The sequence below is a fragment of the Microcebus murinus genome, chromosome 15 (genome assembly GCF_040939455.1).
Source record: "Microcebus murinus isolate Inina chromosome 15, M.murinus_Inina_mat1.0, whole genome shotgun sequence".
Taxonomy (NCBI): domain Eukaryota; kingdom Metazoa; phylum Chordata; class Mammalia; order Primates; family Cheirogaleidae; genus Microcebus; species Microcebus murinus.
The window spans coordinates 56,739,022-57,027,379 of record NC_134118.1 but is presented as its reverse complement, the minus strand read 5'-3'; the positions used below and the strand labels follow the sequence as shown (position 1 = coordinate 57,027,379).

The following is a 288,358-nucleotide window of genomic DNA, read 5'->3' as shown; positions in this document are numbered from 1 at the left end:
AAATTTATAAAATCTCAGAAGTTGGCTAAGTGTCTACTAAAAATATCCCTGAGTTTTGCTTTGGCAGAGTATTTGCACACCATGTGGAACATTTCCTTTCCAGCTCCTTTTACTGAAAACTCAGGGATCCATTTTCTGCCTCTAAAAAATTCACTTGGCTCTGCATTGGGGTAGAGAGAAAAGGAGTTTCAGGCAGAGTGGCTGAGCAAACAGCAGCTGCTCCCTTCCACTGGCCCCATCTCTGAGTGTCACATGTCAAGATCTTAAAAAAATAATGCACCATTGTCCACAGTTGCAAAATTGAGCATCTAGCCCTATGAAGTAGCCAGGCATTACAGCCTAAGGAATTGTGCTCACACATACCAGCACCCTCTTAAATGCCTCACTGATGAGATTCAGGGTAGGGAAGGTGAAAGCAGGTCAAACAAGCCCCATATGAAGAGCCACTTGAGTTTATTTTGTTAGTTTATTATTTGATATAGTAATGACAATACTTCTGTATCATAGAAGGTAGTTAATAACCATCTTTGTTTAATTGAATTAAGCAATTAGCAATTTTTCTGATATTTATAGAGTAATTTAACAAGCACAAACTTTAAAAGTGATCCAAACTAACTTCTTTCTTTCTTCATTATCCTCTTCCATATAGCTCAGTGTTTCACCTACCATCACCACCAAATTGATAGCTGCAAGATTGTGGCTCCTATACTTTTAAGAGTGGAATGTTAGCTGTTGACAATATTGCAAACAGACCTTATCAATTTGACCTAAAAGTATCTGACAGGAACTCCTGCTGACTGACTATATGGTTTTAGAAGCAAGTGCTACAATTATTTCTTTTGTTTTCAGAAGCTCATGCAAAATTTGATATTCACAGCTGCTAGGCATCAATTTGATTGAAAAGCAATCTTACCACAAAAAAAACAAAAGTAACTGATTCCAGATTATTGCCAGATAATGCATTGTAGTGCTGGAGAGGATTCAAGCTTAAGTGCTACAAAAGTAGCCATGGCCCAGGTGGGCTATAAGATTTCAGTAAGCCCGGCCAGACTCCTGTCTGCTGATACAGCCTGATAGCATCTAGGAATTCCTACTAGTAGAGAAAGTATGGTAGCCGCAGATTTTTCCCCCCTTAGTATGACTATCCTGAAACAGACAACTGATAAAGAAATTATAAGATTGAAACTAATGCTAATACATGTTTGCTTGCTGAGAAACTCAATCAAAATTCCTATTTACAGTGTAAATAAAGACTGTGCATTGCAACATGAAACATATATATATATAATATTTATAACCATGGTTTTTACAAACTTAAAAAACCATATATAGAGAGAAGCCCTATGTAGAGAACATGGACTATACATAAAACCATGGGAAGCTATATGCATGCAGAGCCTGGAAGAACCTGGATACAAAGCAAGAACATTATTTAGAAAGTAATTTTTTTGTTATTTTAATTGCATCTCTTTAAATATTGCTCTTTGAGTATTAGTTAAAATTATGAGAGAGGAACAATTACATGAGAAAATCATTTTAGCCACATAAAAAGATGGAAAGTCACAATGACAACAAAAAGAGGAAAAATTACTGTATTCTTTTGTGTTACAATAAGAATTCTTGTCAATATCTCTTAAAGAATTAGGCAAGTCTTGGGAATTATTCATCTCTGTCCAACTGTATGTGTGGTATATTTGTTCTACAAAAGATTTATTGCTATAAATAGACTAAACATGCTTAAAGAAATCAATATAATTCAAAACATCACGTTTTTAAACTTTAAATTTAAATGCAAGCATTACTGGAAATATTTCTACATACACATTGTTTTGCTTTTGTTCAATATGTGTTCTATGCTCTTAGAAGAGATATACCTATTCATTATTTTCTGTTCTTTTATTGTTACACAGAGATTTCCATGCCCTATCATCACCATTTCCACACATCTATAGACACTATTTATATGTGCTTCTCGTGTATTCACTCCGATATAATTCTAGACAAGTATGATGATAGTTACATTTCAGCATTAGCTTATACCTGTGTGCTTTTAACACTGCCAAGGAAGTTTACTGTTTTAGCAAAATGAGCATTTTCTAATTCTCTATATAATTTCTGTTCAGCTTCCTACCTCCTACATATAAGCATGGTAACACTTTTCAGAGTAAAACCCATTTAAACCTCAGAGGGTTTAGACTCCCATGCTCTGCTGTGCTGTGAGCTGGTTGTTTTGAAAACAGTAATAATAATTTAAAAAGAGTACTCAGACTTGAAAAACAGGGAATCAGGAGACTGAGTCATGTTTTATGAGCAAGTCAGTTTCCTTATTGTGGATCTTATATGACTCTTATATAAACTGAGGAAGAGGAAGAGATGGTCTCTAAAACCTCTTCCAAATCTAAAGTGTTGGGTATCATTAATTTAACAAATATCTGTATGCACAGAGCACTTTTTTATTTTAATGAATTTATGGGATGCAAGTGCAATTTTGTTACATGCATAGATTGTGTAGTGGTCAAGTCAGGGCTTTGGGTTATCAATTATCCAAATAATGTACATTGTAATTATTAAGTAATTTCTCATCATCCAGCCCCTTCCCATTCCCTCACCACTTCTAGGTGTCCATTGTCTATCATTCCACTCTTTCCATCACTGTGTAAACATTGTTTAAGTCCTACTTAGGAGAATATGTAATATTTGACTTTTTGTGCTTGGCTTGTTTCACTTCAGATAATGATCTTTAGTTCTATCTGTGTTGCTGCAAAACACATGATTCATCTTTTTAATGGCTGAATAGTAGTCCAATGTGTACATATACTACATTTTCTTTACACATTCATGCATTGATGGACACATAGGTTTTGTTCCTGTCATATTGTTAATTACTTTTTAGATGTTTTATGAATTCTTTGTTTCTATCATTTTCTCTGTCTTTGTGGCTTGGTAGAATTCTGTAGTGGTCATGTGATTCTTTCCCCTTCTTCCTTTGTGTGATTGCTTTACCAGTGAGATTTATAATTTTATGTATTTTCATGATGGTGAATATCATCTGTTTCCTTCATTTCTCCTTCATTTATGAAGCTTAATCTTACTTGATATAGAATTCTTAATTGGCAGTTTCTTTTCTCTTTTAGCAATTTGAATATGTTATCCTATTCTCTTCTGGCCTGTAAGGTTTCTGCTGAGAAGTCTGTTGTTGTTAGTGTTGTGGAATTGTTTTGTTTTGTTTTGTTGTCTTTTCTTTTCTTTGATAGATGACTGTACATTTATCCTTTGCTGATTTTACAATTCATTCTTTCACTTTGACTTTAGGCCATTTGATTATAACATGGTGTGATAAAGTCTTTTTGTATTGTGTTTCCCTAGGGATCTCTGAACCTTCTGTATCTAGATGTCTAGATACTTTTAGGCTTGGAAAGTTTTCATCTATTATTTTCTTAAATAGATTCTCTAAGCCTTTTAATCTCTCTTCACCATCATGAATACTGATAATTTGTGAGTTTAGCCTCTTTATGTAGTCCCAAATGTCTTAAAGCATTTGTTCATTCTTTTTTATTCTTTTTTCTTTATTTTTGTTTGACTGGGTTATTTCAAAGTACCTGTCTTCAAGTTCTAAAATCCTTTCTTCTGTTTAGTCTAGTCTATTTTTGAAGCCTTTGAATGGATTTTATATTTCCTTCAATGAATTTTTCAGTTCCAAAATTTCTACTTTTTTTTTTAAGATATCTACCTACTTAGTATATTTCTCATTTTTATCTTGAATTGATTTTTTGAGTTCTTTGTATTGGTTTTCAGACTTCTCTTACATCTCATTGAACTTATTTAAAATCAATATTTTCAATTCTTTATCTGGAATTTTGAGGATTTATTTTTGGTTAGTATCTGTTGCTGGAGAATTATTATGTTCCTTTGAGAGTATTCTTTGCATTTTTTAAATGTTTCCTGTGTCTTTTAATTCTCTTTCCATTAATTTCTGCATATCTGATGTAACAGTTGCTTCTTATTTTTCAATTTACTTTCCATGGGTTGGCAATTTTTTCTTGAAGATGTATTTGTACACAACATTACTATCATTATTATTATGAGTTATGGAGTTAAAATATGAACAAGCTATTTTCCCATCTGTCTTCTACCTATAGATAGATAGATAGATAATAGATATAGATGATATAGACACAGATATAGATACATAGATTTTTATTCTTTTTTTCTACAAATTTTCTAGAATATCCATTCTCTTTTTTACTTTATTAACAGACATATTATTGTACTCAGTTTTGGTATGTGAATTGTCAAATGTATTTTGTCAAACACTCTTAATTCCCAAAGCTTCTTTGCTTCACCAAATGGATTTTCTTGAAAGAAAAAATTTTTCATGTTAAAATGTGGCAGGAGCAGCTGGAAAATCCCACCATTTGGAATCCACTTTTAGTCTGGGATATGAAATTGATGTTTGGAGATAAAGCAGCCATCTTGAAGACATGAATAAGGTGTTAGATGGAGTCTGTATCTCAATGACTAATGATTTCACTGTGTGGCTTTCACAGCCCTGAGCTACTTACATTGAGACTTCTTATTATGTATGAAATATAAACTTACATGTGGTTAAGGCAGGATAGTTTCTATTTCTGTTATTTTCAGCATAAGCAATCCTATCATATATTTACCCTTATATTTATTAAGCAGAAGTAGTTTATGTTCTATGTATGAAAACTGTATTAGATATTAGTAGATTCTTTAGAAAACTTAAAATCTAAATATAGATACATAACATTTTATTGAGATAACTTTTTATCTCTCTAGTGTTTATTTCTGTCTTTGTTCTATAGTTTCTCTTATTTTATTTCTTATATTCTTTTGTATTCATTTTAGAATTTCTAATTATCTTACCAAAAACTTCAGTTAGAGAGTTGGTATTTTATTTACATATTTATCATATGCTGTATCTTTTTCTCAAGGAACAGTTGACATCATAATCTATTGTATTTTCCATTGTCATTCCCTTTCTTATTGCATTGATTTAGCATTACATCCCTCTCAAATCCATTGATTTTGTTTAGCATCTCAATTTACTCTTCATCCTGTCAAGAAATTATTCATGTATTTTGAGTTTTATTTCCCTGTACTTTATTTTCAACATTTATAATCTTTGGCTTTTATTTTTTGCATATTGCTATTTATTCCTTCTGTAATTGTTATCTGCATCCTCATTGCCCTTTAAAATGATCTCTGTATGACTGACTTTCTGCATATATGATTCATTTTTTAATTTGACATTTGATACTATCATTATCATATGTGTTGTGTTTTAAGACAGTAGATGAGCAGAATGTACATAAATATTCTCCATGGTTTATGCACTAGGGAGAGTGCTCTTCTTCATTAAAATCCTTTGATGGGTAACACAAATGCTAAAAAAAAAATTGTGGTTTTTATCTATTTTAAAAATAGTCCTACAAAGTGTAAGAAAGAATGATCTAAATTATATGCCACTAATATCTTAGAAATGATCTCAAATATTGGGGCAATTTTTCTGCTGAGAACTACAATAAAATTCACTTAAATATCTTAGTATACATCTAAAGTATAATTATGGATACAAATTGAATATGAAACAATAATTTGTAAAATTATTAGAAATTATTTTATACCCTATACATGATAACTTTTTAATTAAACAAACTTCATTAACAAATTTTAGTGTGTTTAGTAACAAAATTTAGTAACTCTCAGGTGTTACATAAAACTGAAGAACAAAGGGTAAGCAAGACAAATGAGGTCTTAGTCCTCATGGCAATTTTAGGTGTCATGCATAAGTTAATATATTACAACTAGTCTAGTTCAAGAGTTGGCAGACTATAGTTGACATGCTAACTCCCACATACCAGCTGTTATTTTGTAAATAAGTTTAAATGAAACACAGCCATGCCTATTAATTTATATACTATCCATGACTGCTTTGATGCCATAATGGCAGAGTTGACTACTTGGGACAGATACTTTATGACCTATAAAGCCAAAAGGTTTACCATCTGGTCTTTTACAGAAAAAGTTTGCTGACCTCTGGTCTAATTGATCATATCAATAATTAAATAACAATAACAGCAACTCTGACTATTTTATTCAGCTGTTTAAAATATGATCTACATGTGTGAATGCAATGGGAATTGACAGGTTTAGTTAACCAAAAGTCATACTAGTTTGTATGAGAGCCTTTGTTTGATGCAACTATTGCTGCATTAACTTGCTCATGACTATCTTTCATGATGTATACAATGTCATCAAGCCAAGAATCAATAATTTATCTTCATTAATTTTATGGTTTCAGTTGGGCGCGGTGGCTCGTGCCTGTAATCCTAGCACTCTGGGAGGCCCAGGAGGGCGGATTGCTTGAGGTCAAGAGTTCGAAACCAGCCTCAGCAAGAGCGAGTCCCCATCTCTACTAGAAATAGAAAGAAATTAATTGGCTAACTAATATATATAGAAAGAAAACTAGCCAGTCATGCTGGCACATGCCTGTAGTCCCAGCTACTTGGGAGGCTGAGGCAGTAGGATCACTTGAGCCCAGGAGTATGAGGTTGCTGTGAGCTAGGCTGATGCCACGGCACTCACTCTAGCTTGGGCAACAAAGTGAGACTCTGTCTCAAAAAAAAAAAAAATTTATGGTCTTCCCATTTAGGTACAGATGCAATGCTATAACTAATAGGATAACTTATACTTATTATATTAAGTATTTAGGAGAAATATCTAAGAAGGTTAGTGCATCAGTACAGCACCTTAGAAGAATTCATTTTTCTTAAAAGCCACATGGCTTTGAAGTATCTTACCTATAAATTTAGATAATATTTAAGGATCTATTCAAATATTTTTGGTTGAGAACATCTGCTGATGTTTATGGGAGCTTACAGATTGTAGTTGTAAACTATGATTAACAAGAAATTGTCCTACCAAAGAATGGACTTTAAATTTCATCACATTTGCAGCAAGTTTGTAGTCTAAATCACCTGCTTGCTTTGCATAGTAATTAGCAATGTTAATAGCACTGATAAATCATCACAAGTATTTAGTCAACTCCTTATTTAATTTTAGGGCATAATTTTTTGATAAAAATCATACGAAGAAAAATCAATCATTTCCTGTAATAAATTTATTATAGATATCTGTATGCCTGTTGTATAAAAAATAAATTTGGGGGCGGAGCAAGGTGGCGGACGAATAACACCGCCAGACAGAGCGTCTCTGTAGAAAAGACAGATTCTAGCAGAAATTAGAGGAAAGAAGCAAGAAGACGAGCATACAGCGGACAAGGGCTGGAAAGAGGGGTACCTGAGACCCCGGGAGCCTCCATGGGAGGAGGCTGCAGAGGAGAACTGGAGGCTGAGACCACCGGAGCAGCCCGGAGACCAGCGGCAAGGGAAAGAAACAACAACTGATCGACATGGGAAGAAATCAGTGAAAGAACTCAGGAAATATGAAGAACCAAACGGAAAACACACCCCCAAAGAGGAGCACCAGCCCCCTAGAAATGGACACCAACCAAAATCAGGCAACCAATATGACAGAAGAGGAATTTCGTATGTGGATCATAAGAACACTCACCCAGCTGCAACAACAACTCAATAACCAACACCAAGAAACCACAAAAAGTCTCCAGGATATGGGAAAAGAAATAGACACAATGAAGAAAAGTGTAACCGAACTCCTGGAAATGAAGAATCAATTCAAGGAACTACAAAATACAGTGGAAAGTCGCAAGAACAGGGTAGATGAAACAGAAGAAAGAATCTCAGAGCTTGAAGATAACACCCTCCAATTAAATAAATCAGTCACAGAAATAGAGCAGAGAAACAAGAGAAAAGAGCAAAGCCTACAAGAGCTGTGGGATTATGTGAAGAAACCTAATGTGAGGGTCATAGGGTTACAAGAAGGGGAAGAAGACAACACTCAAGGGTTGGACAAGCTGTTTGAAGATATAATAGAGGAAAATGCCCCAGGCCTTGCTCAAAATCTTGATATACAAGTTCAAGAAGCTCAGAGGACCCCTGGGAGATTCAATGAAAACAGGAAGACGTCACGACATGCAGTCATCAGACTGACCAAAGTATCAACTAAAGAGGCCCTTCTAAGAGCTGTAAGACAAAAGAAGTAAGTAACATACAAGGGAAAGCCAATTCGAATAACATCAGATTTCTCTAATGAGACTTTACAAGCAAGGAGAGACTGGGGCCCCATTCTCAATCTTTTGAAACAAAACAATGCCCAGCCTAGAATATTATTCCCTGCAAAACTAAGCTTCGTATATGAAGGAGAAATAAAAACATTCTCAGACAAGCAAAGGCTCAGAGAATTCACCAAGACAAGACCAGCCCTACAAGAAGTACTTAAAACAGTGTTATGCACGGAACATCATAATAATAATCCACGAATATAAAAACAACCAAAACCCAAAGATATTAAAGGCCAGATATTACAATGGCTCAAGACAGAAATCATAGCAACAACATCCAACCCAACAGAATGATCAGTAATCTACCTTACCTATCAGTTCTCTCAATAAATGTGAATGGCTTAAACTCTCCACTCAAGAGACATAGGCTGGCTGAATGGATAAGAAAATACAGGCCAAGTATATGCTGTCTTCAGGAAACACATCTAACCTGCAAGGATGCATATAGACTAAAAATAAAAGGGTAGAATCAGTATTCCAAGCAAATAGAAGCCAAAGGAAGGCTGGTGTGGCAGTTCTAATTTCAGACGATTTAGTTTTTAAACCAACAAAAGTAGTAAAAGACAAAGAGGGTCATTATATAATGGTGAAGGGCACAGTCCAACAAGAAGAGATAACAATTTTAAATATATATGCACCCAACTTAGGTGCACCCAGATTCATAAAGCAAACCTTACTGGAGCTAAGCAAATGGATTAATGGCAGCTCCATAATCGCCGGAGATTTCAACACCCCACTGATGGCACGAGACAGATCATCCAAACAGAAAATTAATAAAGAAATAATGGACTTAAACAAAACTCTAGAACAATTGGGTCCGACAGACATCTACAGAACATTCTACCCAAAATCCACTGAATATACGTTCTTCTCATCAGCTCACGGGACATTCTCTAAGATTGACCATATCCTAGGACACAAAGAAAATCTCAAGAAATTTAAAAAAATAGAAATCATACCATGTACCTTCTCAGATCACAGTGGAATAAAACTAGAAATCAACCCTAACAGAAACTCACATTTCTACACAAAAACGTGGAAATTAAACAACCTCCTACTAAATGATTACTTCGTAAATGAAGAAATCAAGACGGAAATAAAAAAGTTCTATGAAGAAAACGACAATGGAGAGACAAGTTATCAACTCCTCTGGGACACAGCTAAAGCAGTTCTGAGGGGAAAGTTTATCTCCATAAATGCCTATAACCAAAAGACAAGAAGATCACAAATAGACAATCTAATGAAATGACTCAAAGAGCTGGAAAAAGAAGAACAGACCAACCCCAAACCCAGCAGAAGAAGTGAAATCAACAAGATCAAATCAGAACTAAACGAAATTGAAAACAGGGAAGCTATTCAGGAGATTAATAAAAGAAAAAGTTGGTTCTTTGAAAAAATAAACAAAATTGACACACCATTGGCTAAGCTAACGAAAAGCAGAAAAGAGAAATCTCTAATAAGCTCCATCAGGAATAAAAAAGGAGATATCACAACTGATCCCAAAGAGATACAAGATACAATTTATGAATACTACAAAAATCTTTATGCACACAAACTAGAAAATGTGGAGGAAATGGACAAATTTCTAGAAACACACAGCCTCCCTAGGCTCAACCAGGAAGAAATAGATTCCCTGAACAGACCAATCTCAACAGCTGAAATAGAAACAGCAATTAAAAATCTCCCTAAAAAGAAAAGTCCCGGTCCAGATGGCTTCACACCTGAATTTTACCATACTTACAAAGAAGAACTAGTACCTATCTTGCAGAAACTATTCCACAACATCAAGAGGAACGGAAACCTCCCCGACACCTTTTATGAAGCGAATATTACTCTGCTACCAAAACCAGGAAAGGATGCAACAAAAAAAGAAAACTACAGACCAATATCCCTAATGAACATAGATGCAAAAATTTTCAACAAAATCTTAGCTAACCGAATCCAGACACTTATCAAAAAAATAATCCACCACGACCAAGTGGGCTTCATCCCAGGGATGCAGGGATGGTTCAACATACATAAATCTATCAATGCAATTCACCACATAAACAGAAGCAAAAACAAAGACCACATGATTCTTTCAATAGATGCAGAAAAAGCTTTTGACAAAATTCAACACCCTTTCATGATACGAACACTTAAGAAAATAGGCATAGAAGGGACATACCTAAAAATGATACAAGCCATATATGACAGACTCATAGCCAACATCATACTGAATGGGGAAAAATTGAAATCATTCCCACTTAGAACTGGAACCAGACAAGGCTGCCCACTATCTCCACTTCTGTTCAACATAGTGCTGGAAGTCTTGGCTACAGCAATCAGACAGGAAAATGGAATCAAAGGTAACCAAATAGGGGCAGAAGAGATCAAACTTTCACTGTTTGCTGATGATATGATATTGTATCTAGAAAACCCCAAGGATTCAACCAAGAAACTCCTGGAACTGATCAATGAATTTAGTAAAGTCTCAGGATACAAAATCAATTCACAGAAATCAGAGGCATTCATATACGCCAACAACAATCTAATTGAGAACCAAATCAAAGACTCAATTCCCTTCACAATAGCAACAAAGAAATTAAAGTACCTAGGAATATATTTAACCAAAGAGGTAAAAGACCTCTACAGGGAGAACTATGAAACATTGAGGAAGGAAATAGCAGAGGATGTAAACAGATGGAAATCCATACCATGCTCGTGGATCGGCAGACTCAATATCATCAAAATGTCTATACTACCCAAACTGATCTACAGATTCAATGCAATACGTATTAAAATCCCATCAGCATTCTTCACAGATATAGAAAAAATAATTTTATGCTTCGTATGGAACCAAAGAAGACCCCGAATATCAAGAGCAATTCTAGGCAACAAAAACAAAATGGGAGGCATTAATATGCCAGATATAAAACTATACTACAAAGCTGTAGTAATTAAAACAATATGGTATTGGCACAAAAACAGGAATATTGACCAGTGGAACAGATGTGAAAATCCTGATATAAAACCATCCTCATATAGCCATCTCATCTTTGACAAAGCAGACAAAAACATACGCTGGGGAAAAGAATCTCTCTTCAATAAATGGTGCTGGGAAAACTGGATAGCCACCTGTAGAAGGCTAAAACAGGACCCACACCTTTCACCTCTCACAAAAACCAACTCACGCTGGATAACAGACTTAAACCTAAGATATGAAACTATTAGAACTCTAGAGGAAAAAGTTGGAAACACTCTCCTAGACATCGGCCTGGGCAAAGAGTTTATGAAGAAGTCCCCAAAGGCAATCACAGCAGCAACAAAAATAAATAAATGGGACATGATCAAACTACAAAGCTTCTGCACAGCCAAAGAAATAGTCATGAAAGTAAACAGACAACCTACAGAATGGGAGAAAATTTTTGCATCCTATGCATCCGATAAGGGACTGATAACTAGAATATACTTAGAACTCACGAAAATTAGGAAGAAAAAATCAAATAACCCCATTAAAAAGTGGGCAAAGGACTTGAACAGAAATTTTTCTAAAGAAGACAGAAGAATGGCCAACAAACAAATGAAGAAATGCTCAACATCTCTAATCATCAGGGAAATGCAAATCAAAACCACAATGAGATATCACTTAACCCCAGTGAGAATGGCCTTTATCAAAAAATCTCCAAACAATAAATGCTGGCGTGGTTGCAGAGAGAGAGGAACACTCCTACACTGCTGGTGGGACTGCAAACTAGTTCAACCTCTGTGGAAAGCAATATGGAGATACCTTAAAGCGATACAAGTGAATCTACCATTTGATCCAGCAATCCCATTGCTGGGCATCTACCCAAATGATCCAGTGACACTCTACAAAAAAGACACCTGCACTCGAATGTTTATAGCAGCACAATTCATAATTGCAAGGCTGTGGAAACAGCCCAAGTGCCCATCAATCCAAGAATGGATTAATAAAATGTGGTATATGTATACCATGGAGTACTATTCAGCTCTAAGAAACAATGGTGATATAGCACATCTTATATTTTCCTGGTTAGAGCTGGAACCCATACTACTAAGTGAAGTATCCCAAGAATGGAAAAACGAGCACCAGATATATTCTCCAGCAAACTGGTATTAACTGAGTAGCACCTAAGTGGACACATAGGTGCTACAGGAATAGGGTATTGGGGAGGTGGGAGGGGGTAGGGAGGTGGGTATATACATACATAATGAGTGAGATGTGCACCATCTGGGGGATGGTCATGATGGAGACTCAGACTTTTGGGGGGAGGGGGGGAAATGGGCATTTATTGAAACCTTAAAATCTGTACCCCTATAATATGCCAAAATAAAAAAAAATGAAACAAAAACCTCTTTACATTAAAATCAAATGATAAGTGTTTATAGAGGCACTCTGCCATAGAGCCTAAACATCCCTGCCTATTCTTGCTGGGTATTCCAACAATACAAAGCTCTGACTGATCTTCACCTTAGCCATTTTTCAAGGTTGTGATTGTGGTGAGCAACCTTAAGATGAGGTAGCATCTGCCCCTTGGCAGAAGGCGGCCCTGTTCCAACTTGCTGTAAAAGCAGTAAATCCCACAACCTCAGTGTTTCTCTGTTGTAATGCAATTCACTGCATGTGTAGACACCCATGGGACTTGGAGAACAGAGAGAACCAGTACCAATATGAAGCTCTGGTTACCACTTTTGCTGTGAGTAATAAAGTCCTTTGTCTCTGACATAGGAGTTTTGTGATTTTTGTCAGTATATATGAAACAATAATAGTCTAATTACTGGCTTACACATAGGATAAAAATCTAAGACACTGTAGCTCTTTTATAATGACATCACTACCAATATTTGTGTGTGTATGTATATAATTCTTTATATATAATTCCATATATATAAATACAAATACATATATATCTCATATCTACTATTATTTTTTAGTTCTTGTAACAAATTGCTTAATGGTATGAAATCTTGTATCATTTTTTAAGTTCTCTGTGCCCTTGTTTCCTCAACTATACATTGAAAATACTATTGGTAGATAACTCATAGGGTTGTTATATGCATTAAGTGGTATAATGAGTGTAGCATTCTTAGAACAATGTTTGGCACTCAATAATTTTAACCATTCAACTTTATCTTTGATTTCTATTAGTATGTTTTATAATCCATCATTTTGCTAAGATATTTCATTGAAAGTAGGCCTATGATACTACTGTAACTATTAAAGAATATAGACTTTGAGTAAAATAAATGCCATTTTATAGAATAATATCTACAATTGCATATAATGACAATTTTAAAAGGAAAATTTCACATTTTTCTTTAAAGTCACTTAATCATTTTTAAATGAAATCATTTTTTAAAATTTCAAATAGGCAGATTATACAAAAGACAATACATTCCTTCCTCTAAAATTGATCACTTTTGAGGTTATTCAGACATAATATTTAAAGATGCTGATAATGATGAAATATATTTAAAAGACAACAGTGGCCTCTAGTGATGCAAAGTCTAAAATAACAGGATGGAGATCTCTAAGCCAGTCAAAGAAAAATAAACAAATTATTTACTGACATTTTTAAATTCCATTGAGGAAAGATTAATGTAATCTTTTATCAATGAAGAAAATGTCAATAGAGAAAGCACCTTCTTTTCAAAAGTGACTTTGTATACACTGTTTAATGTGCATACTGTTTAAGTCAAATAGGAACTGACATCTTCACTTCAACAATTTATAAGGGACTATAGATACTTAAATAGCCAAATCATAAATAATTATAAGAATACTATGTGCATTTTGATTTCCAACCATTTAATCCAATTGTTTGTAAACTGTGATCTTAATTATAAAAATTTTGTAGCAAGATAGGAATCTATTGCAGTCTGATAATTTAAAAAAATACCTTCAAAACCAAAAAAAAGGCTCAATTCACTTCTGAAAAAGCAGAAATAATTCTTACAAAAGAAAGAAATGGGACTAAACATTTCAAGAAAACTACTAATACAGTAGTAAAAACTAAAATTTGTTTCCATCAATAATATTCAAGTAACCATCACAGAATGTCATCATGAGAATTAATATGAATTACTAGACAAATGATTTTAGGCACTTTCATTTGAAGAATGTAAAATCTGAAAAACAATTCTGAAAATTATCAGCATGTAAGTAAATATCAGTTAACATATATACTAAACAAGCAAAAATTTACATTGTGCTCCGAAGACCATTTGGTGGGAAAGTTAGTAAATAGGAACTCTGTATAGACTTCAGGGTAAAGTTGAAGGATATTGCCATATCTGAATCATTAAAGAAATTTTCATGGAACAGACAGGATTTCTATAGAGATGTTTAAAAAATAATCATCACATAGCTTTTTTTTAAAAAAAAGTAATACATACAAAATGGTTAGTAGTAGTTGGAAGATGAAATTCAGAACCCAGATTGCTTGATTTTTTTATGTGTTTGTGTGAGAGCATAAGATTTTATTTCTCTTGAATAAATACTTAGGAGTAAAATCCTGGGATGTGTGGAAAGCATATGCTTAAATTTATTAGAAACTGCCAAACTCTTTTTCTAAAGTGGCTATACCATATTGCTTTATCATTATGAGGGCAATGAAAAAGAGATTGCCTTTTTTTACTTTTATTTAGCTCATTGAGAAATGTGGTTTATTTTGTCACTTGCTTTGCTTTTTCTCCCTATTTTCTCCCTCCCCCCCAGCTTTATTGAGGTTTAATCGATATACAAAAAAACTAGATCTAATTAATGTACAATTTGATGAGTTTGGATATATGTATACACTAGTGTTGCCATCACCACAATCAAGGTAACAATAGTTACAATGTTCCATTCATGCAAGATGAGTAAGTTCCAGGTTGAATTATTTTGACCCCTTGCTCTGCCATCTGGTAAGTTTAGCATTTTACCTCTATTTCCTTAAATTATTTATCTGTAAAGTAAGGATAGAAATAATGTGATTTTAGTGAGGATTAAATTAGTTCATAAATGAATGAGTCTCCTTAGATATTACCCATAATTGTGATCATAGTTGAGAAGATTAATTAGAAAAAAAGCAAAGGAGTTACATCAAACTAAAAAGCTTCTGCAAAGCAAAAGAAGCAATCAACAGTAAAGAGATAACCTATCAGAAGGGGAGAGAATATTTCCAAACCATTCATCTGATAAGGAGATATTAGCCAAAATATATAAGAAACTCAAGCAACTCCACAGCAGGAAAACAAATAACCCAATTTAAAAAGGGGCACAGGAGTAGGAACTTCTCAAAAGAAGACATACAAATGGCCAACACGTATATGAAAAAGTGTTCAACATCACTAATCATCAGGGCAATGCAAATTCAAACCACAGTGAGATTTCACCTCACACCTGTTAGGATATCCATTAACAAAAAGACAAGTGGTTACAGTGTTGGTGAACTTCTCACACATTTTAGTTGCTTTGTTTGCAAAGTTAATTAATTTAGTTATTACATTTTTGCACCCAAATGTTAATCACACCTTGGTAAACTGCTTACTTCACCAAAGAATTTGAAGCAATACCCTATACTTGGCTTCCAACTATTTACAAGTAGCCATATTGCTGTTAAGCAAAGCATGTGAAGTCAGAGTTTATGATACACCCAATAATTCCTGCTTTACTTTTTAACATTTCTAGTATATCATTTTGTTTAAACATTATATTACATAGCAGTTTTCTATGCATACACATTCCTATACTTTTCTCCATGCTTATAACAAAACAAAAATATACATACTCAGGTAATTTTTTTACATAAATAGGATACGACTCATGCTTCTCTAAAAATTATTTTTTCATTACACAATTTATGACAGTCATTTTTCCAGGTCAGTACCTATAAGTCTACATTAATATTTTAAATAGAAGCATAACATTATCTATGGCATGCATCCAGATTTCTTAGTTGTTTTTATAAGTTTTTTTAAATTATAGGTCCATAGAAACCTTATTTACAATTCTAAAATTAAAATTTTTCTTGATTCATTTGATGGGAAACCTGACCTGAAGCAATATGGGGCTATTTATAATCTTTATTTAACCTAGTATGAATATTTAAAAATTTCTATGAAGAAATATTAATGTGTTTGATTATAAGGTGCTGCCCCAGACAACCTGGTGGCATTAATAATATATGAAATATGTTTCATATTATTGTTATAAAATCCTAAAACATCAGAATTCTTAAACATTATCTGGCCCTAAGGGTTTTAGTAAATGGTTTGTAGACTTGTATAAGGATTGCTGCAGTGAAAGTCCTTGTGCCTGTACCCAAAAAGACTGGGACATTCACTTTTATAAATTGAATTTCGTGAAAGTGAAATTGCTAGGTCATAGACTATGTACTTTTTCAATTTCTTAAATACCTTAAATTGCTTTTCTGAAATGTTGTAATTCATTGTTCCATCAAAAATGTATTAATATGTGTCTATTTCTTATGTTTTCACCACCAAAGTATTTTTACAAACTTTTAATATAGGATAATAACTTTTATACATGGACTACCTTAATTTTTATGCTGATGTTTCCCACAATGAATGTGCCATTCAAGGATTACTATGCACAAGATTTGATAAATAATTCTGAAACCCAATAGACAATGTAAAATGGGTAACTCAGGATAAGTAATACACAAAAGTTTATCTTTTTTACTATTTTTACTGATACATAATAATTGTACATATTTATGAGGTACATGTGGTATTTTGATACATGTATACAATGTATAATGATCGAATTGGGATTTAGGATATCCATCACTTCAAACATTTATGATTTTTTTGTGTTGGGAATATTTCAACTCTTCTCTTCTAGCTATTTTGAAATATATATTAAATTATTATTAACTATAGTCATGCTACTATGCTATTAAATATTAGAATCTATTCCTTCTATCTAATTGTACATTTGTACCCATTAACCAACATCTTTTCATTTCCTCCCACTCATCTTCCCCAACCTCTGGTGACTATCATTCCACTCCCTACCTCCATGAGATCAACTTTTATAAATCCCACATATGAATGAGAACATGTGAAATTTGTCTTTCTGTGCCTGGCTTAATTCACTTATCATAATGACCTCCAGTTCCATCCATGTTACTGCAAATAACAGAAGTTCATTCTTTTATGGCTAAATATTATTCTATGGTGTGTATATACCACATTTTCTTTATTCATGCATTGGACACTTATGCTGATTCCATACCTTGGCTATTGTGAATAGTGCTGCAATAAACAGGAGGGTGCAGGTATCCCTTTGATATACTGATTTCCTTTCCTTTGGATTAATACTGCGGAGATATCGAGTAGTGGGAATTCTAGATTATATGATAGTTCTACTTGTAGTTTTTTGAGAAACCTCCACACTGTTTTTCATAATGGCTATATTAATTTACATTCCTATCATAGTGTATGAGAGTTCCCTTTTCTCCACATACTCACTAGCATTGGTTACTTTTTGTCTCTTTAATAGTAGCCATTCTTACTGGGATAGATGATACCACAGTGTGATTTCATTTGCATTTCCCTGATGATTAGTGATGTTAAGCATTTTTCATACACCTTTTGACCATTTGTATGTCTTCTTTTAATGAATCTGTATTTAGATCCTTTGCCCACTTATTACTGGAATTATTTGGTGATATTTGGGGGGAGCTATTATTTCAGTTTCTTGCATATTCTGGATATTTTTGGATGAATAGTTTACAAATGTTTTCTTCTATTCTACAGGCTGTCTTTTCACTCTGTACATTGTTTCCTTTTTTGTGCAGAAGCTTTTTAGTTTAGTATAGTCCTGTTTGCATATTTTTGGATTTGTTGCCTGTGCCTTTGACATCTCAGCCATAAAATCTTTGCCCAGACGATTGTCATAAAGCATTTCTCTTTGTTTTTTTGTAGTAGTTTTATAGCTTTGGGTCTTATGGTTAAGTCTTTAATCCATTTTTAGTTGATTTTGTGTATAGTGAGAGGTGGGGACTAGTGTCATTCTTTTGCTTATGGATATCCATTCTTTGCAGTGCCATTTATTGAAGATATCTTTTCCCCAATGTATGTTCTTGGCATCTTTGTTGAAAATCAGTTGGCTGTAAATATGCAGATGTATCATTTTTGAGTTTTCTATTCTGTTCCATTGGTCTATGTGTCAGAGTAATGTTGCCCTTGAAGAATAAGTCAGGAAGAATTCCTTCCTCTTCAATGTTTTGAAATAGTTTGAGAAAAACTGGTGTTAATTATTCATTATATGTTATTCATTATTATGTTCAGTAGAAAAACCATGCAGTCTTGGACTTTTCTTTGTTGGGAGACATTTTATAAGTGATTCAATCTCATTGCTTATTATTCTGTTCAGGTTTTGGATTTTTTTCTAGTTCAATCTTGGTAGGTTGTATGTCCAAGAATTTATTTATTTCCTGTGGATTTTCCAATTATTTAACATTAGTTATTCATAGTACTCTCTAATGATCCTTTGTATGCCTGTGGTATTAGTTGTAATGTTTATTTTTTCTGATTTTATTTATTTGGATCTTTTATCTTTTTTTCTTGGTTCTTCTAGCTAGTGGTTTGTTGATTTTATTTTTCTCTTCAAAGACCCATTTTTATTGTTTTATTGATCCTTTTTATAGTGCTTGAGTCACTAATTCATTTAGTTTTGCTCTGATCTTTATTATGTTTTTCCTTCTATTATAATAATTTTGGGTTTGGTTTATTCTTGCTTTTTTAGTTTCTTTAGGTGCATTATTAGGTTGTTTATTTGAAATCTTTCTACTTTTTTGATGTAAGCATTTATTTCTATAAAATTCCCTTTAGCACTGCTTTTTCTGTAGCCCATATGCTTTGGTATGTTGTATTTCTAGTTTCCTGCATTTCAAGACAGTTTTTGATTTCTTTATTAATTTCTTCATTGACCCATTGGTAGTTCAGGAGTATGTTATTTAATTTCCTTGTATTGGTAGAGTTTCCAAAGATCCTTTTGCTATTGATTTCTGGTTTTATTCCATTGTGATCTGAGAAGACTCTTACTATGATATTGACTTATTTTTAATTTGTTAAGACTTGCTGTCTAACATATGGTCTATCCTGGAGAATGTTCAATGTTCTGATGAGAAGAATGTGTATTCTGTAGGTATTAGATGAAATATTCTAGAAATGTCTATTAGGTTCATTTGGTTAAAGTGCAATTTAAATCTATTTTTTGTTGCTGTTCATTTTCTGTCAAGATGATCTGTCTAATGCTGAGAGTAGGGTGTTGAAGTCTCCAAGAATTATTGTATTGTGGTCTATCTCTCTTTACATCTAATAATATTTGCTTTATATATCTTCATATATGCTTTATCTGTTTTACTATCTTTATATATACACCCAACCCTGGGTGCTCTGGGGTTGAGTACATATATATTTAGGATTATTATATTCTCTTGATGAATTGATCATTTTATCATTATATAATGACTTTTTCCCTCTTTTTATAGTTTTTGACTTTAAGTTTGTTTTACCTAAGATAGTATAGCTACTCTGGTTTGCTTTTAGCTTCTGTTTGCATAGAATACCTCTTTCCATCCCTTCACTTTCAGTCTATATGTATAAAGACAGGTCAAATAAGTTTCCTATAGATAGCATATAGTTGGGTCTGATTTTTATCCATTTAGACAATATAGATCTTTTAAGTGAATAATTTAATTCACTTACATTCAATATTATTATTGCTAGGGGAGGAGTTATTCCTGTCATTTAGTTAATTGTTTTCTGATTGTTTTCTATATTCTTTGTACCTTTCTTCCTCTCTTATTGTTTATCACTGTCATTTGGTGGTTTTCTGTAGTGGTAAAACTTGACTCCTTTCTCTTTTTCATTTGTGTATTTACTTTACCACTGAGTTTTATATTTCTGTTTATTTTTATTATAGTAGATATCCTCCCTTCACTTTGAGATGTAGGACTCCTTTAAACATTTCTTGTAGGGCCAGTCTAGTAGTCATAAATATCTAGTTTTTGCTGGTTTGAGAGAAAGACTTTATTCCTTTTTTTTTTTTTTTTTCTTTGAGGAATAGTATTTTTGACTGAGAGGTTTTATTTTGTTTTTTTCTTTCAGCACTTTGAATATATCATCCTATTCACTCCTGGCCTGTAATATTATTGCTGAGAAGTCCACTGTTAGTATGAGGGGAATTCCCTTGTATGTGACTTGAAACTGTCCTTGCTGTTTTTAGAATTCTTTCATTGTGTTTCACTTTTGACAGTGTGACTAATGTGCCTTGGAAAATACCTTATTGGGTTGAAACTATTTGGGGATCTGTGTACTTCTTATATCTAGATTTCTATATTTCTTTCAAGACATATAAATTGTTTAGCTATTATTTCACTAAATAGATTTCTTTATGCCTTTGCCTATCACTTCTCCCTCTAAAACTGCCAAAATTTAAGTATTTAATTGCTTTATGTTGTTCCATATGTCATATAGGATTTCTTCATTCTTCATTTTCTAATTCTTTTTTCAGTCTGACAGGGTTATTTCAAAACACCCATCTTCTAGTTCAAAAACTTTTTCTTCTCTTTGATGTAGTCTACTATTGATGCTCTTGTTTGTGTTTTTTATTTTATTCACTAAATTATTCAGTTCCAGGATTTCTGTTTGGTTCTTTTCTTATGATATGTATCTCTTTACCAAATTTCTCATTTAGATCATAAATTGTTTTCCTGATTTCTCTGTATTATTTTTCTGTGTGGTCTTCTATGTCACTAATTTCCTTTAAAATCATTATTTTGAATTGTTTTTCAGGTATTTCATAACTTTTATTTTGGATCTATTACCAGAGAAGTATTGTGTTCCTTTGGAAATGTCATGTTTCCTTACTTTTTCACATTTCTTATGTCCTTATGCTGATATCTATGTATCCAGTGTAACAGTCATTTCTTCCAATTTTCTTGATTGGTTTTTGTAGGGAAAGATTTTTTTCCTCAATGTGTCTATAGTGTTGGTTGGAGTACATTGACTGTGATTCTGAATGGGTACCATGATGTGATCTCTGTATGAATTCTGTGGCTGTAATCAATGTCAATGGTGTCTGTGAGATCCTTAGTGGCTTAGACTACAGTTGTTATGTAAGGTTGTGGTGAGACTTTGCCAGGGACAGGGATGCCAGACAAGCTGGTCCTCGGGCACCTGTGGTGGTGGCAGCAACCAGGGAAATCCTATTCTCAAGCACCTAAATGGTACATGCATGTACCAGCAGTGGTGGGCAGAGCAGGTCAATTCCCAGACCTCTAAAGGACACACTCAGGTGCTAGCATCAGTGGTGGTGGGTGGAGTAGGCCTGTTCTCAGGTCCCTGGATGGTGTACATGGGTCCTGGTGGTGGCAGGCAAGGTGGATTAATCCCCAAGCCCCCAGATGACATTCATTCACAGGTGTTGGCAGTGGCAATGGCAGGTAAGGTGGGCTTTTCCTCAGTCACTCAGATGGTATGTACAGACACTGGTGGTGGTGTGAGCTAGTGACCAAGCTCTGGACTCTGTTTATAGGCACCAGCAGCAAGCAGGGCAGGCCTGTTCTCCACAGGATTATATTTTTTAGTAATTATGTTACAAAGAGATTTTTTCAAATCATTTCCATAAATTATTTGTTAACTCCATTCATTTATTTTATAACCTTTATTGCCATCTTTTTGACATAGCTGCCTTTTAACTAAAATTTAGTAACAACCCCTATTAGTCTGTTTTTCTCTTATTCCCTCCTACTTTTTCCCTCTTTCATTACAGTATCATTTGAAAATTACTTTTCTTCCAAGTGTATCTGAACTTTAAGTGTTTATGGTGTTGAGTTAATAAACCCACACTTATTTCTTTAGACTATTCTCCTGTTTCACATGCACTTGGCTACAAATTGTGCAGTATAGTATGTGCACTGTATATCAACTAGAATATCCCATAGGCATTTTATAATCTTGTCTCTTACCATCTGCTTTCTTAAAATGCCCATTTTATATCTTATGTATCCCAGGAGCTAGCAATGCCTGGCATTTAATGGACTCACAAAATGTTTGATAAATGCATGTATAAAAAATAATAGTGCTTTATATTTCTTTAAAATATTTTCATAATAATTACCCAATATTAAAACATAACAGTAATTCTTTGAACAATTGGATAGTTTCAAAGAAATGAAGCAGATTTAAAAATTCTATAATACTCAAATGTGGCAGAATCGGGAATAAAATCAAGTTTCCTGGTTTCAAATCTGTATTTTTAACTATTTTATTAGATGAATTTTAACACATAAGTCCTTCATTTATTTACTTTTACAAAGTACATCTCAATTTGTTGTTGTTCATTAGCTTAAATACATCATAAAAATGTAAAATTATATTGGAATACTAAACAGACTAGTTAACAGCATGGGCAAAAAATGTGAAACATTCTTTTAAAATTATTACATATAATAGATAAACTCATAATTGCATATATATACCTGAGAATACACTTTAAATTCCATTTTTCTTGACTTACAGCCATTTTATAGGTAATCAAAGGCAACAAATGATAGATACCCCTGAGCCAGAAGTTGATGCCTTTGATTTTAGTCTACATTGCTTTGGTTTAGTGTATCTAATGATATTGCAGACATAGATAGATGCATTTGATTTTTCAAAGTGAAGATATTTCATTTTATTTAGTATGAGATTGCAAAGAAATACTTTTTCAGGACTAGTACATATGAATCATAATCAGTGTTTTTAAATTCCTTCAGAGAGGTTGAAACCCATCCAAGGATGCAAACTTTCCTTATTTCACAATATTCTTGAAAGACATGTGACCAGCAGACACCACTGTGCCTGTTTGTACGTGTGGGAACACTGCAGCACATCCATCAGCCAATCATTTCTTCTCACTATTTCCCTATATTGGCAAAACAGAATATTCCCACGCTGGTCTTCTTCAGATGACTCAGTAAATCTTTCAGCTTATCTGTAAAGCTCTCTCCACACCACCCACCTCCCAGAGTGCACAAAATGCTCACCTGTGGTGCATACATGTTAGGATTTGACCAAAGGCTGAACGTGGCTCTGTGCCTAGTTTGCATCTTACAGTCACAAAAGAGATTGGGCAAAACCATCATGTTGTAGACCGTGTACTTGCCTAGAGTGTCATGACACTCCTGGGCTCCAGATAACTCTCTGGCCTTTTGAACTGACTTCCTCCCTGCTTCATTCAAACCAACATTTTTCAGTGCATTTTTTAAACATAAAGTATTCATTGACAAACTTTGAAAAAGTCAGGGAATTAGAAAGATCTATAATCTCTTCTGCAAATCTAAAGTGAATTTATTTGGAGATGAAACCTAACCTGACCAGACATAAGGCTATTCACAATCCCTATTTGCTCTATTTAATGTGACTATTCATTCAAATCCCTGTGGAAGAATGTGTTTGATTAGAGGGGTGCTACCCAAGACATAATTGGAAATACTACAATAATATACACTATGTGGATCATATTACCTTTAGAAAATTCTGAATTTCAAAATGTATCTACTCTGAAGAGTTTCAGGTAAGGGAGTATGGACCTAGAAATATATACTGAGTTATATCTCTTAATATAAGTATTAACTGGGAAAAATTATTATAGTATATTAAGTTTTAAAAGTTTTTTAAAATATGGCATAATTCCATTAAAACAAATACATATATATGTTTTTGTGTATAGAGTATGTGTTTACATATAAGAATGAACACAGCAATAACTAGAAATATATGCTATTTTCTTATATATTCTATTTTATATCATCTTATAGAAATCAGCAACTTCATATTAAGGTCATAAACTTTTCCTGAGAATTTGTACTAGTTAGAAAGGGCACATGAGGAAGGAGGCAGTTATATAATATTCTTTTATTATGGATGTAATTATTTCTAATTCTGCTGCTGTTACCAAATATTTATTAAGCACTTACTATAAGGCACACATTGGAATAAGCATTTGCATTGATTATTTTATTTAATATTTAACACAATTCCTTGAAATTTAATTTAATAGACTTTTTACTCTCTAAATTTTTAAAGGTGATCAAAACACATAGGACCTAACACATGGCAGAAATTTCCATTTTAACTGCATAAAATTATAAAATTACTTAATTATTTTAAACTACAATAGAAAAGTTTCAATTTTATTTATTTATTTATTTTTTTAATACAGATTTGACCTAGAGAGAAAAGTTTCAATTTTTAAATGCAATGCACTTCCATTAGTATATTTAGCACAAAAATGCATAAATAAGTAATAAGTAGTAATGTTTACCAACCAGCTTCTGTGGTATAAGAGGAGCCCTAGTTTGTCACATAGGTACATTAGTATGGTATAAATAGTCCTATCATGGCTGATTTAAAGGTACCAGTATGACACCTGAACACAGAGTTGCAATGAGATGTGCACAATTGCACTAGGGAGCCAGTGCAAACTGGCTCTTGTGCTCCTAAGAGGGAAACTCAATAACTCCAAATATAACAAAAGTTAATTTTAAATAAATATAAATGCCAGTGCTAAAATGTTCTAGATACATTCATTAAACATGGAAGAAAAATACAAGTAAATCAAAATAAAGCAAACAAGCACAAGCAAGGTTATTCCAATTAAGTTCATTATATATTTAACAAAAACTAAAATTTACAGACAAGAAATTTTATAAACAAATAAATAGTAATATTTATGGAATATCATTGCATTTTTCTGAAAAGTCAGGACAATTAAGAATGTTCAGGAATTTTAAGAAGTGGGTTCCTTTGAGTAGCCCAATACACTGGAGGTCATAGGATTCAGGGAATAAGCACATAGGCAACATGTCACTTCAACAGCATTTTGAAAAGCTGTGATTCTTTAGGGTGTTACTCATAAAGCTCCAAAGAATGTCATCTGCATTCTCCATAATGTATATGAGGGGGCTTCTTATGATAGAGTCCATGAGAAGTCTAACTAAGAAAAGAAATGCTGACTGCCACTTTAAGGAAAGGTACAGTTAGCTGGGCGAAGTGGTTCAGTTCAGGAGTTCAAGACCAGCCTGAACAAGAATGAGATCCCATCTCTACTAAAAATAGAAAAAATTAGCCAGATATCATTGTGTGTACCTGTAGTCCCAGCTACTCAGGAGGCTGAGGCAGGAGGACTACTTGAGCCCAGGAGTTTGAGGTTGCAGTGAGCTGCTATAATGCCACTGTATTCTACCCAGGGTGACAGAACAGACTCTGCTTCAACACACACACACACACACACACACACACAAACAAACCAGGGTTATTAGGGTTAGGGTTAGGGTTAGACCTGTGATAAATGTGGAATATTTGAAGCATCAATTCGACATCAATGCAATAGGACCAAGTTGAGGAGTGACAGCATGGTTGCAGAGGAAAAATGGAATGAAGATATTTTGGAAACTACCATTTGTTAAATGCACTTAATGAGATAGACACTATGTTAAGTACTTTTATAGATTATCTCATGTAATTCTATACAATAAACTTATGAGGCAATTTTTTGTTATTTCTTCTTAAAGAAGAGGAAGATGAGGCTCAAAAAAGTGAAGTAACTTGCCCAAGGCCACACAGCTAACAGTGGTCCCACCATTGTAGAGCAGTGGTCCCCAACCTTTCTGGCACCAGGTCCCGGTTTCATGGAAGACAATTTTTCCATGGACTGGGGAGCAGGGGCATGGTTTTGGAATGATTCAAGCACATTACATTTATTGTGCACGTTATTATTGTTGTTATTACATTGTATTATATAATGAAGTAATTATACAACTCACTCTAATGCAGAATCAGTGGGAACTGTGGGCTTGTTTTCCTGCTACTAGAAGGTCCCATCTGGGTGTAATGGGAGACAGTGACTGATCTGCCAGGAGGCAGAGCTCAGGTGGTGACATGTAGGGAGTGGCTGTACATAAAGATGAAGCTTCACTTGCTGGCCTGCCACCACTCAGCTCCTGCTGTAAGGCCTGGTTCCCAGGGGTTGGGGACTGCAGTTATAGGGGATCAGCTAACAATGATCCGCTAATAATAGTCCCATCCTAAATTAAAACCTAGACCCACTACAAAGTTTATATTTGAACTACTACATCAGTGATCTAAACTTTGTTTTATTACACATGACTTTCAGTTTGATAAAATATAAATATCTATGGCATAAAGTTTAAATATGACATTTCCATTGTATTAGAATTTCACTATAGCCCCAAATGCTGAGATCAAAGTGATTAAATGTCAAAACCTTCTTACTGGAAAGTGAGACATTATACCACCTACTCAGAACACTGTGAATCTGTTTCTGTCAGTATTAGCAAATTACCCACATCAAGCCTACAGAAGAGGAGAAGACAAAATGTGAATCTAAAGTTGAATTATGAAAAGCCCTATTATGTCATGCCCTACTCACTCCTTAGAGGCCAAGCAAGAGAGAGAGCTTGATGTATGTGCTCTGAAATTTGAGTAAGAAAGAGACAAATCTAGAAAGACTGAAATAAAGAAGTTGCTTCTAGAGTGAGTGTTTCAGGAGAGCCCACTCTAGAAGTGAGCTGCACTTCCAGCTACAGAGAACTGTGGGGGGCAAAAGCTCTCGGCCTCCTAAGGTTCACTGAAAAATCACTGACCTGAGGCAGATACAAATTTATTTTTTACTTAGCATATATACATGGGAACCCTCAGAATGAAGAATCAATTCCTCAATGAGGAACAGATGTTTTTAAAGAATGGGGGCTTGAAAACAGAAAAACAAGTTTTGGGAGGGAGAGAGGAAGAGGCTTGAGTAGCTAATAAAGGTAGTCTTGTTATATAAATGAAACCTGAGAGGTAGCAGCCCTCAGAGAGAATAGAGGGTTAATGTTTCTTTAAAGGTGTCAGACCCTCAGTTAATCTTTTCTAGATTGGGAAAGGATAGACTTGGCTGTATTAATGCAGATTCTCTGCAAATATAAATTCTCCAGCCTCCCCCCCCACCCAACACACACAAAAGACAGCTTTGCAGTGTCACTTTTGTCTGTGGCAGTCATCCCAAGATATATAATAGAAATATATTTTGGGATAAAATATTTCTAATTTCTGTAAGAGCCAAACGTATGTTCTCAACTCCATGGGTCCTCTGTGGTCACCTGGATGAAAGCAAGCATTTTTGAATAGGATGACTTAAAAATGTTTTCCTGACACAAGCGAGGTGACCTCAGCAGAGGGAGCATGAAGGTGAATGTTGAGTGTGAACTGGGGTGGGGATTAAAAGTGCACAGCTGGAAAAGGACTTCAGCTGGAGACCCCTATATAGCACAGCGTCTCTGAGGAACCTGCAGTGTGAGGCAGCTATGGATATTTGTCACCTTTGATTACATTTGGGCCCAAGAGAAGACTTTTTCTGTCCTTCACTGCTTGTCCTCCCTGCTCTACAAACTTGGAGGAGATGGAGTAGCACAAATAGGAAATAGATATTGTCAAATACACCCCATTCTCCACACTGCCAGTGTGCACATTTGAAGCAAGCCCAAGGTTCAACAAGAAGAAATGTTTTTAATTCTAAGAGCATCTGAAGTTTTTGTATTAGCCTGGAGTAGATTTGACAAGACCCGAACCTTTGCAATTCACCAAGATTTTATCCAAATGATTAGAGAGAGAGTAGCCTGTGAATGGAGTCATGGAATGAGCATGTTACTGAAAGCTTGGCACTTGTCTTCGAGGCTGCCTCAGAAAAATGAGGACCAGTGGTTTGAGGAGAAGGAAAGAGTGGTTTATTAATTTGTCAGCAAATGAGGAGGATGGAGACTCCTGTCTAAAATGCCATTATCCTCCTACTACACATAAATACAGAGCTTTTAAAGGGAAGCCATTCAGCTTTAGGCAATTGCTGTTCAACTACAGCTACAGTTGACGATTCTGATAGTCCCATCTCTGTCCCATCTCTGCTGAAGACAATCCTATGACCTCCGCCCAGTACCTCCACCTGGACAGTTCCATTTGAGCCATCATCTATGCCACAAAGCACAAAGGGTGCTCCCCTACCCCTCCCAACCACTGGGGTGGGGCAGGGATACAGGTTTTTGTCCTCCAAAAGGAGTAGGGGAAGTTTTAATGAGACAAGTTTCAATGTCATTTTTGTCAGGCCATTCCCTCTGTAACAAGCAGATGGGGAAAAGAATGCATTTGCTTTCAGCTCGCACCCCTTAGAAACTGTAACTGGCTTTATGAACAAATTTCAATGGCCCTTATGTTTTTTTAATAATGTCCTTCCTTAACTAGCTATTTGTGCTGTTTAAATTGTTTCCTAGAAATGGTAACATTTTTAGAAGATAAAGCAGTTTATATTCCAAAGTTCCTTGAGCAAGATTCTTGAAGCCAAGACTCACCATCCCCAGTGACCTACCCCAATACACATTACCTATGCCAATGCGTGTGGCCCCTCCTTAGAAAGCCCATGATCTCTGTTGGTTAGGGACATGGATTTGAGACTGTTTCTCCCATTCTCCCAACATATGTCTTTTGCATTTTAATTCCTTTCCTACTTGGCAATCCTCATTGTCTCAATAATCAGATCTTTGTGCAGCAAGTGAGTAACTGGATCTAGGTTGAAACTCTCTTGTAGTTTTCATAACAAAACAACTGATTTTATATAATTGCTAATATGTTTATTTACTTATGTTATAGTTGCTTCTCTAGTGATTTTAATACCTACAAACATACTATAAAAATACAAATCATGTATATCTTCAGAGGATAATTATGCTCCCCCTTTGAAAGTTAATCTATTGTAATAATCCCCACATAAGACAATGAGTCCATATTGAGAGGGTGTGCAATGAGAGTGACGTGGCTCTATACATATGTAAGGAATAATTGACAGCTGGTTAGGGAAAATTATTTTGATGCAATAAATGGCAAAATCTAGACAGGTAATGGACTACCATAACATTGTGAGATCCAGTCATATGTAATTTGGCTGTTTTAATTAAAACAAAACTATTTTTTCAAAAATACATGAATAAATTTTTAATAAAACATGTTAAAGGAAAGGCAAATATGTAGTCTAGAGTATTTTTTAAATCAATTTTCAGTGATCATTCATCAAATGTTGGGACCATAAAGTGCTATATATAATCTTTACATATGCAGCTTAATTTATTTGTGCCACACAATCAGTTTTCAGTTTTTCAATAATAGGCATTGTTTTTATATTATTATTTTATACAATTGTTTTCAATTACAGAAATTGCTATATTTTATGAATAACATATATGAATGTGTTCAATTAACTTCCACTTTATCTCCTGTTTTCAATTTTCTCATATTTTCCAGTAACTTTCCTATTACTAAACCATAATTGTCATATTTGTTTAAACTAAACACATAGACACCCACTCACAGCATCTCCTAGTTTCTAAGATATAATACAGTTTCACAAATGTTTTTGTAGAAATAAATGGATGTGAATAAATGAATGAAGGATGGAATAAATAAATAAATATATTTAACTCTTTCCATTATTAGTTAATAGACATTTGAATTTGAATTCTTAGACTTTTGTTAATGTCCTTTTCTAATTAGATAAGAAAAGTTGAAGAAAATATATGATTTTAACTGGTAGTCTCTGTTCCTCAGTGTTCATCCTTTTTGTGACTCTTGCCCCCATAACTTTTGACCCCCACAACTATCCTCTTTTACCACATACACTGATTTTGAGAAAACTGTAAAACAAGAGTCTCATGTGCAAATATCCTTCTGCATTTCTCCCTTTGCCCAGGTAGCTCTGCGTGGAAGTTGAGAATAGTGAGGATTTCACACAGTGATATTTTTTTCACTCTTATTTATATCATGGACACACAATTCATTATCTTTATGCTACAACTATCTTTGTTTTTAGAATTTTCACCATGCCATGCTCATACATCATTAAAAATGATGCTATAAAATACAAATCATGTATATCTTCAGAGGATAATTATGCTCCCACTTTGAAAGCACATCATGGCACATGTGGTACATCATTGTTTCTAGATGGAGTGCTACCTTTATTACTCCTTCCTCTGCTGCTGCTCTGTGTGTGTGTGTGTGTGTGTGTGTGTGTGTGTGTGTGTGTGTGTGTGTGTGTGTGTTATGGAGGATTTCAATGGAGAAGGAGTATGAACAAGGAAGAGAGGATGGAAGGATCCTTGGGAAGGAAAAAGGAATGTGTGCTGGTTTAAGGTTTCCAAGTGTACTTCACTATCTAAAAATTCTGCAAATCAAATTTACTCTGTAATGATATTTTCCCAACTTTCAGATACAGGTAATAAGCCTACTAGCCCTTCAGTTTTTACTTTCCTTTTGTGAATGATAATGAATAATAACAACACTCTGTAGTACACGTTTCTTACATGCAAGTTCTCTTCTAAGTACTCTGCATGTATATTTAATTCTTACAAGAAACTTCTGAGGCAAATGCTTCTATTATTCCCATTTTACAGACAAAGTTGAGGTAAGGAACATTAAAATATTTCCCAAGGTCATCCATGAAAGTAACTAGGAAAGTCAGAATAGAATCTACAAATATGTACCCTTATGATCCCAACATTCATGTTCTTAAATTTTTATTATATCATTGGTTTTTTCCTATTAGGTTGATCCTTTCTTTACCTGATGATAAAGAATACGTTCAGAAGAGAAAAACTATCCCGTAGAAAGAAAGTGTTTTTTTTCCATCCTACATAGCTCCTTTGGAGCTTAAAAAAGTTCTCCATATGATGTCAAAATAGAACTCTGTTTAGTTCAAGAAATTCTATTTCTATGCCTTAAACTTAAATTCTATTTCTATGTTTTGAGATGATAAAAATAAGTAAGATATAATACCTATTTTGTATTTAACTTTGTAAATTTTTGGATTTTACAAATCATTTAAAGAAAGATAAAACGACAAAGGGTTTTTAAGAAACAGCCTTTGTTTGGTTAAAGTCTGCCACCATGTGGCTACTCTGAAAAATAACATTTTCAGAAGTGCTTTTTCTTAAGCGTTTATGTATATAACACACAATGTGAAATTCCATCATTGGTAAACTGATTTAATCAATAGTAACAGCTCATTTGTGATTATGGTATTTTTATACAAAGAATTTCACATAAATTACTTATTTCTCACTGCCAGCCTTTGAGGTGGATGTACAAGACCTCTCTTTGGTCTGCAAGTACTGTTAATATTTCCCTCACCCTTCATGGAGTATTGACAAAGCCCTGGACAGGAATGCTTAGATAATAGATCGAACTTTAATGTCAACTAGCTGTATCTGTGTAGCATCACATGATGATGACATGGTAGGGTTGGATTTTAAGCCCAATTTCGTCTGACACTGAAACTAGATATATTAGGACGTAAACATTTTTTCCATGCCTTGGAGTTTCTAAATATTTTAGTATATTAATTATATTTGTCAAATAACTGAAATATCTAAGTTTTTATTTTGTGCTAAGTTGACATGAAATTAATAGTACAACTAGTATTCGTATAGTTTTATTGTGAGAAGACAAATATTCTTGTGATGGTTAATTTTAGGTGTCAACTTGGTTAGATTAAGGAATTCCAAGAGTGGGAATGTTTCCAGAAGGATTAGAGCCTGAGTCTGAATGAACTAAGTGGGGAGGGCACTACCTAATCAGCTGAGAGCTCAAATAGAACAAAAACAGAGAAAAGGCTAATTGGTTTTTCTCTCAGGGATCTGGGATACACACTTCTTCTCCAGTGTTGGACATCAGAATTTCAGATTCTCCAACCATAGGACTTCATGACTTAGACCAGTGGCCTTCCAGGTGCTGAGGCTCTTGGCCTCAAAGTGAGAGTTATACCATTAGCTTCCCTGGTTCTTAGGCCTTGAGTCTTGCACTGAGCCAGGTTATGGCATCTCAGTGTCTCCAGCTTGCAAACAGTGTGTCGTGGGACTTTTCAACCTCCATAATTATGTGAGCCAATTCCCTAATAAGCTCCCTTTCTTCTATCTATCTATCTATCTGTCAGTCATCTATCTGTCAATCAATCAATCAATCTATCCATCCATCCATCCTATCGATTCTGCCTCTTTGGAGAAGACTAATATAATTATTATCTTATTAAGAATTGGTACCTAAGGTTTTCAAAGCTGTTCTTTTCACACGACGTCAAACAAACCACAACAAAACAAACATAAAAATAACACCTGCTATAGTATGAATAAATATATACTGTGCTTGTTTTATGAGTTTTCTACTGTAATGAGATGAGAAATTACCATCACTATGTGAAGAATTATCACGAATTTTATATAAAAGCATTTTATAGCAATATACTTTGATTAAGCTAAAATTTATGTTTTTAGACCTAGCAATAAGTTTTATAAGGTTAAGGTTTCATATTTCTTACCCTTAGAATTATCCATATCCTCTATCGCAATGTTTTCTTTCCTTTCGTAGAATCACAGGATCAAAAGAACCTATTTCCTTAAGAACTGATCTTATATGCCTTACTTTTTATTGTGAAATTATCTCAATTGTCAGATAATTTAGCTAAAGGATCAGTTAGGGAAACAATAATTCTCTATTCCACATATTTTTCTTTGTTCTTCTTCATAATGTTGGATAAGAAAGAGTGATTGAACAACAACCACTTTTTACTTCCCTCTAAAATTATAGGTAGAGGAAAGTACAAAAATTTTAAAATAAGAGTCTAGAGGCTGTTTGTTAACCACTTTTCTAAAAAATTGCTGGCAAGGACTGTGGACTAGATCAGGAAAAATTTTGAATACATTTTTTACAAGTCACAGCAAAAAAATTGCTAAATTTGAGCCTTATTGTCCTGAGTTAATCTTTCTCCAACTTTTTTTTTAAACCTAAGATACCTAGATCCCCCCTTTCCACAGTTTCAGTTAGCCATGGTCAACCATGGTCCAAAAATATTAAATAGAAAATTCTAGAAATAAACAATTCATAAGCTTTAAATTACACACTGCTCTGGGTAGTGTGATCAAATCTCACACTTTCCTGCTTTGCCCTGCTCCATCCTGCACAGGTCCTGAATTGTCCCTTTGTCCAGCATATCTATGCTGAATACTCTACTCATCCATTAGTCACTTAGTAACAGACTTGGTTATTAGATCAAAAAAGCACAGTGTATATATGGTTCAATACTCTCTGAGGTTTCACGTGTCCGATGTGGGTCTTGGAACTTAGCCCCCACAGATGAGGGAATACTGTACCCTCAAAAGCTTAAGGTATAACACTACATTTGCTATACTCATGATTTAAATTGATTTAGCACCAGAGAGACCTGTTAACCTTCACTTTTTTTTAATTAAAAGAAAATCCATTGATGTTGCACCTCTGCTATGCAGTGTATATTGCAATATTCCATAACTGCCTGAGGCCATCGTAGGAAACACATCTGGACAGCTGCTTACATTGCAGGTGAAGGAATCTTCAGACAATTCAGGTGGACAGGGTGTAACTAGTAATGGTATACCTTGTATCTATTCATTTGATATACATCTGCTGAATATTTATTGTCTGGTAAGTTTTGTTCTAAGCAGTGGGGATAGAACTTCAATAAGTCAAGGCTCTTCCCCACATGAAGCTTACATTCTAGTGGAACAGACAGTTTATCAACAAGTAAATAAATAGCATAACTTTGGATAGTGACTGCTGCCTTGAAGAAAATTAAGCAAAATACTCATAGTGAGCAACTGTTGGGAGGCAACTTTAAATATGGAAATTGGATGAGAAGTTTCTGAGAAAGGGACATCTAGCTGTAGGGTTAAATGATAAATTGGGTATCGAGCAGGGGGGAGGGGGGAGGAGGGCGGGTATATACATACATAATGAGTGAGATGTGCACCATCAGGAAGATGGTCACACTGGAAGCTCAGACTTGTGGGGGGAGGGAGGGAGGGGCACTTTTTGAAACCTTAAAATTTGTACCCCCATAATATGCCGAAATAAAAAAAGAAAAAAGAAAAAAAAAAGAAAGAGAGAACCATATGGATATCTTAGAGAAGAGCATTGAGCCAGAAAGAATTAGAAAGTGAAAAGGCCTTAGGGGAAATCAAATTTGGGAAAACATAAAAAATAAAAGCAGGGTCATTGGATCAAAGAAGTGAGAAGAACAAAAGTTGGTTCAATATAAAATATTTTTGTTTGATTTAATAACAATATGAAATGTTTTTGTTTTTGTTTACTTTTCACTTGGTCAACTGTTTTTAAGAAATTTGGTGTTGAAAAACTGGACTATCACTTTAAAAAATGTTTTAATGTTTTATTTTATTTTTTTAATTGACAAAATTATATATACTATATTTATTAAATACAACATGATGTTTTAAAATATATATATTGTGATGTGGCTAAATCAAGCTAATTTACATATGTAATACCTCACATAGTTATCATTTTCTCATTTTTGTGGTGAGAACACTTAAAGCCTACTTTTTAAATATTTTTCAAAAATACAATATATTGTTATTAACTATAGTTACCATGTTATACAGTAGGCCTCTTGAACTTTTTCCTCCTATCTAACTTAAGTTTTGTATCCTTTGACTAACATCTCCCCAAACCTCCCCACCAGCACCCAGCCCCTGGTAACCACCATTCTACTCTCCACTTCCATGAGTTTGACTTTTTTGAGATTCCCCACAGAAGTGAGATCATGTGGTATTTGTCTTTCTGTGCCTGACTTATCAATTAACACTTATTAAGGATGATGTAGATCTAACAAATAACTATTTAAAATAATAAAAGTAATAATGTATTTAATTTATATAAGCTTGTATACATATACATATATATGTATGTATATGTAAAATATACAAATAAATGAATGATAGCAATGGTATACCTTAAATGAATGATAGCAATGGTATACCTTAACAAATTTAAGAGAATAGAAATAATATGCCATATTCATTCAGACTGCCATAAAATTAAACTAGCAGTTAAAAATAGAAAGGTAGCTGAAAAATCCCAAAAGATGAGATTTAACATAACACTTATAAATAACATATGGGTCAAAGAAAAAATTTGAAGATAAATGTAAAAATATTTTGAACTAACTAAAAATGAAAACATAACTAACAAAATTTGTGGAATGCAATAATAGCAGTAATTAGAGGGAAATTTGTAGCATTTAATGTATATATTACATAAGAATTGAAATCTAAAATCAACAACCTAAGGTTCACCTTAGGAAACTAGAAAAAGAAGAACAAATTAAATCCAGAGTAAGCATAAGAAAAGAAGTAATAAAATTCAGAGCAAAAATCAATGAAATTATGAGAAATCAATACAGATAATCACCAAAACCAAAGCCTTGTTCTTTAAAAAGACCCACAGAATAATAATCCTTTTTTCAGGTTATTGATAAGAAGAAAAGAGAGATGACAGAAATTAATATTAGAAATGAAAGTGGGGACATCACTACAGATCTCATAGATATTAAAATGATAATAAAGGAGTACTATAAACAACTCTATGCCCACAAATTTGATAACCTTGATGAAATGGACCAATTCCTTGAAAGACACAATCTACCAAAACTCACATTGGAAGATATAAATAATCATAATCTGTAACTATACAGATTGTATCTATAACCTATATCTTTCAAAGAAATTGAATCAATTATTAATAAGAACCTTTCAAATTGAAGAGCACCAGGCCTATTTGGGTTCACTGGTCAATTCTAGCAAACATTTAAGGAAGAAATTATACCAATTCTCTAAAATATCTTTCTGAAGATAGAAGGAAAGGGAACACTTTCTAACTCATTTTATAAGGCCAGCATTATCCTAATACAAAAGCAAGGCAAAGCTATTACAAGGAAACTACAGACCAATGTCTTTCTTGAGCATAAATGCAAAAATCTTCAATAAAATATGAATAAATTTAATCATGTGTGGAAATAATTATATGCCATGACCACGTGAAATTTATCTCAAGTATGCAAAGTTGATTCAACATTCAAAGACAAATGAATGTAATCCATCACATCATCAGACTAAGGAAGAAGAATTACAATATTATATCAGTAAACACAGAAAATGCATTTGACAAAATCAAATACCCATTTGTGATAAAATTAAGAGTAAGGAACTTCCTCAAGTTGATAAAGAATATTTACAAAGACACCAGAGATTAGCATTATACTTAATGGTGAGAAACTAGAAGCCTCCTCGCTAAGATAAGAAACAATGTAACCATGTTCCCTCATCACACATATTTTTGATTTATTAAATATTTTATTATAAACAATTTCAAACAAAAGTATAGAAAATAGTGTAATTGAACCCTTTATGACACATGACTCAGTATAATAACAGTTAAAGTTTTGGCAATCTCGTTTCACCTATATGCCTCTCTTCCCTGTTTATTTGCTGGTATTTTAAAACAAATCACAGACAGCACATAATTTCATCTGTACACTTCAGGATGTACCCTTAAGAAATGAGAATTTAAAAACAACAATACCATCATCATCCCTAAAAAAACTGACATTAATTTATTGACATTATCTAATAACTAACCCATATTCAGATTTCCTTGATTGACCTAAAATTATTCTTTTCAGTTGATATTTTTCAAATCAGAATCCAAATAATGTCAACATATTACATTTTTGTCACTGTTTTTCTTAATCAACGGCAGCTCTTTACCTTTTTAGTTGTTGTCTTTTGATACCTTATTATAAGCTACATTGAATTTAGCTGGTAATTCTTCCCCTCTTCACCTCCTCTCCCCAAATACCTGATTTGAAATAATACTCCTTAATCATAAGTTAATAACTAATAAGCAATAGGCAAACATTTTATTTTTCATATCCTCTCTCCATTACCCCTATGTTTTATTTATTGTTTTATATATCTATATTATCAAAGCATTTGTCTATTAAATAGTATATTATCACCTTGCAACCATTATTTAGTGTTAGTTCTATAGGAAAGTATATGCTTTCTTTTTTTTAAAATTTTTTAAAATTTCGGCACATTATGGGGGTACAAATGTTTAGGTTCCATATATTGCTTGCCTTTGCTCCACCCAAGTCAGAGCTTCAGGTGTGTCCATGCCCCAGAAAATATGTACCATACAAATTAGGTGTGTATATACCCATCCCCTCCTCCCCTCTGCCAACTGCTCAACACCCAATGAATGTTATTACTATATGTACACTTAAGTGTTGATCAGTTAATACCAATTTTACTGTGAGTACATGTGGTGCATGTTTTTCCATTCTCATGATACTCCACTTTGAAGGATGGGCTCCAGCTCTATCCAGGATAATACAAGAGGTGCTAGATCACCATTGTTTTTTGTGGCTGAGTATAACTCAATGGTATACATATATCACATTTTATTAATCCACTTATGTATTGATGAGAACCTGAGTTGTTTCCAAATCTTTGCAATTGTGAATTATGCTGCTGTAAACATTTGAGTGCACATATTTTTATTATAGAATGTCTTTTTTTCCTTTGATAGATACCTAGGAGTAGGATTGCTAGATCAAATGATATTTCTATGTTTAGTTCTTTGAGATATCTCCAAATTACTTTCCACAGAGGTTGTGCTAATTTGCAGTCCCACCACCAGTGTAAGAGTGTTCCTATCTCTCTGCATCCACACCAGCATTTGTTGTTTTGGGACATTTGGTAAAAGCCATTCTCACTGGAGTTAAGTGCTATCTCATTGTGGTTTTGATTTGCACCTCCCTAATGATTAGAGATGTTGACCAAATTTTTATGTTTGCTAGCCATTATTCTATCTTCTTTTACAAAGTTTCTGTTCATGTCCTTTGCTCACTTTTTAATGGGGTTGTTTGATTGTTTCTTGTTAATTTTCTTAAGTTCTATATAGATACTAGTTATCAGCCCTTTATTGGATGTGTAGCATGCAAATATTTTCTCCCATTGTGTAGGATGTCTATTCACTCTAATGATAGTTTTCTTGGCTGTGCAGAAGCTGTTTAATTTGATCATGTCCCATTTATTTATTTTTGTTCCTGCTGTGATTGTTTTCAGGGTATTCTTCATAAATTCTTTGCCTAAGCTTATGTCTATAAGACTTTTCTCACCATTTATTCTAGAATTCTTAAGGTTTTATGTCTTAGGTTTAAATTTGTTATCCATTGTGAGTTGATTTTTGTGAGGTGAGAGCTGTGGATCCAGTTTCAATTTTCTGCATGTGGCTATCCAATATTCCCAGCAACATTTATTGAATAGAGATTTTTTTTCCCAGTGTACATTTTTGTATGCTTTGTCAAAGATTAGATGACAATATGAGGATGGTTTTATATCTGGGTACTCAGTTCTGTTCCAAAGATCTATATCCCTGTTCTTGTGCCAGTACAATACTGTTTTGGTTACTATAGCCTTGTAATATAGCTTGAAGCCTAGTAGACTGATGTCTCCCAATTTGTTCTTTTTGCTTAAAATTGCTTTGGCTATACATGGTCTTCTCTGGTTTCACATGAAGTATAGAATTATTTTTTCTAGATCTATGATAAATGATGATGGTATTCTGATAGGTATTGCATTGATTCTGTAGATCACTTTAGGTAGTACAGTCATTTTAACAATATTGATTCTGCCAATTATTGAGCATGGTAGAGTTTTCCTTCTGTTTACATCATCTATAATTTCTTTTCTCAGTGTTTCTTAGTTCTCCCTATATAGGTCTCTCACCTCCTTAGCTGAATATATTCCTAAATATTTAGTTTTCTTTGATGCTAATGTGAAAGGTGTTGTGTCTTTGATTTGATTTTCAGCTTGACTGTTATTAGCATATATTAAAGCCATTGATTTGTGTGCATTGATTTTGTATCCTGAGATTTTACTGAATTCATTTATCAATTCCAGGAATCTCTTGGTTGAACTTTTGGGGTTTTCTAGATATATCATACATTCAATTTTGTTAATAGCATCAACTTAGTTTCTTGAGTTATATAATTATATGACAAATGCAATCATAAAGAAAGGATAACGAGTAAAACCAGAGATTTACCATTTGCAAGTCAGAGTCTTCTATGAGGCATTGACCATAAAACATCCCCCAAGAGGCCAAGATGAAACACAAATTACCAAAGCCAAAGTGATTATTTCAAATCATATTGTTATTTTACAGAAAGTCCTTAAAAAAGAAAAAAAATAAATAAAGTATAGACCCACCGAGGATCAGAGCTGGAGTTTGGACTATTCTCTTAATATGCATGCTATAAGCTTGTTACTACCAATCTCCTAACTCAAAAGCAACAAAAATATTTTTATAAAAAGTTAAATTCAAGTTTGATTTATAGATTTCCAAAGGACCTGGTTATAAAATTATAGGGTAGTATTTTGATTACTACCTATAGTGATATTCATTGGCATATTTGCTTTTACTGAAAGTGTTAACACAACATTAGAATTTCCTCAAATGTATTTTTTATTTGGAGGCAATAAAACTTTAAGTTTTTCTGAAATTTTGTGTATATGTTACTATTTCTCTATACACAAGCTTCTGTTCAACTTTATATGGTTTTGCTGTTTTCTTAGCAATAAATTTTATTAATATATTGCCCTGTTTGAATCTATTCCATTGCTATTTATTTAAATTAAATTTAAAATAAATATACTATATTTCCCATATTATGGAATTTAGTTTTATTTACTCATAAATATATCAATATATTTATTTTCTATTATTTTTATTGTTTTCATCCAAGATTTATAGAAAATTACTACTACATATCCCAAAATTTCATATATATATATATATATAAAACTCTGCACTATGTGCTGTTTTTAAATGGATAAAATTATGCTTACCTTCCATAAAAATTGGAATTATATGTTTAAACTTTTCCTCAATGTCTGTATAACTAACAATATTTAACTTTTATCTAGAATTTTTCTAATTAAACTGAGATGCATCTCATGCACTGGATGGTTATAATCAACTCACAGTTACCACATGAGCTGATTTCTCTCATTTAATAAATGAAGAAAAATATATTACAAATTCAATCATGGAATGTTGAAATTACACATGACCCTACAGAGAATAGAAAATAGAGTCAGGATTAGGTGCAAATATTTTCAGATTCCAAAACTGACCTTTATTTAAAAGCATAAAATACAAGTCAATAATATCCTATCTGTGATTGCCTATAGCATTTTAGCTTAACATTGTCTTATGACTATTAAACTGTCACTTTTTATTTGCCTTTTTCTCCAGAAATATCTCTTTAGTGTAACTGCACAAATATTTGAATTGAAAAATGTTGCATTTTTATATGCTTTGTTTATTTTGTGTTTGCTGTTTCCTTGTGAACTTCTTGTGAGTTCATAAGCAGAGTGGAAAGGAAGGGGTTAATATGTTCTGCCACTCAGAAATTACTACCCACAACCAAAATCATAGCTTAGTTGCTTCTCAAAACACATGTTTGCCATTTTTAATCACAGACTCAGTGATTAAGAATGGAATGAAAAAGAGACATGACTAAGGAGCAATTCAAACAAACAAAGAATTAAGATGTTGTGATGTGTTTATAAAGACTAGCAACATCCGGAATATTCCAACTAAGTAGTACAGATAATGCACTCTTTCTTTTAATATGGTCTTTGAGCATCATAAAATATAAAAAAAATGCTTAAGTATTACTGATATCCTCTGTTACTTTTCCTTTGTCTTCTGGCATGTGCCAAGATGTGAGTTTTTTCTTTATTTCAACGTGTTGTGTTCACTACCTCTGACTCATGTTAGATATTAATCTTCTTTATTAAAGAGATTCTGTCTTGTGTTAAAACAGTACCATCACATCTTGATGAATTATATTCGTCATACAGGACTACTCACTTAGATAACTCTCTATTCAAAAGGAAAATATGCAATGTTATAGAGGAGGTAAAACATTTTGATACCAACCACAAAATCTGTCCTTTACTTGAAAGAGAAATGAAAATGGAATAATTTTCATAACCTATGATTTTTTAGTCAAGGTTCAGTTGCTGGAACTATAAGGCAGTCCAGCTGTTTCAAAAAGGACATTTACTATTGAGAATTAGGTGATTTCAAAATTACTGGGAAGGCTATAGAAATATAAATGCCCCATAAGGGCATTGGTGGCATCTGCCACAATCAGCAAGGTGGAAAAATTGAAAGCCACCACTGGAATAATTTAATTCATCAATATAACTGTGATCCAGGGATCGGATATTTGTTGCAATTGCAAATGGCATGACTGTTGCTTCTCAACACACATAGACCGGCCGCTGGCATACTAGTGTGGACATGCATCCAGGGCTCTGCTGGCTGGCAGAGAAACAGCTAATGCAAAAGGAAGAATTACCAAAGCTATCCATGTAACAAAAACATTTGTACCCCCTTAATATTTTGAAATTTAAAAAAAGGAAGACAGCTTCCACCGTATGTTTGCTCACAGATTCCATGCAGATGCATCTAAACAGAGGAACATTGCATGAGGAGTGTCTGCATGAAATCTCTAGAAATGCACACTAGAAATAGGATGGGGAGGTTTTAATGGAAGATGAAGGTCAAGCCACAATACCCAACACAGTGTTTTTAATTTTCAAAAAATGGTCTCACTTATTGTACCATTCAAAATCCTCTTCTAAATCCCCGGCATCATCTGTGAGTGCCAACACCATTACATTTCAGAAAACATTGTTTTAGACTGTGGAGTTCAAACCATCTATGAATGCTTTCTTTATGATTTATTTTTTTAAATTTTAAGCACCCTGTGAGGTATTCATTTGAATAGGCATGCATTCAAACCTATCTGAAAGCCAAGCAATGTGTCAGATGCAGAGAAAACAAAATTAAATATTTATTTTCCCTGCTCCTGTGGCGTGAGACCAATTGATACAACATAATTAAGAAAAAAAGAGAAGGAAGAGCAGAAAGAGAGGATTAGAATTAAAGTTTTATGAATACTTATTTCATTTCTGGGTAAAGGAAAGAATTACAAATTTAAAAGAAATGTAGGTGTTCACAAAGTAAACCGAATAGATTTAACAGCAATAGCAGCAATGACCGCAAAATAATCGCTGAGACCTCAGTTGATTAAATTGGCAAAGAGCATGAATAATTTCTGGGAAAAAAAGACATACAAATAACAAATATATGAAAAACATATTAGAAATCCATGTTAAATGAAGACATTCTGTTATTCCCTTAAATGGGTCAGGACTTAAAACATGCCACACTCAAACATGCTTGTTTCTTTGTTTCGCTGATAGGAGAATTCTGATATATTTCAATTTGATTATAAATTTGTACATTATTTCTGGAAAGCAACTTAACAATAAGCAATAACAGGCATTAAACATTTATACTCCTTTTCAAATTTCTATAATTTGACTAAACATGGCAGAAGTGTGTCCATTTTATTCCCCACTGTATCCTCTTTAGCATTGAAAGGATCTGACATATAGTTGCTTTTCAATAAATTTTGTTGAATAAATGAATGATGCTTATCAAAGCATTATTCATAATAGCAAAATAACTCAGAAACATCCTGAATGTCAACATTCAAGGAAAACAATAATTTTTGAACTATATACATGACAAAATGTTATTCAGCCAAGAAAACAATATTTATGTCATTAAATGACAGTCTAAAATAAAGTAGTATTATACTATTTTATATTCATTATCTCAAATAAATTTAAAATAGGATATCAGAAAAGATGACAAAATATTAGCTGTGAGTAAAGGTTATTTGTGTTCTTAGAATCAACTCTTCTGGTAGGTGTCTTCTAGTTTCCCACTCTCCTGTTGATGAAAGTTACAGTAGAAATTGTTCTTGTATATTCAAAATGTTTTATATGTTGAAAGTTTAGTAAACCTAGACTTTCATTCTCCTTAACACTTCTCTAGCATGACAAATATACGTATTTCATATAAATTAAAGGTATCTATTTTTCTTTGTTTTCTAGCATGAAGTACAATACCAGGTTTATTTTAACATTTTTGATAGGAAACATACAGTCTTTGATCATGACCTATATTAATATTTTTTTAGTTTGATATAAGTAGGATACATATTATATATATAATAAAGATTTAAATATGACCAGTTCAACATATTGTATATTTCAACAAAATGGTAGCTTGTCACAAACAGTTGTTGGACTGAGAAGTTTCTCCCAATTATGGTAGGTAATCACTAGTTTGTGGCAAATGCCACAACATTCAGAAACCTAGTCTCACATTTAGTATAAGCAATTTCCATTCCAGTGGGTTTGCTCACATACTCACATGTACTATATTATGAAGGATTTTAAAGCAAACCCTTCATTTTGCTTCTCCCATAAGTGTGATGTTAAAAAATATGATTCTAGTTTCCATCATGTAGTTTCAGACTTATTTACATACAATGATGGTTCTACATAATCTTTGGAAATTAAACACTTGCCAGAAAAAAATTATATACACATATAAAAGTTTTACATATATATTATAAGGATATAAAATAAGGAGATATGGATAATGAAAGAAGATAGCTAAGCACCAAATAAAGACAGAAAGCCTATGCAAAGGCAAGAAAGGATGACTATTCAGAAAAAAAATTGTTTTTGCCACTACTATATGTTGCCTTGAAGCAATTATTGCCTACTCTGTAGAAAGCAGCAGCAGCATCATCAGTGTCCTCATGAAATAGGTACAAACTGGCCAGTTGCCCTTAGGCATTAAGCATCCCAACCCTATACTCTAAAGATCCCCAGGGCTGAGCATTACAATTTAGAGAGTCTGTCTCTTACCAATCATGCTCCACTTCACAGTTTAAAATTCAAGATTACGAATGGGAATGATTAACATCATTCCCATCTGGTGAAGTTCTCTGTTGTAGGGCTTATCTCCTGTGCTCTAAAATAGGGGTCAGCAAATGATAACGGGGGGCCAAGTTGGTCTTGCTTCCTGTTTTTGTAAACACAGTTTTCCTGGAACGCAGCCATACCCCAGGTATGGCTGGTCATTTCTGTAGTATCTAAAGCTGCCGCCCTACTACAAGAGTAGGGTTAAACAGAATGACAGAGATTGCCTGGCTCTCAAACCCAAGATATTCACTATCTTGTGTTTTACAGAAAAAATTTGCCAAACTGTGCTCTAAACTCACAGACTAAAGCCTAGGTTTTGATTCCTCCTCAACACACATTACCAGTGCAGTCGACACACAGCACAACAAAAAGCACATGAGTCAAAATAACTGAACACGTAAAGAAATGAATATGTCAGAGAAATTCAAACTGGATAATACAGGCCACAGGAAGCAAAAAATTTTAACAGATGAACAAGAATCTAAAATGAATATCTCCTAAAGATAGGCGATTGATTGATTGACAGGTAGGTAGATATGTATTGTCAATACAAAACAGGAATTAAAATGTATTTAAGAACAAAGTAGAAATATTAGGTGTAAAAAGATACGAGTTGAAATAAAGAGAACAAAATTATTGGCCAGCGGTAGATGGATATACTATACCTAAAGAATGAATTAGTAAGTTGAAGCACCAAATTTAGGAATTTTCCCAAAAGGTAGCAAGAAAAGCTAAAGAGATGTGGGTGATGGATAAGAACCAAATAATAAGATTTCCCAAAGGAGAAAAGAAAATTGGAATGAGAAAAATATTTGAAGAAATAATGTAAATATCCTTCCTATTCTGGTAATTTGCTGGGCTATTATTTCACCAATAAATACAAGTAAAATCACTGAATTGTAAAATACTGTCTTAAAAGATTGGCCAGGCTTGGTGGCTCAAGCCTGTAATCACAGCACTTTGAGGTACTGAGGCGAGAGGATCACTTGAGGTCAGGAGTCTGAGACTAGCCTGAGCAAGAGTGAGACCCCGTCTGTACAAAGAAGTAGCTGGACATGGCTGTAAGTGCCTGTAGTCCCAGTCTTGAGGCAGGAGGATCCCTTGAGCCCAGGAGTTAGAGGCTGCAGTGGGACACCACTGCACTCTAGCCTGGGCTACGGAGGTAGACCCTGCCTCAGGAAAAAAAAAAAAATCAAAGAGCTGATATGATAGTTAGAAAGTACCATATAAAGTCTAGGCAAAACTGAAGATCCTAAGAGGTAAACTCAACAATGAAGTAGCTTTTACCCTGAGAGCATTTCTCAAACTTTGCAAATCTGAGTTTTGACTTTTAAGCTGTGGAAGAGTATGAAGGCTAAGAGGAAAAGCCCAGGCTTTTCTAAAGGTATGGGGTCTAATAGGAAATTTCTCCTATTAAAGCTGGAGCCCCCAAATACTAAGTCCTCAGCTAAGAGTTTATATATGTGTGTGTATGTGTATGTATATGTGTGTGTGTGTGTGTGTGTGTGTGTGTGTGTATGTACACAGTTACCTTGCCTTCTCCAAAAGACTGAAAATGGAGTTGTCTTGGCACTGATTAGACCAGGAGGGTGGGGGGATCAATTCCTGAGAAGTTAAAGCCACAAGGCAGCTCTCAAAACCACATAATGGGGGAAATACAAGAAAAAAAAGAAACCCTCAAGCTGGCAATTTACCACTTGTCATTGTTTTAAGATTAACTTTTTTGGAGGGTCCTATTTTAATATTTCCTAAAATAACATTTGACAAGTATGTGTATTGCATTAGGGCCAAAAGCCCAAAGCATCTGTAATTTAGTTACTATTGATTGTGCATAAGGATCAAATAGTATGTTAGAGGAAAAACCTCACAGGTAATAATATAGCACTTTTTCAATTAATAATATAGCACTTTTTCACACAACAAAATGATTTACTATGAGCAAAAGCTAACAATAACAAGCAAAGCAGAAACAGACCATTAAATATTTCTGATATTGGAATTGTCAGATTTAAAACAACAGGAAAACTATATTTAACATTCTTGAAGAAGTAGAAAATAAGTTTGAAAATATCTTGAAGGGACAGTTATCTATGAACCAACATAGCAGAATGTTTAGGTATAAGAATTCAGTAATTAAATAAAAATTCAAATCAAGAAATTTAGAAACAGATTAGAAACAGCAGAAGATAGAATTTGTGAACTGAAGACAAGTCAGAAGAAATGATTCCGAATTAAGCATAGAGAAAAAAAAGAAAGAATTATTGAGGCATGGAAAATATGAGAAGTTCTGACAAATGTCAGACTGCTTCTAAAAAGAAATATTAGATTGACAGCAAAATTAAAGCCAAACTTCCGTATAAAAAAACTTTGCTAATAAATATGGTAGTGATTGATGATTCTGAGCCAAAAAAATTCACATGAATCAAATTATCAGTATGTAGTATTAAAATATCCCAATTTATTTCCTTTTCATTTTATGCATATTTGCACAAGAATGGCATATGATAAAAAAATCTGTCTAAATGAGTCTAAAATCATTTTGAATTTAGAATTGTATTATTTGAGGAAAAAAAAAATTTTAAGAACAAGGGTACAATAAAGTGTTTCTACCAGCAGATGACATTCTAAAAGAAATTCAGAAGGATGTATTTCAGGCAGAGTACAAGTATTCTAAGATAGAATGCTTGGGATAGAAAAAACACTGAAAAGAAAAAAAATGTGGAAAATACATTATTCTTTTTCAAAAAGAAATAATGAATAATTCTATGCAGGGCTAAGATAAAATGAAAAGTTAAAGAGCTACACAAAATTAGAATGTTAGAATGTTTGCCTCTGTGGGTGCAGTACAATGAGAGTGAAGAATGATAAGGAAATAAAGCAGAATAAGATAAAGTGAACAAAGTGAAGTGTAAAGTATAGTGTAAGGAGGAACCTGAGGGAAGAGAAGAGGAAGGGAGGGGAGAGAGGGCAGAGAGCCTAGAAGAGGGAAGGGAAGGGCAGGAAGGGGAAGAGATTAGAGGGAAAGGGAAAAGAGAGGAGAGAAGAGGAGGGGAGGAAAGGGGGAAGTAGGGAAGCGAATAACTTTTTCTGGAACATTGTTGCTAATGTGTTAGGAATTGAAGAGTGTGATTAACTTAACTTTCCTCAGCTGAAATCTATAACATGAAAAAAAAAAGTCACACATTTAATGAAATAATGGTGGCAAATGTGTATGGATTATAACCACTTGTTATAAAACTATATGTTTTAATATATGTTCTAAAATTCAGATGGGCTGTATTCTCTGGTTTCTTTTATGTCTGGATATAAAAATATGTTCCCAACAGTCTATGAATATCTTCTCCTTTAGAAGCATGCAACTTCATCTTTATGAAAAGCTTTGACTAAGCAACACTTTTCATAAAATTATTAAGCTTTTGGTGGAAATGCAAGAATAAATGAAACTTGTTTTTTTGAAAGGCAATTAATTAAAAAAATGAGAAATCCTTAAAATTTCTATCTATTAATGTATTATACTATAATATCTATCTATTAATGTATTCATGGTTTTTGCATATTTTATGCATACAGTGGTCTCTATGTATGGTCTCTTTACTTTCTTTCATTGTACTGTTTTTGATGTACATCCATATTTTTAATCATGTATTAATATCATATTACCATAATTTTTGAAACCCAAGAGATAAATATAAAAATAAAATATAATAAAAGTTCATTCCTCAACTTTTACTAAAACTATTCTTTGTATCTTACCTTAAATTATGTATCTATCTAAACATAGATTGTAATTTTATGTGTACAGTTTTTCTATAAATAAATGTATTACTTTAAAGTAGTCATCATCAGCTGGGTGCAGTGGCTCATGCCTGTAATCCTAGTACTCTGGGAGGCTGAGGCAGGAGGATAGTTTGAGCTCAGGAGTTCAAGAATAGTCTGAGCAAAAGGGAGATACCATCTCTACTAAAAAAGGAAAAAATTAGCCATGCATGGTGGCACATGCCTGCAGTCCCAGCTATTCAGGAGCCTGGGGCAGGAGGATTGCTTGGGCCCAGGAGTTTGAGGTTGCTGTGAGCTAGGCTGATGCCACAGCACTCACCTGGGTAACAGAGTGAGACTCTGTCTGGAATAAATGAATAAATAAAACAAAATAAATAAGTAGTCATCATGACAAGCTTGTACTTATTCAAATATCCCTACCATTGCCTAAATCATTTTTGATAATCCTCTTTTGAAATTGTCCAAAAGTTATTTTAATAATATAGACTGAATATGTATACATTTTCTGTATTACTTTATTTTGCCATATCTTATTTTTTAAATTAGAAATATATTCATGTTACACAGATCGAACACTCCCCATTTCACAGAATGAATGATTTTCACCTGTTTCCCCAAATCAAATTCACTCATAAATAATGCAAACATAATATTATTGAGACTAAATCTGAAGATTGTCCCACGAGCTTTCTAAACAAATAAGCAAACCAACAAAAGTCCATGATCTCCTACAAGTATATGAATGATTTCCTTCTATTTCTTCCCATCTGAATGACACAATTATGGTGGATTAGCACCAGTCCCCAATCCCTGTCTGCAAAGCTCTGCCCTGCTCCCCAACTCCCCGACAGCCCCCCAGCCTATCCATGGAAAAATTGTCTTCCATGAAATAGGTCCCTGGTGCCAAAAATGTTGGGGACGCTGCATTACCAAACAAAAGAAAGCAAAACAAAACTGTAACATTCTCTTAAAGTCACACATCATTGCCATGATTTGTAAAAATTTTGGCTCCACTTTAATCTACAAATCTTTCTTTGCTAAATTACACCAAAACTAATGGTATTAAGATTGTAACTTGTTGGCAGAGATATCATTTTTTAAAAGGCTTTAAAATGTCTCGTTCAAAAAAGACTGGAGTCTAATGCTTTCAATAGTATTCAAGTCTTAAAAATTCAGAAATGGTTAAATTTGACTTTTTTGTCTGGTTCCAATTCACTCGTTATATTATAGTAGAGTAATATGCAAAAGTGAATGTTCTAAAGGAATTGGTGGTGGTTTTAGAATTCAGGTTTCCACATACAAGTTTTGGGTTACAGGCTGTCTGCATCAGCAAGATTTGCTCTATTACTCTTGATTCTCTTTTACCCTAAATAAAGAAAGGCACGAGGAGATTCTTAAAGATCTTTTTCTTTGCCACTATCCCTAGGCAAGGAGGAGGAATTAGCCTTGTAACCGTATCCTTTTAGTCTCTGCATTTAATTTTAAGCAAGAAACCGAGCAACTAAAGATGTAAGACTGATATGGAACAGCAGAGGGCAGTATTTACTCATGCCTGAATCCTCCCTGGGCATAGAAAGTTTTAAGTTTGGAGGCGTCCCTGTGGCAGAAATGTATGACATATGCCCTATATTTGCATTGTTTGGCTTCAATTCATATTATCTAAGTTGGTTCCCTTAAAGGGAAAAAATACTGACCTGATTCCTAGTCACTTTTTTCTTCTTTAAAGAAGCGATGCATGCCACCACAAAAATTAGCCAGAGTGAATACTAGGAGAGTTAATATGAGTGCAGAACGTCACATATTGGCATTTTTTTTCCTAAAAAATAAAAATTGTTTAAATCCGTCTTATTTATTTCTATTTTGTCATATCTATTCTTCCCCCGGACCAAAAACCAAAAAAAAAACAAAAAACAACAACAACAAAAACTTTATTAGGATTCCTTTGGCTACAAGATATGGGGAGGGAAATACTTCACCAGGGAACAAAATTCCAAACTAACTTCCCAACAGGAAAAGATCTCCCTCTTTTCAAAGGGCTGCCATTGTTATTGTTGTTGAAACCCTAAGGTTTGGGCTACTGACACCTGGAATCCTGTTGGGAAGGAAAACAAAGTATAACAAACACTGAGTTCCCCTGGCTTTTCCTATCGGAAGTCCAAAGTGCGGTTGGTACCCAGGCCTCCGTGGCCCTGGTCACCTGGAAGGTGGGGGAGGGGGCCAGGAGGGTGCAGTTTAGGGCTTAGGTTGCGCTAGACTGCAGGGAGCCCGCTGTGTAGACAGAGGAGGGAAGGGGGAGATTCGGTGGTTCGGATTCTGTGGGATCACATTGTACAGCAGATCTCTCCCTCGCACAGCAAGAGAAGGGGCAGGAAACGGTTAAAGTAAATCTACGCTGTGCATTCCCAGACAGGCTTTGCTTAATCCTTCCTCCCCGCTTTAACAGACCCTCGCCCCCCGCCTTTCTTTTATTCCTCTCGACCCCCTTACCCCTGAGTTATTACTAGCATAACAACCTAACGGTCTTCCCCCAGACTCCGCCACTAAGGTTATTTATCTGCAAACCTGACCCCACCCCCATCGCTTCTGCGGCCGCCTTTTGCTGTTATGGCTCTAACGCGGGCCAAGATTTGACCAAAAAGGAAAAAAAAAAAAAAATCACCCCCCTTCTTAGCGCCTCCGCCTCGCCGGGCTCCCACACCAGACCGCCTACAGCCCTCCGGGAGGCCGGGGTGACGAGCGTCCCGAGGAGCCAGTCGGAGGCCGGGAAAGGCGGGGGGCGCTCGCGGTAGGCGCGCCAGGCGGGGCCGCGTCCGCGCCGGCCCAATGGGGCAGGCCGAGGGAGGGGCCGTAGGTGACAGGACCGGGAGCGAGGGGGAGTCCGGGCGAACTAAAGTGTGGGGATCAATGAGTGGCGAGCAAAGTTTCTGAGTCCGGCTCCAGCTCGCGGTCTTCCCTCCCCCCGCGTGTTCCGACGACGCGCTGTGCGTGTGTGCGCGCGTGTGTGTGCGAGTGTGTGCCGCGGCTGAGGGGCGGGGAGAGCGCGAGCGACCCGGCGGGGGTGCAGAGGGGCTCGCCGCGCTCGAGCCGCACAGCCGCGCAGCCGTCGGCCCGGCGGGCGGCGAGGAGAGCGCTGACAGGCGCCGTCCGGAGCTGCGGAGCGCGCCCCGGCCGCCCAGCGCCGACTTCCCTGCCTCCGCCGCGGCCCGCGGTGGAGCAGAAAGAGGGACCGGGCACCCCCGGCCCGCCCCAGACAAAAAGCCTTGCGGATTACAAAGTGGAACTGACACGGGACAATAAAAGCAGAGATAACCAGGGCAGGGGCGAGGCGCGCGAGAGTGGGCTTCTGACCGCGGCCGCCAGAGAACGACCCCCTTGGCATGGTGAGGGGAGGGGACTCGGGGACCGCGCGCCGCCGCTGCCCGAGCCCTGCGAGGCCGAGGAGGAAGCGGGACCTGAGCTCGATTTGGATGTACAAATAATGGGTCGGCAGGCGCCCTGGCAGAGGTGAAAGATGCCGAGGAGCGTCGGCGGCTGCCTGTGCCGGACCACGGGCGTGGAGCCGCAGCTGGGGCGGCGGCGGCGGCGGCGGCGGCTGGAGGGGAAGGGACAGAGCTGAGCGCTCCCGGGAGCCCGAGCCGGAGCGCGAGCCGGCGCGCTCGGAACGCAGTCCCCGGGCTGCCCGCGCGCGGACGCCGCCGCCTGGGCCTCAGCGGCCACTGCCGGAGCCCTGCTGGAGGGGCGTTGCAGCCTCGTTTCTGAGGAGTGGGGACTCGAGGAAATCCCTCGTCTCCGGCGACTGGGGAAGGAATTCTATCCTCCCGGTTCCCCACCGCCCCCTCTGCAGTGCGCAGTTGTGCCTTCCGTCGCCACGGACGTTTGTTCTTCCCTCTTCGGTTTCTCTGCTGTGGGTAAGTTCTAAAGTTTCCGAAGACAATTATTTGCAATGATTCCTCACATACCTTAAATACAGGCCACCTCTTCCAACTCTCGCCCACCCGGGCGAGAACGCCCTGACTCTCTGGATTCAAAAACAAAGTAAAAGGGGGGGAAATTATAAGAGGTTTGAGAAACTTTTCTGGGAACTCAACTCACAAGTGTCCCGCGGAATGCCCTGCCGCTTTTCTCCACGGCATCTCTCTTGCACTACGCGGCCAGCTGGCTACCTGAAGCCTTTTGCTGATGCAACTTGCTTTTGCTAGACTGGAGGTTTTTTGAAATAGCAGAGGTCTCAGACCGAGCCGTCGGCTGCATCCTTGTTGGCGCTACTTGATCCCTGTAAATATCGTTCCCTTTGCTTCGCCCCCTCCTTCTCCTCACACCGTTCCAGGGAGCCAGGACCATGGACTTAGCAGCAGACAGTGCTCCTGGCCGCCCGTGGCTCCCGCTGCACACTCGATCTGCATCTCAGCTCCTTCGAGTGTTTTGGCTGCTGTCGTTGCTCCCGGGGCCGGCCTCGGTCCGCGGAGCCGAGCAGCGCCAGGTGTTCCAAGTGCTGGAAGAGCAACCTCCGGGCACTCTGGTAGGCACCATCCAGACGCGCCCTGGCTTCACCTACCGGCTCAGCGAAAGCCACGCCTTGTTTGCCATAAACAGTAGCACCGGAGCCCTGTACACCACCGCCACCATCGACCGCGAGAGCCTGCCCAGCGACGTGATCAACCTGGTGGTCCTTTCCAGCGCGCCCACCTACCCCACCGAAGTGCGAGTGCTGGTGCGGGACCTCAATGACAACGCCCCGGTTTTCCCAGACCCCTCCATCGTGGTCACTTTCAAGGAGGACAGTAGCAGTGGGCGCCAAGTCATCTTGGACACGGCCACCGACTCGGACATCGGCTCGAACGGCGTTGACCACCGCTCCTACCGCATCATCCGGGGCAACGAGGCGGGCCGCTTCCGCCTGGACGTCACCCTGAACCCGAGCGGAGAGGGCGCGTTCCTGCACCTGGTGTCCAAGGGCGGACTGGACCGCGAGGCCACGCCGCAGTACCAGCTCCTGGTTGAGGTGGAGGACAAGGGGGAGCCGAAGCGGCGGGGCTACCTCCAGGTAAATGTGACTGTGCAAGACATTAATGACAACCCCCCGGTTTTTGGCAGTTCCCACTACCAGGCGGGGGTGCCTGAGGACGCCGTTGTGGGCTCCAGCGTCCTCCAGGTGGCGGCGGCGGACGCAGACGAGGGCACCAACGCGGACATCCGCTATCGGCTGCAGGACGAAGGGACCCCCTTCCAGATGGACCCGGAAACGGGGCTTATCACGGTGCGGGAGCCCCTGGACTTCGAAGCACGGCGCCAGTACTCGCTTACGGTGCAGGCCATGGACCGCGGCGTGCCTTCGCTCACCGGGCGCGCAGAGGCGCTGATTCAGCTGCTGGACGTGAACGACAATGACCCAGTGGTGAAGTTCCGCTACTTCCCTGCCACCTCGCGCTACGCCTCGGTAGACGAGAACGCGCAAGTGGGCACTGTGGTGGCTCTGCTCACCGTCACAGACGCAGATTCCCCCTCGGCCAATGGGAACATCTCGGTGCAGATTCTAGGGGGCAATGAGCAGCGCCACTTTGAAGTGCAAAGCAGCAAAGTGCCGAACCTGAGCCTCATCAAGGTGGCCAGCGCCTTGGATCGCGAGCGCATCCCTTCCTACAACCTCACCGTTTCCGTCTCTGATAACTACGGGGCGCCCCCTGCCGCAGCGGCCCAGGCGCGCTCTTCTGTAGCAAGCCTGGTCATTTTCGTCAATGACATCAATGACCACCCCCCTGTCTTTGCACAGCAAGTGTACAGAGTGAACCTGAGCGAGGAGGCGCCTCCGGGAAGCTATGTGAGTGGGGTATCTGCCACTGATGGCGACTCTGGTCTCAATGCTAATCTGCGTTACAGCATCGTCTCTGGCAATGGACTAGGATGGTTCCATATCAGCGAACATAGCGGCCTGGTGACCACTGGGGCTGCTGGGGGCTTGAACCGTGAACTGGCTTCCCAGATTGTACTGAATATAAGTGCCCGCGACCAGGGAGTGCATCCAAAGGTTTCCTATGCCCAGCTGGTAGTAACTCTCCTAGATGTGAATGATGAGAAGCCAGTATTTAGCCAACCAGAAGGATATGATGTGTCTGTGGTTGAGAATGCCCCAACAGGGACAGAACTACTGATACTCAGGGCAACTGATGGGGACCTGGGTGACAATGGAACAGTACGCTTCTCCCTACAAGAGGCTGAGACTGACCAGAGGTCCTTCCGTCTGGATCCTGTGTCCGGGAGGTTGAGTACTATTTCCTCCTTGGACAGAGAGGAGCAAGCCTTCTACTCCCTGTTAGTTCTAGCCACAGATCTGGGCTCCCCTCCTCAGTCATCCATGGCTCGCATAAATGTGAGTCTTCTGGATATCAATGACAACAGCCCTGTGTTCTACCCAGTCCAATATTTTGCTCATATTCAGGAGAATGAGCCTGGAGGTAGCTATATCACCACAGTGTCTGCCAGTGACCCAGACTTGGGTCCCAATGGAACTATCAAATATAGTATATCAGCTGGGGACAGGTCTCGGTTTCAGGTCAATGCTCAGAGTGGGGTTATTTCTACAAGAATGGCTCTAGATAGAGAAGAAAAAACAGCTTACCAGCTGCAAATAGTGGCTACTGATGGTGGCAATTTACAATCTCCCAACCAGGCAATAGTAACCATCACTGTACTGGACACTCAAGACAACCCACCTGTATTCAGCCAGGCTGCCTACAGCTTCGTGGTTTTTGAGAATGTGGCTCTGGGATATCATGTGGGTAGTGTGTCTGCATCCACCATGGATCTCAATTCCAACATCAGTTATCTCATTACTACAGGGGATCAGAAAGGTATGTTTGCTATCAACCAGGTCACTGGGCAGCTTACCACAGCAAGTGTGATTGACAGAGAAGAGCAATCCTTTTATCAGCTGAAAGTGGTGGCCAGTGGGGGCACAGTGACTGGAGATACTGTGGTTAATATAACGGTTAAGGATTTGAATGACAACTCTCCCCATTTCCTTCAAGCAGTAGAGAGTGTAAATGTAGTAGAGAATTGGCAGGCAGGTCATAGCATTTTCCAAGCCAAAGCAGTGGACCCTGATGAGGGTGTCAATGGCATGGTACTCTATAGTCTGAAGCAAAATCCCAAGAACTTGTTTGCTATCAATGAAAAGAATGGTAACATTAGTCTGTTAGGACCGTTGGATGTTCATGCTGGCTCCTATCAAATAGAGATCTTGGCATCTGATATGGGTGTTCCACAGCTCTCCTCTAGTGTTGTCTTAACAGTTTATGTCCATGATGTAAATGACAATTCACCAGTGTTTGACCAACTTTCTTATGAGGTCACCATTTCTGAGTCAGAACCTGTGAATTCTCGATTCTTTAAAGTACAAGCTTCTGATAAAGATTCAGGAGCAAATGGTGAAATTGCATACACCATTGCTGAAGGAAATACAGGGGATGCTTTTGGCATATTCCCAGATGGTCAATTGTATATAAAAAGTGAACTGGACCGTGAACTTCAAGACAGATATGTTTTATTGGTTGTTGCTTTTGACAGAGCAGTGGAACCCCTTAGTGCTACTGTGAATGTTACTGTAATTTTAGAAGATGTAAATGATAACAGACCTCTTTTTAACAGTACCAATTACACATTTTACTTTGAAGAGGAGCAGAAAGCTGGGTCATTTGTGGGCAAAGTAAGTGCTGTAGATAAAGACTTTGGGCCAAATGGAGAAGTAAGGTATTCTTTTGAAATGGTGCAGCCAGATTTTGAGTTGCATGCTATCAGTGGGGAAATTACAAATACTCATCAGTTTGACAGGGAGTCTCTTATGAGGCGGAGAGGAACTGCAGTGTTTAGCTTTACAGTCATAGCAACAGATCAGGGGCTACCTCAGCCTCTCAAGGATCAGGCCACTGTACATGTTTACATGAAGGATATAAATGATAATGCTCCCAGATTTTTAAAAGACTTTTACCAAGCTACAATATCAGAATCAGCAGCCAACCTGACACAAGTGTTAAGAGTATCTGCCTCAGATGTCGATGAAGGTAATAATGGACTTATTCATTATTCTATAACAAAAGGAAATGAAGAAAGACAGTTTGCTATAGACAGTTCCTCTGGTCAGGTAGCACTAATTGGCAAATTAGACTATGAAGCAACACCTGCCTATTCCCTTGTAATCCAAGCAGTGGATTCAGGGACAATTTCCCTCAATTCAACTTGTACCTTAAATATTGACATTTTAGATGAAAATGACAATACCCCTTCTTTCCCGAAATCAACACTCTTTGTTGATGTTTTGGAAAACATGAGAATTGGTGAACTTGTGTCCTCTGTTACTGCAACTGATTCTGATTCAGGCGACAATGCTGATTTACATTACAGTATTACTGGGACTAACAACCATGGGACTTTTAGCATTAGCCCAAACACTGGGAGTATTTTTCTTGCCAAAAAATTGGACTTTGAAACGCAGTCTTTGTATAAATTAAATATAACAGCAAAAGACCAAGGAAGACCTCCTCGTTCATCTACAATGTCAGTGGTTATTCACGTGAGGGACTTTAATGACAATCCTCCTAGCTTTCCTCCTGGAGATATTTTCAAGTCTATCGTTGAGAACATTCCCATTGGTACATCTGTCATTTCGGTGACTGCACATGACCCCGATGCAGATATTAATGGGCAACTGACCTATGCGATCATTCAACAGATGCCAAGAGGCAACCACTTTGGCATCGATGAAGTCAAAGGGACTATATATACTAATGCTGAAATAGATCGGGAATTTGCTAATCTCTTTGAGTTAACTGTAAAAGCCAATGATCAAGCTGTGCCCATAGAAACTAGACGGTATGCTTTGAAAAACGTGACCATTTTGGTTACAGACCTCAATGACAATGTCCCAATGTTTATATCACAAAACGCTCTTGCTGCAGACCCTTCAGCTGTGATTGGTTCTGTTCTGACAACAATTATGGCTGCTGACCCAGATGAAGGTGCTAATGGAGAAGTGGAGTATGCGATCATCAATGGGGACACAGACACCTTCATTGTGGATCGTTACAGTGGAGACTTGAGAGTAGCTTCAGCACTGGTGCCTTCACAGTTGATCTACAACCTTATAGTTTCAGCCACAGACCTCGGCCCTGAAAGGAGGAAATCGACCACTGAATTGACAGTCATTCTTCAGGGCCTTGATGGACCTGTTTTTACTCAACCCAAGTACATAACTATTTTGAAGGAAGGGGAACCCATTGGCACCAATGTAATATCAATAGAAGCAGCTAGCCCCAGAGGGTCTGAAGCCCCAGTGGAGTATTACATTGTTTCAGTTCGGTGTGAAGAAAAAACTGTTGGCCGCCTCTTTACCATTGGACGACACACTGGCACGATTCAGACTGCAGCCATTCTGGACCGGGAGCAAGGAGCATGTCTTTACCTGGTGGATGTTTATGCCATAGAAAAATCAACTGCTTTTCCCAGAACACAGAAAGCAGAGGTAATGGTTTTGTAGTCATTTATTATCTGTTGATGCTTCTTAGAAAGATCTTTCTCTTTATAGTCACTTTCTATAATCATTAGTACTTACCTTTATTGTTTATTATTAATTTCACAAACAGGAAGATATAAAAATGTTCTGTAACAAAGACTAACAAAGGATGATATAAATTTTGTTTGAATCATGGTTGAAGCTAAATAATTAATAAACTTTTTTTTTTCACTTTACATTTTACCTCATAGCAATCAATTGTATAAGGTTAAGAAATAACCTTTAGCCATTCCAGAGTGGGAAAAAAAAATCCATTTATCTAAGCTAAATCACTAAACTAACTTAAACACCCCTCCTCCAGGTAAAGAAGTCTACTGGAAGATGGGCACTTTTAGAATTAGAAATCCTTATTCCAAAATGAAGAGCTTTGGAAGAAATCAGCATTATACCATAGCTTTTTAGGGGGAGTGGCGATGGAGGCCAGGCTGACAGTTTGCACCAGGGCAGTATTAACTTTCACATCCTCAGCAGTCTTGGCAGTTTCTTTATAGACAGTGACTAATTTTATTGTGCTCAGCCAAGTTTGGGGAGATTCCTGATTTCACTTGCCTTCACATTTTAGACACTATCTTCTGATTTAGGGTAATCCTTTCTTTTCCCTCCTACACTAAAGAATGCAATGTGCTGTGAGTGATCAGACAAAATGAACTGTTTCTTCTGACACAACTGGGTTGTTCAATGCCATGGTAAAGGTGGTACATATTGTTCTGTCTGCTAGTGGGCAAAAAAAATTAGTGTTTAATAGCAGAAGTCAAAAGAGTTCCAAGTTTAGCCTTCCCTGGGGTGTATTTCAGGCTGCTACCTCCATGTATCATTGATTTGTTTTTAATTGAATTACGTCCAATGTTGTTTTGATAATCAACTAGAAATGATATAGCTCTACTGTGGAAAAGTCTTGTTTGCTGTTTTCTAGGTTCATTCTTTCCCTCCCCACTTCCCTCAAAGACATTCTAGTGTCAATCAGCCAAAAACACAAAATATCAAATGTGGTTTGTGATGCTTGGCAGTGACCCAGATACAACATGCTAGTGAAATTGAGGCTTTTGTGTTTGTTTTCTTGCTTTCTTTTCTTTTTTGGTGAGGTGGAGATTTTCTTCATTTAAAATACTATTTATTATTAATATCCTTTTGTATTCTTTGTGGTTATTTTTTTCATAATAACTGGCTATGTCCATTGTATGGATGAAGCAGCATATTCATGGCTTAGAGGATATTAGAGATATAATTAGAGATAAATTCTTAGAGATATAATTCTAAGTGGAATTCAGTTTTATCTTACATACATGGCCCTGAAAGAATTTCTAGGTCAAATATCCTATTTTGACTACTATTTTTAAAAAATATTTTCATATAGGTCTTATATGTTGAGCTATTTGATTTAACTCAGGCCATGATTTCTATGTAATTTTATTTTGATTTGGAGTTATCCCTCTTGTAAACCCACCCACCGTCTCTACCTGTCTTCTTTGGAATTATTTCTTAGATGAAGAGATTTTATTAGTTTGAGAATTACAATATTTATTGAAGGTAGGCAATTAAGTCACTCCAGACTGTAGATGAATTTGGTAAACCTTAAAACAAATTTTGTTATTAGATGTTGCTCTTTGCTTTAGTGCTCTAGACTTTAGTGGAATACAGTGGAGGATGAGAATATATGTTCATTGTTATTACTAGAAGATTTATTATGTCTTATTTACTCATTAGATATGCAAAGATTGGCTTAGCATATACAGTGCTACTTCTGCAGTAGGCATGAGAATTAAAAAATAATAATTAGAAATAACTTTGTTAGTAATGCAGGTGATATGCCCATTACCTTTTTATAACTCAGTAGCACCAATATGAAAAGTTATCCTTCATATTTATTGTACTCTGTTTATTTAAAAATCCAGGGAGAATTCAATATGATGATTTTTTTAATTAAAAAAAATGTTTGTCAGGATATCTTCTGTGAACTTAGTGCTGAAATTGTAAACCAAGTTTGAGTTCCCAAGCTCCAACCACTCCTAAAATTAAAAGCAAATGTGTTTCTCCAAAGAATATTGAAAGCAGTAGTTGAGAGCTAGAATTTCATATTATTATTGGTTGTATCTTTCAAGTATATACAATAAAGTCCTCTTTTCCTTCTGTTCAAACAATCAATTTACTGCAGTTCTGCAAAAAGAAGTTGTAAGTTTCCTCTGGTTATCAGAGGTGATTTTTTAATTGTTTCCAAGTGAAGACTTTGTCCAATGCATTTTAAAAAATTTATTCATGTACAGTGATAAGCATCTGTGTTGCTTACTCAGGTTTCTGGCCAGAGTCATGGCTGATCACATTCCATGGCCAAGCAGAAGGTCAGCGGGTAAAGGAGAAACAATTTCATCTGCATTCTTTTTCTAGTTCTGACACTTGGGGTGGTGAGTTGAGGTCTGTGACCCTGATAGTACTCATTCCAGAGATTGTCCAGTTGTACACCTTCATTCATATCTATTGATTTGGCATGAATAGGAATGTCTTTGAAGGATGGCTTTTGAGTTACGGCCATAAGATTTACTGTCCTTTTAATCTACTTTGTCTATATTCTCAGAAGGGTTCACACAGTCTTGTACAGCTCATATAAAGTTTGTACCATTATTCTAGGTTCAACAAAAAAACAGAGATGTAGTATTTCAATAGGCATTTCTCTTTGAATATGTGTTATATATACAAACATGCAACTTAAGGACTTGATTGGACCTCATCATGATCACGGGCTTTGTTTTATTGATCTTTGTCATTTCAGAGCCTGGTATATTACCTGATATAAAATAGGTTCTCTGTGCATGTTTGCTGAAGGAGATGGTAGAAGAGCTAAGATCAGAATATATGGTTTTGTGCCTCAGGAATAAATTAACAGAGAAAACCTGGGGAAATGGAAGGAGTTGGTAAATCTGGTCCTGCTCATTAATTGAACTAAGGATGCAACATACTAATTACCTCTGCTCTACAAATGAGCTGAGGATTGTCAGAAAACTTAAAAAGGAAAGAAGATCTTAGGTGGGTGGTCTGGTATGGATGGACTTCAGGGTTCAAATATAAGGAAGTGATGTGTATGCCTCCAGGTTGTCACCAGGCCACAGTTCTCAAACTTGCTGGTACTGGAACTCCTTTGTGCTCCTAAAAATTGTCAAGGACCCCCAGTAACTTTAGTGTAGCTGTGTCTTAAAATCGAAAAGAGTGACATTATTTGACATTTTTACAAATCTCTTTAATGTCTGGCTTAACAGAATGTAGCTGGATTCTCAAATATTTTTTAGTATATTGTAATGCTTTTTGTTTTTGTTGTTGTTAATGTTTTTGTTGTTGTTAAAATAGCTGAAAAGAATCTATCCTCACACAGATATATTGAGTTGAATAATGGAGAAGTACCCCCATTTGATATCCTTTTTAGATGATTGTTGACATTTTTTTTTTTTGGTACTACACCAGAAGTCCACAAGTGGCAGTTTCTTAAAACTTACTTGCAATATAGAATACGAAACCTCAATAGTGAACTTTTCATACACTGTTACATAAAAATGCATTCATCTATCTTGCATTCTGAATGCATCTTTTACCTGTTCATAAATTGGAAATATCAGACATTGATCATTTGGAAAATATTAGTATAACAGATGAGGAACTCATTAGAAAAGTCATTAAATATATTGACTCTGAACCTCATGATGATGACATTTTCTAAATTTGATTTTTTTTCTGGAAAGCTCAAATTTTATCATTAATAACATATTGTTAGTTGTTTTCCATGAAGTATCATTCTTCACTTATTCATTACCCCCCTCCAATAAAAGGTTTCTGCATACTCAAATCCAAAAAAACCCAGTTTGTGTTAGTTGCTCTTTCAAGTAAAAATTATACTCCACAAATAAAGTGGCTAGTTCAGCTTGCCACTCAGTCACATAAATGCATTTCTTTTATATAATCAAAATACTTAGGTAACAGAGTAATGGTTCCTTGTACACATTTTACTCTTTGTCACTCAGAATATTGAAAAGTCAAAATTTAAGTCTAGACTTAATAAAATTAATAATTTTGCTGTTTCCTCAAAGAAATTCCTTTACATTTTTAGTGAACCTGACATTTTATTTTTACTGTGACTACCTGGTGGTGAAGAGTACAATTGCTACTCAAATACTTCAGAGCTACTTGCTTTGATTTGTACTAAAGCACCAGCAGTTTTACTTACCACTCTTTTGCACTTCTAGTGTGATTGTCAACACAGTGAACAAAGGCAAATAATATTTTTCATCATTATGAAAATAGTTTTGATTTCGCAGGGCTCATTAAATAGGTCTCTGGTTTGCTCAGAGGTCCATGAGTGGTCCACAGTAAGAGAACCATTGGTAGAGGTACTGAGATTTTGGCAATTCAGTAAACAAACAAATCAAAAGGAACCACTAGGAATAATATATTAAAAGTATGTTTGGACTATTAGGTGATTGGACTATGATTTGTTAAAAATTAAAAATGAATTTTAGCAATTGGATAATAAATTAATTTATTTGCACAATGAAACCATTAAGATTTCCAAGAGAAATGATGGATGATGGAGACATCTGTAAGGTCAATTCTTGACACAAAGTTTAGAAATCATTTTATTTTAGAGGACTTAAAATCAGAGTAGTACACCTAGACTAAATGTCTGTATAGCTTGTGTATTATTCACAGGCAGATTATTGGCAACAGAGCTGGGAATACAAAAATAATAATTATTATTATTACAAAATTTATTAAGTATTGCTATCTTGGGTCATTGGGCTAAGTGATAATCTATTTATAGGGATTTCCATCATTTGAGCCTTACAACACCACTAATAATATCATTACCATTTTATAGCAGTGGAAACACTATCAGATAAGTTGAATAACTTGGTTAAGTTCACATAGATAGAAAATGACATCCAGACTTCAGAATTTATATTCATAATTACTATTCTATCAAGCTAGGGTAACCTGTGGTTTTAGTTCAGAAAAGGGCTCTTTGTTCTCTAGATAGGAGCATATATGTATGCTTTCTGGTAACTTTTTTTTTCACTTTCTTATTTGTTGTTGAAACAGTCTTTTAAGAAGTATGATTATGTGCTGTGTGAACTAAGGGAAACAATTTTCGCCTCCTTCAGTCAAGGCCATCAGCATGTCAGTTACATTCCTAGGGGTCAGATCATGGTGGCAGCAATGATCTGGATCCTGAATTGAATTAGGAAAATGTGGAAGTATTTCTGGAGCAGGGAAGGAAGTGAGAATGTAAGAGAGGGGAGATGCAGACAAATGAAGAGTACAGGTGGATGAAGCGCCCCTCCTAATCCACAACACTATTCAATTTAGAAGTAGTCAGCACAGTTTAAGGAGGTGAAGAATCTATTTTTGGATTTTCAAATGATTAAATCTTCCTCTCCTAGGAAGATTAGGTTGGAGTGGATGAATATGAAAATTATATTAAAGAGAGGAAAACATTTTACTGCTTCCTCTGCTTTTGATTTTCAGAGTGTTTCTTTAAAAATCAACCTGTCATGATTTTTTGATTTTGTTTTTCCCTAATGGTATATTTTAAAATTTATTTAACAAAATACTGTGAATTAAAGGACTTTATAAAGTTTTAAGACACATACAAATTGGTATCACAAACATGATTATTGATGGTCAATTATGTTCATGTTGTATATTTTATATATGTGTCTTCAGAATGCTTCATTTGGTCTCACTGTTTTTGTGATAGATTTCCATAGAAGTAATTCATCTTCTGATGAATTTACTATATATTTCTTTTTTTGCCTTCATTAAAACCCTAATCATTTTAATCCTTTATTATTTTATTAGATTTTGAGGCAACTACTCTTGGAATAGTTTTGAAAAATACTTAGAATTTTGTGGAATCAATTTTTCATTGCATTGTCTGTAGCTTGCACTTTGTCACCATTAGAATGAAAAACTGCCTAAGAACCTCATTAGCTGTGAGGAATTGCTGCATTAGTGACTATAAAGAACTACATGGGCCTGGAGGTGAGTTCTCTATTTCACAAATTAATAAATCTAAGGCTTGGCTCTTTATAATACTCATAAAAGTAGGCAGTATTCTGAATTGTTAGCTTGTGAGTGGAAAATAGAAAAACTAACTGGCAAATAGTATGGGTTGAGATGAATATAAAGTGTTCCAATAGAGAATATGGTACCTTCTGTGTGTCTGTTGAGTATATCTTTTTATTTATTTGTTTCTTTTTTATTTAAGTAAAATATACATTTATAATTTGTCATCTTTGCCATTTTGAAGTGTATAGTTCAGTGATAATAAATATATTTATATTCTTTTTTCCCCTTCATCCCTCTCTCCCCTCTCCCAGCATCCTGGCCTCTGGTAACCACCAGTCTATTCTCTATCTTCATTATTTTCACTTTTTTAGCTCCCACATAAAAGTGAGAGCGTACAATATTTTTTTACTTAACATAATGGCTTCCAGTTCTATCCATGTTGCTGCAAATGACAGGATTTCATTCCTTTTATGGCTAAATAATATTCCATCGTGTATATATATATCGTATTTTCCTTATCCTTTCATTTGTTGATGGACACTTAGGTGATTCAATATTTTCACTATTGTGAATACTGCTTTAATGAACATGAGAATGCAGGTATCTCTTTGATATATTGATTTCCTTTCTTTTGGATATATACCTCCTAGTGGGATTGCTGAATCACATGGCAGTTCTATTTTTAGTTTTTTGAGGAACCTCCATGCTGTTCTCCATAGTGGCTGTACTAATTTATATTCCCACTAACTTCATATAGGGGTTCTCCTTTTTGCATATCCTTATCAGCATCTGCTATTGGCTGTCTTTTTGATATAAACCATTTTAAATAGGGTGAGATAATATCTCATTGTGGTCTTGATTTGCATTTCTCTGATGATTAATGATGTTGGTCCTTTTTTCATATATCTGTTGGCCATTCATATGTCTTCTTTGGAGAAATGTCCATTCAGATCTTTTGCCTGTTTTTTAATCAGATTTTATTTTTTGCTATTCAGTTGTTTGAGCTCCTAATATATTTTGATTATTAATCCCTTGTCAGATGGATAGTTTGCAAATATTTTCTCCCATTCTGTGGGTTGTCTCTTTACTTGGTTGATTGTTTTCTTTGCTGTATAGAAGCTTTTTAGCTTGATGTAATCTCAGTTATCTATTTTTGCTTTGGTTACCTATGCTTTTGAGGGCTCACACAAAAAATCTTTGCCCAGACCAATGTCCCAGAGCATTTTTCCAATGTTTTCATCTAGTAATTTTATAGTTTCATGTCTTAGATTTAAATCATTAATCTATTTTGATTTGATTTTTGTGCATGGTGAAAGAGAGGGATCTAGTTTCATTCTTCTGTATATAATTATCAAGTTTTCCCAGCACTATTTATTGAAAAGACTGTCCTTTCCCCATTGTATGTTCTTGGTGCCTTTGTCAAAGATGAGTTGGTTTTAAATGCATGGATGTATATTTTCTATTCTGTTCCGTTGTTCTATGTGTTTGCTTTTATGCCAGTGAAATGCTGTTTTGGTTACTATAGCCTTGTAGTAAATTTTGATGTCAGGTAATGTGATGCCTCCTTTTTGCTCAGGATTGCTTTGGCTATTCATGATCTTTTATGATTCCATATAAATTTTAGGATTTTTTCTATTTTGTAAATAATATCATTGAAATTTAGATAAGGATTATATTGAATTTAATAATTGCTTTGAGTAGTATTGTCATTTTAACAATATTAATTCTTCCAATTTGTGAACATGGATTATATTTCCATTTTTTCGTGTCTTCTTCTATTTCTTTCATCAGAATTTTATAGATTTTTATATAGATCTTTCACTTCTTTGGTTAGATTGATTTTTGGGTGTCTTAAATTTTTCATAGAAGATGGTAATCATTTTCCAATGCTTTCAGACTTTAGTCTGTGACATGAGTAGCCAATTTTAATAATATATTAAAAAGAAGGAGAGATTATAGGGAATACAGACAAGTGTGAAATAAAAAACTCCATTAGATAAATGTTATGGATAAAATACATGTATGTAATTATATATTACCACATACATAGCCATTATACAAAGAGTGTTAGCTTTTCCCTGATGTTAATATCCAGAGACAAATTTGGACATTAAAGTCATGAAGATGAAATATAATCTAACTGCAACACAATCTTCTTCAATTTCCAGACATATATGCATACTTAAGAAATAATCAGTGAGTAATTTTAAGGTTTTGAGGAAATGTTGAAAGACATTTACAAACATGCTTCACTACTGGCATTACAGACATTTTAAGGCTTTGAGGAAATGTTGAAAGATGTTTACAAACATGCTTCACTGCTGGCAGTTGGGAGTAAATGGCATTGTTGATGGTTATTTATAACAGATTGTTTGAAACTTTTCTACAGCTTTTTATCATTCATAGATTCTAACATATATAAAGTACTTACAATATTGTTAGACACTGGCAAGCACTAGGCATTGTCTTGCCTTTGTGAAAGTTCTGGAGGCAGGTATGACATATCATTTGACAAATGAGCATACTAAGACTTATGGAGGTTTTTATGTAGCTGGTTTATGGTAGAAACAGGATGTAAACTTAGCAGTCTGACTCCAGAGTCTGTTTAGTCTTAACACAGCTTATTATAAGAATGATTAATAGTTTCTGTACTCTTGTAGGTATAGTAGTTTTATTATGTAAAGTGTTGTTCTCATATTTTGATATTTTTGCCTACTGGTTTTCAAAGAAATGTAGGGTAAAGTGAAATTTGGGTAATGGCCCTGTAGTTAGATTACTTTAGGTTCCTATCGGTCTTTATTTAGGTTAGACTTGGAATCTGTCCTTTCTTCGTTTTGATTTCTTAAACCAGAGGCAGGAATATATTTCGATTATTTCAGTTACTGGTCCATTTATTCTCTTCCCTTTTCAGCAAAATTTCTTGAAAGAGCTGCCTATACTTGCTTTATTTCTTCTCATTAGCTCTTAAATCCACTCCCATCAGGGTTGGCTCCTGCCACTTCTGTAAAATTCCTCCTACCAAGGTTACCATGATAGGAATATTGTGAGATACAATGGTCATTTCTTAGTATCCATTGTATTTAACCTATAAAGAACACTTGAGCAAGTTGATCTCACTTGTATTAAATGCTTTATTTACTTGGCTTCCAGGTCATCATACTCCTTGACTTTTTCTCTCTCTCTCACTCTCTCTCTCTACCTCTCTCTCACTCTCTTTATTTTTTATTTCTTGGACCAAATTCCTTCTCAGCCTCTTTTACCAGTATTTTGCCATCTCCTCAAACTCTAAAGGTTGAAATATCCTTAGAATCAGATCTAAGAATCAAGGTAATTCTTCTCTTTTCAATTTATATTCGTTCCCTTGAGCATCTCATAACATTAAATTGCATAACATTAAATAACATATATACACTGATGACTTGAAACTTTTGTCTCCAGCCCATATATCTCTCCCAAATGCTATATTCAGACACCTAACCCTTATTATTTTCTTGACTTCTTAATCAATATTTTAAATTGACATTTCCAAATATGAGCTTCTGATATCTTCCCCAATAAAAACTATTTCATCTTCAACCATCTTCTCAGTTGATGGCAATTCCAACTTTCTGATTGTTTAGGTAAAAAATGTAGGAGTATTCTTTGATTCCTCACTTTCTTTCTCTATGTACAATCTGTCAATTAATCTTGCTGGCTCTCTCTTCAAAATATATTCAGGAACTGATCAACTCTCATCATGTCCACTGTTACTACTTTGCTCTAAGACACCGTCATCCTTCCCTTGGATGACTGAAGACATCTTAGTGATCTCTGACATCTGTTCCTGTTTTTTTCCTCCTTTTGTTCACTCTGCTTTTGCTACACTGGCTTCTTGCTATTCTCACAACTTGCTAGACACACATAGGCCTTAGGGCTTTTGCTCTTGGCTCTTCCTTCTGCATAGAACTTTCTTTCCTCCAGACATCAGTTTGGAAAATTGCCTTTCATACTTCAAGTATTTGCTGCTATCTCACATTCTAAACGAGGCTTAACGTTTCTTTACTAACTTATTATTGCTGTAACCCGCCCCCCGCATGATGTTTGATCTCCATTTCCTTGCAGCAATTTTTCATGTTCCTCCCCCTTAAGATTTACCAGCCTATTTCACCAGCTTCTACTTATCTTCCATGTTTTAAATGTTAGAATGCCCCTGGAATCAGCTCTTGAAATTCTTTTCTTTTTAATCTACTTTATTTTATGGAAAAGTTCAACCAGTCTCATTACTTAAATATACTATACACACTATGTATGTATGGATGCAAATGTGAGTGATATAATTTACTAGTCTGTCTTCCTCCCACTAGAATGAATTTCCACAAGGGCAGGTATATTTATCTGCTGTGCTCACCAATGTACATCAAGAGCCTAGAACATGGAACATACTAGGCACAAAATAAGTTTTTATTGAATAACTGAATGAATGAATGAACTGCCATCTCTGCTTCTGTCATTGCTCCCTTCAATTTAGTGTAGTAGCTGGATGGAATGAGAGTGATCTTTTAGATCATTTCATTTGCTCAAAAGCTTCCCATTTCACTCATAGTAGAAGTCAAATCTTAGAGTTCCCAGAAGGCCCTAGGTGACTGTTCTTGTTGGTTACTGTTTGGACCTAATTTTCCTGGCTCCACCTCACTGAGCTTCCTCAGCAGCAGTCTGAGAGCCCCAGACCCTTGCCTCAGGAGCTCCTCCTCAGGGTCTTTGTGCCAGCTCTGGCCTGGACTGCTCCCTTCCTCATTTCCCTCACATCTTTCCTCCAAATCTCTTTGCAAAGTCCTCCTTCCCTTCTATCTTCCTTGGTCTCTTTCCTTCTTTTTGTTTCTTCTTTGTCCTTATCATCACCTGACACGACACATATGCTACTTCTTTACTTTGTTTATGGTGTGGCTTTGCTATAGAATAGATGTCCCATGAGAAGAAAGGTTTTCATCTGTTCCTACTGTCTGCACAGCACCTGTGATGGGACTGACTCAGTGCAGATGCTCAGTAAATCATTGATGAACCAAGGAATTACTGTTGATAATGCTGCAAATGTGCAGCTTAATCTCCAGAAGCTCAATCAGCGATGCATACTGAAGTAAATTCATTTTTCATCTCTCAAGCCAAGTCTATGGAGCCTCTTCTGAAATTAGTGAAGCTAGCTAATTGGCAAGGACTGATATTCCTGAAAAAAGGGAGAGTGGTTGCATGACTTTACTGGCTAAGAGCCTTGCAACCCAATCTTCAGAAATCTTTTTAGTGTCTGTGAAGTAGGGTGGGACCACTAATGCTTATTTTATAAATATTTTGGCAAAGTAGAACATCTTAAAATATATGCATCACAATGTATGCTACACTATTACCATGTCTTCTCATTTCCTTTGAATTTATTTAATTTTGCTTTAAAGACCAAATCTTAACTTATTGTAAACCAGTTTGTTCCTCAGCAAAAAGATGAGTACCTAGAAACTTTCAAAATATTACTACTTTTAATATTGATAAGTTTAAGTAGTGTCATTCTTTTTTTCAGATTTACCATCCTTGTTCAACATTTAACATCAATAATATTGATAAAGATTATTGATAAAGATCTTATCAATAAACTTGATAAAGAAAATCCAGCAAAGAAAATATTGCTTAACAATCCATCTTGACTGAGGTTTAGTATACAGAATGCTTGCTTTTGATTTGGAAGAAGCTTATTGTCCCAGCTACTCTCAGAATCTTATTTTCCTAAGTTTAGAATGATAATGCTAATACCTCATTCCTGAGGCACTAAATAAAGTTTGTTAGTGCCCTTTCCGTTTTCTAAAATATAGAACCATTAACCTCAAAAAAACACTTCCTATTTCTAAAGTATCTTAGAGTGCTATTTTTTTAATCTTGATTTCCTCAACAAGTCTGTAGATAGGTAGGTCATGCATTTTTATCTTCATTTTAAGGAAAAGATGTGTCTGTATCTGTATATCTGTGTGACCACAAATATAAACTAACATCCAAGTTTTTCTGACTTGGGTCAACATGCTTGACACTAAAGCATGCTGCCCAGTCTGTGGTTAACTTAGTGTTATTTATCTATCATTTTATTGTTGCTGGCATAATTTAGTAATAGTTATGGCTCCTCAAGATAAATTATTTATGAATTCTGAAACTTTGTTGAGAGGCTTAGTTGCTCAGGAAAATAACAAATTAGAATATTTGAATATTTAGTGTTGTTTCATTTCGAAGCTTTATCTCTGATTTAGATGAGGGATGTTCATCTCTCAATTTTCAATGACAGTAGTAAAATATTGACTACCATGAAATTGTGTGTGTTTGTGAACCTTTCTTGAAATTTTTTTTGTTAATGATTTAATTCACTTTACCTAAGTAAAGTCAAATTGGTTTTTTTCCAATCAAATTAAGCCAAAGCTATGTTTCTTTTAAAACTGCTTTGCTTTTTACAAAGCATATAAATTCTAGTAATTTCTTAATTGAGGGTTTTCTAATTAATAATTAAAACATTTACCTTAAAAGAAAAATGTCTTATTACTTTATGAAATTTTTAAAATAAGCAAATACACAAAGAAGATGGGCTTCCCTCATGCTTGATATAGTGTTATATAGTATATAACTCTTTGTTCTTTAGTCAAAAGAATTACTAGTTATAAATTCACTTATATTTCTACTTCATTTTACAATGGATTTGTAGCAGGCTACAAAAAAGTATATATACAACAAAAACTAGTTAGTTAATCTCTAGGAAGTAAAAATAAGTACTAAAAATATCCTGGACTATATAAGATTAGCATACAGAAACATGTGATTTAAGTAACCTGCTGAGTTTATGTTTAGCTTTCGAAAGGCCAACTCAAACAGAAAAAGAAGATCAGATATATAAGTCCTGGTATTCTAAGAGTAACCAAACACATCCATAGATAGAAAGTAAACAAAAGAAATACAGATTTTCTAAACCCAGGGACAGAAGCAGAATTTGATACACAGATGATCAAAAACAGATCTATTTTAAAGTGATGATTTCTCTTAATGGCATCTTCACTAGTTCAGTAACAGATTTTCAACATCTCTTTGTTGTGATGTCTTTTAATGTGGGTTTGCGGCAAATGCTAAAAGTGCAATTCTGGCAAATAATTTATTTATGGATCAAAAGAGATTCCCCATTGGTAAAATGCTTTTATTTAGCTTTATTTCATGCCGTGGATTAATATTTTATATTACAGGAAGAATATTCCTATAGGAGTTTTTCATACTAACGTATCTGTAGCATCTCACAAGGAACCTTACTATAGAGATTTTCAGTAAAACTTTAGTGTAATCCATGAGGAGACTTGACTTTTTTAAAGCTATACTTCAATTGGTTAAAATAACTTGGCACAAATTTCTAGCAATCTGTGTCTTAGACTGTTTCTACTTTTCAAGAAATGGAAACAATTATCCTGTTAGATAACAAAATTTACTATTGAAAATATTGATGCTATTTTAAATATTTAATATTTAAATTTAATATTTTCAGATATTAAAAATATAAAACAGTTGTCACATAGACTCTTATTTTTCCTCTGCTGGACTCATTAATATCCTAAGGCTAGCAAGGTGATGAATCAGTACTGAGTAAAGGACAGATCACTAGAATGAGAATGGGAGTCTCAGGTTTTTAATTCTAGAACAGTCATTTGCCACCCCAATTTCAAATGACAAACTGAAACAACAGTGTTTAAATAACCTACTCATATGACATGCTTGGTTGGCAGAGGAGTCACAAAATAGAATGCCTTATATTCACATCTATACTCAGTGTTGACTCCAGTCCTTAAATGAGGAAGGAGATAAGGAGGCTACACCTTCCTGATGATCTTCATGTCTCCATTGGTGTCCCCGCGAAGACACCCCAAACAAATATGGAATTTAAATTAAAACAGGGATTTTTTCACTATGCAACTGTAGCATCAATAAGAAGCCTTTGGACCCCTGCTTCTTGCTCTTTCCCACATACCTTCTCGCCCCTCTGCATGCAACTGTCCATAAAAAGAAAACAAAGTATTGAATCTTATTGTCACAATAATTTCAATTTTATAACAATTTTAGATCTTTGACAGCCTCAGAAATATTACTTAAAACAAGACATGTTTTTTTGTTTTTTTTTTTTAATTTATAGATTACCTTCATTAACTGGATAAAAATAATCACCAACTCAACAGTGAGTCATAACAGCAATTCAGAAAAAAAAAACCCTACAGCTTAGCACTGGTTTAATACCAATATCGATTATGATTTGGTCTAACTATGTAATGGCAAATTGGAAACATAATTCAGAGTTACTAAATGTTACTTGAATTGATTATATTGTTTTATTGAAGCATTTTTCCTCACCAGTAGCTTTATGACAGTCCTTTAATTGCTACAAGAAGTTGACCCAAAGTCTATTTTTTAAGATAGTACATTAAATTCTCCACTAAAAAGATTAAAATACTAATGCATGTGTAGTATGGCTATGGGACAGGACAGCCTGTGTTGCAACGCCAGCTTAATATTTTATTACTTTGCATAATAAAATAGGGAAATTATTTATGCATTGAGGTTGTAATTAGTTACAAGTAATGAATTTTTAGTGTTCCAAGTCCAGAGCCTGGCAGATTTAGAATACCATTTGACCCCTGACTTGCTGAAAAATGAAGAAAGTAGGAGTGAACATTTTCTTTGTAGGACAAAATAGTTTGGGATGGGAGGGACAATATAAGCTTGCCAAAAACGTGGGTCAAACTGAACACAGATGGCTGTAGCTGATAGAGGTGTCTATTACTATATTTTCTTCTCAGCATTTTTCTTTGTGTGTGTGTGTCAGCATATTTATACCTACATGAAAAATTTTGTTGCTCAGCAACCAAGAGAAAATACACTAAATGAATCCATTTTTATTAAATGGCAGTAGATTTTGGATAGTGGGATTGGGGCAGGGTTACTATTAAGCAATAGTGACATGTGAGCAGAGGTGATTTTCCAGGAGAGCTGTTTGTTATGTGTGTCTAAAATTAAACAGATCATATCATACATTTTACTTCTTAGCTTAGCTCTATCTTCTGCCTCAAATACTATTTGAAAAAGATGGCCAAAGTAAATGCATTCTATTAGTGAAATAATATAATTTAGAATGCACTGGGCAAACATTGGAAGAAGTAAGATTATAAGTTAAATTTTATTTTCGTAATTTCAATATTTCCTAAACTCAATCTTTTTAATAAACTTCATTAAAGGATTTATTGTATACTTCTCTTTCTGAAGGAATTCTATGTTATTCTTAACATTGAGTACAGCTGTGTTCTGCATGGTGACATAGTAAAATAAATATAAATTTGAAAGTCAGAATAGTTTTGTTCAAATTCTGGTTATGCCCTTTCATGCTGTGTGACCTTGAGGCAGAAACCAACTTCTCTGAGACACAGTGCCTTCATCTGTTAAAGAGGCAGAATTCCACCCCCTTAATAAATGTTGTGAGGAAAATGTGCAATACACATAGCATTGCAGATTTTCCTAAAAGACTGTTTGGTTTACTTTTGTTGATGCTACATTCACTTACTTACTCCTTGTGTGGTCCAGAAGGCAATGATTAAAAAAAAATGTAAACAACTACTGGTCATGTAAATAGCTACTGTTCATGCAAGAATTGTGATGACATTTCTAATGATACCACATAACATGGGAATCAAAACCAAATTTACAAATTCTATTTCTTGGCTTTAAGGAACTTATTAAGGAAATGCATTATAAATTTGGTAATTTTTCTTCTATAGTAAATTTCTTCATTACACTATATCAGGTAGAAAAATAATTATAATTGAGAGTCACTAGTGAGTTGAAACCCATAGCTAAGAAATGAAAGGTTATTAGCTGTGAAAGGGAAAGGGGTGTAGTTTTTAAAATACTGATGTTGTATATATTTATTTTAAGTAAGTTGAGAATTCTTTTTTAATTTTAATATAATGCAAAGCTAGATCAATATTATCCAATTTATAAACTGTGTTTTGATATGAATGTCAAATACTTACAACATTTTTAAAGTATAGGTAGTGTACCTGGGAAAACAATAAAAAAAACAAAACCTTTATTGAAAGGTAGGTTGAGTGAGTTGTTAACAAATATGCCAGAAATGAGAACAGATTTAGAATATAGTTAGTCTCTAAAAGACCTTTCTTTCAATTTAATAGCATATTTGAAACATTTAGTAAAGATAGACCTTTAAATATCCAATGTTTAATCATTATAAGCATTGCAATTTTATGAGTTTTATTTCTAAGAAAATTTATTTTGAAAAGTTTTCATTTCATTTGTGCTTTTCTGAGTAAGGGGCTTTCTTTGTGTTTTGACAGGGAAAATGAAACAAGGTACTGCTCTTTTAATGTGTATATTCTGATATCAAGGCAATTGTATTAGAAACATTTAAAATGTACTATTATTGTGAAGATAAATACATTTAGGCAGAACTAGAATGAGAGGAGGGAACTAGTTTTCATTGATTTTCAACTTAAATATGCACTATATTAGAAATACCATGTCATTTAATTCTCTCAACAATTATATAAGGTAAATAATGGTATCTCCATTTCACAGATGGAGTATCAGGGACTCATGACACTTTTAGTATATTGTTTTGTGGTAGAGCTAGACTTGAGTTCATTTGATTCTAAGGCTTTTTCTTTCCATCACACTCCACTGTGCTTTAATTATTATAAAGCATTGCCTGTTAATGTAATAGAAAGGAGATTACAAGAAAAACTCATAAAAGAAAGCATTTGTTCAAGGGTTGACCCATATTATAACCAGTTCGTACTTTTTTTTTTTTTTGGAGTATAATGAAAATGCACATTTCTATAACTAGAAAATCTAATCAAATAATATTTTTTGAAAGAGTTAATAGCCTTGCTTCAGAGAACATCAGTGAATCATATTAAATTAAACATTAATTCATCCCATGATAAGAAATGACATGCTTAGAAAACATAGAAAAGTTTATATTATGTAAGGGTCACATTTATAATTAACTGAATTCAATTAGGTGTTTAACTAACTTTGAAAGGGACATCTCTATCACCAATATAACTAAACATGTCTTCTAATTAAATACTTAAAAATCAATGAATTGATTTTTACTTTTAATAATGATGTCGAGGGAAGGAAATACTTGACTTCAAATTAATAATTGATAATTAGCATAGATTTAGTAATGGAAGAAGGGAGTATGGAGCCTACACTAAAAACTACATTTATATGTTAAAACACCTATATATACATGCAACTGGGTGTATTTATATGGAGGTTGGTTTGAGGATTAGTGTTACTGTATGTACAGTTTTCCTTACAAGAGCAGATCAACAGAAAAAGATTGTTGAATTAAAATCTAGGGAACCTGTGATGAGAAATAAAACTTGTACAGAGGTTGTATAATATAATGGGAAGAGCAAGGACATTTTATTTTTTAAAGACAGGTTTCTGTCACCCAGGCTGTAGTTAGTGTCACCATCACAGCTCCCTGCAGCTTCAAACTCCTGAACTCAAGTGATCTTCCTGCCTCGCCCTTTCAAGTAGCTGGGAATACAGATGCGCTACAATGCCTGGATAATTTTTTAATTTTTTTTGTAGGGACAGGGGTCTTGCTATCTTGCCCAGGTTAATCTCAAACTCTTAGGCTCAAGTGGTCCTCCTGCCTCATCCTTCCAAAGGGCTGGATTCCAGACATGAACCACTGCATCTGGTCAGAGCAAGGATATTTGATTCTGACATACTTGAGTACAGTCATGACCTTGGGAAAGTTGTCTAATGTCAGAGTATTGGTTGCTTCTTTTGTAAAATCTATCTCACAGAGTTGCTTTGAGAAATAAAATTTTAAAATGCATGCATGCTATTCATCAAAAATAAATGTCCATTCACTTCTCTCTCACATTTTTTATTTACACAGGTCTTAGTTTTATCATTGATCAGACAAGATAGCAGAGACACAATATTGAGAACTATGTAAATGAAATGTCATCTTTTCATTGCTACCCTTAGAACAGAACAGGTTTGGGAGTTTTCTGAGAGTATTTTGGTAGAGGACTACACCTACTTAGGATTGATGGTTTTCTTCTGAGATGGAAGGTGGACACGGAAATAGAAGGGATGCTAACCTTTTCCCCAGCCATTTACCTGGATGTATATGTTTGCCTCACCAAAATCTTGATTCTGTGCATTGTCATTTAGACAATAACCAAGACCTTCAAAATTAGAAGGGATAAGTACTAGGATCTGGTTCTTATTTTTTATTGTGAATAATTTATTTACCTTTGTATTTTATATTACCTTCCCATCCTCAGCTTTCATTTCAGTATTCAATATGCCAGATGTAGTGTTTAGTACTGGGAATTCAAATACGAATAGTTCAGATCTGTGCCCTCAAGGGACAGTCTAATAGGAAGACAAAACTTACATAAACCATCATCAGAAAATTCAGAAGATTGCTATGATGAAAAGAAGTTTCACCAATTGATTATAGTAACTGGTTTCACACAATTGACATTATTTATCCTACTTGAGCTTTTGGATTTTGTACTTAAGGATTTTTCTGCATATTTTAAACTATTTGAAATGAACCATTTCTTGGTCATCATATAGCTGAGAAAACATCTGGAACAAGCTACCTGTCTTTATTCTTTTCCTGTTTTTAAAATATTTGCTATGAAATATTACTATATAATTAAATTGAGTTTGAGTTAAAGCATGCTCACTTTGGGCCTCGTCCAAGGGATATTCTAGTGTACCTTGGTCTAGGCCCCTATGTGCTTTCTCTTTCCTTCCTGTCTGAACACAGGCTCATTCTGGGCTGCTGTCATCTCCCCCCTGAGGAGTTTCCTTTGCCCTAAGATGCCCTGATGCACATCTATATTTGATGACATATTTGTACACTCTGGTCAGGAAAGGTATTTATTCATCTGTCTACAACATTATTTCTATGTATGGCAATAGTTATTAAATAAATAAGAATTCTTGAACAATAATAATCACTATATCTAAAACAACAAAACCCAACATTTATTAAGAACAAATGGCTATTTGTGCTATTTAATCCAAACCTCAAAATAATGGTATGAAAGAGATATTGTTATTAACATTTTACAGATGAAAAAAATGGAGACTTAAGGTAGATAAATTAACTACTTTCAAATCATACAATTAGAAAAGTCCAAGCCAGGACTGTAGCCTAAGCAATACTCATGCTTAGCAATAGTATATCCTGACCGTGGTTTCTGATAAAGATATCAGTTTGGGATATTTTTAAAGTAATTAATATTCTCATTATATATCTGTAGTCCCCAATCACCAGGCCCCGGACCTGTATCAGTCTGTGGCCTATTAAGAAATGGGCTGCACAGCAGGAGGTGAGCATCAGGCAAGTGAGGGAGAGAAGCTTCATCTGTATTTACAGCTGCTCCCCATTGCTCGCATCATTGTAGAATCTCCACCTGTCAGATCAGTGGTGACATTAGTTTCTATGAACCCTACTGTAATTGCACATGCAGGAATCTAGATTGTGTGCTCCTTATGAGACTCTAATGCCTGATGGTCTGAGGTGGAGCTGAGGAGGTGATGCTAGCTTTGGGAAGTGGCTGCAAATACAGATTATCATTAGCAGGGAGGTTTGATTGCACAATAAATGTCATGCACTGGAATCATCCCAAAACCATTACCCTAACCGCCATCCATGGAAAAATTGTCTTCCATGAAACCCATCCCTGGTGCCAAAAAGTTTGGGTACTGTTGCTATACATGATGTATAGTGGTATAATTGTGTATGTGTATATAGCATAGACAGTTTTAAAATATCATTTTAACTCCTTTTTGGAACAAATAAAAAATAGTTTGAATGTAGAAGCAAGATTTTAATCAAATAAACGTGGACAATATTCTTTAAAATCACCAGCATACAAAATATGGGTATTTCAGAAAATAAAATTTTCTTCACATATTTTTTCCAAGGGCTTTCATTGTTTCTATTTTGTAGATATACATTTAAAGCAAAATTTAAACTTTTGATGAATATTATGAAATATTCAATTTTCATATGGTGAAATATTTTTGTTTGATTAGTTCTCAATGTACCTAAGAATCTCCCATGTGGATATTTATTTAAAATGTAGATTTTTCAGAAGAATTAATGAAAGTCTGTGGAACATATAATCTTAATGAGTCTCTCTACTGATTCTATGCAAATGACCCAAGAGCACTTTGTAAGAAACAACTCTTTAATAAGATAGAACTCTGAAGTAGCAGTAGTAGCAGCAGCATAGTAGCATTAGTAGTAACAGTAGTAGTAGCAGTATAATAAGTAGCATTAGTAGTAACAGTAGTGATAGTAGCAGCATAGCAGCAGTAGTATAATAGTAGAATTAACACATGAAGCACCAATGGATAATTACTCTTTTAATGTGATAGGTACTCAAAAATACTATATTTTTGATGTTAGTTGAAAAATTATTACAAGTATCTCTAGGAACCAGTAAAATAATAAACTATAACTTTTGTACACTGTCCTAGTTATTAACTGAATTTTGTGTAAATGTGTATATATAGCTATGTAGCTTTCAGAATACATCATTGGCTTTTCAGAAATTACATTTAACATGACAGCTTTTATTTATTTATTTTTAAAAAGAAGATGACACCATTGGTTTTTTATTAGTATAAGCAAACATTAACTGATTAAAGCTTCTTATGAAAAGCAGGAGAAGCGTGGGAATTGCAAAAGAGCTATGTAGTGTTTCAAGAGCAAGGAATGGCTCTGTGTGCCATCCCCAGCAAAGTATATTTAAAATGAACCAAAATAAGGATTTTTTTGCCTCAAACAGAATATGTGCAATGGTTTAAAAAGTACATGAGGTGGCCTGAGGCAGTGGGCATATGGGAATTTATACTAATATTAGAGATTTAGTAAATAGTAAATGATACTGAATTATTTGCATAAGGCCTCTTGGTTTTCATATTATTGTTCCATAATTGTGGAGTTACAATTAATATAGAGTTCCAACGTGTTTCTTATTTCTGAAGTCTTCCTAATAGTGGAATCGTAAGAAGTATAATAAGGTCCATTTATGGTAAAAATGATTAATGATGAATAGAACTTTTTAGTTTTTAACTTTTAAGATCTATCATATGCTCAATATCTTTTTGCAATTTTGGTATACTGTGCAGTATTATAATTCTTGTATATTCTTCCTTATCTAAAAACCATTTATATTTACAAATAAGAATATTTTTACCTGCACCAGTCAATATACAAATATACAATCAGTGGCCATAAATGTAACATTCTATATGTAAAAAAAGTAAGAGAACACTTGAAAAAAAAATGTAATTTAGCTTAATTGAGACATGTGCCCAGCCATCTGGAGCACTTCTGCATAATATAAAGACATTTGGCATCTTAAATAAAGGATTTTGAATTAAATGAGAATTCTTTTGTGTCTTCCAAAGACGTTGATTTATTGAGACTGTGTGTGGCTTTTCATGATATACAAAAGATTAATGATTTCCTAAATGTCCTTTCATTTCTTCATTTTATAAAATGTGTACATATGATTAAGTAAAGTGAAATCTTTGAGAATCTGTGAACAAAAGTGCCAGGAAATAGTCCAAAGTATTTTGTTTCAAGAATTCATCAAATGATCTATAATATAGATTTTCACAAAGTGAAAAGGGAGACTGGCATTATTGAATGTTGGATAATGTTGAATAAGTAAATTTATAATTATCTCAATATTATTAATATATATGTGATTTTTATGAACACATTAAACAGTGCTGTAAAATAATTCTAACTTTTGATCTATAAACTTCTAAAACTTCAGCATGGTGATTGGTGTTGATAAACTTAAAGAAAACATAAACCAAATCTGGTCTTATACATTAAATAAATGTATTTTTGAGAGTAAAATTTTTATTAAATCCAAATAATCCTAAATCTCATGGTTCAAATGATCAGAATATAGCTTTTATGTTATGAAGTGTGAAATTATTATTGGTCCAATTATACTAGATATTGGTACTTTAATTTTTTTAATATTATTTTAAATTTTTATCAAGATTATATAACTGAAATTATAAACATATTATTTATAGTCAAAATGAAAACCTGAACCACTCCTTCAGTGCCCTATTTTAATGTAAAATTTTCATGTGGAGTGGTCAAAAGAAAAATAGATTTTTGTCATTCTTGTCCAGGACACATGTGAACCTTTATATTCAAATAAATGAGATGATTTTATATAACTACATATACATAGGTTGGGCAACAGTTACACCAACAAAAAGAACAACAAAAAAATGTAGACCAGGAAAAAAACCCTGAAAACCCACTGGGAAGTGACTGAATTTAAGCAATTATCTCTTTATTGGCTGATCAGAGAGAGGTCCTTTTCACTGACTGGCATTCATATATTCTGAATAAAAAATAAAACCACATATTAAAAATACCATGTTGTGTGTGCATAAAGCCTGTCTTATGGTACTTAAAATTATTAATAGGCCATTTATCCTATGAAAGGCATTCATTAAATTCACCAGTAATTATAGTTAGATTTAATAGTGATTTGGTTTATCATTCTAACACAAAAGATATAAGAATTGCTGAGTTCCTTCTTTGATGATGTTTGCATGAGAAACACATGGATTTCCTGGAAAAATAAGTAAATAAAATTATTTTTGAAAATAAATAATTAAAATATACTCATATTTTATTGGCGCTCACCTAAAACAAATGCATTCTAAGAGTAAGCTTTTAATAAAAATCATATTTTGGGGGAAATTTATTCATTTTTACATGATATATTTTGGTTAAATTTGTAATGTTAGGATCCTAATATAAATATATCTAAATTTAAATTGTATTTTTAACATAGAGATCATGAGATATGTTGTATATATTTAGAAGAGTATATTAAGTTTAATATAGTATACTACTTTTTACTTAATTTACAAAAGGTTTCTCTTATTTTTTTTATATTAAAGCATTTAGGTTCCTGCTTTTTTACTTTTAAAGGCTCCTTTTATTTTTCAGATTGCTAAATTTCATCTCTCTCAATCTGATTTTTAAAATGTCCTTATTATTACTGAATGATAGACATATCTTCTTTTGGTTTTGTGCTTCCTGTATCAGACAGTACATTTTGATCTGTATTATAAATCATCTCATAAGACTTGCATATATTTCTTTTCCTAAGAAGTGTTATAAATAACACTCCTAGGACAGGCTAGGACAAGTAGCAAGGGCAGCATTAGGATTTGTTTGTCAAATTGTTCCAAAACTGCTATATATATAGTATATAGTAGTTATATATACACACATTCATATACCTGCACACACACATAATATATCTACTAATTTAAAAACTCTCATGAGTTCTTTTTTGATAGTTTATATTTTAAACTAAAGAATCATGTTTTGCATTGCACTTTTTTTTTGCTTAGGCTCCAGAGTTAGAAAGATTACTTTTTAAAAAGACTTTTTCACTATTTCTTACTACTAATATACATTTAAATATTAAAAATTCAAAAATTGTATATTTGTCACACTTTAATGTGATCGTGGCAGACACTTAAAAATGTTGTAGCTGTCATCAAAAACATTTGAATTTTATTCTTTGTTATAACAACAATTGGTGGAAGAACGAAACAAAAATTTAAATTACTCCATAGTTAAGAATATCAAAATGAGATATAAAAAGCCATTGTATGAAGCTGGCATTGGTTCATTCGTTTTCACTGCTATTTTTATCCCTAAGTTATTACATTAAATCAGGGTTCAGAGGGGAATAGTCCATCTATGTATAATTCTTTGGAATAAATATTCTAAGGCAAATAAATCAATGCTATATAATTTTGAAATTATAAATTGGGTTATAATTAACTATACTGACCAATGTCAGTTGTGTACATATTTTAATGTAGAGGAAAAGTTCTTTCCTTTTTGATGTAATTTTATGTAGATGCTACATGAGCTTTAAGTAATCATTTTGCACTTTCAAATCATACCCAGTAGGTTCTTTGAAAAGAAACCTGTGGTTTTTATGAGGGCTCAGTTTATTTCCCATGAAGACTGTGACATGTCTTTGAAGTCTCTGAGCTTGTTCGTGTGCATTATGATAGCTGACTTTTCTTCATTCAGGGCAGATGATATTTTCAGAAGATCAGAATCTCAGTCTGTGTTTTAGCCCAGTTGTGTTAAAACCTATCTCTAATGATTTGAAACACAGATGATACTGATGAGTGCAGCTGCAGTTCCTGGGGCTGCGTCCAGGGCCAGAATTCACAGCACTGGGGCCACAGGCTCCTCCCACTTCACCTCCTGTACATGTTCCCAGCCCCGCACTATTCTAACTATTCTATTTTGGCTCCTAATTAAGTTAGGAATTTCCATGTGATTTACAATTTCATTTGGTAAAATGAAAAAAAAAATTGAAGGAACTTAATTTCTTAATGTGGTATTAATAGCATTTCTTAGTAATTTTATTTATGTTAGACTTTTGAACATATTTTTTAAGATCTGAGCTGGAGTAATGTCTACCTATTATATAAAGAACTTTGCTGCTCAAGACTATAAGTTAAAAATCAATATTGACCCTGCTATGAGAGAAAATTTGAAGAGACACACTATAGAACAAAAAGTCGTGTAGTAAGAATTGCAGAAGAGTCATACAAAGTAAATTAGTTAACCATATTATTAGGTGGGTTAATTTGAAAGAGCTGCCTGAAAATAAGTTCGATTTTGGATTTACATCAAGTGCTAAATATAAGTGGAAAGAGTGGAAAGCATGAGACATTTTCAAAAGCAATTTCAACCCAGGCCTTTGCAAAATGAGGATGAAGAATAGTAACTTAGTTGGTCTCAGGACCATGTCATGTTATAGTAGATAAATTAATAAAAATTTGGTTTGTGATGTGAGGTAGAAGAAGTGGGCAAGAGAAATGTATTAGAAAAGAGATATTTTCTTGCTAAGTTAAGCAATTTACATTTTATAGTTGTAGAAACCTCTCCTAGCTCAACTACTATAATGCAAAATGTTCCTTATAAACATTCAACAGTGCTGTTAATTTTGCCAGAGCATACCCAAGAGGCATTGGATGTGGATTTTGAAAAAGATTATCTGCTTTATAAATGTATTATTATAATATATTGTATTTTTGATTCCCTTTTCCTGTGGTGAATAGATTTTCCAACTACCTTGAAAAATTGAGAAGCAAATTTATTAGTTAAATTATCCCCCTTTTGTAGTAATCAAACAAACAGCATGAACATAGTGAGACTAGGAAACCTGGTGCCATTTTAATTTACTTTTCCTTGTGAGCTTACTGATGTGGAGATTATCCATTAGAGCCAAAGTTTTCATCAACCAGAAAATGCTAGAGCATATCTCAGACCTCAGTCCTCTGTATTGGAATACTCGATTGCCACTCTTGCTACTTTGGGTCCTCACGCTGATGGACATTATTCACCTTTCCGGTGTGGGAAATTCCTTCTCATCACTCAATGTTTAGGTCAAGAGCAACCCTATGGAAAAAAAAAAATCTTTAGTTGCCTTCCACGTAGAATTAATTCATCTCTTCTAAATTCTGTAACATGTCATTCATGCCCCAAATGTAATGCTTACTACATTGAAGTATAGTTACTTGCATTTCTAACTGTCTCCCCTGCCTGGTTATACCCTCTTTGTGCCTAGTCTGTTTCTCATCTTTCTCTGGGTCTTTCATGTCTACAGTGGTGCCTGGCACATACAATAATCCATAAATACTGAGAGAATGAATACATTGAAGTGAATTGTACAAATTAATGAGTTTTGCTTGTTTTGATGCTGTTGTAGTTGTTACTTTTAGACTTCCCTTTTTGCCTTTAGAAGGTTCATGTGTCATTTGGTCATAGTGTGAATTGCTAGTAGAAAGAAAGATCATCTTTTATTTACATTCCTATAGTAGCTAATATTTTCATTTACACAGTATGGGTGGTTAGCAATTGTTTGAAATAGATGAGCTGGATGAATGTCTAGGTACCTTCTGGAGGAAACAGTGAATGCAGGAGATCATCCACCTGCTTAATCTCCACAATGTAATTTTTTAAAATGGAGTAGACTTATGAAAAAATTCATTGAAAATGAAAACTATAGGGGAATTAATATGTCAAGTTTGCCTTTTCTGTGTTTTTGATTTGGGGACTCTGTTTGAAATGATACTAGTGCACTTAGGTTTCTTCCCCTGTTAACTTCTGCTTTAGACCAAAGTGGACTGTCTAAGGGCTTCCTAAGAACCATTGAAAAATCAAGAGAAAAGTAGCAATAATAAGGCATATTATTTTTTTTAGGAAATTATTCTTCTTTAATTTTTTTCTAGGATTCTGTTAATGTATTACAATTTAAATATAGCTAGTATTAATGATTACTTTTAGTAGCACTTCATGATTGGTTTTCCTCCTAAATGCCATTCTGGCATGCATTATTTATATACTTTGATTTGCATTTGCCTGTTGAAATTTGGGTTGGGGTCTAATTCAGTTAGAATGTACTTAAGAGTTTTGAGGTGTTCCAGTTTATATAACTTACTTTATTAGCTAAAACTGGAATTAAAGATTTGTTATTAAAATGATTTATTCATCTATATTTTAAGCAAATCTATACATACAGTGCTATAGATGATAGCCAGGGAGATTTTTCCCAGCTGCACAGCCAGAGAGCACTGTATTCAGTGTCACAGTTCAGTTGAGTTGTTGTCTGTTTATCAATCTTTTGGAGAGATTTCTTATTTAATTTGCTTTCAACAAGTATCCCCCCCTTTAAAAAAAAATTAAGTAGTGCTCTTAGTAGGTCATTAGACTTTGAGAGTTATTCACTTTGTTAGCCCAAACACTAAAACTCTGTGTCTTTTAACTCTGATTAGTGACACTTTAATAAAGTCATTTGAAGTTCAGTGGACTGAATTTTCCAACTTTTCTGATGTTTCTATGGTCACAGTACAGCAACCTGTATTGAAACTTGTACACAATCTTTTAAATGCAAATCTTGGGAAGCTGTGTGTAATTTTGTATATCTGACTTCAACTCTGACTGCAAAATGTGAGGGATTTTAAAATAAAAGCGGTAGCCGTGTTTTCCTTCTTTTTTTGTTTTTCAAGTTGGGGTACAGTGAGGGCTGGGAATTGGAGAAGTTGTCACTTGACTAAACTTGAGTCTTTGTGACTAAAAAGGTTGCAGATAAAAACTTTTATGGCCATACTTTTTTTTCCTGGACAAACCAATGAGGACAAAACCTCATTTCTTCCACATGATTAGATAATAAGGAATGCAAACTATTGAATGAAAAATTTCTTAGAGATAGATCCTTGAATTTATTTTTTGAGAAAGTAAAGGGAAAGTATGTCCAATTGGCTGTAATTAAATCATGCACGGTGAAGTCACTTCGGAGGAATTAATGCATTTTGTATTGCATTGCAACTTGAGTGAACATTTACAACACGTGAGAATGGAAAGGATGAAAAATTATGGTTGTCTTTTGGTTCACAAGAAGCGAAGGAGGCAGGTCATTGACTTAATTTTCATGGGAAGACTGACTCTAGCCTGCTCGCATATTCAGGGGCCAAACAACCTGGTATTGACAGCCGTAGTTTGGGAGTGGAACATGCAGCAGTATTGTGCCATGGTTTGTTGAGGAAAAACAAGGGAAGATTTAAAACAAAGCTGTGAATAGGAACAGTAGTCCTTGTGTCTTGAAGCTGACTTTTCCTCTTTAGTGCTTCATGAAAGTGTTCCCCTTTTCTCTAAATAAGGGCTATCTTGTGGTAAGAGAAATATTTAAGATATAATTCAGTGACTCTAGAGTGGGAGCATTTATACTTCTTGAAAGAAATAAGGTGGAAACAACTAACTGCAAATGACATGAGAAAGTATGAGCCTGAGCTGGCAAGTGTTAGTCAAGGCATGTATAAGAATACTGATACTAATGGATTCATTTTTCCAAACCAATGCATTAATAGCTTTACATAATTTTTTGATTTTCTAAACCTTAATGTCAATAAATTTGGATAATTTTATTATATATTCAATCACATATGAAAATATGGCTTTAAATTTATTAATAGTTATTGCCTTAGTGAATTTTAGAAGGCATCTTTTCTTTTATAGCAATTTTGTTAATTCATAGATATTTTATATGGATTGATTATATGAAAACTCATCAGGAAGGTTGGCAGGATCCAATACGAACAATATCAATATATTCACTAGGGATTTAATAAATGTTTGTGCCTAACAAGTGAGAACATCAATAAATTTTGATGAGGTGATGAAAACACTAATACCTGACATTGAATAGAGCTTTGTTGCATTTTAAATGAGTAATAAAGTATATCATGCAATGATGAAAATGAATATTTATTTTTAATGAAGTAGTCTTCTAAAAACTGATAAAAGAACAAAAATGTTCTTTGAATTCTTTATTATTAAGTTTTTCTTACAATATACATAATAGATAGCATATGTTCTTTCTGTGTATGTATTTCAATCATATAACCTACTTATTTTATGTATTTTATGTGGAGATATAGACATATAAGCTAGAAATGCCAGTCTATTAATGGTGCTAATTAAAAATGATATAACAAAAGGTAAAAGAACAATAAGCAAAATCAGTATAGTAACATTGATAGATATTCTTTGAAGTAAAAGTAAATGTCGGTATTACTTATAGTGGAAAAATAGCTTTTTAAAACTGCCTTTCCCTTTCCTATAACTCTTCAGTTTGTTGACATTTAAAGAAATGGCTACTAACACTTAACCAAAAATGTTTATTTTGTAAAATAAAAATTAATGTGTAAGGTTGAATATATAGCTGAAATAGAACTTGAATATTATATTAAATATATAGCATAAATATAAATCATAAATATGTACTACAAATAAATTACAATTTGTAAGAATGCTCACTTTGTTATATTACCATTGGGAGTTGAATCCATTTTTCATCAGATTAAAATAAAAATTACATTTTTTTAAAAAATCAATATAGATTACTTTAAATGCTGAGATGATTTTAGTACATAATTTCTAAAATTTTGAAAAGTCCCAGAACTTTTTAACTGGAACTTTAGGTTGTATATGACTGAAAATTAATTGACTTTTAGATTTGGATATATAATCAATTCACTTAGTGAATTGATTTTAATTGGTCTATCAGTTGTTATGAGTTAGTAATTTTATCATAATAATCATACTGATGCTTAAAAACATCTGCATCTACTATTTTGGATGTCTATAGCTGAGAAAAATTATAATACACTGTTAAATGAGCCAGAAAAATCATGAGTTTTAGAGTCAGAGAGCCCAGGGTTCAAATTTCATATCACTCAGTTTCTGAACTAGCTCTGACATTGAGAAAGTTGCTAAATATTTCTGAACCTCAGTTTATCCATTCATAAAATAATGATGGTAATACCTATTTTAGTTACTATGTGTCCTAATTAATTAATATACCAATATACCTAATATAGTAGTTTCTGTACTATAAGCCCCATGCCTAAGGAAATAATTGTTTATCACATAAATTGGAGCATAACCTTTTATATGCAAAATAGCCCAATTAATATACAACTTCAGAGTCCAGAGAACATTACCACAAAATAGCAAGGTACCCACATCTGCAATATGAAAAAGAATGAAGTTCTTTACTGACAGTATACACTTCAGGAAGGTGAAGGATCCTTCTTTCTCTTTTCATTTGCCCCAGTACTGGTCCCTGTGCCTGGTAACTAGAGAATGATCAATAATGCTTTATTGAGGAAGTGAATCAACACCACAGTATTAGAGTGGAGAAAACTAATTAATGCAAACATTATATTCTTAACCAATTTTGTAACTAGAAGGGCTGTTTTTTCATAGTATGCATACATAAAGTAATAATCCTGGAGAACATGTACAGAAAATCTAAGAAATATTCATATTTGGAGCTATTTAATGCTGTCTACATGGATAAGCTCCACCCAAATGATATTTAATGCTGTCTACATGGATAAGCTCCACCCAAATGATATAGTGCTATAATTTACTTATGATTGAAGCATTTTTTTCCTAAAAGGATAGGCTGAATTTATTATGTAATTAAGTTTAGAATTATTTATATTAAAGTTATCAGATTTAAGAGAAAACCTGCAGGCATATTTTATGATCCTAAGGGACATGAAGGAGTCTAGGGGTTCTATATAGACAACAGGAGTTATTTTCCAGAAGTCCGACAAAATCAGCAAGATTAGAAACTAAAAGAAAGTACTATATAAGAAATAATGAATCTATTTTTTGGGAATATTTGATATAGTTTTGGTTACTACAGTTAAGAAGGATTCTGAAAAGGAAACATAAATTATCCAGAGAAAATTTAGAACAATATACTGAAAAAATTGGGACTCAAGTCTATGGAAGAAAGTATAAAAGGTATTTATTTTTATTGATGTTTATTAAGTGATATAAAGTATTACTGAAACAACATTGTTGAGAATTTCCCAATATATTAAAAATAATGCATAATAACACTTGTTATTGAGAGAGATGTATTTTGGGAAAGTAATATAATATATAGTATACCATTATATATACTATATTAACACATATGTTATGGATTGAAATGACACCAATATCTCAAGAGAAGAAATGGATTGAAAGTATAAGTTTGAAAGAGTTTTAAATGAGTTTGTGAATGACTTTCATATCCTTGTACAAGAGGCTCTGTGCTTCCACCATCAGAGAACCTAATGCAACATGAATCTAAAGTTCTTACATTCTAGTGTTAAAGTTCATACCACGAAAGATTTATGGTGATTTAAGCAGGTAAATAACACAAGTGGAATTTTATATGTAGTATATGCCATGCATGATTTAATATATGCTCCTACTTTTAAATGCACCAGAAGTACATTTTGGAATATAATAATGAATTCATTTTGAATATTGTCATTTTCCTTGACATTCATATCATCACATAAACTAGATTTATATTATATAAAGATGCATGAAGTCTCATTTCAGAAATAGAAACTAATAACTCATTAATTTTTATAAAGGTGAAGGACAATAGAAACTGATTAAATCTTGCTTAAGATTAATACAATTCAAAGTGCTTTCACTGGAGCCTCAACTCCATGTGAAATTTCAGGCACACATATTAAATTTGCAATTACTGACTACATTAAATTTATTTTGTAGTTATGGTCAGTTTTCCATGTGTACATCTATTAATTTCAAATAAATTTGGATTCAGTAAATTTCTATCTACTGGAGCCTGATTATTTAGTACTTCATAAAACATACATTTGAAATAATGAATGATTAACTTATATTAATTTCTCTTGGGTAGTACCGTTTCTAATAGGAATGTAAAAGAATAGTAAATTTTGGTTCCACTAATTCACATTCTTTAGAGCCAGTTGAAATGCCAAAGTAGCTCCGTTGTTTTTATGTGTGGTTCACAGTCGGTGTTTTCTTTCTTTCTCCCAACAAGATGAGAGATTTGAAGGTTTTATCTACTTGGGCCAAGCCAATACAAAGAAAATGAGAAAACTATAGATTTGCGTTTGGCCTTACATTAGCTGTCATTTTATCTTTCCAAGTATACAAATCAAAACTTGTTCCTGCTTCATTTAGATGATCTTTTCAAAATGTGTTCCTTAATGCTGATTAAAAAAAAAAAAAAAAAAAAAGATCGGTTTCAATGACTTAGTTTCTTGTGTACAGCAGAAAGAATCCAGTTTGGTCTTTGTAAAGAAAGAGTGAAAGACTAGGAAGGAAGTATGTGTTGTATAGCCAGTGTTTCGAAGTTGGTAGTTTTTGCTTTTGTTTACTGTGTTTCTCATTCAGACCAAATGTTCCTATCTATAACAAGCTTTGGAGAAGCACCTTTGTCCCCAGAGCTGGCCTCCAGGAAGGCTTGGATACTTACAAGTTTGGAGAAATGGGTACTGGCTGCCATCCACAGGAAAACAGAGCAAGTTTACAGAGCTCCTGCTGATTTCCTTGAAAGTACTCCCTCCTTATGCACTGCAGTAAGCCATTGAATGTTACTAGGGGCAAGCACTAAGCAGAAAGATTTTGAGATATCTATTCATCTTGCCCAGTCAGACAGTCCTTTACATTTGAAGAGGAATGCCTGACACTTAAGACAGGGTAGTTTATCATATTTCTCGCTATGACAATTTGGAATGAAAGGACTCTTAAATTATTATTATTATTGGCTTAGAGGAATGGAGATTGCAACTGAAGTTTCTCAGTAGAAAATTCCTGACTCCAACCCTCACATCACTCAGGAGTCAACCAGAACTTGTACTGAGTGGTCATATGATGTGGTTGATTGGTAGAATTAGAAGAAAGTTCATGTTTCTTGTTGTTTGTTTTTTAAATTCTGTTTTACTTCATTTTTATTCACGAACTTACATTCAAAGGTAATGATCCTAAGAAGTTCTAATTTTAGGATTAAAATATATGTGAACATATGTTTGATGCCACCAATTTGGAATTAAATGTACAGATGATACACTAGACCATCACTGATACAGTGACTACTTTTAAATGTGTCATAAATCTGATTTTCATGTAAATTTTGGTCAATGTGCTTTTTTTTTTTTTATTTCGGCATATTATGGGGGTACAGATTTTAAAGTTTCAATAAATGCCCATTCCCCCCCCCAAAAGTCTGAGTCTCCATCATGACCATCCCCTAGATGGTGCACATTCAATGTGCTTTTTAACATTTAGTTTTACAGCTTTAGTTCCAGAAATATTAGTCATAAATCAATTAGCAGAACAGAATTTCACAGTTTTGAGAAACCATGATGCATTTTCTTTTGTTATCCTGCTGTCTTGTTAAGAAATTATTTTTTCCTAGTCATATATTGGTATCAGCCTGTCTGCATTACTATGAATCTTCACATTTCTTTCTTTTATTAGAATAAATTCAATTTCACTGTATGTGTAATAATTCTTGTTTACACCATAAACTTTTGAGCTGTTTCAGAAGATAACTTGGTTCATCCTGAGAAGGATAAATTTTTCAGAATTCCTCCCACTTGTTACAAAATTCTTGACTTTCCCATCTCAGGATAAACCTGATTTCGAGGAATAGCCCACTCAGGGACAAAATTTAATGCACCGATTCAAATCATTTCAGAAAGGTAGATACTCCCGATTGACGCATTTTGTAGCGGGATTTCTAGAAACAGTAGATATACTAGACTTTTAGCTTTATTGTTGTATAACTTATTTTCTCTAACAAATATTTTTATATAAAGGGATTATATTACTTTAATTTTCATGATTTTTGTTTAACCTATAGAATAGTGATTATGAAGACTACCATACATTGAAATTCTGTGCTTAAATAGAGTATAACTCTAAGTTTTATAGGAAGGGTAATTAAAATATCCAGGAGGCATTTTTGGTTACATAGTGTAGTGATTTCCAAACTAGAGTTGAAGAAACCTGGAGGGCCAAGGGCGGGGAAACTTTGTCACCAGTACTTATCGCCCTCTTTAGCATTTCAACCAAATTAGCTCCAAGTTTAACAGTTTTAAATGATTCCTTCCACCTAACATTTATTTTTAATGTAACAATTCATTGTTCGTGAAAAAAATGGAATGGAATAGGCAACCACTAAATGTTTTGTTTGAAAATGTACCAGCAAGCAGGTCGCCAACAAATTTTGGAAATACATATCCTGTGCTTGACTGTTCCCCTTTTCAATAAAGAATTCTTTTTCCATTGTTACTTTTTAAGCCTATCAGTCAGTATTTTCAACACTCTGTTTATATTTTCAATAGGGAATGGGGGTTTCCAGTTTCAAAGACCAATTATTCAGATCGCTTCCCCATAGTGCAACTAATGGTGGGGGCACTTTCCTCTCTGAGTGCTGCCAGTCATCTTTGTATGGCCAACACATATATGTTGCTCCTTTCTGAAATAAAACTGGAGCTTTCTTATGCTTCTTTAACACACTGTAGCCCTTGACATTAAAAACTTGGTATCCACTGTGTAAGCCGTAGGACTGCATGTGATTCTATTGGATGCAGTGGAAGTATTAGACAAATGATTCATTTCCGCATTGCCCTGTCTCCAGCAGAGTGCCTTGCACGTAATAGGCCCTTGATGAATGTGTTTTTAATTCCCCACTAGCCCTCTTCTGTGTGGTAATGCTAAAATATGATTTCACTCTAATTGGAAGATGTTTTAAAACCTCTCTGAAATTGAAGAAGGTTGCAAATTGTAGAAGGATGCAGAGGGTACCTTCTTAATAACTAATAAAGATTTTAAATGACCCAAACTAGATCTTATTTTTTCAAGAAATATTTCGTTGTATAGAAAGTTTGGCATTCAGTCAGAATGACTTCTTCATCCAAGCAGTTTTTATAATAATTTGAAAATGAAAACCAGCCAGCATTTAGTGATGATAGTTTACAGAAGTTTAACCAAAATGTTACTTCATCACAAACAAAGAAACTATTCATTGCCTGTTAGGCACCATCTCAACATCTGTCCACTATTGACTTGTCCATTTTTATATTGTTTTAGGATATGATATAAATAAAATTTTCATTACTTTCCCCTTACTTTAAGATTGTCCTGTGTCCCAAGTTGGAATTGGCCCAGAAATGAGAGATGTTTTAAAGTAAACCGTTTTATCATATGTTTGCTATCATTTGTCAGTCTGTTGGTTTAAAGCTTGATATTATCTTTCAAACCAGAAATTAATATTTTTCCTTAGCGTAAAACAGTGCTGTAGCAGAGATCATTATATAAATTGTACCTATATTTTCCTATATATGTATTATATGTATAATCACTCAATAGAAAATCTCAGTACTTGCATTGTGTGATAAAGGAAGTCTGTTATTTCTATAATGTAACTAAGGCACATATGCACATCTTTACTTTATTAAAATGAACATTTGTTATATTTTGATCTTTAGAGTACAATATTTAGTGACTATAAAATTCCACATGAAGTCTAAGTAAAATATGCTTTGGTCGAATTGTAAAGTTTGAGAATTTGCAAAGCCATAATTATAGAGTCAACCCAAAGATCTCATAAATTTTATGTAATCAATCATCCTTTCCTTAGCCTGAATTGTATTTTAATTATCATGGGCAGATAGATATCTATGCTGTTATTAACAAATCTTTCAAAAGTGAGTGGAATTCCTAAAACAAAATAAATATGTGATTAAATCACAATAAACCACAAAGTAAATATGTGATTTGAAGGAAAGAATATTACAGACTTGGTTTGAGTCTCAGCTCTTTTTTCAGCTTTATGCTCTTGATAAAGTTCCTTAATTTTTGTGAACTTCTACTTTCATGTCTACTTCTTACTTTCATGTCTGTGATTGGGGAAAACACCTACATTTAGGGCTTTGAAAGATTAAGGAATGTAATTTATGAATTACCTGTACACCTGCTATGATACAGGTCAAATATTATACATCTTTATTTCTTTTATTTGTGGTGAAGTAGAGATGGTAGTTCAATTTTTTCTTTCTCCACTAACTGATGGACTTGAGGCAGAGGGTGCTTTGTGGCAATGATGATGATGATGAAGGTGATTTCCAGAATTTTATTTTAACAGATCATCTTGCTACAGGGCCATTGAACTTTTGCCTAACACTGATACATAGAAGCCATATAGTTTCTTCCTCTCCCCAAATATTTTTGTGTTAGGGGATGTTTTCTATCACAGCTGCACCCCTTGATTGACACAATAATATCCTGTGAGTAGCAGCCCCGCTGTTTGGATCATGTTTTGTTTTCTGTCAGCAGTATATCACAAGTATTTTCCTCAGTGGGGTAAACAGACCCCGAGTGGGAGGCTGATAAAAGCAGCCTCGTCTGCGTGCATCACTTTGAATGATTTCAAAGAGAAAAGAAGCAGCTGCGACAGTGTTCACACGAGCCACTCAGGGTGGTCTCATCTTTGTAGTCTAACAATAACAGTGTACCCTGGCTGCATTCCTCCACTCAAGAAGAGCAAAGTCGCATAAGAGCCGTACATTTTTATTCCTTGACATGTCTTAAAATTGGACCTGCGATAAAAGAAATGACATCTTTACCACCCTGGGTAATTTGTCTTCAAAGTGAATGTAGAGAAGTGCTCTTTATGGATTTATTGCATGTCTGAATCAATATTTATTTTATAAAGATACTTGAACTAATATGCACCAGATCAGTATTTACATGAGCAATCTGAAGGGATTTTACTTGATTAAATAAGGAAACATAGAAACATTTTCTACATATGCAGCAGATAATTATAGCAATATTCTGCTCTAAATTTGTATATCTGGCATTTTATTTTTGCCATTTGTAGGTCACCAGCCAGGTTTACATATTTCAAAGTGTCCTATGTAAGAGTTACTTCAAAAAGTGACTGTGTAACACAGGTGACAAGACCAAGTAATGTAAGTAGAATATAATTGAGTTAGAGAATATTTTATATAATTTTTGTCTTTATGTGCATTTCCTATGAACATAATTTAGACAGATATGAATAGCAATAGATATAAATCCATATATATCATAAATATATAATACATATAGAATAATATGCTATTATAACATAATATGCCCTTATAATAGATAGCTATATATCAATAGATATAGAATATAAATAGAAATATAAATAGATAGATGGTGGGTTATTACATATTGCATTACATTTGCAGTATCCTCTGTTGAACACTCATGAATGTAAAAATGTAAAAATTGAGCTCCCTGAGGGTGTGACTGTGTCTTTACATTTCTTCTATTTTATAATCTCACCGTAACTCCCCCTATGCCTCTCATTACCTCCTATCATACAAAGCATGTGGTAATGATGAGGAATGAATAAAATAAAAAGTAAACATACTATATTATGCATTACATAAAATACAATATAAAATGATATTCACATGAATGAAATTAATCATCGGTGTGTTCAATCACAAAAGTCTATATTTCTGAGTACCTGTAAACAAAAAGAAACTTTAAAACATTTTAGGGGTCACAAAAAATCATAGAGTAAAATACTAATTTCATTTTTAGTGAATAAATATGTCTGAATAAGTTATTTCAACTTTTATTATGAATTTAGGCAGATGTACAACCTCTTTAATAAAAATTATCATTTACTAATTTAAATTGATACAAACTCCTACAGAGCAAAAAAATCTATGAAATAAGCTCTGGGAGAGATTTATATCTTAACTTAGATACTACATAGATGATTTTGGTTCTTTAATAATAAAACAATGGAATCAATGGAATTTTAATAGAAATCATTTTACTAATATGCTCCTTAGCATTAACTAAATGAGTTGTATTTACCATTTCTCCTGTATTTGGTAACATTAGATTCTCACACAGGGACAGAGGAGATGTTCTTTTAATTACTCATAACTACCCATTCTTACAGATTTTACTTCTTTTAGTAAAGAGAAACAAAATATTTTATCTCCTCTTTGCAGCTCAGATGTGGAACGTTAACGACTAAGGCATAAATTGTTGAACACTGCTGGCATGTGCCCTGTAGATATGTTTGAATCAAGGGCTTGTACAAAGGGCTCAGACCTTCTCCTAGGGGGTTGTCATTTACTATGGATGCTCTTGTTCCTTGTGGCGAACAGCCTCAGAAGATGTCTTGACGGTTGTTTGTCAACTTCAACAGATTAATGAAGTAATGGGGCCATATATCCGTTCCCCTTCACTTATGAAAGGAAACGCTAACTAATTCATAGAGCTCTAAGATTATTTCTTTTTGCCCTTTGGCATTAGTTTCTTTTGTAGTCTTTTAATCTTTAAATGCATAAAGCCAACTAGAGTTCTTTTAAGTATGCCAGCGTGAAGGAAAAAACCCTGTATTACTATGAGTGGGCATTTAGGAAAAAAAGAAATAAAATTTTAATTGACTGATATTTAGCCTTTTTTTTCCTTTAGAAAAATTATGTTTAAAGTTTCTATTTTCTAAATAATTGGAACTTTTTACTATGGATGAATTGACTGCTGTGTTGTGAGGAATATGAATTTCTATTACCATCTACATCCACATTTTTTATCTTTTGTGGAATTTGGTGTGGGTTTATGGGCATGAGGAGCTAAAATTGGGCATACCTGTAGTGCAACTCAAGCATAACAAAAGCGATCCGTGTAACCAAAAACATTTGTACCCCCTTAATATTTTGAAATTAAAAATTTTTTAAAAATTGTATCTGGTAGAAAAAAGCAACGAGAAGTGGAAAGTAAATCCATTCATATTGTACTTTCTCTAGAATTTACATTCTAGTTATTGTAAATCATACCAATGTGTTGGCTGTACAAAACATGTTTGAGTATTTTACCATTGTTTTACTTAGAAAACATTTGATTGTGCAATAGTAATGATCAACATTATTGATTTGCCCATTACATTTATGATCAGACTTCGTGGCCAAATGTTCAACAAATAATTGAAGCAGCAGCACAGACATCTGTTTAGCATTGATCAGGTTCTGCTCCAGCACATTGACACATAAGTAGCACATTTAATGCTGCCAACAGTCCTGTGAGATAGGTAGTGCTACTCTCCCTGTTTTCCTGATGAGAAAAGAGAATCATAGACAGGTGGAGATAATCCACCCAAGGTCATTAAAGCCAAGTACAAAAAAATCTTCTACTCTAGAATTAGGTTACTTCTTAAATATCTTTGATTTTAATGGATATTATTGTTTTCCTAATAAGTGAGTTATCTAAATTAGAATGCTATGCTGGTAATACATACTATCGGCCAATTTAACTGGGTTCGTACATCTTTGTTAAATGGGGTATTTTTAGGCAATATATTGCTTATATATTCAAATGCAAATCTAATTCACTGTGACTTTTCATACTAACACTCAATAAATCAATTAATGAGTATCGGTTTTAAAAACAGTTATTTATGAGATTATTATTTATAATTATATTATTGTTTAACTTTCCTTTTAAATCAAAAACATGTACCTTCCTGTTATATGAATATAGTAATGCAAAAGAAAATAGAAGCTTCAAAGAGAAAACTGAAATAGTGTAGCATAACTTTCAGAAGAAAATTATACTTTCATATCAATTCACATTGAAACATAACTGTGATACGAGCAGTCAGGGAACAAATGCCTTAAGTTTTGGCCTGTTTGTGGGTGGTTTTTTATTGTTGTTGTATTTTCTTGACTGTTTACCTTTCTTTTACTCATAGGCTCCAGCCTGGATCTCTGGGCATATGTCTCCCCAAAGTTTACATTCCTCAATCTTACTCAGAAAACACTATTAATACTTATTAACTCTCCACTGGATTCCACTCACCCAAATTCCCTATGTGGGTTTTCCCTTGGACACAAAAACCTAAATTCAACTCTCCTAAAGTCCTCTTATTTTCTCCCTCTTGCCATGGCTGTTTCCTCAGTTTCTCTTATTTAATGCAGTTAACTTTTATTCTTTTCTGTTAATCAAGTCTCTAACATTCCAAAAGCTCTCATGCTCCTTCACGATATTTCTCCTTTATGCATTGCCAGCACCAGCACTTCCACTCCTTCCAAAATTATTTCCTGCTTCCGTCTTTCCTAAATGGCTAAGAGATCTGGAGTCATCATATCTGGGTTCATATCCTACTTTCCCAATTTATTGGCTTCCTGACCTTAGCAAGTCAATCGACTTCATTAAGCTTTTGTTTCTTCATTTCCAAAACATGCATAACAGTGTTTCCCTCATAGGCTTGTAAGGAGGATACAACTATGTAATGAATATAAGTTCTTAGCAGGGAGCTTGGCACATAGATCACAGATTACCTATTCTTATTAATGCTCCCTCAATAAAACGCCACTGTGAAGCCATTATTTCTCACACAACCAACTAATTCAGGAACTATTTAATCAAAACTATGATGTTGAAGGACCTGAGTAAACAGTTACTGTCCTCAGGGAGCTCACTCTCTGGTTGGGGAGGCTGATGAGCTAAAGGATGACTATAATGCACCTATACTGTTTGTATCGAACAATAATAATACATATGCACTTAATCATAGTCACTCCCCTGCCTATACTCAAAAACTTAACGTGAGTTTAGGAGAGGAAGATGAATTGCAGATATAATAATGAACGGCATAGCCATCTTTACTTCATTAAATTTTTAATTTACTAAAGATTGTAAATGTGTAAAATATGGTTTAGCTTAATTTCACAAATTCGGAGATAAATATTTGGGGACATGAGTACACTAATGTGTGTTGTTTCAAATATTTTTCATTAAATTCAGTGTCAGATTCGTAACTACTGTATGGCTAAATATTGTATTTTTTTCCCTATGGGGCGAAGTTCAAATCCAATTAGCTGTAATGAATATGTATTAGATCTCAACTCTCTCAGAGAGGTACAGTGATAAGTGTTGGAGGGAATTCAAAGATAATAAAAAAAAGTGTCTCTGGTCTTGGTGATTTCAATCTATTATTAATGAAACATATGGAGCAGTTACACATATGAACCAGTTCAGTAGGACTTGACAATGAAGACAATAAGAAGATACAGGGGGAATAAAAGGAATGAGATCCATCAAGTTATGTTAATCTGGAAGGCATTGTGAGTGAGATGGCACTTGACAGAGTTATCAGTTAGTTATGGACTAAGGACCCACATGCCCCTGAGAGCTTTGAGAAAGAGAAGGTCATTGTCTTTGTTCTAAAAGAGGATGTGTTGGGCCTGTACCGTGGCTCATGCCTACAATCCTAGCACTCTGGGAGTCGGAGGCGGGTGGATCATTTAAGCTCAGGAGTTCGAGACCAGCCTGAGCAAGAGCGAAACCCTGTCTCTACTAGAAAATAGAAAGAAATTAGCAGGACAACTAAAAATATAAAAAAAATTAGCTGGGCATGGTGGTGCATGCCTATAGTCCCAGCTACTTGGGAGGCTGACACAGAAGGATTGCTTGAGCCCAGGTGTTTGAGGTTGCTGTGAGCTAGGCTGATGCCATGGCACTCTAGCTCAGGCAACAGAGTGAGACTCTGTCTCAAAAATAATAATAATAATAATAATAATTTAAAAGAGGATGTGCAAGTGGTAATGCTTACAGGTGATCTGCTAATTGTTTCTTCAAAACCTACAACCTTGTTAAAAAGATTGTGCTAGATGATATGAAAAGACATAAACTGTGCCCTAACAAGGAAAACAGGCAACCAAACAATTAATTTTAAAATTATGATGTTTGTGAACCAGGGGTTATTATATGAGACAAAAGCCACACAGAGAAAGGGTTACTCTGTTGGTAGCACAGGATCTGACAAGGGTAGTACTGATTCTCTCTCTCTCTCTCTCTCTCTCTCTCTCTCTGTCTCTCTGTCTCTCTGTCTCTCTCTGTCTACGGATATGTGTGTATGTGTGTGTGTATTTGTTTCAGGAAATATAATAGCGGAGATATTGTAGGGAGGCCATATTGTTCACATAAAAAGGTAATAGTTTTACCACCTTCAGTCATTCTGATTTTCTGTCGTTCAACATCCTCCTACTTCAGTTATGAGCTCTGTTCACTTGTCCTCAAGTGCAAATCTCAGACACACTGGATGAACTTCAGTCACTGATGAAGCACAGAGACTCCCACAGCAGTGGGGACAAAGCACTGTTGGACTCCAATGAGACTTACACTGCATGGGTAGACTATTGCTCTGTTTATTTTGAGTTTTATTTTCTATTATTTTCCTGACAAACCATGGGTATACTTTGGACCAGATCTTCTTATTCAGGGACATTTGCAGTTTTCTTATACTAATTGCTGTGCGAGTCCTCTCTCCCACTAGATGCTCTCAGTAGTTGTACACTCCCCAGATCCATGACCCGCTGATAATATCATATAAGTTTTTTTGCCATTGTTATTTCATTATATTGACTCTTCTATTACCATAGTTATTGATTAACAGCATGTGTGTGTTTACACAGTCACATTTTTCCCCTTTCTCAACCCTTAGGGAAATGCAGACTATATATGTCTTTTCAAAAAGACAAGAGTTTGTAAACTGCTTAAAGGCAAGCATCATTGGCTGTCAAGCATCATATTCTGAGAACCTGGCCAGACATCAAGTATACATTGAAAGATATTGGTTGAAAAAATAGATAGAGATACCATTATGACAATAGTAATTTTAAGATGTTTGGTGGTATGACTTAGAAAAGAAATGATTCCTCTCTTTTGATAACAGGGATAAAAAGGATAAAGTTTCCTGGAATATACAAATGAATAATTGCTTAGACAAATCCTTCAGTTTAGAAATGGGTCTGGAGATATACAGATTTACTGTTGATCTTTATTGCATGATTAAATACAATATAAATTTAAATTATTAGTAAAATATCAGTAAAAGGTCCAAAATTGCTATTGATAAGGAAAATTCATTGAGCTGTATATTCTCATTTGAATAAAGAACTTGATCAAGAAAAAGAGAAATAGATACAAGAGAATTTCTATGAAACACATGTGAGGGGATCCAAATACTATGATCATGTCAAAGAAATCTTTTTCTAGCTTGACATTATTTGGATAGTTTATATAAAGGTTGTAAACCTTTTAGAGCTTATTAGAAAAAAAATTCTCCAATTGAGCAAAAAGAAATTTTTCCTATAGTTAAAAATACAAAGAAATAAGACTGAAATAATCAAATCAGATTTTACAGTAATGGAAGTGCTATAAGGCAAACTATATGCATATTTTTGTTTGTCCTTAGACAGAAATAAATGCCTAATTTCAAAGAAAGTCAGCTATAATAAAGAAATATATTTATAAAATTGATTTATTGTGTATATCTATATATACTTTCTTAGTTTGAGAGAAGAAAATAGAAGTATATCTGTAAGTACATTTTGATACTCATATTCACCTATAATTCTTATTTTGCCCCTTCTTTTAGAGTGATACATTGGGAGTGGAGTCCTAAAATTAAAATTTAGTTTTAGACTAAGTCATATCACTTTACCTGTTTAATAATTTTCTTTTTTATTTCTTTAAAATTCTATAGCAATACACTTTACTTTTTTTCAAAAAAAACTAAAGTTTTTAGAATTGCAAAGATTGTGGATTATTATATTCATTACTTATGTCATCATCACTATTTAGTTAACAGAAAGGCTTACTTAGTGTTTCATTTATGTTTCCCTATTGATATTTCCTAGAAAACTTTTAACACTGGTCATTCATTTGACAAATATTTAATTAGAATATACTGTGTGTTAAGCATCATTGTAGATATTAGGGATACAAAAATGAGCAGAAACAGTTGTCAGTTGTCAGTGGTCCTTCTTGAAACTCATTTTGTCTTTTGTTACTGTTCTCATTCTCTCTTTCCTTCTCTCTCTCTCTCTCTCTCTGTCTCTCTCTCTCTTCCTTTCTCCTCCTCCTCCTCCTCCTTCTGCTTCTTCTTTTCTCCCTCTCTCTCTCTTTCTCTCTCTCTTTCTCTTCTCTCCCCCTCCCCCAATCTTTCTCCTGATACAAATTAAATATAGGTTTTTTTCAAAGACCTTTTCTTGGACTTCTCTTTCTCTGCATTGTCTCCTTAGCAATCTTATGGCATCATCTGTCACATTTATGTTGATCACTATCTCTGTCTCTGCATTTCTTCAGCATCATAGTCTGGTTATAGGCTGGAAATTCCCACCTGGAAATTTAGCCCCCAGTGCACTTCATGTTCAGCCTGTCTCTTAAGAAAGCCAGATATTAACAAAGCATTTCAATAAAGTACGATGATTATATAATAAGGAGGAAAAAAACAGAGGACCTTCAGAATATATGGGAAGGGAACCTAAATTAGGCTGTGGGTCACTAAAGCAGTCTCTGTGGAAGTGATATTTAAACTGCGACTTGAAGGATCACTGGAAATTAATTAGGCAAAGTTCAATGGTCAGGAGGCGGAGTTCCAAACAGAAAAGAATAGCATGCATAAATGCCCTGAGGTGGGAGAGCACAAAACGCTGCCGAGTAACTGAAGAAGGAGACATTTACTGAACTGACAAATGAGGTGCTGAAAGGAAAGAAGTAAGAGAGGACCCGGGAGAGTCGGCCTGGGTATGAGTGAGAAAAGCTCCCAGAGTAAGGTTAAAAGTTTGATATTTCTCATAACAAAAGGAGAATTCAGACTTTTGAGACTTTTCATCAAATTATTGGTTGTGTCATATTTATGTTTCATTAAAAACCTTCTAGTTAAATGGAACCAAGAGTGAATGCAAAGAAACCAGGTAGAGGTTGGGCATTGTGGTCTTAGCAGTTCATCATTGAGAATATGGGGCCCTGAACTAACAGTTGGTAGTGAAGTTGGAGGTACATGCATTGATTTGAGATGTGTTGAAGAGATACTACTGGTATTTTCTGGTGATGAACTGGAAGATGATGGAAGTGGCAAAGGCAATGACTCAGTTTCTGCCTTGAACAGCTAAGTGGATGGGGAATTCCGGAGCATTGAAGTGGGGAACATGACAAGAAGAGAGTAAATTAGTTTGGGTTCTGTTAAATGTGTGGTCACTTTGAGACACCCAGTGGAAATATCCAGCAGGCAGATTGATATGTGATCCCCAGATCACATATCAACACACAACAGAGTAGTTTAGTTAAAAATTTAGATTCAGAGTTTGGTATTCATGAAAGTAGCCATAATCTTAGATGTGTTACCCAAAAGAGAATGGACTCACTTTGCATATTGAACATCATCATTCAAGCTCAAAACCTCAACTTAATAAAGTAGACTTTTCTTCTTTTTTCTTTCTTGCTCCCTATATGTAAATCAATTGCCAAGTCTTATCAGTTTTACTATTATATTTCTTATTCATGCCATCATATCTATTCCTAATAGTCTCAATAGAGTCTTGTTATTTCTGACCAGAGCTATTATATATTTAAGGGTAGCAAGATTGGTTGCCAGGATTAATAGACTGTTGCAGTAAGCTAGGAGAGTTATGACTATCGTTTGAACATAGTTATTAGTTGTAGGGAAAGAAGAAAGTGAGTAGATTTAAAAAATAAAGGATATGAGAAAGGAAAATGGAAAATAAATATTTGTCTAGAGTTAGTAGGGGAAACATTAGAAATGCCTTAACATATAAGTAGACTAGAACATTTTCCTCTTTATTTTTAACATAGCAAGTATGTATCAAATGACATCTAATCTTTTTACCATACTACTCTACAAAGCATCATCTACCAATAACAATTCTTTCAGATAATATTGATTTGAACCAATTTTTGGAAGAGCTAGGAATTAAGTATTTGCCAGACACTTTCCTAAACACTTCATATATAGTAAATCGTTTTATGTTTATAAAAATTCTGTGAAACACATTACATTTTACAGATGAGGAAATGAAGACATAAAAGTTCTGGAGGGTCTTTCCAAAGGTCACACAATTTGCAAGTGTCAGAAGTAGACTTGAACCCAGGTGTTCTGGTTCCAGAGTCTGTACTTTAATCGGGGAAAGTAAAGGATTGTGTATGTTTTAAGCACCTACTAATGTGCTAAGAACTATGGAATGTATGAAAATATGCATGAGTCTATATTTAAATAAACATAGTTTATTTTTATTTATTTTATATAAATTTAAGGGGAACAAGTGCAATTTTGCTATGAGCATATATTGTGTAGTGGTGAAGGCTATGCTTTTAGTGTATCCATGACACAGTTAGTGTACACTGTACCCATTAAGCAATTTCTCATTATCCACGCCCCCTCACCTTCCCACTCTTCTGAATCTCCAGGGTCTATCATTTCACACTCTATATCCATGTGTACACATGTTTTAGCTTTCACTTATAAGTGAGAACATGTGGTATTTGAATTTCTGTTTCAGAGTTGTTTCACTTGAGATAATGACCTCCAGTTCCATCCATGTTACCGCAAATAATATGATTTCATTCTTTTTTATGGCTGAATAGTATTTCATTGTATGTTATACCACATTTCCTTTATCCAGTCATTCATTGATGGACACTTAGGTTGATTCTATATCTTTACTATTGTCAATAGTGCTGTGATTATCATACAAGGACAGGTATCTTTTTGATGTAATGATTTCTTTTCCTTTGGTGGATGCCCAGTAGTGGAATTGCTGGATCAAATGGTAGTTATATTTTTAGTTCTTTGAGAAATCACCAACTGTTTCCTATAGAGGTTTTATACATAGTTTAAATATCAGGTTGGGGGAAAAGAATACATTCTGTAACTAATTTTTAAACCATATATCATAGAAAGTTAAGTTATTTTGTTGTTCAGAGTCAGTTGAGTTCAATGAGAGATTGCTGAAATGAAAAAGATTCTAGTTTCTTATAGGGGAAACTCAAGGGTGACCATTGCCATTTATAATCAGACATTTATAACATTCACCTTTCCTTAAGTAGCACGTAAGAAACTGCTGCAAAGCAGCATATAGAAAAATTGGGTTTGGTGACTTTTGCCAACAAATGTGCCAGTGTTTTCAATCAGGGGAAATGTGTGGAAGCTCTACTCAGTCTCAGGTAGGTAGATATGAATAGAAAGGGAAAAGGCAATTTCCTACCTGATGGTGTGGAACTCTTTAAATCTGCCAGTCTAGTTTTTTACCCCTTCTGTTTTAGTTTTTATAAGACTTTCTAAATAGGCAATTTAGTATTTGTTACTAGTTTCAAAATTATTTTTCTGGAGCCAGTATGAAGTGCTAAGTATTTATAGACAGAAACTTTGGCAAAGAATACAGAAGATCTTGAAATGGTCTTTCACTGTAGTAGAAGAGCTTGAATAGACTGAAGTGCAAATCCAGATTTGTAGGGAGCAGTGTGGGTTTGTGGAAATAAGATACATGATTGAGAAAGTCATTTTTTCCAGCACGGCTACATGATTATTCAATAACTCTGTTTTTTATTTGACTCACTTGGAGGGAAGCTCCATAGCATTAGTAGTAAACAATTTATGTGGTTAAAATATGAAAAAGACAAAGAAAAGCAAACTAAAAAGATGTTTTAGAGTAGAATCGGAATTGAGCCAATGAGCCTGACTGGTAGAGTCTTTGGAAGGAAGCCAGGTAGTCTGTGATATTTTTCTAGTTAGGATGTGTGTGTGTGTGTGTGTGTGTGTGCGCGTGCATGCACGTATGATAAAAAAGCATTAACTCTTTCCATTGAATTTGGGACATTTCTGATTCTAAAACTCAAAACTGAATGCAAATTAAGATTTTTTAAAAGTATGATTAAAAAAATACCACATGCACACATGACATTTGGCAATGCCTTACATCTCTCTAAAATGTCAAGATAGGAAAATATCCAAAACCTCTTTTTTTTTTTTTAGAAAAAGAGAAAGTTGGATTCTAGCCCAATGCATGCTGGGGAGTTCTTATGAGACTTTCTGGAAACTGTACTTTTTAAGGCAATCATGTTTTCCATACTTTCATGGCCCCAAACGTTACTTGAGTGAATTTAAAGTTTCATCTATTTATGCCTTGTTGTACATCCTTTCTGACCTCAATGGTCAAGTTTCACTTTGGCGAGGTGACAAAAGGAAAATATTGTGTTTGGCACTATGCAATCTTAGAATACTTTAAGAATGAATATGCCAAGGGAGAGTCATAGTATGTAGCTTGAATTATATTTTTCATGCATGATATGTACATCTCCCTATGTTAGACAAATATATGTCAGCCTTTGCTTTTTCATTAAAATAAATACCCATCAGATACTTGATATAAATATGCTATGGTCAGAGGGCATAAGTGAGATGTGATTTCAGGTAAATAACACAAAATCAGCAGACCTCTAACAGGAACTTAATGTTTTAAATCTTATCAACATATTTTTTTTTTAAAAAGAAGAGAGAATAACTGTCTATATTCAGAAATGACCAAGAAGAAAAATGACTAGGTTTCCTGCAACAATTTGGGAGATTACTATCACCTGTATTAATTAATTCCTTCTGTTTAATATAAATGGCAAAAGTGTTGCCATGGCATTGAGTTTTTTAAAATTCTGATAAAATATACATAACAAAATTTGCCATTTAAATCATTTTAAATGTATAAGTCTGTGGTATTAAGTACATTCACACTGCTATATAACCATCACCACCATCTACCTTTAGACTGTTTACATCTTCTCAAACTGAAACTCTGTACCCCTTAAACACTACCTTTCCACCCTGTTCCCAGCCCCTGCCAACCACCATACCGCTTTCTGTTTCTATGAATGTCACTATTTTATGTAACTTACATAAATAGAATCATACAGTATTTTTCCTTTTTGTTCCTTCTCATCTGGAGAAGCTGTTGCTTTTTATTTTGAACTTACTTTGATTTAGATTGGATGTTTTTATATTTTTAAGTTTTTTAAATTTTTCCTCCTTGAGGGTGTGACTGTAATTTGTGTTGTGTCTGGTTGGCTGTCTTCAATTTTGGGAGGTTCCAGGAGGCAACAACTCTGTATGAGATAGATAGCTTTTGTGTAGTGGCTTTCTCAAATGCTGATTGTAATCGAGATCTACTGGGTAGAAGAGCAGGCTCACTACCTTCTACAAGACTGGGATTGTGGTTGTCTCAGGAAGCTTATTTGGTGCTCCTGCACTGTTTCCTTCTGACTAAAGGTTTTATATTGTGTTATGCAGTTCAACCTCCAAGCCAGTAGGTGGCACCTATAGGTAAGAGCTGGGTGCAGTAGAAGCTGACGGGTATATTATGTTTGGTATTTGTTTATTGGGAGGCGGTCTTGTAGTCTCAGGTGATGAACTGGGCTGGGGAATGCCCAATGACCTAAATGTCCTGCTCTGTGGAGCACATAGCTGGGAGGGGCTGGACTACCAATCTCACCCACGGATACCACAGTGATGAGTGCGGGCTCTAGCCCTGATGGGCGTGATGGGAGACACACTTGATAAATTGCACCTTGTAAATTGGTAAATTGTCTCCACCAGGGGCAGCCGGGAGAGGAATGTACCAGCTCCATGTCTTAGGCTGGCAGGAATACAATCCACTTCCCTGTCATGCCCCTGTCCCAGGACTTAATGATCTTCAGTTCATTTAGACACTATCATCTACCTTCAGGCCACAGCGTCACAGAGAATTGCAGAAAAAGCCTGTCCCACAGCTCTCTGCCTAAACGGTTTGAAAGCAGAACCTCTTCCCTCAGTCCACAGCAGACAGCTTTGCCGCTCTCCTCTCCTCCCCAGGGAATGCTGCTGCTCTGTGTAGACAGGGAGAGGGGCCCCGCCTTTCAGCATGTGTGAGCTGGTACTAGCGATGGAGTTGCTGGCAATTTGGGTCAGCCTCACCGTAGCTCCCTGGGAGAGTATTCAGGTGCCAGCGGTGGTGAACTAGTTTAGATAATCCCCAATCCCTAGGCCCCTGGACGGCATGTTCAATTCCTAATAGGACCAGCCCGGAACCAGGCTGGGGAACATTTCCCCAGCTATCCTGTGAACTAATAAAGAGAGAACTCACTCGTTATTGAGGGGAGGGCACTAAGCCATTCATGAAGGATCCACCTGTATGACCCAAACACTTCCCACCAGGCCCCACATTCAATATTGGGGATCAAATTTCAGCATGAAATTTTGGGGGGAGGGCAAACATCCAAACCATATCAACAGATCCCTCTCAGTGGAGGTGAGCAGCTGTGAGGTGCATGGTCTGCTAGCACCCCCATCCCTCAGCAGCAGGTGGAGGTCTCTGTCCTTGGGGCACATAGAAGCATCTGGCTTCCCTCCTTGGCCTGGCAGCAGCAGCAGCAGTGGCAGTGGTAGTGGTTGCAATGACTCAATCCTTTGGAGACTGGGCTCCCACAACGGTGCTGAGCTACAGTTGAAATGCTCTGGTGGGACAGGGTGGTTGGGCCATGGGCCTATCACCAGGGAGTACAGGTCCCCATCTTTCCCGTTCATTGGAGGCAGGCAGCTGAAGGGCTTGTGGTCTGCTTACACTCTCATCCCTCAGCAGCAGTGGCATTCTTTGTCCTTAGGGCAGGCAAGCTTCTCTTCTTTCTCCCTGGCCTGCTGTGTTCTTAATCTAGGATCTAGACATAAGAATCTATGTTCTCATGGATTTTTTATGTAGTCAAATATTTTTTTAAAATTCTAAACCTGAAAGCTTTGATATTTCAAATATTTAAAATAAACATAGCTTTGCTATTTTTCTTTTTATAAAAGGTTAGCTTTTTATTCTGTAAATTTTAGAAACTACACAAAAGAACAAATCAGGAATGACCACCAGTAATAATTTGATATGAGTAATTGAAATCCTTTTTTCCTATAAAAGTTGAAGCATGTTTGTGTAAAAGTTAGAGAGTGATTTTTATTTAAATCTGTTGTTTAAATTTATATTTAGTGAAATAATAATAATTCAATGAATTGTTCAAATCAGAATTGCCATGATGTATGTAGCTTTACATATATAAAGGAAGTCAACATCTTTATTTTTATCTTAATTATTCTAACAGAGACAAATTTTATCCAAAAGGAGAAATCAGAATATGGATTCGATTTCTAAAAGAAGTTTGATATTTATTACTGTGTGCCCAAAATGCTCCTACTTTAAATGAAGCTTTATTTCTAAAATTGTAATCTGTGTTTATATGTGTGTATATGTTTATTGAGTATTTGTGTTCTGTTGGTAACAAATGAAACTTTAGCAGTGTACTATTAAATAATACTAATGCTACCATCAGCTCTCTTTTAATGAACACTATGTATCAGACACTATTCTATGAGCCTCATACTTCATCTAATTTAAACAATCTGACAACCATATGAGGGAAGTAATTTCATTATCTTAAAATTACCGATGAAGAAATGGGGGCACAGACAGTTTAAGAAATTTCCGGAGTCACACAGGCAAAAATGACACAGGCAGGATTTAAGCTAATTAATAGGACCATAGCATCCATACCTTTCTTTAGAAATTAATTGAGGGCAAGAAACAACCCTTCTTTAATATATAATTTCAAACAGCATCTACATAAAGACAATAAATGTATTAGAAAATAATGAGAACTGTATACATTTGATTTTAAACTATTTCCTCTTTAAATAAATTAGGATAATTGGCATATTTGTTGCAAGGTGAATGCTGGGAAAAATCTCAGTTCTAATCACAGACCTCTACTAACCCTGAAATTAGGGATACCAATCCCCAATGTTAACTCTTTGGCCTGAGACTTGCTATTCAAAGGTATCAGATGAAATGATCTCAACAGCTTTTGCCAATTTTAAAATCCTTTTCTCACGTTCTATGTTATCCCTCCTCTGTGAGTCTTAGAGAACAAGTGATGGCTTCAGTCTTCTGCAAATGTTTTTCTTACATTCTTAGTTGTAAAGTGAAACTGAGTTTAATGAAATAATGTAAATCTATAGTCACATTTGAATGTCTTTGAAGTTACAGCATTACAGATTTGCTGACAAGCAAATGCCCTATTTTCAAAGTGATGAAGCATCAGAGTATATCAGTGAAAATCAGAGAGCTTGACAATTTTCCATAAGAGATTACTAAAAATATTCTTTGGAAAAATCAGAAAAGGAGGTGCTATCTATAAGGAACCAGTTTGGCTTCCAAATGAATAAGTTATATGAAATAAGATTCACTTTCTTATTCTATAGACATTAATTGCAAAAGGCTTCTTACCTATCTTTTAAGAGCTTTTGCAGGATACAATTCACATGCCATAAAGTTCATTCCTTTGAAGGGTATAATTTTAGCATATTGACAGGGCAGTTCAGATTGACCCTTATTTTCTCTTTTTGCTTGTTCAAGAGTATATTGCCCAGTAAAGTATGCAATATTGACATTCTATCTTGCTGAATAGACCATTTAATAAATATAAGGGTATAGCAGAAGGGGCCAGATAATCCTAGCTAAACTCAGATGAAATAGCTTGTAAGAATAGAAGGAATAATTAAATATTCAGATATAAATTCTAGAAAAATATGAATAAATGATTTAAAAACATATTTATTTGTAATATTAGCTGTAATATTAGCACCTAAAAAATAATGTAGGCTTTTTATCATCAGGTAAGTGGTCAAATAAAACATTTATTCCTTATATATCTTGAATAACTTTGTGTATGGCTTAAATTCATAGGCATCTTCAGAGCAAAATGAATTAACATTCCCGAGTTCTTTTTTTTTTCTTATTAATGGATTATCACTCGAGAAAAGGCTGCATCATAACATTTAATGACAAAGTGTGAAATTTTCCTATAGGCGTTAGTGATTTAGCAGCTCATAAAACCAAAGAAAGGAGAGTTTAATCATTATTTTAGATTCCCTCTTGGTGACTCTAAATTCTTAAGTACAGGAAGAACATTTTCACTGGCAACTTTCTTTGTCTTAAAATTTAATAGCACAACACATTTAGAAAAGCAGCTAAATTATTTCTCATGTATATGTTTGGCTAGGGCAGTTATTGCAACATAAAAGACAAAGAAAGCATGAATTTTTAATTTTCTATCCTGTTTCCCCTGTGCCTCCAATGAGCATTGGCTGGAGTGTTCATCTTCATGACACTGAATGGCCATTCTTTATGTACTTGCCCAGGCCTTGGCAACCAACTCGGTGCCCTGGTGAGTGGGGTTCTCTGGGGATTTGGCCTGGAAATGTGTACTTTGAAAATTCTATCCAATAATTCTAATTTGTAAGCCTAGTTAGAAACATTGCACTGAGAATAAACTCTTTCAGTTCTCTGCCCTGGATTCAGTCGTTTTCATTAACCAAAGATGTCTTTTGTAACTTGGCTCAAAAGACTTTCATGATTTTTTGAGGCCATCCATAAATGCATTTTAAGGAATTAATTTCTGTTTTTAACCAATTACAAGATTTTATTAACAAACTGTTTAATGTGTAACAATTACCAGTAAGCTTTATATTTTAGTAAGTACTTAGATTTGTAGTCATCTGCACTACATCTAAACAAAACTTCTGATTACCGTATATTTACCTACCATTATGTAAAACTGCATTCTTTTTGTATTTGGGAACACCATTTATACATGAAGAAGTTGAGACTTAGAAAAGTTTTCAAATAACTGGTAAATGGCATTAAGTCTAGAACCCAGGTAGTATAGGCATCTGTACCAAGTTCCACGCTGTTAATGGATAAGAACTTAATTTCAGCAAAATACTTGTCATACCTATTACTATTAATTCAAATTCTTTTGAGTATGCACTTAATTTGCAAATTTGTACTGGTTTTTCATTTGTATAAGAACTATACATCTCCACAGGGTTTACCAAGTTTATATTTTTAAATATTTAAAGTAGTGTTTTAGAACAAATAGTTTCACTTTAGCCATGCAAAATTATATTTTTTTAAAAGAAGTATGTTTACAATAGTTAAATTTGAAACAAATAGCTATTACTGGAATAATTAGGGATAAGGTCCCAGTTGATGCTGTTTGAGAAAGCCATTAACTGAAACTTTGGGGATACTCATCTTCATTTACAGTTTCCACTCCAGATTATAGCACTGCTCCTCCCTATCCTTATGCTTTATTTGCCTTACAGGCAATATCTTTCTGAAACTAGACCCCTAACAAGTTAATTCTGGTTTTGCTAAGATTTGCTTAAATGTAAGCCTTTAAACACTTAGAATTTAGAAAATTTGATAGACAACAGCATAGCTATTGCCAGATTAAAAACTATGCCAACTCTGCCCCACACTGCGTCTCTTGATGCATTATTGGTTGCATATATGGTACTGAATCGGACATTTGGACCAATGGATTTAGGAATATTTAGTCTTTTAAAATCTAAGCTGTTTGCTCTTAGGGAATTTATTTGGGTGAAGATGGTACCGTACTAAAAATATGTAAATTGAAAGAAGTAAACTTTGGCTGTTGAGAACACTATTAATACAATTAAGTAGCAATATTAACCAGCAAAGATCAAGTCATTTTGGGCACAATGAATAGTGTATGTTGAGGTTCTTTAAAGAGGGATCCGTACAGTATGATGTACAGATATCTTTGACAGTTTAAGGGAATTTTGATGTGAAAATTTGCATGATAATGTTACATATATAATAGAACATTAAAAATTACCATTAATAAAAACATGTTGACAATGCCTAACTTCTCTTTAGTATTAGTTTAAAAAGGTAATAAGGACTATTGAAAGTATACTTTATTCTCTTATTAAAAACTATTTCCTGATTTGCTGAAAAAAAAACAATCATAGTCTCTGAATATCTAAATACAACCAGTAGAGGAAAGCAATAGAGTTCCTATAAAATTTATTAATATAAGCACATTGTGAGAATTCTATTAATGTAGACAGGAGAAGTGTAATGTTTCTTTTGTCTTGCTTATTCATTTTGACAGATTTGAAGTGCTTGCAATTCTGCACGAACAGGTTTGCATAAATCCCCTACATTGGTGTAGTGTAATTTTTGTATATTTCCTGGGTGTTTAAAAATGCAGTAATTTCTTAAATTTCACGATGGAAAAACCTAACTAGTAGAAGATTACATTAAATGTTTGCTTTCTTTTGTATAAACATGGCTATATGTTACCTTATTTAGATATCATGAATTCGTCTTTGAACTACTTGTAATTACTCTTTACAGAAACATTTCAATGTCAAAAAACTAATGTTAGTAGTCAAATAGTTTTTCTAAGCAACTAAAATAAATGTGCAAATTATAGGCTAATGCATTCTTAGTATTAATTATAGTCATATTAGGCCATCCATAACATGATATTAAGAGAAAACCAAGAAACTTCCCCATTAAGTCAATCTCTTGGTATATTTAGAAGGGACAAAAAGCCTAATGATACAGTTGACATATATTATTGACCTGCTTATGCCCTTCTGTACTTCTCAAAGCTTATAGACTATGGTTATATTGCTATGGTCACTTTGAGTAACTACTTGAATTTTTGAACTTTAAATAAAGGCACACCTTGGAAACATTATGGATCTGATTTCAGACCACTGCAATAACCTGAATATCACAATAAAGTGAGTCTCATATTTTTTTGGTTTTGAAGTGCATATAAAGTTATTTTATACTATACTGTAGTCTATTAAGTATGCAGTAGCATTATGTCTAAAAAAGTACATGCCTTAATTAAAAATACTTTATTGCTAAAAATTGCTAATGGCCACTTGAGCCTTCAGCAAGTTGTAATCTTTTTTCTGGTGGAGGATCTTGCCTCAATATTGATAGCCACTGAGTGATCAGGGTGGTGGTTGCTAAAGGCTGGGCAATTTCTTACAATTAGACAACAGTGAAGTTTGCTGCATAGAGTGACACTTTCATGAAAGATTTCTCTGAAGCATGCAATGCTGTTTGATAGCATGTTATTCACAGTAGAACTTCTTTCAAAATTAGAGTCCTCTCAAACCCTGTTTTATCAACTAAGTGGATGTAATATTCTAAATGTTTTCTTGTCATTTCAATAATGTTCACAGCATCTTCACCAGGAATAGATTCCACCTCAAGAAACCACTTTCTTTGTTTACCCTTACGAAGCAACTCCTCATCATGTTCAATTTGATCATGAGATTACAGAAACTCGGTCCCATCTTCAGGCCTCACTTCTAATTCTAATTCTTTTGCTGTTTTCACCATCTGTGCAGTTACTTCCTCCACTGAAGTCTTGAACCCAATAAAGTACAGGCAGAGTAGGATTAGCATACTTCTTCCATGCCTTAGGATTTTCAGAATGGTGAATGAGCGTTGGCTTCAACTTAAAGTCACCAGCTGCATTAGCCCTAACAAGAGAAGCAGCCAGTATTTTGAAGCTGTGAAGCCAAGCATTGACATCTCCTCTCTAGCCATGAAAGTCCTAGATTATATCTTCTTCCTATATAGAGCTGTTTTGTCTATGTTGAAAATCTATTGTTTAGTGTCTCCACCTTTATCAATGCCTTTAGCTAGATCTTCTGGATAACTTCCTGCTGCTTCTCTGTCAATATTTGCTGCTTCACCTTTTACTTTTATATTATGGAGATGGTTTCTTTCCTTAAACCTCATGAACCAACCAACCTTTGCTAACTTCCAACTTTTCACCTGCATCTTCTTCACCTCTCTCAGGCTTCATGGAATTGAAGAGAGTTAGAGCCTTGCTCTGCGTTAGGTTTTGGCTTAAGGGAACATTCTGGCTGGTTTGATCTTCTAATCAGACCACTCAAACTTTCTCCATATCAGCAATAAGCTGTTTCACTTTCTTAAGTGTTCACTGGAGTAGCACTTTGAATTTGCTTTAAGAACTTTTCCTTTGCATTCACACCTGGGCTAACTGGTACAAGTATTCCAGCTCACCTTGGCTTTTAATATAGCTTACTTTTTAAGCTTAATTGTTTTTGCCTTTTGATTTAAAGTGAGAGATGTGTGACTCTTCTTTCACTTAAACACTTACAGGCCATTATAGCGTTATTACCTGGTCTAATTTCAATATTGTTGTGTCTCAGGGAATAGGGAGGCCCCAGGAGAGGGAGAGAGAGATGGGAGAACAGCTGATCAGTGGGCCAGTCAGAACACACACAATACTTACTGATTAAGTTCACCATCTTATTATATAGGTGCAGTTCATGGTGCCCCAAAACAATTATAATAGTTACCTTAAAGATCACTCACTGTGCACAGATCACAATAACAGATATAGTAATATTAAAATAGTTTGAAATATTGTAAGAATGACCAAATGTGATACAGAGTCAGGATGTGAGAACATGCTGTCAGGTAAACGATGCCAATAAACTTGCTGGACTCAATGATTCCACAAACCTTCAATTTATAAAAATTGCAATATCTTTGAAGTACAATAAAGTGAAGTGCAGTCAAATCAAGTTTTTCTGTACTGTGATATTAAACCATATCATGAAATTCTAGACTCTAAGATTTGGAAGAAGCTAAAAGCTCAATCAATTCAACTTCTCCACTTATCCATTCTTAAAAATCGGCAATTTAAATTTAAAAAGCCCATTTTTATTTTAAAAATGTCTATTGAAATCCGTTTAAATAAGTATAATGTAATAAAATTATTTGAATGACCAGTAGCAAAGAGTCTAGACTTGTTACTGTCCAAACAGACTGACATCTCATTGGGCAGAAAAGGAATACTTTTAACACTGCTAATATGACTTCATTTCTTTTTATTACTGAATACTATTCAAATGTAAAGATATACCACATTTTATTTATCCATACATCAGTTGATGTACATTTGGATTGTTTTTACCTTTTGTATATTTCTAATAATGCTTCTTCGAACGTGTGTGTAGAAGTGTTTATGTGCATATATGTTTCATTTCTCTTGGGTAGAATTGCTAGGAATGAAATTATAGTCACGTAGTAACTGTGTTTAACATTTTGAGGAATTACCAAACTCTTTTACAAAGTGTTTGGTGCCATCTTATATTCCCACATATGAGGATTTCACTTTCTCCAAATTTTCACCAATTTTGTTATCATCTTTCTTTTTGATTATAATCATTTTTATGGGTGTGAAATAATATTTTACTGTGGTTTGGATTTTCATATTCCAATTGACTAGTGATTTGTACATCTTTTCATGTGTCTATTATTAACCATTCCTGTATCTTCTCTGGAGAAATGTCTATTCAAATTATTTGCCCATTTTTAGTTGGCTGTTTACTTTTTATTATGGAATTATATGAGTTCTTTGTATATTCTGGATATAAGTTCTTGTGAGATATATAATTGTAAATATTTTCTCCCATTCTGTGGGGTTTCTTTCATTTAATGATGTCCTTCAAAGCAAGAAAGTTTTAAATTTTGAGGAAGTCTAAATTACTAGTCTTTTATCACTTGTGCTTTTCCTATTGAATCTTCATATGTTTTTTAATTACTGTAACATGTACTGCAATTTTGGTTTAAGTGACTACACTCCTCCCAGACACTAAATGTGAATGCTTGGGGCTAGTCTGATTTAGTTTTGTATCCTAAGCAGCAAGCAAAGGGCCTGAGGTATAGTAGGAAATCAATTTCCTGTTTGTTTAATAGATTAATGGATTATTTGATGCTCTTTTTTCAATAAGCAAATTTGACACTATGTAGTAACAACATAATCCTTAATAAAGAATAATTTTCCTATTTAAATAATTAATTTCAGAAAATTCTTGCTCATCCTCACAGAGATGAGCAGACTCCTTCAGATACAGACTCCTTCTTAAATTAACATCCAGTGTGTATATTTAAAGTATATTTCAGCTGTAACCATCAGGTAGTCAATTGTCCAATTTTATCTTGGAAAGAGCAGGATGAGTGATGAGGAAACATTGTTTTTTTGTTCTTTGTTTTTTCTGGTTTGTTTCCAGAGAACATACCTTTGTTTCAAAACTAAAATCAAGTATCCATTGATAACATCCTACTCACAGTTATATGGCCATAAACTGAGAAAGAATGAGAGTGTATTGGAAAAAATAATCAAACCACATTATTTTGTGGGGATGGTTAGTTGTACTCAGTATTTATAACTGGCATAGCCTTTTCCAGTACTCTGGAGACTAACTTCAAATCTTGCATCAGTGTACAGATGCTTTATTTTGCACATTTTTATCTTTCTATTGGGAGAGTACATTTTTGTAGCAGTTCAAATATCTTGAAAATGAAATATTAAAAGTATATTTTAAGGTTTTTGTCATACTATTATTCCACTAAAAACTTTCATACTTTGGCTTTGACAATGAGAAATAGAAAAGAAATAACCTTCCATGCCAAACCACTTTTTGAAAGAAAATTTATTTTGTCATTTTTTAATTTTTGACATTTAAAAAATTTGCTTCCTGTTCATTAGTTTTCATCCTGATAATCATCATGGGATCATTCTTAGGACTTTCATTACCCCATCTAATTATAAGAGTTGGTGGTTCACCAGCTCTTCATTTTGTACATAAAACACCATTCTCTTCATTTGTCTTTGCATAACAGTGAAATATACTGGTACAGTGGACAAACTGGCTTTTACATCATTGACTAAACATACATTAAGTGCCTACTCTATATTAGGTATTATGCTAGAAACTAATCTAAATGTTTTGTTGTTTGAAGCTCAGCAGAGAAGCAAGCTTTCTGAGATCATCGAAACAGGATTTCTAAATATAATTAAAGCACAGTTCAGTTTTAAAAAAATATTTTGAAAAGTGAGCTCAAGACATTTAGAAGACTTATATTTTACATTTTAGATCATATAAAAATTTTATTTACTATTGTTTATTGATAAGCTAATGCTGTTTCATATAAATTGAATTGGTTATAGTTTTGAAGTAAAAAAGAACACAAAACTCTAAAATGGGACTTTAGTTTTAAAGTTTGAGATAGTTGTTTAAAAGATATAAGGAAATATAAGCATTATAGACTAATAACCAAATGAAATAACATAGCATAGCTATAAGTGAAAATTTTGTCCTTCTTTATCAAGTCATAGAAATTTCTCCAAAGATGAATACTGTTATGCAAAGGTGAAATGAGGCAGAAGGATTATTTTGACATTGCAGTAATTCCATGAAAACAACCATAGCCAGGCCTCATGTTGGGCGCTGGGAAGACACTAAAGATGAAGTCTGTGCTCTCATAGGGACCGCATTCTCTTATTGTACTTGTGCAATTATTGTTCTCTTGTAGTGTTTCCCCTGGTTTTAAAAAATTATTATTATTTTCTAATTTTAAAAAAGATAATCTGATTGATTCAGCCCCAGCTTATGATTCATTCCTCTTGGGTCATGTATTCCAACTCCTCCCCTAATCTTTGGATTGTAGGGGGGCAGCGGGAAGGAGCTTGATACATTTTATTTTGAGTCATTCCTTTTAACAGATAGTATTATAGTTTGTTAAGTGAGATTGGGAGGTTATATAGGGTAGGGCAATTTACTAAATAGGCTCAGAGCAACAAAATTTACCTCACAGTACAAGACATACCACAGATCAATATACATTGTCTTTTTTCTCTTCTTTGTGCCTCTTATTTTAGACAGAACAGTAATTCATTATTTCAAACATGAAAACAAAGTAAAATATTTAGTTAATGAATCTGTTGTTTTGGCTTGTGTATCTATTAGTTATTGTCACAATAATGTTGCACAATAAAGAGCCACAAAATCTCAAAGGCCCATGAAAATACACATTTATTCTCATACATTGGTGAGTAACTGTGATTAGGCTGCTCTAAGCTAGGCTCAACTGGAAAGCTTGCTTCAGTCTACAAACCTTTCTACTGGGATTCCTCTACTCAGTATCTGTTGTCCTTCTTTTGGTACTAGTGGGCTAGCAAGGACAGATGGCTCCAGTCACTCTAGCAGAGTTACAAGAGAACAAGCACATTTCAAGCTTTTATTTGTGTCATATTTATAAATATCCCATTGTCCAAAGCAAGTATCATGAATGAGCCCAAAGTCAAGAGGTAGGGAGAGAAATTCCACCGTTAGTGGAAGGGACTACAAAGTTACTTACAGGGAGAGATGAAGAATTAGGAATTAGTAATTCGGTGTACCACAGCTTGTACCTTTAGTACAAATCAAATAATTTTTCTGTTTTCCAACAGTCTTAATAGAGAAGCCTTCTCTATTTCAGAGTATCCAGTAGTTATTATGCAAAAAAAGTGAAGGAAAAATTAGTGGCATGCTTTTGTTTGTTTGTTTTATACTGAATTTTCCCTTTGATATCTGTCTACCACATTCAGACTAACATCTATTAAAAATAATACTACAGAAAGCTTTTGCAGGGTGTTTGTTTTGAAGAATAGTATAAAAATTTCCATAAGCTTCATATGCAACCACACATATTTTAACATGATCTTTTATTCTGCATTTACTTTTGGGCAATCCTTAAGAATCTGTTAAAATGCAGAAATTATGCAGTATTGATTTCAGGAAAAGTTGAAGTGGTTACACATGGTTGCCTTTGCCTTAAAAGAAATCCTTATTTGGTTCTAATTTGAACAATATTGAAAGCACAACAAAACTAGCTTTTTATTAAGTCACCACACATTTAGTGAGTTATGGAAAGCATTTTGTTTCAAGAATGGAGTTAACTATGTCTTATCCATTCTTCTAGCCATTCTTGTCATTTCTGGCTACTCTCCAAGCCTGCCTGTTACTCGTACATATTTCTTCCTAGTAAGAAATGCATCAAAATCCCAGGAACATATGCTGCTGACTGTTAGAAGAGTTTTAGTGGTAGGAGATTAATGTAACTGCTTTTGTTTGAGAAATATAATTGGTCACAGTTATATACATCTTGCTTATGTGAGAAATACATTGTTTTAAAACTCACTGTGTTTAATTTTACTTTGCTTTTAAAAATGAAACTAAAAAGCATCTAAAATATATATGCTTCCTTCATTCCTAATATTTCAGAATACTTGGACTAGAACAGTACATTTTTGTATAAAGTAAATGAACATATTTCTAAATATATATAATTTAATTTAAATTTATGATATAAAATTTTAAATGACAAAATGCTTATTAGCTTAAAGTTCCAAAAAGAAGAATATTCTAATTCCCTAATTAAATGTTACTTCATCAGATATTATCATTGTATCATATTTCTTTTACTAAAGTATTTTCTATAAAACAGTTTAGTAAAATGGTATTTAGTATATATGATTTAAATTCTCATCTTCTAATAAAATGTAATGCTTATTCAATTTTTTCTTTGAATTCTAAAGAAACAAATATATACCTAAGTGCATAACCTACTTTTTGATGATTCCCGAAACTTCAGTAGAATTTGAGCCCACAACAGACTTACATTTTCAAGATTTTGTGGTAGCAACCCTCTTGTTTTTCCCCTAATAGGTCACATCTAGTCCCTGCCAGTCTTTCATAGAGTGGAATCATGGGTCTTTTCTCCAAAAGTTTGATTTCTCCCATTTTCTTTAAGATTTTAGTTTCAAAATTTCAGTAATACCATCAAGATGAGACAGCACACTATTATTTCAGCCACCACAGACTCTTTTGAATTAAGTTGGTTATACATAATAAATAAATAAATACCTAAACATGTCGTTCATAGACTAAGAACAGACCTTGCATACCTACATAGTCCAAACATTACATTCCTGACATTTAGGGCATTAAATGTAAACTGTTCTTTGTTAGGGCCTTCTCATAACTAAAATATGAGTCACTTGCAAACCATAATAGATTTTGGCTCTGCTACATGATGAAGTGTTCTGGATGTAGTGAAACATTTCACCCAGACTCATGGCAGTAGAATTCCCCGTGGTCACCCAAAATAGGGAAAGAAATGAAGAACAAAATTAAAGGAAATATGCAGACTCTGGCACCATCCCTTCATGGCAATATGGCTCTTTATTGTTGTTAAGAAATGGAAGTACTTACAGCATAAACCCATAAAAGATAATATAAGAAGGTGTTAAATTTTTTTTTCCTAATGACTGAATTTAACTGTATACTTGATTCCCTCATTTAAGGTCAAGTGGCAGAGTATTCCTTTGCACACACTGATGCACCGAGCCTGTCACTGCATTGTGGGTAAACTCATACTCCACACTCTAAACTGAACTTGGGCAGGAAAGGTGGAGTTTTCCTTTTCAGAGCCAAAGGAAGTGACAGCTCAGGCGTAATGATTGTACTGATTCTGGTGTGGGTTTCAGTTTGGTTCATTTGCTTTCAATGTCAACTCCTCACTTGCAACTCCATATAGAACATTAAATTGTAGCTTTCCAGAATCCTGTTTCACGCTGGCCAAGTGAAATTGTTCAGAGTGTAAGATTATATATTTTTCCTCACTGAATTTCAGTAGTACCTACACAACATAAACTAGGGCATCATCTAGCAAAGGGTTATTGGAATGACATCGTAATGGCCTATTAAGGGTAATGCACATTTGAATGAGCTCAGTTATTCTTTCAGGTTTAGTCATGCTTCTCATACTATTTAGTGTAGCAGCTTCTGAAGTAGGGACAGGGATTGCTTAAGACCTTTTATTACAACCTTCTAAATGAGAGATTTTCTAAACAAAGCATATAGAAGATGTTTTTCTGAAGCTCTTTTAATTTTTCAGTCATCATTATGCATATGAAGTTATTGCATTTTTGTAAAATCAATAGCTCATTTAATTTCATAATATAACCATTATATATGATGGCATAAGGGGTACATATGGCAATCAATATGATAAAATTGGTTCAAAATATCATTGTGATAGAGAACAACTTTGATTAATACTCTTTATAGACCAATAAAATATCTACTTTATTATTACATTTGCTGAACATGTAACTCTAGTACAAATGTAAAAATAACCCAAATTTACTATAACAATGGAAATATCTCTAAAGGAAAAGTTACGTGCTAGGTATAGATAAGTTGTCAGAATGAGCAGGACAAATTTTTGCTGTCAAAATCTCAGAATCTGGAAGTCTCTAAACTTCTAGACCATGTCTAGAGTAGAACAATGATCTTCAGTAACAGGATGAGATTTGCAATTGCCAATTTACGTAATATATCAATGTAATAAATAAACGAGTGCTACGAAACACTATTTTTGAAATAAATCTTTTTTGACAGTACTACTGATTACAAGGTATATTTAAATGCAATCTTGATGTCATTAATTGAATATATTTAGAGATAACATTTATGAATTCTAAACTATACTTTTGGTGCGAAGCTTGTCACAATTTTTGTTGTCTAGGTCTGGGGTTCCCGACCCCTGGGCCGTGAGGCCATACTGGTCTGTGGCCTGTTAGAAACCAGGGCATGTGTCACTGCCTGAGCTCCACCACCACTCCCCACAACAAAAACTGTGACAGGCTTTGCACTAAAAATATAGTTTAGAATTTACAAATATTATCTCTAAATATATTCAGTTAATGACATCAAGACTGCATTTAAATATACCTTGTAATCAGGAGTTCTGTCAAAAAAGATTTCTTTCAAAAATTGTCTTCCAGGAAACCGGTCTCTGGTGCCAAAATAGTTGGGGACCACTGGTCTAGCTGATAGTATTATGTAAGGAATTTGGTTTGGCAGTGTCAGTTTCACATAATAAAAAGTCAATAATGTAAATAATTATTATTGCCACTAAACAAAGCAAATAAACAAGCACTATTTGCCATGATGCATCAGATCTTACTGCTTTATAGTTCCTGTACTTTCTATCTATTCTGCCAAGTATTTAAATGTCAGTCATTTCTGAAAATGAATATTTACTGGTTGCATCTTTTAAGAAAGAAACAGCTTTTTGTAGACATTTTAAAAGCAGTCACTTTCACTGGTGTCTACAGAGAATTTAACTAAATTATCTTTATTTGTAATATAAACCCATGACCTTCCTGCTGAATGATGAATAGTCTTCCAGTGACATTGATAAGGCAAACACATTATTTTCTTTTAATGTAATGTAAAATAACCTAAAAGGGACAAGAATGTGCATAAAATAGTGTTTGTAAAGCTGTCCATCAAATATTAATTTGTCACAATTTTTGTTGGTCTGGCTCCCCCTACAAGTCCCTGGAAAAATCAATGGGCTTGAGTTAGGAGATCTAAATTTTTTTTATTAGACAAATCACTTGACACTTCAATGTCTTGGTTTTGATTCTCTATAACATAAGAGAGATGGACTTAATGATATTTAAGATTCTTTCAAAAATATTAATACTTCTAATTGCAAATGAATGGATTTCTGAACTATTAGTGTACTGTATAAATCCTGCAGTCTCCCAAATTAAAAGAAAATACATTATTTTTCATTCTCATTTGAGAACCATTCTATATAGGTTGGCGGAAGGATGTGAATTAAAATGCTTTAGAGTTTTTTTCATCTACTTCAATAAGAACCATTTTATTTAACTTGCACAGAGGTTATGCATTTAAGAATATGTTTTTAATTGTGGTTGAGGTGGTGACCACAGGGTAATTATCAGTTTATTAACTGAGGAATGTACTCATCATGGAATTTGCTATTTTAGTCAATTCCTTAAACTTGCATATAATATTTACTTCCATAATATTAATTTAAGTCATATTAAATTGAAGTGACATATAATTAAAGTGACATATCATGTTTTATAGTTAGATCTAGTTTTATAGTTAGAATAATGGTTTGATAATTGTTATTGTTAAATAATGTTCATGTTATATGCTGATGTATTCACTTTAAAAATTAAAAAAAAATCTCCAAGATATAATATCATTCTTGAGGCAGTGCAAAATAAAATGATAGACTGCATATTACAGAAAAAAATTAAAAGAGAAAAGCATTGTAAATTTTATAGCACTATTCTCATAGTTTTAACATTACCTTTATTAAAACTACCAAAAGAGACCATTTTTGAACTAATTGATCATTAGCTCCCTCAATCTCTGTCATATTTTTATTCTGAAATAAAATTATTTTATTTACCAGGTTTCCCTGTCTAGGAAGCAGGCATCCTGGTCCAGAAAGTTATTATTCTAAAGGTCCCCAAATGTTAACAATAGTCCTGGAAGTAGACAAAACCTGTGGTTCAACCATTAGCTTCAGCTGATGTATTTCTTAAGAATAAGTCAAACACAAATCTACCAAATCCATCTTGTAACTGTAGCAGGTGAAGCCACATATGTTCCTTAAGGGCCAAATATCAAAGCACAACAGTCAACATTTGATAGGCATGCATAAAATATGAGAGTGCCTTATCTTAGCGGGGTAATGTTTCTTTCATCTTTGAAGGGCATTTTCCATAAACTTTTAGAGTTGATACCTTAAAGTTGTCCCCAACTTAAGTTATAAAAGCTGTTGGCAGTATGTGCTTTGTTTTTATTTAAAATAGAGCAACCTCATGAAGAAAAGCTTCAGAGTTTGAAATGTGATTTGCTTTTTGCAAAATGAATGTTCAAATGATATTATTTTACTTCTGGTCTAAACAAATGTGAAGATAAATGTAAAACACCAAATGGGCAATGCTAGCACTAAAAGCTTAGCTATGCAATAGTGTTTGGTTTGTCTTTTAAAAGAATAGAATGTATTTTGCGACATATACATGCTTTAGTTTTAGAATAATGTTTTAGATTATTTTAAGATCTCAGAATTTTAAAGTAAACTGCTAATAGCCATTGTCCGTATTCTTTAAAATGACCCAATTTGTATAGAAAGAAAGGGGTCTATAACACATTATAATGTCTTAATTATTGTTTCCAGATATCTTCTCTAAACTTTTAATGTTTGATTACTGTTTCGTATGATAACATTTTAAAACAAATCATACCAAATCTTAGTCCAAAGAGGGCATAGTAATCGTTGGTGTCAGATCCAAGAGAGTGAGCCAAGGACTTGTTATGATCTGGAATCATCAGGAAAAATGATAACAGCCAAGAGCAATAGGTAAAGCATCTCAAAAAATTATCCATCTTGGAATAAAGATGTCAACAATATATTTTCCCATGGATAAATGCAAATGCTCTTATTTAAAAACATTCTATTAACATATTTCACCTATTTTCTGCAATGGATGGGTGACTTGTCTTATTTTCTTTCATATTTTAGTGACTAACACATACCTGTTATGTGATAGATTCTAAAATATTGAATGAATAAATGTTAGATCAGTTGACCACAACATAGGCACTTGGGTCCACAATCTTGCCATTCTTTGTAAATAGAAAGATCTACACTAGGGATTAGGGTATATGAAGGGATTGCAGGACAACACTTACCTATGCTAAGATCAGATTCCAGAATCACTTATTCTTAAATCAGCAGTTTTCAACTTTTTCAGTCTTTGGAAATACATATATATATAAGCTCTTCCTACACAAGCGCTTAGTGCTCATTCAATATGTACCAGAGATGAACAACAGATTATATTGATTGAATCTGGTTATGGGACTAGAATTCTTATTGATTGAATACTTTTTCTCATAGCCCCCCTCTCTCGTTCTAACGAACCTCCTAGGCCTGCCCGAACAGCTTAAAATCCAAGACCTTGACACCTCTCTGTGCCAGGAACTGCACCAAGCACTTTCTTAACCTATATCAACAAAGTTGAGTCTTCATAAAATACTTTAAGACACATACTATTATCCTGATTTAAGATGAAGGACTGAGGCTACCAGAAACTAAGTGCCCAAGTTCATCCAGCTAGTAAGTGGCAGATCAAAATTTGAACTCTGGTGTCTCCAATTCTAAAACCCATGAAAGTTGGAAATGATTCTAATAGAATGCAGTTGTGGCTATTGTGGTTTTTTTTTGTTTGTTTGTTTGTTTTTTTAACTCTGTTAGGCCTCTTTTTGTGGGTCTTTTCTTAAAGGAAGTGGTGTAGATAATGATTGTTGCTAGCTAAAATCAGAAGTAGCATATTTCCAACTTCTGAGACTCCCTGTCTTAACCATTCCCTGGAGTCATTTGAACCATTTACTCTATAATCCTAACTCTCCCACTAAAAGGTGGAACTAGAGGTGTAACAATTTTGTGTATTATTTTCTGGGTTTTCTCTTTTTATCAATTTCTCATTCATTTGTTTGTCTAGCTCCCCTACATTTCCCATTCATTCCTTGTCAAAGAATAATGACAATCCCACATATTGCCTCTCCCTCTCCCCTCAACCTCTTCCCCCTAACCCCTAAAAGGAGAAAACCCGCAATTCTTTTGCTCTCCCACTCTCTTCGTATTCACCCTCATCACTCTTGGATCTGATGGGGACTTTTGCAGCATAACTCTAAAAGATGACATTCTATCTGATGAGAAAAAAATGCCCTGGTTATATCCTAGCTAAATAGTTGGGTGGGTTTTTCTCCATGACTTAATTTTGTGACCCATCTGGGGAAGCTTTCAGTTTTACTGGCAGCTGTCTTCTTTTTTCTAATCAGAACATCATCTTTTAGCACCTAGCTCAAAAGACAAAACGCAGGGTTTGAAGTTATTATTTAGATTTCACAAATCCTTTAAACAGTTTTTCATAGGTGGGGAAACAAACAAGTAAGCCTGGCTAGGATCTTTCAAACAAAACTGTTAATATTTGCAACCTATATTTGCAACACGACAACTGCGATCATTTGGTTTCAGTCACAGATAAAAAGTGCTAATAGGAGTGGAAATAAAAAGAGAAGATGTGTGTGTTTTTTCTTCCCTGAAAGGTTGAGGGTTGACTTTATAGGGAGAAATTCTGAGTGTTTCTTAAAACAACATGATAACTTCTTTATTTCCCCCAGACATTAGTTGCCAATATGTAAACATTTCTGGAAGAAATTTTACACCACTTCATCTACATGTCAGATGGCATTTAATGATTGAATGACAGATGGTTTCAATCCTTGGCAGTTCCTCACTGATGTGCATATCTAGGGATTAAAATGACAGGTGATCAGTGACTTTTCTTGTATAAACTATATGGCAGTTATTTAAAATCAATTACTATCAAAAAGTCAAACAATCTTAGCTTCTATTTTGTTTTCCCATAAAGATTTCACAACTTTCCCTGGGAGTAGTTTCTGTTGTTTGGATGTTATATGCAAAGGTTCAGATTCATTTTGGTAGTCTTAGTTGCATGGGCTCTTGGTATGCATTTTAATTAGTATCTTGCAGACACATGGTGGTATTCATGCATTGTTTGTTTCTCTCTTTGTAGGTAGAAATAACACTTCAGGATATCAATGACAATCCACCTGTATTTCCAACGGATATGCTGGATCTCACTGTAGAGGAGAACATTGGAGATGGCTCTAAGATTATGCAACTGACAGCCATGGATGCTGATGAGGTAACATGTTTCTGAATTTTTAAAACCAAGTATTGCAGTGATTTATCAAATGTTTAGATATGTTGACAACTGTAATTACCCAATAATCAAGGTTAAACATTGTGTGCTCCATTCCAAAGAATATTGATTCTTGAAATGTGATTTAAGAATGTTAAGATAGAGGCTATCAATAGGTAATTTTCCTTTTGTTAGGAATCTGCAACTCAGTTAATTGCTGATTACATTTTAGATTTCTTACCCAAATTATTTTTTTCTCAAATAATAAAATATCTAAAGATATATTTCTTTTTATACCTTTATTATACCAATTTGCTATCTTATAACAGCTAGGGATTGATTTATATTTGTAAATCTAACAAGCAAATAATTTAAAATTACAGAATTTTAAGGTTAACTTATAATTTTTCATTTAATTTGCATATATGTATATATACACACATATATCTTTAAAAAACAAAATAGATAGTTCAATAATATCCTCATATATTTTTAGGATATTATTTTGGCAAGCTAATGCTTTTTCAGTTCCTTTAATACAGAAATTTCATGCATAGTGGTGAGTGTGATATTTGGGGGCCGTTTCTGACTTATTTCACTTAAGATAATGACCTCCAGTTCCATTTATGTTGCTGCAAAGGACATGATTTCATTCTTTTTTAGCTGAATAGTATTTTATTGTGTATATATACCACATTTTCTTTATCCAGTCATACATTGGTGGACACTTAGGTTGATTCCCTCTTTGCTATTGTGAATTGTGCTGTGATAAATGTAAGGGTGCAGGTATCTTTTTAATATAATGATTTCTTTTCCTTTGGGTAGATACCCCAGTAGTAGGATTGTTGGATCAAATGGTAGGTCTACATTTACTTCTTTGAGGAATCCCTATACTGTTTTCCATAAAGGTTGTACTAATTTACATTCTCACCAACAGTGCCTAAGTGTTCCCTTTTCTCCATATTTTCGCCAACCTCTGTTATTCTTTGCATTTTTATTAATAGCCATTCTTACTGGTATAAGATAATATTTTATTGAAGTTTTAATTTGCATTTCCCTGATGATTAGTGATATTGAGCATTTTTTATATGCCAGTGGCCATTTGTAGATCTTTTATTGAAAAATGGCTATTTATGTCTTTTGCCCATTTTTAATGAGATTATTTGGTTTTATTTTGTTTTTTGATTTTGTTTTTGAGTTGTTTGAGTTCCTTGTAAATTCTGGATATTAATTCTCTGTCAAATATATAGTTTTCAAATATTTTCTCCCATTTTGCAGGTTGTCTATTCACTCTGATGATTACTTCTTTTGCTGGGCAGAAGCATTTTAGGGGGCATAATTTAGATCAGTATTTTCTATATTCATATTTTAAGTTGAGCTATGTAATCACCATGCTCCAAATGGTATGGAAATTTATATAATTGTCATTTACATTTTTTCCCATGGAAAAAAATCCACAGCTCGTTTTGCCTTCTTACCGGGTAAAGAGTTTAATTAAGTTTAATTAATGCTCTGATGTTGAGGAAAGAAGAATAACCTTCCCAGACACCAGGATCTCTTTACCTTTTGTCCCATAAGCCAAGGCCAACACAGAGAAGGGAATTGAATTTCCTAACACTCTTGCAAACTCTAGAAATATCTGAAAATTTGATTTTTGGTCTATAAACTCATAAATTTATTTCTTTAACTTTACAAAAGTGAATAAGTAAGACTAATTTTAACAGCAAATACAGAAATGTAAAGACTCAGTCATTTACTATAATTTAATTACAGTAAATGATTAATGTAACAATTAATGTAACTGGTAGAAGGGAACAGAATAAAGTATAGACATTTAGATAATTATAGTTTCCTGTTAGAAAAGATTTGGTATCTTATTTTCAGTACCTTCTACTCAATTATATAGAGAAAAGTTCACACTTATTCCAAATTTAGCTATTGTTAAAAGATTTATGTGACTGAACACTTCTATTATTATAGATATGTTTTATCATTTAGTAAATATTTATAAATATTAAACATAAATATTGCTATAATTTAATAAATATTTAATTTTCTTAATGTTTATCATATATTTGGATATATCAATTCATAAAATTTCATTAACTCTTACTTGAAAATAGCAATAACAACCAAAAAAAACCCCACATGTAATTGACATAAGACAATTCACATCAAACAGTTGAAATTATAATGGCTATTTTATTGGCTATACTCTCTGTAGGAATAGAGCAAATAAAACTCATTTGTTTGAAATGATTTATTCTAATCATGTCAAAAGAATGAAGCAATAATCATGTTAATTATAATATATATATTCTAATGGGATGGCTGTTTACTCAATGGAATATTATAATTAGAGTGGGATTATTCAGTGCAAATTACAGTGAGTCACAAATAAAATTGTATTTGGAAATTTAGTTGTTTTAATCATCATACTTCTCTCTTAAGAACTGATTTGATTATGTCAAAGAGATGCCAACATTCAAAGCTTTTAACATTATGCTCTTGATACTGTTATAATTTTATATCTCTCCCTATATTTTCCTTTAAGGAATATTACAAATAAGTGTTAATATAAATGCAGTGGTGCCTGCATGTTTATTTTTCTCTGACTTCTCTTGTGTGTGTGTGTGTGTGTGTGTGTACATGTATATATCTGCTCACACTTCCATTGCCTTCAAGTTCATCTTTTAAGCTATGCTTACATTTACAGTGAGATTTGAGGAAGGTTGGGAATGTCTTTATGTCTCTAGGTATTTATACTAACACTTATTTTAATGAATATTGATTTATTTCTATTGAGCTTTGCTTTCTTAAGTTTAAAAAATACTTAATGAACAATGCAGGTTTTATCACTTAGACATTTAGTTTAAAACATACTGCATGTAAAATGATGATATCTAGGATTTACAAGAACTGCATGCGGGATGAGACAGGGTGGGCTAATACCAGGCAGAAAGTGTAAAGCTATAAAGTAGGAACAGACAAGGGAAATGGATGGAGGGTTGTTAAAATTCCAGGGGAGAGAGGAATGCTGACAATATGTGCAAGGTGTGACTTTATGCCTGAAGGCATAAAGATCACCACATTCTTTGTAATGGGATCTGTGCATGTGTGTGTGTGTGTGTGTGTGTGTGTGTGTGTGTGTGTGTGTGTGTGTAGAAAGGCAGCAGAGGGTGATGAAAGGGAGTAAGTAGGTGCACCTACAACTTTAAAGGCAAGGGAGACATTTTTGTAATAATGCTTTAGGACCTTACTTTTTAAAGTTGAAGCTCATGAGGTTTTTCTTCTTAAATACGTTTTCTCTTAAAAATTTTTAGTAGTATTTTAAAAACTACCAACTGTAACTCTCGTTGTAAGGAACCCACATTTCTTTGATGCCAAGCAAAATGGCTTCTATGGCATTTGGAATTTTTGGCTGTTTCCCTTTTTGAGTTGCTTCAAATAAATTAATATTAATGCTTTTAATAGTGTATAAACCTTTATTCTGTTTTCTCCTTTATTCTCAGCTCCTTACCTTTTAGTTGAACTTGGAGAAAAAAAATACTTGAAATGTTTTCCTTCTTACCAAACCATGGGCTCTGTTTTCTTTTTTCATCTAGTTTGAATAGGACTCAAGATTATGTAGGTCATCAGCAAATTGTGTTGATTTTTTTTTTTTGAGACAGAGTCTCACTTTGTTGCCCAGGCTAGAGTGAGTGCTGTGGCATCAGCCTAGCTCACAGCAACCTCAAACTCCTGGGCTCAAGCGATCCTTCTGCCTCAGCCTCCCGAGTAGCTGGGACTACAGGCATGCACCACCACGCCCGGCTAATTTTTTTGTATATATATTAGTTGGCCAATTAATTTGTTTCTATTTATAGTAGAGACGGGGTCTCGCTCTTGCTCAGGTTGGTTTCGAACTCCTGAACTCAAAGGATCCGCCCGCCTCGGCCTCCCAGAGAGCTAGGATTACAGGTGTAAGCCACCGCGCCCGGCCTGTGTTGATTTTTTAATTATTATTTATACACTTTCCTTAATTACTTAAGCTAACATATAAGTATCAGTGTGTTAGAGAGAGAAAGGGCTCTGGAGAATAAAGCCTGGGTAATAGAATTACAATTTTAGAAAGCAACATGTACATGTTCAACTTAATTTAAATATCACTTGAAACATGTTTTGGATCAAGATACACATCTTTTAAAAGCACGTGACTCTGTCAGTCTGTTGTTCCCTTTTACACACAGAATTATTATTCTAGTAATGAGCCAGGATACTTACACTTTGCTTCATGATACCATACTTGTTTTTGAAAATACTATTTAAGTTTGTAAAATACATTTGCAATTTATAGCTATTTATTTTTAGAATTCCTTCCATGTGCTTTTGTCTCTGTGGTTCGGGAGAGTAGAATATTTTAACCAGGATTATTTCCACTGCACTGCAGCTGAAACACAATATTTGTTTCTTGATGTTTTGCTGATATGGCACATTTTGGATATTAAATAAATAGACTTTTCAAAAAAACCTAATTAAATCATTACTCTTGGCTAGGCATTTGCAGACATTCACTAGTATTATTAATTCACCACATCAGCTGATTTTGAATAAGAAAATATATTGTTTTATCAACACAGTCTGCTGTGTCTTTGCTTCTTTTTAGAAGAATTATCACAACTTTAAGAATATCATTATTACAGTAATTTTGTAGACAGGGCATTTGTAAATATCAAACAATTTTTATAATAGCTTTAAATAGGTTTTTGTTTCTTTGGTTTCCCTTAATTTCCAAATACTTACCATTTTAATAGCTCAGAATTGAATGTAGTTGTTTTCGTATCTGGGCTAATTTACTAAAATGTTGGAATTCCTAGTAAAATGGAACAAATAGTACATAACATGGTCAGATTAGAAATCTAAAATTCTTATTGAATGTTTTTGTTAAACCATAAAATTATAATAAATATGTTAGGTACTCCATGTACACCTAAATATACAAGATCAATATGGATAATGTGTCAGACTCAGCTGTGCCATTATTAAATTAAAGTGTGCTTTGAGGCATTCATTTTACTAAATTTTAAGATTGGCTTGGGGAATGCAATACAAAAAGATAGCAAATACCACTACACATAAATTTTGAAAGAGGGAATATTTTTGCCTTAGACTGTTAGAAATCATTCCCTTAAATGTGTGAACATGAAGAAAAAAACATATGTAAGCAATGAGGGAAAAGCTGTATGGAAATAGTGGATGTTATAATCTTCCAGTATGTCAGCTTTAAATTCCTACAAACTCAAAACTTAAGTTTTTCCTAATATTCTTCTTGAGATTTCTTAGTACGAATATTTTAATAAGCAAATTTTTAAAGGTTAATAACATTAAAAGGAACATTTGTTTGTATGAGTATATCTAAAAGTAATTTTTGAAGTCAACAATTCCAACCATACTTACACCTCAGTGTCAAGATCAATAATTACATTATAATAGGAAGTCAGAAATCATATTTTCCCTAGAATATACAGCAACTCTAATAATATTTTGACTTAAATTGTTCTTTTGGAGAGGTCTAAGTCATCAAATACATTTAACCCATCGCGTTTCTCTTATAAGGAAATAGTAAAAATAAGAATAAAATAATAGCTAGCATTCTCCTATACTTAATATTTCTCAAGTGTTTTTCTAGATTTTTTAACATGTACTAGCTAATTTAATCTTCACAACAACCCTATTTGGGGGTAATATCATCATTCCAGCTAAGGAAACATAGGCTCAAAGAGGTTAAGTATGTGGCCCAATGCCACACAGCTAATCAGTAGTGGAGCAGAGCTTCAACCTCGAAAGTATAGCCGCAGAATGTTATGTCTCGATCAAAACAGTGTATGTTTAACTTAGACTTCTGATTATGATATACATAATTAAGAAATATCTCTCTTCATTCTTCCCACTGCCAATCCCTTCCTCTGCTGCTTCTTCTCACTCCTTAAACATCCTTGTTCAGTCCTTATGCTGCTGCTGTTCCTTTCTTCATCTTTTCTGATTTAAATTCTGAACAACTTCTGTGGCTTCAAGATACCTCATACCATGACCCTCAGAATTTTTCTCAAACCTCATTCCCAAATCTCTGATTGCCAGATCACTATTTCTACAAAGCTTGCCTTCAGTCACTGAACACACCACAAGTGAAATTTCACCTCATAATATTTTCTACACCAAACCAGAGCCTATTTCTGAAATGTCTTCAGTAATTCTCAGCCAAAGTAATTTGAAATTTAAAAAGTTTTTTTTTCTTTTCTTTCACTTTTACTCATCACAAATGATTGTTAAAAGAAGTGAGAACATATATGGAAATGTTGAACAAATGAGAGACATTATTAACATTATTTCTACATCCAATAATCTGTCGAATCATACTAATTCGACTTGTATATTTTGCTTCGTACATTGTGATGTGACTCAGAGTCTAAGAGTTGAGGCAAAGATGGCCAGGATTTCAGTCCCTTTGTCTCAGTCTCTTTATATTTAAAATGAGGATTATAATTGTACTTACCTCAATAGTTTGCCTTTAAGAATTAAATCAATTAGTGCCCTTGAAGTGATGTGCTCAAAGCAGTGCTTACTTAGCACCTAGTAAGCATTTAATGGATGTTCTATTTTTCCCAACTTTGTCTTTCCCTTTGCCAGCTTTCTAGTTCAGAGTTCACAGTTTTGAGTTCAGAGACCTGAGAGAACACATGAAATCATCCATGATTTCATTTTACAGGACAGGGACTTGGGACTTGTTTCGCTAGCTTTGGGGAAATGAGGCCCATCTTTTGGGCTCAAACTCTACTTGGTGTTTCCTTTCTCTGGCCTTTTCTCACCCTAGCCCACAAGACTATATCAATAACCTTAAAAGGGTGCTTCCAATTTAAACAAGAAATGGGTTTCTTGGCCATAGAATTCAAGAAGTTGTGTTACATTTGAGATTCTGCAAAATATACTCTTAACCTAACATTTTAGCTTGACTTTTTTTTGTTCTAGATTAAAACTCTCCACTCTAACAAACTGTTCAACAGTGAAGTAAGCCAAGCATATTATTTTCCCTCCCTCTGCACTTTTGCTTACACTCAAACATTTTTGTTAGTCTTTACTTTTTTAAAAAAGATTTCATTCTACAAAACTCAGTTCAGCCCTGTAGTCTCCATTGTATCTTTCCTAAATAAAGCAACTCCAAATAATCCCTCTCTCTTATCTTGGTTCTTAAGTGCTATTGCAAGCCTCCTCTATTTAGCACTTGCCTTGTCATTTAATTACCTTTTCATGATATATCAGAAGGAACACAGCTCAGAGTCAGGCAGACTCAAGTTTGAAATCCACACCAACACTTACAGTGTGCCTGTGTGTGAGTTAACTCGCATCAGGACCCAGGGGCTTCATTTCTGAAAGTGCACTTCATGGAGTAATGAATTACAGTGAGATAATGCATGCATAGTGCTGCCACAGTGCCTGGTGCTGAGCAAGCCTTTAGCAAACCTTCTGGTTAATGTGGTTACAAGTAATAGTACTATTGGTATTTTCCACAGTGACTATTTTACTCCTTTCCATGTGTATTTTTTATGAGTTAACAAAATAAAGCTAATATTGAAGGCTTAAATTTGTTTTGTTATTTAGTGGAGTGAATGGTGAAAAACTGTAAAATGCTCATGCTAACTTTCTTATTTTTTATTTTATTGTGATAAGAACATTTAAAATGAAATCTACCCTCTTAACAGATTTTTAAGAGTACAATACAGTACTGTTAACTATAGGCACAATGTTATAGAGAAAATCTCTAGAAATTATTTACCTTGCATAACTAAAGATTTATTTATATATCACATATATAGTTTGAAAGCCTTTTCTTCTATTTCATAGTTTGCTTTTTCATTTTGTTGATGTTTTCCTTTGCTATACAGAAGATTTTTTGTTGTTGCAGTGTTGTCTGTTTTTGGTTTTGTTTCCTTGCTTTTGGGGTTATATCCATGAAACCGTTGCCAAGACCATCTTTTAGGAGCTTCCTTCTAGGAGTTTTGCAGTTTCAGGTCTTATGTAACTTTGTAATACATTTCATCCTGATTTTTGTGTATGGTGTAAGAAAAATGGCTAATTTCATTCTTTTGCATGTGAATATCCAGTTTTCCCAGCACCATTTTTAGAAGAGACTATCCTTTCAGCATTGTATATCCTTGGTACCCTTATTGATGATCAGTTGACCATTATGTGTGAATTTATTTCTGGGCTTTCTACTTTGTTCCATTGGTGTATATATCTTGTTTTTATGCCAGTACCATACTTTTGAAATTTACGATGACTTTGTAATATATTTTAAAATCAGGAAGCATTATGCCTCCAGCTTGGTTCCCCTTCCTCAAGATTGTTTTGGCTATTCGGGGTCCTTTGTGATTCCATATATAAGTTTTAGAATTATTTTTCTATTTATGTAAAAAAAATGCCACTAGAATTTTGATATAGATTGTGTTGCATTTGCAGATTGCATAGATATTAGAAATTTCAACAATATTAAGTCTTCTGATGCAGGGATATAGGATGTCTTTCCATCTGTTTGTTTCTTTCATCAATGTTTTATAAATTTCAGTATTAATCCTTCACCTCCTTAGTTAAGTTTATCTCCCGTTACCTTTGGAAATCCTATAATATCATACGAACTTAAAGCCAAAAAGCCTCTCTTTGTCAAATACGTGTTCAATAGAAAATATAAGGAGCAATGCTCTTGCTTCGTTGTTTACTTCCAATAACTCAGCTCCTTGGTCTCTTTTTTTAGGGTGCAAATGCTCTTGTGACATACACCATCATTAGTGGAGCTGATGATAGTTTCCGCATTGACCCTGAATCTGGAGATTTGATAGCAACCAGGCGGTTGGACAGGGAACGCCGTTCCAAATACTCATTGCTGGTTCGTGCCGATGATGGTCTTCAGTCCTCGGACATGAGAATTAATATCACTGTTAGTGATGTGAATGACCACACACCCAAGTTCTCCAGACCTGTGTACTCTTTTGACATCCCAGAAGACACAATCCCTGGTAGGTGACATGCCCTTAAGTGTGTTTTGCAAGGATCACCTGTGACTAAAATTACAGACTATATTTTGGCTGCTCTCAATTAATGACTAATTTTTACCATATGCTACTAGTTATAAAAATATATATGCTGGAATTTTGAGTCTTTTAATTAACCATCTTTGCTACAATTCCCAAGAAAATTGCTTTATTTTTGAGACTGAATAAGGCTAGCCATTTATTTGATTACTAATTATAGGTATTTTTATGTCTGAAAGTATTGTGACATGGGTTGTTAATTTTTCTGGCAACTACGGTTTTGATACTCTTTTTTCCACTTTAAAAATGTCTAATGAGTTTATGCTGCTGTGTATAAATAGAACAAAAAAAGGACATGGAAAACTGTGAATACTGGTTCTAAACACTTACTAACTGTGTCACCAAGGGTAAATTAATTCATTTCTCTTAGCTTGAATTTTTTCTCCTATAAAATAGAAACTAAATTCTGTTAGAGTTAGGGTAAAGGTTAATTTAGAAAATTTTTGTGAGTTTGCATTATGAGACTTAGATATTAGCAGCTGCCCAGTAAGTATTACTAAAATCTGAATCTTGATTTATAAACTAGCCTCTTTGAACGTATTATATTGGGATTGTTGAGTCTGAGCACTCAATATCCATATGTCTGGAATTTGTGTATGCTTCATTCCCATTATTGGAAATTTTTATCTGAAATTGAAATTTTATTCTGAATTACATTTGGAATGAGTGTGCATCATAAGGCATATGGTCTAGAAACGCCATTTGGCAAAGAAATAAACATTTATAGGGGACTACTTCTTTCTACAATTTTATTGCCCAAGATGTGTTGCATGTATCCTTCATGAAATTCCTATCATAGAAATTCCTTGCCTTAATTATAGCAATGACCATATGAGCTATAGAGTGATCTCCTCAGGGGATAAATCTATATTATTTCTTGGAATCCTCAGTTCCTGACACTAGCATTGGGCTACAATACATGTTCACTCAATTCATCAATATGTTTATGAATTGGTACTGCTAGGAGGAAAATTAATGTCAGAGTAGGATTAATCAACCAGGACATTTGCACTGCAACCTGAGATGCACTGGTTATCTAATGTGTTATATGTTTTATTGATACATGGGAATGTTGGTATCAGTGTTAATGTAGAAATCTGTAGAATGTTGTGTTCACTATGTTTTCATAGTGGTTGTGTAGCTAAGATATTTTACTGTACAAATACATTTCTGGTGACTTTGTATTTATTGTCTCAGTAATACCCCTTGTTTCACTAATTTTAGACTATTAATTTATTCTTTTTGATAGGTTCATTGGTAGCAGCTATTTTAGCTACGGATGATGACTCTGGTGTGAATGGAGAAATTACATATATTGTGAATGAAGATGATGAAGATGGCATTTTTTTCTTAAATCCAGTTACTGGAGTCTTTAATTTGACTCGAGTATTAGATTTTGAAGCTCAGCAATATTATATCCTCACTGTTCGAGCTGAAGACGGTGGAGGACAATTTACTACCATCAGAGTTTATTTCAATATTCTAGATGTAAATGATAATCCACCTATTTTCAGCTTGAATTCATATAGCACATCTTTAATGGAGAATCTACCTCTAGGATCTACTGTTCTTGTGTTTAATGTTACTGACGCAGATGATGGTATGTACTTTGTTTAATACGCTTTTAAAAACTTCATTAAAATGTCACTAAAAAAATGTCATTTACATTATAGTTATTTAATGTGTTCAGCTGTTACAAATTTTCATTTTGTGACTATTGGTCCAAAGTCAAGGAATAGAATTATAATTTAACTACAGAAGATTTTAAAAATTAAATATTTTATCTATTAAGTTCTTATTTATAATAACATAACATGCCTTTTATCATTTTATAAAATCTATAAACTATCCTCTTTTGTTCTAGTAAAAGTTTAGTAATGTAGAAGTAAGTCATAAGAATTTTTTGGTAGATTTTCATTAGATAAATAAAAATATTTATGTGTATATATATTATTTGAACTTAAAAATGATAAAATTTAGAAGCTAAAGGGAACTAAAGCCTTAAAAAATAATACTTAGAAGTGTATAACTAAGTTCTATATTTTTGACTCAAAAATTGCTAACAATATTGTAGCAAGCTTTCCTGCTTTGACTCAAAGGACAGTCTCAGATCTGTTTAAGTTATATACTCAAGTTGAGATTTTGCACTAACTCTGTACTTTACAAATGTTTGATTTCTATTTATTGCAAAAGCATTTGGCATGCTTTCTTTTAAAAGCTTACACCGTGGCCTTTCTTCCAAGATTTGTTTTATAAGTATGAATATCAGATAAGATAGCATTGTAAAGATCACCAGTCTTTAGCCAAGTTGTTTAGAAAATTAATATATTGTTTTCCCTTCCACTGGATGCAACTAAATGTCCTATCAGTATACAAAACAAGGGAAGAGGAAATAGGTCTCCAACCTAAGGAATGCCAAGTACCATAGGCATTTCTACCTCAATTTAGAATTTTCTGGTTCTTATGACTTTGATGATTCATGTAATCTCAGAATACCATTCTATTTTAACATTCTATTCTATACTTAGTTTCCTTTCAGTAGTGTCTAGAAATGGCACTTGGAAAGATATGAGAAGCAAAAAGCACAGTATTTTATATATGTTTCAATAAATGAATTTGGAAATACTTTCTTTAGAATTTATTGAGTAAGTGCTTTTTAAAGTTTCCTCCTCTTATTTGAGTACAGTTAAAATTGGATACGTGAATATGTCTACCATACATGCAACTGTAATCTAGTACTACTACTGTTACTCCTGCTATTGCCAATAATGCTACTACCCATCATAGCAATATTAATAATAATATCAATAACTGACATCTGTCAAATATTTAGTATGTACCCAGTCCTGGCCTAAGTATGTGGAACATGTTATTTCACATACCTCATCCCAAATCTATGGATGGGCTCCAATTAGTTATCTATATACATAACTGAGGTTAATTGCTACTTTGGAAATTGATTTGTTTGTTATCATAACTTTTAGTTAGTTTACCTGTTTCCTGAATATGAATATTTTCAATGCTACTCATACATTTTTAACTTCTCTGTAGCTTTCGGTAGTGAAGAATTTTCCACCATTTTTCTTTTTGATTTGTTTTGCATCAAAGAGAGCCCATTGGCCGGGCGCGGTGGCTCAAGCCTGTAATCCTAGCACTCTGGGAGGCCGAGGCGGGTGGATTGCTCAAGGTCAGGAGTTCAAAACCAGCCTGAGCAAGAGCAAGACCCTGTCTCTACTATAAATAGAAAGAAATTAATTGGCCAACTAATATATATATGTAAAATTAGCCGGGCATGGTGGTGCATGCCTGTAGTCCCAGCTACTCGGGAGGCTGAGGCAGAAGGATTGCTTGAGCCCAGGAGTTTGAGGTTGCTGTGAGCTAGGCTGACGCCACGGCACTCACTCTAGCCTGGGCAACAAGCGAGACTCTGTCTCAAAAAAAAAAAAAAAAAAAAAGAGAGCCCATTGTTTCATAGAATTGTGTGCTCCTCTACAATAAATTTCAGTTATCTTCATAGCTTAAAGTGTAGGGAAACTGGGAAAATAGCATAAAGTAAGCTTTCTTTGTCAATACCTGATTGAATATTCCATGCACACGTAAGCAAAGAAATACATTAATCATTGACTCCAGGTCACTTTATATGGATTTTTTTTCTGTAATTGTGTAGAGTAAAAGTTTCAAGTTACATTTATTCATTGTTTTAGTTTTGAATACTTTTATCAGTGTAATTTCCTGTACCTTGGCCTTAAATATAGGACAGAGTTCCTGTTCTTGCTGAATTTCAAGGACAATGATAAGGCTGTGTGAGGGTAACCTTGCATGTAAAATTTGCTAATTCAGTTACACTAAAGATTCTCAAAGTTTTTCTCAAGCACTATTATTCAGATGTTTTTAAATTAACTATTCTTAATTTCTGATCAGAAAGTTCTTGAGAAGGTAATATTGTCATCTTCTTAAGTGAAGTAGTTTTATATGAAAATAAATTTAACATTTTTTGTTATCTGCATATAGATTCTCTCAGGGTTTAAAATTTAGATCACATGACATTTCATAAGAATAAAACAAATCTTTTACTGTTTTCACAAGGTAAGTAATAACTGTATTAATCATGAGGCTTCTATCCATACAGTTAAAAATATTATATTTAGGAAAATTATTATAAATTGGAGCATCATAAAAATATCCTGGCTTTGGCTGGGCACGGTGGCTCACGCCTATAATCCTAGCACTCTGGGAGGCCGAGGCGGGCGGATCGCTCAAGGTCAGGAATTTCAAACCAGCCTGAGCAAGAGTGAGACCTGTCTCTACTACAAATAGAAAGAAATTAATTGGCCAACTAAAAATATATATACAAAAAATTCGCTGGGCATGGTGGCGCATGCCTGTAGTCCCAGCTACTCCGGAGGCTGAGGCAGTAGGATCACTTGAGCCGAGGAAATTGAGGTTGCTGTGAGCTAGGCTGACACCATGGCATTCACTCTAGCCTGGGCAACAAAATGAGACTCTGTCTCAAAAAAAAAAAAAAATCTTGGCTTTAATAATCATTTTATTATTATAGAAATAATAAATGTCTAGAACAATACATGTGAAAATATTGGAGAATCATATAAGAATGCTTTACTAATAAAGCAATGGTAATTTTTGCTAAATAAATATACCCATGTATTCTTAGTGCACAGTGAAGACCATTTGACTAGTCAATGAATTTCATATTCTAGTGATTTTTTGACCTGGTTGAAACTGCTTCATAAAAATGAATGTTATCCAGAATACTTATATGTGTTGCAGCTATCTGAAAAGTTGACAAATATTAGTTCTTTATAGAAATATAAGATAATATTTATAGATTATGAATAAATATATATTTTTAATCATGGAACTATATACCTATAATTTTTTAAAACATTTTATTATTTATATATATTTAAATATGTATATTTTTATATATTTTATAGGCTCTGCTTCCTGGAGATAAATTATTCATGAGGATGAAATCCAATCTATACCTATCTATAACACAACCATACATACAACAATAAAACTGCTAGGAAGAATCATGTAACTAAATGACTTTCAGAACATTGAACATAAAGGGTTTGAAATGTGGGCTGTTTTAAGTTAGAATGGGCTTTTATAGCCCACTAAATTCAAGTTCCAACAGTTATGGATAAAGCATAGAATTTAAAAATAATATATTTACTGTTTCATGATTCAGATATTTGCTACAAAGAGGAGAGAGAGAAAAATGGTCCATGCTTAGTATTTTTCAGGATACTACAAATGTGCAGGGAGGATTTTGAGTTTTAATATGTCCACATGTATTTTTAGATGTTGAGTATATGCCCAGAGTTACTTATTAGACTTGTCAGGAATGAAAAGTCCTTTTCTTTACAGTAAAGTAGACGGCTTCCGTTGCCTATAATTGCATCAGTTGGGTTTCGGTTTCTGAGATGAGAGCTATTTCCTAGTGTTGTAATATTTTGTGCAAAAGTTGTTAAATTTATATTTTTTATCAAAGATAATAATTATTATCTTCAGTTCCTTTTTAATATTGCCACCTAATATATTTGTCATTATGGATTACAATATAAGATCAATTCTTTATTTGTAATTCTAGTTAGTTTAAAATTTATTACTTCCTCTGCCCACCCATTTACCAAACTTTTCCCTTTTATGAAAGAGGTTGTCCTGCAGTTTATAGCACGGCCATAAAAATCTCGGTATCATGTTCTCTTTTTGCCTCTGCAATTTAGCTGTTTACCCAAGGATGCGGCAGACTTGGTGGACTAAGGATCTTCAGATCCTTGCTTTAATTGCTCCTATTCCCGTTGATTTATGTGGAAATGTTAGGCCATCACTTCATAGCCATGTGAAATTTTGTCAGTGTGCTTAACATTCTTTGATCATGGATAGGAAAGATTTTATATGCTTTTGTAGATATAAATTTTATACCTCTGTTGGTATTATTTTTTATTCAGGTGTTTTCCTAACTGTTTCTAATAATAATGTTTGAGTGTGGGCATCAAAAAAATAGAAACTAAATATTTGCTGGTAGACTTTGTTATAGGAAATGCGGAAAATTTCCTTAAAAAGTAATAAAAGTTAATTAGATTATATATAACATATATGAATATATATATACATACACATAATCAAAAATAAAAAGTTCCACCAATTGATGTGTGTGTATGTATATGTATGAAATTGGTAGAACATTTTATCCTCCAAAACCTTTGGAATTTTGTTATAAGAAGTTGAAGTAGGCTGTTGGCTTTATTTCTATCCAGATCTTTAAATTCTCTTTCTCTCCTGCTGGTGAATTGACCGGTAACCTGTGTTAGCTTTATTTATTCATCTTTTTCCTGATCCTCAGGCTCCTAAGTATTCCACACTGTATAACCTCTGCTTTGTTCACTTGTGAATAGTCTTAAATAAACTGTAAAGATTAAAAGCCAGGACTTATAATGAGGGGGGAAACCCTACCTTTTCAAAGATTAACTCAACCATTGTTTACCCTAGAAATTTTTGTCAATAAGCCAGTGCCTGAAAGTTATCTTTATAAATATTTTTCCTATGCATCAAGTTAGGCAAAGGACATTATTTAAAGGCCATAAAATCACAGGAAAAAAGTAAGTGTGACATTTTAAAAAATAACAAGCCCTACATGGTAGAAAAAAAAAACCTCATTACTCAGGTAAAGTTTGCCTTTGTTAAAAAAACTTGATGAAGTTCGAGAAAAGGCAAAAGCTAACTGAAGCAGTCATAGAATACTAAAAAGAACATTTAAAATAAATAAAGAGCAAAAAGGTGATTAAATTGTTCTAGAAGACTCTTAGGAAAGAGTAGACATCATCTCTGATAGGTGGACTTCAGAAACCTGGATAGTTAATTAACTTTAGAAATATAGGGGCTATTTATAAGCAATTCATGTTACTCAATAGATATTCCCTAGTCTAAAAGTATAAAATCTCTGCTAAAGATGGATTATCTGGGTGCATGATATGTTTCTTATCACAATATCCTCTAATATTCCCAACATCTTTAGGATAAACTATACAAATACACATGGCATTATGGCCAGTGAAGAAAACACCGTTCTGAGACAGAAAAATCTGACTTTTTCTTTCTGTTGTCAATGCTTATGTTACCTTCCAATTATTTACTAAAACAGTAGGCTGATCTATTCTCCATCTTATCTTTGTTATAGGATTCTCTGCAATTATTTTCTGAATTAAGGATTTAGATATATTTTTAACTTAAAAAATGACACATGTTCCTAGGAAAAAATAGACATTATCTAAATATAACCCAATGATAGTATGAGCATTTTTATTTGGAGACTTTTATGTATAGTTTCACTGCTAATGATTCCTTTGAAGAAATTTTTTTAAAAACTTTAAATATATATAATAAAGTTTGAGAAAGAGCTACTTACTTGAAGACTATTACTTAGCTATATGCTTAATAGGAATTAATAAGTATTTATTGGTTCTGACAAGAAATGTAAAAGTAGACTTACAGCATTCATGAGTAATGCCATACCATACATCAGAACATTTTATTACCCTTCTCTGAAAATTGGTGTTGGCTTCAATAAATTACTGAAGTTATAAATGTTTGGCTAATAGTATGGAGTGTGGCACTGTTAGTATTGGACCATTGGGAATTATGTGATAGAAATAAGGAAAAGTATAGAAAAATATGCACGCTATGGAATACTTTCACTTTTGTAATTTAACATTTCAACACCCTAGTAAATAACAAGCAGTATATAGATCATTTGTTTATCAGATTATAAACATCTTTTCAGATCAAAAGTTAGCAGGAAAAGACTTATATGTATGCATTATTTACTAAATAAATTAACTGCAGCTAAATGATTCATAAAGTGTGTCTGAGAGTATGATATATCAAGCAGGCCAGAAGATTTGGTGCAGCTTAGTTAGCTATCAGCATACATTTAAGAAAGTTTTATTTTTTTCCCTCAATTTCAGGCATCAACTCTCAATTGGCTTATAGCATTGCTTCAGGTGATAGCCTGGGACAGTTCACAGTTGACAAGAATGGTGTACTTAAAGTTCTAAAAGCCCTGGACCGGGAAAGTCAGTCCTTCTACAACTTGGTTGTTCAGGTGCATGACCTACCACAGCTTGCGGCCTCCAGATTCACGAGCACTGCTCAAGTCTCCATTATTTTGTTGGATGTCAATGATAACCCACCAGCATTTCTTTCCCCTAAGTTGACATACATTCCAGAAAACACACCTATTGATACTGTTGTTTTCAAAGCCCAAGCAACTGACCCAGATAGTGGGCCAAACAGCTACATTGAGTACACCCTGCTGAACCCTTTGGGAAACAAGTTCAGTATCGGAACCATTGATGGTGAAGTGAGGCTCACTGGAGAACTGGACAGAGAAGAGGTTTCTAATTATACCCTGACAGTGGTGGCTACAGACAAAGGCCAACCGTCTCTCTCTTCATCTACAGAAGTTGTGGTTATGGTACTGGACATCAATGATAACAACCCCATTTTTGCACAAGCTTTGTATAAAGTGGAGATAAATGAAAACACACTCACTGGAACAGATATAATACAAGTATTTGCGGCAGATGGAGATGAAGGTACAAATGGACAGGTGCGCTATGGCATTGTGGATGGTAATGCCAATCAAGAATTTCGAATTGACTCTGTCACAGGTGCCATCACTGTGGCTAAGCCTTTGGATAGAGAGAAAATACCTACTTACCTTTTAACTGTTCAGGCAACAGATCGGGGCAGCACCCCACGAACTGATACCTCTACTGTGAGCATTGTTCTACTGGATATTAACGATTTTGTTCCTATATTTGAGCTATCTCCATATTCTGTAAATGTCCCTGAGAATTTAGAGACACTACCCAGAACAATTCTTCAGGTCAGTATATTTAAATAAAAGAATATGTGTTCACTATAAGACATCTAACTGAAAATTCCCCCCTCTTCTACAATGTTCATTCTTCCCCATCCTCTCCCCATTCTTATCCATAAATGCTCAATTACAGATATAGCAAATCTTGAAAAGATTTATAAACATCAAACTTAAGAACTTATTAATTTCCTCTTAGATGAAAATATTGCATTTCAATTACATTCTTTTGCGTATATTCATGTTGCACACATTTATGTATTTATGTTTTTGAATTTGTTTCACTATGAGAGTAATGTCTGCACATAGTAAGAAAATAAAATGAGGTTTGAAAAATCTGTTACAAATATTGTTTTACCTTCTCTCTTTGTGAATTCAATTACTCAGGTGAAACTGCTGTTAAAAATTTTTGTGAAGCCTTCCAAAAATGCTTTGCATTAGTTCTATGCATTAGTTTTATTCATATCTTTACATAAATAGATTTATGCAATATAAACTATGCTGCGCTTTTTAATTTTTTACTTGAAAAATTAATTACAACTTAGGAATCTTTGAGTGTGGTTCTACCTTGTTATTTTTATCAAATACATTGAATTCTATGGAATGCATTGTCTTTATTTTGCTCAAATCCATGGTGTGTACTATTCTCTCCTACAGGTGGTGGCAAGAGATGATGATCAAGGATCTAACAGCAAACTCTCATATGTTCTTTTTGGTGGTAATGAAGACAGTGCTTTCACTCTCTCAGCCAGTGGAGAACTTAAAGTAACACAGAGTCTGGACAGGGAAACTAAGGAGCACTTTGTCTTAATGATTACAGCTACAGATTCGGGTAAGTCCATTGCAACCTTGTTCAACTGTGAATAATTTCTTCATAATAAGAGTAAAAGAAAGTATGTTTTATATACCAGCAAATTAAATATTTGTTGAAATTTACTAATTCTTGAAATTCTGGATTATAGATATGCAATTTATGACACATAAATCACTTTATAAAATCTCTATGTAAGTGGTAAGGGCTTAAGAACATCGCAAGCAAAGCTCTTCCTGTAAAACAAAATGCATCCTTGACCTGTAAGCCACTGAGTACCTCCCAGTGTGACCTACACTCTTGAGCGAGGAGGAGGCATTTACAGTACTTGAGCTTTGAAAACATTCAGATGGTTCTAGCCCTCTATTCTCCTATGATAGATGTGGGTGGGTCAGCCTGTTAGGAGGAACTTTCACAAGAAACAAGTTCAGTAAAGCATTTATCTAAATGCACAGACTGCACAAGAACCAAGTCCTGGTACCAAGGAGCCAAACTGGGAAATCTGGGGGGAAGCCAGGGACTTAGAATTCTTAATATAAGGACAAATGGCAGAAATGTAACTAATTTCAACGAAGGACTGTCACTATTAAATGAGAAATGTGAAGACCAATGTGTGAAAATTTTGCCCAATATTGAGATAGAGGGGTTATGAGTTATGGAGAGTCCTGAGTTATAAAGAGTGAAAATTTAAATTACCAGTAAAATTAATGTTTTTGGAAGCCTGTCATACTGGACCTTAAAAATGGAGCTAAAGAGCATTATAGGAGGCAAAAATGAGTTTCAGTGACACTGGTGCCTTACGTCAAAGTATTTTGGCAGTCTTAGAAAGTAAAGCATTATGTGACCCTTGTCGCAAAGCACAACTCTGTATGAGTGCTTTTTTTTCAGGCTGCCCTAAAATGGACTGGTGTTTCTGAGGCCACCAGGGGAAAAGTATTCAATTAGATGTCTGAAGATTACTTGATATGGGTGATATAGAAAGTAATCAGATATTGTATGGAAAAAAAACAAAGTCAAACTAGATGATTTTTTTAAAAAAACTCATGTGTGACCACAATTCTACCTTCAGTTACTTCCCTGGCATGCTTTTGATATCATTATAACTCATGTGTAACCAAAATTCTATGCACACTTTTTAACCACTTTTTTGGGAGAATGTGGGAATTTTTGATAATTAGGTTTTAGAATCTGCAGTTTGATCCTGTTTTCCAGGAATGAGGTCTCTGACACAAAACTTAAAATACATATTCACTGCTATGATTTAAAAGTCAAATTGGTAGATGACATGTGAAAATTCAAAAAAATATGGCATCTTTTAGATCCCAGATGCCATGTTATTCTCAAATTCGTAATGTTCTAGGGGCCTGGAAAATATCAAAATGTTCCAAAGAAAAAAGTTTTGAGAGTTTTATTCCTTATCTCACAAATCACTTTTCCTTTGCTCTTTTTAAGCTCTTACTTGACGGCAGCCCAAAGATAGATCAACTTTGGCAATATAGTAGAAATTGAAGCGGCAGCTTTTTAATCATGCAAACCTCTAAATCTTTGACTTTTGTGGGGAGAAGACATTAGCATTCCAACTATCATCATATTTTTTATTTACCGACTGCATGGCTGTAGAGTAGCACATCTGGAAACTCTCTAACTACTCCTGTCTGCTGCTCAAAATAAGCTACAACCACACTATCATATGTGTGTGGGAATGAATGTTACATTACTAAATAACAAAACCAGAACAGAGTATAATTCTAGCTCATTCTTTTCCTATAGGATTAACTTGCTAAGCAGACTACAACTCAAGTATTGATATTTTGTTTATCTATAATTAAAAGTATGGATATTCTGCCTTCATTATGCATTATTTATTGTTATTTCTTCTAGAAATATGTACTGTGCCAAGTATTATAGAAATTTCTACAAGGCTAAAGTATCTGCCTGGTACAGTAACACAGGTACTATTATGTGGGTTCTTCTAACAGGAGAGCTTGCCCTAAATCAGTTAATGTCCTTCACATGGTTAGACATTCTATTCCTAAGGAGCCTTCCTTACAAGAATCTGCCTTACCATTTTCTCGTATGCGAAAATAAATAATATATATTTTAATGTGGCAAGTAACAGGGAATTATCAGAGAAATCAGAACAGTACACTTTAAAAAATATTTTAAATAATTAAAATGAATATGTATCCTAGGTTTAAATACATAGGATTTATAGTTAAACCTAAGTTCAAATCTTACCTCTGCCATTTCCCACCTACATAACCTTGGGAAACTTACCTGTTCCTTCATGATCATATCTATAAATGGAAATACTGATGCCTGCATGAAGAGTTTATTGCCAGAATAGATAATAGAATGGTTTATTTTAGCTATTAATAGAATATTAGTCAACATGTTTGCTAGACATCTCAAGCTTAGTAAGGCCAAAGTAACACTTTGACTTCCGTCTACCTTCCTGCCCTCCACCGACTGCTTTCTGTCCACCATTTCACAATTGCCGAAAGCAACCTTCTCATTATTCTTCATTCCTCTTCCTCTGTTCCCCACATTCAGTACATCTGTTAACAAGTAGACTCTGCCTCAAAAATGTCCAAAAGTGTCCTGAATTTATCTGCTTTTCTTCGTCTCTAATACGGCCACCTTATTCTACGCCCTGGCTAGTACGATGGCTTCTTAACTGTCTATGTTTTCTACTGCACAGTACTTTATCCAGCAAGCAACCAATGAACTTAAAAAAAAGCAAAACAAAATAAAACAAACAAACAAAAAACACTTTCCAGTGGTTTCTAAGAATAAAACTTAAATTTCTTACCACTGACCACATGGCATTAAATGACCTGGCCTCTGCCCACCTATCTGACCCCACTACCACCACCTGCTGCTGCCTTTGTCTTGAGCAAGCCGTGGAGCATTGGCCCTTGCTCAACCTTTGTATCCTCCCAACCATGCATTTGGTGTCATCGTGCTGTTAGGTTGATATCACCCAATGTGGATATATTTACGCTATGGAAATCAATAAATGTTTCCGCTTGGGGTGGCTTGTTTCTCAAGAGCAGTTGCTAAACCACACACTGCCAATGCCAGTCAGTCTGGCTTTGTTAACAAACACCAACCTTCCTCCTGCCCATGGCCCTTTCACTAATAGTTCTCTCTGCCTAGAGTTATATACTCTGCAGCCAGCTGTTGTTTTGTTTTGTTTTGTTTTGTTTTGTTTTGTTTTGTTTTGTTTTGTTTGAGGGTGAGGCATTTATGTCATTTTATCATTATATTTAGGTAAAATGTTAACTTCTCAGAGAGGATTATCTGATCTGTGATCTAATGTTCCCCCCTTCCCTGTGCCCAGTGTCACTCTCCATCATTTTACCTTGTTGGGATTTCTTCTAAATACTAATAGCTATCTAAAATTGTATGTTTATATATAACAAAATACATTAATATTTGAGTAAGTAGAGTTTGTTTGCCTCATCCATCTCATCATGCTTCCAGTAGCATGTAATCTTCCTAAATCTTTTTCAAAACTGAATTCCCAGAAACGATCACAACAGGACCTGTGCCATAATAGATGCTTGATAAATACTTGATGAGCGGAAAATGATTTAATGAGTGGAAAATGATAATTAGTTGTCAATTAAAGCTAATGTATTATTTCAATAGGCAACTGTTATATTTCTTTAACATACTTGTGTTCAGTTTACTGTTACATATTTACCACTTACAGATTTTTAAAATGACCTTCCAAAAGGGAAAGTGCAAATCTTTTTTAAATCATGGCTGAAATTCCAGAAGTTTTTGCTACATTGGTTGTGGTCATTCAAATTGACCTCTGTTTTGAAAAGCAGCACAAGTGTTTAAGGCTCTGTGGTGTTTAGTGTGATGTGATAAATTGCAGTCATATGTAAGGATCCACTGAAGCATTTTATGGCTTTAATTCAGTTTCAAGTGCTTAAAATACTGCTTGAGTTATATTCTCATGACTCTACCCTGAACTTTCTGGCTCTTATTCAATTCTGTTATCTATTAGACATTTCTAGACAGGTCTTATTGCTACTCTGTGCTTTGCGATTTACCTTTTCTTAGTTTGATTCACTATTATAAAATCTGCATAAGCAGAAGCTATGGGCTTTTGAGAAGTTTTAGCATTTGGCAATTCTCTGAAACCTGGGTATCCCAAAGTAAAAACAGTGTGAGTCTTCTATATTTCCCAAATATCCGAGTACCTTTTCAGCACACATCCTGCACGTGGTGGCAATTGGTTTTACATAGCTTAACTATAAGGGCCCATCACTCTTCAACTGACTATGAAAAATTTGTGTGTTTTGAATTGTACTTTGAAAAATTGGAGGTTTACATATACTATTCCAGTAGATAGACATCTATGCAAGTGATTTTTCTAGGTCCTTTAGAATTTTTTTTTTTTAACTAGAGACGATCTTATGCCTGTGAGCCATTAATATCTGTCACTAAATTCTTACAAGGAACTGAGTTAGTGTGCGAGGAGGCAGTAAAACAAGCTGGTATGACAGTTGGGGATGTTACAGTTATAATTCATTGCATAGTTTGGAGGGATTTTTAAAGAGAACTATGTGCAAAAAAATTCTAAGAGAAATCTGACTTAAAATGATGATTTTCTGGCCAGCAGATTTCTGGGAGATGAGCCAGTCCACTTCCTTTATTTTGTAGATAAGGGAATTGTAGCCTGCAAGAAGTAAGCAGTTTACCAGAGTTTGCAGACCCAGGTAGCAACAGAGTAAAGATCAATATTTAGAATTTCTGCCTTTCAACCAAGTTCTTGCTCACCTATACCATATTTTTAAATATTTAAAGGAAATCAGAATATTCCTTAAAATATACTACTGACTCTCTGCATGCCAGATTTCCAAACATGCAATTTAAAAACCTTTTCTTCTCATATGCCATTCATTTTACTTTAATAAATAAAACATGCAACTGTTATTTTTCTTTCCCCAAATAAATAAATGTTTCAAAACATTTTTAAGTGCAGCCAAATTAATTGGAATCAGCAATTTCTGTATTGATTTTTTTCAAAATAAGCTAAATTTAGGCATTGTTTAAATTAAATTGCTTTATAGGAAAAGATATAAAGAATTCATTAGGCTTTGAAGGTAGAAGATGACAATATTGCTAATTATCACTGCCAATTATTTTGCATTTATTAAAATAATTGTCATGTTAATTTAATGCACCTTATTTGTAAATGCTGATTATAGTCAATGAGGCATATGCTTCTGTGGGCTTTATTAATATGTAACAAGCATCTTAATATTATTTTGTCAGAAAATGTTTATGAAGTACTCTCTTCCAGGTAGTCTTCCAGGTACTGGAGAGACAGTGTTGAAAAAGGAAGGTCTCTGTCCTTATAGAGCTTACATTCTAGACAGAAAGATAGACAATAAATGAATAAAAATATAATGCATAGACTGGGAGTAATATGAAACATGATGAAGTTAAAATAAAGCAGGCTCAGTGGCTAGAGAGTGGAGAGTTGGAGGTGTTATCTTTGATGGTAGAATCAGGAACGTCCACTGTGAAAATCTGGTAAATAGTGTTGCCTGGAGATGAAGCAACCTTAAGGTAGGGATCCCGTTTGTTACAAAGAGCAGCAAGAGGACCTGGGTGGCTGGGCTAGTGCAGAAGAGAGGAAGAGCTGTGATGATGAGGCAGGCAGGGGCTAGATCACACAGCATAGATTCACAGGTGAAGGCTGGTTAGGGCTTTGAACAGGGCAGGGGAGTACCAGTTGATTTTGAGAAGATCTGATTTTTGTGGAGGACAAACTATGAGGGGCAGTGGTGAGGATGAAGATTAGGAATAGAGGTGATAGTGAGGAGGCCATTACAGTTGTCCCTAAGAGAGAACATAGTAAGCAACTTGACTTAGGTCTCATCCAGCTGTTTGTCAGTGAGAACAAGACTGGAAGCCAGTCAACCAGATCAAAGAACAATTTCTGAACCATCACTTACTGCTTCCATCGTGTCACTTTGTCTACCATATTCTGTTTTATATAGACCATATTTATAAAATTTTCTTCACTTTGGATTAAATATTTTATATTAAAAAGAACATTAGGAATAAAAAAAACTTGTGGTTCTCTGTCATTAATATGGTTTGTAAGGTAAGAATATTCATAAATTAGAAATCACAGGATTAGTCTCCTCATCAAATGAAGACATGTGTATCTATGAGTTTTATAAGGTACAAAGTACAAAGAAATGTTAGATACTATACTAAGAACATACAGTACCTATAATATACACATAGATGCATAGACAGTGTAGTGAGTTGGGCTGTATTTGTATTAGCATTTAATTTGGGGGTGGGAGATTAATCTGTGTACAAATTCAATATGTTATCTTTTTCTATTTATTATAGTCTAATATACTAAAGGGATATGGAGATACTTCAGCTATAGATTTGGCCCAGAAGTTCAGTTATGAAGTGTCTGTGCATCAGCATAATTAATAAGTATTCAGGGAAAAGTTCACTTACCAGCATTTCTTATTAAGTGCATTTATCATCCAACTGAAATGGAATAAACTTCATTCTTATTCAGGGATTGAAAATTATTCTTTAATGGAGGGAAAACATGATGCTTTTGCAAAAGTTAATGCTAACAGCAAAAAGGACTAATCATCATGTTTTATTTTCTTGGTGAGGATATGATAACAATTTGAATTAATACTGTCTGTCCCATTATTTAGTTAAAGGGAGTCATTTCATTACAAATGACTCTATAATTAAAAGAGAGGTCAGAATTCTGTAATATGACATTTTTACATCTGAATACAGTGTTTTTAAATATTCCAGAAAGATGGCATTTTGTCAGTATGATTTGTGGGAAAATATAGTAGGGAAGCTTTCTTTGTTTAATGAAAATTGCTTGAAAACTTTTCATAAGGCATCAATGATTGCATAAATCAAATAGTACTAGAGTACTTTCAATTATCAGAAACTAATTGCATTTAACTTATTTGTATATATATTTTAAGCCTTTATTTTTATTTTATTTCATTTTTTTCAACTTACTTATATATTTGAGTCTAAGGCAACTTTGGTTATTTCCACTGGAGTATTGTTTCCACTGGAATTTTGTTTCCAAGGTTGATAATTGGTTATTGTTTTACTTCCTCTTATTTCAAGCAAGACTTTGCACCATGTCTTTTATTGTCATAAGTGTTTTTATAAATCATTTCTTTAAATAACTATCTTTAAATCAGCTGCTTCTCAGTAGGAAAAATAGAATTTTATTTATATTTTCATAAGATAAAAATATTAAAAAATTAACTCCCAAAATTCTATTGAATGAGAACCAGAATTGCCATTATATTCCATATAATTAAAATTTGATAAAACGATTTTAGTCTATGATTCATTTATTCCACATAAGATGTAAATCTGAGTTCACAATGGAAACTCAACTTTGAAATGGAAATGAACTATTTGCAGTAGTAACCAAAAAGTTTGTATACCCTAAGAGATAAACATTGTGTGTGATAGAAAATAACTTGATTTCATTATGGGAAACTTTTTTTCTTTTCAAATTTTTCTGATTTTATTATTTTAAAACTTGCTCATTTTTGTAACCTATTTTGATAACTCTTCCATAAATATATGACTTGATAATTTCACTAAGGAGGTAAGATGAGTTTAAAATTTGGTGGTAGCCTCTACCATTTCAGAGTTTCAATATCTGTGTTGACAGTTCTGATTTTTAATGTCCTCTAAATATGTAAGTTCTCATAGTGTGTTTTTGTAGGGATAAAATATGTAGCTAATATTATATTTTATTTTATAATTTTTTTAAATTGTGATAAAGTGTACATAAGAAAATTTACCATTTTAAACATTTTTATGGTTCAGTGACATTAAGCATATTCACATTGTTGTGCTATTTTTCAGTGTCATTTTCATTATATTACTAAATTGTTTCTTTTAGTTTTACTTGTTCCCTCTATATAGTATAGAAGGAAATATACTGTTTTTGATGTCTGAATAAATATTGAAAATAATCAAGTGGTACTTGTGTGTATACATGTAATTTATGTAAGCATATTTATAGAACTAATTATCAGTAATAAATTATCTTATAAAATGGACTTTTTAAAAGTCCATTATATGAACAAACTATTGTTCATATGTAAAATGTTATATACTTGTTTGTTTTATATATTTTCTAGATTTATATTTAAATATAACCACATACTCTTCAATGTTAATATAGGATGGCTGAATTTAAATACATTTTCAGTGGATGGCTTACTTACTGTGAGAAAAATGAGTTTACTTCATGGGAAAAAAGAAGCTAATACTTTATTACAACAAACACACACCCAGTCAGGGGACCCATTCACCAAATGTTTGATGTCAAGAATGAAATCGGATTTGTTGCAAAGCAACAGATTTCAGTTAAGCAAAAATTCTATTTCTGCTGAATAGTTTTTCATGTTTCAGGGAAGTATGTTTAATTTATAGGGACTAACATAAAAATGTAGTCTGCCTAGCGTTCGAACCTTAGTCGTTTAGACTCATTCATTATACTTGTGTGCTTTCTGATAGAGCAGTTGCCTGAAACTTGTTTGTTTTTGAAATCTTATTTTAAATTTCCTTGAACTCCATTTTGATATATTTGAGCTTATTAAGACACTAGTCTTAAAATTCAATACGAGTTTAATCATTTTTCAAATTCAAGAGTATAACATGTGGCTCAGACAATGCCTGGGACTACCCATGGTATTATGAACAATAAGAGGATTAATTGGTGGACAGTCTGTATGTGTGTCTGCGTGTCTCTGCATGTACACATGCGAGCGTGCATGATTTGGTTTTTGCACACTCTAAAAAATGCCATTTAGAATAGTATGTATTTTTTGCTATTTTTTCTAAAAATTTTAAAAAGCCCTCAATTTACCTGTTTATTTTATGTTTATATTTGTATAGATACATACACACACATATATATATAATACATATAATTTTACAAATTGAAATTTGAATTTTCTTTTATCTGCTGACTACTAATTATAATTAGACTTTTGGCTTTTAATTGTAATTCTGACTTCTAATTCAAATGTCCACTGTACCCTCCTAGCCTCAAATACAAATTTATGAGAACTTGACCTTTTATTTCATTTATACCTTCCACCCCTTTCATTGGCCAGGAACCTGTGTCATTCCATCCTGTTGTTTTTCTCTGATTGCATCTGGTTCTCATAAATCAATCCCATATGAAATTGAACAATTTTGCCCTATTACGCCACCACCTATATAATTCATCATTATCAGATTGATCTGAGTTAAACGTTGGCCCCTAGTATTCTGACTCTTCTCATGGGATTGAGGTTTAATTGGGACCCTCTGTTTCTAAGCAACATACTATCTCCAGAACTTTGACCTTTGTCTGCAGTCTTGTTCTCTGACCCCAGCTGTAGGTTAAGGCCTATGGTCCCAGATTGTGTATTTCTAGAAGTATTCAGTTCTTTGAACTTTCAGCCATATAGTCACTAGACCATATTTCCATATATTAAGTGAAAGAAGTTAATACAGAGCATGAGGCATAATGGTATGCATTATAGGTCTATGTATAATAAAAATTAATTAAACAGAATTATTCCTGCTCTCAATTCATTTATAAGTTAATAGAGGATATGGCAGGAGTTATGTTGATAATAATGATAATAATATACAGTAAAACATCTGAATGAGAGTAGCATAGTTTTATCTGAGCCTAATTAACTTAAAAAAGATTTTTTTAAGAGTTAAAATTGGCTTTCTGTCCATTTTTGGCTGAATATAAAAAATTAGTTAAGTTCTATGAGTCTCAAGGTATTCATTATAAAAATTAAACAATAATACCCACTTCATGGAATCTGCATATTAAATGAGTAATACATATATTAGTATATAACATATAGATCAGATATTAAATAAGTGTTCAAAAATATACATTATATATATTAAATATTTATATATATTTTAATTTATATATAAATATATGGGCTAGGTTAGCAAACTATAATTATGATTTAAGTTTTGACGTACTAATGTTGCAGCTTTTTGGTAACTTGCAAGAGGAGACAACAAATAAGTAGTTGGGTGTATTAGCTTGGAGACAGCAAAAAGCTTTAGACTGAAGATAAAGTAATAGTAAACATTGTGCAGCACTTCAAATGAGATATATACACAAAAATGTTGGGAAACAGAAATATAAGCACCTTAGGTGACTTCTTCACACAGTTAAAACAAAGGGTTAAAAAACAAGCAAGCAGGCCGGGTGCGGTGGCTCACGCCTGTAATCCTAGCACTTTGGGAGGCCGAGGCAGGCGGATTGCTCAAGGTAAGGAGTTTGAAACCAGCCCAGCTACTCGGGAGGCTGAGGCAGGAGGATCGCTTGAGCCCAGGAGATTGAGGTTGCTGTGAGCGAGGCTGACGCCATGGCACTCACTCTAGCCTGGGCAACAAAGTAAGACTCTGTCTCAAAAAAAAAAAAAAAAAAAAAAAAAAAAAAAAAAAAAAACAAGCAAGCAAAACAAACACAGAGAGTAACAGCAAAAACAAGACTTCATCATTCATTCAATTAGCACATAAAGTAAGTGCCAAGATCTGTGGTCGCCAAGGACTAGGGAGCTTGGGTCCCTCATCTGGCAAGAATGCTGTAGAAATGAGACTTACTGGAAATCAAAGGACATTCTATTTTCCTCCCCTGATTTTATTTTTTTCTGCCTAAATCTGAGAAGCAGTGCCTTCTGGAGCTCATGCTATTAATGGGCAAGTAAGAGGGTAGAATGGTATGGAGGGATGGTAAGCTCCATTTCTAAGAACAAAAGTCAAAACTATTAAAGGCAGAATTCATATTTCAGATTAGTAAAGTCTTGGTAAAAGACTTACAAATTTACAACAGTTTTTGGAAGATTTTCTTGAAAAAAATTAAAAACAAAATAATAAGACCTATGTGGACATCCTCCGGGGCAATAAGGAAGTCAAGACGATTGCAGAGATTGTGCTTCATTTTTCTTGAGAAGGGAAAAATAAGAAGAAGAAAACTCTAAGTGCTTATAAAGTAGGTTGTGACAGATGCTAAGGGAAGAGAAGAGGACTCCGGGGAAAGTTCTTGGCTGTGGAAGAAAGGGACCCATGTGGCTGTAGAATCACCTATGGGGCCAGTTCTCAAGCCAGGATTATCGGTTGTCACTGGGATGCTTTGAAAATCATCTGGAAAAATAAAATATTCTCTGGTATGAAGACAGTGAGATTGAACTTGCTGAAAGTTTTTTGTTTTTTTTTTTGAGTAAACAGGCTTTTTTGTTTTTCCCCCTCTGTTTGCTTACTAACTCAGAAAACATGTGAGCAGCAATATGTAGTTTATAGACAAAGAAAGAAATCACATGTCCCTGACCAAACGACTTAGTCATCATTTTATGTGGTTTTCCATATGTGTACCACCAGACACTTTAGAATACCGAAGAAAAAAACCTTTGCTTGCAGTTGTTGGATTATTTTCTTAGTAAGTTTAAGCACTGTGATTTTGAGTACAATGTGTATATAAGAACCATGCAGGTCTTCCTTAAAAGCTCACTATAAATTTTTAAATTTTGTATTTCACAATTTCCAATTTAACATGTCTTCCACAAAGCTATGAATTTTTTGAGAGCTGGGTCCCATATATTTTTACTACAAATCAATTTTTGAGTTGAATTATGATTCAAAATGTGTTCCTGAATAATATTATCATAAGATTGAGTTCAAAGATTTGTGGGGAGAAAAACTCTGAGAACCATAGTACAGAAATCTATATAATTAAAAATAGATTTTGTAACATGTTAGTCAATTTCTATTTTTCTTGTTTCTAAAACAAGCTCAAGAATAAGCATGAGTAATAGAATATATTTTTGCTGTGTACTTGGTATTATCCTAAGCACATCCCATTCCTCTCAACATCTCTTTGGGTAGTGTCTCTTCTGATTATTCTGATTGTACAGATGAATTCTGATTTTTTAGTGAGTAGAATAAGATATGAGTAAAAGAGATTAAAGAACCTTGCATCTCCTCCCATCCTTTGTCTTTGGAACATTGATTTATTTATCTCTTCTCTTAATTTACCGTATGCACCCTCTCCTTTTCATGACTCCCCCTTTTGCTCACAGAAATGCACAAATGCATAGATATTCCCTAGGTAAATTTGTCTTTTTTTAAATACAACTGGTAAGAGGACTACTAACATTATTCAGATGGTATACAATGAAGCACACGTTCAAGAAATTTATACCAAACATTGGTCATCAACAACACTCTCAAAAATATTTGTTTCAGTTTTAATATGTTGCTTGTGATAAATTTAAATAAAATCTATGCCAAGTTTATTGTGCCCAAATGCCCCACCAATTTAAACTGAAAGATAGCTAGAGTCACCCTGAGTCTTTGGTCCAGCTCCTGCCTTGTTCTGTTCTCTGGACTCAGTGACAGCACTGCCCGTCCAGAGTCCCAGAACATCACACAGAGCAACCCTGGTTCAGCTGCTGGCAACACCTGCCAGCTGTTTGCCAGTGGTAAAAGCTCCAGAGCTGCATAACACAGATCAAATCTTGGTACCATTCCTTACTGGGTCTGTGGTCTTGAAAAAGTTACTTAAACTTTCTAAACTTTAATTTCTTCATGTAAAAAATGGAGATGACAGTGGTACTCACTTATGAGGATTAGATAAGGTAATTTTCATAATTTTTTTTAACCAGCGTATGTATACCTAAGTACTAAATAAATATTTGCTATTATTGATATTAATATGTTACATGGGATTTTTAAAGTCTTATTTTGATGTGCTTCTCCAGTGTTTATAATACTTTCAACTCTATCTGGGTGCATGAAATATTTGTTGCATAATCTTACCATTGTTTGCACTAAACACCTAGTAAAAAGGCATTCACACTATTTTTAAAAAGCATGTAGTTAATTATACATATAACCATTATAGTGAGGACTAATTTTCTTTCCTCTAATGCAAAATCAACACTAATAAGTAAGATTTCTGCAGTCATAAATTTTATACTAATGTAAATGAAATGCTTAATATAAAATATCTTACTAAGAAAGACATATATGACAACAATTATCAGTGTGTAGCTTAAATTTAATTGCATAGGTTTCTGAGAGTTATTATGCTACAACCATTGCATGCCATAATTTTCTAGTCTGTTAATTTTGGTTCCTATACTACTAAGCAAAAAAGCTTATTTGGTAGTATGCCATCCATAATTACAATCCAAGAAAGTAGAAAAAATTTGAATGGTAGTAAAAAACATCAACAAATCACAAGATTATTAGAAAAAAATAATATTGGAAGCTTCTGAATCTCAACGCCATTCTTTGATAATAAAGGTATTCCATAAACATTTTAAAGATGAATGAATTAATGAATGACTTTATTTACAATACTGAATAGTAAAAATATATAGGATTTAAACTTCATATAAAGAGAAATAACTTTATTGGAGAAAAAGTAATATCTTAAGCAGAAAAAGATAATATCCAGGGCTTTATTTTATTGTAGATGAATGAATGTATTTAAATGGAATTTCATTGTTTCAATTTAGAAGAGTTAGAGTTCGAAAAATGGTTTTGAAAACACAACCAGAAGGAGATGATTTGCCTCTTAGTTATGGGGACAACCCACAGAATTCTAACCGAATACGCCATCTGGCTTTTACCACAAAGTAGTCTGCTAACTCCGTGGAGCACACATAGTGTACTCCAAGTTTTTAATAAATGTTGGGTTTTCACTATATGATGATAACAATTCTACAACAGGAAATAAAAAGTATTTCACATTCTATTAAGTATTAAATAGATGCAACTAAAAGGTTCCTAAGTGAGCTCATCAACATAAAGTTATTTCCAGCAAGTGGAAGATTACACTTTTGATATATAGCTTGAAGCTTTTGTTTTCTCTACAAACATGTATTGATAGTGTGGAGAAAGGGACTTAATTACAGAAACTCTTTGGGATTTTTTCGAGTAAAGGTGATAATCACAGCTAGGAATACAGTTTTTAACACTGCTCTGTTAGTTGCCCAGCCAGCATTTCTAGGTCCATGGGTATTCTCCAAATCTGGTTTGTGCTATTTTAATGTAATTTCAGATAAATTACCAACAGTGCATCTTTTGTGGCATTTAAATGATATTGTTGTGTTTTACATTGTTGAATCAGCACCTTTAAAATAGAATATAAGCATGATTTATGCTTTTTGTGCAAAATCACTGGGAAAGAGTTCAAATTCTAGTTCATAAATGAAAATATTTTTCTTGTAACTAAAAACTCACTCAGTCACTTGTCTCATGTGGTCAGAAATTTTACTTTGAGGTTTTCTAAATTCTCTTCAGTAATGCTGTCTACAGCTAATTATTGCTGAATTTGTTATTATTTTTGTCGTTTGTAAGCATTAAGGTTTGATTTTCTTTTCTTTTAGGATCTCCTGCCTTGACTGGAACTGGAACAATCAATGTCATAGTAGATGATGTCAATGACAACGTCCCCACTTTTGCCAGTAAAATGTATTTCACAACAATTCCTGAAGACGCACCAACTGGAACAGACGTTTTATTGGTAAACGCCTCAGATGCTGATGCCTCCACAAATGCAGTTATAAGGTCAGTACATTTTCCTTTGTAAACTTTGAATATTTTCTCGTTAAACAATAGTTTTAGACTAAATGAATATAGTGCTTAATTTAACTGAAAATTTTATAATGTTAACACATAATGCTATTCTGGTTATTTATTGCTGAATAAATAACTATCCTAAAATGAGGATTAAAGCAATAAATAATTTACTTATTATACTAAAATTTTATTTTACTTATTAATTTTATGTACATTGTTAGGTCACATGATTTTGTAGTGCAGGACTACAGTGGGTGGTTCTTCTGCTTCATGTGGTTGACTGATGTCACTTTGTAGTATTTGCCTGGTGACTAGATGTCTGAAGGGTCCAAGATGGCTTCACATGCTTGGTGCCTTGGCAGGGATGGTTAGAAGGTTGGATTCGTGGAGGCCCATTCTCTCTTCACACATAGCCTCAGCAGTTCTTTATGCCATTCTTCAGTAGAGTTGGACTTTTTATGTGGTGGCTCTGGGCTCCAAGAGCCTCAGGTGAAAGCTACCAGTGCCCTTAAAGGTCAAGTTCAGATGTGGCACAGCATCACTTCCACAATATTCCATTGGTAAAAACAGCCATGGCCAGCCCAGATTCCCTGGGAAGAGAAACAGACACCATGCCTTGATGGTAGAAATGTCAAAGATGGACATTTTTAACCCACCACTGGCTGCAATAAAAATATTTGTTTTTTTCTTAGTTTAGAAAGTTTATTATACTCTACTTAAATCTTAAAATGGAGGACAGCAATATGGTGGCTTGCTCTGAAAGGACGTGAAAGCAATCAAGTTATAAAGTTTGGTTGATCCAGGTCATCCCCTTCTATGCCTATTCCAAGCTGTAGGAAATGAAGATTTCCAAATATTCCAGAGAAAACCTCAGACATAAATATTTTTTTGCCCTCCACCTCCTATAGGCTAGTGTTAGGTAAATTAAGGTGGGTTAGATGGCTATGAAAATAATGGATCAGAAGATAGAATGTGAAGAGTTTGGAAGAATCGTTGGCCATGGGTAGCCTAAGTATCGAAATGGTGATGATTTGATTAATGATTTCTTTTGTCATTTGTTACTAATTTCCTATTAACAAAATCATCTTGGGAAACTGACTTTAATTAGTCTCTTCCTAATGTCAGAGATGACTGAGTGAGGGAGGAGGACTCAGAAGCATTTTAAACACTTACTGAGTTGCTGATATTAACAACAGTGGTGAACAAGAGAATATCTCTGCTGCCTTTGAACTTATATTTGTTTTGAGGTTAACAATTAAATACAAATAAATAAGATTGCTTCATATAGGGATGACAGCCTTGCAAGTAAAACAAGATAATAAATAAAAAGTAATAAGGCAGAATTTTAGTTTTGATTTTTTAATAGATGGTGTCTTAGTCCATTTGTGCTACTGTAACAAAATACCTAAGACTAAGTCATTTATAAACAGCATAAATTTATTGCTCACAAATTCAGAAGCTGAGAAGTCCAAGATCAAGGCACCGGGGGCTTGGGTGTATGGGGAGGGCTGCTGTCTGTTTCCAAGCTGGCTTATTGTAGCTGTATCCTTTGGAGGTGATGAAGGCTGTGTCCTCACATGTCAAAAGAGCAAAAGAAGGAGACCTCACTCCCTCAAGCCCTTTTTTAAGGACCTAATCCTGTCCAAGAGAGTGCTCCCCTCAAGACTTAATCCTCTTCTAAAGTCCTCACCTCTTAGTACTATCACATTGGCCATTAAGTTTCAATACATGAATTTTGGAGGGTACATTCAGACCATAGTATATTGGCCTCTCTAAGCAGGTGACCTTTAGGACTGGGCAGTGAGATTAGAAGTAAGTGTGGGGTTTTATCTAAGAAAGTCAGTGTGTCTGGATCAGAATGAGAAAGGAGTCAGAGAGGTAGGCAGGTGCCAGATCCTGCAGGACACATAAGGCTTTCTCAGTCATGGTAAAAAATTAGAATTTTAAAATTGATTTTTCAGTGGCACATTGTTGGAAGGTTTTAAACAGAAAAGCAAGATAAACTGATCTGTATTTGGATTCGATTTGAGGAGGCAGGACTTTAGAGAAAGGTTTTATAGAGAGAATCTATGAAACAATTTAGGCACTAATTAATATAGTTATTCCAGGTGGAGTGGCCTTGTACTTATATGGCAAAATGAAAATTGAGTGAATAGATTTGGGTCATACACTTAAGATTGAAAATGAGAGTAAATGAAAGAGAGGAATCAGAATCATTTACTGAGTTTTCTGCTCTACTACCTGGGCAGCTTATGATATCATCTACAAAAGTGAGTTGGATTGGAGGAGAAACAGAATTGGGAAAAATCCATTTTTATTTGAATGCAGTTTAAGATGACTGTTAGTCATTCATGTAGAGATATCAGCTGGGAAGTTGGAGATATGAGTATGGAGCTTAGGGTTGGGGTCAGGGATGGATAAACACAATTGGGAGTCATCATTGTTTACAGGACATTTAAAAGCAATGAGAACAAGTTAGGAGAGAGTATAGCAAAAGAAGAAAAGAGGAGCTGGAACTGATCTCTGGGAATTCTCCAACACTGAAAAGCAGCTTTAGAAGAAAAAAGTCTCCAAAGCAGCTGAGAAGGCCTGGCTGTAGATAAAGGGGGAAATCCAAGAGAGAATGGACACTTACATATATTGTGAAGGAGGGAAAGCAACGTACAAACTTCTTTCAGACTTACTTCCAAGAGAAGAGCTCAATTCCCAGAGGCCTATGAAGTCAAACCACCATGGATTGGCAAAATTTCCATCCAGGGTCATAGACTGGGTCATTGTGCTTCCACCAAACACCCAGAGAGAGGCAGGTACAACTGAACTTCTTCCAGGGTATGAGCTTCAAAAGGCCAGTAAATATCCTCTCCTTTATTGGTTCTACACCAAAGCATAAAAATAATGAAACTCATATCCTGACATTAAGTCCAAAGTCTTCAGCTTAATGTAAAGAGCAGAGCCTTGGGAATCAAGCTGTGTGGAATTGAGTCCTGACTCTACTATTATGAACTGCATGTGTATGGAAAACTTAGCGTTTCTGGACAAAGTTCTCTTATCAATGGACTAGGTATAGTAACAAGAAAACTGAATTTATAAGAATAAATAAAATAATTTAAGTGAGCTGCTACTTAGAATAGTGCCTGGAACCAAAAAATGCTCAATAACTGTCAACCCATATTTTTCTAATCCATGAAAATCACTTAGCTCTGTATCTATCACCTGTTAGTGCTCAGAAAGCTTCTGATAATGATTTTGGAAGAGAAGTCCTACCCACTAGAGTGTGATAATCTTATTTAATTATTTGTCATGCAGAGGAAATTTTCTCCTACTTAAGGCAGATATAGAATATTGCCAATCAGTAACAGGACAGTTCTCTTGTGTGAGATGTTTAAATTCTTGACTGTGCAGTTAAATGTTTATGAATTTGATCCCATCATCCATTGATACATTTGTTTATTGCTAGAATAAAATGCTATGCTGTTATGCTGTTTTCTTTTAGCGTATGCCAAAGATTTATTGAAAAAGTCATCCTATGCTTGTTAACTATGCTTGTAAAATTGGTCTAGAAATTCTTGTTCATATTTTCAGAATGTTTTACAGAGTTATACAGGTAGGTCTGATATGATTGTTTTGGTTTAGTAGTATGTATTTTGGTTGTTTGGTTGGTTGAATTTTCATGTTTTTCTTTTTTAATATCAGGGAATTAACTTATACTTTCCCATTCACTGAAATCCAAAAAACTCATCTGTGAAAATCTTTAAATGACTATAGAGATTATCATAGAGTGAGTTAAAATAAAAATTGAAGCTGTTTTTATCTTGTGAAAAAAATTATATTTACTTGTAAATTAATTTAAGGCAAACAATTATTATAGTTTAAGTTAAAAATATTTGCATAGATAAAGTAAATAGTAATGACAACCTTAAGCTTATTTACTCTGGCCTAATGAAACCTTAATGGATTATAATGCCTTTTTATAGTAAATGTTAATGACTCTTTGCTATTCATGAAATCCCGGAGAAAATCCATTCTGTCTTCTTTTTAAATGAGCATTGTTTTAATTGTTATATGCCCATTTAAATTTTACATATTTAAGTTATTTACTCAACTACTGATGGGCTCTTGGGAAGCACAAACCTTTGTGTGGTTTATAATTTGTTAATTTTCCCCGATGTTCTAGCATCATCTTGGACACAGCAACCAGCCAACAGATATTTATTTATAATTTTATTTGTATTTGATCAAACTATGCATTTCTACACCTGGTGTGCTTACTTTGAGTTCTACCTTTTATTTCACCTTTAATATTTTCCCTTCTAGCAAGCCTTCCTATGTTAATTCCTACTCTTTATCTAAGTCTAATATCTTTACTTTCCACATACCTATGCCAGAACTTAGTGTTTATAGCTTTGTATCCTCTTTTCTCCCAACTGGTCCAAACCTTCATTCAAACCTCACTTCTAATTCTTTTATGTCATAACATGAGAGAAAATCATAAAACTGCATTGACAGGGTCCACTTTCCAAGGAAAATCCCTTAACCTGTGCTCTTAATCTGATCCCATTCAATTCCTTCCAAGACTTTAATTCAACACTTACTACATTTCTCTCTTGTGCCTTCAAGTTATCTTTCTTCCTTTGATCATTTTTTATCTACATAAATGCTTATCTATATAGTTAGTATATCTACAGAAATGCTCAGAGCATCTGGCATTGAATTCTGGTTCTTTTATTTGCCTGCCATGACCTAGGGAAGTCATTTTAATGTCTTTCAATTGCAGTTCTAAAACAATAAAAGTAGAGACAAGAATTTATATTTTATACCTGGTGAGAATTATGTATTGACCCCTATGATGTGTCAAGCAGTATATATGAAATCAGTTAATATCCATAAATGTATTTGGCACAACTATTTAGGACATAAAAGTCACTAAATTAATGTTAGTTTTCTTTTTCTTTTTATCCTTATATTTATTTTATTCCCAATATATTCTTTCTTACCTAATGTCTGGCATATCATAGTGGCTGTCACTTAAATAAATGCATTGAATCAGTGATTGTAAATTCTCTAGAAGTGCTGCTTTCAGTCACTTTACTTTTACTACAGTGTTCTTAAAAGGGTGGCTTCACTATCTCATAGTTTTCTCTGGCCAATAATTCCTGAAAATCTTTCAGTCTGATTTTCTCCTCTATTGCTTTACTAAAAAAGGCTCCATCAGAAGACTCTACTGTGATCTGTCAAGGCCAGTGACTTTTTCTGAGTCCTTATTCTCTACTACCTTTTGCAATGTTCACACTATAGGTCATCTTTTCTTTTTGGAATTTTTGCCTTCTCAATGTCAACGTAAATGTTATTGCTTATTTGTCACCCCACATCTCCAACCACATCTAATTTGCCTTCTGTTTGTACTTTTTCTCTCCCTACAAAGTAATTTGAACATTCCCCATAACATTATTTTTTCAGTCCTTTCCTTCCTTTTTTTATATTTGTGTGTGTGTTCATGTGCACATGGATGTGTGTATGTGTGTGTGTGTGTCAGAGAAAGAGAGAGAGAGAGAGAGAGAGAGAGAGAGAGAGAGAGAGAGAGAGAGAGAGAGAGAGAGAGAAAGGGAGAGATCAGTTGAGATGCTTTTCCATGACTGAAAACATGAATTCTATGCAGAAAATCCCAAAATCTGTACTATCAACTCTGACTCCATTCCAGAGCTTCCTACCTATTTTTATAACTTTCTGATAGACATATTTTACCTGGAGGTTCTGTTGGCATCATAAACACAATGCACCTGAAACTCCTAACCTTTACTGTTTCTGATTTGGTTTTCTGCTTTCTCTTAATAATGTAGTCTTGCTTTTTTCATCTACAGTTTGTGGGTAAAGGTCATCCTCTACCCCCTATACCCAGTCAGTGGACACATTCTCATGTTTCTTTTTTTCTAATGTCTCTGACACCCATTCTTTCCTATACATTCCTTCTGCCAAGATCCTAGTTCAGTCCATAATTGCATCATGCCCAGACTATTATAGTAAAAATTAACTTACTTCCCTTACTCTTGTTTCTAATTCCTAGTTTCTATGCGCTACACCATGCTGTACAATTATGGAGCCTCCAAGCCCTGTTGGATTCTGAGGAGTTAGGCACTCTAAGTCCCATAAGGAGTACAGTTTAATACAAGATGTGATTTTGTAATCTTGTAATTATAGTACCTTGTAACAACTATAATTTAAACACAGAATGAGTAGAAAGAACAATATAGTCAATACTACTCAGAAAATAAGTAGAAGCTTCAAGTAGTTAATGATTTTTAGAAGAACAAAGAAGTCATTTATCTGCAAATGAAGGGACAAAAGATAATAATGACAATAAACAGGTACAAAGGCAAAAAGCTATGCAGAAGCATGGCCTTAGAGAAACAAAGCCTTACAGTAGGCTTGTGCCTGTTAACAGTGGACCTTGTGTAGTGCATAAAAAAATTCAACATTTCTTTCTTCATCTAAGGAAAGAAACAATGGAAGTGTTTTAAGCAAGGCAATAACATGACTAGTTTATATTTTATGGTGATTCCTCCCCAGTGTTGTAGGAAATAATTTGTATAAAGCAAAGCCAGAGGCAATGAATGAAGAAGCAATGGCTATAATATGAATCAGCTTGAACATTCACTGGCTCTGCTCTAACAGTGATACTCTCTTCCTCAAAAATCTTTCAACTTCCAGTTTGCCTATGGCCTGCCGCCCAGTCTCCATATTCCAGTCACTCCATAAATGGCTCCAGAACCTTCCCAAGTTTATTCTGCACAAATCCCCAACATATAGTCACAATTTCAGCCTTACTGGATCGGATCGTTTTCTGCTCCTGGGAAAAGGATCTGCACTTTCCCAAGCCCTATAACTTTAATTCATTCTGTATCCTAGACCAGGGCTCAACAGACTGCCACCTGCAGGCCAAATTCTGCCCAGTGCCTACTTTTGTAAATGAAGTGTTATTAGAACACAAATGTGCCCTTATGACACTAGCAGATCTCAGGCAGAGGCAGAGAAGGTTAAAAAAAAAATCAACCGGGGCATATTTTAACTATACAAATACAATGATTGATTCAGAGTTCAGATGACAATGATCTCAGTTCAAGCTGATTCGTATTCTTGCCATTGCGTCTTCATTCATTGTCTCAGTTTATACAGACAATTTGAAATAGTAATTTCTGATTCTCAAATCAGAAAAAAATTAACACATTTGTTCATTTGCATTGAACTAAATCAATGTAAACTAATTCTACCTGACACACCATAAGCAAGAAACCACTTTGGCCTGAGCAATCAGGGACAGCATTTCTTGTCTTCACTACATTCCATCAGTTGAATTTTGCCGTCTTTATGCTGTGGCTTAATGGAAAAAGTGTATGTTGAAATCGTAAGGACAGAAGTTCAAACTCTGGATCTACTGTTTATAGTTTGTTTCTTTATGCAACTATTTTAGTCTCCCTTAGATTCAGATTCCTCATATAGAAAAATCCAAAACTAAAATCAAACTGTTAAGGTTGGTTTGAAGTTTAAATGAAAGCATATATAAATTGCCCAGTTGTGTGCTTGGTACATACTAAGTCAATAAGTTGCCAGAAATCTTTAAAGAACAGCATAGATGTTTAAATGTTAAGAAAATAGCACAAGACGCAATCTAATGAAGTTCATAACATTTCAAATTAATGTCGGTCACAGAAACAAAAGAGGTCCCCGCAAGGGATTAGAACAGAACCAAGCCTCAAGTCAGAGAGATGTGGGCACAGTACCTTAGCTGCCAGCCTTCTGACAAAGCCCCTTGTGCTTCTTCTATCTCTCTGTTTTTTAAACTTAAAATTATAAGTTTGCATGTAACCAGTGTTACAGAATAGCTCATATTTAAAACACACTTTTTCTATGCTTTAGAATCCAGTGAAGTCTAGAAAAAATTAATCACATATATATATGAGAATTTGTTTTTTCATTTAAAAAATAAAAAAATATATTGCCTACTTTTAAGCAGACAATCATAGTTCATAGCATGTACAATAGCATAAAATTTAAAAAATAAGAATGTATACCATAAGGTTCTCAGTTCATTTTCTGTTGCTATAACAGAATATCACAGAGTGGGCAATTTATAAAGAATAGACGTTTATTTGGTTACTAGTTCTGGAGGCTGGGATATCTAGGGCCGGCATTTGGTGAGGCCTCAGTGCTATGTTATTTCATGCTGAAAGGGTGAAGGCATCACATAGCAGGTGAGCCCATGAGATAGAGGGAGGAAGTAATCAGGCTAAACTCATCCTTTTATCAGGATCCCACTCTGGTGATAACTAACCCATTCCTGAGATAAAGGCATTAATGCATTTATGATGGTGGAAGCCTCATGGCCTAATCCACTTGCTATCCACTGATAGCAACAATTCCCCAAATAATATCACACAATCCTGATATCCACTTTCCTGCAGACTTTCTTGAAAAGGTAAGGTAATTTGATTATTTTGTGAGCCCTGAATTTCTAATTTTTAAGGCTTCATTTATAAAACTCTGGTACTTTTATTTTGATAAAGGATATTATCTACTGTATGGAGATTATCTACTGTATGAGAGCAATAATTATACTTTATAAAGAGTCTCTTCTAGTCCAAGAAATATAGTCAGTGCTATTCTCTTTCACTCCTGACTTTGGCAAGTGAGTATGCCAAAAAGTGTTAAAAATCTGAGCAACACCAATAACTTATCAATACTGAAACTATGTCTCAACCAAACCCCTTCTGTATTCTTTTTCTATTTTGCTATCATTTTATGAGACCTCTATTCCTTTTAAATATAAAGTCCCCATTAGTTTATTATTTCACTAACGTAGCATAAAGATGTTGAAATATTTGTTTTAAGCTGTGAGCACAATGGGAAGAGTGTATATGCTACTGGCTGCGATGTAGGGGATTATTTCTTTTTCCCCTGCCATTTCTATTAGATACATGCTGTTGCTATGTTTATATGGACAGGAACCAAACTATAGAAACATGAGGTTAACTCTAACAAAGGTATTTCATTGCTGGTATAAAGAAGAAACCCTTTAAGGATATCTATTTCTTGCTACTATCCAACTTTAGAAATTATGGACCACAGCCAATTTCTGAACCTCCAAGCATAGCTCCTTCTTTCTTGGCTGATCTCTCTGGGACCCCAACTCAGACATAAAATCAGGAGTATACACAGACAGCTTTACCCTTCGGAAAGAAGAGAGGAGCTATTCTCAGTGGAAACTCCTGCCCGTTAACCAATCTGGCTAGCATCAAAATAGCCATGAAGATGTCATACCTCTCCTGACAAGAAAGCAACAAAGCCATATGAGGAATGACAAATGAGAGAATTAGTAACTAGGATGGTCTCTGTATAAATAATCAGTTCTTCAGTTGTTCTGAGAGCCAATGTAAGTCAAATACAGGGTTTTGTCTTGAAAGAATAAAATCTTCAGCTGATTGTCTCTGGTTTATTATGGTACACAGCGGAAAAATAATTTTGAAGTTCATTTAACAGATATTCATTTATAATCCTGGCCACTAACCACAATGTTGGAGCAAGGCCTTGATTTATGCTTTCAGGCTAATTTATTTCAAACACAACAGTCTTCTGGGTTTATTTGGGGGCCTCGCATGACTCGACAGTCCTAAAAACCTTGTGAAGACCTGTTTAACATCATTGGACATCTCACAGTAAAGATTGACAATGTGGTGTTCACATAAAATTTAAAATATTTATCTTCTAGCCACGTTTGTGCTTTCACTGTTGTGTGATCTTACTTGTAATATTTTCTTACATTTCTACCTCAGTTTTTAGATTATGGTAAATAGATGTTATTATATTAAAACTATAAAAAATATGCCTATGTCTGCTGTCTGCTTTAGTTATAGGATCATTGGCGGAAACTCTCAGTTCACCATCAACCCATCCACTGGACAAATCATCACCAGTGCATTGTTAGACAGAGAAACAAAAGATAACTATACTTTAGTAGTGGTCTCCAGCGATGCAGGCTCCCCGGAGCCTCTTTCTAGTTCCACCAGTGTGCTCGTCACTGTGACTGATGTCAATGACAATCCTCCACGATTTCAGCATCACCCGTATGTCACGCACATCCCATCTCCTACTCTTCCAGGTAATCAGCCTAACTATGAGGCTGCATGGATATAAGCAAACTGGATCTCAGACATTTTCTATAAATATATTTGTTAGTTTTACATATGTATTTCTGATTTAGCCTAATTTTGCAAATTCTCTAAAATTCAGATTGTTTTTCCTAATCAAATTGACAGAACTTTGAACCTTTTAAATGAATTCTTTCTTCCCAGACCAATTATGTACAGGATTTTATAATTGCCACATATTTCCTATTGCTGTTTCATAATATTACTTGCATATTGTAAATAATTGAAATGGATATCACTTGATAGTCAAGGATGGTTGTTCCCAGAGGTATAATTTGTGTGTAATTTCCCTAAGAATAGGGACATTTTCTTTATTTTTCATGCCATACACCAGTGCCAAAAACATTATCTGAGTGGCAATATGCATTTAAATATATTTTTTAGTGGAAAATGAATATTTTACTTCAATTTTCCATAGATAAATTTTCAAAAATGTTAATGAATATTCTTATTAATATTTATTTCTATTTCAGTTTTTGTGGATACTTTTTTTAGTTTATAGAGCCCTTTATGAACCATTTTCAAGTTGACAATATGCATTTTTATTTATGTATCTTTTAAAAAATTTAGTTTGATATCATTTTCTTTTTTTGAAAGAATGGCATACTCTATTAAGAACTGCACAAATCTTCATTAATTTGTAATTTTTAAAATGCATTTTTGAATAGGTAAATACACAAATATAGCACATCAATCTTCCTTGCATGAAAATATTATTAATTCAAGAAAAAAAAGATAAAATAAAATAAATGAATCCAGTATTACTCCTCTCAGTGATATTTTATCTTCTATTAACCTGAGAATGCCTAATTGATACCATTTTGAAGTATCAAATCCATAAATGTATGTGCCAACTTTCAATCAAAAGGAAATGTCAATATCAAAGTCATAAATACCTGATGAAGATCTTTAGCTGAAATGATGTTGGCAGGCGTGAGTCTAATAACATCTAATGTGTGGTGGTGCGACATAGCATCTCCTATGCAAAATGAGGTATGCTTAAGCATCTTTTCCTCATTGCACTTATTATAATTAATTGGAATCACTGGACTTTTTAAAAATAAAAGACTTTTTACTTTGTTACAAAGACTTCTGTAGGGGTAGAAGTACAAGTTTGGGAATGGTTTCTGAATGAGTATATTGAAAACATGTTCTTATGGCAGCTTTTCTGCATACATTTACTACAATCTGTTCCATTGGCATTCATTCCAAGCACTAACTCTTGGAATCCAAACTGAGTCCATTCTTCAGTTCTTATTTCTTACTATTTTATAATTATTTTAATTGGTTTATGTATATATATGTATATACTTCATTTGCATGTGATAATAGCTCACAGATAAAGGGATTTTGCAGTGGATGTAAGTGAATAAACAGTGGATATAAGGAATCAGCAGTAAGAAACATGATTTTTGTGCAGTTATTACATATACAATGATTCAAAAGTATTTCAAAACATAATACAGTATAGTCTCTTTACATTGAGTAGAAGCATAGCTTCTTACAGAGCTCACGTTATTTGTTGGAATGCTGTGTTATGCGTAGATTTTTCTACTAGAAACTATGATTCTGAATTATTAGCCAGTTCTGTTTTCTGTGCTTCTCTCAAAGGCATATGAAAATATATTAAATCCAACAAATTGTCTGGGTTTTACTTAGAAAGGGGAAGGTCAGGCTCTGAAAACTATCACTAAGTAGATTTCACTTGAGATCCTCAAAGAAAATATAGGAAATACTGTTCTCCCTACTAATCATAAGAAAATATTAATAAAGTCATATCAGACAGCAATGTAGTGTTTTATATGCATTACCCTACTACCAAACATTTTATTTGGTATTCCACTTGATTATAATTGCACACTCCCTCTTTTATAGGTTCCTTTGTCTTTGCGGTTACAGTCACAGATGCTGACATTGGACCAAATTCTGAACTGCATTATTCTCTTTCGGGTAGACACTCGGAAAAATTTCACATTGACCCACTGAGGGGAGCTATTATGGCAGCTGGACCACTAAATGGAGCTTCAGAAGTGACATTTTCTGTACATGTAAAGGATGGTGGCTCATTTCCAAAGACAGATTCTACAACAGTGACTGTTAGATTTGTGAACAAGGCAGATTTCCCTAAAGTCAGAGCCAAAGAACAAACATTCATGTTTCCTGAAAACCAGCCAGTAGGCTCTCTTGTCACTACCATTACAGGATCCTCCTTGAGAGGAGAACCTTTGTCCTATTACATTGCAAGTGGGAATCTTGGCAACACTTTCCAAATTGATCAATTAACAGGGCAGGTGTCTATTAGTCAACCTCTGGACTTTGAAAAGATACAAAAATACGTTGTGTGGATAGAGGCCAGAGACGGAGGTTTTCCTCCTTTCTCCTCTTATGAAAAACTTGATATAACAGTATTAGATGTCAATGATAATCCCCCCATTTTTAAGGAAGATCCATTTGTATCTGAAATATTGGAAAACCTCTCTCCTCGAAAAATACTTACTGTTTCGGCAACAGACAAGGACAGTGGACCCAACGGACAATTAGATTATGAAATTGTTAATGGCAACAAAGAAAATAGTTTTAGTATCAATCATGCTACTGGTGAAATTAGAAGCATTCGACCTTTAGACAGGGAAAAAGTATCTCATTATGTGCTCACCATAAAATCTTCAGACAAAGGTTCCCCTTCTCAAAGTACCTCAGTAAAAGTCATCATTAACATTTTAGATGAAAATGATAATGCCCCTAGGTTTTCTCAGATATTTAGTGCTCATGTTCCTGAGAATTCTCCCTTAGGATACACAGTTACACGTGTCACAACTTCTGATGAAGACATTGGTATTAATGCAATTAGCAGATATTCCATAATGGACACAAGTCTCCCATTTACAATTAATCCTAGCACAGGGGATATTGTCATTAGCAGACCTTTAAATAGGGAAGATACGGAACGTTACAGAATCCGAGTTTCTGCACATGATTCTGGTTGGACTGTAAGTACAGATGTCACAATATTTGTGACAGATGTGAATGACAATGCTCCGAGATTTAGCAGACCTTCCTATTATTTAGATTGCCCTGAACTTACTGAGATTGGCTCCAAAGTGACTCAGGTATCTGCAAGAGATCCCGATGAGGGATCAAATGGACAAGTGTTTTATTTTATAAAATCTCAGTCAGAGTATTTCCGGATTAATGCCACCACTGGAGAGATTTTCAATAAACAGATCTTAAAATACCAAAATGTCAGTGGCTTCAGTAATGTGAACATCAACAGGCATAGTTTTATAGTGACATCTTCAGATCGAGGTAATCCTTCCTTACTTAGTGAGACAACAGTTACCATCAACATAGTGGACAGTAATGACAATGCCCCTCAGTTTCTTAAAATTAAATATTTCACTCCGGTCACCAAAAATGTTAAAGTTGGTACAAAGTTAATCAAAGTTACTGCAGTAGATGACAAAGATTTTGGACTGAATTCTGAAGTGGAGTATTTCATTTCTAATGAAAATCATTTAGGAAAATTTAAGTTGGACAATGATACAGGGTGGATTTCAGTGGCATCTTCCCTGATTTCTGACTTAAATCAAAACTTTTTGATCACAGTCACAGCAATCGATAAAGGAAACCCCCCACTTTCTTCCGAAGCAACTGTTCAGATAACTGTCACTGAGGAAAACTACCACACACCTGAATTCTCTCAAAGCCACATGAGTGCAACTATCCCTGAAAGCCATAGTATCGGTGCCATTGTCAGAACTGTTTCTGCCAGAGATAGAGACACAGCTATGAATGGCCTGATTAGGTACAGCATCTCTTCAGGAAATGAAGAAGGCATCTTTGCAATCAATTCCTCCACAGGTGTATTAACACTAGCCAAAGCTCTTGATTATGAGCTATGCCAGAAACATGAAATGACGATTAGTGCTATAGATGGAGGATGGGTTGCAAGAACCGGTTACTGCAGTGTGACTGTAAATGTGATTGATGTGAATGACAATTCTCCGGTATTCCCCACTGATGAATATTTCCCTACTGTTTTGGAAAATGCCCCAAGTGGAACAACAGTTATCCACCTAAATGCAACAGATGCTGACTCTGGGACAAATGCTGTGATTGCATATACTGTACAGTCATCGGACAGTGACCTCTTTGTCATTGACCCTAACACAGGAGTCATAACCACTCAAGGATTCTTGGATTTTGAAACCAAGCAGAGCTACCATCTTACCGTGAAAGCCTTCAATGTCCCTGATGAAGAAAGGTGTAGCTTCGCCACTGTTAATATACAATTGAAAGGGACAAATGAATATGTGCCTCGTTTTGTTTCCAAACTTTACTATTTTGAAATCTCAGAAGCAGCTCCTAAAGGTACTATTGTTGGAGAAGTGTTTGCCAGTGACCGTGATTTGGGCATTGATGGGGAGGTACACTATTTGATTTTTGGTAATAGTCGAAAGAAGGGTTTCCAGATCAACAAGAAAACAGGACAAATTTATGTCTCTGGAATTCTTGATAGAGAAAAAGAAGAAAGGGTGTCTCTGAAGGTATTGGCCAAGAATTTCGGCAGCATTAGGGGTGCAGATATAGATGAGGTCACTGTAAATGTCACTGTGCTTGATGCCAATGACCCACCCATTTTTAGTCTAAACATCTATAGCGTTCAGATCAGCGAAGGGGTCCCAATAGGAACTCATGTGACCTTTGTCAGTGCCTTTGACTCAGACTCTATCCCCAGCTGGAGCAGGTTTTCTTACTTCATTGGATCAGGGAATGAAAATGGTGCCTTTTCTATTAATCCACAAACAGGACAGATCACCGTTACAGCAGAATTAGATCGAGAAACTCTACCCATCTATAACCTCTCAGTTTTGGCTGTTGATTCAGGGACCCCCTCAGCGACAGGAAGTGCCACTTTATTGGTCACCCTGGAAGATATAAATGATAATGGGCCTATGTTGACCATTAGTGAAGGAGAAGTTATGGAAAACAAACGCCCAGGAACTCTGGTGATGACCCTTCAGTCCACTGATCCCGACCTCCCTCCAAATCAAGGTCCCTTTACCTATTACTTGCTGAGCACGGGGCCTGCCACCAATTATTTTAGTCTGAACACTGCTGGAGTTCTGAGCACAACTAGAGAGATCGACAGAGAGCAGATTGCAGACTTCTACCTGTCTGTGGTTACTAGGGATTCTGGTGTTCCTCAAATGTCTTCCACAGGAACCGTGCATATCACAGTTATAGACCAAAATGACAATCCTTCACAGTCTCGGACGGTGGAGATTTTTGTAAATTATTATGGCAACTTGTTTCCCGGTGGGATTCTAGGCTCTGTGAAGCCACAGGATCCAGACGTATTAGACAGCTTCCACTGCTCGCTCACTTCGGGAGTTACAAGCCTCTTCAGTATTCCAGGGGGTACTTGTGATCTGAATTCCCAGCCGAGGTCCACAGATGGTACGTTTGATCTGACCGTCCTTAGCAATGATGGAGTTCACAGCACAGTCACGAGCAATATCCGAGTTTTCTTTGCTGGATTTTCCAATGCTACAGTGGACAACAGCATCTTACTCCGTCTCGGCGTACCAACAGTCAAGGACTTCTTGACTAACCACTACCTTCACTTTTTACGCATAGCCAGTTCTCAGCTGACGGGCCTAGGGACTGCCGTGCAACTGTACGGTGCATATGAAGAAAACAACAGAACATTTCTTTTGGCAGCTGTGAAGCGAAATAATAACCAGTATGTGAATCCCAGTGGTGTGGCCACCTTCTTTGAAAGCATCAAAGAGATCCTGCTCCGGCAGAGTGGAGTAAAGGTGGAATCTGTGGACCATGACTCGTGCATTCATGGCCCATGCCAGAATGGAGGGAGCTGTGTAAGAAGACTGGCTGTGAGCTCCGTGTTAAAGAGCCGTGAGAGTCTTCCAGTCATCATGGTAGCAAACGAACCTCTGCAGCCTTTCTTATGCAGGTGTCTGCCAGGATATGCCGGTGGCTGGTGTGAAATAGATATAGATGAATGCCTCCCATCCCCTTGCCACAATGGGGGGACCTGTCACAATTTAGTGGGAGGATTTTCATGCAGCTGCCCAGATGGCTTCACGGGTAGAGCCTGTGAGAGAGACATCAACGAGTGCCTGCCTACTCCTTGCAAGAACGGTGCCGTCTGCCAGAATTTTCCAGGAAGCTTCAACTGTGTTTGCAAATCTGGATACACAGGTATGACAGTGTTTTACTTTTCTCACTGATGTTAGCCATGTCAAGTATCATGGAAAGGAATGAATTTTGTCATTTGTAAATGATTTCCCAAAAAAACAGGCATAATCATAACAAAGGTTTTTAAGGATTTATACTTCTCGCAAGAGAACCTCCAAGGTAGGGACATTTTCTAGTTTTTACAGGCAAGGAAGTAGAAGTAGAGAGAGGTTAAGTAAGTTTTCCAAGGTGATTCAGTTACTTCGTTGTAGTGTCAGTATTCAAGTCTACCCAGTTAATTTCAGAGTTTAAGCTTTTAGTGAATCTGCTCAGTGTCTCTAAGAAGAGCTGAAAGAGCATAATATCTTCTTAAAAGAGTGCTCTAAAGTTTAAAGGATGTGGTATATATAAAGCCTGGACCATTTTACGTGCTAAATAATAATTAAAAATTTATTGTTGATTCTTTTATCATCAGCATTTTTATGATCTTTCCAAATCATAATCATCATCATTATTAAAATGTCATCCACATTGTGAGGAGAATACAGCAAGAATCATGTTTTAAGACTGAGATTAAAATGGTATGTTATTTCTAGTAGTTTGGTAGAGAGAATAATTGGCTGATTTCTCAAGAAAGCCAGAACAAAACTGAGCCACAATTTACCTTGACATTTTAGAAGCAGCATTGAATATATAGCAGAAAATCTGTTCAATTAGTCTTTAGCATCCTAATAGGAAGTGATGTCAATACATACAAATATCTCTGTTTCTATTTCTAATCCCTATCTATCTACATATCTATCATCATTATTACTATCTATCAAAATTATCCATTTATCTACCATCTATTAGCTGATCTGTGGTTGATGTTCCTTTGAATGTGAATAAATATTACCCTACTGATAAGTCTGAGAACAGCAAAACTCTATCTTATAATTTGTACACTATACATTTTTCGAACCTACATACTACTTTGGGTTGCTCTGTATTGTTTATAACCACAATTTAAAGTACTGGTACTATAGGTAGAATCAGGATAGATTGTTTTAGATTTTTATAGATGTAAATTGCAAAGTAATACTTTAAAAGAAATTTTTAAGCAAATACATTTTATACTATATTTTTGAGATTGTCCATCCTATGTATACCTATGGTTTTATATTTGTAGAATTAAACTTCTTGATAGTAATATAAAGCAAGTTTGAAAAAGTTGAAGCAGAACATACAGGCTTTGCCTTCCAACAAAATAATGTCCTTGAAATATAAATGAAGAAAAGGGACAAAAGGCATGTATAATGGAAAGAATAATAGCTTTGGTAGAATCTGATTTACCCGTAGCTTTTGGGAAGTCACCTAACCTTGCTGACCTTCAATTTCTCCATCTGGAAAATGGGAATAATTGTAATTACTTATGTTTTAGGTTTGTTATAATGAGTAAATATTATGTTTGTAAAACACCTAGCACAGTGCCCAGCATTCTATAAGTGGCCATGCCAATTGGTAATATTAGTAATAGTATTAGTATAGTGGTAGTAATAGAGGTGTCCCACAAAATTTTTAAAAAGACAGGAAACCTCAGTACAGAAGATAACTGTGAATCTTACCAGAGTTGTAGCATAGGATCATGAGTAATAAATAGGGCTATATACATGCTGAGTTCAGGATTTCTAGAAAATTTTCCTCACTCCCCAAAATTTCCCACCCACCCTCCAAAAATTACTTCCTCAACTGAGAATTCAACAATAAAGGTTTATTTGCTTGTCCTATTATAGTAGAATTCACTTATTCACATAGGTTTAGATTGAGTTTACATTAAGTCTTAGGATGAAGAAAGTGCAAAAGCATTTGGTCTTGATAGAGAATAGGAAAAGTGCCACTGGTGTGTGTGAAGGTACCATAAGCTGATTTCACCATTCAAATATCATTCAAGTCTTTTCACCGGTAGAATATAGACCTAAACCATGCTGGAAGGGAGACTGGAAAAGGAAGTTTTCAGACTTCTAGCCCCTGCAATACAGAAAGATAGGAATGATGCTGAATGTCAACAGATAATATCTGGCATAAAAAGGTATTATTATTTTGCCTATTTTACATTGCAGGAAATTGAACCTACACTCTAGTGACTCTAGCGCTAGAGCTGCCAAAGTCTATAACACAGCCTGTTTCTGTGAGGAAGGTTATTTGAAGTTATATATTAACATTACATACTTCCCCTTGGAGTTGACTGCAGTCTCCATTGCACAGATGGAGATAAGCCAACCGATCAGGACTGATGTAAACAAACATAAAGTTGAGTAATTAATATGACTCTTACATTTTTTCAAATCATGTAATTCATTGTTTCAAATTCTATATGACCAAATCAGCCAGTAAAACTAGCAGATAAAGTCTGATAGTTTTATTTCTTGTGTTTCATTTTGCAGGAAATAATATAACAAAAAACATAGTCACAAATGTTAATCCATACTTTAAATTAATAATATATTGTACAGTTAATGTTCTTTGTAAAGTGAATTTCTAAAGGATCTTTTTGAGTTAATGTTTTTAGCTAATCTCTGCCAGGTACCCTGACTCAGGAAGATAGCACTGATGCACTAAAGCATCTTAAAGATCTAGTCAGAGCTAAGAATCCAAAAGACAAAATTCATACTTACATGTATGTGTGCCTCATAAAATGAATTTTTAAAAAATTACTCATGCTGGCTAAATTTTACTTGTTACTGTTCATTAAATACTAGTGCCTTAGTAAAGCCTTGCTTCTTCAAGGACTGTATATAGTCACATATTTTTTGACCATCAGAAATATTTCAAATCACCTATGTTTTTCATACTCTATTTACTTTTGTGAGCTTTCCCTTGCATTTTATCAGTGACATTTTTTCAAAGTCTAAGGAATTACAAATTGTAGCTGCAAGATTTTCTGAGCTTTCTGCTTAAAATGATCCTTCAGCCACTAACTCCCCATCTCGCGTGCACACACACTGTCTCTCTCTTCCACAAATACCACCGCATATCTTATGTGTGTATTAGTCCATGTACATAGCTATAAAGAAAATACCTGAGAGTGGGTAATTTATAGAGGAAAGTGGTTTATTTGGTTCACAGTTCTGGAGGCTGTACAAGAAGTGTGGTGCCAGCATCTGCTTCTCGTGAGGGCTTCAGGGAATTTCTAATCAAGGCAGAAGGTGAAGAGGGAGCAGGTGTATCATGGTGAAAATGGGAGCAAGAGGTTCCAGGCTCTTTTAAACAACCAGCTCTCATGTGAACTAATAAAGGAGAACCCACTCATTATTTCAGAGAGGGGAGTGAGTCATTCATAAGGGATCTACCTCCATGACCCAAACACTTCCTACCAGGTCCCACATTCTTCACTGGGGACCAGATTTCAACATGAGATTTGGAGGGGCCAAAAACATCCAAACTATATGAGTGTGGAGTTAGAAATTGTGCTAAGGATTAGAAGAGTGAGGGGCTTATGAATCAAAACAGACTGAGAGACTTCATCCTCAGAATCCCACAGGGAGCAATTATGTCTTAGCCGGACAGAGATTTTGTGTAGAGAACATCCTATAAGGATGCAACTATGAAAATGAAAATTATAGAAAAAAATGTGAAGGGATATAGTTATTACCATATTGTCACCAATTTATTCCTGAAATAGTTTTAAGGTTTATTTTAAGTTTGTAACCATGCACATATAATAAATATGAAATAACTATATTTCTGAATGAATGAATGATTTAAGGGGATGAATTTGTTTGTATAACTTGCATTTCTGATCTCTTTTTCTTAGTTACTAGAAAAAGAACCTAAAGGAAGTATTAAAAAAATAGATTGTAACATATTCAGTTACAATCACTTTATGTTTCATTGCTAAGAACATTTTCCTATAATTTCATTTTTATATCACCAAATAGAACTTCAATTAGCTGTAGTAAAGAATATTAGAAAAAAATGAATAAAGTTTTTTGTAGCATAGGCCATGCAAAACATTAATTTCTAAATTTTCACAAAATTTAATGATACAAAAAATTACATCAGTTGTCAATATACCTCAGTAAATCAAAAAAACATATATTTCATAGTATTCATGCCTCAGAATTCCAGAGGATCCTGGAGGAAAATGTTAACCTAATAACAACAAATCTGGTATTTCTTTTCCTATACAAATGAAAATGTAATGCATTTAATAGAACGATAATTAGCCAACACAATTATAGCCAGTAACCACCTCAGCATTTGTCTTCCTGCTCCTGATTTTTCACTGCTTGCAGTACATCCCTGGCATTAAGTCCTTCATTGTAATGAATGGTATTGTAAAAGGCAGCATGTAGACAGAGCTTATTTCTAAACCTGGATCTCTTATAACATGTTTAGTTCATAGTCCCTTTAACCTTTTCCATTCACTTTCACACATCTGGATGCATTTTAGGTGCAGTATTTGGAATAATGCCAGGGGTTTATTACCATATGGAGAAGTTTTACTATGTTCTCAACCAAGTCCTGATATTTCAGGCAGGATGAGATTTGTCCATTCATCACTTTTATGTCATTTGACAGTATAATCAGTAATATTTTTAGAGATATAAAAAGTTATATACAGTCTGTGCATAGTAATTTTACTAAGAAACTTGCCAAATAGTTGCTTTTATAAAGGAAGGAGTAACTAAGAGGCATTCTTTTAAAATCTCTACCATCATATATTACTCTTGATGATCATGGGACCAGAAAACCATAGAATATTAAAGAAATTTAGTGAGTAGATAAGAAATGAAATTTTCTTCAAGATATAGAAGAGTGGCTGATGTAAGAGAGGATAAAGGGTGCAAGTCTTGTTTTGATTTTAAGTCCAAGAATGAAATTAGGCAGTTTACCTTAGGCAATACATTAACTTATTAAGGCATTAATGACTTATGCTTGTAGTAACTTAAATGCTTCTCATTTTTGTGGAAGATAAGCATGTATTTGTAAGCTTATCATGATTATTATATGTGCAACAATACATAATCATTTGTAGTCTCATTGAAATCGTGTTTGTATTTGTGCTTGTTATTAAATACAAAGGTAAAAATATAAAAGTAAAAAAGGTATTTTTTTTTTACTTGCAACCCTTGTCAAAACATGGTATTTTTTTTCTTTTGTTTTGATGTAAAAAACCCATAATGTTATTAAGCAGGATATTTAGATGGACCATCTTCCTAGTGCCCTTAACAATAATGTGAAACAATTGCACAGTGTGCAAAAAACAGCTGCTTTCTGCGCAAATAAGAAAAAAATTTATAAGCATAAATACATAAATATTCAGAATGAACACCAAACATATTTTAGAATTATATTTATTAATAACATAATCAATTTACATGTAATGGGGACTTTGATAGCTGCACATCCTTCCCCCCCTCTGTGTATAAATTAAGAGATACAAAAATAATACTCGTACTAGTCTAATACATATGTATCTATGATCTAAGATATTGAATTGAAGGCTACATGAATTATAGAATATGAAAAGTTATCGCATCCTCATGGGGTGGTCTAGTTTAACAGCTGAGAATAAATTCAGCTCTGCTCTACATAGCTCAACATTAAAATGTGCTATTGGACAAGTAAAACTTGAAGATACATCCTTGTTGAAAAGGCCATAGGTGATCACAATAGATTCCGTTTATGTTTAACACATCATCACATCTTCTGTCCCTGAAGATAAAGATACAGGCTCAATTTCTCCTGGAAGTTTAAAGCATAATATTGGAAAGTCTTTGGATATGCTGGCCTCCAATTATGCATTTATTTTCATCTTCAGCAATTGTTATTCCTCATGTGCTAAGAATTTACACTTCTTGAAGCACATCTCCTTCTATCTCTGATAAATAGTGTATGTCAACACAATTAATTGATGGATGTCAAAGCAATGAGATCAGTTTATTCTTTTAAACAGCTGCTATCACAGTAAACATATCTTGTTAGAAAAAGGCCTCTTGCATTCAAGAGGTATGGATGCCTAATTTTGTGCAAGTCCTATCAGTATCCTTGCAAGCCTGAAGGCAATGACAATTATTGTTAATTGACTTGCAGCATTAATTAAGTTAATGATCCAAGATTTTGTTTCACAGTGCTTCAACTTATCAGTTTATTTTGCCAGGAGCATGTTCGAGTAATTCAAACTACTTCATTCTCTGATAATCATGCCATTAATGCTACAATTTAACTAGATAGACTTGCAAAGAACAATGCAGAATTTGTTGTTGATTTCTAAGTGGGTAATAGAGTATAACCTTTCCAAATCTGAGAAATGTGCATTTAGAGCATTTGATTTGATTCTAAGTAAAGTTATGACACCCTTTGTTCATACAAAAGAAACAGGTATCTTAAATAATACCTTAAATTAAAACATTAAGTTTTCAAACTGTCTTTGAATCTAAAGACCTGGTATCATGAATTGTAAAAATGTTTACTCATTACATAGAGAACTCAACCTAAATTTTTGAATGGTAAACATTTAGATACCCTACCACCAATAAGTTAACCAATTTTTTCCCAAACTCAGCAATGCCTTTCTTTATTTAACCCTAAGCAAAGCTATTTATACATTTTGATAATTATCTACTAAGATAAAATAAGAAAATAAAATCATTTTAAATTACAATGTTAAATGAAATGTTAAATTTGTTTTTTTTTTACCATTTTCTACTTAGAATATTATATACTCAAAGAATCAGATTCTATTGAGAATTAAAGTTTTAAAGGATATTCATACTCAAAGAGAATTAAAGTTTTAAAGGATATTCATACTCAAAGCTAATATTTTCTTAGTTTGCAGCCTCTTCTACTACTTCTGTAGTCACTGTGTGTTTTAATACATGAAGGAGTCTTTATTTTCAGATGTCTTTCCAACACTCACTTTGGACTAATTGCAATAGCCTATAGTTTATATTTGAATTAAACTCAGATGGCTGCATTATATCATTTTGTAATGAGTAAATAAGATAACTGACTTATGTAAATTATACACAAAAAGAACAACACCCACATTTCTATCATTGTTTAAACCAAGATATATAAAGATAGTATTTCCAAGCAAAGTTCAAAAAAGATATAGTTGAGAGTTCTAGGAACAATAACTTGAGTTTTTATACTTGTATCTTCTTCCTAGAGAGCACATATGTCCAAGTATTTGGGAAAGTATACGTGACAGTACCCCTCCCAATTTGTTATGCTTGGTTCCCCATTTCCAGTCTTGGCAATTTTGTAATCTACTAACAGGTTTTTATGATATAAAAGCTATGTTGACCACACTATAAAATACATGAATCTGTGTATTTAATACATGTTACTTTGAACACAAGTCTAAACTAAATTTTTAGAAAAAGAAAGCAACAAAACAAAAGTCATACTTCATCCAGTAGCACACGTGAAAATTACGTATGCTTTTATAGCGAAAAAACATTGAAGGGGTGGGATGTGACTTTCCTGATGGCAAATAATCACAAGTATAGCCAGTAGGTCTTACATATTCTCTCTAGGGACTTACAGTGTTGTATCAAGAAAAAAAAATCCACATCTCTAAAATGGCCTGTCAGATATCCAGCTGGAAAACAAAATAGGAAAGAGTTCTATGAAACAGCAACTCTCTGGCTTGAAATCAAGTACAAACTTACAGTAGTAAAGTTTTCCTACCTGTTTCTCAAACGTAACACACTGCTACAACACTTAAAACCTGATTTCTGTGCCCCAAGATTAGTAACTTGTTTATTTCCATGTTCTCCCTTCAGGATAGAAAAGCATTCCGAAATTCTGTTAGCTCAGTATTTTGCCTTGTAAGGAGGTTCCCAATGTTATTTATAAAGGAAAAAATGTGTTCATGATCCTATGATGTACAGAAATGGTCTCAGCAGTGTCATGAGATCTGACTCACACACTTATAATTTCAGACCAGAACAATCATGGCTCCATAATCAAACCACAAAAACAAAAACTAAGCTAAACAAAACTTTGGCAATGTTTTAAGCATAGTTACTGTGCTGATATGCATTTTCTATGCTCAACATTAGGTCTAATTGTGAATGTAAAATGTATATGCTTTCATGAGATATTTGCATTAGGACAATCATGTTGGGAAGTCAAAAATAGCTTTACAGAAACAAACTCTATGGTAATTAAGGCCCTACTGTCAATGAATGAATATGAAATAAGAACTGTAAAACATCTCACTATTTTATGGAATTTATGAAATATATTTTATGGAAAACTAGGTTTGTTCTAACATATATATTAAATTGTTACAATAATTTAAAGTTATAGAACAGTGGCATTAGAACATATTTAAGTTTATGTAAAAATAAACAAACAACAACAAAAAACAAGTGGGATTTATACCCTAAGTTTGATCTACCATGTGATCAACTATTTAATCAAAGCTTTGTTAAAGCTGGATATGGGAACAGAAGACCTAAACAGGTCTGTGTCATAGTCTTAAAATTTTTCAGGCAAAATATTAGCTTCCAAGGGCCTTTTCTCCTTGGCCTGTGAAATCTACATATTTTCTTTGTATGGATTAATTTCCCCTACTAAGATGCAAACATCATGTAAGACCCTTGTTTGCCTTCTTCATACTATATTCCCATCTGCTATCAAGCCTGGCCCATAATACTCGATAGTAGTTGACTCAACTTAACAGATGATGTATGAAAAAAGTCTTTTTCAACTGTAAAATATGCTCCTTAGGTGATATCTTTTCAGAAAAAAGACAAATCTTCATAAATATTTGAAAATGTTAGATGTGTTTTATCATTTCTTATTTTGCTTTACAACAGGTATGTATAAGTTCAGGGCTATTTCTTGAGAGTAGAAGAATTGTAGTTTGACAAACAAGTTAAATAAGATGAATTCTTACCTTTGAAAAATCTGAATCAAGAAAATCTCTACAGTGAAAAGAATGCTATAAAGGTTTGAACTCCCCATCTGTAAAACGTAAAAGATGAAGGGACATTGACAAAGGAAATAAAGTCAGTGAAAGCATTGAAATATTTTCACCATGGCATTTTCCTAAAAACAGTTTTTTCATCCAAAATAGTTATGTAAATTATTTCCTAAAGAGTATAATATGCATCTTTATAATAGAACAACTAAATAATATTTTGAACTCTGAAATATCATTTCAATTTCTTCATGTCAAGTAAAATGTTTTTATAATTCTTTTCTCCAAGATATGCCTCAGGATGGATTTTTGCATATAGTAATGTTGTAATGATATTAATATATTTATACAATTTTAAACAAATTTGATACATTTTAGGGAAATTGTGTGAATCTTCAGTAAATTACTGTGAATGCAACCCCTGCTTTAATGGTGGTTCCTGCCAGAGTGGTGTGGATTCATATTATTGTCATTGTCCATTTGGTGAGTATAACTTATTTGTTGATAGAAAATATCAGTCTATTTTGGCACACAGCATAGCAATTTTGTTTTATTATGGCCTTGAGTGATTAAGAAAATATTATTTTATACAGGAAGTTTTCTAAAATAAAATCTTAAATCTTTAAAATTTTTTAAGTAAATTATGGAGATTCCTTTTACTAAATAGCATTGATAATTACTGGACAAATAATCGACTTAAGATACTTGAATCAATGTTGTCTCCCCAAGACATTTCACCTCAAATATTTATGGACGCCTTATTTTGAGCCTAGAACTTATCAAATAAAACATCCTTTAAGCACTACTTGACATTGCTTTCTATCTAAAATCTTTAAAAATAGTCAAAGTGTTTTTTTTGTTTTGGTTTTGCTTTTTACTTTGTTCTTTACATTAATCCAACCACTGCTATTAGAAAAATTTAATAACTCAAACTTGCAATTTTCATGATAAGTTTTTTTGTAGATAATACTACATGACTCACAAAAATTCAGACTGATGTGTTATTTTGAGGAAGAAAGTTGTTAAAGAGAACTTTTTTTTGCACATACATGTTTATTCATATTAGTGTAAGGAACTAAAGGATTCCTCCCAGGTCTTATTCAAATGTTACCCGATACTGGGCCAGCCAAGGACTATGAGAACAATTAGGAGGAAACTTTTATATTAACTTGTTTTGTGTCATAAATTTGTGATCATTCCCTTTATTTAAAGGCTGCTTAATCCCAAAACATATAATTTATCTCCAAATGACCCTGTCCTTTTCCTTAAGCAAAAAAGAAGATTTTTCTAGACTTTTCTTGTATATATTACTATGCTATATAGACCTGAAAAGTGAAGTTCAATTTCTAGTACAGAATAGAATTTGAAATATGAGCTCTCTAGTCACTAGCAACATATACTGTTATTCATTTTCAACAAATTCCATGACTCTATTTTTTATTAAGCATAACATCAATAGAATGATATAGATAAACAGAATATAAAAATATCTCATTTTGATCCACATATTTCACCAATGGTTTTGAGGCCCAGAAATTGAGCGATTTGTCCAAAGTCAAAAAATGAAATTCAAACAAAACTACCCCAGGATGATATAGTGACTAGAACACAAATTTTATTTTCAGTCCAGTATAACATTCATGGTGCCCTTCCTTTATAAAATGTCCTTGAGATTCTCACCAGGAATACCCATGAAGTAATTAAAGCTATATCAAGGTCAAAATAACCACAACTTCAGATCTCCTAACATTTTTCCTTTCTTTCTGTGGTCTCTTATCATTTTAAATGGTGCTGCTTTCTACAGACACTGCAGTCAGGTTTTATGGTTTTACTTGTGTTTTAGAATAAAAGATAAGGGGATTGGAGTGAAAAGTGGAAAATGATTTTCAAATGACTGAACAGAGTTGTTTATATTTTTAAGGACTCCTTTACATTCTAGTTGCAAATATGAGGATTTAAGAAAATCAGTAGCAAATAGTAACAAGTTTTTGCAGTAGTATAGCCGATAAAACAGTCGTTGATTGTTAGGTGAAGTGTTTTGGGATCCAAATGCACCTTCCTCTCACCCTACCAGACATCTCCACGGAAAGGGAAATAGCAGAATATAAATTAAAATAGACACAGATCACATGTAATTGGCAGTGTAGACTTCTCCCCATTCCTTCCATTGGTAAAGACAAAAAACATTACTTAAACTTAGATATTGTTAGTTGGCAACATAAACACTTATAAAATAAAACAAAACGAAAACCCTTGACACACCAATACATAATTTGAGACTACAAAGATAGAATTAAAAGGAAAAAGGATTTTTCTTCTCATATCGAATGAGAAGAAATATACAAATAACTATGGCAGATGGAATGCCTCAAGCAAATAGCCAGACATAGTTACACATGTATCCCACAGAACAACACTTAAACTATCATTTTGAAGTTAAAAAAATTTTTTGCACTATTTATCTTATCAGTAAAAGACTTACTGTTTGGATTTTAAAAAAATTTTTAGATGCTTATTTTTGGGGGATTTGTTTTAGGAAAAACTTAAAGTGCTTCTGACTTTACAAAGACAGCCTATATAATTATAACTTCTTAGAATTGCTTTGTTATTACATATGTAATATATATACACTCTGTATATATGTATAATATATATACACTCTGTATATATGCATAATATCCTATATATTAAAATTATAGTGTGTACATATGTGTGTATTATATGTAATTACTAAAATATTATGTATAAATTTCTCCATTAAGTAATTTAGATTTTATTTAATATAATACATACACACATTATTCCATATTACAGTAATTTTTATGACTTCTCTTGACCTTTAGATTTATTTCATGACATTCTATTTGAAAGGCAGATTTAAAATACTCATTACATCCTATTATTATATTTGAAAAACAAGAAGCTACCTTTCTGTAGAAACAGTAACAAAACCCTTTAAGAAGAAAATAAAATCCACAACAAAATTTTCATGTTTGAAAATGCAGAATCAGTTTGAATAGAAATGTGAAACATCTTTCCAGTATCTCTATAGTTTCTACATATAGTTATGTTCAAATTTTAAGTACACCTTTATAGATGAATTTAAATTTAATCAGGAGAAACAAGAATGGGCACATAGTATAAATCTTTTGCCTGTAATCATTCTATTTCATTCATATGCTTTATCTTTGCTTTTTCTTTAACTTCATTTACTCTTGCTGCATATATATAGTGTATATATAATATAATAATATATTTTATATAAGTAAATATAACTCATTATACACAAATATCAATTATGTATGCCATATAAATATATAAAATATAAATATTATGTGATAGATATAATAAATGTATTATATATTATATGACAATACATGTTTACTATGTCTAATATATAGGATATTAATATATCATTTCTATAATTGCTTACCTTTTCTTCAACTTCAGTTAAAGATTTAAAATAATAAATTATACATATGTTCTCATTTATAATCAATATTATCACAGTCTAGAAAGAAAAGGAAAAGATAAATGGCACAGTTTTTATATCAGCTTCTAGGCCATTTTAATTTAAAGAATGTTTAGATACAAAATGTGGTATAGTCAAAACAACTAAACAATTATTAGATCTGGTCTCAAATTTTGGCTATTTCCCATGATTCTGTGACCCTGGGCAAATTTTAAATACTTTGTAAAATAATGGCATTGGTTCCTTCAAGCTGAACAATTCTCTGATTCTAAATTTAATGCTAAAATAAATAAATAAGTCAATATAATGCATTTATAAGAGCTACAAAGCCAAAATTAAGAAATAAAACCTTTGCAAGTTAATAAGAATCATGATGTATTGGCATAGGCTAATTTTCCAATCATTTACCACAGTCTACTAATATTTGTGGGAAAAGAATTTTGGCGTGGCGTTGTAACATCAGTAAAACTTTTCAAGTTTGAAAAAGGACCAGCACAAACAAATGGGAATTCTGAATTTCAGAAAAACAAAAAGCTATTTTAAAATAGTCTTCTTTGAATCATACCCAAAGAGACTACAAAACAAGAAAAATTAAAGACTTAAAACAGTTATTTCCTCCCCTGTAAGCCATGATTCCCTTTCTCTAATGTTATGACCCTTGAAAATATCATGAAAATAGATATTGATTTTTTTAAAAAGTTAACACAAATGAGTTTGCCATCTTAAATTGAATTTAAATTGTTTTGAAGAATTACATATTAAGAAGGAAGTATCTTGGTTGAAAATTACAGCATATTAATTAAAACCTTAAAAAGATTGATAAAATAATTTTGAAAGTTTTCCAGGAAAGAAATCTAATCAGGCATACTCCATTCCACTAAGTCCTTAAGTTTTAGAAGTGGGTCATATTTTAATACATTCCCTAATTGGCCAATGAAAAATAATTACATTAGTTTATCATCCCTGTCATAAAGTCCATCAATTAGTTCTAATTTAATTTTAGTTTAGATGATATTATTTGGAGAATAATAAAAAAGTTGTCAAAAAGCATGATTCACTTTGTAACTTAAAATATTTTAATCAAAATGATATAATAAAACTTCACTGGAATTTCATGTGTCAATTTGCCAATTTTCTCATTTATAGGTGTCTTTGGAAAACACTGCGAGTTGAACAGTTATGGATTTGAGGAGTTATCATACATGGAATTTCCAAGTTTGGACCCCAATAACAACTATATTTATGTCAAATTTGCAACAATCAAAAGTCATGCCTTATTGCTTTACAACTATGACAACCAGACAGGGGACCGGGCTGAATTTTTGGCCCTCGAAATTGCCGAAGAAAGACTAAGATTCTCTTATAATTTAGGCAGTGGTACCTATAAACTCACTACCATGAAGAAGGTGTCAGATGGACATTTTCACACTGTGATTGCCCGGAGAGCAGGAATGGTAAGACAGTTCATCCTACGTTAACTTCATCCTGTTGTTGTTGCATATCCAGCTGATTAGGCCTTCAAATAAAGCATGAATTGAGGTGCAGAGTTAAATTACATTTACTCATCATTTGACCAAATTAGTTATGAACTACAACTGTATTAGAAGTAGTATTTTTCTTTCGTTCATGATGACTATGCTGCTATCTCAAAGACATTAAAAGGGAGAAAGTAAAGAAAATAGCCTAGTGCATAAAAATTGTATTGATATTTCCTGTGTGTTTTTAAGGCCATGTCAGGACTATGCTTAAAATAGCTACTTTTCTTTCATAAGAATTTCTGTAATAACAGAAGAAACAATTTAGGAACAAGGGGAGAATACTTTTTTATAAACACATTACTGACTAAATGAGTTTGCCATCTTAAATTGAATTTAAAGATGATATTTAATACTTGTTTCAATGTAGTACTATTCTTATTAATTCTTATTACACTAGCACCTCAATATACTGTAATCTGTGAAGTCTATGATATAAGACTCTGTTAGAATGAAATGGGTTTTTTGGACTAAGGTATTCTCAGAATGCCAAATCCATTATATTTGAGATTTTCATATTATACACAGGCATACCTTGGAGATATTGTGGGTTCAGTTCCAGACCACCGCAAAAAAGCAAATATCACAATAAAGCAATTATCACAATAAAGGGAGTCGTGCAAATTTTTTGGCTTCCCATTGCATATAAAAGTTATATTTACACTACACTATAGTCTTTCATAAAGTGTGCAATAGCGTTATTTCTAAAAAAGGTACATATCTTTATAATATTCATTGATAAAAAATGCTAACAATCACCTGAGCTTTCAGCAAGTGGTAATCTTTTTGCTGGTGAAGGGTCTTGCCTTAATGTTGGTGGCTGCTGACTGATCAGGATGGTGGCTGTGAAAGATTGGGTTGGCTCTGGCAATTTCTTAAAATAAGGCAACAATGAAGTTTGCCATATCAATTGACTTTTCCTTTCATGAAAGATTTCTCTAGGACATATGATGCTGTTTGATAGCATGTCACCCACAGTAGAAATTCTTTTAAAATTGGAATCAATCTTCTCAACTCCTGCTGCTGCTTTATCAACTAAGTTTATGGAATATTCATAAATATTGATGTAACCTTGAATATCGATCCTTCCATAATTAGAACAGATGATTGGAGATTGATATATGTAGTTTTGGGGTTATTATAGCCGCAATAATATTCTAAAACTGATAGGTGACTCTAATGAGTGATAGTAGATATCACTTTACCCTAATTCTCTAGCCATAGGTAAGATAACCATATTTTTGAGACGTTGTCAAGCATCCTATTAGATAGAAGAGACAGTTTTACCTGGTGACCTCCAAAGTCCCTTTAAACTTCATGTACATTTGACTCTATCAGACAAGGACTTGGGAACAAGACGTGAGTGGGGGAAGTTCTGTAAAGTAGGCAGCTCATTTGTGATATATGTCCATAGTAATCGAGTTTTAAATAAAAGCAAAGTGAAAAAAATCTCTTCCATTATTACTTCAGTCATACTTCAGTCTCCCTATTTCAGAAAACATCCAAATTTAGGCCCCTACTGGATTGTGAATTTGTTATTTTCTATAGTTCAAATGATTTTTGTTGGAAACTGGAAATATCATTAACCTCTCAGCTTCAAATCATTGCATAGTCAGGATAGAAACATATCAATTTACAGTGGTACTGGTAGAAAAATTCAACAGTAAAAGAAGGAGTATTTAACTCTGCAGATTAAATTGCGTGAGTTTCTGTTCAAATGAAACAGGCCCCTTGGTTATTCTTTCTTTGAGTCGTGTCACTAAGCTTTTAGAAAATAAGAAAAATATATTGATATGAAATATTAACAATGACTAACACAAAATTTAAATAATTCTAAGATTATTTTTCTAGCTGTGGTATTCATAAATATCCATGTGATACTGTCTAGCTTATGATAGCTTCAGGGATCTCTAGAATGGATACTTTGTATGTAGAGAGAGATGTGTTAAATCAGATAGTCGACATAAGCAACATAAGTTGTATCATGAAAACCTAACACTGCTTTTGAGATTGAATGTCACTCAATTTTATAGATAACTGGAAAGAATCATAACTACTGAAAAAGTTAGCTAAATGAGGCATGCATGTCTTGACAAAGAATTAAAAGTGCAAATATTTCCTAAAAATGTTAGTATTTATTATAATTTAATTGAAAAGGCAGCAAGGAAAAATTCACATGACTCACCAGAGTTTATTGCATGGAGCTTATAATAATTAACTCATAGAAATATTTAAAAGTATGCTGGACAGTAATAATTGATGCACAATTTATAAGTTGATTATAAATTGACCCCAGTCATTATTTTTAAAATGTGAGATATTTAAGATAAAGGTTTACAAATATCCCATCTAAATATGTCCCATCTAAATATATATTTTTATGGACAGAACCTAAAAATAATAAGCAATATTGATAAAATTGGAATATTAAGGAAATGAATCATTTACTTTCAGATTGAAAGTGACCTGATTCTTTAAGATGGAAAATCTTATATTTATCCTCTTTGCATGCAGGGGAGGTGTCATGTTAGTCAGCTTGCTTAACCTTCCTGTGCTGTTTCCTACATTTGCTTTTTTCTTATTAAAATTAACCTCAAATGGTAAGCATTCTGATAAATGGATACCTGCACAGTATTTATATTTCTCTTAGACAAGTTCTACAATGTTGCACTAGTCTTGTTTTGTGGCATTCATAAATTTAGGGAGAGTCCTTTATTCTGTCTGTTGGGAGAAACTCTCAATCCTGCTATCATTCTGCATTGAGTTATGCCTCTTTTATGATTTACCGACCATTTTCTGAAATGCCACAATCTGAAGACTTTACTTATAATTTCAACAATGAAAATATGTAAGGGAGGGGAGATGGGTATATTCACACCTAAAGGGTTTGGTGCGTACTGTCTGGGGGATGGACACGCTTGAAGCTGTCCATATGTGTGGCAAAGGCAATATATGTAACCTAAACGTTTGTACACCCATAATATGCTGATATAAAAAACATATGCAAAGTTTTGTCATTAGGCAAATGTTATTGAACTTTAGGGAACATAGGAGGGGCATCACAGCACTGTAGAGTGCAGAATACTATGGATATACAACTTTGGTTTTAAAGTGAACTGCAGCCATCTTCAATTGCTGATACTCAGTATGGAGAACACTGACTTCTTTCATATTCTCAGGCCTTTGGATCATAAATTTATGACTTTGGTTAGTGATTGAATGGAGTATAGTATGCGTGTGTGTATATATACATACACACACATACTATATACGTATATATATATACTATATACGTATATATACTATATATACTACATACATGTATATATACTATATATACTATATACGTATATATATATGCATACTATATACTAAATATATATACATATATATATATTTTACTAAATAGAAAGCTTTTTGCCTCAAGGGGATACACATCCTTTAGAATGCAAAAAATGATTACTGCTAGTTGCGATTTAAATACAATTGGGAGTTTCTACTGTATAGCATTATATCATAAAGCATTGTGATTATATAGAAATATGCTATGTTATTTATAAATAATAATTCTTAATATAAATGAAAGAGCACTTATTTTATTTATTTATTTTTTCAAATTTTAATCCTGGGATTAAAATCTTCAGATTGCTATAATAATATTATATTTTCATAATCTTTTGTACGTAAGAATGAAATATTAGAAAAGATTTTCCATGGGTTTTCGGGGGGTTTTTGTTTCATTTTGTTTTGTTTTTTGTGACATGGTCTCACTCTGCTGCCCAGGCTGGAAAGCAGTGGCATCATCAGAGCTCACTACAGACTCAAACTCCTGGGATCAAGCAATAATCCTGTCTCAGCCTCCTGAGTAGCTGGGACTATCGGTGCAGGCCACCATGCCCAGCTAATTTTTCTATTTTTTATAGAGATAGGATCTCACTCTTGCTCAGGCTGGTCTCAAATTCCTGGTCTCAAGTGACCTCCCGACCTCAGCCTCCCAAAATGCTAGGGTTACAGATGGGAAACACCATGCCCATCCTAGAATAAGACTTTTGAAAATCAAAAATTGAATGTTTTTCAATTTGTTGGAATAGCCAGATAGTAGAATAAACATTCTCTCTTAAGTGTGTAACCCAAGGAAGATATTCCAGACCTAAGGTATTCTGGAAAGATTTCTAAGGAAGATTAATGATATTCTAAGGAAGATTAATGGCATTTATCCTTTCATCTATAAAACAAGGAGCAGGAGAAGATTTCTGAAAGCACCATTCCACCTCTTTATATAAAGATAGTTATAATTTTAGTTTTATAGATATCAAGGAAACATATGCTCATAATTTAATGTTATATTGTAATTATGTTACCTTTTATATAGTACATTAAATCAAAGTGTTATTATCACAGTTTTGAAATCATGTCCACATAGAAACAAGTCCTGGATAGTATTGGCTGGAAAGGCTCATAGGGACGCTGGACCCAAGGTGAACGTTTCCTTCTCTTGCTTTATAGGCGGCTTCCTTAACTGTGGACTCCTGTTCTGAGAACCAAGAACCAGGATATTGTACTGTCAGTAATGTGGCAGTTTCAGACGACTGGTAAGTAAAATAATTAGTTTGATCTTTATTATTACTTGAAATTAAAAAAGAAATTTTACACTTAAAGAGTAATTATGCTATTACATAAAAGTTGAAGATACTTTATTTCTCTCCCAAAAACTTTTTCACACCATAAAATACTCTAATATAAATGAAATTACAGAATATTGTATTAAATAGGTGTGAAATAAAGTAATAGAATGAGAATAAAACTAGAGAGAAGAAAGTTTAATGGCACCAATATTTTTCGGAAAACTTCATGAAATAATTGCATGTGATTTTGGTCCTGGAAGAAGTGTAAGGTAAAGACCCCAATTCTGTTGAAACACGTTCTGTAAAAGTTTATGTGATGAATATCAGTAGATTTTTTTAATAGCACCTAAAGCTGAAATATACCATTAATCCTATCAAAAAATAAGTGATGTTAATAGAAACAATAACAAACAGGTAAAAATAAATATTGATACATCATTCATATTCATTCTTTTTTAAATTAAACATTCTACTAAAAGTCTTTTTTGTTGGTGCTAATATTCTTACCTTTGCTTTTTTATTTAGGACTCTTGATGTTCAGCCAAATCGAGTCACAGTTGGAGGTATCAGGTCGCTGGAACCAATCCTTCAGAGGAGAGGACACGTGGAAAGCCATGATTTTGTTGGGTGTATAATGGAGTTTGCAGTCAATGGGAGGCCCCTGGAACCCAGCCAAGCTTTGGCAGCACACGGCATACTAGATCAGTAAGGCAGTTTTATTTCTTACAATTTAAAAAAAAAAAAATGCCAAAAGTGTATGATGCAGTAATTGAGCATCAAAAGATGAAATTATTGTACTCAGATGCCTAAAAATACCAAATGTTTTACATTGTTTTGAATTTTAGATATTATTAATAATACTGTGATGATCACAGTTTCACAAATATCTTGGCGTATGAGTTTCTTGGATGTTATCTCTAGAAATAAAATTACAAAAACAAAGTTGTGAATACATTCTCATGTTTGTAACTTGAGTGCTTGGATACATTTGGCATTTGCCTTTCTTATTCTATGTGTTGTTATTGTCCTGTTACAAAGTATTTCTAGCTCATCATTATTATTAATCGCATAGTATAGAAAAATACAGGGTCATGACTGCCAATCATTGGTAATACTTTGGTATGGATCCTGTGTCTCTCACCATGTTCACACAAATACTTTTTTAAATATCGAATTTTTTTTCTTTTAAAAATATGTTGTGAACATCTTTTTAGGTCAAAACCTGCTCAGACAAAGCTTTTAGATTTGCCTTTGACTCCTCTCTTTCTGTCAGATCTTATATCCTATCTACCAGCAACCAGAATGACAATTTTAAAACCCAAGTCAGTTCTTATCACTTCTCAGCTCCAAGTGCTTCAATAACTTCCCATCTCGCAGAGTGAAAGTCCCAACTCCTTACCCTGACTGACAAGGCTTTATGATCTGGCCTCCCCTTTAACTTCCTGATCCCCTTAACTTCCTGACTCCTTAACTTCTTCTTGTTCACTCAGCTCCTGCCATGTTGAACCTCTTGGTGTTCCTCAAACATGGCTGTATGCTTTCACCTCAGGGCTTTCTCACTTGCTGTTTCCTCTGCCTGGAGAGATCTTCTACCGAAATACTTTGCTCCCTTGTTTTGTTTAGATCTTAACAAAGACATGTCCTTCCTTCACTGTCTAATGTCAAGACTCGGCAAACCCCCATACTCCCTATACCCTTTCTCTGTCTTAATTTCCCATAGAACTTCCCTCTTTCTAACATAACTACATGTATAGCAACTTTTTTCTTTATTGTTTGTCTTTTCCACAAGAAATATAAATACTTCATGAACACATGGATTTTTTTTTTTATCACTTCACCTCCATGCTTAGAACAGTACTTGGCATACAGTAGACATTCAATAAACCTTAGTTGCCTGAGTAGCCTGATACAGAGGTATCCAATAAGTATGTGGCCCCTGGATCATCTTAGCTGAAATGTTTATTCGACCAAGGTATCTTGCCCAAATGAGACTTAATTTCAAGAAGAAATTGTAGCCCCTTTTTCTTTATTGTGAAAGTTGCTATTTTTATTTAATCTTCTCCTTCAGTATTAGGTAGGCCATGTATTATAAGACAACTTCTAGTTTGATTAGTCGTTCTAAATGTTGTTGGAACCTGAGCTTCAAATAATTGAGTGCTTGAAATTAAACAGGTTCATAAAAGTTGATGTCTACTTTTTGCAAACTTCCCCGCATCTTGCATGTGCTTTATGACTATTTATTGTGATTTTATTGCAGATGCCCTAGACTAGAAGGTGCTTGTACTCGCAGCCCCTGCCAACATGGTGGCACATGTATGGACTACTGGTCATGGCAACAATGTCAATGCAAAGAAGGATTGACTGGGAAATACTGTGAAAAATGTATGTGAGCTCGTCGTCCATCTTTCACTGGAAATTATAACCATGAGAAGATAAATTTATGCATCCAAATATGTGATTGAATTAGAAATTATATTTTTATCCTCAATATTAAAAAGATTAAATGGAAAATAATTGGTAAAACACAGTGATAATATTAAATTTATTGTTTTTAACCTGAGGAAAACCTGACATCCTTATAAAGAATTATTTAAACTTAACTAAATCTTTAGCTTCTATTTTATAAATATATCATTCTGTTATTTTTGTTTTACCTATAGAAATGCTAGTTAATGTAAAAGATCAGGGGCTCTATTCAGGCTTTGGTTTCATATTATCTGCCTTTGAGGAATACTTCTTTGTTGAATTTTCTATATTTGGGTAAAAAAAGTATACACACTAAGACACTGAGCACTGAGCTCAAAACATCATACAATAGCAATATAATATATTAAAATTAAGAATGATACTTTCATTTTAATTTGCAAGTACTGGAATTAGTTTTGAATATTATTTTTTAAGTCCCTTCATTAGTTAATTATCTTTTAAGGCTAATGTTATTGTTAATAGGACATTAATATGTCCAAGCCATCATTAGAAAATGGTGTTCTGTAATTTCAAGCTGTGCATCATACTAACTAACTAATGGGACCTCTTTTACAAAAATTGTTTCATTTTCAAATAGGTAGTTACTACTTACAAATTACAGGTATATGACCACTTTTTAAGGAGGCATTTGCTTCACTTATAATATGGAAATGAATAGAAATGTGTGACAAAATTTAAGCTTTAGTATAATCTAAAATATCTTAGTAACAGAAAGTATAATTATGTTTAATTATTTCCAAAATAATGAAAACATTTTAAAAAGTATGCTGTCACATGATTTTTTTAAGTAATGAGAATTTACTAAGTCATTTACTCATCTCATCTTATGAGTCGTTGGCTAGATAAACGCCTGAGCCTCTTTTTCTGAAATCAATATATAAGTCACATACTATAAAATTTATCCTTTAAATTGCACTGGTTAGTGGTAAAATCCTTTTGAGCTCATCTTTTAATGTCCTTTCTTTATAAAGTTCTATACTTCTGGAATGTGAAAATTTTATCATATTATCATAAATTATAATTATATTTACTGATTTTACACGAGACTAAATTAAATTATACATGATGATAAGCGAAAATAAAGTTAATTACAAATATAAATTTTGATCATACATATTTGTCCAAATTTATAACATGTTAGAGATTAAAGATCACAAATCATTTCAACTATGAAAACATATATTCACTTATAAATTTTGGAATTATAGTTAAACTCATTACAAATAAATTTTTCAAGTGCATATTTCCAGGTGGCTATGTCTTCAGGTATTCATGATTTATATCATGTGGCAAATAGTTTTTGACTATTTCCCAAATGATTAATGACTGTTAGAAAGTGTTTTACATTTCATGATTCTGAAATGGATTTAAGTATTTGAATTCAACTTATATAATAATTCACAAATAGAAATTACTTTTTCAAGAGTAGATTTAATGTACATTAAATCCATAACTTAATATTTTCATTGTCCTTTTTAAAAATTTTTGGTCACTATAAAAAACTCTCTAAGAAGTACCTAATGGGTGCATTCATTTTCCCTTTTTTCTTTGGCTATTTCTTTCAGCTATTACCCCTGACACTGCCTTGTCACTAGAGGGCAAAGGGCGCTTGGACTACCACATGAGTCAGAATGAGAAGCGGGAGTATTTGTTAAGACAGAGCATACGAGGTGCCACACTGGAATCCTTTGGTGTGAACAGCCTGGAAATAAAATTCAGGACAAGAAGCGAGAATGGCATTTTAATCCATATCCAAGAAAGCAGCAATTACACTACTGTGAAGGTGAGATAAAAGCTAATGGTGACTTCATTTGACTAGACCGCCTGCTGTGTCATGGTTTAAATCACTTCTCCCATAATTTCTGTCCTTTTCTTTGCAACACATTGGAGTTCCGACGAATGCTGGGCACTATTCCAATATCATCTATCTTAACTATTCCCCAGGCATTGACCAGAGTAACAAAGATCTGAATGGTTTAGTTTCTAAACACTTTTGTTTTGGTTTAGAATAGAGACCACTGCAAGGTAGGCCAGCACAGAGAGAATTAGTTGCAATCTATTTTTCTGATAGAAATTTATATGGCTTTTTTTCCTACTTTTAAGCAAAGCAAAACAAAAATGTAATGTGTCTTTGAAATGGAAAAATATTTTCTCTAGAAATTATTTCAAATTCTGATAGTATATATTAATTGGCAGGATTAGAATAAGGAAAAACATTTTGAAATTATCTAACTTTACTCCAGAGCATATGTTCAATTTACCATCTAGGTAAACTTTGTGAAGTTAAGTATATTTAGAACTTATTATAAGTAAAATTTTACCTAACCTTGCCAAATAATTTTTAAATAAATAATTTTTAAAAATTGCATTTCATGAAAACAAGGGATTGATTCATCACTAGGCTTTTACATAATTCAGTTTTTTCTTGTCTGTAAATTAGTTGCTGAACTGGTGAATAATTTTATTAGATATGCATTTTTCCATCAACTCTTAGCTTTCTGAATTTTTAAAACACTATTATTCTGCTTTCTTTCCCACAGATAAGTCATCATCTTTTAGACAATAGTTTCTTTAGTTGTTATCATAACAATGTCTCATTAATATTATTTTGTATAATTCTATTGATAATTCTTGATGTAAATTTTGATAAATTCTTAGGAAACCAAGCCTATATTTCCTGAATTATTTTCACCTATAAATCAATATTTGATAATTACTAAAATGATGAATTCATAAAGAACTACTAAAAATAGAAGTTCACCTCTAAACTTTAGCCTTCCTATCCTCAAAATTTCAGTCTGTCCAAATCAACCCTGGTTGTTAAGTTGCATGTACATATCTTTAATAAGTAATACAAACACCATTTTTTTTAAATTCTCAAATTATAATTCTCCTAGACCAGATAATTTCAACTGGGGGTGATTTTGCCCCCCACCCCTTGCCAGGAACATGTCTGTGGACACGTTTGATTGTCACAGTTGGAGGGCGGGGAAGGAGCTACTGGCATCTAGTGAATAGAGTTCAGGAATGCTGCTAAGCATCCTACGGTGCACAGCACAGCACCCACACCAAAGAATTATCTAGTCCAAAATGTCAGTAGTGCCAACTGCAGATACTCTACCCTACAAGAGAACACTTTCAGGTTATAACTTTATCTCCATTATTGAAGCAAAGGACCAAGTTTGAGAATTAATAAATCAACTGCAAAACAGAACAACAGAACACGCACACCATTGTATAATGTTATTATTTGGTGTTTATAATTTTCAATAAAAAAGATATTAAAAGTAAAGAAATTAAAGAAGTAAATCTTCTTCTTCTACAAGAAACGTATTTTATATTCTGTATGCTTTGATAGGCTTTGACTTTGAGGCCTGTGCATTATCTGTTAAGCTGCTTCCAAGTCCTTATAACATTTAAATGACATATGAATATTTCTGTTGGTTATGTCTTTAAGCCAAGGAATTCAGTCAAAATACAATGTAGTTGAAAAAAATCAGAGACAAAATTTTTTCTTTCCTAAGGCAGAAGGTGAAAGTTAAAAACCATTTTGCCACCATAAATTCTTGCATTTCCAATAGGACAGTAGCATACAACTTCTCTAGATTGTTCCTTTAGTAGCAAGCACTTACTAATAGATTGGTTTTTTTCTGAAAGGAGCATAAGTGCTAATTGATAAAAAGCATGACTAATACAAACCAAAATGCACACTTTTTGCATGAAAATTTTGAAAAGAAGCTTTTCAGAGATTAATGGGCTTGGCAGGTAAAGAGAATAGATTAAAAAAAATAATAATAAAGACAGTGACTAAGAAGAACTAAATAAGACTAGAAGACAGTCACTGTTTTAAGCAGACAAATTATTTGACCATAATATGATCTGCTTGTACAGGCTAGAAAGCTAGTTTCAATGGACTTTTACTTAGGAGTTAGCTTATCGGTGGCCAAGGCACTTGGGTTTCTTCTCTTTCTTTTGATTCTCTTCTGCTCTTCATTCTCTCTTATGTTTTGCATACTCTTATTCAATCTCTCTCCTTATCTCAATCTCTCTCTCTTTTTCTCTCTCTCTCATGTGTACACTCACACACACATAGGCAGGCAGAAGATGAAGATATTTTGTGAAAAATGAGGAAGACTGTTGGGCCAACGGGGTTCCATATGATTAGAGGAAAGAGATGGTGTCAGGAGTAGGTAAAGATGGTAATGTGAGGAGAGAGAAGAATATGTAGAATACATTGGATCTGTTCAGATAAAAAAAATTGTAAAAGGAGAAAATTTCACAAAATAAAACTAAAAGAAAGCCTACTGTTGTGTAACTTTATTGAAATGATATTTAAAGCATTTCACAAATCTCTTATTCCTAGCATATGATGTGTCTCCATATTTGTAGTTCTGTAATAATAGGCCAGTAATGGACTTTATTTCTACTCCAAATAAGTTTTATCATTTTGTGTTTGTTTGTGTTTGTTTAAGTGAAGCTACAGAATTGGAATAAGAGATTTAAAGCTTTATAGATTCAAAAACAAATAAATGAACAAATAAATACAGTAATGTGTTGCTTAATGACAGGGATATATTCTGATAAGTACATAGTGCATCATTAGGCAATTTTGCCTTTGTAGCAACATGGTAGAATGTACTCACACAAACCTAGATGTTCTAGCCTGCCCAAAACCCAACCCATAGCCTATCGCTCATAGGCTTGTACATCATGTCACTTGTACTGAATATTGTAGGCAACTGTAACACAATGGTAAGTATTTGTGTATCTAAAATGTCTAAACATAGAAAAGATACAGTAAAAATATGATATAAAAGATAAAAAAAATGATACCTCTATATAGGGTTCTTACCATGAATGGATCTTGCAGGACTAGAAGTTGTTCTGGGTGAAGGATGACATGATGAGACCAATTAGGAAAGAAAATGAGAGGAGACTCTTTCCAACGCTTCTTTTCAAAAAACAACTGGCTATAACCAAAAAGAAGTTGCTGTTTTTACTGTCTTATGAGATGTTGCCCATTTGATGACATGTTATTGTCATTTAACTTGAATTTTCTTTTTTTTTTTTTTCCCTATCTGACTTTGGTACTGAAATATATTATTATCTGGAAAGACTGCTTTAATAAAATATTACTATATGAATAACGTATGTAAATGTGTTTGGCATATTTTCCACATAGTACAAATGAACTGATTTTTAGTTCTACCAGATGTGTTTGTTGCATGTAGAAATAGCATTTGATCTGAGTGACAAAATAAACTGGTCTAGCCTTTCATTCCCGTTATTTGAGGCACAGAGCCACTTCATCCTCTAGCCAAGGCACCAGCTCTGGCAGTTGTGATGGGATCATGCTCCCTGAACCAAATGTTCATCCTGCCTCATAAATTATTTCGTTTTCTAAAGTGGTCTACTCAAAATACTGGAAACTTGGTAGCTGGAAACTGGAGTAGGAGCATCCTGTTACCCAATGTTCTACTGGCCAAAGTAAAAGAAACCAAATATCCCTTAGATAAATTGTAAAAGACAGCCAAAGTGAAGACTTGCCCAGACACCTCATTATTAAGAATTCACCCTTATTCATCATAGCTTTTCATCGCAATAAGTGACATAAATAATAGGCATTATTTTTCCTAAAATTCCAGTGTGTAATAGATGAAAGGTAAAACAATTTATTTCCGTCTTTATTTTTCCAACTATGCTTCCTTTTTAGCTGAGCATTCATTTTTTGTTTTGCAAGTGGTTTTCACATTTTTTGATTACTGTGGGCCTTTTAATAAAGTTCACAATATAATACACTCACTACTGCCATTGAAATACAAATAATCACAAAGAAGGTGTAATTTACTTATTTTAAAATGGGTATTCACTCCTGTATTATCTCAATTGTATTCTGGAAAATAATTCTATGTATCTTGAAAAATTAGGTATAAATATAAGAATACCCTAAAAACTATTGAAACTATTAAATGTGAAAGTATGTTTTACCTAAAATTGTAGCAACAAGAGATGTAAGTATACTCTCATATAACCAGATTCTTCAGCTGTGCTCTGTTTTAGATTGATCAAAATTTTAGTTTCCCTAAGAATTTTTACTTAAACACATCATATTTTAATTTTATATTATTTCAATGTTTTACAGATTAAGAATGGCAAAGTACATTTTACATCAGATGCAGGAATTGCTGGGAAAGTGGAAAGAAATATTCCCGAAGTATATGTTGCAGATGGCCACTGGCATACTTTCCTAATTGGGAAAAATGGAACTGCCACAGTATTGTCCATCGACAGAATATATAACAGAGATATTATCCATCCTACTCAGGATTTTGGTGGCTTTGATGTGCTTACTATATCTCTTGGAGGAATTCCACCCAATCAAGCTCATCGGGACACTCAAACAGGTAAATGCTTATGTTGAATAGAGTCACAAAGGAAAGGTAAAATTGTTCCTCAAAAAGTAATTGGTTTATATTTTCCTGGGGAGCATGTTAAAAATTTTAAAAAAGTAATTTCGTACCCCCATAATATGCCAAAATAAAAAAAAAAAAAAGTAATTGCTTTTTTTGTGGAAAGAGCAGCTAAAATCTACTCATTTAGCATGGATCCCATATTGTAAGACTATCATAATTAACTTTAGAAAGTTTGTATTAAAGTTATCGGCCATCACTTCCTTTAGCTAACTGCATCTGTCCTACCAAGATGGTAATCCAGGCCATAGTGCTTCCGTGCTTTGTCCAGCAAACATTTATTTATACATTTATCCATTTATTTATTCATTCATAGCCACTCTCTTCATGGAACACATGATTCATTAAGGGAGACAAACGTCAAACCCTTATACAAGTAAATGTATTATTTTAATCTATGATAAATGCTGTGAAGGAAGAATGTATAATTCTAAGATATAGTGGGAAAAAAAAGGAAAGGAAAGGTAGCTGGAAATGTGTACTTAAATCTGAATGATGAGAACACAATGATGAAAGAATATGAAAGATTAATTTATATTGATGGGAATTGAATAAAAGGGAGTAGATTATGTAAAGGTTACATAAAAGGTTTCAAAAAGGTTATACAAAGGTTACATAAGTAGATTGCGTAAAGGTTATACAGCACATTGGGGCAGATGTCAAAAGGCAAAAGATGAAGCTAGAAATGAAGCAGGGATTTCAAGACCATGTTGCAGTTTTGATGTTATTCACAGAACAATGAAGTTATTAAAAATTTTAATCACAGGAGTGTTAAGATTAGATATGCAGCAATATGAAAGATCATTCCAGCTACCACATGGAAAATGAATTTGAGGAGAGCATGAGAGGATTTGCAGAAATTACTTGGGAAGATATTTCAGAGATCTGGTCAAGGTATCTTGTGAGCTCCTATTATTGTGGTGGCTGAGAATTAGAAAGGAATGGATAGGCAAAAAGTATTCTGGGAAGTAATGTCAACCAAACTCTTGGTGATTATGTAAAATTCAGGAAGGTTTCTGACTTTTCAACTCTAAGAAATGTAGTGCCACTGAGAAAGGAAATTGCAGAACACTGCAAAAGGAGAACATCTCTGGGAAACATCAGATTGTGTGGGGGACATTTTAGGTTTGAAGCATATTTGAGAAAGACCTTTGGATGGATAGGATGGAACTCAAAGTTAGACTTTACCTGGAAATATATATTTAGGAGTTGTCAGTGTCAAGCAGGTAATTGAAGTACTGGGCCTGGGTGTGATTACCTAGTATACCCGGGGCACTCTCTTGAGTATCTCTAGGAGTTTAGAGTAGAATGAGCCAGAATCCAGCAGTATAGGAACAGAAGCAGATGTCCTAAACCGTATGGAAAAAGATAGTATCAGGGAATGTCACTAGAGAGGAATGATGCATCAAATAAGGCACATTGAAAAAATACATGAATGAGTAATGGAGTTAAGGCATAAAAGTTAAATTCCAGGTCATAAGTACTTATATATTTACTTTATTTTAGAATACAGACACTAATTCATTTGGATGTTGTAAGAAAAGAAGCAGAAACAAATCATGCTTTTTTGTTAGTGTAAAAATAGGTTCTTGAGCTCTGAGATAGAAGCATCACCACTATTAGTGCACTCCAGTCTAACAAGGTGCTTCTCAATTTTTCATTTTGTCTTTATCATCCTCCTAAAGAAACATTTTTTCTAACTTCTACCATCCCCAGGTCATGAAATGTTAATATCATAGTCACAATTTTCATTTGTGCTTTCGAGGCCCAGAAACCATCATAATTGCTAAAATTGTTCTTTTGCTCCTTAAGAACCTACATTTAACTCCTTGGGAGCAATATCACCTTCAGTGGCAATGCATAATCTAGTGGTTGAGGTTATTGGCCTGTTTTTGTTCTTTTTAAGTTGTTTAAAAAAAAAACCCCTTTATTTCTATGTATGCAAGTCTTGGTAAATAAACCATAAAAACTAAAGAAAGAGATAAATGAGAAGAGAGAGAAAAAGAAAGTCCAGCCTGTCCAAGTCATTCATAAGTCTTCAGAAGGAGAGGGATTCAGGCAGCGTGCTCCATGTGTGTGCTGTGGTTATCTTACACATCTCGCTCAGATGTGACGTGCACAGCCTGACTGCTTGTGAACTGGATGGTGGCTGAGACTGTGGTTTCTCTGCTCTCTCGAGAGGTGACTGTGAAACTTCTCTTTGCCAGATCCAAGCAGGATAGTGTGTAAGCCTTTGCTTTTTCTCTAAGACGCCTCACTGCTACTTCTTCCCCCCGCAGGTTTCGATGGCTGCATTGCTTCTGTGCTGTATGGCGGAGAAAGTCTTCCTTTCAGTGGGAAGCACAGCTTGGCCTCCATCTCCAAAACAGATCCCTCGGTGAAGATTGGCTGTCGCGGCCCGAACATTTGTGCCAGCAACCCCTGCTGGGGAGATTTGCTGTGCATCAATCAGTGGTATGCCTACAAGTGTGTTCCTCCCGGGGACTGTGCCTCCCACCCATGCCAGAACGGGGGCAGCTGTGAGCCAGGCCTGCACTCGGGCTTCACCTGCAGCTGCCCGGAGTCCTACACGGGGCGGACCTGTGAGATGGTGGTGGCCTGTCTCGGGGTCCTCTGTCCTCAGGGGAAGGTGTGCAAAGCTGGAAGCCCCGGGGGCTATGTGTGTGTTCTGAGCCAAGCCCCTGAAGAGATCTCCCTGCCGCTGTGGGCCGTGCCTGCCATCGTGGGCAGCTGCGCCACAGTCCTGGCCTTCCTGGTCCTGAGCCTGATTCTGTGCAACCAGTGCAGGGGGAAGAAGGCCCAGAATCCCAAAGAGGAGAAGAAACCCAAGGAAAAGAAGAAAAAGGGAAGCGAGAACGTTGCTTTTGATGATCCAGACAACATCCCGCCCTATGGGGATGACATGACCGTGAGGAAGCAGCCTGAAGGGAACCCGAAACCAGACATCATTGAAAGGGAGAACCCCTACCTTATCTACGACGAGACGGACATTCCCCACAACCCAGAGACCATCCCCAGCGCCCCTCTGGCCTCCCCGGAGCAGGAGATAGAGCACTACGACATTGACAACGCCAGCAGCATCGCTCCTTCCGACGCAGACATCATCCAACACTACAAGCAGTTCCGGAGCCACACCCCGAAGTTCTCCATCCAGAGGCACAGTCCCCTCGGCTTCGCCAGGCAGTCCCCCATGCCCTTGGGGGCCAGCAGTTTGACCTACCAGCCCTCGTACGGCCCGGGTCTGAGAACCAGCTCCCTCAGCCACTCAGCCTGCCCGACCCCCAACCCGCTGTCTCGACACAGCCCAGCCCCGTTCTCCAAGTCCTCCACTTTCTACAGAAACAGCCCCGCCAGGGAACTGCACCTTCCTGTGCGGGAGGGGAACGCTCTGGAAATGCACGCGGAGCCCTGCCCGCCCGGCATCTTCAACTACGCCACGAGGCTGGGCAGGAGGAGCAAGAGTCCCCAGGCCATGGCCTCGCACGGGTCCCGGCCGGGGAGCCGCCTGAAGCAGCCGATGGGGCAGATGCCCCTGGAATCCTCTCCTCCAGTTGGGCTCTCCATCGAAGAGGTGGAGCGGCTCAACACCCCTCGCCCTAGAAACCCAAGCATCTGCAGCGCGGACCACGGGCGGTCGTCCTCAGAGGACGACTGCAGAAGGCCCCTGTCCAGGACGAGGAACCCGGCCGACGGCATCCCCGCTCCGGAATCTTCCTCGGACAGCGACTCGCACGAGTCTTTCACTTGCTCGGAGATGGAATACGACAGGGAAAAGCCGATGGTGTACACTTCCAGGATGCCCAAACTATCCCAAGTCAATGAATCTGACGCCGATGATGAAGACAATTACGCAGCCAGACTGAAGCCCCGGAGGTACCCGGGCCGCAGGGCCGAGGGGGGGCCCGCGGGCGCCCAGGCGGCCGGGCCCGGCGACGGCGCGCTGCCCCTGCAGCTCGGGCAGCAAGCCGGCACTTTCAACTGGGACAACCTTTTGAACTGGGGGCCCGGCTTCGGCCACTACGTAGATGTTTTCAAAGATCTGGCGTCTCTCCCAGAAAAAGCAGCAGCAGCAAATGAAGAAGGCAAAGCTGGGACAGCTAAGCCAGTCCCCAAAGACGGGGAAGCAGAACAGTATGTGTGAAGTTTATGTACTGGCTTCATAAAAAAAATATATATAAACACAAGAAACACTCAAACCATGTACGGTTGCCGACTAGGTTGGGTCACATTCGAAACACAGGCCAGTATGAACTGGTGTGGTCGAGGGAAACTTTAATAAATAATAACCACAATGCTGCTGAAACAGACTCAAAACAACTCTTAATTTAAATATGCTTGGGTTGAATTCCTTTTCCTGCATGCATTGTGTTTTGTAACTAGCTACGTGGCATGCAGCATTTTGCAAAAGTTTTTCTTATTTACCAGTGTTTGATTTGTGATTTTTAAAATTAATACCTTTATCATTGCAGAGATGAACTTGTACTTTCACAGTGGGGTAAGTGTACTGTTTCCATTGTATTGTTATAATTCTATTTTGCATTGCAAGGTCCGTAAGTTTTAACCAATCCTCGTGAAGTGTAGTGAAGAACGCCCCTATCCCTGAATGGAAGACTAAGTACAATTAACATTTTTCAGAATTATAGGTTCCATGTTTGATGTTGCTCAGAAATGCCTCTGAGTATTGGAGTAAGTTTTACGTGACAGTGGGTACTAAAATCGAGTCATTTTGTTAAGCACTTTAAAGCTTTCTTATGAAATTGTGTTAAAACTTCTGAACCCTTTTGCAGATGATTATAGTCTCCTGACTTTCATTGGGCTTCCATTTGGAACGAAATGATCCGCATGTTGTCCCCAGAACACTGCCATCTTCCTACTGCAAATGGTGCTCTCAGCAGCGCTTCCAAGAGACATTTTCAAAAGTTATTTATTGAAAAAATATTCTATGCTTTTAACATTTTAAAGAATTGATCTAAGGAAAGCCTATGATTGGACTTATTTTTCAACCATTTAACATTTACTCCAAGTACCCAGTTTTTATAATTTATATAAAGTCCAATTTCAACACTTATTTTCTGTCATTTTGTAGATCATTTTTTTTAATACTGTGTAAAAACTTTTTTTACACCTAAGCTGTGTTTTTGATACTGATATTTTCCTATGATGAATGGTTTTCTTACTTTCGGGGAAGGTAAGAAAATACTTTTTTTACATTTGTTACTTATGTAACATTCATATTTTCCACATTTTGATATTTGTAACATACTGTATGCTTTCTACTTGTAAATGTCAACAATAGAATTAAAATATTTATTTAAAATACTTTGTATTCAGAGTGTAATATATTTTTTTTATCATTCTTAATCTTTGTATGACCAATTGAGAATAATCTCTGCTTGTCAATAGGCTATGGGAAGTTGAACTATAATATATATGAGCAGCATTATTTTCTTTTATAAAACAGGAATATGGATCATTACCAGAACAGATATTTTCATGTCACTTTACTGCATTCCTTCTTGTCAGAATTCTTGGATATCCCTAGAGTATAATGAGTCTAGACGAGGTTGATCTTAGGGGCTACGTTTGTTATAAACCCAGTTTAAGCATTCTTGGAATAAATGTTTGGAAGTTCTCAGTAGAATATTTTCACTGAAGATCAGTTTGGGACCAGGCTTATAGTTATAGAAGCAGCAATGAATTAAAGCTAATTATGGAAAAATGCCTGAGTCTGATTTTCTTCAAGGATCCAGCCCCAAATTTTTTAAGTCCAATGATGGGTAAAAAGAATGATAGCAAAAAAAGCTCTGTTACACATACATGTTTTTAATTTGTCGATTACCCTGCTGCATAAATTCTAAACAAATTTTACATGCTATATTAGCCAAGACAATCCTATAGTCACCCAAGAGGAAAACTACTCAGGAAAAAAGAATCACCCATAGCAGGAGTCATAGTTATATCTTAAATAACAAGACTTCTAAAAATTACCTCACAACCTCAGACAGAACACTTGTAATTAAATATCTGTCCCAAACTTAATAATTGTTAAAATATTCTCCTATAATACTGTCTATATCATATTTAATCAATAAAATATTTTTAAATCAACAACAGATTGAGATAGATGCTAGAATTATTTTGTCATTTAATGATGAGATTATTGATTTTTATTTCAGAATAGGAAGTAAAATGAGTTTAATCTAAATCATGATATTTCTTTAATGTGGTTTAGAGACTGAATGTAAGACTCTAATCTAATTGTCCCTTTATTTTTGTCACCTGTGATGAGCCAACATGTTTTAATATTTCCCTATGAATTTCAGTATTATAAATTTCTGCTCCAAATATGGGAACATGTTGATTGCTGTGTGTAACTCAAAACAGAATACTTTTTTTTTTCAGAAACTCTGAAGCATCTCAATGTCCTCAAGAATATAAACTCTATAATTTAGAACAGAGCTCAAAGTAAAATGATAAACATGATTATAGCTAAGGGTTAAAGAGATAGAACTTGATGCCAAGATTTTGTGTTCTTATTCTCTAAGAATTCTTTGTGAGATAGAAAATTACTATTCCCTTGACTAATCAATTCCAGTTTAGGAATAAGATAGAATTCTTGTAAGAAAATTTCTAGACTTTGGTTCCTTTTGGAAATCTTTTCCACTGAAGCAAAAACAATATTTACAGCAAAACAAATCAGAAATGTATGAAATTAAGGTCTCACTTAAAATGGAGAGTAATACTTAACTTATTGAAGTATTGAAGTGACATAGCATATACTGGGGGGAGGGGGGGATTATAGGCAAGTTGACAGAGTAACAATCCCCACAAATAAATGGCCAATAGTGACCTGAATGTTCACACATAAAATTATGACCTTTTCAGAAATTTAATCCAGACCCAGTAAAGGTTGATTAGATGGCCTGGAGTACAGTCACTCTTTTGGGCTCCTTCTGTATCTGCTTTGTGGAGAAAACATTACTTTGTTTCAGGTACGTGCTGAAAATACCCTAGTGGTTATGCTTTCAGCCAGAAAAAGAAGCCTGTGATCACTCAGCCACGGGATCTGTGGGCTTCAGTGGCAGCCTGACATAGGACTCTGCTTACTCAGTTCATAAGGACCATGTTTCTGTTTCTTTCAAAGCTGTTTCTGGAATTTTCGAAATGAGCTGATTTTACTGATAGCTTGTTAAGATAAATTAAGATCATTTTAAGAAAATAGAGCATCAGAAGCACAACTCCTGAATTACATGTTAACAAAATGCTTCCCAACACCAAGGCTGATGAGAAATACAACTGGCTTACACTATTGCAAGCTGTATCCTTTATAAATATTTTATTTCACAGGGAAAATAGAATATATCATCTAGTAACTTTATTACTTCAAGAGAATCTGTCTAAGAACAAATCACTATTGTCATGTAAGTGCATTTTAATTTTACTCGAATTTACCATTATGGTAGAATAAATCTGTGAAAAGTAAAATTTTTAAAATTATAAGTCAATAATTCAGCCATGCAATTTCTCTTTTCCCATTTTATGTCATAGATTCAATTTTGAAAGGACTAACATTTCAAGATGACTGAATTTAACTTCCCTTAGGAAAAATAAACCTAGAAATTAAATACATTTTAACACATTATTAAACATTTCAGTATGAAGTAAAATATTAAAGTCTATGATAAATCTAGTATATGTCCCTTAAAGATATTTTGAATGAAATGCCACATCATTAATAATTTATATGGTTACTACTACTACTAAGCCAGCTAGTATTTCTAAGGGTTTATCAGTCCAAGTGAAATAGGTCAGTTAAATATAAACTTGATATTTTCCTTTATTCTTAATGAGGGAAAAAACACTATTTTCTAATAGATTTTGGTGAATACAATTCTGGTGCATGCAACTAGATATCAGTGGTTCAATATAACCTATACATCTATGATTATTATTGCAAATAAATATATTCTAGACTAAAGACCATGAAGTACAATAATCTTCCTTAACAGAGAAATGCATTTATGACACAAAGAAGTTGATGAACTGGGTTAAATTTAATCACAAACAATAATTAATGACCTTTACATGCCAGGCACTCTTCTAGATCATTGGAATAAAGTAGTGAAAAAACAGACATAACATCTGGCTTGCTGGAACTTACATAAAGGAGGTAGACAATAAATACAGTAAATGATTATATATTTGTAATATCTAGTTGAGGCAAGTACTCTCCAGCCAACTAAAACAGATCATGGAGAAAGAGAGTGATGTGGGAGTGCGTATGCTATTTTAGATGCATTGATCAGGAAGACCTTTCTAGGGAGATGACATCTGAGGAGACAGGTGAGTGGACACACGTATGACACTGTTGCAGGCAGAAGCAGTGGCACGGGGAACCCCAGAGTAGGCGAATAGCCCATGTTAGAGGAACAGCAAGAGGATCAATTAGGCAGGTCATTGTTAACACACCAGCAAAGACTGCACCATAAAAAGCCTAGGGATGAATGTCTGTGAGGATACTAAGCAATAATGATAACTCAAAACAGACCCAGAAACAGAATTATTGTTGAAGCAAATCTTCAAATGTGAATGAATTCTGAAAATGTGAATATGCACTTACGCTGCACTGATGTCTGAGATCCAGAAGACAAAAAGCAAGACGTGTGTACTCAAGATGCATGTCTGTGCCAACACTGATTAGTCTTGCTACCCTTTGTGACAACCCCAAACTGGAGGAATAGTAATAGGCAGAGCGTTAAGATATATGGCAGCAGGGTAATGTAGTACTTTATTGCTGAAGCATGTATATACCCAAAATATGAGATATATACTGATAAAGAGGTTGTAGAAATTTTTATTTTGAAGATTGACTTTTATATTTTAGAAGTGGATCATTGGTAATGACAATTTTTCAAACTGAATGAGATGGATTCATATTGATGGGAGGGAGTGATGGCCAATAAGTTACCTCTGAAACACAATGGTAATCTATGCCTGAATTCAAGGCAACAAGGGGTTGCCCAAAGAGCTTCTAATGAGTTGTTTGTTTCTTTATAATGAGTGTAGTTACTTCCATCTGTGCATCAGTAATAAACTTTTTTGTCAAAGTATGTAGGAATTTCATTAAGGACCCAAATGGAGTGTGCAGAAATAGGATTAAAATATAAAGACATTTTTGGTATTGACCATGAAAACTCTTGGGGAAGTCTTTTTACACACCGTGTGATACGCATATGTTGGACCCACAATTGTGTTATGATTCACACAGTTCTGAAAATGTGTAATTGACATTAATACAGATAATCTAAAGACTGCTCACACTTATTAAAGGACTATGTTGAATAAATGAAAATTTCATCAAATCCTCATAATAATGTGTGATATATTCAAAATAGACCTACTAAGACATATTTATAAGAAAATATCCATAGCTGAAGACATGGCAAGACCCACAGAATCTTTAAAAAGACACTGCCTAAAGGCAAATGGTTTTCAGGTGACCCATTTGAAATACCTATTTGAAATTTTATGAGCTTATGTATCCAAACTCCCAAGTCAGATTGCAAAGTACAAAGTGCAGTCATCATGGTATTCTGGCAGAAAGTTAAGATCTTAATCTATGTACCATTCTAGCCCAAATAAAATAACCAACAACTTACAAAGTTCTTTGGCAATGTCACTGAGTTCCCCATTTCATTGAAACCATATTGCATGTGGTGCAGATGTTGATCAAAATAAGATTCTGTTTTGCTAGACCAGTCTACTCACTCAAAATCATTCTCCCCTTACTCTGTTTGTGCAGTCAGAGGCCAGAATGCTGCTGAAAACAGAGTTGTTGATAATTAACTTTGAAGTCAAAAAGTAAAACTTTCCAGGAAAAGATTTCTTTAGGAAAAATAGCATGATTAGTATGATTAAGACAATGAGTAGCATAACTTACTCCAAAAATGTGTGAAATCTTTCACAGCTACAGGTCTGAGGAAAGAAAAAGATGCCTTATACAGAATTTGGGATAATTCCACTCAGAAAGTCAGGTAATGAGATGTACTCTTTTTAGGAAACTGGTAAGTTTGACAAATGGCTTTGGATAAATAGAAAATAAAAAATAACTGCCCTCATTTGCTTTGGCAGAACCATCATCAAGAAACTTAATTTGACAATCATCTAGTATTTAACAAGAAGCCATTTATGTCTTAAAAATGTTTTGTCTAATCCAGGCAAAAAAGCTTGCAGTAGCACATGTGCAGACTGATATATGGATTTGGGAGTGAATTTAAACCAGATTTTTTTCTCTTTTAAGCTTTATAGACAGTGAATATTGGATAATGTTTTAAGAAAGATGATGGATTAGGCTGTCAATATAATAAGATATTTAAAAAGTATGTTTTCAGTTGAAATTATCTTAATGTATGCAACTTCAGGTCAAGAACAGAGGTAGCACAAGAAATACTCAATAAATTTTACAGCAGCAAAGACATTTATAATTCATAATTTATATTCAAATTAAAGTATAATTCCTGGGCATTCTGCATTTAATAGTTACTTTTAAATAGATACTTGTTAAATGTTAAATAACTATGCCTTTTTAAGTTAGCCTGTGAGTGAGTCGTGGTAATGCATCCATTTTCTAATTTGTTCAACACTAGAGTTACTGTGTACCAAGCACTGTGGAGAGCCAGATGAAAGGAAGATGACTCTTGCCTTCAAGCAACTTGCGATTTTTGGTGACTAGACTCTTCCTTTTCCAAAGTACCTTGAAATTCGCATAGCTGTGTTTTGAGAGAATTGTTTAAATATTTCTAATGTAAATATGTGTGTTACATACAGTCTTCTGGACAATTAATATAATCAATTACTTCCTAAGCTTTGGTTACCTACTACATTTTCAAAAGTAACAAAATAATAGGCTTAGTGAACTTTAAAGAAGATTTCAGGCAATTTATTAATATTTTTCAGCAGTGCCTTCATTGTCTAATTATGCAAGACTTAATTAAGATCTCTAGTATTTGAAAGCTATTGCCATGAACTAACTACTGTCAGCTTTTTTCCTATCATATACTACTTATTTTGAAGTTGGTTCATTTGGTTTCAGGATTATACTTTTTCTCAAATCTAGTGTCATCCCTAGTAAAAAGTATGTGAGGTTATTCAGACTGATCATGTTTTGCTGAGTTTGTGGTAAATAGAGCTAAAGCTTAGCTTGGGTAAAATTACTGAATAATTACTTCTGACAGTAGTCTAGCTATCTCAGCGTTCCCTTTGCCTTCCAATTTCAATGTTCTTAATTTTCCATTTTAATTTCTCTAGCCCTTATTCAAATGGTTACAGGATCCATTTGTGGCTATATTCTGTGGAAAGGAGACATTCAAAACTGTGAAGAAAAAAAAAGAACCTAATGACTCATGTTTTCTCAGACATTGTTGTTTTTCCAACCATATATTTTTCTGACTATTGTGCTGAAACTAAATAAAGTATGCTATGTGTCCTGGTTTTGCTGTAAATTTTCTCTATAGTCCTCAATATAATTTCTCACTACATTTTAAACCTTGTGTTTTAAGTAAATCATGCATTTCCCAAAAGGTGCTGCATTGAGCAACACGAAAAAAGATTTTATAGACTCCATAATTATCATGAGGTGATTGGTAAATAGAATCTAATATAGTCATAATGTACATATTATTAATGTCACAAACTAAATTAAATATATATTTAGATACTGAATTCTACTGAATATGTTTTAATAGCAACTCATTGTTACAGTTTTTGACTATATTAATCAAAGAACTTAGTTTTATTTTATGACTATATCATCCTTAGTTAAATTTTGTTTAATAAGTAGCAAATGCCAGTAACAAAGTAGAAAATGGCTTTATTAATAATACTGTGTAACAAAGACATCAAAGAGAATAGGGAAAATAGGGAATGGGATGCCTCAGTGCAGCTTGAGCTAAGAAAACATTTGGCCTGTAATATTAAACATTGAAAAAATTTTGAAAGTGTTAGAAATTTTAGCTCTCAATGTGTCCTAGTAAAGTTGTTCAACTGTGGAGACAGTTGAGATTTGGGGGCAATTTCAGAGACAAGCTTCCTCAAAAATAAATTTCAGATTGTATTAAGCTAAGGTGACCTCTTTAATACTTCTCCTGATATTAAATTTGTTTTAGAATATTAGTATTCAGATAAGGTTAATTAGTAAAGGAAAGACAGCAGTAAATCTCACAGTTTAGATTGATATCCTATGACTGCAGCACTTTTATATCACATACAGCCATGTATACTCATACACATCAAAACAAAGCAAATCATGACACTATGTTTTTAAATTGAAAATAACATTATTTTTTTTAATTCATGAGTATTTTTGACAATTTGATAATATTGAGCCTTGAGAAAATATTCTAATCTTTTTCAAACTAAGATTTAATGAGAATGAATTTACAGTATTAGTATACTAAGCGTTGTCTTAATTCTAAAAGAATGTGCTGTGATTCTGGGATTTGGGCAAGGGAAGGAAGACAAGGAAGTTATTGATAAGGGCGGTGAAAAAAGGCCCCTTTGCAGAGTGAACATTGAAGCTGCCATTTAGAAGAGGAGTCTGCCAGGTGAGGAACTGGGAAAGAACATCTCACACAGAAGGAAGAGAATGAGCAAAGCCGTGGCAGTAGAAAGAGGCACTGTGTTTCAGAAACCAAAGAAAAGGGCCAGGGTGCTGGCAACACAGTGAGCAAACAAGAAGCTCAAAAGGGGGGGAAGTGGAAGCAGCGTTGCAATCTCACACAGTGTTCAACACAGTGCTCAACACAGCGTTCAAATGTGGTGAGGCGTTTGGATCTTACTCTAAACTATTGTGAATGTTCTTTACAAAATAGACCATTGACTCTCAACTATATTTTTAGTTGCTAAATCTCATTTTTAAAAATTAGCAGATATAAGAGTTAGTAACAGAGACTTGTGGCATTATGCTTACAAAAAAATATGACAACCTTGAATCGAGGTAATTCATGTATATGAGCACTAGGAACAATTACTGCAAGCATCTTTCTTTCACACACTCACTGAATATTCATGAAGCATTTTATTTGTGTAAGCTACAGCACTATCAAACTGTCCACCTAAATAAGAAATTATTATCCACCACGTGGTTCCTATTATAAAATTGCAATGATGTATGAAATTAAAATTTTAGCTAAGAAATTTAATTGTCAATTTGCTTTTGTAATTTAATTTTTCTCAATTGTTAAAATAAGTCTCTTCTCAGCAATTGCTGTAGATGTATACCAACATAGCAGTGAAAAACTAGGCAAATAGCTTTCTCTACAATGCATCCTAAACTGTTCCTTTGATATGCGATTCTAAGCCATCACTCATTGAGCCTGTCATATTACTGTCATTATAATCATCATTTGTGACCCTGCCTTTTGCATCCAGCACCATTACAGATGCCTTGGTTCAAAGTGGTGAACTAATGCCTTCCTGCTTCAAACCAGGCTGTCTTGTCAGCTCTTTTTATTTTTCTACAGTCCAAAGCTAAGCTGGTGTTTTATGCTTGCCCTTGCTGCCGGCAGCCAACCCATTTCATCCCCTCTTATGACAGCTGCAAGCCCTCACTGTCACCCATTCTCTACACAGTGGCCCTCACTGTCACCCATTCTCTACACAGTGAATGTAGATGCAATGAAAATTGTGTCATTATAAACACCTTTCAATTCCCTATAGCTGTGCTACACAATGATATTATCATGGACTACAAATAGATTCTCCCCTTCATTTTTATTCTAAGATTCTAATGAATTTGGGTCCTTTAGAATCAGGAAGCTATTATAATCAGGGTAGATGCTAACTAAAAGTTTGGAGAATAATGATTATTATTCTATCAGTGTTTTGTTTGTGTTTGTTTTGCATTTACTGTGTATAGGCTTGTTCTGGGCCTGGTGGACTAAATGAGGATGGTTTTAAAAAATGTCCAAGTCCTAGGAGAAACCTGATGTACAGATAAGGTACAATTCTGTCAAAAACCTAAATAACAATGTTTGACAATAAGATTTTGTCCTTTGAAAGTAGATGTTATTCTTCACAATTTTAATTATAAATCCTGGGAATCAAAGAGAGTAAGTGACTTCTAATCCCTACAAGACTGGGAAGGGGCAGAGCCATGGTTTGAACTGGGTTTTTACAAGATTTCAAAAGCTCACTCTTTCCCACTACTACCTAATACTTGTATATTTCTTTTCAGCTTTCAAAGAGTTCTCAGATGAGTCATTTAATTTGAAAATTATATCACATCTGTGAAAATGATCTAGTAAGAATGATAATCACATTTGATAAAGAGGAAAATAGTCTGAAATAGAGTTGTTCAAAGTCACAGTTAATAACTGGTGAAATCACTAATGTTTCTTTTAAAATAGACTAGCCCCATCTATTGTGTTCTTTATGCTATATCTGGATAAAATGTGGAAATGGTGGAATCCCAGAGTGACATCTTTGATATTAAAGTGCCAGCATTTAAAGAACATTAAGCCAGGAATTGTCATGCTAACAATAATGGTGTTGGAATATTAATTTGACAATGGTGCATGTTATTGGAAATTAGGAAACAATATTTAAAAAGCTATAAAGAAAATATGACATCAAAAAGAAAAAAATAGAAAACAATGTATAGAGCAGATAATGAGAACATGTTATAAACCTCATATACATTATTCTACTTAATTTAATTAATTGGTTTCATTTAGGTCTCACAACAACCATAAGACATAATAATTTTACTCTCTGATTTGCCTATAAGGAAACTGAGGTTTGGGGTCTTGTTCAAAGTGATAGAACTGATGAAGAGTAGAGCTGAAATTTAAACCCCAGTCTCTTAGAGTTCAAATTCAACTTTACTACTAAGTGAACCAATGACTTTCAACTTGTCAAGGTTCTCTACTGTTTAATGGATCTCTATTTTTACTTACAGTTCTTAACATGGTATTTCTTTGCTGTGTTTTCCCAGGACATGACTTAAACTTGTGTCCCTTGTCCTCTGTTTCTTAGGATGCTGATCCTGAATCAATGTGTTTCCATCATGACATGCTCTTTGCTATTTCTTTATGGATATATAGATAATGATAATTTCATATGGTGGTATGAGGATTATATGGTGATAATAATCAGCACCATCAACAACAAGAAGGATCAAGCTGACCATTTTTTTTTTTGAAACATTTAGTGAGCACCTACAGTGATTTTAATCCTGAGGCCAGTAATTCTGTTTTCCAACTAGTAGAATCTGATCTGGCCTCTAGTCAAATGAGTAGTAAAGGTAGTAACTAATCCTTTACTAGTCATGTTATGAAAGTATAAGATCTTCACTCCAAAAAAGAAGCAAACAAATTTGAAAGACATTTGTGATATCATGAGCCTCCAATGTAGTTCATATATAAGGTTCTAAGTAGACAAACTTAGGGATTTGTATATAGAGCACAAATGTGAGTACTTGAGACATATTGTTAACTCAGTACTCTTCATCAAACTTGAGGTAATGAGTTCAAATCTTCAAACATTTATAACAACGTATATTCTTTTTAGAAAACCATTGTGTATGCGTTTGTTTTTACCCTTTTAAAGCTAAAATCTCTCTTGTATATAAGTAAGATTATTTTGCCTTGAAGTTTGCAACCAGAAAAATTGCACTCCAGGCAAAAATGACAAAACAGTTTAGTTAACACAATGATTTCTAGAGCAGCCAATTTAATATCTTTCTCAAGTGAAAGATTTATAAATCATGTAGTCTCTGGAAGAATCATTGCCCTTGTGAAAGGGAACTATGTGTATATATTATTAATGCTCATCAATTTGTATTGTGAATAATAGGATACTTAAAAAGTAGCTCATTTATTATAGAGCATAACTTATTTAGAGAACTATATTGTTATAAAATCTTGAGTTTCCTTGTGCCCAATGTCTGCTAATTTAAAAAGTCATCTTACACCAGTGGACATAGGTTTTTTTGTTTGTTTAAAGCAAAACAGCATTTATCTTCTATGAATTCTTATAATGATACTAAAATATTTTAATAAAACTCTCATTTCTCTCTCCCTTATTTGATTACATGTGGAATTACTGTTTATTTGTTTTGTTGTTATTTCCTCCTCAGTATAGTCAATTGACATTTCACAATAATTAAAACTACCCCTGAAAAACTCACCAATAGGGAAGAAAAAAAGAGAATGCTTGGTTCAAAAGATATTCAAAAAAATATATAAAAGAGGTTAACAAAAAAATGCCAGTGCTTCCCCTGCTGAAGCTTCTTGTGTGTGTGTGTGTGTGTGTGTGTGTGTGTGTGTGTGTGTGTGTGTGTGTGATTGTGTGTGTGTATTCTGTGGGTAAATGAGGAAGGCTGGAAGTGTACTCTCTCATCACTACCCATTGAACAACTTTTGTACCCAGTAAAACCTCTTGGGGGCTGGAGTTGTGGAGCAAACCATCATCTTGAATTTCTTTCTCATTCTCATCTTCCTCTAAAAATGTCTTTGCCACCACAGTAAGTTGTTCAAGTTTTATGAATGACTGTGTATTCAATCCTCCCAATGATCGACAGACTTAATTAAATATTAATGGAATATATGAAAACACATTTGTAGACAGTAAAGCAAAACACAAATAAATTTAAGAGTGCCCCAGAAGTGACTTATTTTCAGCACTCCATTCTTGCATGTGTAGACTCTTTCTTATAAGTCTTTCTTAAGACTGGATAAATCATTTCTCAATTGAAAAGAGAGTAATTTAAGACACTGAATTACAATTTGCTTCAAAGTAATAAATAACATTTCCCTGTTTTGGATTATTTTTTTAGTGTGTCTAAAGATAAGAGGATAACATGGAAAATGAATGATATAATTCCTAGTGAATTCTACCTTTCAAGTTACATAATATGTGGTCCCTAAGTAGAAGAGGGAGAATATATTTTGAAGGATAATTATTGTATTTATTTTCTCTCTGTTTTTGAGGAATATAGATTATTATTAGGGTCTAATATCTTCAGACAAAAATTTCCTGACGTATGAAAATAACTTTATTGCATATGATACGATGTCAGTTAAAACCCACATACATTTTACGCTTCCTCTAATGAGTTTAAAGTCTCAGCAAGCCTTTATCTGAGGCATTGGGAGTGAGCTTCTTGAGACATGTTCTTATTTTAGCAATAGCCAGTTGCCAGCACCACTTCTTTGGCTTGGAGCTTTGTTCCTAGTCTTGACTGTGTTGTGTGATAAATTTGCAGGCTCTGCGGGTGACATCATAGTTGGAGCAATACCTTTCTGCACTGACATTGCTTTAGTATTTAGTAAACAGTGAGATATTTTTAAAATATTGCTGATGATTCTAAAGGAGTCCATTCCCAGAATTAAAATATGGGTTTGGTAAAAAGATTTCTTATAACTACCTATTTATTGGTAATATTGGAGCAGCCATATTATTCTCCCTATTTCCAAAGTTTTTCACCCCATTTATAAATGACACATACATTTATTTATGCAATTACCCATGCACTTTTCCATGTTACTGAGTAAAAAAATCAGAATAGGAAATGAATTTATTCTCATCATACTCTTTTTAATGTAGCCAGACCTGCAAAGAGAATAATAGTATAATAAAAATATTGATCATTATATTAGATTGTATGGAAGAGATTTGAGTGATAATATCAAGTTCTTGTGACTTTTAGCTAATATAGGAGACATAGAAATATATGAAAGTATTTTTTTTATAATTTGTTGTAACTGCTGTAATATATCCTTATTTTTCTGTTATGTGTACTCAAACACTTTCTGAACATCTTAAGAACCTAGTTTCAGGACTGGGAAAAAGTTTTATAAATTGATTTTAGAAAAAATATTTATGGGATAGATTGTATTATCATAAGAAATTTTGCTATTTTTTTCTTGCAGGGTCTATTCTTTTAGGAAAATGTTACTTCTCATGTCCTGGACATGAGGCTTGGCCATATTGCAATGGACATGAATGTGAGTGATTAATGTGAGTAAGAAATAAACCTCCTCTGTCGTAAGCCACTGAGATGTTGGGGTGATTTGTTACTATAGAATAGCCTGCTAAAAGCTGACTGATACAGATGAGCTAATGAAACAAAGATTTAAGTAATTCTGAACTTCAAGTTTAATCTAAGATGGTCTTAGAACTAAATTGAAATGGGGGGGTATTAAGTGATAAGGAAATTGAAAAGTAACACTTTATATTCTTTTATTACTTAACATCAGATTATTTCACTAAAACATCTTGGCATATAACTAATATAAATATATTGAGATGGAAAGTCATAATTCTATTTTTATCTCCCAATAGATAAGAGTGAATGGGAATTAATTTGTCTGCATTTTTCAGTGGTACACTTAGGCATCTGTTGATTAACTTATGAATACTCCCACTGAATCCATGGGTTGCTGTTAAGTTTCCTTTGGCAACAATTAAAAAGCATCAGTTTATAGAGTCTCCTTCTTCCTGTAATATAAGCATAATTTATTCTCTATAATATTGCAGAGGAACATATTAAAATATTCAACAGAGGGTAATTAGCTGTCTATGTTGTATATGCAGTAATAATGCTTGAAAGTACTTGTAAATTTAGTAAGAAAATGCAGGCAGGGGCAAAACAAACTGGTTGTCTGAAGTGAACAATTCAGGCAAACCAAGTGACTTATGGTCCCTTGTAGACTTTTAAGTTTTCTCCTTATTCTCTTATTGCTCAGTTTTCTAATCAATAACATAAGCAAAAATTACAGAACTTTTTTGGTGTTGTTGCTGAGATATAAATTTCCCCAGTGACTCTCCCTGGAAGACAGAACTATCAGCAATGCACAAGAAAATCTGATAGTAGACATTGTGGTTTCAATAAAATATAATTTCAATTAGCTAATTCGTTTTGCTATTTAAATAGTAAGGGACATTAAGTCATTGAAACTAAAAAACTCAGAAGAAAACTTCTCCAAAAGAGTGACTTCAAAATATTTTGATTAACTATTTCTCTTTACTTTTTTTAAAAAAGAGGAGTTCTTGGGGTAAAAGACACATTTTAATGATAATGTCAGCTGATCATTCTTTTCATGCTAGTATAGTGGCAAATTAATCACCAAGGCACAGATATAATTTGAGTTTGCTGAAGTTGTATATATTGGTAGCAACTAGATGATTTTTAAATGCATACTTGTGCTTTTAGTATAATCTTCACAGGCTTTGAATTATAATATCATCAACTGAAATGGACTTCTTGTAGAGGGATGTAATTTTTTCTGCCTCTAAACAATTGACAAAGGGCAAGAGTTTCTAAGGAAAAAGAAAAGAAAGCTGAAGGAAACCTGACATTTTGCACAACTCTAATGGAGCATAGAAAAAAAATGTTTAGAACAGAACTGAAAACCCATTAAGTGTTCTGTGTCCTAGGGGATAACCACTGCTAGTCCTGAATGCTCAGCAGAAGTTTTTCCATTACAATTTTTTGGGAGATGAGTATTTTTTTTCTTTAATAGTAAAATAGTTCTCTGTGTTCCTGTGACTCTCATTAAGCTATTCAAAGGAAACACTTTTTCACTTTCTTTTATCATTACCCTCTTTGGGTAGAAAAGTCTGGATTTCAGTTTTTTTGTTTGGGGTTTTTTGTTTGTTTGTTTTATAGAAGTTTTCCCTTATCAAGATGTCAATATAAGTCCCCATGATTTCTTGATAGAGTATATCTAAAGACTTTATAGGATGTTGGGTTTAGGTGGGGGATTTCTGTAAAAAGATTTTCTTGGTAAGACTAGATCAAGTAAAAAGAGATTCTGGAGTTTTATATTTCATGATGGTTTCCATAAATAATCTGGAGAAAATGATTCCTACCTTTCACTTCATTAATAAGAAAGAGTATCACTTGAAGAAATACAAAAGATTTTAAAACTAGACAGAAACAAACAGTACTTTTTTGTAAAAATTTTAGTTAACATAAAAGCATTCTTTTCAAAAGAGGAAATATTTTTCATACATCATTGTGAAAGAAAAAAAAACCTTACACTTTTAAACCAGGCATATGTATTTCTCATTAAATAAAATAATGTGACTTCACTATATTTATACATTGCTTAAAATATATTTAATTTCAGTATTAAGTTGTTTCTTTAAACATAGTTTCCATTTTTAAAATAATCAAATGAATCTTTAAAATCACAGTTTAAAAAATAACAACAGCAAATAAAAATATGTCGAGATATTCAATAAGAAAAATGAAATAGCCAAAAGTTTGGCTCTTCCTCATATATTACATAGAAAAAACATCATATGTATTTTTATATGATGCTCATATTTGGATATGTTAGCATATGGTCTGTTAAGTAAGACAAACTCAAATTTATTACCTTCTGATAGCACATGCCAGCAAGGTTGCTATAACGATTTTTGAATAAAATGTAATTTAATTTACATTTTAATGCCATTTAGGAAAGGGCATTCATATGAAAACAGTAAGGAGAATGCAAGAAAACCTTCCAGGAATCATATACTTTGGGTACTTACGATTTTCTTGCTCATACCTTAATAATTGATCATGTATGGAACAAGAAAAAAATCACACTCCTAAACCATTTCCCAAGTAAATACCTTTACTTTTCTGGGTTCTAATAAAGTCATTCATTTATTCAACACATATTTAGCCAGTACCCCACTGATCCAGGATACAAGGGTGACTGAGAGATAAAGACCTTCCTTCCTACAGCTCAGAGTCTAGAGACACTGAAAATCTCTGAATCAGGGGGGAGTGTTAGGTATGCTAGAAAAATAAAGAAGGCAAATCTATGTTTCCTATTGCTGCTATAACAATTTACCATGAATTGAGGGGCTTAAAACAGCACAAGTTTCTTATCTTTCATTTCTGTGGGTCACAAGCCCCAAATCAGTTTCACTACGGCAAAATCAAGGTGTCAGCATGCTTGCATTCCTTTCTGAGACTCTAGGGTAGAATCCATCTCCTTGCCTTTTCTAGCTTCTAGAGACCACCTGCAATCCTTGGCTCCTTCTTCAAGGCCAGCAGAAATAGAATCTTCTCTCCTCCCTGACCTCCACTTCCATCCTTATGTCTTCTCTCTCTGATTCTGATCCTCCTGCCTCCCTCTTACAAAGATGCCTGTGACCATATTAGGCCCAACTGGATAATCCAGGATAATTTCCTATCTCAAGATCCTTAATGTTATCCCATCGGCAATGTCCCTTTTACATGTAATACACTCACCGATTCCAGTATTAGAATGTGGACTTCTCTGGGGACCGTTATTCAGCATGCTGAAGACGCCAATGGTCTTAGATTGAGGAGTGAACAGTGGCACAAGAAGAGGTTGATGAGTAAGGCAGATATCAGTTCTTCCAGGTTGTTCAGGCTTCTGTATAAAGAATTGTATTTTTATTAATGCAATAAAGAATCCTGAAAGTTTTTTGTTTGTTTGTTTTAAATTTAAGCAAGGTATTTTCATGACCTAATTTATGTCAGCTGTTCTATGAACAATAGATTGGAACGGAGCAAGAATGAAAATAAAGGCTTACTTGTTTTCTATTATTTTCAAATTGGTTTGGGAATGAAAGTGCTTGGGAAATAAAATAAGCAACAATTTTACTGGTGTTTGTGAGATAAAATACTTTGTTTTACTAAGTGTACTGTAAAAAGAAGCATTGATTTTTTAGCTTCTATTCTAGAGGAGTTATTAACTGTGAAGTTAGGGAAATTAAGACCATAGTACACATTAAATTTTTCATGAGTTTGGAGTTTATGATACATTCTCAGAAAATTCATGGGTTGCTGCAGATGATTAATTGAAAAAAAATTGTGTCAGCATTATGTAACTAAAACCAATTACCCTAAAACAATAGTCACAGCAGTAGTTCTCCTCCATACTTTAAATTACCTCTTTAAGGTGAATAGAATTGCTCCAATTCCTTTGCTTAGTTGAATGCTCATAAAATTTTGAAATGCCCTCCTACCACTTCTTCCCTTGTTTTGTAATGAATTATTGTCATAGTACAGGTTATAAGTTAACAGCTCTAACTATCTAGGTCATATAATTTCTTCACATAACTTATTTGGAAAACTCTTTGCCTAAAATTTAAGAATCCAATACATCCCTGACATGGCTATCAATGGTTTTCAAGGCCCTAAGTCCAGCTACTGAGAAAAAGCGCCACTAGGCAGTAGCGACGTTTACTGAAAGATCCCCCGCTGCAAACTTGTGTGACCTCTGTCGTTTCAAAGAGGAATGCTCTCTGCAGCTGTAACGACTCTCTCACCTTGTAGTTCTGCTGCCAGGTGATTTCTCACAGGAGACGTTATGTTCACTTCTAGGGCGCGGGTTCAGCTCTGATCTGGGTTGACTAATTTGAACCATCTGAAGGTTGATTGTGGCCCTCTGCTTAAAAGAAAATGAAAATGCAGTGATTTTAAAACAGTTTTGCGCAAATGAAACTGAGGAAACTGAAGAAAAGCCAAGGCAGGTTCTACCATAAAACTGAACAGCTTCATGAACGCCACACATCTAGCCTCTAAAAATTCTTACCAGACTCCTATGGCTGGTTTGGCATCTGATTCCAGGCTGTCAGTAGCAAAAAATGGAAGTTCCTTTACCCATCTTGATGTACCTGAAGCAGTATCAACTTAGCTACCTAATGCACATGACCCGGTTGTGGGGGCGTTTAGCCCTGAATGAATGTCCATCTGCTATAAAATCTATGTCTGGAAATAAATGCATGCTTTGAAATAATTCTAATGTTGAAAGCGTGCTATGTTTTTCTGGCCACAACCTACTTTGGTTTCCATTCCAAATTATTCTCATGGTATTGCATACTTAGACAAGAAGAAGGCTGGGCATGAACAGCCTGCAATTGGGTCAGGATGATTTTCCTTTAATCAGCTTTTAAGAAAATCAGGTCGATTAATAAACAGGCCAACTGGAATATCTTTTTTGGGACCTTGAAAATTTCGCAAATGTTTAGCCCCATGATGCAGCTTTTTTTTTAACCTCTCAACAAAATTTAAGGGTCTTTTGCAGAAAAAGCGATCTTAAAAATAATGCACCTTCTCTGGGTAATCAGTCCTTACCTAGTGATTAAATAGTCTGGCTCCAAACCACCCAGCTCATTGTTTTTTTACCCACAGTGTGAAAGAAAAATCATCTTTGTGCCAACCCCACATCATATAAAACCCTAACAATGTGTTGAGTGTGACTTAAGAGCCCATAATGTATTTTTCATGAAGGTAAGGAAAATCCATTAAGGAGATTAATTTGTGTTTGGAGAGCCTACCTCTCTACAGCCAAAAATATTTGTTCTGTTAACTGTGGTTTGCTGATACACTATGATAATACTGCAGCCTAGTAATTGCATTGTTATCTATACCATTATATTTTCTGCAGATGGGTTGCTTATGAATTATTAAACAACTGTTTCTTAAGGGAAACTGTTGATATGGTGCTAAAACTTTTTCATTTTGGTAATTATTATAATAGATGGTTTTTAAAAGGCTATTCTAGGCCTAATGATTCCTTCAGGAACATTTATGTTGTGTAAACCGGCTTTTACACCCAGGTAATGTTCATTTGCTGCTACTCAGCAAGAACTTTCTAGGAAAAGAATTGTAATGTCTATAATACATTTTTAATTATTAATAGTTAGCGGCATTGCTCATTTAGCCATATGGTATTCTTGAAGAGAGAGAATTAATTGACTTGAGAAAAATTCTGTAGTTAAAAACTTTGAAATAATAAAGTGGACCTTGTATGTTATAAATTATTTGAGTCACAGAAACTCATTATGATGAAGTGTGGTCTGAAAAAGGAAAAGATTACACGGTTTTATTCTTACACCACTCCCAGGCCGATTGTTTCTTCAAATCTGCATTGATTCTCAGCTCTGCTCATTGTGATTACTTGGAGCACTTAGAGAATACAGATGCCTGGGTCCTTCCCTCAGAGTATCTGGTGTGGAATACAACCTGATGATTACAGTTTCCCAGATATTCCAGGTGATTCCAACATCAGCCAAAGTTGAGACCATCACTGCAGAGAAAGAATAAAAAATCCAGTGGAATGTCTTTGCTAGAAATGGGCAGAAGGAATAGAAGGGAACAAATTGTTTTCTTTCCCAAATAGTTCTACCCACCAGCTTGATTTTATAATTTTCCACTTGGATTCTCCTAACTATGAGTTATTACTGTTGGATATTGTTGTTAACCAGTAACAGAAAGTATCTGAGACATGAGGCTTTTTATTTTTGTAGGTGTTCTAGTCCCCAGGACTCTGAGAAGGAAACAGGACTGCTGCATATGTTTGTGCAAGGCGTTTACTGTGCAATAACACATGCCTGGTGATGAAATCTAACCTGTGCTCTCCTCTTCAGGCCATATCCAAATGCAGGGATTTCCCACACAGAGGAAGGGTAGCCTTTGTCTAATTCATGCAAAGGTGCCACACATTATAGTGCTAGACCCGACAAAAAGAGAAGACTCACAGATTAGATTCTTGAGTTAGCCAAGTGAAGGTGATCATCTGAGCCTTCAGCAATTCTTAATCTTCTTGCTGATGGAGAGGCTGGCCTCGATGTTGATGGCTGCTGACTGATCAGGCCTGTGGTTGCTAAAGGTTGACTAATATTCCATTGTGTGGACAGACCACAACTTGTTTATCTAGGATAACATTAGACATGTAGTATGCTGTAAGATTTATGGAAACACACATACACACCACAGAAACATACAGCGCATGCAAAGACGCATAGAACAAGCATGCATTGATTTTGTTAGAATTCCTGAATGCTCCAACCAGCTCATGTTTGGAACATAGAAATGTAAAGGAGGTAGTATACCAAAATTATTAAGAACACGAGGTTTAGAGTCAGGTTAAATAAAACTTTACTATTTCTATGCCCTTGAGAAGCTTACATAACTTCTTATCCTCTAGTTATCTCAAGTAATAAGGATGATAATGGTGATTATACACACTATAGATGACAGCTGTAAGGGTTAAATGAGATAATTCATGTAAAGAGCTGAACTCAGAGCTTGGCACATTGTTAGTGCTTAGAGAGAATTAACAAATTTTATTAATCTTTTCATTAATCAATCTAAGTTGAAAACAAGAATACACCCCTTAACATTAATTCTTTGCCAACCTATCATAGAATGCTCCAGAATTGTCTGTGTTACAAAGTACCCTTCCCCACTGAGGGAGCACTTCCTTTTTAAAGTTTTGCAGTTAAATAAAATCATAAGCTTTGAGAAAGATGAGTTTTTTCAATATTGGCAGGGATCCTGGAATTTTTAAAAAATAATTCTTATCACTCTTTCAATCATCTGAGCCACACCAATCACTGCCAAAACACTTCTTTGTTACCATAGAGATCCATAGAGATATTCATATACTAAATAACAAACGTTGCTCAACAAGAATAGAATTGAAGACAAGGCACTTCTTTTTAAGTCCCTGAATTAGATTTAGTTTTGCCAGAATAATGGCATAAAGGAGATTTGAACATACGGAGACTTCTGAAAGCTCAATCATAAAGCAAATTTTAGTCCTTGAAATACAGTATAAACAGTATATTGCCTGAGTGAAATTATGTTTTCTTCTCTAATGATTGCTTCTGCATAGCCATTCTCTATAGGGATAGTTCTTGCCTATCTTAGTGAATACAATCAACAGATTTGGGGGGGGATGCTTTCAGAGAATAAACTACTCTTTGGTGATGTTAATCTCCCAAACAGTCTCAATTCATAGTGTACTTTTATTATGTTAATATGTTCAGTACTATAAAATAGTAAAAATCCTGCACTCCTTTCAAACGAAAATCTGGTCTCTACCGGCTTTCTGTGTGTGTTTGTGGTCGGTGTATTTCCAAGGTACACAGTAAACTTACTGTAAAGGAAGCCTGCAGATTCCCAACATTCTTGTCTCCTCAATTTTATCCTTTGTCATACTTTAAAAATGTGAAAGGGTTAGAAGTCTAGACCACAAAGTCGTTAATTCCCTTCTTTTGTATTATCTGCACAGGTGTTCTTGAACCTCATTTTGGAATTTGGAAGAAGTTGGTGTTTAATGGTGTTTTGAAGACTTAGATGAATGTTTCCTTTTGAATACTCTGTTGGCATAGACTGGTATGCTGTGTGGTATATCTTCTTAGATAGGACAAGAGCCAGATATTTTAAGGTAGGTTTTTCTAGTCCTTGAACTACTGGAATATTTAGTTTGGCCATACTAACTTTCATTTGCATGTTTTCTAATTAGTGAAGTATCATGTAATACCATGCAGCTAGTCTTTGTTCCAAGACAGTGATGTGAGATGTTCCCAGAAAAAATTAATACAGTTTCCCTGAGTCACTGCATGCTATACATATTTTATCTCTTTTACTTTCTACCCTTTCCCCTCCTTCTCTTTCTTCTTCAACAAAAGTAATAAAAGTGACAACTAATGACTAAAGACTTTTTGGGTCTCATACAGAGTGTTGAAGTATATATAGTAACCCTGGAAATTTGGCTTAAATAATGCTTGGCAACACTCAATATCTCATTATAATGTATATCTAGAAAGTAGAGTCCAAGAATCAAGCATTATGAGTTTCAGCCAATGCTTTAGAGAATCAATTCTTCTGAAGCCATTCTATGAGCACTAGTATTTATCAGTTTTTATTTTCTGAAAGAACTCTGCACCAGCATTGCAAAGTTGCCATGGGTAATTCTTATTATTTCAAGAAGAGTGGAAAGGCATTTTGTTCACGCAAGAATCTGGGAAATGTTTTTGTCCAACTGAAAATATTCTATTCTTTCTTTACAATCTGCAACTGCAACACCTCCCACCTGTCAGAGTTATATATTCACAAACAAGAGAGTTTAATCATTTTCCCAAGCTTGTATGGTGGGCTCGGGCCCCTGCTCACGGGGCATACAATGTGCAGGAAAGTACATATGCATGAGGAAGAGACTCATTAACTCTATGGCCAGCCTGTGGTTCAAAGTACCTATTTTGTGCGGGATCAAAAAAGGTTATGTAACACTCATTTTAATCAACATTTTCAAAATGTTAAAGTAGACTTGTTTTCTTTTAAAAAGGACAAGGGGGAGGGGGAAGCAGAGATAATTCCTGCTAATAGTGTCAAATACACTCACGGGCAGACATTTGGGAATAAAAAATCTTATGTGCAGATTTTCAAGGCCTTAAAGCTTTTCAAATAAATGTATGCACCATTAGCATTCACTCAGCTATAAAGGCTTTGATCTTCCTTTAAAAGAAGCAAGGGAAAAAAGGAGGGAGTAAAAGAAAGAAGTGAGAAAGTAAAGCTGTCAGCAATTTGAATGCTGCCAATTATTACACCACTTATAAAGAGCTAATTAAACTCAATTGCTTCCCAGAAGAATCATTTTTATTCTTTTTGTGTTCTCATTTTATTTGTACTGTAAAGAAACTTGATTATTGATAAGACCCACGTTGCAAGCTGAATTGGTAATGTCCTTCTACAATAATGGTACCATTCCTTTTGTACACTCCCATCCAGGCTATCTGGTATTTCTGGGTTAGAAATTCTACTCTCATGACTGTAGCCTTAAGTTCAGTTTCAATAGCTTGCAAATAAAATGCAGGATTGCTGAATTTATATCTGTTCTGTAGTTGTATACTTACGAGGAAATAAATATCACTTATTTGTTAATATTTCCAGCCAATGAATAATTATTTTCCAGCCACACACTCAAGACCTGTGAGTCATCCCAAATAAATTTTTCCTCTGTCTTATCTCCCAACTTCCGTTAGTCATCATACCATGTTTATGACTAGCCACTATCTCTAAATGGTTTCCTTCCTTCTGTTTCTGCTGCCTCTCTCTTTGTTGAGGCTCCCATTTCTTCTCTTAGAAATTATTGAAATTTGTTCTCCATTGCTGGGTTCATCTTCCAGGTTAAAGAACTTCCTCAATGATTATTTTCTTACTGGAACTGAAATAATTTTGCTTTTTAAAACATTTTTAATGATTATGTGAAATAAAATAATAAGTAGAGAAAAAATTGCAAACAAAGTTGTGCAGATTTTGTACAGATGAATTATGTCGCTAAGTGAACATCTGTGTAACTACTACTCCCTGGGTCAAGAAGCCCAACATGGACGGAACACAGAATTTCCCTTCATGCCATTAACCCCATAAATCTAGTGCCTATCCAAACATCTTGTTTACTTTCTATAGAAGTATCTTTTTCTTATTTACAAGAGTTTTTTATACATTATGTATATAAACCCTTTGTTGGTCATATACATGACAAATGCCTTATCTCTCTTGTTAGCTTGCCTTTTTAACCTCTTTATATTCTTTTAATGAGCAGGTATTTAAAATTTTGAGTACAATTTATCAGTCTGTTCTTTTATGGAAACTGCATTTTGCATCCTGTTTTAGACATTCTTCACTACTCTAATTACATGAAGATATTCTTGTATAGCACCTTCTAGAAACTACATTATTATTTATATCATAAATAGATCTATCAATTTACCCCAAATTGATTTTTGTGGTCAAGTTTCTTCTACATGGATTTCCAATTGTCCCAGAATCATTTATTGAAAAGTTGATGCTTTCCCCACTGCTGTGCAATGCCAAATTCATGTGCATCTGTGCTGTGCTCTCTATTTACCTAGTGTCAGATTATCTGTCTACTCTTACAGTATAATGACTCTATTACTGTAACTTCATAATAGGTCTAAAATCAATTAGAGTAAGTCCTTCTAATTGTTTTTCCTTTTCAACATTTTCTTGGTTATTATTAGTGCTTTGCTATATATCAATTTTAGATCAGCTTTTCAAGTTTTGATTGGGATTGCATTGGAGAGAGAGACACCTTTACATTCTTGAGTCTTTTAAAACATGAATATGTTGTATCATTTCATTTATTTAGGTCTTTTAACATTTCTATTCATAACATTTTATTCCTTTGAACAGAAGTCATAGAGATCTCCCATATATTTCATTGAATTAATTCCTATTTATTTGAAATATTTCAAAACTATCATCATGATACAGTTAGATAGCTATTTAATTACCTAAATATTCATGGATTGTGTTCGGAAATAACACAGACCTTTATATTGAACTCTAGTCCCTTTTTGCAAATAACATGTTGATTCCAATAATTTATTCATAGATTTTTCAATTTTTAAAGTACACAATTGTAAAATCTTTAAACAATGATGTATTTATTTATTTCAATTATATACATTTTATTTCTTTTACTTGCCATACAGAACTGGTAAAAACATTCATTACATCTGTAAACAGGGGAAGGTGTAGTAATAGACATGGTTGTCTTTCTCCTGCTCTCAAAGGAAAATTTTCACCATTATATGTGGAGTTGTAGAATGCTGCAGACATCCTTTATCGTAATAAAGAAGTCTCTGTGTAATCTCATAATTTTTTTATCATGAACAATTATTGCATTTGTCAAATGCTTTCTCTGTATCTTCTATTGATTGCATCATTATTTCTTCTATTATGTTAATGTAGTACATATCAACAATTGATTTTTAAAATCTTAAAATAAACTTGTATTTCTGGAATAAACCTCAAATAGGTAAAAATACATACATATCTTTTTTAATGTTTACTGGATTTGACTTAACATATATTTTTTAATTTTATACCTAATTAATGAGTAGGTTGATGTATAAACATTACTTTTTATATCTTTCAGGTTTAGTATTAAGGACTGGCTTCATAAAAGTGACTTAAGAGTTTTATTTTTCCATTTTCTGGGAGAGTCTGTGGAAAAACATTATTTTTTAATATCTTAGTAGTGAATATTGCTAAAGTAATCTAAGCACAAGATTTTCTTTAAAAAGTTACTAATAATGCTTACAAATACATTCATCTCAATGGAAGTGTTCATATTTTCATTAGCCATAATTACTGAGTGCTAATTAATTGTCAGGTATTGCTCCAAGCCCTTTACATGCCTAAATCTGTTATAATTTTCAATGATTCCTAAGGTAAATTATTAATATTATCTTCAATTATAGCTTTAAAAAAATAAGTACAGGGAAATTAGGTAATTTGTCCAAGGTTACACCGGTAGTAAGTATCAGAACTAGAGTTAGATCAAAAGCAGACTTCTCCTAAATGTCCCAAAGTCTGAGCTGTTGAACATTTCATGATATAGCCTCATAGCAATAAAACGTGATGGCTTTTCTATAGTTCAGTGGTTCCTAAACTGAACTCCTAGAAGCACTGGAGACCTGAAAAGAAACAAAGGATGTTTTTGGACAATTTTCATGTTTCTAAATATCATAACTATTAATATTACTCATATATTTTCCTGTGATAAAGTGTCTCGATGTTCACTCATACAGGAAATATTCAATACCCTCTCCATGTGTAAGACTCTCTTCCAAGCCCTGGAGAAAATAGCAGTAAAGAAAGCAAAGTTCCTCCTGTCAAGGAGCCAACATTCTAGCAGAAGAAGAGAGATGGTAATTAAGTAAACAAATATAATCGACAGCATGGTGGAAGGATTATAAGCATTGCATTCTGGCTCCAGCACTTTCTAGATGTTTCACCTTGGGGAAATTGCTTAAACTCTCTGCAGCTTTGTTACCTCCTCTGTAAAATGAGGAGATAATACTAACCATTTCATTGAGCTGTTATGAAAATCAAGTGAATGAATATTTGTAAAGATCTGAAAACTGTGTCTAGTGCCAAATAAGCATTATAAAAGTATATGTTAAATAAATTTTAAAAGTATGTTACTAAGTGTTTTAAAATAAGTGAGATTATGGAAATTGTGTATTGAGGTAATTAAGAGGGAAGGACTTGGTATTTTAGGAAAACAATTATCAGGGAAGGTGTTTCTAATAAGATTCCATGTGAGCAGAGAGAGACCTGACAAAATGAGGACGTTAGCCTCTAGGTACCTGGTGTAGAATATTCTAGGTAATTGAAAGAGCAGACACAAGGGCCTTGGGCAAACATATGTTTGAAGAGTTGGAAGAACAACAGGCAGAGTATAGAATGTCTGGAGCCCAGAGTAAGTAAGGGAAGAGAATGGTGGAGAGATGAGATCAGGAAGGGCTTTGTTGGCCAAACGAAAGAGAACATGCTCAAATCTGCTTTTGTTGTCAGTTTGGAGGTCATGGAAGGGTTTTGAGCAGTAGGGGTGACATGATCTGACTCATTCCATACAATTTTCACATTAACTCCCAAAGACAGCAGAGAGAATTCATGTAGGAGGCAAGAAGGAGGAAAAACATTAGTCAGGAATTACTGCAATAATCCATGGAGAGGTGAAGTTGGCCTGAACCAGCATCTCACTAGAGGATGGTGTGGGAAGTGATTGTTGGATACTAACAGACTTTTCTACGCTAAACTACGTTAAATGCCCCAAACTGAGCTTCTCATATTGTCTCTTCCTAACCCCCAGAACTCCTTTAGTGATCTTCCCCATCTCAGGAAATAGATTCCATTTTTTTCAATTCTTCCGTTCACATATCTTCAGATCATTTTTGACTGCCCTCTCCAACACCTTTTGTCACACCGTCAGTGAATCATATCAGTTTATCGTTAAAATATATCTTCCTACTCACTTTTCCCATGGACAAGAAGAGGTGGATAGAAAGACTCCAGAATTAGACTTCTGGAGTCTAATTTTCCACTATTTTTTGCTTACATTATTAATTACAATAATAATAATTATTAATTATATTTTATTTTAATAATTATATATTATTAATTATTATTAATAATAAAATAATATTCTTAGGGATCACCCTTCTCTAGTCCTCTAGAAAAAGAGGGCCTGTTTAGACAGATCATATTGTACCCTTCCCATGCTCGAACACTCCACCATCCCCCCCACCTCACTGGGAGTTAAAGCTGAAGTCCTGCTGTTGGGTTCTGAGGCCACGTTCTGCTCATCTCCTGCACTTTGTCTCTTCTTCCTCTCATGTTCACCACTCTGAATTCTTACTGTTCCTTGAATATTCCAGGCATACATCCACTTCAGCCTTGGGTATTCTTTTTCCCCTGTTGGAAACATACTGTTCTAAGAAATCTCCAAGCCTGGATCTTGCACATCCTTCAGATCCTTACTCAAAGTCATCTCCATGAAGGTTTCACTGTCAACCCAATCTAACTAAAGCTTTGCACTCATATTCTACCACACACACTCTGCTTTTTCCTCTCTCTGCTTTTCTTCTTAGCGTTCATCACTATCATTGCCTAATACAGTGTGTATTTTCCATATTTATGTTGATTATTATCTGTCTCCTGCATTAAGATCTAAATTCCACCAAGCCAAGGATTTTTTGTTTTATCAATTGTTGTTTCCTCGGTAACTAGAAGAGTGCCTGACATGTTATAGATCCTTAATAACTATTTATTAAAAAAAACAGGATGTATATTTTAATACAAAAGGTATAATTATATCAACCACTATCTGAATTTATTCTAGGAAGTGGGGTCCATTATAATAATAAGAGGACAACAAAGATGCTTAACTTTTTGAATTCAGAGTTACTGAAGTCTTGAGGCATTTTTTAACTACAAGAGATTAGAAAGATAGTGTCTTTTTAATTAAGAGCACACACTTCTAACACAACAACAACAACAACTCCCACAGTTCTCTCAGAAAATTATGTTAAAATTCAATGTAAATCTAAAGAGTAATCCAACTGCTGCATGATCCCTAAAAAATAAAAAAAAAAAATAAATAAAGAGTAAAAATAATATCATTAATGCTATTTGGAACAGTCAGTTGAATCAAAGCCATTAATTTGATTTTGAAAAACTAAATTGAATTGTTAAATTCACTCATTTAATCCAGAAATGGCTTCTCATGTTGTAAAGAAATTATTCTCCTTTTTGAATAGTATATTCATGTCTTTTAATATGTGCATGTAAAAATGTTATAATGTCCAAAATATTTTGAAATTTTAATTTCAGTTGATTTTAATTCCAGTAGCATGTAATGAAATGTAAAATAAACATTTGTTTGCCTACTGATGATTCTTTATTATAAATGGGAAAATTTTAACAGGAGCTTATTCTTCTAAGTTTCTTCACTTTAATTTTTCAGTTTAATCAAATGCAGATGGTTTGTACAAGATTAAAATGTTTATCTTTTCATCTTTGGTGTTTATTAGAAATTAAACCAACTGCTTATCAGTTTGATATTCTTCCTTCAAAGTATGCATTTGAATAATAAACTATTATAATATAATAGGAACAGATGGATGTTTACATCTAAACTGAATGATATATAATTTTCATGGTCATTTTTTCTCTTTTCAAAAGTCTATTTTGGCTTTTTTCCAGTTTCCACTCACTTCATTAGTCCTCCGTGCATTGTCCAACATGACAGTTATTTGATTTAACCAATTCAAAGGCATCCTACTGAGTAAGTAATCAAGGCCTGCTGATTCAACATTGTACTATGGAGAATAACTGTTTCAAACTATATTATTTCTCAGTATATGATTAAGAACACTTGCATTTTAAAGTTTGATAAAACTTGACAATTTTCAACTGAAACTTCCAACTTGTTAAAGATTTGCACACTTGTGATTAAAATACTAACCCCTAACAATTTACCTAGAACAAACATCCTGTGTATTCAATAACTGTATTTTATGCAACTTGAATTTTTTTCAGGAAAAACATCCAAGATAATTTATCAAATTGATACCCCTAAATAACACTAATATTTAATAACTCAGTTCATAATTAAATTAGGTTATTTTTTTGGGTTTTTTGTTTGTTTGTTTTTGCTGGAGATTCTTGGTATTGTTCCATAGTTTTACACATTTCTAGCAAGAAGATGTAAAAGTTGAGTTATTTCCAGAGCAAGAACTATATGCATATTATCCTTTTATATCAAAACCAGAGAAGATAATAGAAGGTATCTACATATGAAGATGCCATTTCCTACTCGAACCACATTTAAAAATATATAGAGAATATCATGAAAATATCATTTTCTTTTGTATCAATTGGCACTCAGTACATGATGTATTTTATTCTGTATTTACTGCATATATTATTCTATTTCCTTCTAAGACTTTATTCAAGTCATTATCCACTTGCTTCTTTATCTTTACTGGTAGAAAAGGGATTTGAGAGCATCACTCAAGGAATAACAAGTCTTCCTTTTAGGGCCTGGGCCAGTTTGGAAACTATTTTTACAACCAGAAGAAATATAATAGCAAGCCTATTTGCAACCCTCTACTAGACTCAGAAAATACACAGAGAAAGACAAAGAGATTGCAGTACCAAGAATAAATAGGAATAATATTTCCAGACAATAATCAAAACATGCCTGGCATTTTTGAGTACAAATTTGTAATGTAATGCAAGATGAAACTGTATCATGGAAAAAAAATTAATAACTTTTTTTGATCTATATAAAGCAAGACTATTCTAACTAAAAGTTTGAATGAAATATGATCGATAAAATAAGAGAATTAGGAGTAAATGTAGACAGAGAAAATAATTTTATCCATAACTATCTTAGGAATTTACCAGTTCTTTTAGAGCTGAGATATAGCAATTGTACTTACATATTTGTAGAAAACTAAATTTAATTATTATTCCAGAAAGTGCATTTTGTCACTCTCATTTTGTCTATTGTGTTCATAAAATCATAAATTAAAGAATCCTATAGATGCAAAAATACTTAACAAAATACTAGCCAACCAAATTCAATAACTCATTAAAAAGATCATTATAGCATGATCAAGTGAGACTTATCCCAGAGATGCAAGAATGGTTCAATACTTTGGCATTATAATTTTTGAAGTCCCTTAGGTAGAATCTTGTATAGTTTTCATTAAGAAATATATGAAGACAGTCTTAGTGTTTCGTTAGGAATGAAACAGTGGCATTGTATTAGTCTTTTTCAGCTATAACAAAATACCACACACTGGCTGGCTTAAACAACAGAAATTTATCTGTCACAATTCCAGAGACTCAAATGACCAAGATCAAGACGTTGGCCAATTTGGTTTCTGGCGAGGACTCTTCCTGACTTGCAGATGGCTGCCTTAGCACTGTGTTCTCACGCGGTAGGGAAAAAGCTTTGGTGTTTCTTCCTCTTCTTATGAAGCCAAAAATCCTACTGGATTAGGGCCCCACATACATGACCTCATTTAACCTTAAGTATCTCATAACAGGCCCTGTCTCCAAATATAGTCCCAGGAGGGATTAGGGCTTCAACATACAAATTTTGGAAGGGGCACAATTTAGTCCATAGCAAGTATCCAGCAAAAAGTCAGGCGTTGGTGTCAGAAAGCACTGGATACACCTCCTGATTCTGCCATTTATTCACCTAGCCATTTTAGGCAAATTAATTAATTCCTCTACATCTCAGTTTTTCAATTGTAAAATGGGAATGAAAATAATACCTATTTTATAGTGGTATTGGGAAGATAAAAAATGTCATGTATATAAAACAGCAAGTATAATGCTAAACATATATTATTAAAAATAACTAAACATAATTGGCCCTTTGTAGCCATAAGTTTCAGATCTGTGGCTTCAATCAAACACAAATCAAAAATAATTGGGAAAAAATTGTGTCTGGATTAAACACATAAAAACTTTTTTCTTGTCATCATTCTATAAATAGTATAACAGCTATTTGCATAGCATTTATATTGTATTAGATATTATAAATAATTTAGAGGTGATTTAAAGTATACAGAAGGATGTGTGCAGATTATATGCAAATGCTATGCCATTTTATACTAGAGGCTTAAACATTCACAGATTTTTGTATCTACAGGAGGTCCTGGAACATGTTCCCCATGACTACTGAGGGGCTACTGTGTGTTTCTGTGTATGCAAGTATATACATGGTGCAGGAGTGTATATAACCTGGAGTCAGTGTGAAGAAAACCATGGTAAGTTTTGGACTTTGGATTCAAATTCTTTATTTTCAATTTCTGGAATCACAACTTTTTATATTAATACTTATAACCTTAGACAGATTATTTATCATCTCTGTGCCTCAGTTTTAGTCTTTGAGAAATGGTAAAAATTACAGAATCTACTTCATGGAATCATTCATGGAATGAATCTACTTCATGGAATCATTAAGTAATCTATAACTATAAAGTGCCTAGAGCTTTACAAGAAACTAACCTGTACATTAATATTTTACTATCACTTAAGGAAGACATAAATGCTGCTTATTTTTTATGGAGATTCTCTTTATCCATTCTAGAATTTTTGTGTTTTAATTTGAATGATTTATCATCTATATGTTAACTCTATTTGTTTTGGCTCATACACCAGTATGAGAACATAAGTCTCTGGCCCAAGCCAGAGAACATGGGTCTTATTATTTATTTGAGGTGAGGAAAGCAATTGACAGAGCTAATATAGGATGTTAGTTAAGTTATCATTATGTACACTACAAAAAGATCTACATCAAAATTTAAGATAATTTTATGTCTTCTTTTAGGAAAGAGGTAAGGATCCAGTGCTAGGGTTAAGTGTCTGTGGTTAACTATTTTGAAACTTGGGATATTAAATATAAAATTACTCACCTCACTGAAGATAATAGCACTTATCTTCAAACTTATCATGATTGAATGAGGAGGAAATATTTAAAGAACATATTGCTTTTCTTCTATTTGTTTCCCTTAAATACCTGAAGATTTCATTTGAAATGAACATTAGCAAATGGCTATATTATGATAATTTTATCACAACTATTAGTACATAATTTAAAATTTACATGTTACATCTGGTATGTGTATATTTCTTCTTAATGAATACAATGACACTTCAGAGACGTTGAAAGAGAGCTACAAGTTTGTTAAAAAAAACATAAATCTGCAAAATTCTAAAGTAAAGTGTTGATATTTCCCTGATAATGATGATCAGTTTTATTCTTTTGGAACACCTGTTTACTCTATTTCACTGGAGGAAGGAAATATGAGCTAGTACAAAACTCAGAGAAAGTTATCCACATCAAATGATAAACGTAACCCTCTCATTTTAGGAAGAGGTCAGGGAGTATGGGAAAAAATAGTATTAAAGAGATGAGACAAAGAAAAGTTAGGTTTGAGGTTTTGATGATAATACAGATAAAAACAAATAAATAAAAGAGAGTGATTTTACCAAAATGGTGTAATAAGAAGTTCCAGAATTTGTTTTCCCACAGAGATCCCTATTTAACAATAATATACAGTCTAAGAAAACTTCATGAAAAGTCTAGAAACTAGTTAAAGCTAAGAACAGTACTTCAGGTAAAGCCAAGAAGAGCCACATTGCCAAGAACAGCTATGTCGAAATGGGTAAGAAAAGCAATTTTATTTTACCCACTGTAGCTCCTCTCCCAAGCCAGCACAGCTTGGCCCAATTAGGAATAAACAATTAATTCACAGGTTCTTCCTTGGTAGAAAGAGAGAAGAGTGGAAAGTATACCCAGTGGCCTAGCTTTGGGGGGAACTACCTGAGGGACTAGTTTTTGTCTTAGGGATTTGAAGTGTTAAGTAGGAAACAGCATACTTTGGATACCTGGGGATTCCTGAGAATAAAGGAGAGCTGGGTATCTTGTTGTGGCACCAGAAAACCTGTAGTACTGTAGGCAGACACCAGAGAGAGTGTGAGAGTATGGGCTAATAAAAATAGAAACTGACAAATATCTATAATTGGGAAATATACAAGCCAAAAGAAGTTGCATTCCTAGAAAAGGTTTGAGAGGCCTCCAGAACCTCTAGCCAAGCTGATTAATATAGATCTTCTCCTATATGAAGCCATTTCTTAAAGCCTGGGAGAAGTGGCTATTTTTTTTCAAATGCATGAATCCTAGAAAAAGAAAATAAGCATATGAAAAACACAGAGACACAGGCAAATAAAAAGAATAAAATAAATCTCCAAACTTCACCCTAAAGAAATGAAAATTCATGAATTAGAATTCAAAGTAATTATATTAAGGAAAATTAACTACAAGCAAACACAGATAGACAACTAAATAAAATCAGGAAAATGATGCATAAACAAAATAAGAATATCAATAAAGAGATGGGAACTATAAAAATGAATCAAATAGAAATTCTGGTGCTGAAGAATATAATCTCTGAACTACAAATTTCACTAGAGGGGTTTGACAGCAGACTTGATCAAGAAGAAGAACAAATCAAGGAACTTGAAGACAGGTCATTTGCGATTATTGAGTCTGAGAAACAAAAAGAAAAAAAAAATGAAAAAATGTGAAAAGAGGATGAGAGACTTATGGAACACCATCAAGTAGACCAATATTTGTATTATGGAATTATCAGAATGAGAAAAGGTCAGAGAGCTTATTTGAAAAGGTTAACAACTGAAAACTTCTGAAATGTGAGAAAGGAAATTGACTTCAAACTTCAAGAAGCCCAAGGACTCCAGTAGGATGAATCTAAAGAGGTGCAGACCAAGACATATAATTAAACTATCAGAAGTTAAAGATAATCTTGTAAGTAGCAAGAGAAAAGCAACTTTTCATATACAAAGAATCTCCAATTAGATTATCAGCAGATTTTTGTCATCTCCCAACCAGGTTGTATTGCCTGCTGTACAGAGAAGAGCCAATACACTGAGACAGTTGAGATTTCAATGGAGAAAGAGAGTAATATAATACCACAGAATGCTAAGCAGGGAGATGGGAGGAATTTCTCAAATCTGCCTCCCTGAGAATTTGGGAGACAGGATTTTTAAGGACAGTTTGTTGGGCAAAGGATTAGGCAATTAGGTTTGCTAATTGGCTAGGTATAGGGCAAAATTATAGGGGTGTATTTCTTCAGTTCCTGGGGCTACGATTCCAGTTGAGCCAGTTTCTTAGTATGGGCTGCTGGTCTGGGTGGATCAACCAATGCACTGGAATACAGGAACTGGAAGATATCTCAGAAACTACATTTAGCTTTGGAAAAGGTGAAGTAATGTACAGAGAGAGTTAAGAATCTTTATGAGGGCCAGCTGTGTGACTCTAGCAATTATGGAACAGTGACTAATTATAATCCATTATTTTTAGCTGGGTCTGTGCCTTCACAGAGTTTTTAGGTCCTTGCCTGAGCCCTTGCTTTGCACCCCTTTCTTTTCTGAAGGATGGTTTCACCTTCTCAGTAGAAATATTATAGGGCAGAAAGGAGTGGATGATATATTCAAAGTACTGAAAGAAAATATCTTATAACCAAGAATACTATATCCAGCATAACTATCTTTCAAAAATAAAAGAGAACTAAAGAACTTTGTAAACAAACAAAAGCTAAAAAAAACAAGCTTCTAAACTTGATAGAGTTTAGAAGCACTAGATCTACCTTAGAATAAATGCTAAAAGGAGTATTTCAAGTTGAAATAAAAGGATGCTAGACAGCAACCCAAAAGCAATTGAAAATTAAAAATTTTGTGGTAAAGGTAAATATATAAACAAATACAGAATCCTGTAATACTGTAATGGTGATGCATAAATCATTTTTAATTTGGGGACATAATTCATAAGATAAAAGCATAAAAACAACTATAACTATAAAGCTAAGTAAATGATTATAAAATATAAAAAGATATAATTTATGACATTAATAAAATGTGGGGGAGGAGAGATGTAAAGAAATAGAGGTTTCATATGCAATAGAAGTTAACTTGTTATCTGTTTAAAATAGATTGTTATAACCATAAGATTTTTTTGTAAGCTCCATGGTAATCATGAAGAAAATACAGGTAGGAGATACATTAAAGAAAATTGAAAAGGAGTCAGTGCATATAACTACAGAAAAAATCAATAAAACACAAAGGAAAGCAGCAAAAGAGGAAAAGATTGACAAACTAAATGTAAGACAAAAAGAAAACAATAATCTATCAATAGTAAGTCTTTCCCTATCAGTAATTACTTTAAATATAAATGGATTGTAATCCCTAATCAAGAGGCATAGAGTCAGTGGGTGAATGGACAGATAAACAAAATCCAACCGTATGCTGTCTGCAAAAGACTAACTTCAGATATGAAGGACACACAGAGATTGAATGTGAAAGAATAACCTTTAGGGCATTATGTTAGGTGAAATATCCAGTCACAGAGACAAATGTAGCATGATTCTGTTTCTATGAGATATCTAAAGCACTCAAACTCTTAGAAACAGAGAGTAGAATGATGATTGCTAGGGGATGAGGGGAGTGGGACAAGAGAGCTTGTTAAATTGTTAGAGAGTTTCAGTTTCACAAGATGAAAAAGTTACAGAGATCTGTTACACAACAATGTGTATATAGTTAACACTACTGTGCACTTAAAAATGGTTAAGATGGTAAATATTATGTTACATATTTTTAATCACAATAAAAATAAAGAAAGAAATCCACCAAGAGGGATAACACCAAAATCATCTGTCAAGAAACAATTATTTAGCACTTCTTTAAAATGTAAGAGCCTGAAAAGTTACTATAGGTGTTCTTCAATTGTTTTTGAGTCCCATTGGAGAAATGAGTATAACCACACAAAAAGACAATAACATACATAGGGTAGTAGATACTAAGTACAAAGTGAACAATTCAGACAAGTGTAGACACTGAGGTACATCCAAGGGCTTAGTGATCAAGAGCCTGGTTTCAGATGTCAGGAAGATTTATGTTTGAATTCTGGTCCTTCTACTTATCATCTATAAAATATAGGGCAGGTGTATATTAGTATCCTTGCCTGAGAAAACGGGCAACAGTAAAACCCGCTTAGCAGGGTTGTTGTTTGGATTTAATGAAATGCTTATGTAAAATGGCTAGCATAGTATTTGATTTACAAAATGCTTATCAATTAAGGCCATTCTCATTCTTTAAAAAAAAACAACAAGGAAAATAGAGAACATACCCCACAAAGACTTAGTCGTTATAAACATTGCAGTTTATTAATAGAGATTGTTGAGGGAAAGCACATAGTCCAGTCTCCTAAGCTACTGGGCCTCCTATTGCCAGGGGGAGATGAAGTTGTCTAAGAGGGGAAAGTGGGTTGCCAGAGCCCCACAGGAAGCCGTAGCAGTGTGGGTGGGTTGGACACAAACACAAAGGAACTGCTTTAACTAACATTACTGCCTTTTCAAATATCCTGATAAAAGGGAGACTAAATAAAAGACTTGTAAGCTTCAGGAATCTGATGATGAAAAACAAGGAATGAAAGTGCCAGAAACATATGCCCTTTATTCCTCAGCATTTCAGTTATATTGAAGATAAGATTCGTTAGATATATGTGAAATTTTATAAAGCAAAGTAAGCTTTAGCAATCATTATGAAGGGTAGTAAATCACTTAGACTTAACTCTCCTAAGGGGAGAAAATAAATGGAACAGTACAGAGTACACCACCAAAAACTAAGCCTTTGATTTGTCCATTTCTTTGGTTAGAAGATGAAAACAGTAAAGGGGGTGGGGAGGGTGCTTTGTTCCAATACTCTACTCTGGTAAATGCAGAAGTGAATCATTTTTAAAGAATAATATTATGGGGGTGTGAAAATCCCAACTCCTAACTGAAAATGAAAATGTTAATGTCACCCGTTTTGAAAAATATGACTTGTTTCCCTAATTTCCTGCTCTCCTTTAGAACCAGTGAGTGCTCTGTCTTAATGTATCAGCTTTTCCATGCAAAAGAAAGCCTCAGAAGTATGTGAGTATGTGTGTGGCTAGAAGAAATTAGCATGTGTGGTGGTTTATTAAAGGACAGACCCTGCTTAGTATTTTTCTCTTTTTCATCTTATAATTTTTCTAAGTTTACTTTATAGTTAAAATTAATGCCAACCTTGTTCCTCTCAAGATAAAAGAATAAGAAACTCAATTTTAAGAATTCTACAATTCCATGTATGTAGGAGTTTTATGCTGTAGTAGCAACCGATTAGTTTTAGAGCATAAATTTTATATGTCTATTCAAAGGCTAGTGGGGTTTTTTTTATTTGATAAAAAGTGTTTCTTAAGCACCTACTAGGTGCCATGAACTCAGGTAGGGTTGGGATTTATAATAAGTCATGCAGGTTCCCTGGTCTCACAGGTTCCATATTCCGGTGGGGAAGAGACAATAAACAAGGAAACAAGTGAGTCAAATAAATAAGGAGAAATTATGATTAGTGTTATGAAGGAAACAGAATATTGTGATGAGAAAATAAAGCACAAAGTGGGACAGCTACTTAGATAAGGTCATCAAGGAACATCCCTCAGAAGAAGTGCTATTCATACTGGAATTTGAAGAAGGGAAAGATTCAGACACAAGAAAAGCCTGGGTAAGGCCTCAAGGGAATGCCACAAATAAGCAAAGGGGTCCTGGGGAAAAGGTTTTGTTTGAGGAGCTTGCAGTAGGCAGAATTTTAAGAGGGCCCACCACCAAGATTCCTGTCTCCTGTCTATTCAATCAAATGCTAATCTGTAGACTGCTGGAAGGGGATTTTTTGAAATATAATGAAATTTCCAAGTCATTTCACCTTAAAATGCAGAAATCACCCAGTTGGACCTGACACAGTCTGGTGACTCTTTTTAAAAGCAGAGTTTTCTGTGGCCGGTGGGAGAAGTCAGAGGGATGCATTCTTGCTGTCCTTAAGGAAGAAAGCAAACAGGTAACTTTTGAACTGTTGGTAAAAAGGGGTGGTGTCTAGAAGCTATGAGTGACACCTTGCTCTCAGTGAACAAGGGGACAGGGAACCTGGTATTACAACCACAAGGAAATCCATTCTTCCGACAGCCAGTGAACTTGGGAAAGGACCAGAAACCTCAGATGGGGTTCTCAGCCCTGACGGACACTCTGATTTCAGACATGTAAGACCAGAACGGAGAATCCAGTTTAAGTCTCCCTGGACTCCTAACCTACAGAAAATGTGAGATAATAAATGCGTAGCGTTTGAAGCCACTACGTGTGTGGTGATTTGTTACAGCAGTAATAGAAAAACTAATATAAAGACAATGGAATTTTAAAATATATTAAATAAAAGTAAAAGTAATAAAAAAAAAGTAATAGAACAACAAAGCTGTAAAACTAAGTGGAGGCTACTGTGATTGGAGCTTCCTGAGCACAGAGGTATAGTCTGAAATAAGATTAGAAAGATAGGCTGGGTGCAGTGGCTCAGCATTCTGGGAGGCGGGCGGATTGTTTGAAGTCAGGAGTTCAAAACCAGCCTGAGCAAGAGCCCACCCCGTCTCTACTATAAATAGAAAGAAATTAATTGGCCAACTAATATATATAGAAAAAACTAGCAGGGCATGGTGGCACATGCCTGTAGTTCCAGCTACTTGGAAGACTGACTGAGGCAGTAGGATTGCTTGAGCCCAGGAGTTTGAGGTTGCTGTGAGCTAGGCTGACACCACGGCACTCACTCTAGCCTGGGCAACAAAGCGAGACTCTGTCTCAAAAAAAAAAAAAAAAAAAAAAAGAAAAAAAGAAAGAAAGATAGATGTAGAAATCACAGAAGCATATTTAGCATCATTGACATACAATTGTTAAACACCAGTTGGGCTACATAACTCTTTTAAGCATTATATGTATATACCCAATTTTAGAAACATTTTTTCATCCTAAATGAATCAGGCCTTGCAATGTATAACATCCAATATCAGACCTTGAAAATACAAAGGTGGTGAAAGCATGGTCACTAAAGTGGAAAAATTTACAATCAAGGATGGCAGAATACACACACACACACACACACACACACACACACACAAATACTCTTACTTGGTAGAAAGAAGAATTGATAAGGGGCCATGTGAGTTCAGAGGAGTATTGGAAAAGTTCGGGAATGTGGCCTGGAGTGGTGGTGGAAGGACTGGGCCTTGAAAAGTGAGCTGAAGTCCCTCAGACAGAAGTTATGTTAATCCGGATGAAAATGCAATAGAAAGCACAGGGCACTACCTTTTGAATAGCCTTGCCAACAACAACAGAAAGACCTGACTATGGTCAAGACTTCAGAGCTACTAGCGTGCAAGAAATAAAGGAAATGGAAAAACACATTAAATGACACAAGGAACACACATTCTGCCAAATGCAGAATGTAGAAATTCTCCAAGACAAATGATGCAAACTATAAACAAATAATTACCATAAAAGTGGATTTAGAAGATATACCATTACAAAATCGGCCTTGTTGAGATGTTGATTCCAAAATATCACTGTACAAAGTGATTTTTGAGATAATTGTGGAAATGTAAAGGCAGACCAGCTGTAAAATGATACCGAGGGACTACTTTTAATTTTGGTGAGTAAGATGATCTTTAAAATATCATTATCTGTTGAAGATACTATCATAGTCTGTTTGGGCTGCTATAAAAAAATTCCATAGACTGAGTGGTTTATAAACAACAGAAATTCATTTCCCACGGGTCTGGGGGTTGGGAAGTTGAAGATCAATCTGCCAGTAGATTCCTTGTCAAGGGAGGACCCACTTTCTGGTTCACGGGTGGCTGTTCTTTCACTGTCCTCACATGGTGGAAGGCATGGGAACTGCCAGCTGCCTAAAATCTCTCCCTTTGGCTTACTGTATCTCTAAGTATCTAACTTTTCATGAGACTATAAACTAAAACCAAAATTTCTTTAATGAACAAAGAGATGTCATTGTTTATCTTATATTTACCAAATGTACACTAAATTATTCATGTTAATTAATCTTTCAACATTTTTTCATTTTGTTGACATTAGAAATACATTGTTAAAAAAACATTGTCTTATAAAAAGCAGTCCTTCATATTGCTATTACTTCAAAATTAGTGCTATGTTTCATAAACAAAATATTTATATATAATGTACAAAACTAAGAACTTTCATTTTCAATATCATCCACATTATAGAAGCCATTTATATAACATGACACAGTAAATGTACATTTGCAAAGTGAAGATCTGCCAAATATTTATGTCACATTTACAGGGTTATCTGATGGTGTAATGGAAAAACCCTGTCATAGCACATAACACCAATGCTAGTTTTGCTTTGCTGTGAGAACCCAATATTTGAATCTCCTGATTTATGTAGGCTTAAATATTTCATCTTAACACTACCCTGATAAAACTTTGTTACATATAAATTTATATGTATGTGATCTTCATGGGGGTGTGTGCATGAATACTTAAGTGTGTGCTTGCATGTGTAGGAGGCCTACAATTCATATGTATCCCCTCACAGCCATGTAAATCTATATGTGGATTATCACCAGCAATTGCAGGGAAGATGATCTTATAAGAGTACTTGGATCCAAAAGTAGATATTAAAGCTAAAATAGCATAAGTTTAAGAGAAGAATAGCCTCGTATACTGTTTTTACATATGGAATAGATTAATTTTACTAAGTTGGTAACAAATGTATTCTTGCAATCAACTGTCAATCTACTAAATTTTTATTAGCTTCATTAGACTTTGGTTTCAATTAGGATCCTCTACGGGGAATAGAACCATACTCCACCAAAACTCAATTTTCTAACAAATATTTCAATATGTTCAGAAATTTAAACTAAAAACTATATTTCAGTGATTGACTATGCCCTTGAATTAGAAATGTAATTTGTGAATCAGAGCCACGTGCTGCATTCTCCAGCCAGTCACCAGCAAAGTAGTGATAAAATATTACAAAATTATATTAAATCATTTTTTTCTTAATAAAATTTGTCATCATTTAAGTTTTTAAATGGCAATATGCATATGGCCTGGTAGGGATAAGAATTGCATTAGTATTTGGATTTTTTTTTCAAATGACTTGCTTATAGAAATGAAGAGCAAATTATGTGTTGTTATTCTTAAAAAAGTAATAAACTTAGGCTAATGTTTTAAAGGAAGTAAAATTTAAGTTAGAGCAAAGCAGACTGAAAACTAGAGTTTTCATAAGGACTTCATTTACACAGTTCATTTCAACAAGCATTGCTTGAGAGTCCACTAGAGGTAAAACTGTGCAAGTGCTGTCAGATCCAGGAGAGCACTATATTACAGAAGTGAAGAAGAGAAACAGAATTCTGAGATGCTAGACTAGCAAAAAATCACATACTTCTGGAAACTATGAAGTTGTAATCTCAAAAATCACTAGAGCAGTGGTTCTCACCCTTTGATGTGTCTCAGAACCTCCTGGGGGGCTTATACAAATAGAAAGACCCCAGCCATATCCTCTTTAAGGACCGTGGACCTATGTTCCTCATTAGCTTTCCAAGTGATTTTATTACACTTTGAAGAACCTTGAAGGATCAGTGCATCAGAGTGCATGAACCCTGGAAGGAGGCAGAGCAGAAACATCAGCGTGAGTCTAAGAAGTGATTGGATGGTTGAAAGAGCAAAGTCAACAATGTAGACAGCTCTTTTGACATGGAAGTCAGTGAAACAGAAAGACAGGAAATGATGCCATCACAAAGTAGTCCAGTCAAAGGTGGGTGTGCAAGTCAGGGAAGAGACAGTAGAGAGAGAAGAAGGAGTCAAGAAAGAAAAGGATCCAAGCACTAGAAAAGACGAGGGAATTGGATCCAGAATGCCATTGCAAAGAGTAGCTTGAGAAAGAAGGCCATTTCTTCCATTGAGACAAAAGGAAAACAAGGATGAGTAAAGGCAGCGTGGTTGAGAATGTAGAGGGGAGAATATTCAGGGAATTGTGTAAAATTTTTTTCATCTGTTAAAGGTGAGAGGAGTACAAGCATATCAGTTAAGAGATGGTAGAAATAAAACTTGGTTGGGTTTACAAGAAATTACAGTAAGAAGAGGTCAAGCAATATCAAAGATTGAAGGATCCTATTCTTTGTGTTAGTTAAAAAAATTTCATTAGGCATTTTATGGCATGTCTAAAATTTACTGAATTGGAAGAGGCACTCAATAAATTATTAGGTTGTTCTCAGTTATAAAGAATTGAAATTTGTGTTTTTCATCGTGATTCTATTTTTGAAATCATCATATGTGATTGTTCTTCAAACCATTCATTCTTATGGTTGTAAGATGTCAACCTTATGGTTTTATTCATAAGCTTCATAAAATAAGTAAGAAAAAAGAGTATTGGTTAGAATTTGTGCGTTAAAGTTCAATTTAATAGGAATCATAGAGATAATAGATTAGTAATAATCTATATTTGCTTTTTTTAAAAATTTATATCTCTTAGTAGCCTTTGACAGTCAAAGCAGATCTAAGCATTTTATTTGCTCAGAAAAGTAGAGAGTGGTCTCACCTGGGGAGAAATAATCAACTTGGTGTCTCAAAATAACTCTTTCCAGAGTCCATAAAAAGAAATGTTTCCAAGTTTCATTGAGAAAATAATGATTTTTCAATATTATTTGCATCCTATTTAACATATCAAAAGCTGTGATAAAATTCTATGTGGCAGAGGTAGGGAGAACTCAAGTTTTGATATGAATATGAAGAAATATAGAAAACGGAAGCAGTGGAGAAAGAGGATAAGTAGGTGAACCAAGGAATGGTTCTCCTATGTCATTCTTTATTCTCAGCCTGGAATCTTATAGTTGGGATTAGGAAAGTCTGAGTGAGAAGCCAAAAGCAAAGCAGAATTTGCCATTTGGGACTCTGGGAGGAGTCTGCCTCGCAGGATTCTCTGTTTATTAATTAGTGTAGGTCAATTCGACTAAAATCAATGTCTCTACATGGTTGGGTATATGCAGAGCATATGATTATTTTCTAATACCTCCCCTTTTATATACATACATGTCCTGGAGTAATAGCTGACAGTGCTGGGCTGGTGAGTCTACTGGAGAGAGAGAGCAACCAATGTGAAATGATTCTGTAGAAAAGGTCCAAAATTGGCAAAGGAGAAGCCCATGAGAATTACAACAAAACCTTAGGACTTGAGTGTAACTCCATCCAGGATTAATAATGGGTTCTAATCTCTACTGAGTTCTAATCTGAGAGTGGAGATGAATTCAGTAAATATTTATTGGCTATGTACTATATACCATGCATTGTTCTAAAAATTGAGGATATAGCAGTAAACAAATCAAAGCCTTCCTCCCACCATGGAGCTTACATTCCAGCGATAGAAAACAGACAATTGTGTGTGTGTGTGTGTGTGTGTGTGTGTGTGTGTGTGTGTGATGATACTAAAATTTTTTCTAGAAAAATGTGACAATGGAGGAAGTGGAGCTTTCGATCTTGTTAAAGAAATTTGATAATGGTACATTTGAATGTAGATTTGTAAAAGATAAGAAAGCCACAATGATAACTTGGGCAAAATCATCCCCGGGAGAGAAAAATAAAGCAAGATCTCTTAGGCAAAAAGTCACTGGGCTGTTTCGGGGTTAGCGGGGCAATTAATGTGCCTAGAAATGACAGAGGGTGATTGTGAGACGAAGTGTTACGAACTGAGTCAAAGATATAGCAGGGAAGCAGACAGTGCAACTGGCCGTAGGCCTCTGTAAGGGTATCAACTTCTATGCTGAGTGACGGGGGAAGCCATTAAATGAGTGTAATCAAAAGAGAAGTAAAATTTTACATACAGCTTAAAGCAATCACTCTGGCTGCTTTACAAGAATAACCTGTGGTAACAGTGGAAAAAGGAGACTGGGCATGTTGCAATTACGAGGCAAAAGCTGAGGGGGCTTGGACCACTGATAGGGGGAGACCTAGTATGTCAGAGTCTTGACAAATTGTAATAGTAAAGCCAACTGGATTTGATGACAGATTGGATATGATGTGTAAGAGAAAAAGAGAAATCAGTATGACTCCAGGGTTTTTGGCATAAGCAACTAGGAAAGCATCTTAGTTCATTTTATGCTGTATAACAGAATACCTGAGACTGGGTAGTTTATAGTGAACAGAAATTTATTTGTCATGGTTCTAGAGGCTGGGACATCCAAGATCAAGGGGCCTGCATCTAGTGGGAGCCTTCTTGATGCATCGTTCCATGGTAGAAAGCTATAGGGCAAGAGATTAGGTGCATGTGAGAGAGAAAGAAGGGAAGAAAAGGGATGAACTTATCCTTCCATCAGGAACCCACTCCTGTGATAACTAACCCACTTCCACACTAATGGTATTAATCCATTCATGAGGGTAGAATTCTCATGACCTAATGACCTCTTTCAAGTCCCACCTGTCAACATTGTTGCATTGGGGATTAACTTTCCAACACGTGAACTTTGGGGGACACATTAAAACCACAGCAGGAAGATTGTAATAGGCATATGTTTCAGAGAGAGTGGGTGGGTGCTGGGAAGTAAAAGTGCTCAAAGTATATTTATCCTTTGGTATCAGTAGCTACATATTCATTCTTTGATACCAACAAGAAGCAAAGCTAACAGGTGATCAAGGGATATTTCCATGAAGTTGCAAGGAGCCAGAATATTTATAAGAATGTATGGTCATAGGGCCTCATTTTTCCTGGACACAAAAGGTAAAACAGGCATGTCTCCCTGATTTATTCAGACACCATTTGAGAGGAGCACAAAACAGGAGGGGAAGCTTAAAAGAATAAATATATATCCAAAAGAGACAAACCACTTAATATTCTGAATAAATTATTGGAGTCATCTGAATTTACTTTTAGTGCCTCTGGAGAAACTTTTAGAATTTAAATAATACATTCTGTTTTGCAAAAGAAAATTTAGCTTCTGTATTTCCTAGAACAGATCTCATCTTTTTTTGTACTTTCACCCCAATGAACAGTAGGGAAAAACTAAATTTTTCCTTGTTTGGCAAATGTTCTTATGTTATTTTACCTGCTTTCTGTTACTCAGTTAATTGAGATAAATGGGAAGAGCCAGTATTTTTATTTTGACTAGCTAGAAAATATAAAATACCACGAAAACATGCTATCTATTCAATATAAGAAGATTTCCTTGTTACTAGTTGCATGAAAATGTACACTGATGGTATTAACAAGAAGGAGAAAGAGTAGAAGAGGAAAGAAAGAATAGAAAAATAAAGTAAGATGGTAGGTTTCTTGGAATACATTATTTTCATCTTCTAGTTATCCATTCAGTAAGATATTCAGTCTTCATGAATATCCAAAACTATTCATTAAGAATAGGCCATTTACCAGTATAGTTACAGATAGTCACATCTGGTATTACAGATAATTTCCTGATTTCATAGCACTAAATATTTTGCCAGCGAGACAGATAATTAGTAACTAGGTAAATACATGAAGAGGCAAATAAAGAATTATGAAATAACGTCCATAATAATTTCTATGAGCATAGAATTCAGTGAAGGGGTAGAGAGGAACTATAAAGCAGAGGAGGAATTCTTTTAAATAAGATGGTTAGAAAAGGTTTTTCTCAGGTAGTGGCATTTGTGAAGAGATGTCAAAACTGAGAAGAGAAAAGCCATGTGCCCTTGACTTTATTTCTACTACAGATAAATGAATAAATAAATGATAGATAAATGAATAAATAAATGATAGATAAATGATAAATAAATGATAGATACATAATAGGCAAGTAGATATTACAAAGTGATTGAAAAAATTTGTCAGCCATAACTTTCATTGTTATTCAAAGTATTAGACCTTAAAAATGCATGTCCTCAATGGTAGTAATTGAAACAAAGTCATATTATTAATGATTGTTCTGAAACGAGTTTCTTATTTTCTTTAGTCATTGGGAAAAGATTTTCTAAAACTTGTTCACTGCAGGACAAATGCCAATTGTTTGAATTCCAAACAAATAGATATTAAAGTAGTAAGGGTTTATATTAATTTGAAATAGCTTTGGATTCTACTCATTAATTTAGTTAATAATAAAGCTATTGAATTAATAAAAGCTGTTATATTTATAAACTTTTATTTATAACTTAGTTGTTCTAGGCCATGTTTGGGTAATACAATGACAATAATTGCTACAAGTAAAGTGACACATAATTTATTGTCATAACTGAGACTTTTGATGGTTGAAAAAGGCATTAATAATGTTACACTGTGACAACAGGTAACAATTGGTAGTAAACATGCAATCCACAGTATATAGTCAACCTAGCTATAGAGTATAAGAGAATTCAAACCTAAGAGATTATTGAAAAACAAAACAATAAAAAAGATCTATGCCTGAATGTCATATATATTTGGTATTGGGTTGGGTACGGTTACTATGTGAATCTTTCTCATTATGAATAAAACTGAATTATTGGTGTTAGGTAGAAAGTTAGGATCTCTGCCTCTTCTCAGGATAAGGGTTCCCTGCCTTGGTAAAATTGCTCCACCTGGGAAGAAGGATAAGGGTGGACACTCCATTTTGGTGTTGCTCTACCCTTAATCCTATTCTGAACAACTGCTACACCTGGGGAAGGAGGGAATGCTTTATCAATCTGGGAATTTCCCAGCCCAGGCATGACAGGCTTTAGGAAGTGACCTGGAGTAACCTAAGGGTAATTATTATGCCATTAGCTTGAAGCTGCATTGTGGCTCACCCCTGCCCAGGTGGGCTTTCTTAGAGGGAGTTCATATAAGCAGATGAAATTTTGAGGACACCTGTTGATCAATTTGAAAATCTCCCACATCTCCCAAGAGCCCTCCCCCAGACTGGGCTAATAAAAGAAAACAATCAGAGAAGTCAGACAGGGAGTCCGAGCATCAGTCGGTGAGTCAGTTTGTCTCTCTCTGCTGGGAGACAGACCCGTTTTATTCTACAATAAAGAGCTGCTCTTTACTGTGTGAAACTGCTTCCTGCCTGAGGTTACCTGCTGGTGATTTTTCTAAACAAGGGCCAGGATAATAGTCTAGACTTGACCTTTTGGTGTGTCTGGTCATTCTTTGGCCAAGAGCACACCAAGAACCAAGGACGGACTGCCACCACATTGGAAATTCTTTAAAAGAATATAAATTGTTGTGAATACATGTTATTTAGTCCACTCTTTGCTTCTATAAGAGAATACTATTATATGATAATTAGAGGGAAAGTTATAATGAACAGAATTTATTGACTCAAGTTCTGGAGGCTGAGAACTCCAAGGTCAAAGGGGCAATATCCAGTGAATGCCTTCTTGCTGCATCATCCTCTGGCAAAGGCAAAGGGCAAGGAGAGGGCAACAGAGAGACAATAGGGGACCAAATTTGTCCTTTTATAAGGAATCCACTCCCCTGATAACACCATTAATCCATTCATGAGGGCAGTGCCCTCATGACCTAATCATTCTTAAAGGTCCCACTTAATGCTGTTACAATGACAATTAAATTTCAACCTAAGTTTTGGAAGGCACATGCAAACCATATTATTCTGCCACTGCCTCCCCCAAATTCATCTCCTTCTCACATACAAAATAGTTATTCAATCCCAATAGCTCCAAAAATCTTAACTAGATCCAGCATCAACTGAAAAGTTCAAGTGCAAAGTCTTATCTAAATCAGATATGGATGAGAACCAAGGTAGGATTCATCCTGTGGCAAATTCCTCTCCAGGTATAGGCCTGTGAAATCAAAACAACTTATCTACTTCCAAAATGCAATGGTGGGACAGGCATAGGATAGCTATTACTATCCCAAAAGGGAGAAATAAGCAAGATAAAAGAAGAAACAGGTTTCAAGTAAGTCTAAAACCCAATGAGGCAAACAACATCAAATCTTAAGGCTCTGGAATAGTCTTGCTTGACTCCATGACCTGCCTCTTGGCATACTGGGGCAAAGGTTGGCACCCAAGGCCTTGGGCAACCCCACCCTTAAGGCTTTGCTGCACTCAGCCCATGCAGCAGCTCCAGAGAGCTGGAGCCTCATGCTTGCAGCTTTTCCAAGCTGGTGTAGTATAGTGGTAGTTCTACAGTTCTAGGGTCTCTGTGACATCTCTAACCCACAGTTCTGTTGGGTATTGTCCTAGGGGCTCCCTTTGGTGGCCCCAACCTCATATTTCTACTGGGCATTGCTCTGGTTGAGGCAGTCAGTGTCAGCTCTGTCCCTGCAACAAGTCTCTTCCTGGGCCCCAAAGCTCTGTGTGACATCCTTTGAAATGTAGGTTGAGGAAGCTATGCTGCACAGCTCTTGCCTTCCACGCACCTGCAGAATTAGCACCATGTGGATGCCACCAAAGCTCACCACTTGCACTCTCTGGAGCAACAGCTTGAGCCACAGCTGGGTGGCAGAGGGGCATTGTGCTGGAATGCAGGGGGCAGAGTCCTGAGGTGGCTCTGGATAGCAAGCCCATGGAGGGTACCCCAGGGTCATCCCCCCAAATTATTCAGCCCTTCTTGAGCTCTGGACTTGTGATTGGAGAGAATCCTCAAAGATTTCTGAAATGCATTCAGGATCATTCTCCCATAGTCTTGATGAATAGCACTTGGTTTCCTTCGATCCATACTCATCACCTTATCAATGGGTGGCTTAGTCACACCCTCGGTATTCTCTCTCAAACACATTTTTTTAATTCTTTATACAGCCAGGCTGGGGAAGTTCCAAATTTTCACCTTCTGTTTCCCTATCAATTGTAAATTCTATCCTTAAATGATTTCTCTCTTGTTGTATTTTATTATATGCAGTTAAAAGAAGTCATGCAGGATGCTGAATACTTTGCTGCTTAGATATTTCTTCTGCCAGATACCCTGGTTTATCACTCTTGAAGTCTGCTTTTCATAAAGCCTTCATGCATGAACACAATGCAGTCAAGTTTTTTTGTGGCTTTATAACAAGGATGTCTTTTACTCTAGTTTCTACTTCCTTGTTTCTCACTTCTTTCTCAGAACTCATCAGAACTTCTTTTATCCTCCATATTTCTACCAACATTCTGATAATGACTGTTTAAGTAATCTAAGATGTTTCAGAATTTCCCTACAGTTTTGTTTTTTTTTCCCTGAGCTCTCATCAGAATCACCCTTAATGTTTTGTTTATGGCAATCTTGGCTATTTCTAGCATGCTTCTCCAAATTCTTTCAGCCTCTACTCATTATCCAACTCCATAGGCACTCCCAGATTTTTACATAGCTGTTATAGCAACACCCCACTTCCCTTGTAGCAATTTTCTTCGCCTAGTTTGTGCAACTACAACAGAATACCACAGACAGGGTAATTTATAATAAACAGGGGTTTATCAGTTCATGGTTCTTAAAGCTAGGAAGTCCAAGACGGAGAGGCTGGCATCTGGCGAGGGCCCCCTTTCTGCATCATCCCATGGCAGAAGGTGGAAGGGGAAAGAGAAGGGAAGAGGCAAAAGGAGGCTGAACTCAACCATTTATAAGGAGCCTACTCCTGAGATGACAAACACACTCCTGCAATAACACCATTAATCCATTCATGAGAGCCCTCATGGCCTAATCTCCTCATGAAGGCTTCACCTCTCATTATGATAACAATGGCAATTAAATGTCAACATGGGTTTTGGAGGGAACATTTAAATCATAACACCTGTATAAAATGGGAAGTATATGTCTTCATATACAGAAAGTCCTTGCCTCTAAAATCTTAGAAACACAATTTATTTGAAAGTTCTTCACTGTTGATTATTTACAGTTTCTATGCCTGACTGACTATTGATGTTCCAGAATTAATAATGACTCCCAAACAGCACACTTTTAGTCCTAAATCCCTAAAATTATTATTAGTATTATTATTTTGAGACAGAGTCTTGCTCTGTTGTCCAGGCTAGAGTACCATGCTGTCAGCCTAGCTCACAGCAACCTCAAACCCTGGGGTCAAGTGATCCTCCTGCCTCTGTCTCCCGAGTATCTGGGACTACAGGCCACGATGCCTGGCTAATTTTTCTATTTTAAGAAGAGACGGGGTCTCGAGTTTGCTCAGGCTGATCTCAAACTCCTGACCTCAAGCAATCCTCCTGCCTCAGCCTCCCAGAGTTCTGGGATTACGGATGTGAGCCACCGTGCCTAGCCTAAATCTCTAAAATTATATTTGTCTTCTATAGAGATCTTTTTTCCAGAAGAAACATCTCAAAGAATTTCAGTCTCTTTTACATCTTATGAATGATTAGATAGAGATTCAATAGATGTGCTGGAACATAGTTTTCATGTTATAATCAGCAATCATTGTATTTTTGGCTTATTAGAAAAGTGAGGCTTTAACAGATGGACTAACATTATTTCTTAACCAAGCCAGATTGGGGAAAATAAAATTTGGCTGATGATCAGAACCCATGGAAAAATAATTTTTATTAATTAGGCCAGATGGAAACCAATAATAGCAATATTATGGAAAAGAGTTAAATTAAATTAATAGTTGCTAATTAACATTAATGCTTCTGAAATTAGAATATTTTTACTTTCTAAAAAGTTTACTTCTTGAAATTAAGTACTTCCTGTGACTTTGCTGCTAGACTTTTTTTTCTTTAGTGGCATCAAATCATAAAATTTGCTCGAAGTTTATGGTTGGTAGCCATGAAGTGATTCATTTATATTTAAAATACATTCAAAAATATGTAGTGAGAATGTGCTGGATTCAAGATAATTAATAGGGACAACACTAACTTAAATGTCCTATAGGAGGTCAGAGCTCTAGGCCATGCCAAATTTGGAAAGGCAGAGAACTCAAAATATTTTAAAAATTAGTTATTACTATTCATAAGTTATATTATTTTTATAAACAAATGATCTATGTAAAATATGTATTTTATATATTAATTTACCCAAGATATGGGTTGGTGTGCATAGCAAGAGTACCTGTACAGGTCTAATTTGTTGTTCAGTTAGTTTTAAAGAGTCTGTCTTCCTTCCTTCCTTGTGTCCTTCCTTCCTGTCTTCCTCCCTCCCTCCCCTCCATCCATCTTTCTCTCTTTCTAGTCATTTATTTTTCTGAAGAAAATTGTCCGCAGAATGAAGGAAAGATTTCTTGAAGTCACTATATATACAACCAGGATTCTTTGGAAAATAATGGGACAGCAAGATAGGCAACCAGGGTCTTATTTGCATCATAGCTGCAGATTTTGGAATTAGTGGCTGAGTCTTCTGTTACTGAGAACAAAATGGTTAAGCCAAAGAGAAGAGCTGATGATTATCACCCTAGTTCTGTGAGGATTTATCTGGAGGTGAGAGAGGGTTAAGAGGGATGGACTGCAAGCTGAAGCAGGCTCAGGAGTAGAAAGCTTATCAGGTATTGTTGCAATCAGCTCCTATATTGGGGTTGGCACAGAGAGAAGCTGCCATTGTTCTCCCCCTCAGCTCCAGAGCTTCAGCTGAAAAATATGCCTGAGAGAAGACGCAGTTCATAAAACAAATAGCTCCCAATCTTCCCCAAGGTGAGTGTGGAGAATTTCAAATATAAAGACATTCTCAGGAATAGTGAAAATTGAGGTGAAAAGAATTTGGAGGAGATTTATGGATTTAATGAAGACACAATCTAGACTGCAGTGCCCTTAGTTTGCAGGAAAGGAACAGAGTAATAATAGCTAAGAAGAGCCCTTGTGTCAGAACAAATATCAGTGACCTCAGAAACTGTCGATTCCTTTAATTGAACCATTATGTGGATTGTTCAAACTAACTTATTTTTAAGGTAAAGATATTTTATTCTCACTTAAGACATTTATATTTATTTTACCTTGTTCCTCTGCCTTGCTGTTTGTAATATTATGACAGCATTATTTTCTTCAACATGTTATTGGCTTTGATGTGTTTTTGCATGATCTGAAGATAACCACCAACTTGTTGAAATAATATTTTTTGAGCACATCACATTTTAACCAAGTCTTGGTGATTTTAGATACATAAAAATATGTATTTTATTTCACAAAATTTCTGAAAATATATTCAAAGTAAAAATGAGAATTTATTAGACTGAGTTATTAATTTTTTTAAATAAAAGTTAAACTACAAATTAAGCTCCTGCAATATTCAGAAATATTTAATATCATTATTCATAATTTTATTGTTATGACCCATTACCATAATCTGATTATAGTATTTTAATTTTAATTAAATAATAAGTTGTCATCACTAGACTGAACTTCTTGAGGGAAAATCTTGTTTAATTTACTTTTCCCAAAGACCTATCAGAGCATCACACACATAGTTGGCACTTGGTAAGTGTTTAGTAGAAAGAAACAGTGCAGGAAAGAAGAAAAATGTGGGGAAATAAAGAGAAGAGGCATACAGTGAACATTTGAATAGCAACCAGAAAGCTTTTATGTCAAATGCCAACATCAGTAGGATATTATATAGAGATGAGGTTTGAATCCAATTTAAAATTTGTTCTGGAGGAAAGGGCCAACTGGACAGTTTATTTTTTCAACATTGTGACAGAATTGATGGTCTAGTGAGCCTTTAAAACACTTTTTCATAATAAAACTGGTTCTTGGCTTTTCTTTTATTATATACAATTTTGATTTACTGAGCTTAATTCTACAGTTCTGAATAGAAAACTTTATGAACAGAACTATTGCCTTTGGCATTTATATTCTCTTCTGGTAACAGGTGCTTTTATTTCCTCACAAAGAACAGACTTTTCCCTATAAATCAATATAGCATTTTTCTTTCTTCATTACGACTTCAACTTCTGGTTTTATTGTATTCTATTGCATTACGCTCAGCGTGGGTGCCAAACATATTTATAGCATTGGTGGATCAGTTCACAGCGTTTGTTTATTTTTTTCCCTAATCGGACAAATACAGTGCATATTCTGTTTTCAGACTGACAGTTAAAGTAATTTCACATGACTCATCAAAGGCCTTGCATCTTTAACAAGTTCTCAATTTTATCTACAAGAACAAGATTCTTTTAATGTGCTTCTGCATTGACTTAACTTACTGCATATCTTTGTGAAACTAATTTACCATCCTTATGAAAAATGAGAGAGATTAATTGGGTATGACATAGCTAGTTTAATTGCTTTGGAGACAAGCTATTCTAGATTAATTAAATCATGCTTAATATGTTGCAGTAGTAATTGTGAAAGTCTTGAAAAACGGCCTTATTCTTAGAAACATTAATACTTTGAGCTTTAATCAGGAGAGATCTTAATACTGAGTGATGGAACTGGGAAATAAAATTTCCAACCTCATAAGTTAGATATCTGTGCTCTTTTATTTCATAATATTAAATATGAGATTTATTGATGGTAGTATGTATGCCTTGAGGTTTGAAAGGCACAAAGATACTTCATACAACTCATATAACTTATTAGAAGGTATTGCTTTACCTTATGCCTAATTAATATTATTTTGGAAAATGCACTTATTAAAAGAACAAAACCTCTTTGCTGTAACATTTATAGTGAATTGACCTAAAGAGGACTTCTGTAATGCGTTATATGTCACCATCAATGACTCTCCCTCCTTAGTGCTTCCCAATATTTTTTCCTTCATGGCCTTCCTAGAAAACAATGGTAGTATCTGTAGGGCACAAATGGGAAACTGACAAAGCTATTGCTTGAAACAGAAGGGGAGGAGCTCCTGAGTTTGCTGAGAGAAACCCTACTCAGCATGGGTGGGGTGCTCTGCTCTCTAAAATAAATACTCAAGCAGAATATAGCAATGCTTGTCATGTGATTCTCCAAAAAAATTTATAGGCAAAGAATATTTATTACTTATATGCAAGATATATATACCAAGTATGCATAATTTTCATAAGACATTTGAATTAGACATTTTAATATGATTTATCTCCATTGTTCTCTTAGAATCCACATCTCTTTCTATCACTAAGTCATCCCACTAATCATTACTTCCTTTACTTTTTGTTATCACCGGTATTCCCATGTTCTCTGAGCTCAGGTGCAGCATGTTGCTTCTATTCATGTAAACCTTGGCACAGTATGCTATGGCATAGTCCACTGTGATTTTTGGCAATTGTATATTTATTTAATTAGGCTTATCAGACAGCTCCCTGAGTATGAATTGATATAGAATTTGGGACAATGGAACAGTGGGAAAAGTTATTGTTTTTCTCTTCATAGTCTCATGATCATAATGCCCAAGGTTTTGGGAAGGCCCAAATAGAGAGGACCCATCTTCTAGGGTTAAAGGAGATTCTATTGGAAGAGCTGATTAAAAACCCTTTAAAAATGGGAGCACACTTTATACAAATCTAGGCAAACAAACATGGGGACAATGAATAGAGGTGCAGGCTTCTCTGTTCTCTCAACTAGAGTTTAAGGTCTTATTCTCAAAATAGGTAATAAATACTATATTACTCTGCTTGGGCTGCTACAACAAAATACTATAGACTTGGTGGCTTAAATAGCATAGATTTATTTTCTTATAGTTATATAGGCTGGGAAGTCTGAGATCAAGGTGCCAACTGATTCAGTGTCTGGAAAGCCTCTCTTCCTGGCTTGCAGATGGCTACCTTCTTGCTGTATCCTCACGTGATGAAGAGAGATCCCTTATTCTTCTTTTTATTAGGGCACCAGTCATAAAGAACCTATCCCCAAATAGAGTCACCTGGGGGGGGGGTTATAGCTTCAATAGGAATTTTGGGGAGATATAATTCAGCCCATGGCATTATATCCCTGGCCCTCCAAAATTCATGTCCTTCTTGCATGTAAAATACATTTATTCCATTCCAACAGCCTCAAAAGTCTTAACTCATTTCAGTATCAACTCTAAAGTTATAAGTTCAAAGTCTCATCTACATATCATTAAAACTCCATATGGGTGAGAGTTGAGATATGATTCATCCTGAGGCTTTCCAGCTGTGAACCTGTGAAACCAGAACTATAAAGTGAATCATGTCCTCTCAAAATTCCTGTGTTGAAATCCTAGTCCTCAATGTGACTGTATTGGGAGATAGAGCTTTTAGGTGGTAAAGTTTAATGAGGTCATAAGGGTGGGATCCTAACCCAATATAATTAGTGACCTTATAAAAAAGCATCTCTCTTTCTCTCTCTGTCTGCCACGTGAGGACACAGTGAAAAGCCTACCTTCTGTAAGCCAGGAAGAAAGCCCTCGCCAAAATCCAAACATGCCGGCACCGTGATCTCAGACTTCACAATTGTGATAAAATAAATTTCTGTAGTTTCAGCTACTCAGTCTATGGGATTTGTTATGGCAGTGTGAGCATACTAAAACAGATTTTGGTACTTAGAGTGGGATGTTGCTGTAAAAAATACCTAGAAGTATGAAAGCAACTTAGGAATTGGGTAATGGGTAGGGGCCTGGAAGAATTTTGAGGTGCATGCTAGTATTATGGATGTGAAGGGAAATTTTATGAGGACTCAGACAGAAATGAGGAATATGTTATTGTAAACTGGAGGAAAGGAAATCTTTGCTAAAAAGTGGCAAAGAACTTTACTGAACTGTGTTCCAGTGATTTGTGGAAGGCATGACAATGAATATTTAGCCAAAAGGCTTTCTAGGAAGAGCATTGAAGGAGTTCCTCCTGACTGCTTATAGTAAAATGTGAAGAGGGAGAAATGAATTGAAGAAGAAAGTGTTGAGCAAGAAGGAACCAGAACCTGAAGATTCTGAAAATTCTCAGCCTGTTTATATTGTAAAAAATAAGAATGCTTACTCTGAAGAGAACATAAAGAATGTGGCTGGACTGTCACTTGATAAAGAGAGTACAGGATTAGATAAGCAGAAACAGGGCCATTTTGAACTGAAGGAGGCAGAGATGGAAAAAACTGAAGAAAGGCTATTGGACTTCTCAGATTTGACATGATAGGATGTTACAACTATTTGGCTGCAAACATGTGCTATTCTTCAAGAAGGGGAAAAAAATGACCCTGAAGTCAATCATCAGGGACACATCTTGGTTTCAACAGGAAAAAAGCTTTGGGTATGGGGTTGCCCTGCATGGCCATGGACCCAGGGCTGCCCAGAGCTCTGTGGGCAGGACCGCGTGTCAGAGCCATGGAGGTTGGGCCTCTGTCTGCAGCTCTGGGCATGAGACGGCTGCCCCAGGGAGCCTGGACAGCAGAGGATCAAACTGAAGATTATTCTCAAGACTTAAACTATAGTAGAATTTGTCTTGTTTGGTTTTGGACTTGGTTAGGACCCATCATCTCTTTCTTCCTTCTGATTTCTCCATTTTACCATTTTAGAATAAGAATGTCTATCCCATGCATGTCTCATCATTATATTTCCAAAAACATAACTTGTCTGATTTTACAGGTTTGTAGCTGGAGAGAAATTTTGCATCCAGGTACCTCAAGCCTCACCCACACCTGATTTAAATGATATTTACATGAGACATAAGAAATTCAGTCTCAACAGGAATGACTCAACAATTTGACTCAACAATTTTTCCAAGTAAAAATTACCTTTCATATTTAAGCTATATTACTAGGGATATTTAATATTTTTCCTGCAGACACTAACTTATCTTTTTACATATAGACACACAAACACATCACACATGCCCATATGTAAAAAACTCTTCCCATAAAAATAATAACATCAGTGCAGGAGGACAAGAGTACTGTGCTGTTTATTTCTGCATCTTTCAGAGTTGTTCTATTAAAACATACAAAAAAGAATATTCATCCACATAATTAGGCTTATATAAATTATGGCACATTCTCATCATGAAATTTTACATAGCCAAGAAAAAATAATATATTATAATTTAATTAGAGAATATGAGGTAATTTTCATGACTTATATGGAGGGAATAAAACAAAGTGTAGTGGCTGGGCATGGTGGCTCACACCTGTAATCCTAGCACTCTGGGAGGCTGAGGAGGGAGGATTGCTTGAGTTTAGGAGTTGGAGACCAGCCTGAGCAAGAGAAAAATTAGCCGGTCATTGTGGTGCACACCTGTAGACCCAGCTACTTGGGAGGCTGAGGCAGGAGGATTGCTTGAGCCCAGGAGTTCGAGGTTGCTGTGATCTAGGCTGACGCCATGGCACTCTGACAACAGAACAGACTCTGTAAAAAAAAAACAACGTGCAGTAAATATACATATGTTTTCATTTATAAGCAACGACCGGACACTCTACATAAGTACATAAGTACATGTGATTATAGAGGCTTGAAGAAGAACATGGAATGATGCATAATAAGTTGCCCCTGATAGTTACCAGGTAGAGCAGGGATAAAACTAAAGAAAAACTAGGAAATAAGAAAAAACAAAGTGAAAATGCATTTAAAAAGATGATTCAAGAGACTTATAAGACAAAGCAAAGCCTGGGAGAAAATATTTGCAAACGACATATCTGATAAATGATAAACGACATATCATCCAAAATATACAAAGAATTCTTAAAACTCAGCAAAAAGAAAATGAACAACTTAAGTAAAAAATAGGCAAAAGACCTGAACAGACCCTCACCAAAGAAGATACATTGATGGCAAAAGCATATGAAAAGATAATCAATGTCAAATACACTGTAGACTGGATTGTGTCACCCCAAAATGCATATGTTGAAACACTGATTACCAGTGTGACTATATTTGGGGATAGAGTCTTTAGGACTAGTGCCTTTGGACTAGTACCTTAATGACAATTAAGGTCATAAGGGTGAGACCCTAATGTAATAGGGTCCTTAGAAGAGGAAGAACTACCAGAGATTGTTCCCTGTGTACACAGAGGAAAGGCCATGTGAGGACACACCAAGAAGGCAGCTGTCTGCAAACCAGGAAACCAAGAAAAAAGGCCTTACCAGAAACCAATTCTGCTAGCACCATGATCTTGGACTTCTAGCCTTTAAATTGTAAGAAATGCCTGTTGTTTAAGCCACCGGTCTGTGGCATCATGTTTTGTCAACCCCAGTAGACTAAAACAATACATCATTATGTAATTGCAAATTAAGACAACAATAAGAAGCACTACACAACTATTAGAATGGCCAAAATCCAAAACACTGACAACACCAAATGCTGGTGAGGATGTGGAACAATAGAAACTCTCACTCATTGCTAATGGGAATGCAAATGGTACAGTCACTTCGAAAGGCAGTTTGGCAATTTCTGTTCCAAACTAAACATGTTAACATACCATCCAGGAATGGTATTCCTTGGTATTTACCCAAATGAGTTAAAAACCATGTCTATACCAAAACCTGCACACAATGTTTATAGCAGCTTTATCCATAATTCTCCAAATTTGGAAGCAACCAATATGTCCTTCAGTAAATGAATGGATAAATATACTGTAGTACATCCAAGACAATGGAATATTATTCTCTGCTAAAAAGAAATGAGTTATCAAAGCATGAAAAGACATAATGGAAACTTAATGGCATATCACTAAGTGAAAAAAAAGGCTACATATTGTAAGATTCCAACTGTATGACTTTATAGAAAGAGCAAAACTATGGATGCAGTGAAAAGATCAATGGATCGCAGGGATTGGGGGTAGGCAAGGATGAATAAGTGAAGCACACAGGATTTTTAGGGCAGTGAAGCCATTCTACATGATATGACAATGTGGATACATGATCATCATACATTTGTTAAAACTCATAGAACGTACAATACCAAGAGTAAACCCTAATATAAACTATGGGCTTGGGGTGATAAAGATATGTCAATGTAGGTTCAGCAATTATAATAAATATACCACTCTGGTGTGGGATGCCGATACTAGGAGAGGTTGTGCATGTTCATGGATAGGGTATATGGGAACTTTGTACTTTCTGCTTAATTTTGCCATGAACCTAAAACTGCTCTAAAAATTAAAATGTATTTTAAAAAAAGAATATTTTCACATTTAGGCATTTATGTTAAAAAAAGAGAATCATCAGTGTGTGGAAGTCACTTTTCCTATACTGGCTCTGTTTCCTAAAAATTATTTTTTGTGATAACTAGTAAGAATTTTACTTGTGCCTTAATACATTTTCATATTTTATTCTCTCTTTCTCTCTCTCTCTCTCTTTTTCTTCCCCCTTCTATAAACTATATATAGTCTTTTTTTCTATATATGTATATACATATTTTTCTTACAATGTTTTCAATTATTTAATTTTCTAACACTGTAAATTAAATAAAAATATAGTTGGCCTGTTATTCCAGTCAGTGCATTTATAATATAACAAAATTTCAATAAAAGGTATGATAAACAATAAGATATTTTACAGTAAAAATAATAAACTGAATATATATATAATCACATTTCCATTTTTCCAAACATTATCAGCATCTTACAACAAACCTACACTATTTTTTATTATTTTTATTTAAATAACAGATTAATAGTCTAATACTGTCAGTGTGAGTATTTTTGGTGTATTTTGTGGAAAATAATCCATTCACACACATAATTGTGTAGTTTTTTTTAAGCCTAAAGATTGCAAGTAATTGCAATTAATAATTACTTGCAATTAATAATAATTGCAGTAATAATTAATTACTTGCAATTGCAAGTAATGGCAAGTAATTTAAGCCTAAAGATTGCAAGTAATTGATACAATAGTTTTCATCCTCAGAATGCCGTTTGCTTAGATTTAGTTTTAATACTTTGAAATAAAAGAAATGCAGCAGAAAGTAGTGTAAAAGGAACATCAGTTGCTTCTCACTGGACCTGATAGGGTGGTTAGAGTGGTGATCTAAGAAGAGATCCAGGAATATCAGTGGTCTGTCTATCCAAGGAGACAGAGATTGGGGCCCAATACCAGGGTCACTGAGGACTGGGAGAATGTCAAGATTGCTCGTTTGCTGAAACAGATGTTTCTTCTGCTTTCCCCACACATGTGTATACATTCTAGAAGACGTTAGGGTTAGGGTGATGACTTTTGAAAAATGATGCAGGCTCTGTATCTAGTGGGTTGGAACAAATAGGCCTTTGTGGATTCTGGAAATCCATTACAAACTGATAAAAACCAAAAAAAGAATAAAGAGTGGGAGTGGAGTGGAGACAAAACATTCTATGGATATTGGCTGGCACTTAGAAGAGACAAGGCTGTGCTGCATAGACCAGGTGTGCCTTGTGGTCAAGATGGGCAAGTGAAGGATGGTTGTCCAAGAAATCAGGTGACAGTTATACGGACCAAGAAATAGTCAAGGAGAATGAGGTGGGAGACCCAGGTACATAAGGAGTTGGAGATTCCCATTGAAAACACAAGCCAAAGAGGGATTGGGTTCAGCACCAAGCCCAAGCTACCAAGAATAGTAATGGGTTTTTTTTTTCTTCAGTGTTTCCCAGATAATCTTCCTCTTTCACATTTTTTATCTACTCTTTCTAGCTAGTCAGAGGATTTCTCTAGAATCCCAAATGGACTAGAAGTCCGACCTGGCAGCTTCTGTTCCTCTAAGACAGCCCTAAACTCCCACACAGATACGACAAGAAAACATAAAACCTTATGCTACCTGTGCTACTTGAGTTCTGATTTTCTGGATTTAGGGTGATATCAAAATGTTACTGATGACAATGATGGCTATGATAAACAAGAAAATGACAAACAAGACACAATCTAAGTGTTGGAAGGCTACTTGAATTTAACATTTTTGTATAACTTCTCACTCATATATTTTATCCTGGGTGACAGGATTTAGCTGAATAAGCTTTAGGGAATGTGTTAGCTAAGTAATATACTATGGGGATAAGCTCAGTTTCTGAAGAATTTCAATCAGCATGTGGCTTCTATTTCAGTTGAAATTTATTGCTTTAGGTTTTTACTCTAGAGCATCCTAAAAGGGTCATGTGGTTTTTTTTTATACAAAGCAGGGATCATATATACAACAATCCCAAAGATATCAAGAATCTGTCAAAATTTAACTCATTTGAAGTTAGCACAGATAAAATTATTTTATTGAGGCCGAAGCTATCTGTTTTACATCCTCTATCCACAGTTTTAGGTCTCTCTTCTAGAGTTAGACAGAATAAATCCAAATGACACCATTTTGAATATTTTAAGCTTTCTATCACACCTGCTATAAAATATCCTAATCCCTAACCTCTTTCATGCTCCAATTCTGCTACACACGGACGCCTACATGTGTTTGTGTGTTCCTTTCCAAGTTAAGCATAGCAGAGTCTCCAAACTATTCATTGTCTTGTTTGATTGCCTTTAAATATTCTCAAAAGTCTCAATGTGTCACTTTAAAATAAGTTACTGAGAATGGAACACAACATTATAGGCAGACTATTGACTTCTTTGAGCTTTCCATAGCCATGATATACTCTTGTCTCATATCAAGGTTATATGGTCAACTAACACTCTGCCTCTCTTCTCCATTCTTGCCTCTACATAAAAAAGTTTTCCCCATACACAGCATCTCTTTTAGGACTTGCCTGAACAACCTATTGCAAACATTACCTTCTTTCTCTTTATGACATTCTTGATTCTTTTAGCCAGATACCTTGTGCTTCATTCTCCTGCTACAACACTATCATGAAAATAAACGTATGAATATATTTTTTCAGATACAGTTTTTATTTTTCCTGAAAACTTGACTGTGTATCTCTTTTCTGGTAAAACTGACTTGCTTTGCTTAAAAAACAAACAAACCAAAAAAACCCATGAAGCTGACCTGTGTTCCCAGGATGTTTAAGTTTGAGTTTTATGTTCTCAAATTATGGCAGAGATCCTTTTAGTGATAACAGATTCCAAATTGCTAAGAGTTTTCTCTTAAGTAAAATATTAATATTCCCCATGCTGTACTGGCACATACTCTGCTGTGATATGCCTCTAGATAAAGAGCATCAACTTTGACTTAGTCTTGAGATAAATAAATAACAAAAGAAGAATATAATAAATAATAAAAGAACAAAATTAATTCTGATCAAGTCTATAATCCCAAATAGCTATATAAAGGTAATATAGGAAAAGGAATAAACGCTATTATTATCTCAAATCCAGATAGTGAAAAACTCTAAAGGAAAAACAAATATTTTGCAAGACAAAAAGATATGGGTATGGCATATACACTAAAAGTGGAAATATATTTGTTTCACTTATTTCACATTGGAAGTTTGAACACTGATTGGATATTTTATAATAAGATATTCTTATTTGTCATAATGGAATTGTGATTACATTTTTAAAAAGAATTCTTATCTTTTGGAGAACATAACGAAATACCTCAGGTAAAAAGATATAATTTATGGAATTGATTTCAAAATAATCCATGAATGAAAAATAGTGTAGGTAGAGATGGAGCAAAATTGAAAGTGAATTGACAGTTTTTAATGCTGACTGATAACTATATGGTGGTACATTACATTATTCTGTGTGCTTTTGTATATATTGATGTTTCCTATAATAAAAGTTGCATGTATATAAGATGTTCTTGAATCTTTTTGATAAATGGCTGATGGCAGATATACACAAGGAATCACATAAGAAACTTATTTTTTGATTTGGGGTTCTATAGGACTTTATTCTTACTTCTACAGCATTCAGGCAATATTTAGAAAAAATAACTCTGAAATTAAAATGCAATGCTAGAGTTCTGAAAAAAAATGCTGGAAAGTATAAAATGTGAGTTACGTGAGGTCCCTGTTTGTGACAAAGTAATTATGTAATGAAGGAGGCAGATAAGCAAGTAACCACAAAATAATGGGATTAGTGTTCTAATATATGCAAATGAATTGTTTTAGAAACCAAAGGAAAATCATGACCTACTCTGCCCACTTGGATGGTGTATGAGATACTTGGAGGAAAAGATGAACCACGAGGACAAAAAAGTAGGTTGACAGTAGATTTTGATAAAGTTTGAATAATGAGCCAAGAAATTTGAATTATGCAGGGAAGTCTGAGTTCTGTATTATAGCAAATTACTTTAAAGAGTAATGATAAAAGTTCAAATATTCTGGTGATTTGGGGAGACATGAATAGGAAAGAGAAGGATTTGACAACAAGTGGCTTGATTGGAAGGCTATTCCAAATACGCATACATACACACACGTACACCTATGCACACATAACATGTATGTATTACTGAATCTTTTAATTGGGCCTTTGTATAATGCTCAACACAGTAACAGCTGAATAATGCATGTCTACCAGAAATTGTAAAGCATATCTACCAGAAATTGTAAAGATAAGATAAATATCACCCTGTTGAAACTTCTCTGTGGAGTAACAAATTTGAAATTGAGAATTCCTTCTTGTGTACTACCATAATCACACTACTGAGATTTGACTAATTCGTGTCTTGAGTACTTTTAGAGCATGATAAAAATAAGTATATATAGAAATACTTTATATGTTATGAAATGTATTTAATAATTTTGCCAAGCAAATCTCTTTATTTTAAAACTAATAACTAGTTCCCTTTTTCTAAGAAAAATTCTCTTAAAGGGGAATTATTAGTAACCTATGTTGGTTCATTACAAGACAAGTCCCAGCAGCAAAGATACTTCAAATTTTAGTGGTGATGCAAGATGAAAGTTTATTTCTCTCTTAACAAGTCAATGGTAGGCAAGCATCCTGGGCTGATAAGAGGCTCTGCCATTCTTTTTACATCACAGATGTGGAGTCCAACAGGGCTGCTTCAGTTCTGGCCTCTCCACATTAGTGAAAAGAGGTAGGAAACTTGGGGAGTGATGCCTGGTTGTTTCAGAGCAAACCTGGAAGTGATGTATTTTTTTTTAACTCATATTCTCCCTCTTTCTAAAATGTAAATAGTGCTTATCACACCCTAGATATTGTTTTAATCCTTTACAAGATTTTACAGAGGAGAACAGGAAGCGTAGCATGTGAGTGACCTTATCAAGTTGCCAAGAAAGCCAGGAAATGTAGCCTTTAGTTTGGCGACTGCTTGCCCGTCTAAAACTCTTACCGTGAAAGAAGGGAACAAATAGAGAAATCTCTAGGATTCTGCCACATGAATTTAAGAAATTATATATAAAAGAAAAAAGTGAATAGCGAGGTTGATGAAATGCCTTATTATAGTAATTAAAGAAGGAAAATACAACACCCGGTATGTGTGGAAATGGTGTACAACATTTCTTCCTGCTCCTTTCTAAATTTAATCCTGGAATGTTTCATTTCACAAATAGATTACTGTTTATCTGACCACAAAAATGGGGAAAAAATAGATGGGGGCGGCAAGTGATTTTTTTCTGTAATGCTAATTTTTTTTCCTTTCAAGGTAAAAGGAAAAATTCAAAATAATTTAATTCCATTTCCTTAAAAATATTCATGCATGTTCAATTTCTTTCTCAAAATATTTTGATAGGATCAAAATATAACAAAGCACATATTTTTCTTATTTTAGAATTCAGTCAACTTCAGTGTCATGAGGTATTGTTTTAAAAAAAATTGCTCAAATGTTGTTGCTAAATTTAAAAGTATTAATATAAAAGAAAAGTACTTTGGGTGAAATGAACACACATGTACATAAACTTTGAAACAAAAAAATATTATAAGGCTTTCTTATAGCATACAGACTAGGGACTAAACTGTAAAACTCATTTGATTGACTGTGCCTGTGGCTAGAAGCAGATAGAACAAAAGAAGAAAAAGAGAGCTATCAAGTTGCAAATAACTGCCAACTTTATGGCAGCATCTAGTGAGAGGTTCTTTCTTAATCACCACCTCCTGTCCTAACATCGGGTGTACAAATTACTCAAAATATTAAACTACTTCTGTCCTTCAGTTAAATAGATATGAAACATATAGAAATGGAGAAACAAAGACAGACTTTGAACTTTTGATACTTTATGTGAACTTCCATTTTAAATATACATTTCTCAGCTGTTAGTTCTCACTTCAGTTTCAGAACAATATTTTTGACCTGAACTCCCTACCGAATCCTGCTATAGGAAGCAAGTAAGTGTATTCCCCCCTGGGATCCTTGAAAAATGACTTAATTTGACAAAGAAATAATCTCTCTCTCCTTTTTAAACTTTTTTTTTTTTTTTTTTGGACCATGGGCCAATGTCAAACTTGAAAAATGATACTCTGCCCTTCCCAAAGCTAAATAATTGGAAAAGGTCTACTAAACAAACTACTTAGAGACATTCTAAGAATCCTTTATGATACTTTTGGCTGTCTAATTAGATAGGTACAGTAAATCCTAGTGTACAGTAACAGCAGCTATAGTAATACAAATGTCTATTTTTGGTCCATAAAATTAAGAAAAAAAAATGCAAGCCCTACATTGGTGTTAATGCATCAAAAGTTGAATTTAGAAGATCACGTAAAATGATCACTCAAAACAGTCTGATATGTCCTGTCATGGAGTAAAATGCCAATATTAGCTATAATATTTGTTTGCCTATAAAAGAAATACTAAAGCAGGAATAACAGATATGTTTGGTGTCTAAATTATTCTTTTCCTTTACTTTTATCTATTCCCAATAATTTAATGCTGGATGATTATATATTCTTAAATTTAAAATGGAAAGAATAAATGCTTGGGAAAGTATTTCCCAAGCATTGTCCTTAGTCTACAAAGTCAGAGGCCTTTACAAATTTTTTTTGGTTAACAATAACTCTACTCTGTGAATAAAGCAAACCTATTTGTTTTAGTCAGTATTTCTTCCTTTCAGATTTCTAGTTATGGCAAATGTCCAGTTATGGCAAATAAATATTTGTAAAATAAATACTAGTAAAATTTCCAAATATGTTGATTAAGAAGATAGTTTTATCTTTTATATTTTATAATTGTATTTATTTCTCTTAGTAAGGAACATGACAAGCAATTGTTTTATTCTCAATTGACAATTTTTTTTCAGGAAGTTTATTTGGGGAAGGGAGATAATGGTATAAGAAATGCATGCTTTGCAGTTGATCTATTTTCTGTTTATTTATTATGACATCTGATTTAATCTATTTTTATATTATTTATCTACATCTTACCTTTGATTGTTTTCAATGGGGATTAAAAAATATCAATATCAGATGGGGAGGAGGGAGTCCTAAAACTAACTAGAGCTTTTTGTTATTTTATGAGACTGAGGCACAATTGGTTTTGTTTTTTTAATTGAATGTTACAAATCTTTACAGGTAATAAACTCAGTTTGGTGGGTTGTGAATGGTATTTTTTTTTTTTATGAAAATAGAATTGTATGGTTTAAAAAAACAACAAAAAGCTTGCATCGCATGTGGTAAAATTAAATAGAGTTTTAGGGAATGTTTTACTTTGTGTGTGTGTGTGTGTGTGTGTGTGTGGGTATGTACTAAGAAAAATGTATTTCTTCCTTTAGGGAATGGTCAAAAGGTTTCATAAAATTAAATTACGTAAATTTCAGAGGCCTCTCAGTACACTCACATTGCCCTCTTCTGTTCCTAGCTAGTCTTTTTCCAGCAGGCCAAGGAGAGTTGAAAGCCTCATATGTAAAATTACTGCTTCTGGTAACCTGGCAAAAATAAAGGCTACCGTTTCCTTCCAGAAGAATCACAGACCCAGCCTCTGTACAGCGTAAAATTCCATACCCAAATAAAGAAACCATCATAAATGAAGCAACAGTTTCTACTAACTTTCCATTATAATCAATACTTATGTGTAAAATGGAAAAGTAAAAAACAACATCAACATTAGAAATTGAGTCTGTTAAATAATATACCGTCAGAATCTGGAAGAGTTCTCCATTTGCTATAAAGCAGGTGATGTTAGACTGAAAAAAACTTGGTTTAGGTTTCAGCTCATGATAAAGAGACTGCCTAAAAGAAGGTAGAAATTCTCTTAGTAATTTGCCTAATTTTTAAAGGAGCTTATAACTTAATCAGAAAACTAGGCAGTCACTTTTAAGCTCTTTTGAATGAGTCTTGACTTTTTAAAAGATAGCCAGAGTAATTAACAATATTAATAAGCTAAAATTTAATAAACAATTTAATAAACAATAATACATGTAATGACATGCACTTTATATGAATTCGTATTGTTTTGATTTTGTCAATGAGACTGGGCATAAAGAATTAGAGTAACTTGGCCAAAATCACATTGCTATTAAGTGATGGAAGCAAAACCTGACCCTAGCACTCAGTCCCTTAGTCTGCATGTCAAACAATTACATATACTCCTAGTGAATATTACCCTGAACATAATCAACTACAGTACTCAAAGTAAATTTCAGAAAAAGATTTAATATTTTTAATGGACTTCAAGGACTCTGTGAAATACAATCCACTGACTATAAAGTCTTGGATCTTCTTAAGAACAGAGTTTTATATAAAATATCTTTAATAACCTAATAACCCCAACAGAATAAAAAAAACTGTAAGGTGAGAATGTCCGAGGCAAAAAGTCAATATAATGAGATAAAAAGGAAAATGAATAAGTGGAAGAGATATTTAAGAATATCTAAAGCAAAGGAAATAGAATTAAAATATTTACTGGTGCCTAAAATGCTAGGCAAATGTCAAATAGAATAAATAATAAAGTAAGATTTGGTATATTTGGAGGGTAAAAAAAGGAGATAGCTGATGTCCTTGAAGAACATAAAATATTAAAGCAAGGAAGCTTGAAACAATAGAACAAAATCTTTACTCAGCTGATACAAAATGATGTATCAACATAAAAGATATTTCAGGGAAAACTAAGATGTGAAGACCATTAACAAGATAAATGACAAAAAAATTTAATCACAAGGAATAAGAAATACATTTTGTTTGGGCATATAAGCAGCAAAAAGAGTTCCACTGCCAAGCAACAAGGTTTTATTATATTTATCCTGTGTAACTTTAAATGACAGAGTGTAATATACTAGCACATAGACAGGTTATAGAAAAATGTGTGAACTGAAAGTTTTATATTAAGGACTTAATTTATACATGAATGCAATAACATATATCCTTAGCTATCTAAAACTAATAAAAATGTTGCATATGTATCATTTTTGAATTATTTTCTTAAAAAACTTTGCTATTTCTCAAGAAGAATTAGAAGTGCTAGACCATTGAAGATGTCGGATTACCTCTTTAATCCAATATATATATATATATATATATATATATATATATATATATATATGTAACATATCTACAAAAGTGATATATCTAAAAATATTGGACATGTATTTATTTTTAAAATCTGTACTTAATATGTATATTTTAAGTCAGTATGCAGTTTTAAACCAGTGTGTAATTTTAATAATATAAACACAACTATCTTTTAAAAGAATGAGGGAAGAAATGCCCTGAAATGTCAAGAATATTTATCTGTACAGTAATGCTATGGATAATTTTTTCCGCTTTTTTGGATATTATAAATATTTTGTTGTGAATTATTTATTATTTCATATAAGGGGGAATGAAGGTATATTAATAAATAAGGAGAAAGCAAGTCCTCCTTGTCCTACCTTCCTCCCCACAGCTGGAATCCAAGAGGGCTGACCAATAGTCCCAGGTAAGGCTAACATAATCCAAGAAGGTGAAAAGTGGGATTCCTCACTCACTCGTTTTTAATCAGTTAATAATTATATGGGATTAGTCCTAGCTTTCCCTGCCATACTCCTTGGAAGAAGGGACAGAGAAGATGTATGTGTGTATATATGTGCATGTGTGTGTGTATGTGTATATATGTCTGATCCTTTAGCATTAAAATTTCTCTAGAATATAAACTCAATTAAGGCAGGGATTTTTTTCCTCTGAATAAGTTATGCACCTAGACATCTGTATTTTGTTCATTGATGTCCAAACATTTAGAACAACATCTGATGTATGTTAGATGTTGAATATATACTTTTTGAATAAATAAAAATAATAAAGAGAAAATACCTCAAGAGCAGTGGTATTCAATTTTTTAAGTAGAATGCTTTTGAAAATGAAATGTCACATGCAAAAATATTTATATTCTAATATATTAGAACCCATTTTGTAAGTTATAATATATAGCATTTACTTAAACAACGAAAGTAATCAACATGAATACACATTAATATATTTATGGATATTATCTGTGATCAAACGAAATTTCTTGAGTGAGTCTACCATATAAAAGAGATTTTAACTAAAACAAAACTATAACTCAGTCGCTCTGATTGAAGTAGATTTGGAGAGCCAAATACCTACCTGCCCTGTTCTTTTCCTTTCAACATGACCCTATGGAGGCACCTCGAATGCCTGGAGACAAAGGTTGAAAGTCACTAACACAGCTAAGAATAGAAAACAATTTTTACTTAATTGATAGCAACAATTAATGGGATGCAATGGTGCCTGAATTGTAAAGAGAAAAAGTGAGAAGCTTTCCTAGGCTCAAGAGAGAAAGCACAGTGATAGGTGAACAAAGTCTGTCACCAGCACAGTAGTTGGAAGGGGTATAACTTTAAAATGAAAAAGTGGATTTTTAATTTTGGTATGTAACATGTCTGAGTTTTTATGTTTTAAAAAAAATAAAGTTTTTATAAAGTGAAATATATCATATATATTATGCAGCTCAGTTGAATACTGATGTTTCAAAAAATAGAGTTTGGAAACTATAGATTGAGAGTAAATCTAATCAAAATGATCCACTCTTTTGTAGAGGTAGGATTCAATCCTTTCTCTTAATGTTCAATTATTTTCAATTTCCTGCCCTTAAAGAAGTCCCAGAAGTTGTCAGTGATTGGTATTATGCTTAATAGTATTATCACCATACGGACAGAGGTAGCTCACAACAAGAATAAGTATATTATTCCAGGTTCCCCAAAACAGAAGTGCTGTAAGCTATCATTAAAGTAGCTGCTGCTCTCTTCTGTTAAGAAGAAATAAAATGTCTTCAAAGAGATTTGAATTTCTGCAAAAGAAACTGATTGGACTAAACAAGTTCTAAACAGAATATACTAATATCAATACCTATTTCATTAGACCCAATTCTTACATAATTTCTTATTCTCACCAATTGTCATTTGGGTACTTTGCCCCATCAGTAGACCTTAAATGTTTGTTACTGCCCTGCGCTACCAGACACAGCTGTCCTTTTCATCCTCCATTCATTTCCAGCTGCATTAGCCAGACCTTCTTCGTGCTTTTGCCTATTTGTTTATGTTTGGTTTTGTTGTGTTCACTTTGTCTAGCTTTATGTTGCTTAGGATGCCCAGTCCAAAAACCCTCCTACAACTAGGAACTTTTAAACCAAATAGTTCCTCAACCCAGGTGAATAATCCAATTCTAATGCTATTAGAATTTCTGATTAATCTAGGCAACAATGAAATCCTATAACTGCAAGTTCCAAAAGTGCTGTGATTGCACTTTCTTTGACCCATAAGTAAATTGTAAAACATACTCATGGTGCCTAAAAAATCCTTCCCTGGCATATGGCAGGAAGAGACTTAAAATGCTTTTAGTAGTTAACCTTTCTCTTGGGTTTTGTTTACAAGAATCCTAGTTAATAGAAAGCAAATTATCTCATGTCCAAGGCTCTGGGCCCATTTTTTTTTTTTATCCAGCCACATGGCGTATAACTTAAGTAGATGTGCAAGCCACAAGTTATTTTCAAAAAAAAAAAAAAAAAAAGAGAGAGAAAATATCTGAGATACCAAATATATACGTATGTGTTAATATGTTAAAATCAGGTCTGAATAAGATGTAATTTCTAATAAGGCAACCATTGTTTTAAAGGGCATTTAGTACCTCAGATTGGAAGAATTACCTTGATTGCTTTTTGAATGTTATATAATCCCTCATTAGCAAATAATAATTTATAGAAGCTTGAATAATTGAATAGTTTCATTGGCAAAGGATATATAAATAAAAGAAGAAATATTTGGCTATACCAATTTATATTCTAAACTTTATATTCTAAATTTTACTTTCAGGGAAAATTTACATGCAGTTGTAACCATTAACCATTTAAGGAGTAAGCATTATAAAATATTTAATAAAAATTTATAACTTTCTTATTTCAATTCTAAAGTATGTTTCTTAAACTTCATTAAAAATAGTTTCCCCTTCTGCTTACCTTGCCTCAACAATACATCTATCCTTGAGTCTTGCAATAAATATATTATAAGCCATGAAAAGATACTGAAATTCTCTGTGCTAGAAGTAGTATTGGTGGGAGTGAGGGTGAGGATGGTAGATGTGCAACTTCGAAGAATTTGCCTTTGCTATTGTTTTTGTTGTTTATTTGAAAATTACTTTGGTTTCAATGGTAAAACTGGAAAAAGTGTGAGAATATATGGCCATGCAGCTTCTGCTATTTCTTTGGGTCACTCATATTAGAAAACTTCAGCTACCATGAAAGAAAATAGACTAACCTGAGACCACTAAATGGAGAGACCACATGGAAGGTTATGTGTGTGTATGTGTGTATGTATGTATGTGTGTGTGTGTGTGTGTGTGAGAGAGAGAGAGAGAGAGAGATTCCCAAAGAACATCAGTTTTTCTTTGTTTTGCGACACTTTCATTAAGCTATAATTCACTTACCATGCAAATTACCCATTTAAAATGCACAATTTTGTGGCTTTAGTATATTCATGTATTTGTGCAACCTGCTCCACAATCTATTTTGGAAAAATTTTATTTCCCTAAGAAGAAACCCCTCACCCCTTAGCCATTATTCCCTAAGCCCCTATCTGCAGCACCCATGCCCTGCCCCATCCCTAGGCAAACTGCCTGCTTTCTGTCTCTACATCTATCTACATCTACTTTTTGTCTCTACAGATTTGCCTATTCTGGACATTTAATATAAATTGAATCACGTAATACATGGCCTTTTGTGATTGGCTTCTTTCACTTACAATGTTTTCAAGGTTCACCCACTTCGTGTCATGTAAGAGTACTCCGTTCCTTTTTATTCCTGATATTCTACTGTGTGACTATACCATAGTTTATTTAGTGGACACTTAGATTATTTTCACTTTTTGGCTATTATGAAAATGATCTATGAACATTCTTGTCTAAGTTTTTGTGTGAATGTGTTTCTATTTCTCTTGGGTATATATCTAGTCTTCCACTCTCAAGCCCTGGGGATGTGAATTAAGAAGGTTTTGGATGCTCCTCTGGTTGTAACTTAGTGAAAAACCTGAGTGAAAACTATTAGTTGAGTCAAAATCCAGATTCATGAGCAAAATAACGCATTGTTATTGTTTTAAGCCACTGTCTTATGGTGGATTGTTACACAACAATAGAACAATCACCAACTGCATTATTGTCCTCTGGACTACTAGGCATATGTACCTATTCTGACACCTCACCTTTGATGTAGGTGTCACAAACTATGTTTTTTACAAACTCCCAAAGTGAGCCTTTCTCAAATGAAAGTTGCACACAAAATCCAAGTCAAAACTTCAGACATTAAAAAAAAGTCCAAAGTGGACAATACTTCTGTACTATTTCATAGGTAATTCTGAATTCTAAATAATGTTAACAGTTTACTCACAACTTTGCAAAATTACCCTAAAGATGAAGAGTGCCCCATTCAAAAAAAAAAAAAAAAAAAAAAGAGAAAGAAAACTTAGGAAGCATTGATCATGTAAGATGTAAGTACTTTTCCTACCTTATCTCATTTAGGCCACAAACTATTGTTCACAGTATATAGACACATGGATGCTCTAATTTTTATATGAGATAATCGACGATATATTAATAACTAGCCCAAGGTTATGCAGTTTTCAAGTTGCTGAACTCTCTGTTCGGACCTGGGCCTAATTCCAGAGTGCATTCTACATTTTTCTTTTATATGAGGTAAAATAAAATATGAAAAATATTAATTTTCAATATGAGTTCACTCATGATATTATTGATAATAAACAGAACTAACTACAGTGGTACAGGGGATTTGGGTGAGAAAATCCATCTTTTTCTCTATGCTGTCATTCTAGCTGTGTACTCATTCATTTATTCCACAGATACTTATGTAGCATGTACTATGTGCCTGCCATTTTTCCAAATGCTAGAGAGAGATCTGTGAACAAAACAGAAAATTTCAATAGGGCTGCATTTCAGTAAAATCAGGAGAGAAGGTGGAAGGGAAAGTTTCCCAGGCCAAGTAAGAGTAAATGCAGAGACCCAGGGGTTGGATGGACCCTGCTATGTTTCAGGACCTGGACATGGAGTATGCTGGATGATAAAGAGTATAAACTAGGCTGCGGTGGCCACTGGTGGGAAGTGAGGACAGAGAGACATACAGGAGGAAGGCTCTGTTTGGCTTTTTCCTTCACATCAACAGATGATCAATGGAAAGTCAGAACAACATACTGAGATTAGCAGTTTGGCTTCTAGCATTTTATGGCTAGGTTTGATTTTCATTGACTCATTTGCTAACTCTGTGCCATTTAATCAAGTTATTTAACTTCTCGTAAGTCTCAGATAACTTGTGTAAAATAAGGAAAATAACAGTAACTGCCTCTAGAGGTGACATGAGTATAAAAAGAGATGAGCTGGATAAAAGCTTTATTTTTACCACATGTTCTGACATATGGTGAATGTTCATTGAATAATAAATTTAATAAACTATGTGTACACATCAAAAATTGTGAAACATTTCTGAAAGAAATTAAAGAAGATCCAAATAAATAGAGAAAGATATATGTCTATGGATTGGAAGAGTCAACATTGTTTAAGATGTCAATTTTATAAAACTTAATCTAAAGATTTAAGGCAATCCCAATCCAAATCTCAGTAAGACTTTTTTTGATAGAAATCAACAAATGATTTTAATATTCATACAAAAAATACAAAAGACTAAGAATATCCACAACTGCTTTATAAAGGTTGAAGTTGGAGGATAGACAATGCTACCTGATTACAAGACTTAATATGAAGCTATATAGTAATTCAGCCTGTGTAGTACTGAGTTAAAATTAAACTAGAGATTAAAGGAAAAGTATAAAGCATCTAGAAAATAGATCCACACATATATGATCAATTAATTTTCCACAAAAAAATGTCAAGGTATTTCACCTGGGAAAGGATTCTTTTCAACAAATGATGCTGGGACAATTAAATATCTTCATGTAAAATTAAATTTGAATGTTTCTTCATATCTTATACAAAAATTAAATCAAAATTGATAATAGACCCAAAGGAATTAGGAAACTTCCAGAAGAAAAAGTTTTGTGATCTTGGGTTCTGGATAGGCTTTTTGGATAGGACTCAAAAGTATAAATCCTAAAATAAATTGGTACATTGGACTTTATAAATAATAAACCTTTTTGATCTTCCACAGACCCTATTAAGAAAATTAAAATGCAAGCCACAGAGTAGGAGAAAAATCTGTAAAATATATCTGACTAAAAAGTTATATCCAGAATATATAAAGGATTTTTATAACTTAAGACATGAAGCAACTTGATAGAGAGATGGTATAAGGTTGATATCAAATGGGCTAGAGAAACATTTTGGGGTGATCACAATGTTCTATATCATGATTGTGATGATGGTTTAACCACAATTGTATCAGATAAAATTAACCAAATTTTAATTTTAAATTGTTAGATACTATTATATGTATGTTTTAGCCAATTAAACTGCTATGAAACAACAACATTGTCCATGACACTGAGTGGTGGTGGGTGCAGGGGAATTCATCATATTATTTTCTCCATAAGTTTCTGTATTAAAAAGTTAAAAATGATATGTTGTTAAATACTATTTAGGAAAGTTCCACGGTTCTTTATGAATGCATAACAGAATGAATCAAATGTAAACTGAAGGGGTGGTGATGCTTAAGGAAAGCTTGATGTGAAGGATGAACTGGAGTTAACTAAGTGAAAAAGTATGCTGGGTTTTAGGAGGAGAAATGATCTTTGCACAAGGAATAGACTTGCAGCACAATTGAGAATAGCATAATTGAGGAAAACTAATGAGACCAGAATGGCTAAAGCTCCCAAAGTAGATTTTATTATAAAGTCTCAAATGCAGATTTTGTCACTGAAATAGTCAAGGCATAAATTTCAGTTGACATTTCATGATGTCAAGAGTGGAGACGAAACCCGTATTCCCAGTCTGAAGAGGACATAAAATTTATGTCTTCAAGTCTTTTTCAACTTTATTCTATTTGAATACAAATTTTTTAAACTTTAAAGTAAAATAATACATTAAATCTAAGGAAATCAAAGGATAATTCAATAGCTGATGAAATTCCAGTTCTAAATTAAAAATGGTTGAAGAATGTGAAGATTGATGCATTTATCTTGTACCTCAGTAACGTATGAAGTTGAAGCTAATTTTCAAGGAAGATGATAGAAGAATTCTTCAAAGGGTCCTTTATTAAAGAGAGTGGAAACAATTTCCCAACTTCCTCATCTCAGAGGTTTGAAGAAATTTCTTTTTAGGCAAATATCAAGCTACTGGCTAATCTTACAGGAAAGGAAGAAAGGCATCTACCCTCCACTCCACACTTAAGGCTTTGGAAAGGTTCTGCTCTGTACAGTGAAAGAGAAAATTGAGACAGAGCCTTATTAACTTGTTATAGCCATATTCCCCACCAGGAAACCAGCAAGAACAGAGAAGAGGGAGACTGGTGCTGCCAGTTTTTTTCTCTTTCCCTGCATGTTAATGTACCACCCAGCCAAATGCAATCAGGGACCTTTATTGTCTCATAGGCCTTAGCCTCTGTCCTCTAGTTGGTCAGGCACAGAGGGCAATGATCCAATATCATGTGTTTTCTTTGTTTTTCCCTCTTGCATCCCTGCTGCCTAGATGAGTACCTGGCATTATCAGGCACCAATGAATATTTGTTGAAGAAATAAATAAAATCCTTAACTTGGTAAAATCTGTACCCCCATAATATGCCAAAATAAAAAAAAATTAAAGAAAAAAAAATCCTTAACTTGAAATGATTATTGCATTTAACTCGTGTAAGGAAGACAATTGTCCATTTGAGACTTTTTCCCCCTCCTTATTGTGTTGTCGCCCTAAGCTGTCTTATCTTCTCAGTAGCATCTGTTCTAAATCTAAATCACCATTAATACAAACCTATTAATACTTAATAAAGTTCCATTTGAATTATTTTATACACTCTTGAAGGAAAGTGGTTCAAATTTCAACTTCCCATGCATGGCTACAGTTTACTCATGTATGTGTCTCAACAATATTGCATTCTGGGTTTTTCTTAAAAATATGTTAGCTTTTTATTTTTTTAACTAAAACATTTCCAGCCAATGCATAACAGTTAATATAGATTAGTTTCGGTATACCCAAGGCAGTTTCTAGAATCATTTATATTATTTAGTGAATAAATTATAAAATACATAAAAATGGTAAAGTTTTACTTTATTTTGAACATTCACATGTGTTTTAGTATAGTTTTGTATGACTGGACTGACAAAAAGTTGTTGGAGGATAGAATAGCTTTGTGCACTGTATAAAAATATCAGTCTGAGAGGAAAACATTATAAGATAGCCTTTCCAAACTAAGATGGGTTGTGATTTAAGGAAATATCCACTTTTTTTTATTAGTTTTTGGCATCAGAGGCTAATATAATAACTGTTATAAACTGTGGAGAGTCCAGACAACTGGCTTGGCGTCTAAGCCAGCAGTCATCACTCTGTATCATGTCATCTAAATCTTGGGGACTATGAAATTCTGAGGCCTTTTCCCTATTGCTGAAGGAAGTCTGTGTGGGGTCTTGAAATTGCCCACTTTTCTGTAAGCCTTACCCCTCCTCCCATTTTTTCCCCTCCAGGCAACCCTCATGCTGTTTTTTTTTTTTTAACTTTCTGTTTTCCTGTCTTTAGCCTCACTCCCCACCCACCTCCCTTTCTCTTGTCACATAGGGTATTATGCAGAGCATTCACAAACTGTTATTTTCTGCAAAAGATAAAACACAGGAGATCTGGATAATAAACACAGTCATTTTTGACTGGTCTTTTAATTCACTTATACTCATTTCACTTGATAAAAGGAACTCCCACCCTTTGCTTCTGGAACAAGTCTTTCATCCTTTATCTCTGAATTCTCTAAGGCTAGTTAAACTATACATACCGTTGCAGTACATTTCATTTCCTTCCTTCAATTTCTTCAACACTAATTTATTTGTAAAGTTTGACATTGCTCAGTACTCTAAAAAGAATAAAAACAACATTCTAATTGTATATCTACCCGCAGAACATCAGACATGGTGTGATTTCTTGCTACTCTATTTTCCATGAAAGAGCTAATAGGAAATGTACCCTGTGGGTCGCTGGGCTGCTGCTGAAAGACTGGCTGGTGCTTCTTGGCTGCTGCTGTTTTTCCAGCAATCAGCATGTGTGTCCAACGTATGCAGGATTCTGGGTTGGCTTTATTGGGTTGGGAAACAGAGCAACAGGATCCTAGCCTTACAGATGATGTTTCTTAAATCCAGTAATTCCAGTTTTTAAAACATAAAATATAACTTTTACTTAATTAGAAACCTCTAAGTCCTAAGATTCCTAAAGAATATCATATGTGACTGGACTCTCCAGTGCTAAAAATATACTGTCAGTGCTATCTATACTGGTGACTATTTCACTATTGGCACTCAGAGGAAGGGGATGTCCCGATGTCTGTTATTTGCTGATTTCTATGGTGTAAATACTCCCATTGTGGACCATTTCAAGCTACCTGGGAGACATCAGTAAATGTGGAGTTGGGAATTAACGTGTGCAATTTGTTCTCGGGAGCTGGGCTGAGTAGTCTTCAGCATCCCCTGGTGAGATGAACCAAAGAATGTATTTGGATCTGGCCTTAGATTTTAGCTGGAAATCAGAACTTTAGAAAACATACATACAAAGTGTTACATGTTTTTACTGCTAAAAGAAAAATCATTAAAGCACGTTTTAGGGTGAAATGTTTTCAATCAAACAACCTAGAAAGGGAAGTCTGGGTTGAAGAAAGCATCATTTTTGGTGCAGGTTTAAATTCAGTTCACATAAACAATATAATTAATAACTTACTTGTGGTTTTTACAACTCAATTTGATTTTTTTTTTTTCATCCTCCATTCTTTTGTTGTACTGGAAACTAAGTTCAATCAATTTGGGATCAACTTTTCTCAAGTGGCATATAATATTAGGAAGGTCTACGTAAAATATTAGTAGTGAGATATCACTGGCAGTGCTATTTGTCTGCTTTGGCATCTGCTGAGATAGTTACAGAATATTCTGGATCTCGGTCATTGACCCACACAGCAGAAATGTCCCCATTTCCAGCTGTATGGCCTCCATGTCTGCCCATTTTTACCCACTATCTTGCTGGCATTGTGGGAACATAGAAGTGGATCTATTTCTCCCATATCTTTCTGTTGTAAAGTCAACTAAGGCTGAATTCATCTATTAGTAGATACATGAACACACTCCTATTTGAGAAGGATTCATTATCTCCTTCTACTCTCAGGACCCACAAACCTGTTCGTGAATGTCCCCCTACCCCAAAGTCTTCATTGAAGTACCCAAGAGCAAGGCCTGCCCTCTTGAGACCCAGCTTTATGTACACAATCAAAACTTCTAAGTCTTCCTCAACCTCTACCATTCCCATCTCGAGGCACCTGTCCACTGCTCTAGATCAAGGGGTGGCGCAAGGAAGCTTCAGTTTAATTCATGATGTTTTCTTTCAAAGAAAGAAAGGCCCTGAATACTTGGTCTTCCCTTAAGGGCTTAACTTTCTGAAACTCCAGAGCTGGAGAGAGGGTCCCTCTTTTTCTCCTTGACAGTATTGCATTCTTCTTTAAGTGGAAGAGCGCTAAATGATCTAGCATTCAAATTTGGAAAAGGGAGGAGCAGGGAAAGGAAATATCGGGCTGGGGGGGGAACCTTTCATAATATAACAAAAATATCATACCATGCTGGATTTATTGGAGCAGTAATTTTGTACTATTTTTACTAAATGTTCCTGTTACAAGTATAGAAGAGCTAGTGGCCTACCCTCAGAGACATTTTCTTCTTCAATATTAGATTCTGAGGAACATTGAAAATGGTAAACGAAAACTAAACTTTCAAAGAACCCATGGGAAGAAGATTTAAATTACTGAGGAAATCCAGGGGAGCCAGCACAGCGGCCAACAATAAAATGGATTGAACTAATATAAACTGCGGGACCCTGGGACAAACACCTAGAAAGATTGCATTTTTAACAAACACAAAATCTCAGAGGTCCCCAGAAGCCAAAAGTAAAGAGAGAACTTAAAATTAGAACAGTAAACTTGAAATAAGTTTGCAGTATGCTCTTGAGCTAATAGAGTGGAGACCGAATGGGCATTAGAGCAGAGATAGGTCCTAAGGGTTAGGGCCTGGGATGGTAATGCCCATTCTGGAACAGGAGATGTGGTTTCCAGGCATGAAAGTGAGAAAGCTGGAACTGAGATCACTGCATAAAGCCAGAGATTGCCACATCCCAGGAGAATTAAATATATATATGTATGTATATGTGCCTTATCTACCTATCTATGAATTCTCTCTATATATTATCTCTATCATTCTATCTATCTATCTATCTATCTATCTATCTATCTATCTATCTATCTCTTTCATAAAAATTCTGAAGCCCCAGGGCTTCTATATTACATGTAATATGAAGAATTCACATTATCTGTATGCGGGAGAAATTCCAAGCCAAGGAGTTAACATAAATTTGAGAATGGTTAGAAGACAACCTCATATTCCTTTTATTTTATTTATTTATTTATTGATACAGAGTCTTGCTTTGTTGCCCAGGCTAGAGCGAGTGCCATGGCATTAGCCTCACTCACAGCAACCTCAAACTCCTGAGCTCAAGCAATCCTACTGCCTCAGCCTCCCGAGTAGCTGGGACTACAGGCATGTGCCACCATGCCCGGCTAATTTTTTCTCTATATATTAGTTGGCCAATTAATTTCTTTCTATTTATAGTAGATACGGGGTCTCACTCTTGCTCAGGCTAGTTTCGAACTCCTGACCTCGAGCAATCTGCCCGCCTTGGCCTCTCAGAGTGCTAGGATTACAGGCGTGAGCCACCGCGTTGGGCCTCATATTCCTTTTAAGCAATACTTTTCCTTCCCCTGATCCTGAACTATTTTTTTCTTCCTAACAGTTATTACCAACTGACACAGTGTTTGATTTTGAGTTAGTTTATACATTTTCTGTTTCCTCAACCACGGTGTGATCTCCTGAAGTCAGGAACTTGTTTTATCTTCATCTTCTAGAGAAGAGACCCTGGTACATGGTGAAATTAAGCTTTTGGCAACAATGGTGTGGTAGCTGCTGTTGACACAACCCAACAGAAGGATGGTCAGCAAACTGCACAGGATTGTTATTGTGATAATT

At 34.4% G+C, this 288,358-nt stretch overlaps 1 protein-coding gene across 2 annotated transcripts; it reads left to right on the top strand.

Annotated features, from left to right (window-relative positions):
• The first annotated feature begins 52,201 nt into the window (after positions 1-52,201).
• Positions 52,202-209,691, top strand: FAT4 (FAT atypical cadherin 4). Of its 2 annotated transcripts, XM_012784166.2 has the most exons (17): positions 52,202-57,376; positions 126,081-126,212; positions 134,995-135,256; positions 136,581-136,931; positions 143,326-144,248; positions 144,897-145,071; positions 159,525-159,705; positions 169,617-169,867; positions 171,792-176,141; positions 185,413-185,517; positions 189,653-189,960; positions 194,548-194,633; positions 195,192-195,371; positions 196,924-197,048; positions 198,719-198,936; positions 203,296-203,557; positions 205,903-209,690. In XM_012784166.2, exons 1-17 carry the CDS (start codon positions 52,202-52,204, stop codon positions 207,762-207,764), a joined length of 14,946 nt encoding a protein of 4,981 aa, XP_012639620.2. In that variant the 3' UTR covers positions 207,765-209,690. The 2 variants fall into 2 exon arrangements, with proteins under 2 accessions (XP_012639620.2, XP_075866752.1); XM_076010637.1 differs by lacking the exon at positions 185,413-185,517 and having other exon boundaries at positions 205,903-209,691.
• The last annotated feature ends 78,667 nt before the right edge of the window (positions 209,692-288,358 follow it).

Coding starts and splice junctions, on each gene's coding strand:
- FAT4 (XM_012784166.2), top strand. CDS start 52,202: ATGGACTTAGCAGCAGACAGTGCTCCTGGCCGCCCGTGGCTCCCGCTG. Junction 126,213..134,994: donor CAGCCATGGATGCTGATGAG/GTAACATGTTTC, acceptor CTCTTTTTTTAG/GGTGCAAATGCTCTTGTGAC. Junction 197,049..198,718: donor TGGGAAATACTGTGAAAAAT/GTATGTGAGCTC, acceptor TATTTCTTTCAG/CTATTACCCCTGACACTGCC.